The sequence below is a fragment of the Apteryx mantelli genome, chromosome 5 (assembly GCF_036417845.1).
Source record: "Apteryx mantelli isolate bAptMan1 chromosome 5, bAptMan1.hap1, whole genome shotgun sequence".
Taxonomy (NCBI): domain Eukaryota; kingdom Metazoa; phylum Chordata; class Aves; order Apterygiformes; family Apterygidae; genus Apteryx; species Apteryx mantelli.
The window spans coordinates 21595964-21884321 of NC_089982.1; the positions used below are offsets into that span (position 1 = coordinate 21595964).

Sequence of the window (288358 nt, forward strand, 5' to 3'; positions counted from 1 at the left end):
CTCTGTATGTCACCTCTCCATTTAATCAGGTGTAATTTTAGATGCCAGTTCAGTGGAAGTTTCTCCCCTTGCTTTTTCACTTTCAGTTAAGCACGTCAGTGGGTTGAGACTTACATATGCTGCAGCTGAGATGGTCTTCCCTGATGATAGTGCAGAAAGGAGTAACCACAAACACACTGTAAAAAATTCCTGCTCGTGGTTGCTTGCTTGGTTAGTTTTCCTTTTCAGGTTCTCACTCTTTTTGTTCAATTTGCTCATCTGGTTTAACACTCTTCATTGAAGACATAAGGCTAGCTTGCTCCTTTGGGAGGTGTGATGATGTAGGTCTCGCCATTCTGGGGTTACATTTGCCAAGGCTCTGTCCCTTCACTTTCAGGAAGTCAGGCAGTAAAACTGCCAAGCTTCTCTTCTAAGCCCTCTAAACGCTGTGCATGTGCCAGGTGCTTGCCAGGCTGCTCCATTCAAGCCTATAAGGTTTGTGGTCTCCTCCTGAAAAATGATCTCACATGTTCTCTCTGTGGTGCCTTTTACACCCATGGTCTAAGTGTGCATGCATGTGCAATCCCTGCAGTTGTAACTGTCAAAGAAGAGAGCTGTTGGATGTGGGTCCTTTGGAGAAGTTGGCACAAGGAGAAGGCAATAGGGAAGAGGCAGTAGCAGATGTCATGTCATGAAAAGACCAAAAGGTCGGCACTGCTAGCGTGGAGAGAGATCTAGGAGACAGAGAAGAGAGCCTTAGCAGAATAATAAGAGAGGAAATTGCTACCCTTTAAAAATTACAGACCCTTGGTGATAGGAGCACTGTTCCTGAGTGATTAGCTGATCAATTGAGTAACAGTACTGCAGCCCTCATACAGCTGGATGAAGTGCTCGCCCACAGGAATCCAGTTGCTGACAGAATCCATGCCCTTCCCTACAAGTCGGCAGATGTACCCTTGTCTCAGCAGGGAAGGGACCCTTGTCAGCATTTGCACGCAGGCCATGGCTGTCTGCAGCACATAGTTTCATTATCCGAGATCTCTTTTTGGTTTCAAAGCTGACCTTTATTCAGGTTTATTCTTATCTCTTTAGCTTTATTTCTCATTCTTCCACTGGCCTGCTGGTTGATATAGGGCAGTTTTCTTCACCTGCATACCTCAGTTTCCACACCTGTACAATAAGGATAACAGAACTTACCTAAGGGTGCTGTGTCAAACAATATGTGGGAGCAATGAACTTACAAGAGAGAAAAAAAAAGAGAGACTAATTCTATTAAATTTCCCTTTAAAAAATCAAAATCTTCTTTTAATGCACTTCTTTTCTGAAGTGTATCTTGACAAGTGTTGCACATAATTCATTATATGTGACTTGTCTCTTATCTACCTTTTTTTTTTTTTTTTACTTTATTTGAATGCAGAATGATTTGAGTAGAATCCAGAGCATGCCAGACATTTGTTTCATCTGTCTCTGATATTGAACAGCCACACCATGGGAGTTGTGCCTAGCCAACTAGGAGATGTCTGTAATAATGACAGGTCCTGAATCTTTCCGAAAAACAAGGTTCACTTATCCGACACTAAAATCTCTGGCTTCTGACACCCAAAACTGAGAAACACATTGAATGTCTGTGAAACATATGTTCCAAATGAGCTATCTTTAAGTGACCAAGCAAATGCATGGACTAACATAGACATTCTTCACACATTTCAAATGCGTAGACACTTTCTTTTGTTTTTAATTTTTTCCTTTACACTCATGTTCAAGTGGAAACATCTCCACAAGCCATGTAATGCTGTGGTACACAATGGGGAAATAGCACTGGCAGTGACTGATTACAAAAAATGGAAGATGTATTGTGTAATCATATGCTGGGAGAAGGAGCAGGCAACATGGCTTGGTTTCCATTTCAAATAAATAGACAGTGGAACAGTCAAGAAACTGCCAAAGTAAATGAGTTCAGCATAGTTGGAACACCAACACATCGCAGCTTCAGAGAAGGTTTCTGTCACAAGTTACAGCATCAATGGTGAAAGACACAGGTCTTCTGTTTTAGTTTTCACTTCCTGAACCACACTCTGCTCTCTGTTATTCTAACTGACATCTGGAGGAATGCCAGCGAGTTCACTGAAATTAGTCTGGTTTTATATTATTGTAACATGGATCAGATTCCTGCCCACTGTCCTTGAACCCCTGAGATATGCAAAATGTGCGATGGACTCTTTCTCATGGGGATTTATAAACTGATTTAACTGTTCCTGACAGCTTCCTTACCACATTAAGAGCTTTAGGGGAAAAGAGGGGGAAAAAAATCTTTACCTATGAAAAGTGACAGAAAAAAAGAAAAATAAGTTACTATCCATGGAAGTTTTAAGAGGTCCTAAGGCCGTATTGGAGCACATTATTTAAACTCTTTTAGCTATCATCAGCAGTGCAGAAATTCTCTTCCAGCATGTCCGAATCTGCATTAGATCTAGTGATTTGAGATATGTTAAATTAGAGGTTATCATACTCCTTTACTTTGAAATCTGTCACAGGGCTTCTTGTTAAAGGCTTTGATTTTTTATATGCTGAATATAAAGATTACTCCATGCACACCCTTGTCTTTCACCAAGTGCTGCATCTTGACAAAATTCAACAGCAATGCATGTGTGTGTAAGCAAGGATTTACCAACACACTAGGTCATGCACAGCTTTTGTCAGAAGCTCTCAAATTGCATCATGATCTAATATCTGACATGCTTTATATGAAAGCAGGGCGCTCCTTCACTAGCTGAAGGTCATAGATTATAATAATACTTGGTACTTACAGTCTTGAAGATGTTTTACTCCATCTAATTAACCTTTGCAGATATGTAGACTTTTATAGATAGGAAAAATAAGGTAGAGATTTCCCTAAAGGCACGGATAGGAGAGGAAAGAAGACATAGGCACAGAATCATAATTCTAGTTCAGTTCCTGGGCACAAGTCCTTTGCTGATATTGCTGACCACACTTCCTAATATTAAGGCAAGAAGGGAAGTTTCTTCCAAACAAGAAAAAAAATGAGCAGTGAGTAATAAGTCTATGGTTCATGGTAAAACATGGCGCAATTTTTTTGTACAGTAAAGCATTTTTTCAGATGTATTGGTAGAGAAGAAAAACGTAACACCCACTGGTGTTAGAATTTACAGGATTATTACAACCCCAAGGTTATCCCTTATTTCTCTTGCTAATTCATAACTTCTTTCCCAGAGGAAAATTGAGGAGTAAATAAATGCTAGCAAGAATATTCACTCTGTGGTATATGAGAATGTGTTACATTCATGTCATACAGACTTTGCACGTCAATGCATTTATTAAGCTAAAAGCTGTAACATCAGTGTTTAGCTTACATTAACCAGGGAAGTAGAAGCGAATCCAAATCTGACCACTTCCATTTTTCTATTGAAAGAATTTTTACTCTCTTTCTACTGAATTTTACTAGTAAATGTATACTCAATAATGAACTATTTAGTGCTTCTGAAATCACATGAAAATACCTTCATTGGCAGTTGTGTGAAGTTCATTTCAGCTTGGAGTACAGCTGTCTGTCATTCTTCGCACTAGACTATGTGATGCAGCTCTGAGAGGCACTCACAAAAACCAGCTTCCTTGGGTCTGCCCGTGCTCGATTGAGGTTGGCTGTTCCTCGTGTTTGAGGCAGCTATGGTCATGTCTCTGTATTGAGATTCCAACTGAAGAGATGCATCTCCTTTGCTCAGAAAATTCCCTGACATCTGCAAAATAAAAGAAAAATTGGATTTATTTTCAGGAGCGCTTTGGAAGGGTTCTGCAGGCACAGACAGACTCAACTGTGCATGGCTGTGTAGCTCCACTGATGCTCAGCAAGGCCCTCTTGCGGTAGTAGGAGCAAAGCCTCAGGATTAGTGCTCTCAGCATTTGGGATACAACCCTACAGTGTGTTTTCAAGCAAATCTCATGGAACTTGGCTTAAGAATGTAGGTTAAGGTCTATGTATCTTATTAATCAGTAAAGGGAGAGGCTGTAATTTGCACAGTACCTGCAGTTGCTTGGCTGTACTGTGCAGTTTATAAAGTCTCCTTTCTTGTTATTCTGTAAGGCAACGTGATTAACTAGAAATACATAAATAATCACATATTTTAGTGTGTCTACTCTGCTTTTAAAATTGAACATGTGCACAACTGTTTCAAAGAAAGAGTCTCTCCATTTCTTTGTATACTGGTTTAAAGGAGGTCTTAGCACTTGGTAAATATTATCAGCTTTTCAAACTATGCTTTAAACTCTTAAAGCACTATGCAAGCATTAACTAGTGACATCTGAAAAATACAGAGATCAATGTTCAGTAAAGCATCACATATGGCTTTTTTACCCTTATTCAGTGGCTGTAACTTCAGTTCTTGAGATAAGGAAGAGGCAGAGCAGTCTGCCACCATCTCTGTGGTATTTTGTGGCTGCCATCTTGACTTCTTATGTCAAACTGAAGAAGTCAGCAAGGTCATTCTTAATAAAAGCAACAACTATGGACAAGATGAATTGTATCAAAGAATTCATTTTTCAAGAAAGCAGACTGTTCTCTCACTGCCTCCTGTATTCCTCCTTGTGTTTTAAAACAGAGCAATACACTGGAATATCTTTTCTTAATAGGCTACATTTGCTCTTGATAAATTGAAAACAGTGAAAATGATAGTATGAAAGTGGAGCAGTTCTTTTCCCCAAAGCACTAGCTAGAGAAGATTTCATGTAACAGTGTGGAAGACATTTTCAGAAGTTGAATAAACAGGCTCAGTTATTTATACTGAAAAATTCCAAAGATTAGGTTTCTGCTTTTTAATGTCTATGCCCTAAAAGGTATGTGATATATGTGTTCAGTTTGTTCTTTTTACATTTAACCTTTAAGTGCAGAGTGATAGCCATTTAGAAGGCACCTAGGACTTGAGTGCCATGTGTTTTAGCAAAATTAACGAGAGAGAGATTTTAGATATAAGGACTAGTGTTTAAAACAAACTTGTGAAATTGCTGGTTTCTATACACTGTCAGGAATCATCCTGGGATAAGGGAGGAGTAGAGCTGCAATACCACAGGGTAACTTCAGGAGTCTGCTCTCTGAAGCACACACATCACGTTCACTTGCCTGATCTTTTTACCCAGGTGTGGCCTACTCCAGATGTGGAGAGAGGAACACACCTCTGGTTAGCCGCCACATTTCCACAAGTCCAGGGATTGCAAAGGTGGCCAGGTCTTAAGGTACATTTGTGGCAAGCCCAGCTAAGGGCAAAGTGCAGTCCAGCCCTGCCACCATGATGTCTGGCAGAAGTGAGCCTCACAGAAATAGGGTTCAGCCCCGTTCTACCTCAAAAGTACATTTTATGCATTTATACTTTTTATATTTATCCTTCATAGCTGTGGATATGGTTACACAGTGTTCTTATACCAGTGTCTTGAGTGTGATGACTTTGTTGGCCCACTTGCAGAATAAGAACCCAGCGCATACAAGCTTAGAGGAAGTCATACAGAAATGAGCCATAGCCAGTGCTGTCCTTGATTTCAGTGGGAGTTAGACCAGCAATTTAGTTAGGGTTAACCTAGTTTCTGGAACTTGAACACTCCTGCACAAATTGCTAATGCCAAGGAGCTCTGTAGTTTTCTGGCACTTCAGCCAGCCTTGCAGACATGGAGTAGCTAGAGCAAGTGGTCAGGTGCACACAGAGATGACAAATCTATCCTTCTCTGACACTGAATTCACATGTATTTTTTAGTTCAGTTCATGCCTACAGGATGTTATCCTTGCTGATAAACAAGGTAGCATACTGCAGATTATTCAGGTGGTTTGAGAGGCAGATAGGGAAGGCTGAATGCTGAAACTCTGAATGCTGAAGCCAGAGAGATGTTTAAAATAGAAGCCATCACTTTCAAAGGTGGGGACCGGGCCTTTTTCAGCACTCATCAGGTCTCTGGAACTTTTTTCTTACTTGCTCTGAAGCAGTTGGATTTTGCTGGCCTATCAGGCTCTTTGCAAGCGGCACCTTTTGGAAAGGATTGTGTATAATGTGAGAGTTTCTGGAGATGAGTGCACTGTGTCAGATTTGATCCACTGCTGAGGTTTGATTGCAGTATTCATGGTGGCTGAGGATGCCTGAAGAAGTGGTCCTCCTCTGAGTTATTCTGTGGATTGGACTGGCACAGTCATGAAATTGAGGGTGTGATGCAGTGAGGCTGGCCAGGGCCTCTGTGAGCTGCTGCGGACTCAGTGGGAACTGGCGGATCCTGATGCTTCTCAGGATCGGATTTGCATTCCTTTAGGAATAACTGTTGCCCACTGAGTGATACAGCCTGCTCAAAATTAGAATATATTTGCTCATAGTTTTTTTTTTAAGCTGAAGTAAAGCGAGAGCCTTGGCCTGGGGCGCTTCCTTGCCATCAGTAGGAAGTTGGCAAGAACTGGTGGTCTAGGGCACAAATTTGAACTATTAACCTCTGACTCTCATTAGTTCCCAAGAAATGCCTGGTGATCAGTGTTGCTTAATTAATCTGTGATGAACTGACAGGAAGATGTGGACCTCTTTTCTCCTAATTGCGTTTCTTTATAAATATGTCCTTTAAAAACCTCCTTCATGTTATTCTTTAGACTTTTGACCTCCCATTCGTCTTTCTCATGCCATACAACAGATGGACTTGACTCTCACATGAATGATGTCAAGTCTTCATCTAGCAGTAGCTCTTGTCAATATTCGTCCTAGCTGCTCTGGCTTGTAAATACTATGTTTCATATAGAAATGAGAAAAATGCCTTTATCCTCACTTCTGTGTGAAATACAATATATTTGGAAGATAAGCCTACACCTTCATGTTAATCATAAATCAATTATGTTTATCCTTAACCTAGAAAGCATGAAAATTCCTTCTTTCCTTATTGCAAAATCCAGTAGGATATTCACAGTAATTATGCCACTTTTTATATGAATCATAAGCTCATATTGTAATCATTAGAGCTACAACTGAGTCATTGTCTACCTTAGAATATTTGAGATGTCTGTTTCAATTGCACTGGAGATTTAGGAATTTATTTATTTTTAATAGCTGAAGTAAATCCTTTTACTAACCAGATTTCCCCTTTTTATCCCTCATGTAGCCTTTTGAGTTTACTCATATTTTACACCATAGAATTCTGCATGTAGAAAGTGAGAAGGGAACTAGGAGGTTAAGCATGTAAAATATTATCTATGCCCAGTACCTTTGGCCATTGATTTGACAGATAAGCATTCTGCAAGATTGCTCCTTACACCTTTAGCCTGTAAACAGATCATGTCAGTCAAGCTCTCCCCACTGTTTGTTATTGCTATTACTTGCATCATCCAATGTGCTTATCAAATGGAGACCTCCTCTGTGTTATGGGATGTACAAACACAGAGTAAAAGACCATCTCTGTCGCTGACAACCAACCATCCCAACAGACTATTCTGACAAAAAGTGGGAAGAAGGAAGTATTCTTAATCCTGCTATACACAGACAGTTGGGATACAGAGAAAATAAAGGTATTTCATTGTCTTCTTGCTCCCAGTTTTGGGGGATTTTTAGTTTTTTGTATTTACAGTGCTGCTCCCATATGAAACATAGAGGTTACAGGAAAATGGGGAAAATGAGTTAATCCACCACCTGTAGCTTGCACATATTATTCCATTACCAACCATTTCTAAAAACTGGCTAAGTTCATCACGGGCTCTCAACTCTCTTAAACCAAATTACCCCATGTGATACCGAGGTTCTGGTTTTGGCTTACATTGTAACTAGCAGTGCCAGAAAATAAATCCACTGCATCTTGCCTCACAATTTAGTTGGCAAGATATCAAATAAGCACACTTCTTTTTCTGAGGGATCACATTTAATTGTCAATGTCTAGAACTCAAGCACCTGAAATATCCCGTTATTCCATGTGGGTTATGAAATAGGTGTCAGGGACTCATTTCTCCTGTTCGTCTCAGACTCTGTGGAATGTAAGCATGATCTTATGGTCAGGCCCTGCTGCCCTTTCCACATTAAGTACTAACCTGTCAGAATGAGTGGAAACAGGTGTATGCGGAAAAAGAAAGATGGCTATATCTGAAAGAGTTTGATTCTGATTGCTGCAGCACTGGATGAGACTAAATGTGGCTGAGGAATGCAACCAACATTTTTCAGGCTCATTTGTGCACCATCATGGATAGTGACATATGCACAGATGAGCATGCGAATAAAAGTCACTTCACAAATTTTCCCCTCATGGCAGTACCCACTTATGAAGCAAATCATTTCAGTTGCACATTTATAACTTCTTGAGGAATTCTCTAGAATATTTTTGGCTTTGTTATCTCCAGCTTTACACCTTTCTGTCCTCAGTCTATAGTCTCTCATTTCTGCATTGCTCCCTTAATGCTCAGAAAGCATTTTTCTTAAGAGCAGGAAGCCCATTCTATGCTAGCAAAGGGATCAAGTGGGAACAGCACCTAATTTGTCATATTCAGTGTTAAAGTAAATGCTTAAACATGCCCTGTGATTAATTGGCATCGTAACAAATGATAATGGTGAATCAAAATAAATATTCCATGTAGTACTCCCATGAAGTATCAAAGATGCTAATTCTGCCGCTGAAAATTCATTTCTTATTTCTTGTTTAGCTTTTTAAAAGTATGTATATATGTATGAGCTCAGTCCACTTTTTGGCTGCTTTTCTGTCTGCCTTTCTGTGCAGAAATCCAAACTTCCAAATAAGTAATAAGCAGGCCCAAAAACTTATATGTACTCTTCCCTTTGCCTTTCACTCCCCTAAAAATATGTAACTAAAATCAGTTGCAGTCACTTTGCATTTGATTGTCAGTGCTGGAAATCAGGCATCTGAGGTGTCCCATCATTTCACCATGCACTGTGAGATAGGCAGGGAGACATCTGCTCTGCTCGGCTCAGACTCTCTGAATGTAAAGTGTGCTCAGATCACATACTCTTCCTTTGGGGCTCAGGCTCTTGCTACATCATGCATAAAAGCAGCTGTTTATGTCAAAGTGCAAGCATAGCAACTATTTTTACAGAATATATAGAGTTATGAAGCACTGAACTACTGCAGAGGGGTTTAAGTTGCCAGTTAAATAGCCTTTTGTCATCATTTTGGTGGGACAAGGAGGACATCTGGTGGGTCTTTGTAAAAATTCAACAAGGCAGTTTTCTACCTGAAGCAGTAAGATGCAAATCCCTGTGGAAGTCATATATTCTGATTATCCGTTAGATTTTGCTTAATTTCTAACCTAGGGTGTTGAATAAGTAAGGCATATCAAACTCACGCAGCAGAACATTTTGCTGTAGTGCATGCTCTAAAACCCTAACTCCCCTTTTATCAAGTTGGCAAAGAAGTGTAGCTAAGCCTGGATGAATGCCCAGTACCCTCTTGTAAAAAGAGTTTCACAAAAGGTCTCAAGGACAAGGAGTGAGAGGAAGACGGATCCAGAAGGAGCACTTAATACTTTTTGCTGGGGGATAGAAAATAAATATTAGAAATCCGCAAGCATTGTGTGAGTACATAAGCAAGCAAGAAGTTGTGACAGCCTTGAGTGGGCATCTTCTGAAGAATTGTAACCCACTTCATCAAGCTTTGGAAATGTAATGAGGCAGGAGGCAAAACGTACAGCAGTACTTAAACATGACTCTTCAAAATTAAACTGCAGCAGATCAAAAGAAGATGATGTAAGAATGTGGCATACCTAGGGTACAATGTCCTGTATGCTTTGGACTTTCATGTGAATAATAAGTAATTATTGCATTAATTGATGGGGAAGAGGAAAGCTACAAGTCTTTGTTGTTTTCATCTTTTCTGATCCTCTCCTAGCAACAATCATCTGCATTTCGTAGCCTCTTTCTCAGGCTGCAAACAAGCCACTTTGGAAAGCATCCTGGGAGGAGGCAGCCCTCAGGTGCCAGAAGTCACAGGGTGAGAGCTTCGGTCTCACTGCATAAGCAGAAATGCTGGGAGACCGTTGCCTCTGCAAGCACGATTGCGCCGGGCTGCGAGGAGAAGACAGCCAGCATGATGTGAGACCGTGCCACGGCTGCTCTCTCCACAATGCCTTCTTGCATTGCAGCTGTGCTTTCTTGTCCCCACAAACTGCCAGTGTGCTTCTGACTCTCTCTCTCCCACAGTGGGGAGCCGGGAGCCCGTTGATCCCCAGCCACTGCAGCGCTCCTGGCATCACTGCTGGGAAGGGCCGTGGAGGAGGTGGGCACTGCAGTGGCAATGCAGAGCCGCCAGCGGTGACAGGGTCCTTCACACCCCCCGGCTGCCTGGTGCCACCTCCGTCACAAACCCCCAGCAGCTCCAGGGAACTGCACAAAAGGGAAGCTCTCACCTTTCCCTCCTCTCTCCAGGGAAGCTGATACTAGTTAAGAGAAAAGTCCTGAGTGATATTTAAAAGAGGAGAAGAGGTTAATTACTTCACAAGGAGAAGAAAATTCAATAATTTCTTTCTATTTTTTCATCTCACAAATTCTTGGTGTCCCTTCCCCCCCCTCTTTTTGGGAGGGTCTCAAACCCAGGCCACAAGCATATATTTCCTGGGGGAAGAAATAAAAACTTGTGAGGAAAATTAGATTCACACCAGAACAAGTGATGATGCCACAGGAGTGTTCACAGCACAACCCAGCAGCAGTCCCGCTGTTGGGGTGCTTCTGAGAAAAGGGGCAAAGGGAGGAGCTGGGGGTTTACAGGGGCTCAGAGGAAGGTCCTTGGGAATGCAGGTGGTGCCAGCCATCTGAGAATAAATGAGTGGTGCAACCATTTGAAAAGAAGTTCAACATCAGAAGACAGCCATTAATGCCAGTCATAATGACAAGAATAATCTTATCATCATAATGTAATGAAAACTGGCTAGCATTGATTTACAATATGGTAAGCATCCTTTATGCGTCTGACAGCAGAGCCAGCTTCATCAAAACAACAGCTATCTAGGTTGACATTACCTGGATGTTTGAAAGGGAATTGCACAAAAGCATAGTCTATAAGGTTAAAGATATGAAAAGATTTGGTTTAATCAATTAAGTATAAAAAGGATATTTTCAGGCTAATGCATGGGTTGTTGCTGTTGCCTTTTTTAATCCCCATATTCAGAGTATGCCTTTCCATCAGAAGGATTTTCCCTTGTACACTGTGAAGACTGAATGGAATAGTGGTGAGAAATGTTATTCAAGTTAGGTTAAGGGTCCCTAAAGAGAGAAATATGTACATATGTAAGATGTACAAAGCCAAGGTGCATTTTGCCTGCTTAACCTGAAAAGTTTTCCAAAAGATCTGAAGAACGCCCAGATCTCCCACTGCCTTCACCTGCTTTATGGCTATTCACCAGCTCTGAAAATCAAACCTCGCTTTTCGTATGGCACATGTTGCACATAGATTTTGGTTCAGAAAGACTCTCAGGCCGGCCCAGTGCTTAACTTTAACAGTGTGATTGAGTCTTACTGATCTCTTCGTTGACACTTTTTGGATGCGCATTTGTACGTTCTCAAATAAGTGCCACAGTGGAGAAATCAAAACTGCCAAATACATTTGACAATATGTGCCTAAATCACTAAACCTCTCATTTCCATGGAATTCTGTTTCAAAGAGACACTTAAATATCTTTGCAGTTTTGATCCAAAGAATGCACAAGAGATCTGTTGCAAGCTGGGAGTTGAAGCGAGCATACTTAATTCTTTTTCCTCTGCTGTAACTCTGTGCCATATTTCACTTCTTTGTCTGAAACGTCTTACATTGTGTCCCAGGGCAGCATAATGCACTTTTAGCCCATCGCTGTTACAAACTTAAATATTTTTTCATATTTCTCAGTTCTCACTAAAACATTGTCTCTGACCACATTCCAGATTTATCTGCAGTCTTTAAAATGCAGTAAAGGACTATCAATGCAGATAATTTATGTTTGCATTTGCATTTAAGTTATCATTAGCATAAGGTCTTAAATCAGATTATGGTTAGCTTGCTTTTGCAAAAGTAAAGCAGAACTTTTTAAGATAAACTGTAGCTTGCTATTATCCAAAAAAATATTTCCCTGTAACGTATGTTTATTAAATGTGCTGAACTGTTATATTGTTCCTTAAATTTATGAAAAGACTAAGGAAGTGCTTGGCAAGAATACCTGAAATGACAATATTTATCATAAATGCCTTTCATACTAAATAAAGTACAGCATACAAAAAGAAAAACTAAAAAAGTTCAGCATGTTCATTTATGCTTTGAGTATAACATAAGCCAAGCTGACCTCATTTTATATGAGGCCATCCTATACTCAAGTATACCACTGAGCTTTATTTTATCTGTTGTATTTTCATTATTTTTGGCCAAAGCTGAAATGAGAGCATTCAGGCTTCTGAGCTGTCTGATAGAGAGGAATTTAAAAATGGAACAAGGTTCAGAACCAACTCCTCTGACGGATACAAAATTTATTTTCAAAGATACACTTCTAAGCTAGCTTAAATAAGTGAGGCTAATGTTGGTGTCCTTTCTGGAATGTACATTTTAATTGTCTGAACTTTTACTGCAAGCAGAGTATCAATTCACTCTTAAAAAGTGGAAGTTCTTGTAGTTTGTTAATTTTGGCAATTGCTGCCTGGTTAGTTTAGTTTTGTAATGTTTAACTAATGCAAGTTAAGCCATTAGGAAAATTATTAGAGCCAACTGCCCTTTTACTGTCAAACAATGAAGAATAAAATTTCTTGCACTGAATTTTCAGTTCCCTTTGGTTCCTATAAGGGGCTTATATCAGTGATGCAAAGCCATTTGTGAAGGTGGGCTCTCACAGTTGATGGTGGATACTGAAGCAGCTCTGTGAAGCACCATTAGTCAACAGTTATTGCACTGATGACTCTTCCAAAAGGTACAAGCTGTTTGATTAAGCTTTCTGTTTAGAGATGTGCCCAAGCCAAACCTCTGGATTTGAATGCCCATTAATCAAGGAAAGAATTTTTGGCATCTGAATCTGAATTTGTTTCTTGCAGTCGAGAGGAGGCAAAGGGAACCGCAGATCCCCCATCACTGAATAGCCAACTCCTGCATGGCAGGGAAGCAGGCAGGACTCCTGCCACAGCCTGCCCAGCCCACTCCTCCTAAAGAAACAGCAAACACATTGTCAAGGCCCAGTCTTCATAATATGTCAAACCAAAGACCTGATTCCAAACTCCTTTGTATCTGAAGTGTCCAAAATCCAGGCTGTGTTCTTGTGCTTATCTCTAATATTTTTGCTATGTGGTGGAACCGCAAAGCTCAGCGAGACTTCTTCATCTACTGTCTTTGCCATTTGTGAGAAGTCAGTGAGATTGTTCTCATGGGGAGTCTATTGGCTTAGCTGTGTAACTAGATTTAGAAAAGAAGTGACCAGTCCAATTGCCTGTAATCACAGAATTTAGCATACTGAGCAAGATAATCGTATCTCAGGCATTGACCCAGTATTTTCTTCTATTTCTACACCATATCAGTGTGATGTGATTTTATACTTTTCTCTGGGGCACTGAATGTTGACTGCTTGCTAGTGAAAAATACCAGCCTTGATGGAAAAATGATCTGATACATAGTGGCCAGTCCTGCCTTGCTGGGAGCCGTGTTTAACAGCTAAGGTGGGTGGCTGCACTACTAGAAAGCTGCAGGCTGGCCTGAGGGCAAGCTAATGCTTGGGCAGTGAGAGGCAAGGGGTGCAAACAGGGTCGTTTTGAGGGATTCCTGGGAGTTTCCTTGCAGAGTTCAAAATGAAAAGGTGTGTGTGGGCAAGAATATATGTTTTTAAAATACCTTCAGATAATTTCTGTGGACGTGTAGCCATCAATAAACCTGTCCCTTTTCTGAGCAAAGCGATTTTAATTGTCCCAGATTCATCCATGAAATAAACAGGTGACTGAGACAAAGTTGCACTAGGGAAAAAAATGGTCCCTTGTAGTAACAGTTTGCAGAGGTCTTCAGCACGAAAATAATTGGCAAGTATTTGCAATAGAAAGCTTGTGCAAATACATAAAAGACAATGTTAGTGGTTTGGGTTAAAATGATAACTGAGTTAATGCCTACCCATTCTCTTCTCAGAAACAGTGCAATAAAGAAGAAATATCTATTCTTAATTGTGATTTTCATTTGAATCTTGTATAAACAAATCCAAACTCCACTGAACTATACAAATAGAATCCATGCCAGATTAATTTTGCATGGTTTAGAGTTGCTGGTGAACATGATGCACAATTGGACTCTCTATCGCAGACCAGCTCCCCAGCATAAATCTGTTGAATACAATTTACATGACCTGAAGGTCTTGACCAACATGTATAGACAGCTGAAGATGTGTAATGCATGGATACTTCCATTTCGTTATGAACTCTGCATGGCAGTATTTTAGCTGTGTTCCATCTTTCTGGAAGATTAACACTTTTTCTTTGGCTCCAGAGAGGTAAAAGATGCTCTGTGGGAGAAGTTCAGAAAAGGAAGCGTTCATTTGAATTGAACACACAGACAGGAAAATACATGACATTTATAGCACAAGAGTTTATTTCTAAGGGATTAGCTGATGAGATTTTAGGAATAAATACAATGTACTTTAGGTTTAGAAAAGGCTTTTCCCTAGATTACCATAAGAACATTATGCCATTGATTTCTGACACTGGATTTGTAAACTTAAAATGTAGTGCTGAATCAGTAAGCATAGCTTTTTCAGAAGTTAAAAATCATCTCATGCAGTAATTGTTTCAGCTACAACTCTGACACTGGCAGGCACAGAACATGCAAAGAGGGGTGTGGGAATTATGGTTTCTGTTCACGCAGTCTGCTGAGTGGGCTAAATTTATTAATTTAAATGAAATTCTACTGAATTAATGAAGTTACAGTAGAAGAAAATGATTTTTTAGTCTATTGGGTGCTTCTTTTATTCTTGTGATTTGATTTAACCAAAGATATTATTTGCAATATAACTATAGTGATTGCATCTGTAAAAGCTCTTGCTAAGCAGACACCTACACCATATTTTTTACTCCTTGTTGAGATGATAGAAATATTATAAGCAGGAGAACTCAAAAACAGCTTTGAGATAGCCAATGATCATCATGTGCCAGAAGATAAAGCTGACACATAAGATTGTCTGTGAAAGTGCTCATACAACTGCTTGTGGAAAACATCGCTGAAGCTAGGTTCAGGATTAAAGCTGGAACAAATGATTGCAAATGAGTCTACTTAAAACATTTTAAGCTTCTTGGCAGAAACTGTCCATGCTTGTTCTTTTTTCAAAATTTCTGTCTTAATGAAAATCCAGTTAGTTGTGTTGGAGTTTCATGTGGATATAGCAGTAACAATTAAGTGTTTTTACTAATGCAAGCAGCTAGGGAGACAGAGTGATGTGCTGATACTGAAAACTCTCTGGCTTCTGCTTGGACGCGCCAGTGGAAAGATGATGCTGGAAGTAACACACACTTCTCTTCCCACATAAAAATTCTAACACTTTTCTTACTGGCCTGATTTGTCAGACATACCTAAGTGTTGGAAGAATATCTAGGAAAATAGGCTGTTTAAAATCTTTGAACTATAATAATTCATTCAAAAAAACAAAAGTCTGATGTTTCCTGCTACTGCAAAGCCTTTATTGTCATCAAGATAAAATTGACCTTCAGTAAACCGGAAACTGATCTTTCATCATTTTCTGACATATTTGTGTTTCTTCCTTTCTTTCCCCATCCTATTACTTCTCCTTTTCCTTTTGCCATTGGAGGAATATCTGTCTATTTATATGTACACATATATTTTTATGAATATATTTATGTGTTTCTCTATAAACATATCTATATATTTAACTAACCTTTCAAAAGAAAACAATCACCAGGAACCAAAATTCACTTTCATTCAGCTCTATCCTAGCAACCGTCAGGAAGAAGAGAAACCCAAAGCAGAGGGGAAGTAACAGACTCCTAGAAGGCAAGCTGAGCAAACCAGGCCATTTTCTCACCCAAGCCCAGCTCAAACAATAAAGACAGAGAAAATCCTGAAATACCTGCCCTGCCTCAGAACACCACCGGTGTTGTGAATCCTTACAACTTACCGTTATATCATTATGAAATATTTGTATCACAGTAGTGCACAGGCACTCAAGTCAAGACAGGGCGCTACTGTGCAAGGCTCTGAAGTGGGCGTATGTAATGGCATACTTGCTGCCTAGCAAAGCTCACGTCAGTTCAGAGAGCCCTCAGCACTGTCACTCCTGTAACAAAAATTATTCATCCTCCAAACAGCAAATGCCTGTTAAGCTCTGAGAAGCGCAGTAAGACACAGAATCACATTTTGCCCGAAGGTGTTTGGACTCAGGGCATTAATAATTCTTGTAAAGAAAATCCACCTCATTCAGTTCTCACAGGAACTCGTTTTCCACACAGCTTCCAAATCTGTCCTGTTTTCATCTAGAGATGTTGCTTCAAAGGGACAATTATTTCATGTTATATGCTGTAAGGTAATTCTACTTCACTAACTCATAAAGAGATAACAATGAACAGTAACGTTAGTGACGAGAACTACAACGGTGATGCACAGTACTGGGCCACGGCAGGCTGATAAGTACATGCAGGGTAGCAGAGGAACTCTGCTCAGCAGCTCAGCCTTGGAGCAGCAAACTGTTTTCCAGGTACACGACACTGGGTGCCATTTCTGGCTTTCTCATCTGTTCCCTGTAAGCCCTAGGGCCAGACGCATGGTGGGGACCTCTCACGTCTCCCACTCATCCTGCTGCAAGTGTGAAGTACTTTCAAATCCGTGGATCTGTAATGGTGTAAACCCACTTGAAGGGAAAGGGAAATCAGGTTTCTAGTGTCCCCCCTCTTTAAGATACTGTGAGAGAATATTTATTAATATTGTTCTGATGTTCAGATGTCTTAGTGACAGAGGCTTTTTACACAACTATTTGGAAGCTGCTCTTATGCAGGCTTTTAAAACTTACCTTCTTTGGAGTACTCCAGGGGTCTAGACAGATTTATTCCCTCCACATATGCTTTCCTTCTCTCTCTCTATCTGCTCCTCCCCCGGCCCATGTCCTGTAAAGCATATTTACTCCTTTGCCCTGAAAGGTATTTACTTTTAACTTATTCAAGCGATGGTCCAGAAACCCTGTAGCTACATGAATTAAACATTATCTAGTCTTTAGAGCTGCAAATGTTGCTATGTTGCCTTGACTTTAGTAATAAAAAGACCTTCCCTCTCCTTTTCAGTGCCTCATTAGACATTTTTATGTATGAAATATCTCCATCCACTGACTTACATATTTTATCAGTTGCTATAAATAAACTGAACAGGTACACCCCAATCAAATAAGTGAATGTAGCTGATTCCTGGGTCTTGAATGAGATCAACGACAACCATAATCAACCACTTTGGAGCAAGAGTTGGTCTGAAGCAACCAACCCCTAAATTTTTCTTCCAATATATTTTTAAAAGAGGAGGAAATGCTTTTATTTCCTACCTTATGCTGCCTCAAATTTGTAATTATTGCACCACTTCTTTGGATTTATTTTTTTCATGATTTTTATGTCTGCATGTATCTAGTTCATAAATTCCCAGACATTTTTTCCCACTTTGGATTACATTACCTCCTTTTGGAATGGCAGACCTCAGTACCATGGAAGTAAAAAATAGCCTGTTGCAGAAGAGACTGAAAGATTGATGAAGCACAGGAACTAATAAATTACACGGAGAAGGATATCCTGCACTTATTTCACATAATTCTTTAAAATTATTATGATGTAATGATTTTTTTTCCCCATAAAGAGGGCTTTTGGCAAGACCTTGCCCAGTGAACACAGCCTAGCATTAAGCATACACCCACACATTTTTTTTTCTGACAGGAATTGGATAAAAAAGAACCCTGTACCTGGGAGCAGGTCTGCTAGAGGGCAAACACCACTGTCTGATCTACATACTGCTTCTTTGGGTTCATCCTCTTTCAGATAAAATGTATGCTGTCTAAGAAATCAACCCCTGTCGAGTTGTGCTATTTAAGTTATTTGACTCTGGTGACTATTTCAGAGCATTCCTCTAAGTAATTTGGTATCTTTCAAGCACCAAACCTCTGGTTCTAACAAATCTGATAACTAAAGTAAATGAAGCTGTACTAGAACAAAACTCGTGAAAGCTCAGAAGTGGATATCAAAATTTGTTTGTTTTTAGACAAGGAGTCATCTTTAATAATGAGTTAAAGACAATTAAATGTCTTTAAGAGATACTGATAGGTGCTACAAATGGTAAGAAAACAACAGTAGAAAGTAAGGCTGGCGTTATTTTCAGTTGCACTTTGTGTAACTGTGGTTACATAAACAGTCCCTTTGATTTCAGAACTGTCTGAATTCTTCTGTTAAGACTGTGTACGGGGGCTTAGTATTGTTTCTGCTTAAAGAAGCTTCAGATACAGTGTCACAAATCTCACCTTTCAAGAAACCATGCATTTAAAGGCAGGCACAAAGACCAAAACTGCAGAGCTCCAGACAGGAGGTTTACATTGAATTAACGGTGGATGTGTTTTGGGCCCTTCCAGAAGCACCATCTGTTTCTACGGCTGGTCATTGTTTAGATTATTTATGACCATAATTTTAGATTTATCTGGTTAACCTTTGGATAGCCTCCTAAAATAACTATTGACTCTTTGAGTTTTCAAAGTAATATATTAAGATGCAAGGGTTTAATGTTATTGTTTTATGGAAAAAACACTGAGAGTTTTTATGTAATATATCAGTACCTGCAAAAGCAGGAAAATAGTAATATTACCACGTGGCAAAGGGAACTGCATCATTGCATATTTGTTGTCCACATTATGACCTATGCTAATTGACATTCTTCATGAGAAAACCAGAAGATCATACTACAGCATATTTTTTTGAAAAGTCCCTTCTCCGCCAGTACTTACTGCAATATCTCTCTTCATGTTACAGTTCAACAGAGAGAGAGGAATAGATGGTATGAAGTTCCTCCAAAAATAATAGAAAAGAAAAAGGAAATGGGTCTAGAGAATTCGTGACTTACGTCAGGCTTAAAATGGATGAAAGGAGATGGAGAAAAAGTCTTTTCCATATTAGGTCTGTATGATCTGATCCTGCACTATTAGAGGTGCTGGGAGTCTTTCCAGTTTCCTTGAGGGATCAGGTCCAGTTTGAAAAAATGGCACTAAAATAAAACTGGGCAGAACTCTGGTTGATTTTGCAAACATTCATCAAGGACAGTTCCAATTTAGGCTGAAAACAAGTTAGTAAAAATGAGCATCTGTGGGAAAGGTTTTGAGAGACTGAGGCAGTTTTAGTTGGAATATAATTATGCTTTTCATGCTTGCTTGGTTGTGCATGGTTGTGCAGGCTTCAGAATTGAAGAGCATGAACTTCCATGGATTTGTTTGTATTTAAAGAACAGAACTCGAGTCAAATCAGAATATTTATAGAATTTGTTCTTCAAAGAGGGTGACCCCACATTCTCATGTAGCATTTGGCTTCCCTCTCTTGTAACAGGCTGAACCAAACATCAAGATAAAAACACCTTGCTGTTTGGCTTTGGACTTTGTGGCTTATGTCCAGTCCCAGTTTAAAATTCATTGCACAGTACTCTGAATCCATAAGGCACTCTACAAAATGCACATTGATAAGGATGTTGGCAACCAGCAAAAAAAAAGCTATAGTAAAATGTATTGCAAATGAGAGTTGTAGTCTTTTCTTAGCAAAGTAAGTATAAATTGAGGAAAACTTTTTAGTTTTCCTAATAATGTATTCCCCTCTTCTTCCCACCAGAGAAGATATTTAAAAATGATGAAAATCTAAACAAGGCTTTCTTCATGGTGATCTCCCTGCATTCCCCCATCAGCAAAAAATACACGCAAAAGGAATACTGCAGTTTAGTGCTATAAGAAACAATAGCCACATGTATTTCAGAAGGAACTCTTTATGTGCCTGATAGAATAGAAACAACATTAGCTGAGGATCTCAGAAAAGCATGAATTCAGGTCATTTGGGTGGTGAATTTATTCCTTGTCCTTCAGGCTTTTGCAGCGCTTTTGTTAAGGTATATTTACACATACCTAGGCATAAACAGCCTCCTGCTATATACAATGGTCTATACAAGGAAGATTAAAGTGTATATTTATCTGTTGTCATTTTAATGTAGATTAGTTGGAAAGTTTTCCATTTTTCTGACATTAATACTTACAGTGCTTTCATAGGCTGTCAAGAGTAGTAACAGGGAATGGTTCAAATACAGAGAAGGATCTATAACTCCATAAAAAAAGAAAAATGGAGCAAAACAGCATCCTTGGGGCTTTGCCTGTCATATTCTTTTTCCATTAGCTAGATTTTTCACTGATTGTGGCCCATATTCAAGCTCTGCTGAGGATCGATCTGCTGGTAAAATAGCACGGAAATCACAGCTGCGTGTGTAACATCTTATTAGTAATTGCACATTTGAAATTGTTTTGGGCCAGGCAGGCACTGCTGCAAAAAGAGCTGATCTTTTCATTTGTGGGAAAAAGAGCCAAAAAGGCATACATGGCCTTTTCATTGTTTATCCAAATTCACCTTGGCACAACCTTTTTAGCAGTCCGTAGAGGCAATCAACCACATTATCACAAGAGTATGCGGAAGTCAAACACAGAAGAGGAAGTGAACCAGGCTGACTTACAGCACTACAGCTGGGAGCTTCGCAAAATTCACTCAATACCATATTCTGCTATTAAAACCTCCTGTGGTCTTATGTCTTCCTTCCTTTCATGCTTCTAACCCCATAAAATTAATTTGTCATAATAGACCCAAACTGAAAATCCCATATTCATCTGAAACACTATCAAGAATAGAAGTGAGAGACTCTGACATTTTATTTATGTTGCAGTTGGTGCTTTTTGCTCTCAAACAATCCACTATCATGCGAGTGTGTTTTGCAATGTTGAGGTCTTTTTTTTCATTTTAAGGAGCAAAGGTCAATTAGCTGCAAAGATCACATTATATTTTTCACTCAGGATGAGGCAGAAGGCTGATAGTGGCACATGTAGACTGTTATTACATTTAGCATAATTCCATGTGATTGAAAATTCCTATTAGCTGCTGCAAAATGAGCATAGTAATATCAGTCCTGGACCGGAGAAAAATGTCCAGAAGATAGAGACAATCCCCATTTTAAGAATTTATGATTAGCCTTATTACCAGTCTTGGAAAACATCAATGAAGGGAGGAACTTCAAAAAATGCATTTAACCCTTTGTGTAACCTTGTGAGAAGGATTTTTATTCCACATGTCTTGCTGATATGATAAATAAGCGTGAAAATGTTTTACAGAATTTCTTAGAGAGCCAGTATGTGTTTGAAGCTTGCTATAAAATGAATATAAAACTACCAATTATTTTTACATGACTTAATCTTATACTACCGCCTAGTGGCTAAAATCTAAACAGGTTGCTGTACTACTTTACTATACAGTACTTACATATGGATATAGACATTTAATAGTTATATATGTTATAATATTATTTTCATTCATTCATTTCTAGAAATAATATTATGTATATTATATGTCTACACGGTAACAGTGTTGCCAAAGATAATGAAGACCAGAGAAATTTCGATGTTGAAGGGCACTAAAATTCATGTTGAGCTCTGATAGTGATCTAATGCAGTCTTAATGTCAACAGGATCTTCTTTTTAACATGGTTATTGTTTGAGGTAGAATTATTTTAAAAATTAGTCATAGAGAAGGACTTCAGCCATCATGTTTGAGACATAAATCAGTTCTCATGGTTAGAAAGAAACATCCTTGGGGCAGAAGGCGTTATAAATGTTCACTGAGGAGTTTCTTGCAGCGTCCTCCAAATCTTTTGTGGTACAAACATTCATAGGGATGGTGGTGAACAGAGTTTATCTCATTCAGCACAGACAATCCAGATCCAGTAAAGCCTCAGATATCTGCTTCACTCTGATGTAGTTCCTGTATCTTGCTAAGATCACAAAATCAAGGCTATGTGTGTCCTGTGCTTGAACAAGTATAAATCACTCAGGTTCCCCTGAACTGGTGATTCCCCCATTTTCTCCAAATCCCATGACAGATTCTAGCAGCAATATACACTTTAGCAAAAAATCAGGCTCTTGCAGAAGCCTTAGAGGAAAATAGCAGAAGTATAAACTACTTCTGTAGCTGACAGTGAGAACAGCTCCTTGGAGGCAAGGCTTCCTCCTCAGAAAGATGAGTTCCCAGCTTGTCATGCTGCAAGACTTCTAACTCCTGGTGCTTTCACGCTTGCCACATAAGCTGCTCCTGCTGCAACCATCAGCGTTCTTTGTGACGGCAGGAGCAAGGCTAGCAAAGAGCAATAGGTGTGGGGCTGGACTACTTCTAAAAATAAAATTTAAAAATATCTATATAGAAAGGTAGATGTAGATGAACAGATTTAAAAATAATTGATTTAGGTGTCCTCCCTAGAGGCTTCTGTAGCTCAGATCTTGCTGGAGTGGAAAGTAAGAGACTTTGCCAGTGAAAGAAAAGCAAGCTAAAATTCTGTTCAACAAGCGCTGTTCCAAAAATGAAGAAATTTTAATATGTGAAGTTAGGTATGGAACAGAAAAAAACAGTACAGTTTTGTCCACCAGGTGGCACTTTGTCATTGAGCTTTTATGTTTAAAAGAACATGGAAGACAAAATACACTTATTTTAGATTATCATTATATCAGGCATAAACTATTATTGAGCAAGGATCTGTCTGGTTCTGGAAATGTAATCTCAACAGTTCTCTTCTGGGGGAATATTTTGATCTTTTGATCTTGGCCTCAATTACATGAATGCTTTAGGGAAACAAAATCTAATTGCAGTGGGTAGGACAGACTACTTCTCTTTCATTGATTTGTTAGAAAATCTATATGAGTGATGGTGTGTGATTTACATCTAATGCAACAGAAAAGGGGAATGAAGAAGTGGACAGTCACCAAGTGGTGCAAACTCAGAACTGTGGATGATGAATAAGCCCAACAGGCAATACATTTCATTCTCCAAGAGCTTCCTGCATTTATGGGAAGCTTCCTAGTATAAAACTCATAAACCTTTATTTTGATGCAGTTTTAGTACAGCATACACAGTCTCTGATGTTCCTCTTCCACCATACCAGGCAGAAGTTAGGCTACAGACATCAGTAGAGTGTAAAGCTGGGGTAAATGAGGAAAAAAAGGGATTTCTGGTAGGGGCAGCATAATTTTAGTTAGGAAACTGTGATTTTAAGAGTCACCTGTGAAAAAAATGTAGTTTAATCTTGTTCAAAAATGTTTTGTTCTGTGCATCTTGCATAATTAAGAGTGAGTATATTTAAGTGAATATAGGAATGTAAGGTGTAGTTGACACAATATATTGATGGAAGTTGAAACTCTTTTTCCCCATTAGGAGACATTTCACTCAGGCGGCAGCAGTGGGAGCACTCCAGTGTCCCCAGCCAGTACGTTCCCAGACAGACATCCTCAGGACTTACCCTGAGATCCTTTCAATCCTTCCCTCTCTTGGTAGCGGCTCTCTGACAGTAGTGCCTTTCCCAGCAGACACACTGAGGTCACACAGCAAATCTGCCAAGGCCTTGGTGCTAGGACAGGTCTCTCATGCTGTCTCAGCTGGTGACTGGGGACTACAAGAATGGTACTCTAAAATTGGGGCTGAAGCTACATTTTATCATTGTTGCCATGGAGACTGAAACTAGGACAGTAACTATTTTTTCATTTTTTTTAGCTCCCTTAGCTTCTACTTCTGATATGTCAAAGCACTTGGTCCCTGGACAGGGATATGATTAACTGCAGAACACCAAACAAATCTCTGAGTCATGGCAAAGAAAAGAAATCTTTCAGGGCTTTATGATTGCATCCCCAAGGAGGAAAGAGAAAAAAAAGGGCAGGGATAAGAAGGTGCTCTCACTGAGAAAGGGTGGGCAGGTGACATAAAAGAGTGTAAGGACAAGACTAAGACAGAGGCATGCAGAAACATTTTAAATTTATGCAGAAGCAGGCAGTCCTCCTAATATTTTGGGACACCTCGTAATGCTGCCTGGTGCCACACTCCCAACCCAGTACCTCAGAGGAATACCAGCACTAAGGAGTCATAGACCAATATCCCTATTATTCCCTTCCAGGCTCCAGCTCAGAGAAATGAGAGCAGTGAACACTTGGTTCGACCTTCACTCCCGGAGCTACAGAGGGTCAGTGACAGTGTCTATGTTCACATCCTACATCCCAGCGCAAGGCCTATAAGCTAAAAGCTTATGCCTACACACACTTTTACAAGACCATAGGTAAGTCAGCACATGTGAGTTGGGAACTCAATACACTAGTAAGTATCTTATCGCCTATACTTTTTGGCCATGATTCATGTTTCATTGCTTTAATCAGTAAAAGGTTTCTTACAATGATATGCACTGTTTGATTGCTATTTTCAAGGATTCAGTGATGTTTCATAAAATCACACATATACCACAGTCATAACGAAACAATTGCACCAAACAATGAAAACCAGAATAAAAGTTCAGGGCAGCTTTCTAGGACGCAGCCTCATAGTTTTAAACTGTGGTTTGCAGAAGTGCCTCTCTATTCCTAAAGTTAATCAAGTTACAAAATTTCTCAGCTGACATCGAGAGAAAAAGACAATCAGATCAGAAGGAGTGTAAAGTCTAATTGAAAAACTAAGGATCATATAACTTGATAGCAAATTCAAAAAGAAACAGTGAAGAAAAGAAGCAGTGAAGAAACTGATTTGAGCAAGTAATTTGAATTTAAATGGGGTTTAGTTTAATTTCACAGCACTTGCCTTTCAAAATGTAAAGATGAGAAGCTTTATTAGGTAACATTTAGGAACATTTCAGCATAACTATTTCTTAAAATTTCTGACATTTTCTCCCTTTAAGAATACTTGCAAAATAAAGGATTTTTCGCTTTAGACAGTGTCAGGCTTGGCTGCTTTCTGTCTAGCAGCAACACAAGTTCTTCTCATTCTGTTGCTTGGTCATAACCTCTACAGTTATGATAGTGGTGAAGCTGACTGGGAATTTCTGTAGTTAGTGAGGTCAGGGTGAGGTTCCATAGGTAGTATTGCAGGTAACGTAACATTTTTTGAATAATCAGTTGCAATATAAAAGGCACTGTAATTTCACATTAGACTTGAGTCATATCTGTAGCTTTTAGTGCCAGTTCTCCTATCTAACAATCCCACACCAAACATTTCCTTCAAGATTCAAAATATAGTGCTGTTGCCTAATACTCCTCCAATTGCTATTCCTTTGGCCATGGTGAACCTTAGCAAACCATTTCTTTCTGGCAGCAGGCTTACAGGTCCAATGGGAACCGTGGTCAGAAGGAAAGGCTACAGAGTGCCAAATGCATCCAAGGTCTTCATACAGTTTAAACAAAACCTTGGATTAATACCCAGGTCATGGGTTTGAGAGCTTGCCTCCTCCTTGGGTAGATATCTTGTTTTAATGAGCTTCCATCTTTTAAAATGACTGCCCGAGTTTGTCTAATTTGAATAGATTTTTCAGCACCTGTTGGACCAGCAAATCTGGTCTGAAGGGCTTGTCTTCAAAAGAGAAGTTGGCTGGAATAAGCTGTCGGACTATCAGTGTTCCTAGGATGCCCAGAGTGGGCACCCTATTAACAATAAATAGAGTAGCTTTACTCAAGTACTATTACATTTTGATATTTTTTAGAATTAAAGACCTACATAGTGATAGTAGTAATTAAAAAGGGAGAGATGAGGACATGAAAAAGAACATGAAGCTTAGCTTTTAGAAAAGGTTTTTATTAACTTCCGTTTTCCATTATTTCCCCTTAGAATTATTCATTTTCTTTCATCTTGTTCTTTTTTTTTTTTTTTTAGTAAGCAAAACAGACATGTAGTCCTGGAGCAGATATATAATTTTTGATTTCCATAAATTTGTTACATTCTAGTTGGATGTCTCTCCTGAATATGAAGTTCCAAAAAAACCTTATAAGGCAACTAATCCTGGGGTATCTGGGGTATTTTACAAGTTAAAAGGATTCTGTTAGTTTTTTATGAACTACATCAGCTCTCCGTAATTAGAAGATAAGTTATCTGGGCATGGTAAGTCTTTTCATTGTGTCCAAGTACAACATGTACTGAAGCCGAATCATGATCCCTGAGTGGCTCTTAAAGACTTAATAGCTGTTTCTCTAATGTAAGTCTATAATAATCTTTTATACTAGATCTCCAACACTGATGTGGAAGAAAAAAAGTAAAAAAACTAGTAGGCATTTCAAAACCGAATTCATGCAATAGTCTCAGCATCTTAATAGATGTTATCTAAGCCAATTTGCTCAGGAGATGAGGAGCAGAAAATTTGACAGCCATAAACAGCTCAGTTATTTGGGATTTGTTTGGGAGGGTTTTTTCCTTCATATTTCTGAATTTCTCCTTTCCCACTTACTATGTTTGTCTTTTGTTGCCCAAAGGAGAAACTGTAGTAGCAATAGTAACTTCTTTGCATTTCTTTAATTAAATTCTGGAAAGAGCCTATGCTATTTTGCAATTTGCATTTGCAGTCTCTCTTTCCCTCACCCTCGCTAAAGTGCAGAGCAGTTAATCATACAGTAGGCTTTAGTTTACTCTGAACCCAGGCTGGGGCAGTGTTAATTAAGTCTTGCCATTTAGTTAAAATATAGCCTGTCATCACAACAGGTCTCTGCTGCATTGCATTGTATTGGTTTTTCAATCCAGTAGAGAATTCTGTGATTTTTAGTTTTCTATGTAGTTGAAATTATTAAAGATTTGCTCTTTATTCATTTCTTCTTGTCCAAGAACCAAGCATTATAATTTGGCTGTTAGGAAGGGTCTGGTTCACTATATTGAAATTCAGATAGTTAGGGCTTGGAGAAACAGCAGGAAAACATCAAAGGATGATTGTTCATATTACTTTTAACCAGATTCAAAGGTTATTTAGGTGCCCAAAGATATAAATAGATGTTCGCTGGGATTTTCACAAACATCTCAGGACACTTTTAAAAATCCCAGCATGACATTAGCTGCATCCTTAGACGTCTAAACACTCTTTGACTATGTTCTTGACTCTTGCATTCTCTTTCCAAGGTTAATGCAGTGTTAAGCAAGGCAAATGTTAGGCAGCTATTTTGACATATACACTAGAAACAGCCATTGAATTCACAATCGTTACCTTTTATAATAGAAATCTTATTGCAATAGCCAATGGCAACATTTATGCTCTGGGACACAGGTCACTTTGCAGGCACACCCACCCCTCAGGCTGACAGGATGGCTTTTAAGTGCATATTGCTTTACCTTTTTCCTCCCCACACCTGATTGTTCTGGGGAGGAACTGCAGGTGCACAAGCCAGAAGGGACCCTACACCACTCCAGCTTCTGCCCCATCTGAGGATTCAGGCAGTCAGTAAACAGGAGACCCCAGTCAGGAAAACGTATGCTACTCTAACCTCCTGTCTCACAAGATGACTGTCAGATATTCAGGGGGATTTATTCATGGAAGAGCTGCAGACCCAGGACTTTGTTTAAATGAACAATTTAACAAATAATTTTTTAAAACTAACAGATATGAGGAAAACTTGCTCTGCTTGGGGACAACTAGCAAAGAGAGAGGTAACATTCGTCAAATAAATTATCCATTGTGAATTATTCACATAATTTTACTAGAAACTTTAAATTAGTGCAAGATAAGGATCCTAATTTATTACTCCTTTCCCTGAAGCATTAGAATATGTGAGAGCTTCAAATAGCTAGGCTTTTTTAAAAAGAGAACTTTTTTAATTTTAAAAATGCATCACTTAGGCCTTTCTGAGTCTTCTACAATTCACTTGGGCAAACCTTATCTGATTTGCAGTTATGTTAAATTAGTTACAGAAAATGAAACTGGGGCCATGTAAACTGGATCCATCACCAAGCACAGCCCTGACTCATCAAGCATAACTTGAGTCTTACACACATGCACACACACACAGAGCTTTCTCACAGGCTGCTACTGTCAGAAAATAAAATACTGTCTTTACTGCAGGCAAAGAAAGGCCCAGTCAGGTTAAAAACAAAACATGAATTGTGTGTTTTTCTAGTCAATCTTTCTCCTGATATCTGTTTTTCTGCCCACTCTGGGGTGCTAGGAAGCTGTCTCAATTAAGTACTTTGAGTCAGGCCATTCCTCTTCATTTTTATCCTGTCTACTGAGTTCTTCTATAAATTCATTGCCATACTTTTGAGAATATCTAATTTGCCTCGATCCCTTTTGCTTGCAAGGTTGCTAGGGATTTTCTTCAGGAGTTAACATAATCTTCCCCAGTTTTAGCAGAAGGTGCTTTCCTGCTGCCAACACCCTGCTGCATGCCAGCATCCCTTTTGCTCCTTTTGTAGTTAAATTTTATAAACTCAAATTCACTTAAAACCTTAATTCATTTGTCCACGTGAGATTTAATTTCCCCCCCCCCCAACCTCCCTGCCCTGTACAGCAGACTACAGTTCTGGCCTGTCCTTACTTGCGCTAGGACAACTCACACTAATGACAACTTAAGGTGCAACATTGAGGAATGTTTGGGTCTTTGGTTTAGTCTAACAAATTTTGCATTACAAGTCCATCTTTGTTAAAATGCTCCTAACCTAAGTGTTCTTGCCCTCAAGCTGAAATGAGAAAAATGTGTTTGTTTCAAGTAAACACACAGAGATTCTTGGTGGAGGGGAGGAAGCAAAATCAAAAGTTGTGGCTGAAGTCATAGCTCCCTGATGTGAAATGTTCAGCATTGATGCTGTGTGAAGAAGTTTCCCTCTGCCTTCTGTTTCTCATGCCTCAAGCCATTCGTTTCTGTTCCCATGACTCAAAGCACCATCCTAGTTTAGTTTCAACAAAACTGTTAATAGGGCCATGCTGAGAACAACCACGAGCCCTTTATAGTGCTTGGCCAATATTTTTCCGCACAGCCGAGTGTCTCCTTCACAGCACAGACCCCTGTGCAGTTTGTTGGAGCAACTGCGGGAGGGCGATGGGCCACTACAGCTGGACGGGGAAGGGAGAGGCAGGGAGGGGCTTGCAAAACTGGTAGGGCATACCAATAAGTCTGTGCTATAAAGATGAAGGATCATATTAGTGTCCTGTCAGACATATTTCAACTTACAGCTGAACTGGGAGAACAATTTTACTGCTATTGAACACAGCAAAAAGACTGCAAAAAGGAAAGACTGTGACTAGGGAGAACTGTGGAAAGCACGAGAGCTTTGTGAGTGACAGCAAGCAGCAAATTGGACCCCAGCTTCCAGTGTCCTATGGCAATAAATAAATAAATAAATAAATAAAAATGCTGCTGCAAATTTGGGCTGTCTGTACATTTTCAAAGTATTTTTTAGCTTGCTTTGAGCTTATTTTGCAGTAGAGTAAATGATTATACAAAGCTCATGGCAAGAAAAAGATCAAGCCCCTCTTTTCATGTGCTAGTCAAGCAGAAAGGTCATAAACTAAGAAAGATCAGAGTGATTTAAGTGAGCAAAATTAAGCTTCTGTTTTGCAAACCTACTAACCTTAATAGGGTTATTGGAGATAAATATTGTTCATGCAAGCAAGCTGGATAGAAGATCAGGCTTTCATCTAGGAGCATAAATGAAGCTAAATTTAATAATAGAATGAAACAGAAAAGGGAAACTTCTGATTTGATACTAAAGGGGGAGCTTTTTGATAGTCAGATTTTTTAGACTGTGAAATAATCTCCAAGAGAAATGGCAGAATTCACTTGAGACAGAAAAAAATTAGACTGGCAAATGCATTAGAAGAGGTACTGCAGAAAACCACCCTCCAATGCCAGGGAATGCTCCACGTGACCTTTTGTAATAGATCTTCTCCACCGCTTTTTTGATTCTGTCTTTCTGAGCCCATATATATATTTTGCTTTGGCCCTTAAATGAGATTGTATGATATATATCAACTGTTGGGGAATAGGGGTTGCTAATGGGGGCTGATTTTCAATGTCCTTTTGTCATTATACATGGAAGAAAAAGGAGCAAAATTAATTGTTTCATTTCAGTTTTATTCAGTATACTTTAATATATTTTCATGTTTTGAATTCCAGTTTCTCCCAGTTCACTTTGTAGCCAGTATTGGAAAAGTCATTTCTTGTATTTCTTAATATGCTTGAAGGATTTAAGGAAATTACAGAATTTAACAGCTTTACTTCAAAAATCCGTCTAAGAGCTACAATGATCACCATAAGCTGCATGGTCATACTGGACAAATTGTCTGAGAGTTTAGAGAATTTACTTATATTAACATCTGGAATATAAAGTGGATAAAATCCCTCAGAGAGTTTGAAATATTTCATTCATCAGTATATCCATTATACTGTACAAAACCACATTGACCTCTTCCCAGTTATGACAAAAGTTTCCATTACCAGAGGTTTAAAGACCCTCTGTTTTTTCCAAGCCTTTTAATATTCAGATGAACTCTGGAGTTCAGAAAGATTCAGGATCAAACCATGCAGCCAGTAATGTGGGTGCATCTCATATTGAAGTCAGCGAGATTTGTTAGATGCATATAAAGAGAAAAAGTAGTCTTTTATTTCTGAAGTCCTTAACCACATACTTATTAGAGGAAGTTAGCAGAGTAGCAGCTGGTAAGAGATGGCAGGTAGCAGTTAAGAACACAGCACATCCATTGGTTCTTATCCCGGTCCTTTCTGAGCATCCCCAGGGGCAAATTTTGTGTTAAAAATAACCCAAATGGCCCAGCTTGGTTTGGAGCAGATGCAGATACATAGTTGTGTGTCCTTCGAATCAGTTAGTGTACGAGGCCTAGTTTTAGGCTGGTTTTAGAAGTTCCTGCTAACTTTATGCTAGGTGAGAGAGAAGACAAACAGTACCTGCTCTGGTGTAAGACCCACCTATACACAAAACTAAACTACCAAAAATTTTTGACCTGTTTGAACCAGCAAGGTGTCTGGCTTCTCTTTGTTACATAGCTATGGCCTTGTCCATCCAGTACTGAGAGCTCTAAAAGTGGTTTTATTGTATCATTGAACCACAGCCTGTGTTGTGGCAGCCTTTGCCTGTGCCTTTGTGTCCCAGGCGGATATCTGGGATGGGAAGGTTGAGAGGGATGGAGCAGCTGACATCCATGGAGAGGCTGGCTCCCTGCCCCAGCCTTGGCGGCAGCCTGAAGAATGACTAGGGAATGCCAGGGAAGGTGGACACGAAAAAAAGTGCAGGAGGAGAGGGACACATTGCCCCAGGTCAGCCTTCCCCCAGGCAACAAGACCAGTATAAGCACTCGTTGTGACTTGGCTACATGTGATCCCTGTGGTAGCATGCCTTCCCCGGGCTGCCTTCGACCCCACTGTTGAAATCCTGCCCTCACTATCCAGCTCAGTGCCTGCAATCAGGAAGTCCTTGAACCACGGTCACTGGGAGCCGAGAGAACAGTCTGGAGAGGTATCACTGCAGCATCCCCTACTTGCAGGGGAAGCTGCTAAGTTGTGGGGGTCTCTTTCAGTCACACAGCTCTTCAGCTCATTCTTGTCACTGAGTCTCCATGAAGCCAGTTAGCCAGAGGAGGTCATCCACACTCTTGTGAGTATCTGGAAAGAATACAGCTAGCATCAATATTTCAGTAAAAACAGTTGAAACATCAGTCACTCTGAGCAGTTTTGCAGCAGTTCAGCTACATTCGCAGAACCAGACTCCAGTGCTTGCAGCACATGAGGCGTAGGAGAGTTTTTATAAGGGCTAGAGATCGTGAGGTGACTGTGGCACTGCCCTTGCTGTGAGCGCTTGCTTTGAAGAGGAGCAGGTTTCTTTGAGGTTACCAAAGCTGCATGGCCTGTAACAGTGTCTAAGATATCTCAGTGACAGCTTCCACATCCCCATTCTTCCCTGGACACTGGGGCTATTGCTATCCGAGGCGCGCTTCCCCATGGACACCCCCATTGCAGAGAAAGCCAAGGAGTCGGAGGCCCGGTGCTCCAAGCATGACATTTGCTCTATTGACAGATCTACATGGAAACAATAGGACTGCCAGACAGGTGGGCAGGAAGGGGAGGAAACAAAGAAGCACCAAGCCAACCAGGACATGCCACAGGATGCCTGGGACAACAGTCACTGGTCCCAGAGAGACAGCAGAGATCAGATGCTGTGCTGTAAATAAAAATGTAGCCTCTGCTCAGACTTCTAAAAATATTTTTTTCTAATACACATTTTTGTGATCTGCAAACCAGCAAAAGTTTATGGATTTGAGTTTAATGAAAAGTTTGCTGAAAGGGGCACTAACTGATCAATGCTTTAAGACCCTTTTTCCAGAAGAAAGTTACTAAATGTCAGTACTACCAGTGACAGTTCTTTTCTTCACAAATAACCTGAGGTGTAGAGAGTCAAAGATGTTTTACAGAGCTTCTGTGGAGCAGTCACGTTGTCTGCAGAGACATATCACCACAGCCCTCAGCAGTAAAGTCAATATAATTTTTGTCTTATCACGCTCAGTATTTCACTGTGCCAGCTGTAAAGCAATGGTTGATGGGCACTACTTAAATGGTACTCACTCAAACAGCTTGATATTTTTCCACACCTGTCCCCATTCCTGAGAAATACTACTTGTAAATGGGTCATGTACCAGGCACTCTAGACAAACAATTAGCTTAGTTGCAAGGGCAAACTGCTCTCGGCTGCCTGGCAAAGGAGCAAGCTGCCTCTGCCTGCAGAAGCAGCAAGGGCCAGCTGCTCCCGACAGGGGAGCCCGGAGCAGAACATCACCAGGCGGGCAGAGGCAGCAGCCTCTCTGACAGGGGCCCCGTCCCACCACCCGAGCGCGGCAAGCAGGGCAGCTCCGGTGACGGTCACTAGGTTCAGCCAGGAGTCCCGACTGCCATGCCAGACCACGGCGATGAGGCAGGTCCAGTGTCAGGCTCGGAAGTCACATCAGCAGGCCAGGAGTCAGGGCAATCCGAGACCAGGTGCAGACAGGGCCGCGATGCAGCTGCAAGGTAGCTCAGGCTGGGCTCCAGCAGGAGAGCTTCATCATTTGCATTTTCTTGCAAAAATACTTGCTTGCAGCCTGGGGGTTTTACTACACCATAATAGGCTGAGTATTTCTTTGTGATGGTTTTAGGTTTGCTATAGCTACTGCTGTTCATTGCCCAATGGGAATGAAAGGAAAAGCAAAGAGATTTTATTTAAGCACAAAAACTAACCCATCTATTCAATACACTGAGCTGTTATCCATATTGTGAAATTAATAGACTAAACTAGAAAGTAACACCTACACTGACAGATAATTTGGTATTACTTATCCTCTGTGATAAATAAAATGAATTAGAAGAAAATTCGCTGTGCAAATCATCTGCCTTGTCACCATTGCAAGTTAGGAAATAAAGCACTTGCTACAAGTCAGCAATTCACAAAATAACAGTTTGGATGCACAGGCAACTTCTGATTAAGGACCACCAGATGTGGCATACGTCTGCACATGTGTCAGCCATAAATTCCCAGTTTCCTTTACGTCGGTGCCTGTATTGCTTATTAGGATGCTAAGATGCAGCAGGCCTGGCTTCAGGAGCCATGGCAGGGCGGGCAGGGAGGATCCCCCCAGGAACAGCGGCACCCGCACCCAGCAGCCAGGCCAGAAGTAGGGCCTTTTCCTAGAAATGCCCAATTTCCACAGAATCCTGGTGTCGTGCAGCTGTCAGCACCCACTGTAATCGGCACGGAAGCAAAACCGTGCCCAGCCTTGCAGAATGAGACAGGAGTACCTGGCACAGCTGATAAACGAAGCAGCTCCTGGATGAGGTGGAAAGCTACACGGGGATGCCACCAGTGGCCCCAGCACACCTTGGCAACGCCACACACTGAAATGGAGCCACGCTTCAGGCCCGTTGCTTACGCCGCAGGGAACCATAACCATCCTGCGCGCAGGACTAGCACAAGCGAGGTGGCTCTGCACAGTCAGGTCAGGCCACATGTAAACTGGTGCTGGGTCACCAGGGCACTCATCTGCAACAGTAACATCGCAGATCTCCCCCCAGCGCCCTGCTGCAGCGGCTAAGTCCCGTCTGCTGGTCCTGCTGCTGCACTTTCTTTGTATTTGTATGTTTGGTTTAGTGTGTTTTAAAGAAAACGGCAGATTCCAACAGCTTCAGAAAAGATAAACACGCATTTTCTGTTTTCTCTGGAAAAGAACAGCTAATACCACGTTCAGTACCACCGAAGGGCTGCCGGTCAGGAAGTCCTCCCAAGAAACGCAGCTAAAGAGAACAGAAGCGAGGAGTGTTGTTACAGTTAACGCTTTGTTAGCACGTGGCGTTTCAAGCGCGCGTTTGTCGCTGATGAAGGGTTGGCATTTGAGGGTTTTTTGTTGTAATGAGCAGTGAGCGGTTCTGCGGCAGGCAGCCCCCCGCGATACTTGTCCGAGGCGGGAGCCGCAGCCAGCGCCCCCGGGCACGCTGCCGCCCGCCCCCCAACGGCCGCCCCAACGGCCGCTCCCCTCGGACCTCGTGACAGCCCCGCCCCGCCCCGCCAGGCGGCAGGGGGAGGAGTTGCCGCCGCCGCCGCCGTCGGGGAGCGAGCGGCTCCGCTGGGCGCTGCGGAGAGGAAGCGCCATCGCCCCCTCCCCGCCTCCGGGAGGCTCCCGGCAGCGGCCGCCCCCGCCCCGCGGAGCGCCTGCCGCCGCGCCGAAGACCATGGGCTCCGCGGCGGAGCTGCCGCCGCCGCCGCCGCCGCCCGGGGAGAGCGAGCGGGACGCGGGGGCGGCGGCCGCCCGGCACCGGCGGCGCCCGGAGGAGCAGGTCGGTGTCGGCGGGGGCGGGCGGGCGGAGCCCCCGCGGGGCTGGGCGCTGTGCTGGGCGGCGGCGGGGGCAGCTGCCCTGCGCCTCCCCGGGCGGCCGGGAGCGGGGCGGCGGGGGACGCTGAGCGGCCGCCGGCTCGGAGCGAGAGCCTTAAAAAGAAATGCCGCTTCTGCGGTGTATAAGCCATGGAAGGCGGTTCTCTGGAGTCCCCGCAGCCGGGCCCGCGCCTTCCTCGGGTGGCGCTGGCTCGCTCTGTTTGCTATGGCCCGAGCAGCGAGCCGGGCGGGGGGCGCCTCCTGCGACGACACGGGCTTGCGCTTGGGCTTGCGGCCGCGGCGCGGCTGCCACAGCGCGGCGGTGTTCGCGCGCTGCCGGCCGCCTGGGGCGGTTGGTTCGGGGGGTGAGTTATGTAACGGCCTGTCTCGCACCTCGGCTGGTGCAGCGCGAACCTGCGCTCACGGCCCCTGCCCCGTCCCAAATGACGCGGTAGTGGCACTGCCACGTCCTGCGGTGTGGCCGCTTGGCGGGCGCTGCTTTCTCTGAGAAACTTCATGGAGAGTGCCTCGTAACAAATGCGTAACGGTCGTCGCCGCGCCGCGCCGCCCCGGCACCACAGAGGCCACCTGGGCGAACGCCTCGCTGACGCTTCCCGGGTAATTCAGGTCTCTAAAGCAAAGCGATGTTCCTGTTCAATCAAAAACTTAAGCTTTTATTTTCTTCGTTACTTACAGCAATCTACTGTATTATGATTGCAACAATCAACTTTTTTTTTTTTTTAAGTTGCCCGGTTTGTTTAGGGTACGCATCTTTATTGCGTGGTGGAAGTGGGCTATTCTCTTAGGAAATGAGAGGAGCCCTGTAAATTTCCCTATTGTTAATTGTAAAACGGGTTTCCACACACTCTTTGCGTCAGTTTTTTTTTTTTTTTTTTAGACACCATTGTCTGTATGTTCAGACAAAGGCAGGGTTTTTAATGCACCTTTATTGATGTTTTGTTTAAAAAAAAAATCTTTTTCTTACTCGGTACTTAAATGTAACAGTCCATTATGAATGCCTGAGAACGCTTAAGTAAATGGGCAGAGAGAGCTGCTGAAGTACATCTCAAACTAACTTCCAGACAGTTTTACTTCTTAATTATTTCTGTTGAAAACTTATATAAGATTGTAGTGACTGGACTCAATCATAAATGAGCTGTTAGAAATTTTCACAGCTAGAAATAGCTTAATACTTGAAAATATCTCATACTACTCACCTGACTTCAAAGACAGTAGGAGGATGCCTCTTCTGAAGGAAACTGATCCTAGAGAATTCACTCATTGACCATTTACATAAGGCAGTGTGGCTTTCACGTCCCTTTATATGGAAAAATGGAACAGAGCAGGTGCGTGGCGTGTGCATGTGTACGTGCCCGAATGTGGAGCAAGGCAGGATGTATTCAGAGAGGCAAAGCAGTTCCGTTCTGTGTTTCCTTCTTTCCCTAATGTTTATGGAAACCCGTGTGCAAGATACCATGGGAGAAGAGTTGGAAATGCTCCCTAGTTCTGGCTGCTGTCTTCCTTCCCTGAAACAAGAGGTCAGATATTGCATCAGATAATCTGAGATGTTAATGCCCTCAAGCTGGTTGTAACTCCTTGCTGCAGGAGGAGCTCTCCAGAGGTTACCTCTGCTTCTGGCGGAGTGACCAAGTGTGTTAATGTGGTTTCAGGAGCAACACTGCTAGGGGATGGTCCAGGCTGAAGAACTGCCTAGGGATATTGCCTAAATATGTTTTAAAATGAACTTGGGAAAGGTACCACTTGAGTAGCCACAAGCACGCTTGGCTGAGTCTTCCAGCTCTTCTCAGGCAAAGGTAGTGATCATGGCCCTTTCCAACGAGTTGAGGCATAATATTGGGGTAGGTAGGCAGAGTTTTTCAATAGGTGAGAGGGGAAAAAAGGCTGCTATGTATTTACTAGAAATATTTTAATATTATTATGGAGTGTGCTGTTTCTTTTTCCTGTGTATTGAGGTGCTAACGTATGGACAAATAATAGACCAGATCTGGAAATTAGGAACATTGCTTGCCTTAAAAAGGGGGGTGGGGGGGAGGACCGAGGCTAGCTGCAGAGTTACTGCAGAGATATCTGATGCAAACTTTGGCAGAAAGTCCAAGATATAGGAATATAGTTTGGGGGGGGGGGGAGAGGGGAGGGGGCTGTTGGGTCATCAGGTCTAGTCATGTGCTGTCCCTGTTTTGCTTTCATAAATGTGCTCAGATTTCCCTTGAAATAATCAGTGCCCTGCCCTCACAGAAAGGCTGCTGCAGAGTCTTAGCGTTCCAAATTGCAGGAATCAAATTTCCAGAGTAGATACTTAACCAGAATTGGTTGTAGCGGCCTAATGTTGTTACTGTGTTTGCTGATGGTGTTTATACTGTTAACTCAACAGCTGGACCTCAGCCTATGTTTCCTATTTCATATTCTGTCCTGAAATATGATTGTGAGTGCCATTTTACAGTGCTATGTATGACGTAAAAGAGTCAAATTCTGCCCTGACAATGGTGTAAATCGTTATTACTCTAGGCTGATTGAAGTAAAGAAGTCTGTATAAAAGCAAATCCCTTTGACTTTTTGAGAGCTTTTTAGGTGAAGATCTGAAGCTGATAACCTGGGAGTGATATTTTTCCATTTTCTCCCAAATGAACTCAGTTTGTGTAAGATCATATCTAGTGGTATAATGCTAAAATAATACCCTTCTTGACTAGCAGGACCTAAATAATAATATGTACACCCCTTAATATTTCTTTAAATGAGGGTACTCTCTGGGAAATAAATCTGTTTAAGAAATGCTGATCCCTTTGGCTTTAATATTCTATTTAAGCTTATTAAAGCAAGGTCAGCAAGAACCTGCTTAATGAAGTTAGTGACAGCTACATTTTTAAAAGAATAAAAGGATATGTTACTAAATGTAATACATAGCCTATGGAACCCCTTGTTGTAATGGACTGTAGAATTACTTATTTCGATGATGAGAGCACTTGAGACGTTCGTAGGGACTTTGAAACCAAGTTCTGCTGCAGCAAGCAGAGCTTAGTTCCTAAACGTCCTGGCATTGTGGCTGTTTTCTACCCCTTATTAAATGCTTAGTAATGTCCATGGTGGGAGATCAAGTTTCCTCAGGGATGGATGCACTGTTCTGTCGGTGAACTCTCAAGTTAAAAAATTTTCTTAGTTTGTATCCATAAAAATGCAGCAGTAGCGCCCTGTGTGTTCCCATCTCTGAGACACTGCAGCCCACCTTTATGTTTGCAGCTCCAAGAGTTGAACTACAAACAGAAACCTCCTAGGCACTGAGAGGTACCAGCCGCCAGGGGCAGGTCACGTGCTGCTTCGCCCCACAAAGGAGTCCCGAGCTGTTGCACTGCTGCTGGAGTTTGCAGAACATTTGGTGAAATTTGAGGTGCCAGAAGAGAAACTGTTCAGCTGGACATTCACTGTGAGACTGCTAAGTTGTGGAAAACATAATACAGTGTACTTTCTCACTCTTAACCCCAAAATTACAGTGCCTAGGATAAGAGTATTACTTTGTTCTAGGTGCTTAAATGGTTGCAAGAGGGGTTTCAGAAAAGCTGTTGTGATTTATTGATAATACTGTAAGTCAGAGGTTAGAAGGCAATGTATGCATGCTCCTTGGTCACTGGTTCTACATGTTGGACAAAAAACTTTCAGTGCACGCAATGCACAAGAATTATATTCTCTATTTTTAAAACTGAGTGAACGAGGCTAGCTAATATTGCTACATTTTTGTTCTCTGTCAGTGTATAACAGTATAAGCAGTGTCTAAAAGTATCTGAGAAGATACTTGAGGGGAAGGAAGAGGAGAAGTGACCTGCCCTGCTCACACCAGGCTCTGTAAAATTGTGTTTATTCTTTTATCCTCAAACTACTTTGCAGGAGAAAATGTACTTCCATGAAAATATTTTTTCTTATAGATAATTCTGTACTGAAAGTTATTGTCTGTATAGACTTCAGTGGGTTTCACTCTTAACAGTCAGGGTTGCAACTCTGCCTAAACTTGAAGGCAATGGCAAAATTCCAGTTTGCTTCAGTGAAGCCAGGATTTTCACCTCAAGTTCATTTAGGATAAGTAGAAGCCAAAGTGCTGTCAGGCAGCTAAGCTAAAATCATGGTTTCCTCCCAGAAAACGTCTAAATGAAGATTTAATCTGTGACACGTGTATTTACAAGTAAATAAATAGCTCAGGCAATCACCTTTTTATTAACCTGAATTTGTAACTCTTTGGGATTCTTTTTTTGTTATTGTTTTGAACAGTATTTTATCTCTATAGATGGAGTATTTTATCTTCCCATAGATGGATTCAGAAGAGCTATCATAAATATTTTTTGTATTTTCCATTGATGTTTTTAAGAGGTACAAATGTCTTAAAGGGTTTGAAGTTCTAAACTTCTTGAATACGTTTCCAATATATTGTATTACTGGTATTTCTCCATCATGGAAAGACTGAACAGAGACAAAATCATCCTCTGGTTTCAACAAATTTGTGGTATCCCTCCTGTAAATGTTTCATTGTTCACAGGGCTGTAGGATTGATGTATACCGTGTTGCCTGGAACTATGTAGTTTCAGTCATAAGACAGTAGAGGCCAAGAATGCTTTAAAGTAAACTTTTATGCATGGAGACTTTTGTGCCTAAGGCTAAAAAGCTATTTTGAATTTATTCCACTCTGAGATAATCTGAAAATGGTAGGTTTCTCCTGATTGCAGTTGTTGAGATCTGTTTCTGGACTGAAAATAGTAATATCCAACAGGGATGGCTTAGTACTAAATTTGTTCTAGATCTACAAATGGGATCTACTGCGGAGATTGTTAGCTCTATAATAATACATGACCACAACTTTTTCTAAAAAGCATCACTGGGATTTCCGAGGTTTTAAGAGGAAAAAATCCCCTTCAGAAATGTCTGTAGCAACTACAATAGAATTGTATAGTGTGATAATAGAATTGTATAGCATGCTTTGCTTTCACAGAATCACAGAATGGTTGAGGTTGGAAGGGACCTCTGGAGGTCATCTAGTCCAACCCCCCTGCTCAAGCAGGGTCACCTAGAGCACGTTGCACAGGATCGCGTCCAGGAGGGTTTTGAATATCTCCAGAGAAGGAGACTCCACAACCTCTCTGGGCAACCTGTTCCAGTGCTCTGTCACCCTCACAGTGAAGAAGTTTTTCCTCATGTTCAGATGGACCTTCCTGTGTTTCATTTTGTGCCCATTGCCTCGCGTCCTGTCGCTGGGCACCACTGAAAAGAGTCTGGTCCCATCCTCTCGACACCCTCGCTTCAGATACTTGTACACGTTGATAAGATCTTCTCTCAGCCTTCTCTTCTCCAGGCTAAACAGGCCCAGCTCTCTCAGCCTTTCCTCATAAGAGAGATGCTCCAGTCCCCTAATCATCTTTGTAGCCCTTCGCTGCACTTGCTCCAGTAGTGCCACATCCCTCTTGTACTGGGGGGCCCAGAACTGGACGCAGTACTCCAGATTTAATAATATGGAGATCATTTTCTTAAAGGAAAAATTCTAGAGTCAGAAGTGAATAGAAATTTCTCCTTCTTGAAAGAAAAAATAACCATAGTTAGTTTTCAGCAAGGTAGTGGACTAGCACCACAGACTGTATGGTGCATTGTAATTTTTTTGCATGACTGAAAGTGCTGCTGGGTCAAGCTGATAACTTTTAGTAGGGGAACTTTGATAAAGCAAAATCCTGAGGAAATTAGGTGTTGCAGGTATACTTTGTCACATTTAAGGAAAAGATTGATCAGAAATGACTCTATCAAGTCTCTATAAACTTACAGCAGGGATGGTTTAACCTTGCAAGGGTTGTAGTGGAAGTGTTTTGTGTAGGTGAAGGAAGAGCGCAGAGAGCAGTGCGAGACAGAGGAGAGAGACTGCAGCTCTTCCAGCGGGGCAGCTGGCCGGGTTCCCCGACCTCTGCCTCTCGGAGCCTCCCAGGCAGCCTTTCTGTCTGTGGTGCTTTAATGTTGGATGCAATATTAGTGGAGGAATTTACTCATTTTCACTCCCTGTGTTTTGATATAGGCTAAGTTTAAGATTCCCATTTCTTTCTATACCAGGACTGAAATACAGGTTATCCACTAAAGACTGTACTGCTCTCGAAGTCTGATCCGCTCTGCGTGTACATAAGTTTAGTATCTGGAAAAGCCTCTTCATCTGCTTCCTGAGTTTTTTCACTAACACAAAACTGCTCCTGGCATTTCGCAGTTTGTTGCAGCAACTGTTGATCCTGAACTTTAGTTGTCATAAAAGCTGAATATAGCTAATACATAGCAGTTGCTTTTCTCTGTTGTTGCTAGTTTCTATAGAAACATCTTGTTTCTATTTTGTAAGAGGCAGCTAATTCTTGCTGTGAATATTAACTCAGTCTTTATTTTGCAAGTTTACATCAAAATTCCCCGTTTAACTTTAAGAATGTGACTTTTACTAGTATTTGAAAGTAGTCGTGATATTAACAATTTTCTGTTTTTTAATGTGCTTTTATTCCAGAGAAAGAAGTTAAACCTGATTTTTTTTCACTGTTTTGTTTTTTTTCCAGAAGTGATTACAATTTTCCCCATATTCTAGTCTATACATATTTTAATATTTAAATATCAGATTAAACTTAGTCTAGAGAAATGAACCCAGTTGGTTTTCTGCAGGCAGTTTACATGAAGCTTGTTGTCTTAACATTCTTTTGGCAGGATATCAAGATCTTTTTACCACTTACGGTTACAAGGTCAAATACTAACCATTAGTTTCATCCTAGCAAATGATGCAGATACCACTCTCTTCCTGATAGAAGAGGAAGAAAATGAGAAAAATTCCATTAAATGTATTTGCTCTTCTTGGGCAAGTTTTGGTGGTTTTGGGGGGGAGGGGTTGCCTTTTTTTTTTGCCTTTTTTTTTTTTTCCTTAATGTAAGAAATGCTCTTAAATATGATGAAATGGAATGTAATCCTGGTCGTGCTCCTTATGGCAATGTTTGGTTTTGGTGCCCTGTAACAAGGTGAGACTGTTGTTCATAGAGAGGGAGGCCACCACTAGTGAACTTGCAGTTAGTTGCAAATGTCCAGAGTCTGTCTGTGGCAATACAGTGGTTTGGTCATGGTCAGCCAGGTGCGTGAATGCAGGCAAGGCTGCCAAGCTGGGTTGTCCCAAATCTCCTCTCGCTGGCTGCGTAACTGTCAAACACGTATGGTTGTGTGTTTGCTGGTAGGTGTCCCTGCCTCCGTTGTTGAACTCAATAGAAATTGGCCCCTTATTTTGGAGGGAAGGGGACTTGTGGTTGTTTCTGTTACAGTCTCTGTCATCCGTTTTCTCTCTTCTCATATTTTTGAGTAAGTTTGAGCTTACATATTTTCGGTTTTACTTGGCATCCTCTAAAAAGAACCAACTTTGCCAGGCTGTCTTTTTTGAACATTAACGTTCTAGCTTTCAAAAATATTTGAGTACTTTTCAGTAAGTAAACATGATGCTGATGTCACATCTTGGGGGCTTTTTTTGACATTTAAGTCATGCCTTCAGCTATCAGATACACCACCTGTTCCCTGGTATAAAAGTGACCGTGAGTGGAGTAAAATAGATTGTGAGGACTAAATACTGTAGAGGAAACTTTTACTTAAAAAGAGAAATGTGTGTGTGGGGGGGTGTATATGCGATAACCTAGCATTTCTTGATAACCAATTTTTTAATGCCTCATTTAGATATCTTTAAACACATATTTGTTATTAAACTCAAAAGGAGCTTCTTTTCTGTCTAGTTTGGAAATAATTCTCCAAAATATACTTTTTTTATATATATAACTGGTAATGTGACCAAGTCTGATCTGAGGCATGTCAGAAACAATTCAGAGACACTGCTGCTTTCCTGTGTTTGAAATGAACTTTCTTCATGGATACTGCTTTCCTACCTCCTTCTTTCTTTTTCTTTTTCCCCTACTAGCCCATTAGCATTCTTTCCTAAATGTGTAATAACAAGCTTTTAAGTCAGCACCGCATCAGAGTAGTTTTGTGTTTTCCCAGTCTGTCAGACTTCTTTTGCTTCCGTTGTTGGAAGTCACATTTGTGTAATGCTCTTCCAGACAGCTGATGCAAGAAAAGAGAATCTGATAGGACTGTGCCCCATTTCACTGTTACTGTTGTCAAGTTAAGTGTGGAGTGGAAATTTTTTAAGGTGTCTGAGCAACAGAAAGGACTGTCAGATTTCTTCAATTCATTAATCATGAGAAAGGAGGAAGAGAGATGTATTTGATTTGTTCTGAATGATCTCATACCTTCAGAGTAGCTGAATAGTGTTTTTTTTTTTCTTTTTTAAAGAAACATTCTTAGTTTTTAGGCAGAACAGATTCCTTATGTTCATCCACTCTCCTCCTACAGAATGTAGGTTATTTAATTTCATCCAATTGCTTCATTCACATCAATTATGATTTTTTCCACACACTAAAAGGAAAACAAACAAACAAACAAAACAAACCATCTCAAGATCCTTATGGTAAGTGTGGAAAACTTTGGACCAAGCTGCTGCTTCAGCAGACTGAATGCTTGGAAACCAAGACTGTATCTGAAACTGTTGCTGTGATTACAGCTAGTGCTGTAGTGAACTTACAGGATTGAGAAATGTTACAGTCACTGTAGACCCATCCAATTTATGGTCCTTCTGGACAATTTGTCCAGCCCTCGGCCGTCTTTCTGGGTGGCCCCACAGCATTGTGCCTGGCATGGGAGACGTGCAGCAGAGGGCAGGTGATGAGCAAGCCTGCCCTTCCTCAGAGAGGCTGGCAGGAGGGAGGCAGCCGTTGCAGCTGCCAGAGCAACTCGTTGCTCCTTTCAAACCACTTTTCATACCCAGTGGGAGACCTGAATGATTCCAGCAAGAGCAGCAGCCCTAGGGGGTGCACGGAGATTTACCTGTGTGCAAATGCCGTGTGGTTTATGTCTGAGGTGGTCTGCGCATGGTCAGTTAATCCATCACTTCCAGCAAGTGTCAGACGTGTGCATGGGTGACATAAGCGTGCTGAACCCACGTGCAGGCTCTATCGCATGCCGAGGAGCCTGCTGCCACAGCACCTTTCTGTGCCTGTAGGTGATGCAGGGCCTCACCAGGCAGCGCTTCTTGGCGGTGCTGTAGAAGGATGTTCAGCCTTGACGTAAAGGCATCACTGCTAACGTCCTTTAGCAAGGTAGAGGTGCTGATAACAGAAAATAAGAGAAATGCTAAATCTGTGCTTCAACACTCGCTTTGGCTAGCAGCAGGAAAACTGAACTTTCCCAGCGTGTTGGGCAGGTACGTGTCCCGTGCTGACCCCGTTGTGTCCTGCATCCTCTGGGGGCTGTTCAGTGTGGCCTGCAAATTGTCAGGGAGAAACCAAGTGCCCTCAGCACTCAGAGGGAAAAAGGCCTTGGCGTGGATATGTTGTGCTTGGGCGATACGGACAGGCATGAGCCTTACACGATTGTGAAAAGTTCAGTGCTATCCATCTCTGCTAGTGAAAAGAGAATGTGAATCACTTTGAAGATGGTTTCTTGTGGGAGGGATTGTTTTCTCATGGGAACTCATGTTTCTCTGTATGCCTAAAATGCTGCTGATGTCAAAGGACAAGCCAGAAAAAGTTACTGCTCTCAGGCTGAGGTGGAATGGCATCTGCTCGTCGCGTGGAAGCCACAAGGTTATCATGTGCTTTCCTGAAAATAGATAGTAGTGAATTTGAATGCAAGTGATGGAAGTTTGCCATAAGCAAAGGTAGTGGTCAGAATATATATAATTTTCTGTGTTATGTTGATGACAAACATAACTGTTAACGGCACAGCCAGATGTTCACTGAATTCAGTAGGTTGAGTTGACTTTATCTTTTCTATTGTTTTACCAGAAAAACATTTAATTACAAGGGAGACTTTTTTTCAAAAGTACTTTAGGGATGTAGGCGCATAAACTGGATTCAAAGTTACTGAGCACAAGTTTTAGCATCTCCTCTGTGTGTTCTTCAGAGACTTCCCCAGTTTTAGGAAAAAAAAAATACATGTTCCTTTTGTGTTATTCTGTCTTCATGAGGGGCATGACAGTAATTCTCTCTAAAGCATGTAAGCCCCTAAGCCACTTGGGGAAATTTTGGACTGGGGAAACTCTGGTTACAAAGTTTCTGTAGGAAAGTTTTCTAAGGTTTGGATCTTCAGGTTCTGGCTCTGTCAATACATAGTGAGAGACAGTAGATGACAGCTTTACTGATGAAAAACATGTCATTTTATAACAGCAAACATTTAAAAGACAACAGAACACACAGTGCTTCACAGCAACCTCCAGGTGTTACAATAGGCTTGTGAAGAGCATCATTTGTGCATGCACACTGAATTACATAAAAGATCACAGATATTTTCCCCTTTTTTCCTATATGGTAACTCTGTTTTTAACTTTAAATAATTGTATGTAAGTCAAAAATAGAAACCAAATATGAACTATTAAAAGGGGGGAGAGAATTATTACACTATCAATTTGGAAGCATTTAAGGAATATAAAATGAAAGGGGAATTGAGGCAATGGAGTCATATATAGTGGTTGTGCATTTGAAATAATACTGAGTAAAAAAAACATGCTAGTGTAATTTGATTTAACAGGGTAGAGGATCCCAGTACGTCTAAAATAACTAAAATCACTTAAGTCTAAAATTAATTTAAACTACAGCAAAGAGTAATTCAATTGGATAACATTAACGTACAAAACAAATGCAATCAACGTTTCTAATACATTGTTCATTTTCATTCAAACAGGAAAGCCCCATTCTTTTTTCTCTTTCAGGAATAATCCTGTATGTGTGTATTCAATGAGGGCCTTTCTGCCAGCAGGAGGAAGGAGGGCAGAGAAGCTGGGAAGTCAGTGCTGCTGTTCTCTTTCCAGGAGATCTGTTGGACATGCATCCAAGTGTATCTCCAACTGCACTTCTGTTCCTCCCTGCCCCTCTGAATTTCTTCATCACTTCTGCCTTTCAAACAGTGAGGAAAGGCAAACAAGTTGCTGAGGATAAAATAAACCTCTGCTACAGCCCCTCCTGCCTTTGGGCAAATGGAAGCTGGCCGTGCCCACCGCACAGCGTTTGGCAGCTGTGGGGAGGCGGGCAAGCCTCAGGGAAGGCCTTGAAAGCAGGCGTACGCAGTGGCTATTGCAGATAAAGAAATTCCTTCCACTCCTTTCTTATACAGAAAGTGTTATGTAAAATAAGTTATGAAACCGAGTCTGGGTTGTTGATTTTTAAAACAAGTAACAACTTTGAAACAGAAACTTCTTTTGCTTCTAAGTGGGGAATCTTTGTTTTGTTTCATTGAAGATAGGTGTCTGGTCAGAATGGACCTGATCAGTATTTTTTTTTTTTATGTTTTTCTGTTATGGCTGTGTCTTTATAGCTTCAGTATGATTTAGCAAGATTTAGCATGAAAATAGTTGTACAGAAATTAAGAGTCAACTGGGAACTGTGTGTTCACTGAAGACAGCCAATTTCTAAAAATATTTAGAAAAGCTCTTTTGGAAAAAAGGAAATCTGTCATTCTAAGGATATGGCTCGATAGACACTGGCATATCTGTGTAACTTTATGCTATTTTACTATCTCCTTGAAAATTAACGAGAAAACTTTTAGCTTCAATGTTAACATTTATTTAATATTTTTTAGCAATTTGGAGTATTGTAATGTTATTGGTGTTTGCCCTAATGGTTCTATTTTAGTTCCACCTCTGAAGAAAAGTATTTGTCCAGCATGTGAAATGATTACGCAGTAGTAAAGAAAAATATGCCTTCCATGTGTTACAGTTGATCATCTGTTTTCAGTTTCACTTGTTTTTTGCTGAGTTGCCTGAAGCAAGACATACTCAGCCTGAATTAATTGAAGTAGCCTTTGAAATCTTGAGAATTTCCATGGCCATTCTCAGTTTTTGTAAGCTCTGTAAAATATTTGGAAAAATAACTGATGTGTTTTGCCATTAAACACACACTTTTCAGTCTCCTTGTCTAGAAGGCATGCTTTGTGTAATTGTTTTAGGGATTCATGAATCCGACCATGTTTGAGAAGGGGAGGGTGAGGTAAAGTCTTACTTCAAAAAAGAAAAAAAAAAAAAGGCTAAAGCTGGAATTTACACAGTATCCTGCTTAACAGAATATAGGCAGTTTCTTGCTGTGAGCTTGTCAAAGTAAAATGAGAAGGCTAGGGAAATGCTGAGCCCTGCAGCTGATCCGAAGTGAGCAATATTCTGAATGTGGGCACGAACACGAGTCTTGGTGCTTAATTGGCCTGGTGAAGTGGAGCCTGTGTTCATATGCCTCTTGCTATACCTTTTTCCCAGTGCCCCATGGTTCCTCCTCTGTGAGGAGGCTTTCAGCAGGTTGCTGAGTACTATTAATAATCCAGAGGCAAAGAAGTGCTTTTTTCTGTGTTGTTGTTGGGTTTTTTTCCTGCCCCCCTCTCCCCACTCACAGTGGCCCTGGCCACTAGCTCAAGGCTGACACTACTTCTCTAGAAAGTGCAGCAATTGCGCCTGCATCCCTTGACTGTTTCTCTCGGAAGTGCTCTGTCTGCAGCCACTTGGTGAACACTGCGCTGTGACCTCTTCCACGGTCTCATCGGCGTGTGCTCCCTGTGGTCTCTGAGGGTAGGAAGCAAATAATTTCATTCTTCTTCCCAGCATACCCTTTCTCCTAATTGTTGTGATCGATAGGCCACTTAGGCTAATAATACGGCACTTCTCCTGTTTGTCTCCCTGCTCTTAGAGAACAGAGGAATGAGAGTTCCTGTAATAACATTTTATTCCCAGTGGCAAACACCCTGCCATTTGGACCCTGCAGTGGCTCACAAAAGAGGCTCTGCCTTTCTTGAAGAGGCTAATCCTGAAACACTGAAATTAAAGAGAAATTAATAGCGATTTGAATTATGAGCAGAATTAAGGCTAAAATGCTGAATACTGGGGTTTTCATATCCATAAAGGGGGAGAAAAAGACCTGTGCATGAGAAGCAAACTAAAGAGAGAAAAGGAGGGTTGCTGTTAATACACTAAATTAAATATTGATGTTTTCAAAGTTTAGACTCTCTTCTGTAGAACTGCATAATAATTAGATACAATTATGTAGGCGTCCTGCACTCCTCCCTTTCTGGGATTCACTACTGAATTTTAAAACAAAATCTGCATGAATAAACAAGTAAGAGAAATACTTTACCCAAGCGCACACAACTGAAGGACAGTAGCTTTTTTTACTAGTAGCAGCTGTGGCACTTTAGCTAACCTTCGTTCAGTTCAGAAGGTTCCGTGTCATGGCCTGCAAGTTTGGCTTAGGAAATGTTCCCTTCCTTCAGTAGTCCTTGCTGGATGCTTTTCAATTGGAATGAGAATTCACTTTTACTACCGGGTCTCTAATGGAGAGTCCATACTGCTGCTGGATGGAATTTGTATTTCTTACAGAGATTGTGCTGCATAACCACAGGAAGTAGAATGACTTTCTCCCTTGAAGATATAATTGAAGATATGCTCTTGCTTTGAATCCAGACCTAGACTAATTGCAAGTAGGGTTTACAGGCAATTTGGTGGACCTATCGATCAGTTGACTGAAATATCGATGAGTAGCTGCTGCTTGTGTTTTCATTGCTACCTGATGGAAGGACTAGCAAACTTAAAACTGTCACCTTGAAAGTGCGCTCACCCTGTCATACCCAAGCACAAGGCAATAAGGTTTTGTACAAAGAAGCTCGGGATGCTGAGGAAAGAGAGCTGTAATTTCAAGGTCTAATCTGGTTACAATTTACATGTCGAAATAGTAACTCCAACCTGTCTTATTTGCAGTGATGTCTGAACTTGGGATCTGCACCTTAAGATCCACTTCTGCCTTGCTCCACACTTGCCTCCAGTCCTTTTTTCTTTTTGGGAGTGCTGGGGACCTCGCTTCCCCTCTGCCTCGTTTCTTCATGGCACCGCTCGGCGGCTGGGTGGTCCTTGTGCTGTTTCCCTTGCGTGACTTCCATTGCTTTCTACCCCAAGCCAGGATGGATGTTCACCCTCTACCCTAGTCTAATTCAGTGCCCTTCTTTCAGTGGTGATAGTATCCCTTTCGGTTTCCTGTGTTTTGGTGGAAAATACCTAATAGTTTATGCTTAATTGTTCTGTACAGTTCTTGTGGTTCTGAAGATACTCAGGAAACGATTTATAACAAATTTCTTCAGTCAAATCCTCTCCCTGAAGACACGGACATCCGATTTCATTGTAGTTGCCCTAGGGTATCACTGGCATCCATGCTGGGCTGGCAGGTATGAAATAGGACCTCTGGGAGAGCTTTACCCCTCTACCAGGACATTGGGAGGGGAGACAAAATATTGTCTCTATTTAGTATAATTCCAGATATCCCAAGTTTAGACAAGTGAGCCTCACCCTTAGTGTCATGTGTAAGTCACCAGGTGCATAATGTTTTCAATTGCTAGAGTTAATGAATAGCTTCATTGCATGTATATTTTATTTTATGCATTAAAGTAGAAACAGCTGAGACTTCTTCACATGAATTATAATAATAATAACTGATTGTCCAACATATTTCCTAATTTTGTCTTCTGTTTGCAGGTCCAGCACGAACAAAGAAACCACACCGCAGAACCCGTAATAGATGATTATAAAAAGATGGGGACTCTCTTTGGCGAATTAAACAAAAGCCTCATCAGAATAGGCTTCACAAGGATGTATTTTGGAGAACGGATAGTAGAACCTGTAATAATTATGTTCTTCTGGATTATGCTCTGGTTTCTTGGCTTACAAGCTCTTGGACTAGTTGCAGTTCTGTGCCTTGTCATTATTTATGTGCAACAGTAACATTTTATAGATACCTATTGGAGTAGGTATTACAATGCTGTTACCATTCAGTGGATTCATATGTTTTACTTAAATGGGTGCTTTGAATGCTTCAAATTTTATCTTGCTGAACTTCCAAGATTTGGGGTGAGGGGGACTAAAATTATGCATTTTAGGCAAAGTCAGCAGGCCTACTACATCTTTGAAGGGCAAAGAAAAAAAAAAAAGATTGCAATACAGCATTGTCCAAAGTAATGTGCTGTTTCCTCCACCCTTGGGGGCTTAGTCCAAGGATTGTCTTTTTATTTTTTCCCCCCTCTGAATGCTCTCATTTTGTACAGTAAAAATACGCTGTCTGGTTTAAAGTGGACACTTGGTGGGAGTATCCTTGCTTATTGCTGGGGCTTTTTGTGTGCTGTTTGTTACTGAATCTGCATAAATTGCTAGTTCATTGCTGAAAAGCTACATCTACACTAGGGAGGTTTGCTAACAGAACTACAATGACAAATGTCTCATAAGGTGGATGCAGCTTCCCAACTTGAAAGCATCTTTGGTTAGTGTAGTTTATAGCAAGCTTTCCTCCAGGGAACAAGCTATGCCAGAAAAATGCTTTTATACTGGTATTAATGACTTCACACAAGGCTTCTGTTGTTGTTTAGGGCTAGGGAAGAATCACAGCCCCAGCCTGTGTTGGCCAAATGGTCAAATGTAGATCTGCCTTGTTTGTGAACGTGTACTTGACTCCTGCTGCTATTTATTTTTTTCTTGCCATTCCTCCCCCCTCCTTCTGAAGATAAATATTTGGATAGTTCATGGACTTTGTAGATGGATACAGCTGCAGTATTTGGCATTTGCCATTGCAGACAGTATGCTAGAATATTGTCTACTTCCTCTGCAGTCTTCTGTGCAAGTGTGAAGTGTTTCAACAACTAGGTAGATAACAGTCCAGATCAGTTAATGCTCTCCTGATTTACTGCAGTGTGCACCTAAGACTAGGGAGAAGCTTTGCTTATATAAGCAAATCAGGCCTGTATCCTGTTGTAAGACAAGAATGTAGTTGGAATCAAGTGGTTATTTTATTTAGTAGTATTACTTGATTTATTTCCAAACTAGGCATCAAAAGTGCATATCTGTAGACCCATCTTATGGGCAAACTAGGTCAGAGAACAGGATATTCAAGAGGAGGTACAAAATACACTCTGGCTGCATAGGAGCCACTCCAGAGAAGTGCTATATATTTCAGAATGAGTTGAAAGCCTTCAATTAAAGGAGAACAGTATAATGAGACAGAATCTTTACTAAATAGGCCAATTTAATATTTGCTGTACATTACTTTTAATAATACTTCATTACAAATTTGACTTTATCTACTCTAGAATTAAATTATACATTTGTTTAAAGAGATGTAATATGTGAAAGTTACAGAAAATTACTTAAGCTTTTGCAGTGATTTTTTTTCTAAAACTTTTTTATACCAGCAGTGCTTAACAACTCAAGAGTTTTTAGTTGAAAATGCTGGGTCTTTTCCAAAGACCTTTGAAGTCAAGGGAAGCTTTTGTATTGTCCCAGTCCTGCAACTGGATTCTCAAGGCAGATTTTATGCCAGCATGGATCTTGTTGGTTGCTGGGCTCTATTTTGAGGACCTTTGGCCCCAGTCCTTACAACCTTTCCTATCACTGAAATAATTGCTATTCAGGGCAATGAATGTGAAGGCCCAGCTCCTTTTAAAGTCCTTATGTGCCTAAATTTGATCTATAGAAAGTTCTTTCAGTTTTTGTAATGAATGGTGGGTTGATGCACAGTTACCTTCTGAGGAGTCGAGACTTTGTCCAAATCTTCAGATGCTTTCTGTGACGCTGGCCGTGCATCGGAGACACGCTGCTGCATCAGCAGGATGGCATGGATTGGAACTGAGGCCCAGGTGTGCCTTTAGGATGCAACCTGTGTTGACTAGCACCTAGTTAAATAGTTGTGCAGAAAACGTGGAAACGCGTGACAACAGGAAGTATTCCTGGATACAAGTGTTGTTACTCACAGCTGGAAGTGCAAAAGCAAAGACCATGTGCACACTGAACCTGGGGGTAGGAGATCTGTATTCACAAGTGCCTAAGGGTAAACTGTTCTTCTTTCAAATCCCTCAAAAAATAGAATCTCTGTTATACCTTTGCATATTCGTATAGATTTAATGGTGGTTTTACGTGTATTCTTCTCCTGTATAAGGACTGTACTGCAAAAGCATTTTGTCATTTAGCCAAAAAAAAAAAAAAATTCCTTTCTTCCCACAACCAGGTTACTCTTCAGAGGATCTCATCCAGTTCCTTTTGTCTTGTAGGAAAAAGTGTCTATGTGATATCGTGCTGCAGTAACACCGTTGTGTAAAGACACTGTATTGTGACAAGGCACGTAGTATTGAAGCGGTGATTTTGCTCTGTACACAGGGAATTGGGGAACAATGAACCAAGGGTGTGGCTGACTAATTAGGCAAGGAAACTATTTATGTGCATGTAGTCTTTTATTATGTGCATAACTACGATTATTTCACTCATGAGCAGTCATTTCAGTTATTCTTTTCACGCTCATGTCTGTAAACACATGAGCTATGGGTCTAGTTTTTGGACTAGAATTGTGTATAATGAAGTTTTAATGGTTTCTCTTAAAGGTAACTATAACATTTTTAAAAACCTGAAAAAATAGCCCTCATAATGGAGTTAGCTTGACTGAAAAAGAAAAAAAAATCTTATCACATGGAAGATAAAGTTCAGGTATACACCTGTTTTGTTTCATACATTCCATTGTATATAAGAATTTGCATAGAATCATCTGTCCTAATTTTTGTGCTATTGCTATATTTATATTTCCCTCTCCTTTGCAGGAGAGGAAAAAGGAGTTAAGGGAAAAATGTGACTGGGACAGAATCAGACCCAAGGAGTTGAAAATGAAATGCAATAAAATGGGGCATATATGTATCAAAAGAAATCTAATTGTAAATGTGCATCACAAATGAGGAAAAATGAGTGAACAGTCCTTGCATTGTTTTCTTTCTTCCTTCCATCCAAACTTAGTTCCAAGGCAGAGGAAGCACCAAGCATTCAAAGAATGTTCCTAGCTCAAAATCAGAAGGTTAATTAAAAAAAAAAAAAAAAAGATGAAAAAAAGACAATTTCCCTTGTGTCTATATAGTGAAAACTGATAATGTTGTTTATATTGGTATATATGATTATTATTCTTGTTAAAACTGAAAGCACCTTTATGCGTTTGTGTGTAGAACTGTATGAGAGAATTATGTCCCCTAAACCTGTATTAAACAATAAATGATGTAATTCCTGTCAATCAATGCAACATGTTAAAAGCTTTTTACATAACCTCTGTTTTTTAAAGGATGGACTTTTCAGTACTGTTTCACACCTGTCAAAAGCACAGATGTTTGAACTACTGTGTACAGAGAAGAAGCTCTACACATAGGAGAATCTTAGAGAGCCCTGTTTGCACTGAAAAATCATCACATTGAAATTGTCCATTTAAAAAAAAAAAAAAGCTTCCTAAAAACTCTGTATTAATTGTATCCTATAGAAAGCACTTTGTTATTCTTTCTAATAAAAACTATTGTCATCAATGAGAATTGTGAATTCTTTGTGGTGCTTTCTTCAGGGTTATTTGACTCCTTTTAAACTTTCATGGCAGACCCAGATGAAATATGGCAACTTTCAAATATCCACTGAAATCAGCTGAACTTACTGCTATTGGAGAAATAACAGGAGCCAATACCAATACTTGTGTTTGTCCGTACAGTGGCTGAATTAACTATATCAGTTCTCTATAGTTGCGTTTGCAGCAAGTTACACTGAATTTAAAAAGTAGAACTAGAGGATGTTAACAAATAATGGCCACATTATGGTATAAAGTAGCTTTTTATCATGTAGCATATCTATTTTGCATCCAGAAACAGCCTTTGGAGGAACCAAATGTGGTCAGGGGTGTGCAAAATACTTTAAAGTGACAATTGTTATGCCCCAGAAAGCTTTTGGAGCTTTTGGTTGTTTTTTAAATACTCACAGAGCAACGTGTGGTCCAAAACACCTCAAAACAAACCCACTTCAAACTGTTCAGTTTTTTGGTTTGTTTTTTTTTTCCTCCCGCAATTCAGATGGGGTTTTGTTCTGAGAGCTCCAACAGATACTTAAATGTGTTTCTGCTGCTCAATATACACAAGTAGTTAAATAGCACAGGTTTTCTAAAAGCAGGCAATAATTCCTCTGTAGCAAAACTGAATTTTGGTCCTTCAATCTCATACTAGTAGTCTTGCACAAAATAAGTAAGACTTGTGTTGTATGTATGCAAGTTCAAGAACTTCAGGCTTTGAATCTAGCTACAGAATTTGCTGTCTGCCTAAATTCTGTAGTAGTGTCAGAAAATCTTACTTGATTCTTTTCATCCCAGGCTTTAGTCTAGATTTTGGCCTCTAGCCTCTCCACTCTGCCAGAACTGATGGCTTCATCCCCTTTTCCTTTCCTTTCTTTGCTCTGTCCTGCTGCTGTCTCTAGGGCTGTTCACTAGAACAGCCTCTTGCTGTGTTCCAGGTGCTGCTGCTTTTTTATCATTCAGTCTCCCAAAAACATTGTTACATGGCACAAATTTTGTTTTCAGTTGGATTTTTTTTCTTTTATTTTGTGCCTGCTTAACAGCAGAGGAAAAGAAATTGGAGAGAGGATTTTAAAAACATGTTGGGGTAATCATTTTTCACTGTGCTTGTGTGTCATTTTAGATGTTGGTTAACAAACTGTGGTTTGCAATCCACAAAGGGTCCAGAGAGTGGCAAAGGGCTGTTGGTAGATTGATGCCCGAATTTTGAGAATAGAGGGGTCAGTCAGCCTGCAGGTATGGTTATTGCATGTTTACACAGGCCAGCTGGACTGCTAACTTCCTTTAACTCCCAGCCACAGTTAGTTTCTTCAGAGTAATGCCTGCACTTGTATATGTAATTATCAGTATTCCTTCCTTACTTGCTCTGAAGAAACTGAGCTTTCATCAACTCTGTTTTATACAAATGAACTAAAAGGGGATAGGAAAGGAGAACTGGACTTACAGTAGTGTTTTTAACTTTGGTGTAACTTGCACTCTTTCTGAACTTTGGTCTTGAACTATCCAGATTGCATTCTTGGTATCTCATGTGCAGTTTGATGCTGTTTCTTGTCAAAAGTCTTTGTATCAGCTCCATACAATTTTTTTTTCCTCAATAAATGCAGTAGTGAAGCATCTGAGATAATATATCCTTTTTCCCACAGAATTTACTGAAACAACCCCCCAAAAATGGTACAGAGGGGTGCAATGGGACCATCTCCGGATGGCAGAGCTGCTCTCGGGGCAGCCCCAGATGAACTGTCTCCTTCCCAGAGTGCAGCCGGCTGTTGAAGTGCAGGGAAAAGTCTCCCCAGGCCGCAGGCAGCAATGAAATAGCAAGAGGTCAGCTGGCATGGGAGGGGAAGGGTTGTTACACCACAGTGTAACAAGGGATTTGGTCGGATGATATTTGGGACAGAACTGTTACAGAGCTAAGTGTAGTGTCTATGATTTATGTTCATTAATTGTAAATTAATTAAGCCCAGCTGTTTCATGGCTTGCCATGATGCATCAGCTTGTGTTCAGAGTGAACACTGCTTATAACATGTTTCTGGAACCTGTCTGGGTCTCTCTAGACAACATTTACATGTACCATTTACTGTAGATTGCATTCTAAAGCCTTACAGGGGAAAAGGGGTTCATTTCTCAGTCCTTATTTGAATGAGGGTTTAATATATATGAGAAAGGAGCCAAATTAGTCACTGAGAAACTGCTGATGGCTTCCCGGTAGAGGAAAGAGCTGCCTTTGCTGTGCGGGTGATGAAGGTACAAGAGACGTGGGTTTACATGCTGCCTAGAACAGGTGGAGGAAAGCAAACATTTTTCCATCTTAATTAACAAATAAATCTCTTACAAATAAATTATCTATTTTCTAATATAGTGTTCTTTCCCTAGGTGCCTGGAACATACTTCCCAGATACAGTAAGTCCATAGCAAAGAGATGAATTATTAGGCCAAAAAAAATCCTTTGGGAACCAAAATTCTGTACTATAAAGTGACAGGCATTGAGGAACCTCTTCTGCACTTGAATGAGATTTGAGCTCTTAAGTGCCCAACATGCTTTTGAAAAATGAGCTTTGGCTTGTAAATTACTTGTTTCAAAAATTTTACCTGGTTATCCACTTAAATCATTCTTTCATTCGTGTTTTTAAAAGTTTGTACTATCAGTCCAAAAATTCGGAAAGATACTCCTCTCCTAATAGCTGTTGCTGGTGTGAGTGAATGTAGCCTGTACACACTGAATGCCAGGTCACAGCAAGAGAGCGGCATACTTTTAATTCTATATAGCCTGTGTCACAAAGTCTAAAAGCAGTTCTCCAGCATTCCCTTTACTGTCATGTTCTCTATTCATGCATCTTGGAAGATGCTTAGCTAGAGCTGACATCAGCCACGTACCTAATTTCCTCAGGCATTTCAGTCCTCTAAGCTCAGGACTTTCTGCTGCTGAACAGACTCTGCCTGTCTCCACACAGCTGAGCACCACATAACTGTCCTTTCCTTCTTGTTAAAGAGTGGAAATACACTCCAGCATACTGCATTCTTGTCCTGATCCTAATAAGATTAGAAAAAGCATTAAATACAATTTTCCTAAGAGCAAACTTTTATACCTTTCAGCTTACCTCAGTACACGTCTTCTGTGAATCCTCCTGTTGCAGAGGAAAAATGATGCAACAGACTTGAGTCTGTTGCCCATTTTTGATGTTCCGTCAGATAAGAGAACCAAATGCATGCAAATGTTCGAAAAACTTTTTAAATTTTGGTTTCTACTTTATTGATTCCATCTGCGATTAGAGAGAAAAAGATGAAAGTATTTGACTACGCTGTATTAGCAATGAAGCTTTCCTTGTCTCTTCTCACTTCACAAATTATTACCGCAAAGTATTCAACAGATAAATACAAAATTCTGTTAACAAATTCAGTTTTAACTTTGCCTTCAAAGTCCCCATGTTTTCTTGTTCAAATTCATTAGACATTGTCTTTGGGTATAGCTTTCTCTTGTAACATTTGTTTTAGGGAGAGCCTGTTTTTTGCCATGTATATAGTTCAGTGGAGACCAGACTGTTAGACAATTTAGGGTTTTGAACCTGCACTCCAGCATGAGATTTTGTCATTCTTGAGACCTGCCTACCATGTCAGCTGGGCTATGACATTTTCCATCCTGAAATTTTTGGGCTTTACAGGCTGGGGGGGGCTTCTGCGCTTATAAGTGAGTAGATTTTAGAGTATAGTTAAGACCTGAGATTAATAGTATTTATTTGTGCAGCAGTGGCTCTCTGCAGTTTCCTGGGAGACTGAGCAACGTTTTGCAAAAAACGCTAGCAAATAACCTAAAAACATTGTCAAAGGAATTCAGGCCTTCACAGGTAACCGTGTTCTGCCATGCATGCTCTGTCCTTCTTTTGTTACTAAAAAAATGAATTCAATGCATTTTTAAATCCTCCCCTTAGATTTCCATATTGATAACACAAGTCCCCTTTGATGCCATAGTTCTCTCATCTTTTTCTGAAAGCTTCCTGATTGCTGCCTTTTTGCCCCTCCTTGAAATCCCTGTGAAATGCTGACCATGGAGGGGAAAAAAAAGTGTAGCTATTCTTAAACCAAAGATGGTTGCTTCCACCACAGTGGTAGTACAAGCTGTTTTCTCCTTTCTAAGTGCTTCAGATCTCTCCTGGGAAAATTCAGAAAGCATTTAACTCAGAATCAACTCTGCTTCTGTATCATTATATATTGTTTCTTTTTACTTTTTTTTTTATTATTATTACTACTATTTAAAAGCAGGTTTCTGACAGAGCTTATTTGGTCCTACTGCTGCTTCCTAAATAACGCCACTGAGGCCTGTGGAATTCCCTAAGGGAAGAATCTGTCCCTGCCACCACATCATGCTGCTTTTAGACAAAGTCCCCAGGGCCAAACTCAAATCTTGTTGGAAGGAGCATTTCCACCTGCTGGCACAGCTGTTGGTCTGTCTCTGACCATTTTTGTCCTCTTTATTGTCCATTAAGAATCTACTGAGGACTCCCCCCGCCCCTCCCGTAAAATTACAGCTAAGAGTTCAAAGCAGTTTTTCAACCTGTCACAACCTTCCCTGTAACAAGTAGTCAAGAAGTTTGCCAGAATTAAGATGTTTAACTGTCATAGGATCTGCTAAGAAACAAAGGACCCACTGAAGAAACAGTTTTTCAGAGTTTCCCATATAACATTGATTTTAGTAGTGAAATCTTTCATTCTCTCCACTTTCAGCACTGTTACTGATTTATTTGCTATATGGTGTTTTTTCAAATTTGTATCCAATAAACATAAGAGTTAATTTTTATCTCTGGATAATGTAGAGCTATGACATTTTCCACCTTGAAAATTTTTTTATTCAAATCAGGACTTAGTCCAGCCCTATTGTAACTCCTGCTGAAAGTTCTTTAGATCCTGTTGTAGGTGCGGGATAGAGGGCAGTAGCATCGTCCTGCCCCAAAAAATGTCCTCGGGTGGCCTCAGTGTCAGCCAGGGCTCCAAGGCTGCATTTCAAGGCAGCACTTACACAGGGGTGAGTTTGAAGCAAAGCTGCATCCTAGCTTTTCTGCACTCTGGGAAAAAGCCCATCTGGACTGTTTCCTGCAGGGAGCTGTTTGGACGGTTGACATGTTTTGTGACAGAAGTCACCTGAGTCTCCAGTGACCTTAAACAGGGGAGTCACATGCTGCCTCTCTTCTGTCCCTGTGCTGGTGCCTGGGCAAGGATAATTTTGGCTCTTTACAGGACTGTAAAGCCTTCGCCTAGATTTCTGACTAATGGTTTAGGAGGAATCCTTTGCCAAGAGCATAGTTGCATGGATTAAAATAGAACAGACTCTGAACTTTAACTAAAAACAAAAGCGTAGGCTTCTGTCTTTCTCCTTTCAGACTTTTTAAAGGAGTGGGTAGAATAGTTTCTCTTTCAGATAAAGAAGTAGCATTTGAACTGTCCTGCTGTAAAATGAGAACACCATGAAGCCTTAAATAATGCTTCTCATTCCACCTCTCATGAAATCCTGGGGTTTCCATACGTTTTACATTTGCCTGAAGAGCTGTGAAAGTTGAGTAGTTAGGGGCTAGTTCCTGTTTCATAGTGGTGGCTGTGTTTCAGAAGCTAGCACACGATGCCAGTTGAATGTGTGTGGGTGTCTTTTCTGAGTTTCTGAATCAAAGTTGTTTCCTTGCTGAGTTCTGAAAAGCATTTTATCTCGAGGAGGTGTATGCAGGCACAAGAGTCCATGCCATTATTACTGTAAAAAGCACTGGAGCACTCCACTGAAAAATTAAATAGTTAATAGTGCCATACATTGTGATTATTATCTTTGTTCATGTCTTCCTGCTTCAATGATTTTATTATAGCAAAAACTTGCAAAACCATTCTAGCATTGCAGTTCACAGATGTATAATATCTCTTACTTTCCTGTCTGGACAGTGAGCTGTCACACACACAAAAACTTTTTTAAACCTTGGCTCTACTGCTTTTAGGAGTCTCTTCTTCCTGTTCTGCTAACAGTAATAGACAGTAATAGGCACTGGTTGGTACTGTAGTTTGAAATGTCTTCACAGAGGGTTTAAAAAAGGATACGGCGTGCAGTATCTTAGAAAGTTTATGCAGGCTCTGAGTTGCAACATACATCCTTCGTCACATGCACCTGGGAAGGCGACTTCTCCTTCCTTGAACTGTGCGTGGCGCTTTCCTGGCTCTCTTTCTAGATCCCTGTCCAGCCCTGAGTATGGGGTTGCACACTTCTTACTTCTCATAAGTGACTTGTAAATGCAAAAAAAAACTCTCATGAAGATGTGAATGAATTATTGAATGACTTTCAGGATCACAGCAAGGGCTGTTCAGCGATGAAAGGCAGTGACATCAGAAAGCCAACAGCTACAACTCAGACAAACGTGGTGTCAGTTTAGAACAAAACCAGGTGTAGATAACTTAAAAGAGGACTGCAAATATCTATGGAGTTCTGCATGGCCTGAAGAGCTATTCATTGCATGACTAAATTCAATTTTTATTTAGTCTGTGTATGTAAGATGTGTTATGTACAGTCCCTTAAAAGATCACCAGCTCTTCTCATCAATGCACCAATGCATGCAGATTTGACATGTATAAGCCAAACTGCAAATTTTTTCTAGTACCTAGAGAACTCTTTTAGTGCCTCTCTACCTCAGGTTAATCACTGTTTTCTCCAAAATTGAACAACTTCAGAGCATTTTTGAATACTCTGGGACTTTAACACACTGAAGTACACTCCTGCGGTCTCAGAAAAGCCATCTCTATTCCTCAGAGGGGCTCCCTATTTGTTTGTTGAGAGTGCAGAGTGGAAACCAAGCTCTGCAATAGCATTAGCTTGTGCTAAGTACGGAGAGTGTCATAAAATGAATTTAAATTATTTATGTGCCTCATGGCTCACTTTTCAGCATATCTTCAGCAAGCACAGCTTATCTGAGCCTGATACTAATCAAAATGGGGCTTTGATAACCATATATGTGAGTCTCCTTTAAGAAATGAAACAAAAATAGCTTAAAACCTTTTCCTGTATTTGGCTTTTCCAGGAAGCCTAGCACATTTGTATCTATTGCTTGCGTTTCCTATCTTGCCTTTTGAACTCTGAAATTGTTGAACTGATCACTTGAAGCCTAGACTCCTAGAGTTTGCAAGAAGCTGCTGTGCTTTTCTAAAATTGCTTACTTGAGACTTCCCACATGTGCTTTATGTATTATTTCCATAATAGAAAACTTATTCATAAAACTTGATAAAATATAATGTGAATTTATTTATTAGAACCAATGTATTTCCAATAACTGATTTTTTAGGCAGAAGAAATGTGGCAGATCTAGTCTACCTGTAAATCAGCAAGGTATTTATACAATATAGGAAGAAGATGGTGATAAGTCAAATGGAGATGAGGGAAACAAAGGAAAACTATCAGACTGGAAGAAGTTTTATAGAACTCTTCAAATTTGGTCTGTATACCTATCTCGTTTATAGTTTCAGTAGTGATAGTGATACAAGAGTTAGGAAAGTCATAAAGTTACAGAATCAGTAGGAGGGAGTATCAGAAGGTTATGCAAGGATACCATGGAGTCAAGGCCTGGAGTTAAAAAAAAAAAAAAAAAAAAAAAACACTGGCGGGGGGATTAAATGTCATTGTATGATGTGCAAGATCATATACTTCCGAGTTCATAAGAAGGCACTCTGAGAACTCATCTGTTGAAAAATGACATAGGAGGAAGGATAACTGGAGTTTTAGCTGAATACAAGATAAATAGGAGCCAAGACTAAGATAGGGCTTTCAGAAAATATCCTAGGATGTATTGGAAGATTTATTTTTACAATAGATGATGTCATTGCACTGAATTTTGTTCATTTTGCTTATTTTTTAAGAAAAATAACGGCTTAAAGTGGGTCTGGTACAGAGGAAAGTTAATGGAAATGAAAATGTTATGGAAGCTGGCTTGTTTATCACAGTAAAATAAAGTCAGAGGACAAAGCGCATGGGGAAAGAAACACTAAGCGAAAGAGTGATGTTGGCTAAAGATTAATTAGGTAAAAACTGGCTATTAGTAATTTTAGTCTGGGTGTTAGGAAAAGATTTCAAACCTTCATTTGAGTAAGATCCTGAAGCAGCAGGATCATTGACAAGAAGAAATGTAAATAGCTTTAGAATAAAGCTTGATTGTTTCCAAAAGATGATGAGATGGTTGAGATGAGATGAGAGATGAGATGGTTGCCTGCAGCAGGGGAAGCCTGACTTTGAAGCAGATTTCTTCCAGTTCACTGCTACAACTAAAAACCAGTCTGAGTTTATCTTGCACTCTTCCAGAAGGGGCAGTGCAGGGTGACAGCATCTAGAGAGGTAGTCTAGAGAGTTTGCCTTTTGGCTCGTTTCCCCTGTTCTGGTTGTCAACACATTGCAGTACTGTATATCACGCAAAGAGATTATCTAACCTCATTCTTTGCTCTGACTTTGGTTGGTTTAACTGAAAGATTCATTCTTAAGATAACACAGTTTATAATTTGCTTAATACTGTTGTGTTTCCAAATATCTGATTTCTCCAGTTTGGAGTCAAGGAAAGAAAGAACAGTATTACTTCCTATTGAACAACCAAACTGATATGATCTGTATTAGCATCATTAAAGTGGAAGGAAAAAAGGCATTGAAAGCATGAGGCTCTTCAAGTCCAGTTATTGCTAAATTGTGCTTGCTTGCTTTTTGTTTGCTCAATAAACTGCACACTGTAGCAATGTGCCCCCAGCATCCTGGGTTGGGCATTCAATTACTTGTGACCATAAAAGCTGATAATCTCTTGGCCAATGATGCGAGCAACACTTCCCTTTTCAGTTTAACAGAAATTGCTTAACAGTTACAGAACTTTCCTCCCCTTTCATGTACAGTTCAGTAACCGATAGATGCCTAGGTAGAAGAAGCCTTTATGAGAGTAACGGTATAATGAAGACTTTTTCAGCTCTTGTTTACCAGTTCAAATCTAACCTGAGTCACCAGGAAAACCACAGCCTATTGTAGGCTTCTGCAATTGGACTAAATGACTTAAACACAGTTACTAGTCAGTAACTGTGTAATTCACAAAGTAGCTGTCACAGGTGGCATTATTTGATGTACTTCATCATCTAATGAGCCAAAAAATAAAGAATTAGGAAAACATGGCTCCTGAATTCTGGTTTAAAAGGAGAGATAGTCAAAAGACTAGTGCCAAAGGCTTTTTACTTTTAGAAATGTGTATCAGATACCTCTGATACTAACTCCTCTTTACCTTTGCTGAGGGAGGAAAGCTTGGCTCTACTTCCCCTTTAGTAAAGGGGGAAGGAAGACAGGCATGTATAAAATAGATCAAGTAAGGGAATGTCAGAGCTAAGTGGGATCACATTCTAAGACCAGCAAGTTTATACTGCTTCAACCTGCAAATAGAAGTTTTCCATCTCAGTGGTGTACTTTTCTGAGCACACAGCTCTCTGGAAAACATAAAAAAGCAAGGCAGAACTGTACACCAAGCATGTTGGCAGATGTGGCTAAAAACATGTATGTATGCTGACTTTAAAGATATGTATGTACCTTTTTCATGGATAAAGAGAATACACTGAAAAGATGTAATTTAAGAAATTCTGTTCCAAATAATGTACTAGAAATGTGATACTATGTCAACATAGGCAGCGTTATGCAGGACAATCAGTGATCTCCCATGTGGCACTGAGTCCGCTACCCCAGAGACCTGATACTTTCAATTAGTACCTACAAATCTCTATGCATTTGATGCTGTAAAACCACATTGTGAAAAGTAGTATCTATTTCTAAAGGCTTATCTCTAAAGAAATGAAAAAAGACAAAGGGTAGAAAAAAGTATTTTTCTTGAGGAGGTTTGGCCTGTGAGCACAGAAAAGGAGCCTGCGGGAGAGCTGAGAACTGAGCATCGATCTCCAGAGATCCAGTTTAGTACCTCAGCTCAATGATCCATGATCCTTTGTAGTATTAGTTTCCCACTCTTGGGATTCTTCTAGAGGCTCAAACTTCAGGAGCTAATTTCAGAATCCGTGAAGAGTCTGCAACGAGTCTGAACTCAGCTCAGTAACAAACTATTGGGCTCACTTCCAGTAAGAGGAATGTTCCTCCTGGCACAGCATGAATGTTCGTGGACTATCCCGTTAGAAGACACCCGCTCAGCTGCTGAATCTGCTGGGCGTATACAGCCTGGACTTTGCCTGCTTGGGCAGTTGTGGAAGGATGCTGGGCGCACTGCAGAAAGGAGCACACTAGCATCCAACAGAAGTCTTAGTCCCGTACAGTTGGCTGTTTGAGATCTTTCAGTGGGAATACCTAGAAATGAGTTTTAATGCACTAATGGAAAAATCATTATCTTGTGCATGGGAGTCTTATTCAAAGATGCAGTTCTTGCTCAGTAAACAGGCTTGAATCCCAAGATCTGATATTAGGTAAAGCTGTAACCCCTCAAAATATCAGCCAGTGGGATTTGACCCAAATAAATGAAGAAATGGTGCCAGAGGCTGTGATATGGTGTGAAGTAAAAGAAATCTGACATAATTAACTGAAGAAACAGGTACTCTTTTCTAACTGATGAAATACAACAGGGGCTTGTTTTCCACAGCTTAGTGCTTCATTGAAAAGTCATCACAACTGTGGCTGTGGTATTGTGAGTTGTTCGTATTATCTTTTTCAGGGGAGTCCAGACAGTGTGATGGCATAGATATGGCATAGATAATGGCATAGATAACTTCCCAAGAGTTTGAGGTCCCCATCTAATCTGATTGTACGATCATATAAATATTTAATAAATTTATACCATCTTTGTGAATCTAACCATAACTGCAGTCATCGCTGTCTCTAAATGAGTAATACAGAACATACTGAATATATGGCTGGAAGGATTTTTTTGTCTTCAAAATGAATCAGATATGGGAGAATCAAACACACTCTCTAATTTGCATTACTATGGTTTTTTGACATGAGATACTGAAAGCTTGGTGTTTCTGTGTAGGTTGCTAAATATGTACTGATAACACTTTTTTCACTCTGAAAAATGCCACGTTGCCAAGCCATTTCTAACAGAATACTTATTTTCTTTAGTGTTTCTCATTTACTAACTGGAAAAGGTGTTACTAAAAAGTAATTCTTGTGCCATTGGAAAATCTTTAACTCTTTAAAAGTTATTCATAAAAATCCTAGACATAAAGAACAAGGTATTTGTTCGAAGATGATTTTTATAAGAGATTTTTTTCCTTGAAATACACTAGACATGGATCCTTTTCCAGGGGGACTTTGTTGCTAGGTGATCTGTCCCCTGATCAGTTCTGGGAAGGAGATGATCTGTTGTTTAAAGCTACAGCATTTCAGTGATAGAGCACTTAACTCAGTGACCTGCTAGTGTTTGGGCTTAACCACCAATCTTTATAATTCTGATCCAACATGCAAGTGAAGGAGCAAAAGAAAATGCAGAGCCCCACGACCACTCTGTCTGACACAGATATACATAAGGACTCCCCCCACACTGAACATCAAAAAGGATCCCTAGTGGCGCATGAGAATCCCAGAATTACCACACTCAGTCAGTTGTCCAGCTAATCTCCTCGTCTGACAGTGGCTCCTATCAACAGTTTAATAACCCCCTTGGATATTCTTGGGCTGTCAGTAAAACACCATGTCCTGTCTTTTTTCCCCTCGTGACTATGTAAGATATGCATAATACATTATCAGATGCACAGAAATTAAAGATTTGTGCATGTGCTCTCTATAGCCTATCTGTGGCACTGAAAATAACAATAAATTAATTTCTTTGGCAAAATAAACCAGAATAAAACATGCAAAAAAGCAAGAGGAGGTGCTCTTTGATGATTAGTCATTCCTCTCTGTTTGCCTCACTGATTCATATCAGTGCGTGCCAGTAGTCTCAGATACAAGTTTACTGGACAGTTAGGCTGTTCAGTAAAAAAAAAAGCCATTTTCAGTGTCACTGGACAGTGACAATTCTCAGCTCTTTTGTTGCTATGATATAAATGATGCCAGTCTGGAGTATAATTATATTTAAATATTTGGAGAACATTACTTTCTCCGTTCTGGATCTTGTGTGTTGTTCACTTTCCGTAGAAGGGCCATAAAGGTGCCAGGTGCGCAGTGCAAACACATCAGTAGAAGCTGAATATTGCCTCCTTTCATAGGACCTACTTTAAGCAACATATTCCAGAGTAAGAAGGGAACCAGTTCATGCCAGTGACTGCTAGAGAAGTGCTGGGCTGTCACCAAGCCCACCAGAAGCCCTTAAGTAACTACTGTAAGACAAAGGAGAAAAACACAAAAAATGCTTTATCACCTTTTAAGTGTGTTGTGCCTGTCCCCAGCCACCTAGCTGTGGCTCAGATAGCAAATCTGCAATTTAAAATAATAAATATATATGTAAGTATACAATTTAAAATATGTACTATATGCACATGCATATATATTTTATTATCTCCAAAATGGTGTTTTAAAACAAAAATACCAAAAAGTACGCAAACTATTTGATCTGTCATACTGATCTCTCTTTCATTATTTGTCTAGGAGCCCCTCTACTGGACTGGGATCCTATTGCACTGTCCAGACATAACAAAAAGATAGGACTGACCTCAGATGTAGTTTTGGTTTTGCTTCGTTTGCCCCCTAGCACTGCTTTAAAATGTCATGTAGAAGACTACAAAAGTGCTGGTGGTGATAAACAACTGGGTGTTCCAGTCCAATATAGGTTTCTTTGATCTACCCTCTGTTGCCTTCGAAGAAGAGCCTATCTTATTATCTAATAAGTGGCATCTCCTGAAAGAATAGAGATCTTCACAGTGGTTCCTTGTTTTATGGAAGTTGTGACATTGTTAATGTGGACTTAATTTTGAAAGCTTGGCTGCTCTAAGACTCCCACTGCCAACACAGGGGGATGAGGAGTAGTTGCCAGTGTGTTGTGTGACCTGATGACCTGCAAAAGAGTTGTCATCAATAGCATTAGTAAAAAAACTATCCTGGGATCATTGTCTCGCACTGAAAAGGAAATTGCAGCCTCCATTTTTACACGTTCCAGCTCTAATGGCAGGTTCAGAAAGGCACCATTGCTGCTTTAGGTATGCTCAAAGGATGTTGTCATGCTCTAAATTAGGGAGGTGATGAATTATAAGTGACACTATGCTTCCCATTTTTACCTTTGGGAATTTAACTGCATGAGTAAATATCCTAGGGTCTAATGCATGAAGCCTGAAAACGATTGTCAAAAATGTAATATGTAGCATTCTTTCACATTCATTTTACATTAACTGCTTCTTCCCAGACCATCTGTTATAGGAGCGCCATTCCAGCATCAAACCAGTCACTACGCAGCGATCTGGTTTTACATTCCACAGTAAATTTAAATTGCTGGGCTCCCCACTATCTATGTATCCTGAACCGATAGTTGTGTCTTTTGTACATTCTTGCTCTGCTCTTTGTCTTCCAGATCCCAAATATAATAAACTCCCTACATTTGCTGTTGTCAGCACAGTTTAAATACTGGGGAATTCCATTCCATCAAGGCTGCTCTCCACCCTTAAAATTAATTTTCTTAAAAATATTTAATGCCAGTTTCTAACTGCCTGTAAGTAAAAGGTGGAAAAATGTTCCTATTTTAATCAAGAACACTGTGTCCAGGGTCTTATAAGTTTATACTGTTAGCAAAAGGGCTTCAGTGTAACTTCCTACAGATAAAACCAAAGTGAATAACAGTGCCTTGAGAAAAATTAGAGTTCACAGTTAGGGCACAGTAAAACAAAGTGTTTTGACCAAAGCAGACTCCAGGTAAGTTGGGACAGCTGCTTGTTCCTGCCTCTCCCCTGCTCTCTTGATTACTGTCCCTTCAGTTTTGCTTGTTAAACTGTTCATGTGACTGGGTTTTGTGCTGATTCTGTGAAAGGATCCAGATTAACGAACAGCTGGAGATGATAACAATTTAACCCAGACCTATGGCAGCTAGAATAGTTTAACTGGCCATGCCCTCGTGATATCCCTGATTGGCTTCCAAAATGATAGGGTTATTTTTGAATGTCTTGAGGAAATTCCAGAGATCTCAAATCTGGTGGGCTCACCTTTTATATCCTTAAAAAAAAAGGTAAAAAAATACTTGTGAGAAGGTTTATGATCTGCAAGAATAAACGTAGCCTGTATTGGGGATGCAAATGCGCAAGAGGAATTTGAAATGGGTATTTTTAAAAACAGGACCAAATTCTGCTAATGCTATTGCCTAAAAATTAACAGACCTACTTCAGTTTTGTACCCAAAATGCCCCTTGAATGTGACCTCCCCCTTTTTCTGTCTTTCTTCCTGGTCCCTAAAACTTCCTCCGTTCTCCATTTGCTTTCTAGACAGTTGCCAAGGTATCAGGAAGACAGGAATAGCCACAACAGAAATTGTGAGCTGATGGCATAAGAAATGCCTGCCTCCTTTCTAACAAAGCCCGCATATGAGAATGCCCAAGATGTGTTGGAATTGTACTTTGGCTGTAATGAGTAAAAAGGCCTTATAAGACATTCTCTCTCGAGATTCTTTAAAATTGTGCTTTCTTAAAGCCATTAAGACGTAGAAAGAACAAATGACTACGGAATCTTATCTTGGCAAGAAAATATGCGGTGGGCAGAGTGCCAAGATAAAAAAAATCCGTATGAATTCATTTAATGAATGTTCTGTATCTGAGCAGCTGTGTGCTGTTGCAAGGCAGCTTGTGTTGCTAAGACTGTGGCAATGATAAAGGTGGAATAATTTGCTTTAAAATGGATGTATGTATTAGTGCCCATGCTGTGCATTGTATTTTAAAAGCATAGCAATTTCTGCACATATTGCACGCAAGTTAGTCTTAGGCATGTATGTAACCCATTTACTTCAATAAGGGCTACTTATGGCAAAGTTTAAGCACGTGCATGTGTTTACAGAATGAGGCCTGCATCCAATGTAAAAGCAGTGAAGGAGATGGCGACTGATACAGCAACCCATGAAGGTGAGCAACTGAGTTCTTCTGCTTTACGCACATTTTGTCTTGCTGTGGATGTGAGTGACACTGCAGGGTTCATGTGAGAGAAAGCAATCTAATAAAACTCAAAAATTGTAACTACAGGAAGAAAGAAATTCTGTGTGGCTATTCAAATCAGGGTATTCCAGAAACAAAGGTATTCTGTTTAAAATGAGTTGTGGGAAAAAGAGATAAAAGCAACATGAAGGAAAGTGTAGTTACAGACTAGCAATGTGTGTTCAAAGGACTGTGAAGCCGTGCAACTCCTACCCCCTTAGTGAGTGGGGAAATGTCATACCCCACTGTCATCATGCAAGGGCTTAGCCACCCTCCTTTTCTGTTTTTCCAAGCAATTCCTAGGCATCTCTTTCCTCAATCTGGAGAGCCTCAGCAAACATTTCGAGGTAAGGTAATGGAGCTGTTCTGTGTTACTACTCTGATGGGAAGGAAAGGACCACTGGCATTGCTCCTGACTAGCAAATTTCTGCAGGACTGCCATCATTTTGCAAAAAAGTTGTTCTAAGGATGTGTGGTGAAAATCCTTGCTTTCCATTCCTATTATAGATCTGTGTGTTACCTCAAAAGTCATTGGAATAACTGACAGACCTAGAATTCTACAAATTCTGCAAAGCTTTGACATTTTAATTTCAGGATCCATGTTTGGACAGGGTGATTTTTCACTTGCTCTGTCCTTATATGAGTAATATTTTGTTAAAATCTACAATCATCCTTTCTCAGAATTAAGGTTAAGACAAGATATTACAGTGTGCATTACAAAGTTGATATGTTGCTTTTGAACCTTTCTTTAAGTTACCATCTCTTTCTTGAAGATAACTGATTTTTTTTTTCCCAGTTGTTTGAATCTTTCCTCGGCCTCATCTTGTTAGAACTTATCTCCACTGTGGCTTTTATACCACAGAAGATTGACTTTATTTTGATGAACTGGCTGTTCTTTTTGTTGCTGCTCTGTCAGGTAGATGGACAGACAAGTAACTGTCATGGGCTTTCTACAGCTCTTTCGGTTCAAATTAGTTAGTAACTGAGATTTGGTTATTATTACTGTGTTCCTTAATATTTTTCTTTTTAGTAGGAGGTTCTAAAACCTAGTCAGGAATTGTGTTTGTTTAGTTATAATCCTGATGTCTCTGTCAAATTCTACATAGTCCAGTATTAGTATAATACCTATGCAGTTGGCAGAGTATAAATGATATGGTACAAAACATATGGTTGAGTTGTACTGTAAACTGTGGCCTATATTTCACAGTCTAGGGTAGTGTAGAAGAAAAGGTCTCCAATTGCTCTGAAGAAATTTATGAATGCTTGTCAGACTTGACTACTGCAACATTTCTCTTTGGAGAGGAGCTGTATATACCTCACCAAAATGTTAATTTCATGGAAAATAGCATTATGAAGCATCATACATTACAATAATCCTTTCTGAAACCTATATCATATTTCTCTTGAGTCATGTTGATGTGCATCATCTTCTGTAATTCACTTCTGATTGTTTTTATTTCTCCTTCACACTCATTCTCACTTCCTATATGCTGTCACTGTAATGCACCTTTCAAGGCTGACCTCATATTTCCAGGAAAAAAAATCAGAGATCACTTGGCATTATTTTATTATATTCCTCCTACCTTCTACTGCTCATCATTATCATAGCAATTGTCTTCTCTGGGTCCTGGCATCTGTTCAGCATTGCTAACAGATACTTAACTTGGCACCCAATTAACTTTTTCATTGCTGAGATACCGCTTTTGGCTTCATTAAATGAAAGGTGCTAACCACAACCTCAGACACAGAGTAGACCTCAAAAAGTCATTTTGTCAATGCAGATAGTTTTTCAGTGTTTTTTCTCTTTTTAAATCCCAGCAAATAATTCTGCTTCCTCTGCTTGACCTACCTGCCCAAAAGCTTAATCTGTAGCTGTAAATCCACCTAGAGATCTTCCATACAGTTGTTGCCTATTCTAAAAGGATACTCCTTTGTCGGTAGCATCTGTACGGTACCTTCTGACAAGATATGTCTTTCCTCATGAAGAGTCACAGCCATTCCATAGTCACATAGGCCACGTTTGTTTGTTGTGACTGTACATTAAATATCTTTTGCTTGTTACAGAGAAGATAGGTGCAATCACCAGGCAATGTTGCAGGAAGAACATCCCTCTCTTTCCTTTGTGCCTTCAGCTGTAATAATAAGACGAAAGCACCTTATAAAAGAGATAACACAATGGCACTTGAGTGGCCTACCTAGAGACCAAGGGAGAAGTAGGAGAGGGGTCATTGGCTTTGTTCCCTGTTCTCTGGGATTTCAGCTGAGAACGAGTGACTACAGGATCTTCAAGAATGCAGTGCTCTGGCACCAATTTGTTAAATTTATGGAAGATTAATGAGATGACATACGGTATAGCACTACTTCTCTGTCTCCCCAGTATATAGATATGCCTGTCTTGTCCAGCTGACTTATCAAGATCCTTTCCTATCCAAGCTGAGGCTGATGCTTGTGGACTGGTCTCGTAGACCAGATTGGTGGTGACTTAGCCTTTCTCACTTGTGGGCAGTGTCCAGTGCCAGTGGTATCTTCATTTAGCCATGATTCCAGCCTCCTCGCTGCCGTTTGAGCATTCACAGCAGTAATACAATGTGTTGGGGTTTTTTTACCATCAGCACCTAACTAAGAAATGGCAACAATTTCTTTTGATTATAGTGGGGGTTTTTTCAGTGATCTTTATGTGTGTGTGTGTGCGTGTGCGCATGCACGTGTATCCTCACTGTAAATTTATGATGATGTGTTTCTGTGTGGTGCTAAAGTACAGAGACTGAAGGTGGTGAAGAATGAGTGAGATATCTTGCTAAATCACATAGTACCAGTGCTCCATATATATTTGACAGCTTGTTGGTATCTGAATGACATTTACTGTGTTCAGTCTTGCTACTTCGAGATAAACCTTTTTCTCTTTTATAATGTGATACTTGTGGCCAATAGGAGCCTTGAGTTGGATTCCTCTCCTCCAAAGAGTGATTATTGGCAACTGATTTTCATATTGGCCTTTGGAACCCTGGCATCTTTTTCTTCTTTTAAATGCAGATTACTGTGAACTCTCTTGATCTTCCATGATGAAAGTAACGGACAGCCATCAGGTTAATGAGAAAGGGGTAGAGGAGTTTTAAAGTCACTAGCCAGAAGAGCTTTTTCTGAGAATGAAATCAGTAGTCTTACGGTGACAAAAAACATGTATCTAAATCAATAAATATTAACTGGATAGGTTTCATTTTCTGAATATCTACAGTGTAAGTTAGACATTTTCAGTACTTTGAGCACAGTTAGACTGATGTGATTTCTGTCAATGTGGATTTTGGATCCTTTGGATTTGGGGCAATTGCATTTCTTTTATATATCACTTACCCTGTTATACTAAATAAAGCGTGCGTGTGTTGTGCGCCCTCCACATCTTGTTTGTCTTAGTGTAGTTCTCAGAACTGTTCATCTAGAGAACGTCAACACAGTGACAGTTCTGATCCTGCTTTTCTACTTTGTTTGCCAAAAATTTTCAGACTTCGTAGTATCTGACAGAATCATCCATCATAATTTTTACAATTAATCCTCAGCAAGGCAAGGATAGCCCCTGTCCTTTAGATCTTGCTTTTTAGATTAGTCACACTAGTCATTTAATATCTTTGGCAACGAAGTATCCAATGACTTAGAGGAGTTAGGGATGAAATAGTTTGATGTCCTGAATGATCTTTCCAAACTTGGAGTTACAAAGCTTTTTTTTTTTTATATAAGGAATTTTTGTTAACATACAGTATACAAGCTGTAGTGAACATATGCCGAGATCCACGATTTTACAATATATCATACTTCATCACAAAAAACAGAGGAGAAAAAAATCACACCTGTGGTGGTGGTGATAGTTGATCATGAGATGTTACTGCCTTCTGTCCAAGGCAGGGGCGTATTATTTTGCAGTGAGCTGACTTTTTTCATTCTGTTTTTACAGATGACAGAACCTAATCAACATTTGCTTCTCCTCTTCAAAAGATTTCACTTCTGTTTTATGCAGGGCTTTTCTACTGTTAGTTTACATTTGCACAAGACAATGCAATCATGTCTCCCTCACCTTGTCCAAAGCTATGTTTTTCAATTTATCCAAAACCTGGAAGGAAATAAATACCTTCGTGACATGCTTACAAAGTGTTTAACGAGAAGATCCTTCAAAATTTGTAAGTTTGCCACGATTTTTTCTTTTTTTGCACCCTCCTGGCAATTTTAACAACATTTGAAAGAGTCTGTTTTCAGGAAGTTCTTCCAAGTTTCCTGAAAAACAACATCTGGCAGAAAAAGCCAGACTTACGTTAACTGCACTTCCGATGGATGAATTATAGAGTTAACTCAGTTCTTTATTGGCTTGCTTTGGTCAGCCAAGAGAGAAGTCAGCCAGTAAGTCTGCAACCGCCCACGTGCTAACAAGCTGCCAAGAGCAGTGCGGCCCAGTAAGTAGCTAGTGGCTTAAACAGGAGCAAGAGTGAGACCTGTGCTAAGGCATGATAATTTTATAATTTGTGTATGACCCATCAGTGCATACGGGAGGGATCTGGAGTTACCGCAGAACATAGGTAGCATTACAAACCCAAAGGGGACCGGGCTCCATTAGACTAAGCACTCCTAACGGCTTTATTTGTTCCCAGGTCTCTAGTGTTTTACGGGAGCTTTCGTGACCGGCTCTGCGGCCGAGCAAACAGTACCTGCGCGAGCAACGGGAAGCCGGTCGGAGAGCCGGCGCCGGGTGAGGGAAGCCTTCTCCCTCCGTCGTGCCGCTGCGGCCGGGGGCGGAAGGGCCAAACGCGACAAAAAATTGCTCCTTCTTCCGCAGGGGGAGCAGCCAAGCCCGGGCCGAGGGGGGGGAGGCGAGGGGGGAGGCGGACGGACCGCCTCCTCAGCGCCTGGGAAGGGGCGGGCCGGGGCGGCGCCAGCGCCGGGCATGCGGCATTGCGCCTGGCGGGGGCCTCGGCGTCTCCCAGGCAGCGGCCGCACCTCCACTTCTCTTCTCCCCCCCTTCCCCTCCCGCCACTTCCAACGGCTCTTCGCGGCCGTTGATGCTGCGGCCGTTGGGCGGCTCGCGCGGCGCCGGGGCCGTTCGAATCCGAGCTGCGGGCGCGCGCGCGGCGCCAACGGCCGCCAGCGGCCGCCGCGCGGGGCGGGCGGGAAGGAGGGAGGAGCTGCGCCCCCCCCGCCGCCGCCGCCGCCCAGGATGCGATGGGGAACTGCTGGGCGCAGGGGTGCTGCGGGCTCTTCTTGCGGAGGGAAGCGGGACGGCTGCAGCGAGGCGGCGGGTGAGCAGAGTGCGCGGCTCCCCCCTCCCCTCCCCTCTCCCCTCCCCGGGGCGGGGAGGCGCTGGGCACGCCCGGCTCCGCCCTCCGCCGCGGGAGGCCGCCGGCGGCGGCAGTGGAGGGGCCGCGCGGGGCGCCGCCGCCGCCGCAGCGGGGGGAACGGGCCCGGGCCCGGCCCCGGGCACGGAGGGGGGGGGTCCGGCGGGCGGGCGAGGCGCGGGGCCGCGCCGGGGCTGGGCGGGCGGAGCGGGCTGCTCCCCGGCTGCGCCCCGCGGCGGCGCGGCGCGGCTGCGGGTAGGGGAGAGGGAGGAGATGTGTGTGCGCGTCTCCGCCGGCTGCCCGAGCTGATGAAACACCATTAAATGGTTGCTTTGCTCCGCTCTGTGCGCTTTGCACTTCGGATCGTAATACGCGTCCAAGGGCGGCTTGGGCTCTTTCCCTGGGTAAATTTTGACTCCTTAGCCCCTTCCCAGGTTTTTTTCAAAAGAAAAAGCTTATGAAGGTTTTCAGAGCAGTTACGGAAATCTGTGCAGGGTGCTGTGTTTATGAAAAGATGGAAAAACACCACGTTTTCAGGAGTATGGTCTTGTATATTAGTCAGAGGCTGAGACGCTGTTGCGGTAAAGGGTAATTGCATTACGAAAGAGCAGGAATAGTTGGGATAACCTTTCTGTTGTATTTCTTGTAAATGCACATAACCTACTTTTTTCAGTTTGCAACAACCAGCGGGTTATGGACATGAAAAAGCAGCATATGAGCAGAGAAAGGGATGCATTCCCTGTTCTAGAACTTGGTTTCTTCCATATGCTTACCACTATTTGATACATAGGCATAGGCAATGGGCATGAAAACGTCTGAAATGGCTGAATAGCTGTCATTTAAGTATCTGTTTCTTGTACTATGATATGAGGAAAAACAGATAATATTTGAAAGATACTTGCTTTACCATGTGTTTTTTGCTGAGTCTTATCTTAACATTCTACAGGCTAATACCCTTTTTTAAACATTCAAGGATAGTGATAGTAAGACTTCTGCAAAGTGTACTTCTTACCCTTTCAACTACTGCTTTAGGTTTGGGGGAGCTATTTAGGGGAGGGGTTTTTTTTTGTTTCTAATTTTTATTGAGCCATTAGTAGGAGGCAGAGAGCAAAAAGGTACAAGGTTGTCTTGGTTATAACAGCAGTTTCTAGATACGCTGTCATCTTTTATCTTTCCCTCAGCTTTAAAGTGATTATTACCTATATATATTTTTTTGTTTATCTCTCATTTTCTTTTTCCTTCTGTTTGCTGTACTCTGTTGTTACCTTTTTGTTTGCTTATCAGTGTTTGCAGTGTCATCTGTTCTAGTATTTGGTTTTGGTTCATGTTTGATTCCTGAAGTATCATTCGGCAGCTCTCTGCCATGCTTTACCTTCTCATATTTTCAGCAAGCTGTTACAGAAGTCTGAGGGCTTACTTGCCAGAGTTTATTATGTGTTTCAGTGCCTTCTGTGTAACTATTGATTTACTGCTTGCTTAGTTCACAGAGTGGCAAATATGAATGCCAATACACAGAATTATGAAAAATGCCATTCTCTTAAATGGTGGGGAATTCTATAAGTCTGTTCCAGATTCAGGAAGAAATTTTTAGGAGCATAACCTCAAAGAAGAAGTTTGTGTTTGCCATTATAGCTTAGCTACTTACATGTGCATATAGTCCTCCTGTTAGTCCAACATCAAACTGTCTTTATCAGTGAAATAAATCTTATTGTCTACTGTTGTGATCTTAAAAAAAAATATTATATAAATTTGTCCAGGCGTTTGTTTGCATAGCCTGTAGTGGAAGGCTTTAAGAAATCTTGAAATGATAGTACAGGAAATAGGCATAGTCCTTTCAATTAGGAAAGTCTATTTGGATTCCCTTTTGAACCTTGAACATGATATGCAGGGATCAAATTATGAGAAAAAGATTATCAGTGCTACCTCTTATAGCTAGCTGGTATATGTCTCAATGGATCTTCATTTTCCGGGTAAGCTGGTAATTTACAGTATTGGAGTGTTGCACAATGTAGGTATTTTCCATAACTCTGTGATGGGAGAGGATAGGGAATTAAGTTAAAAACAGAACTGTAAGATGTGTCTTACAAATTCCATAAGTTTGAAAGTTAGATTGTTACAAAATTCTGCAAATCTGACTACTTCTGGAACAGCATAATGTAGCTCATCAAGTTAATTGTGGTTGTTTTAGTCAAACTCAGATATTTTTTTCCTCCCCAAGCCTCCTACTTCATCATTTTTAGAAGCGCCAAGATTTAATTGTAAGAAATAAACTCTAGATTAAATAACTAAGTATACAATTTATAAAAAGTGTTTCAAAAGCCTCTAAGATTCTAAACTCCATTTGCTTGTAATTGTTTTTTAAAATTTGGAGATTTATGTATGAATTGTTATAATTGTTATAAGGTTCATGCTGTGCATGAGTAAGGAGAAATGAATTGCCAAAACCTTTAGTATAGTAAAAGTTCACCTTTCTGTAAAAATACAAACCTTTTCTTTAACTATTTTTTTTTTAAGGAGTGTCCTTATTCTTCAGCTGAAATAAATCAAGAGTTTTTCTTGGAGTACTACAAGCTACAGCCATAATTAGAAAGTAGGTCACATCTGGTTTGTCACTGCCTTCAATCGTAAGAATTGCTCTTTACTCCTAAAGGAGTAAAAAAATATATAATTTGTCTCCAGCTTTTTTTTCCTATTGTGTAGAAACCAAAATCCGAAACCTGTTTTGTCATTAATGTGGAAAATGTAGTTAGTTTTTGCTCATACTTTTGTTTTAATAGATTAAATCTGCTAAAGATTTTTAGGGACGTTTTTAGTGACATGCATGTTCTGAATAAGTTTTTTTTTAAAGATTAGTAACATGACTATGCATAAAAAGCAAATAACGTGCATACATATATATGTATGTTTGTATATATGGATTCAGAGTGGTGAAGAGTCAGTCTCCTTAGTAATTTTAGAACTTTGAAAATTGATTTGACAGTCTCTATAATTTCTGTTTATGAGCTGAACTGTTTTCTCTAGTATATATCAAACCTGTGTGCTTCTCAAGTCTGTTTTAGAAAGTAATGAAGCAGTACAGTTTAAATGAGAATAATAAAAGCAGTAAACATTTTAAATGTGTTATTATTTTATTTCAATTGAAGTTGGTACATATGACAAGATGGGGATGGAGTTGATGTGTCTTCCATTTCTGTCCTTCATGACCTCAATCTTCCATAGCTGCTATGGGATTTCAGGGCTCCAACTACTGAACAGAATTAGGTCTTGTATTATCAAGTCCGTGTTCAGGAGGTAGCAGAAAATGTAGGAGGTCTTCCTTTACATGGCACCACTGATATGATATTTGTAATTACACTTAGTAAGCTTACACTGTACTAACTTTTCCATAGGTTTACTGTTCAGTTCTTACACGTAATCTGACTGCAGCTTACCTAGCTGTTTAAAGTTGAGCATATTTTGATTAGCCCCCAATGCTGTAAACTAGAACTGTACTTTCAGTAAAAGCATGCCTAAAGTTTTTCCTTCTTTGAAACAAAATTGTTTGAGGACTAATAAATTAGATTCTTAATGGTGTTGGCTCCTGCACACCGAAATGTTATAGTGAATGTATTTTAAGTAGCTGTGCCACATCTCTCAATTATACGTAAGATGTAGTGCATGAATTGAACTGGCCTTTCATCTCTGGTTTCGTAGCTGAGGATCAATTAGAAGCAGTTCTTCTGTGCCACCAACTATGCATTACAAGGTAAAGTGGTGTATACAAGGAGAGGTTGATCAGCAACCTGCAGTGAAGTGGGCTGCACAACAGGTTGCCGGGGGAGACATACCCCAACTGACTTCCAGGGAAAAATATGGAGATGAAATATGATGTGTTTAAAATGATTCAGGCTTTGTCTGGCATGTTGCTTTTAGTACAGTGGAAGTAGGTGCTGATTGCAGATACAGAACAATCTACTTGTACACACATAGAAATGCTTGAGGCCCTGGATTTCTTCCTGGTATGAGTGAGCACTTGCAACTGGAAACTCTCTGGTTTTAAAAAGCTATATGAAATGGACATTTTTCTAAACCAGCAGTGTACGTTTGATTGTACTTTGGAATGATAGCCAAACTTCTTTCACTAGGTTAAATACTTTCAGATAACTTAATACGGTACTGGCATTGATTTTTATAGAGAACAACCTTAAGATAATTACAGAATCAAGGAGAAGACTGATTCCCAATATAAAATTACAGTCTATGAATAACTGATCAGAAAGTGTTGTCTTGCCCCCTTTGTAGGTATCTTCCTTTGAGGTGCTTAGTTGTTTTTTAATAATCAGTAATGCTTCTAGACGTATGAGGGAAATGGAAGGTCAACCTTCTAGCTATGTCAAGCTGTCAAAATAGACTGTATCGTAATTTGACATTGATGTTGTACAAGATGCTATGCTAGTAAAGAGTTGAGTGTCATGATGAGCAATAGGATTTTCAGAAGTTGTCTGGCATAGTCTCTTTCAAGAAAATTGTGTTTAAGCTGCCACAGAACTGATTCCAAATGCCAAATGGCCACGGAGGTGAAGAATCCAGCATCCTGATAAGTGATCTCCCTCATCTGAAGTGCTTGTCTTTTCTCCAGTTGTGTATCACATGTTTATAAGCTATTACCTGTTTGTGCTCTGGCAGCAATGCAGAGCACAGGTTAACAAGTACTGTGTTTAAAACTGAAAATTACATGTTTCTTTTATTAATTTTAAATAGTTTTTGAAGTATGTTAAGTATCAGGCTTGTTTTTCTTCTGCTGTGAACTTGAAATGAAGAATATCATTCTGTAGTGTAACTGTAGACTTATTTTCCCAGATCAAAGTATTTTAGAACATGTTCAACAGGAGAACATTTCACTATAGAGGTGAGTACTCACATTTATAGTAGTCCTAAATGGGGGAAAAAAGGCTGATTTCTAGCAATACCTTTAATACTTTTTGCAGTTCATGTATAATGAAATATTTCAAGTTATTCCAGACTGAATTGACACTTCACTGGATGCCAAGATATTGGTTCCTATCTTATCTTCAGAATATTAATACATCATCTCCCTTTAATCTGTAATTTGTGAAGACATAAAGCATGCATTGTCATCTGATCATCAGCACCAAAGCATTCTAAAGTCTGTCTGTTGCATCTTACATCACTGCTGTGATAGGAATGGGGGGGGGGCACGGTGTCTCCTTTTTTTTCTGACAGTTTAAGTGTAGGATATTTAGTTCTTGATTGCATGAATCTGATCTACAAAAAGCTAGTCAGCTGAGGTTTCTTTATAGTTATCTACTTTGCTTGGTACAGGTGTCCCTTCTTGGCCACTGAACATCACCCCTTTTTGCCAAGGTTGCTGTAAGGTTAATTTGTATAATCTGAAGTACTCAGAATAACCTGGTTTACGTTCTCTGATTGTTTCCTATGGTCAAAAGTCCTAGACCTTTCGGGTTCACCCCGTTACTGAGGATAGCAGTAATAATAGTAATCACTGCTTTGGCCTTCAAGAAAAGGGACAGAGGTATATGGTTGGTGAAATCTGTTTTCTTAGCACACATCTTTCAGTGTGAGCAAATGTTGTTACAGCAGCAATATGATAGAGAAAAGAAGGTTCTGCCTTCCCCCAAAATTCTTATTCATACTCTGTGCACAGCAATTAGTTGGTATAGGGGTCCATAAGGAGTCTTGCAATAGGTACTGCCCTCCACGCTTGATGTATTTCCTCCATGTACAATACTATACTGGAAATAGTATGGAGGATTTCCATTTGCTTTGTTTCATTTTTATATGATAGTTCAATCTCTGCTGTAAGAGTTTGTGCAGCTTAGAATGCTTTTCAGGTATTTTTGACTGGTTTGGGCTCTGCATACTTGACTTCCTTTCATAAAGCATTACATTGCCTTTATTGACCTTCAGTTTCTTATGTGAAAAGCTCTGGTTTTTTAGAATTCTGGATAGAGAGTAACCTTATATTTTCTGTAAATTAATAATACATCTTCAAATACTTTTTGATAAGCATCACAGTTGCCATGTGAGGTAAAGGTTATTTGCATTGTGCCCTTCAAATTCTGTACGCTTTTAAATTAAAATAGTGCTTTGGATTATGTAAGAGTCATAGCCCTCCGGCCACTACTTATATTAGAATACATCAGATAAAGGCTATAAGCTAATGAGACTTCATTGTTTATCAGGGCCCTCACAGGAGTTGTAGTGAAATATGTGAAGACTTTCAGTTTTGATTCTTGCCCTTTTCAGAGAATGTAATCTTTAAGACAAGAAATCCTGGTGAGAGTAGGTCCTATTCTAAAAGTAATACTTGCTCAGAAAGTAGAGGCTTTCATAAATAGTATTGCAGTCCCAGTATTATCACTGGAGTAGTGTTTTTACAAAACAGGTTTAACATGTAATTATATTTATACTAGGTGTTTCGTGATGTGTTGTACTGGATTGTAAAGATTGTTTACTTCTTTTTCTCTGCAGTTTGAGAACCTAGTGGAAAGTGATGAGGTAGGTACTAGGATCGTAATGTGAAACCTGCTAGTACAATACATTCACTTAAAAATTATTCCAAGGTCTTCCTCCCACTTCATGGCATGTTGACCTGCTTAGACTTAAATTGCTAGGGGGGCTTACTTTTGAGTTATGCTTGCCCTAAAAATAAATAATTTAACACTTTGGGAGAAATGAAGACCTGATAGAAGAGAAATCCAGTGTAGGGCAGCCTCAGGATATAGTCCTTTGGGGAAGAGAGCACTATGGTCATTAAGAAAACAAAAATCAAAGATAAACAGAAAAAGAGGGACCTGAAGGAGAATTTGCTCCTGGTATAACTCTTGTATAAGATTCATCAAATGCTCTGTATCTGAGCCAAAAGGAACATGAGTTGTTTTGCTAAGGAAAGTGTTGGGAGCACTCTGTCCTGAAGATTATGGGTAAACTATCTGAAGCAGTGTTTCAAAAAAAAAGAAAATTAGGCCTTCACTGTTAATTTAATACACTGTTATTTTTTTCCCATTAGCTTGATAACGAGAAAAAGTGTTTTCAGTATCCGCCCTGTATTTAAAAACATGAAGATTAATAGTTTGGTTCCTCAAGTACAGCAACAGAATACTTATTTTCATTTGGAAGCCCCTTTTATTTGTTTTACTTATAGAGTCAACCAATTCAGTTGGTTACATAACAAGATCCTTTGAAATTCCAAATAAAAAAGATATATAAGGGGAGATTTTCCCTCCAATTGTAAAAACAGTATATGGGGGAAACTATAATTTCTTTTTTTTTCCCCTGTCTTAAAATTGATTGATTAATGGGATTCTCAAAAACTTTATTTATTTATTTATTTTTTAACAGGGGGAAAGCCCAGGAAGCAGTCACAGGTAAGACTTTGAGATTCAGGATCTCTCCTTCTCTCCCATTGTGATTGTTAAATTCCTGAGGTTTCCCATCAAAACCCTTTCTGTCTTTTTAGTTATTGGATATGTGGAAAGAATGTGTCTTACTAACCTTAATGTTTACCTTTGAAAAACATTTTAGATGTTAATGCATTTTGCAAAAACCATACATGACAGTCAAAATAGTATGTTGTAAAGAGAATCTTTCTTGTTCCCAGGGTCAGCATTTAAAGTTACACAGGTGTTAGGACTGCAGATTCAGTGGATTTTTTTGTAAGCATATTAATATTTCTGTAAGCAGTAGTTACTTAGATGTCTGCTTGATAGGTAATGTATGTTAACACCGAAGTGTGAGCTTTGGTTGCCTAATTCTAGACATCTTGTATTACTTCAGCTTGATAGTTCCCAAAATGTTGATCTCCAGCCAACACTCCTGGAAGAGCTGTTAGATATAGCAGACCTTGTAATTACTATAACACTTTTGCAGTCTTGTTTGTTAAGTATACCTAAAGTAGAGAACAGATGAAAGAGGAACAATTACACTTGGGTGACCAGAACAAATAAGAAAATAGTGAGACTTGCATAACAACGACAGTAGTCCTTTTAACAAAAGATGTTTGGGTAACATGTTTTCCTTAAAGATACAGAAAATGCTCTACAGAGGGAAGGAGAGAGAGTGATTTGTCTTGAGTAAACTGGAACTTTGGAACTCTGGACTTAGGAGGGGTAAGACAAAAGCATGGCTTGTTGAATTTAGATTAAAGGACCAGTCAAGAAAGGCTATATGAATATACTTAGGTTACTTTTGCAAGTTAGAGTTGTCATGAATAAATAATAGTTGCAGTCTTTTTGCGTTCCTCCCACACTTTTAGGCCTCTGACTGAGGAAGAAATTGCTGACTTGAAAGACAGACACTATGACTCCATTGCTGAAAAGCAGAGAGCTGTTGATATGAAACTTCAGTCAGAGGTAAACAGTTATGATGACTAGTGCGGTGTGGGGTGTTTTTTTTCTTTTAAAGTATTTAATCTTAACCATGAATGCAGTGAGATCTTACTCACATGAACAAAACAATTTGTTTCTGTTCATCTCTTGGGGTTTTTTAGTCTACAAGATACCCAAAGAGACTGACTGCTGTGAAATTAAGTTTGCATCAGAGATTGTTTCTTTTCATCAATCTCTCAGATGACAAATTGAATAAATAGGCTAGTTATTTGTTCATAATGATTAAACCATAATTCTTTTCATATAAACGGCAAAACAGGCAGGATACTTGATTTAGCTTTTCCAATGCTTAGTTTGTTTAGAGCTTTTCTTAAGCAGAGAACCTAATTTGTCATTTTGCTTCAGTGTCGCAGCAATTAGTGGATTGTGATATGGAATACAATGTAGAAATTAAGAATGATTTTGAATGAAGTACTAGTGAAATATGTGTTTAAAAAGTTTTAAGCCTTTCACTGTGCAGTTCATAATGCAACCGTGCATTTACAGCAATTCACTATTGCCCTAGTAATGATGTTTGTTTAATAGTGTAATGTTTAGCTATCTACATTTCATGGGATTTTTGGTGGGGGGAGCTATCAAATTCTGTTAATGAGGAAAAATGTTTTAACTATAGTCAATTTTATTTTATTTTTATTTTCTAGTAGCTCTTCTTTTAATTTATTGGAGTTATGGTTTTATTCATAGGAAGATTAGATAGGTTCTACTTTTGTTAACCCTTTTGTTAACTATTTTGTTCATATACAGTTAGCCTTACAAGAGGAGAAGTTAAGAATAGAAGAGGAGGCTTTATATGCTGCACAACGTGAAGCAGCCAGGGCAGCAAAGCAGAAAAAGCTCTTGGAGGTGAGGGGAAAAAGACCCCAATATATATCAGAGCTTCTGTTCTGTTCTCGTGTATACAGACTTTCCTAATGTCCTTTACATCTGAGGAAATGTAATGAGGAAATTGCTTTGCTTTGGCTTGTAAATTCCAGTGGGGAAAGAAAGAGAAAGAAATACCTGATTTGAAAGTACAGCTGACTGGGACAACTGAAAATGAACAAAATTGTTTGAAACAACTTATGATACTGAGTACAGACCTTGAATGAGAGATGTTTTTTTTAAATATAGAATTAGCTTAACAGACTTATGTTATACAGAAGTTAACTGCTCTTCATATAAAGTGATCTGTGATTGTCTTCTAATGAAAAAAATTGAAATTAAGTACACATTATGATGTCCTTACATTTATAAAATACACTTCATATATTTGTATGCACTTAATTTTTCCCATTCTGTATGACTTGTGTTAACATGAAGAGAAAGTGTTTCTGAATCATCTATATTCATTGTTGACCCTGCTTTGAGCCAGAGGTTGGACTAGATGACCTCCTAAGGTCCCTTTTGACCTGAATTGTTCTATGATTCTGTGATTTTATTCATAGTAGACAAAGTCCAGTAATAAGTACTAAATAGTAGTGGTGTGTTGTTTGGGAGGTTTGGGGGGGTTTTGTTTGTTAGTTTGTTTGTTTTGAATACATCTGTGCCTACTTTTAGATGTCTAGTGTCTATGCCTGTGGAGCTTGGTCAAGCAAAACAAAAGCCAAGTTATGTTTTCCTGCTTATTCAAAAACATACGCTGTTCCGTCTCCTGGGAGTATTTATGACTGAATTTTTTTCATGTTGAAGCTTAAAGAATTACCTATTTTAACCCCTGGTTATCAGTGCATTCAATATATTCACTATACTAATAAGACAGAAAAATATGTAGTCTTGCATAGATTTCAGGTTGCCAGAAACGTGCAAATTAAAAAGAACATTTACAGAATTGTCCCTGTCTGTTAATATATAATGTGTATGGCTGCATTTGTAGCATGTTCAAGGAGGCAGTCCACGGGACACATGGTATGCGTACGATTACAAGTAATTTTTTCTTTTAAGTTCAGATTTACACTCACTGAAAGAAAAAGTTTCTGGAATCTGCAATAGCTATAGGGGATACCTTTAACCCTAGTGTATTGTCTGTATTGAACAGTGAATGAATTGAAAACCGTTATTTGCAGACCAATGGTCATGACTCAGTTTTCATCTAATAATTATATTGCTAAATATAGCTCATGTCATATTTCACATTCTATCTTCTTGCCATTTGGGGTGGAGGGGTTAATTCTTTCTTTTCTTTTTTTGCTTGCTCCTGTTTTTTCAACATATTTTTCACCTATTTAAAATCAGCAAAAATAATTAATTTTATGCTCAAGACTTCAAGTGTTCTTTGTGGAAGTCCTGTGGAAGAAGTGCTGTTTTCCCTGTCTTCCCTATTTTTAATATGCCTGCTTTTTAGTCAGGACCTAATACAGACTATATTACAGAGATTTGAATTTCCTCCCCTTGTAGGACTAGTACCATTTATCTCCTTTACAGATAATCTCCCCCAAACATCTATAAGGATTATAAGGATTTCTAAGGAAGCATTTTTGTATGGATACGCTAGATAAACTAGAAGCCATTTTTAAATACGTAATTCATATCTTTGCTGTTTGTGGGCAGAAGTCTATTAAATGAAAACAGCTTTTTCACTGGGAAGATGGCATCTTCTTAAAACAAATTTGGCTTGCTTATGTTGCCCAGATAATTGTCAGGGATTGTAACAGCAGAGAATATTAATATAGGTGTATCCTGGAACTTGTGGTGCTGGATATTTGTATGTGACCTAACAAAATGAGTAGATAACTTAAATCCGGTATTATTTAGGTATGTGAATTTAAAAAGGAAATTGCTGCATATCTCAAACTGATTTTCCTGGCTTGCTTAATTATATGTTGGTGTCAAATTCCTGGCTCTTTCTCCCTACTTACTTAACTCTTCTCACCTATAACTACTACTAGGTGATCTTTCTACTTTTTCTACAACTTCTCATCTCCTCACCAGATTCAGTTTGCTTATTCTGATGCTTGTTTAAATACTTAAGATGGAAATTGTGTCAAGAAATGAAGCAATCATCATCTTGGGATTGAAAATAGTAGTTGATCAAATGCATTTTTTTCCACAAGACTATTTACCCAACTAAGAGCAGTTCTTAGATAAGGATTGAAATTGAAAATTCTGGTTTGCTTACCCCTTTTTTCTCTTTCAGGGACAGATCCATTAATACTGAGAGTAGATTTTCAGAAAACATGGTAGCTAGATATGTCAGATTTGCCTATAAAACTAGCTTTTTCATTTTTTGTGTTAATCTTTGCCATAATCAGAGTGAACAATTACTGTATCATAACTAATTTACTTTTCATCACACAACACTACAATATGCCCAGTTTTTATATTCTTATCTTTTTTTCAAGGCAAGGAAAAGAAACTTGATCAACTTCAAACCCTAAAACTTCAAGAAGTAGAGCCACCCTACTTATGTGACATCTGTTGTTCCTCTTATGACTGCTTGTGTCTTGCGTTTTTCACTCTGTTTCTGCCTAGTTTTGTCCCAGCAAGGCAATAAAGCTTTTATTAATATAAATGAAGCACTTTGTGCTGATGCAGGCAACCAGAAGAGATGGCAATATTCCTTTGTGCAGTGGTAGAGGGACCTGTAAGAAAACATTCTTTCTAAATGGTAGACTCAGTAACTGACTGTTGTTCTTGTGCATAGAACAGAACAAATCTAACAAAACCCAGGTATTAACTGCGATGGAAATATTTGCAAGTTAAGAGAATACGGTGCAGAAGAGGACGGATGCAGTCATGAATAAAGTGGTGTTCACATGTTTCTAGACAAATTGATGATTCTTGATCATTATACACAAAATACATTAAAATATTGCGCACTCTATTCACAATACCTTCTTTTAAATTAAGATTATGATGCAGTTTCTAAGATTGAGAACAATGCTACTTGTATATAATGGTCAATTCGGTCTGATTAAATTTGATATTTATTTGACTGAAAGTCAGTCTTTCCATAAGCTATACTTTGACTGCTCCAAGTTGAGAAAGAATAATGCTCCTTCTGATATCACAGTTAGGAGAATGCTCAGGGCATTGAGTATATCTCTGAGTGATTTTCTTCAGCAGTTTTCAACAGTTTATTTCTTTTGGTAGCAACATAGACTGCAAAGGATAACACAGAGAGCGCATGCTGTTAATAATGGAGAATATCAAAGGTAAGATACAAAATGTTAATAATGATAATCGAGAACCAAAACTATCTTTACTTCTGTTCCTCACCCCCCCACACCAAAAAAAAAAACATATGCTTTTTCTTTTTTTGACACTTACAAATGCAGCATTCCTAAGTCAAATTTCTTTTTGTTCTGCTTAGTTTTCTCCTTCGCACCAAGTAGTTACTTCTGCATACTTGTTGCTATTAATCTGCAGACATTGAGGGTAGATTGTATTCATTCTGGTGTTCACTGGAGTTATTAGAATGATGCATGCAAATTGATGCTACAGCCAGGGGAAGAGTTGCTTTGTGACAGAAGTTAAGATAATTCATTTCTAATTGAAGTTGCTGCTAAAAATCGAACAGAGATTCAGATTGGGAGAGGACTGATGAATAGGAATGGAAAGGAATTTTGTGGATCATTTTGTAAAGATTGTAGTTAAAGCTGTATGTACTTTGTAGCATAGAAGGGACTGTGAACAGTTTCTTTAAAACTGTGTGAACAGTAGGACACCTGGATAGGATTTTTAATAGCATCCTTAGAGATTTATAAAGCTAAAAGCAATAAATTTAAGTGTGTTGTTTTTACAGTTCTGTTGCAGAGGAAGATTTTGATTCCTTCTTGAGAAATACAAAATTCCAGTATGAAGCTTTTCGAAGTAGTAGTAAGTCTTTCTTTTTGATGTATGTTTTTAAATGTAAAAGGACTCTGAGGAGCACAGTGTGATTTTTTTTTTTTTTTCTTTGAGGAGGGGGAGTTCCCCCAAAGATAAACATCATTCTTATGTCCCTATCTCTCTGTTTAAAAATAAATAAATAAAATAAAATAATAAAATCAGACAGGAACTCATTTTCCTCTTGAATTCCTGATGCCTCATGGGCTCAAAAAGCACAGCATATACAACTTGTCACAGCTATTCCAGTTCTCAAAGGCAAATTCTGTAAGCAAACATGTCCTTTGCATGGATTTCATCTTACTAAGACTTTTCAGCCATCTGCGTAGAGACAATAACCTGCAGTGAATTTTTCTTGTAAAACCTAGGTATTTTTAAAGATGCAAATGTGTATGTATATAGTTATTTTTTAACCATTTCTTAGCAAAATATACTAATGGTTAATTCTTTTTTTCTAATGAAGAGTAAAAGAGGATTTAGCTGCCTGTATTTAAAAATTCCATAGTACTATGGTTCCTATAACAATTTATAGGAAAACAATTTTGTAAATTACCTGTAAGCTTGATGAGAGTACCTGATAGTCAGCCAGAAGTTGAGGACTGATGGTAGTTCTTGGGAAACACTGCCTGTAGTTTGTTTCTTGTTGTAAGTCTCTGTACAAGTCCAGCTTACTAAATTCCTCTATAGTTCTAATTAGACTCAGTATTGCTAAGTGTCCTCCTGTAATCTCTTAATGATGTTGTATGCCATTAAAAAACTACTGTGTACTCTTTGAAGTGACAAAGTTTTTTCAGATATTCTTGAGGTTTATTGTGCTTTGTGACTTTAAACCTTTTTTGAAAGTTTAGTTTTGCATGTTGAATCTCAAATCAAGTATGCTTGCGATTTAAAAATATATTTTTGATATAGGACTTTCATCTGATGCTACAGTACTGACACCAAACACAGAGAGCAGTTGTGACTTAATGACCAAAACAAAATCAACTAGTGGAAATGATGACAGCACTTCATTAGACTTAGAGTGGGAAGATGAAGAAGGTATTTATTCTCTCATTCAATTTCATTCTGAACTTACAGATCAAAAATGCTGACAGTTTTAACTGTGATGGTTGTAAACTTGTCATTTCTATAAGGGAAGGTGGCTTAAAGCTTTCTTCTGATGGCATTTCTTTCAAGTGTGTACTGATTAAATAGATGTAAATGATTTTTAGTTAGAAAATTGCTTATTTTGATAAATGTGTTCATCTGTCTAATAAATCAATTCATTTATTTGGATCCTTCAGTAAATCTGAAACTAAAACCCACAATAAAATTAACTGTAAAGAAATGCTGCCCTCTTATGAGCTACTAGCAACAGGAACAGCTTCTTCTCTGTTTTACTATGTAGAGTCAAGAGTCTCTGACTAAAAAGTTTCAGGAAGCATTGATTCTTTTAAACCTTAATTACTTTTATTGTAACTTTCACTGGAAACTTTTTCTAAAGTCTGAATTCCAGGTGAGTACCCTAACTATCCCTGCTGCTGCTGTTTGTTATAGATGTTTTCTGTGCTCTTTGCGGATTTACTAAAAGCTCTTGTCTGTGTTTCAAAGTGCATCCAAAATTTTGAGACCCTGATGCCTTCAAGGCTGCTGAAAATAAACTAAGATTTTTTTTAACTCATACTTAAATTATTTCTGCTTAATAGAATGTGTTTTTTCACAGCCTGTGTATATTTCAAAAATCTAGCACTGTCAAGAAAATTGAAATGTCTAGTTTGTATTTCAAAACTGGATTTTCCAGACTTTTGCCAGATTTTCCTAGAAATACCTGTCATACTTTCTAGGTAGTGTGTGCAAGAGCTATTAGCATTCTTGAGGAATTGAAGCTCGAGTAATACCATATATATTGAAGTGTACTGGATTTTACTTTGGGAGGAATTAGCACAGTGCAGAAACAGCCTTCTGGGAGCTCTTTGTCTTACCCCATACTCAAGAAATGGGCAAGCTGCATTCTTTGCTTTTTACAGATTGAGTTGTCCTCCCACTCCGAAGTGTTAGCTTACTGCAGTATCTTTCTACGTAACTACAGAAAAGTAGATGAGAATGAGATTCAGGCTTTACCAGCCATACCTGCATGCAAGATTAGCATGTTTGTCTGATGGGTGGAGGATTTTGTTGAGCATGGGCCTGTATTACCCTCCCCAATGGGGGGCTTAATTCTGTGTATAGAATAATAATCAGTGAAGTTTGCTATTCATTGTTCTCTGCTTGATTGCATCACTTTCATGTTGATTGGGTAGTAGCCTACTCATAAGCTTACATCAGGTTTTGAATAGTAAGTGATGAGAAGTGCCCAAAACAGCCTAAACACAGAAAACAAAACTGCTGCAGAGTTCTATTTCTGATTCCTACTACCCCATGCTGTACAAGGGGGAAACGAATATTTAAGAGTTCATGTCGTGACAGCAACACATCTCTTCTCCCTAGTAACTTCAAAGCTTGACCAGAAAATATGGTAATAGGACCCCTGCGAGATTGCTTATGTTTGAGAATATAGTCTCGTAGTTGTTTTGATGACTGCAAAGGAGTCAGTATGGCCATTTGAAGAAGTACTAGTCCTTATTGTAAGAACTTTGAGTAGACTTTAACACATCCTTGGTAGATCTGGCCCAACCATCTCCCTGAAGGGGCTGACTACTTCTTAGGGTTAAGAGGTTTAGTTATTGCATTGATTGCTGTCAAAAAGCTACTGTAGAGACTGGACAACTCTAAAAAAGTAAGTGTGTGTATGGTTGGGCTTAGTGATCTGGGGTATTGATTATAGTCTAGTTTTACATTTTACTGTTAGTAAATTGTCGGGGGATTGAACACAAAGTAGAGGAAACCCAGGGTTTGGGGTTTTTTTTAAGGGTATTAGCCTTTTAACCACTAAAACTAGGATAAGGATAGCTACAAAATATAATGTTGCTTGAACTGAGAAGTTGCCAGATTAGGTTATTAACAAGAAATGCCTAGATCTGCCCTAGGCGTGATTATGTACTATTGATGGTAGTGTACAATGATTATATACTACTAATGGTGGTACTGAAAGGGTCCTGTGGATTGGAGCCGCTTGAGCACAGCAGATGCACAGTTCTTGACCTGCAATGTTCATATAGCATATTTTATAGAAAGATAAAAGGGGTGTGGATAAAATAGAAACAGTAACTGTTCTGACTTAAATACAGAGTTTTTGGTACACTAATTCTGTTTTCATTCTTTGGCATCACATAGAGATAGCATACAAGGAATTTGTAGTGCTAATCCTGTACTGACATATTTGGCGGTGTTGCTTATATGGCGTCAGCAAGAGATGGACAACAGCTTCAGTGAGCTATTGGTACCAAAGGAATAATCAAGTTGAAAAGTAGCTGTGTTTTAAAATACCAATGAAACATTAACATAAAATCCATCACTTTAGAGTCTGGGGAAGGGAAAAACTTACCTCTTGGGTATTTTTTTCCCAGGGTTCCCACCAAAAGTTACTTATGTAAGTATTTCACTTGCGATATGTAAGTTCAATTATAATTAATTAGTTAGCTAGTCAGTCCAAACTTAAAAGGGGAATTTACTTAGGAAGGTACGAGGAGAATTAAGAAAAATAATTAAGAAAAAAAGCATGCTCAGTCCTCCCCTTTTTCTGCTCCAGTGGTAGAGATGGTGTTTGGTACACCACAAGAAAGTCTGACAACATACATAGTATCTCTAATGTCTTTGCACAGTTTTCTGATCAGTGTTTTGCATGAATTTAAACATGCCTTTTATAGAAATAGAAGACCTTTCCTATACGAATGCACCCTAAATTTTAGCTGCTGGTTAAAATGTTTCACTTGATGCTTAAACTACTCGTCTGTAAGTTAGATGAGTATTACAGGATTCCCCATATACTAGCTTTTCTAGAAATGGCACAATGCTGAAAATCTAGTATTTGTATGCCCCTAATGGAGGCCAGCAGGTTGAATACATAGGCGAAATAAATACTGAAACTGAATTGTTTCACAGTGTTCTGTGTCTTCCTCAGAGGTCTGTAAAATAACATCGCTAGCTATTACATTTCTTTGGGCCAAATATGACTGCAAACTACTGACTTAATTTGAATAATACTAGAAAAAATGAGGTGATACTCAAGAGTGAAATTACCAGAATCTGGATCTCTAAAGGATTGTTGTTGTTTCTTCTAATATTCTAACACAAATGCAAAGATGCTTCCCTCAAAATTTTTTTCTCACAAGCATGTCTTAAATTGTAGGCATGAACAGAATGATTCCAATGAGAGAACGCTCTAAAACAGAAGAAGATATACTCCGGGCAGCACTAAAATTTAGCAGCAAGAAGACTGGAAGTAATCCAGCTTCAGCCTCTGATGATTCTAATGGTTTGGAGTGGGAGAATGACTTTGTTAGTGCTGAAATGGATGATAATGGCAATTCAGAGTATGCTGGATTTGTAAATCCTGTCTTAGATTTGTCTGCATCAGATGTAAGGATATCTGACTCTGATCAACAAGACAGATAGTAAAACTTTGTGGCTCTTGTTTATGACCAAATGCTTAAAAGTGAAAGAACATACAAAAACGTATTGATCTTTTATAAGAAAAAGAAGGGAACAATGTTATAAATTAATCGGCAAGGAATGCGAATGACTTGCTATCTGAATTAATTCAGAATTAAGTGCAATTTTATCATCTGCCTTCTAAGTTTTTGTGAAAACTAGGATGAATCTATTGTGTATATTTCTGGATATCTGGTTTAATATTATCCACTCTAATTTAAGCTTTGCAGCTTGACATGTCTATATTTTAACTAGGCTTTTTTTTTTTTCTGGATTGTATTTCTACTGATTTGTTTTTAAAATTCATCATTGGCCTAATATTTATCTCAGAAATAGTCTTATTTAATTTATCTAATACTTGAATATGGAAAAAAAATTTAGTGTCTTTTTTTGCAATATGTGCTATATGATTTGTTCTTTAGCTATTTAGGGGGCAAAACTGACAATTTACCATGTGTGAAATTTGTTTTGCAATTGGCTATTTTCCCTCTCTAACTTATATTCTTCCTAATCTTGTGTTTTCCTCTTTACACTTTTTTTTTTTTTATACTAAGCACAATTAACCTGTATAAACATAGTATGAATCATCAGGTTAGGTAAGATACTGTCTTATATAATATGCCAAACATAGTGAGAGTGTGCTAGATAGAAAACAACTATACAAATTCTTTATGCTTAAAGCTGGAAAATTTCAGCATTATTTAATGGAGAACTAGGAAGACCAAAGTTTTGATTCCCCCCACCTCCCCCAAACCCTGAAACAGATCTAAAGATGTTATTACACAGCAGTTAAAATTCTTAAGTTGTGGAAGACTTGTAATTCAGGTTGATAGGAACAGTTACTGAAAAGCAACGTTCTCTGAGAAAACTGGAGAGAAGGACAGTTGCAACTAGCCTGGAAAGAACAAGGACCTAAAAACTGGATTCCTGTACCTGCATAAAACAAAGAAGGAAGGATGTCTTTTTTTTTTCAGGTTACAAAACAGTGTATTTAAGTGCTCTAGCTTTCCTGTGCCTCCTAGTTGGATGCTTAATTTTCCTGATATGGGCTGAAATTTAACAGGTGTTTAGTTACTGCAAATCTTGTGTAATTTATTGTGTGATCTTCCCCTTATTTTTAATATAAGTTTAAAAAAAAATTTTTAAATGCTAACTGAAGAGAAATGCAAAACAATCATAAATCTCAAGCTTTCCCCAAAGTTTCAGTAAAGCCATTCTATTCTACTGCTATTTTGTGTTGTTCTCTTGCTTCTCCCCAAATAAAGGGTTTGGGGTGTAACTTCTCCATTGTGGAATAAAAGCAACACAGTTAAGTAGTAAAAGCTGCGTTGTCAGAAGAATTGAACATGCTGGTAACAGTTGTGTAACTGTTTTAGATTATCTGATTCCATATAATGTCAGGGTCACTATAATATGGTCCTCTTCATGTTATTTTAGCTTAAATAAAAATACTGGATATTTGGATTAAATATGTACATATATTGACATTAACAAACAGAGAAGTCTTTTGTTGATAACATTCCATCTCTTAATTTAAAGTGTAGCTATGTCACTGGAAATATTAAATGTAACTATCTACATTTGCAATGCCTGTAATATGCTCTAAAAAATTTGTACACATCAAATGTATATTTTTGGTTTGGCATTAGCTATTCCTGTGTAACTTTTCCTAACGTATTCATATGATAACCTATTGAAAGTAAGGCAACTTTCTCAACATGTAAATAAACACTTTTTTACTTGCTTAAACTGTAATTTAATCTGCAGTGGTCACTACTTTTTCTTACCAGTGAACGTGAGGTTAACTTGTCCTGACCATGCTTGAGGGAAGTAAACTGTAGCGGACATTCTTGCTTTGAGAAATGAGCAAGCATTTGGCAAAAAGGAATCTTTAACTTCAACTGAAGGTTTCTACTGTAATGTGCGTGTTCTGTAGCCATGGTTAATAGCATTCCACTTCTCAGAGTTCAGTGAATCACATTAATGAGTGATTTAAGAAATTATGGTCAATATTTGCTAAAATAATGGTTTAAGAAATTGAAGGATGATATAAACTGCTTATGTGAAATAATGCAACAGTACTGTAAATTATATATATCTGTACAGACTTAAAATGCTATAATTAAAGTAATTTTGAAAAAAATACATCTTTAATTCAGGATCTGTATTATACTCATCTTCCATTCCCCCATCATTTTTTTCTTTTAATCTAAAGACAATTGATAATCAGTAGAAACACTTCAGCTGTTTTAGAAAAATTTCCCCTTTCATTTGAGTAGGTTTTACTTTTATAGCTTTTAATTTACCTTTTGAAAAAGTAAATTCCACTTAGCTTGGAAAAGCTAGATACAGTCTTTCCACTTTGTCAGCAGGGACAGTATTTTTGGGGGGTTCTGGCTAGCGCAGTATTATAGCTTGCAATTACTATTAGGAGGATGACTAAGTGTCAGTAGTGTTCTTAGATTTGGCAATGTTTTATCTGCTGCTGTTTTGGGACTCTCATTTCATATACAGTGAAAGCTGCATATGAAGATGAATTATTAAAATGTAATCCAGAATTACCTGTGCATGAGAATTACTAAGGAAATTTTTATTAAATGATTAGCTATATTTTTACTGAACCCCACAGCATCTCTTCTTGAGAGGTGTTGCTTTGGAAAGGAAGCTCTAACAAGCTGCAGTAATAAAGGACTTGAGGAACTTGGAGCACGGAGCCCTGCTATTACCAAAAACAAGAAGCTGTACCCTCATAATGCAAAGGAAAGATAAACCTGCTCATGTAATGAAGCAGCTTCCCTGTCCTCATGACTGCATTAGCCAGTGTACCATTTTAATTGACGTAGCTGATTGCGCCTGTGTAGGAGAGAGCGTCTTTTATAGGAAATTATTATTTTACTTTCATGGAAAGAGTTTTATTGAGTTGTTCATGTACTGCTTATACATACAGATAGCTTTTATGCTAAAATTTTTTCTGTGCTAAGAAGCTTTGAGCAAAAGTTCACTATCATTGAAGTTGTGCCATTGTCAAATAGAAAATCGTTTGACACAACTATTTGGGCAGTCTGTTCAGAGTTATGTGACCTAAGTGTAAAATTGGTGCTTCAGTGTTTTGTTTTAGTATTCCATAATTGTAAATACTAGGAGGGCTGAGCCAAGTGAAAAATCATAGAAAGTGTTACCTGTCCTATTGCATGTAATATTTCTTACAATTAAGTTTGCAGTATATGACTAATAGCAGTCTCCAGGAAAAAAGATCAAGGAGGCAGAGTAGAGAATTCACATTGATCATCTGGAAGATACAAAATGAGTACCTTCAGGATCTAAGATCTAAATTCTGGAAAGCAAAAGGTTTCAGTTATATTGCATTTCCGAGTTACTTCAATTGGCAACCTTACATAGCTTCCTATTAACTTTGCTGGCTTTGGCATCCTATTCCCAGGTGCCTAATTCTCCTGTATTTCCTGTGTGCCTGAATTTGGAACAATACTAAAAATAATAACCACCTAAAAATAATACAGTTCAACATCAGACTGTCTTCCTTGGATTAAAATCTTCGTAAACTTGATTTCCCCCTGCTTCCCTTTTTGTGGGGCTAAGACCTGTTTCTATGAACAGCTGAGTAAATTTCAAAACTTACACTTCATATTATGGCAATTAAGTTTCCTCCTTGAAATCACCTTAAGCTAAACCGTAGGTAAATTTTATTTGTAATCCAGAGATGGTTGAGATGTTTCATCCAAAGGTGGTCTTTCAATGAATTGATACGTGTCAACAGTAAATTTGATTCAAGTCAATAGGATGAAATGAGTATGTGGTCAATGTAAAGGAAAAACAGGGTTTTCTGTTCAGAGTGGAAGGGCTGTGTAATGGGCATTAAAATCATTTTTAAAAAATGCTGAAAGAATCATTGTAAGTTAAGGGATCAGGCCTATGAGAGTATTTGCTGAAGAATGACATCAAATTATCCATCTACTTTTCTTAAAAATATACATTTTCACTCTCTTTTCCTTTGTACCATCTTCTACAATGAAATAGCCCCTAGATACATAGTAATGAAAGTGTCATAGATGATCAGAATGTACTTGACTCATGACAACAAATTTTACTGACTTCTAGAAATCATGATAGTTTGCGTTGTGAAAGTGAATCTTACGTAAATACTTTTCTTCATCCATTATTGCAAAAATGCATGGTCAGATATTTTCTTAGTATGTCTCTGCTGGATATGTATCATGTTCAAAACTTCATTTTCAAAATGTTTCTTTTTAATACACAGCTTTGTGTTCTGCTAATGATTTACTATTTGTTTATGATACTTCATGTATTAATACTAGGATCTCTATAGAAATTATTCTTAATTTATCAAAGTGCAGGTAGCTGTTTTCTTGCTTGTATTTTTCACCTGGTATGTTACCATGGCTTGTTCTTGCAGTATGGTTCATGCAAAATGCTCTGATGTGATTTGCAATGACATTAATAAACTTAAAGTTACTGAGTTAGGCACATTATTAAAGCATGTGCAATAAACCTAGACTTGAAAGTGAAGATTGCATCTGCTCTCAGGTTATACACAATCATTCAAAGTAACCCAAACTTTTCTTAAATTGAACAGCTGATTCTCCTTCACTGAAAGTTTATTTTATCTGAAATGGCTTGTCTACATTTAATGACAGAAAGGTTTCTATGAAAGTTCATAGAAGCAGCGTGCAAATATTCTGCTCTATAACGCAGACAATGGAAATTGTGATAGAAAAGTACTGCGTGATGAAAAAAATATTTTCATTTTGTTCTGTCAAAATCCATTCCCATCATGTCTGCCTGGTTTTGGTTTGGGGTTTTATTTTGACATAAATTATTTTAGTTCTAGATATGAGATTACATTGAAGAACAGCTCTATGCAACAATGTCTTTAAGGTCTTGAAATTACTTGAAAAGTGCCCAGATTTACTAAGAACATGTAACTGATATTTTTTTATGTTAGCAGACAATCATTAACAACTAATAACTGTTAGAGGTATTCATCAGGTGTGTGTGTCCCTTCCAGTATTTTCTTGACTGACATCTGTTATAGAACTGGTGACTACAATTTCTCAATTGTGGTGATTTTTTTATATTTGTTTACAGAAAATTAGAGCATTCTTAAGGCTTTGGGAGGAATCATAATAAAGTAAGCCTTTTTATTATTTTTCTGTGATCATCAGTGCTGTGAGAGACTGTGCTGGTTTTTTGAGCATAGCTCAAGGCACCTGTGTGAATAGGCTAAATCAAGCAAGAAAAGTATAACCTTTATGGTTACTTTTTTTTTTTTTTTTAAGCATGAGTGTCTCTTCATCTTTTGCAGTTATGTAAGTATTAGACTTAAGGCTGTTTTCAGTGATGATACAAATTCAGAATAACTCTGGTGAGGGCACCTTAAGACATATGCAAGAGGACCTTAAAGCCAACTGTTTAAGTTTTCACAATTTCCATTAAATGCCTAGTCCAAAACCTTTGAAATCTGTGGGAATGTTTCCAGTGAGCTTTTAGTCAGGCTCAGAGGGCTTTCAGCAGTGGCAAAGCGAGGAAGGCAGTGTAGCTTATCATGAGACAACCAAGCTATAGGAAGGTAAAAGTGCTACAAAATTGGTATATGAGTAGTGCATCTGATGCTGTCCTTTAGTTAGATGATCCCTGACTTCCAGAACAGAGCAAGTACTCACAATTTTAAAAGCTGCAAACAGACAGTTTTAAGGAACCCTTAAGAGCCGTTCAGCTTTGTCCCATGTGTCAAAATGACTCCTGGATGAACTGCCTCAAAATTTCAACACCATCAGTGCCAGCTTCTCATTTATCTAGAATTTTATGCAGTGCAACTTTCTCCAGGCATGTATCTCAACCTGTGTGTGGCTGGCTGCACGCTCATGGCCATCAGCTGCTCTCAGTGAAATAGTAGCCAAATGGGGACACAGCATGGGGACAAAGATGGCTGTAAGCTGATGGTTACACATCTGTGTAATGTTGTGCCCTCACCTGCACTTGTAATGTATTTATTGCTTGCATTTTTGCATGCAAAAGTAACTGGACTTTTTTCTTACGCTGCACTATTTCTTAACGTATTGTCATGCTCTTCAGTGATTTCTTCAGCCAGGACATCTTCCAGAAAATGAGCTTCAACATGAAATACTTTTTCAAGTCACTTGATACTGATACTGTTTTCCTCTTTGAGTCAAACTAATACACCTGCTGTTTGAATCAACATAGTGATAGGATTCTCCTAGGAGAGGAATCATTTTTTGTATGTATTTTACAGTTGGTTCTTACCCAGCTAAATATAGTTTTGGAAATGATTAGGGTTTGGAAAGCATTGGGTTGGGTTTTTTTGTTGCTGTTTTTTTTTTTTATTCCCAAGATGAATATTTTCTCCAGGTTCCTGGAGATGTGTCTATTCAACATTCCACCCCAGTTCTATGGATGTCCAGAGTCCCTCTAGTCAGCGTGAATGCAGAATGTACAACGAGATGCAGCACTGTGAACTCTGCAGAACAGACAGAAGATTTTCTCAGGTGAGTAGGTACTGTGTGTAGACACTTCTGCTTACATAATGCACTTGAAAACTTGAGACTGATGTTGTCATTTTTTCTGCAGATAATAGCACAGAATATGGAAGCAATTAATATGACTACTGGCATAGATTAATGTCCTATGTGACAGGGCCGGTGAATAGAAATTGCATAATACTACTACTGCTTAGTGGTAGTTTTAGCAATCTGTTTTTGAAATCCAAAGCAGTACAAAACAAGAACTTGCATGTCATTGCTAATAACTTAAGAGCACTAATAGGAACAGCGCCATTTATTGGGTATGCAAAACAAACACTCCCTCCTCTCTCAGACACTATGCATTTTATGAGAGGTTGATTGCAGATAGAAGCCTATATATGTACGAGCTTGTGTGAGATTGTGCTTTCATCTTGCTTTCTTTTTCTAGACAGCTTGTATTTGCAGTTACTTGCATCTCTGTCTAATTAAAGAGCAGGAAGACTCAGGTCAAAAGCATTTAAAAGCCAAGCAGCCAACAACTACTGAAAATCTGCAACCCAAAGCACACATAACTGGTGACATGGCAATTCTTGCTAAGGTTTGTTAAGCTAAGCTGAGGGGTTGGGTGTGTGGTAGAGGTGGTGCTGAGATCACAAATGAATTGAATTGCACATTTAAGATGAAGACTATAAAAGCTAAGTAAGCAACATCAGTATCAGAGGCTGGCTCAAAGAGTAGAAAATATGGGAAACAAGGCATTTTTGGCAAGGGTGAGACCAACAGACTAATGAAATCCTCCATAAGCCTATGTCTGGGTCTCATTGTCCTCTCCAGTGACCTGCTCTCTCTTGTAGTTGTTTGCCTTAATCTCAGGTTATGCTGTGTAATTCTCCCTTCAGTTTACTTCTGGCTTTCTTGTACTCGTAACGATTATTGTTGAAATGCATTCCTAATGTTTAGGAGGATAAAAGGAATAGTCTAGGGCACCTAAAATGTAAACCCTATCCCAGGACTCCCCTGACAGGTAGGTTTTGGATCATTAGAGATACGTGGTTGAGGTAAACTTTTGTCACCTCTTCAGTGCTGTACAATTGTGTACATGGAAGTAGTTAGTGTACAGGGCAGGAGAGTGATCTACTGCATGTTTAGGATAATTAAGTTATTGAGCAGATATAATGCTTGATGATAACATGGGTAACTCTTATGTATGTTCTTATTCTTTCCTATGTGTCTTTGAAACAACCTAAAATAACTTGACAAAATGGAGGGAAGCGCCAATGAAATGTTAAGCCCTTAACAAAGACATACTTAACTGAAACAATTTTTGAGTAGTGCTGGGTATTTAACCAAAAATGTTAACTGAAAACAAAATCGTAAGCGAGGTGGGGAAGAAGACTTGCTGAAAATGTTTCAGTCAGCTCTTATCTTGGAGCAGTGTCACTTTCAGAAAGCCCAGAATATTGCCAGTAAAAATAATTTCTTATCTGAATTGTCCTAGGAGTTATTTTGCTCACATAAGTGCTTTCAGATTATATTTGTAGAGGAAGACAAATCCTTACTGAGTAACCAAATGCTTTTACTACAAAGTTCAGCTGGATATTCACATAACATGATCACTGACATTGTATATGGTTATTTACATTAACAAGAAAAGCAGTTAAAGTGCAAAAATATTTATTTTTTAATCCATTGTAAAAATAGAAGAAAAATTTCTGCAAAGTTAATAAAAATGATAAGTAAAAAGGATGATGCTGACAAAGTGTCTCTAAGCTGTAAAACCTGGGAAATTATGATCTAGACTTGAAAATACTGATCAGAACTTAATGTCAAAAACATAGCACAAAATATAACAAATGCAACAAGAGACTACATCCCTACTCAGCTACCCAGTGTTGGGGCTAGAACACTGTTCTGCATGCTCTGTATGAGCACTGTTGAATATACTTTTGGAGCATGTGGCCCTGGTTCTAGAATTGAATCTGTTTCTGGGGACTTTAGTGGCCGTATAAACTGGGGTCTCCCCCATGTTGATGTGACAAACAGTGGTGATCAGACAGCACACATGCCCAAGAAAGGACAGGGGCAGGAGCCTGTTTCTGTTGAAGCAACTAAGTTCCTGTGCACCCATCCTGAAAACAAAGGCTAAGAGGACTGATGTAACAGCAATAAGGACTACATGATTTCAAATCCTGAAGTCATGCAAGTTTCAAATGTTCAAAATCTGATCCAGCCTCGTTTTCCCGCCTAGTATGACTCATTTTCATCAATCTCTGTTGGGCTTTTGTCTTGGGAAAGAAACAAAGAAGGGAAAATGCCACTCTCAGGTACGGGTTGCAGTGATGGCAGGCATCTTTCTTGTAAGAGTGGCATTTGAGCCAAGTGTAAGTGAGTCTCAAAATAATCCATAGACTCTCCTTCTTGCATTTCTGTTAAGATCTGGTAGTCCCCAAAACAAATGATGCACTTCCATGGCAGGTCAATTTTGTTTAAGTAACCCAGTTCAGTGTGGTCCACAGTCAGCTTTGTTTTCTTGCTCATGTTCTTTATCTCAAAACAAAATTCTGAGTTGTTAAGTTTTCTGTAAAACTGCAAAGAAAACTGAATCCGAGAAACACGAGAGTCCATTAAGTTATAACGGCAGATGTTAGAATCGCGGCCGAACATAGCCATTTCACCTGCCCTGACCTGTTCTCGCTTATGGAAATTCAGGCAACGAAACATCATCTTGTCTTCTTGGCAAGGATGGTAAAAAGTCATGTGGAGACATGTTACTGTTTCTTCAGTTTCAGCTTCTTCACAAGAGGTCATGATGAAAATGAGTCCTCAGAACTATAAGAAAGAAGTAAAATCAGAGCATGGAATCAATGTAGTACCAAAAAAAAAAAAAAGGTACTACTTCAGACTGGCATTAAAGTACTTTATATGCTATTGTTTAGTGCCTGTGTATTTATGAAGAAATGACAGCAAACAATGAAACTACTGGAACAAAGACATGGAAGTAGAACATACCCTGTCCATGACTATCATCATTTCCCATCACTTTGCCAAAGACTCCACAGTGGTGACAACTGCTAAATGACAGATCGCTCTGTGCTGAACTCTTGCCAGCTATATAAAGTGAGGTTGATAGCCATCTCATATCTACTGCGATCATTAGGTAGCACTTGAGAACTCTGAAAAAATACATGACTGTAAATTGCCACCAACTAGTTCTTCATAAGGATCTCACATGTAGATTTATCTTTGGAAGAAATATGTCACTTAGAGGGAATGAAATACAGTAAGACTTGTTCTATGGACCTATAATAGAGCATTAAGTAGCAGTATTTATGATGGTGTGCACACTGTTTTACAGTGTATTCCTTTGACTAGAAGATATCAGACAAGTACCTTCTACAAGTGCAGTCTGACTGTAGGCAGTAATATTTCAAAATTGTAAAAAGCAACATGTTGTATCTTTAGTCACATTTTACCTCTTGTATAATACAAAATACAGTGTTTAGAATGACTGATGTGACAGTGTGTAAAATGAACTCAAAAGTTGGAATTTCAGAGGGACCTAAAACAGGAATTGTCACCAATTCTAGTTACTTCACTTTTGGCTCACTGCCTATCTGAAAATCCCCGTCCCAGCAATCTAGTGGAGAAGTGCCATAGAACTAACAAATAAGTTTTGTTGTTGTTTTTTTTTTTTAAAAGCTTCTCAAATGCAGCATGGAGGTACTTGCTTATGAACTAAATCCTTTTCCAAAGTCTGAGTTACTGCACTGCATCCCAATAAAATATATGAGATACATTAGAAAACATTGCAGTCTGGTGCTCTATACATGAATGCCAAATATTTAAAAGGGGTAGTTCCTGGACTGAAACTTAGTCTAAAAAAAGAAAAGACCAGGTAATTATAGTAGGAACCCAAGAATGAGTTGTCAGTTACTCACCAGAGAAACATCTTATTAAACTGCATTATTAACAAGTAGCCATTTAAATGGAGTCATATAGGGCAGACGTTAGCAATGTTTTTCCTTTTAGATCTCAGTGAGTTCCCAACATGTCACACTGATTCTGAACTTTCTCACCAGCTCTGTTCAGTGAATCATTATGAGAAGCAATTTACAATTCAATTTGTTCTGTTTTATGGCTAGGTGAATCATCACTGCTTGCTTTTTGTAAGCTGTAGACACAGTGAATGGTGTATCAGTGCAGCTCTGTCTAGGTGAAACCTAGAATTCTCTTCCTTCTAGACTTGTAACACAATAACAGCAACATTTCTGACACAAGTTTGGCTAAAGTTTAGTTTACTTTCTTAAGTAGCCTACAATAGGGCTTCTACGAAGCTTAGATGATTAGAGAAACATCAAATTTCAGGTAGATCTCCCTTTAAACCAAATCAGAAAATATCATTATGCTTTTGACAAAAGTATGAACAGACACCCTGCTGGCAGGTTATTAAGGAATAACCATCATCTACAAGACAAGCTGCAGTGGCACAAGTCTTCGTTACTCATTCTACTAGTATTCCTCGACTCCAATTAGTTGGAAGCACCTTTGTAAGCTAGAGATTGACCCTTTAGCCTGACCCTTTCTGTGTTTAGTTCCCCACTTTCCTGTTTTGCTCCAGCGATAGGAAGTGAGATGTGTTATATGAGGTCAACTTTGTTCAAAGGGGAAAACCAACTCATTTCACTTAGTTCACAAAACAGTCTGCAGAGTTTTCAGTCTCAAGACTTGGGCTGAATTTGATACAGATTTAAAAACATGTTCTATTCCCATTAGTTCCTTTATCTATTTCTAAAGCGCATCATGGCTGGGCAAAAAACAGACAGGAATATAAAGAAATATATTCTGAGGAATTTGTAGAGTACATAACTGTATATAACATCAATGCAAAATACTGTCTTCCTTCAGTTTTTTCTAAATTTTACAAATGGTGATGTGTATTAATTAGAGAAGGGGTAGGAACATTTCCAAAAGTGGTACGTCAGGATATGTTCAGTGGCAAATGCTGCCTTTGAGAGGCAAAGTGTCACAGATTGCTTCAGAAATACAGCAGCCCTCATTGAACTTGGATGTCAGCAGCTCCTAGACCACTGTGTTCTGTTCAAGATCTACTCGTATGCCATCTCAGGCACCCTGAGCCCAGTTGCCGAGTCTTGTATTAGAAGTTTATTGAAGTAGGACGGAACAGACTTTCATCTAAATCCTGAAGGAGTTTCTATTTGCCAGATTGTACTAGAGAACAAAAGGATTGTACTGGACAGGAGAAAGACTTCAAGAATTCCACCTGAAGAAGGAAGCTTTCCTCTCATTAAAATCAACATTTCTCCTGCAGCTGTAATGCAGCCCATTGTCCTCATGTTGCCTGTATCTTCATTTGAGTCAAATGATCATGACCTCACCTCTTCTCTCAACATCCTCTCTTTCAGTGTGCAAAAGAGAAATTTGTTTTAGTAAGCGAACTTCAACATTAGTCTATCAGCTGGATTTGTTGTATAACTCCTGTAGGCTTTATTAACTGAATGTTCTTGGAATACTCTCTAGAGATGGAGTTATATTAATTTTCCTCATGCTCTTTATGGTGCTTTTCACTATGAGGACTTAATTTCTTCAAAGCATTAATGTTCAGAATGGGATTACCATTGTCCCCATTTTTTAGATACAGAAGAATGACACAGAGAAATAAGAACGAGGATACCTAACTTGAGGCCCTTGGGGCTCCAACTTGTTTGAGTGTTTAACAAACAATTTATTCAAGAGTTTTAACTTTCTACATGCGAGTTATAGTTCAGACTGCTCTGCCAGTTTGTTTCCACAAATTAGAACATAGGGTTTCAACCTGAATACCAAGAAAAAGAATAACATCTGTTTTGTGGCCGCTTTTCATTTTAAATGACCATGAATGCTGGGGGAGGGGAGGTGCAGAACATGATTTTCAAGGACATTACATCATTGCTTTAAAGCACACAGCTATGCTTTTTGTCCTCCTGAAATCCTACACTGCGATCACTACAGTATCTTCCACTACCTGTAAGAGATTACACAGGAGGCCAGCAGACAACAGCCTCTTTTACAGCCTTGATTCATCCCCAGGCAGGTTTGTCCTGCGCACTGACTCAGGTGTCTAATTTAGACAGTAAGGCATGCACACCTAAATAAACACTGTACCTAAATAAACACTGTACATTACACAGCTGCACATGGAAAACAAGCATTTCCTAGGCAAACTACTTCTGATTTCGTAGTGCTTGCTTTCTGCAAACTTAATTTTGTTTAAAGAATAATCTTTGTTGTAGTTACACCATTTTTGCAAGAGTATATGCTTAAACTATCATTCATTCCTCATCCCCTGTGTGCACAAACCAGACTCCTCGAACATGAATCTATGCCGCTCTGAGGTATTTCAGCTGCAAAACTCAGGCAGCTTCTCATGGTGCCAATTACAAGTATTTTGACGATGGAAACTCCCAGAATAATTCAGATGCCAAGGCCATTACCTAAATCAGTAATTCCTGCAAAGCCCCAGCTGACCTCAAAGCCTCATCCAGTGCCTCGACTGGAAAGCATCCACAAAGCCAGACTGCACAGCTGAGGATGTTACAAGTGCGCAGCGCAAACACTTGTGAATCCCTTCAAGGCTCCCAGAAGCCAGCGGCGACCGCCGGGACATCCTTCCCCAGCGCCGGACAGCATTGCTGAGGGCCGGACGCGCAGTCGCGACAAGCCACAGCCGACAAGGGGACGCGCAGCGGCGACCAGCCCAGGCGCGGCTGAGGGAGGGCGCCTCCTTCCCGGCCGCCGCGCCGCGGACCCGCGCCCGCCGCCTCGGCCTGCGCCCACCGTGGCCGCCCCCACCCGGGGCGGCGGCGGCAGCGGCGGGCTGCAACCTGCCCGGTCCTGCCCGGTCCTGCCCCGCCCCGCCGGGCGGCGGCCCCGGCCTCTCACCTGCCCGCCGCCGGTGCGGGGTCCGGCGCGGCGCCTCCGGCCGCCTCCCGTCGTGCGCGGAGAGCGGGCGCCCGGCGTCCTGCGTGCTCCCTGCCCTCTCCGCCGGGACGGGACGGGCTGGGCTGGGCTGTCGGCGCCGGGCGCCGCCGCTGCTGGGAAATGGGTCGTCAAAGCCCGGCGGGCGCGGCGCGGCTCGCGGCAGGGGGCGGGCGGACGGGAGGGGAGGGGAGGGAAGGGGGGGAGCGGCGCAGTGCGGCCAACGGCCGCTAACGGCCCCAACGGCCGCGCGCGGCGGCGGTTGGGACGGGCGGCCGCGCGCCGGGGGCCGAGCGCGAGCGCGGGGCGAAGCCGCAGCTCGGTACGCGCTCGGCGCCCAGGCTTGACATAGCGGTGGGCAGCGCTGGGCGCCTGCCGCCGTTCAGGGCGAGCGGAGGGGGCAAGGCGAGGAGGCGGTTGGGGTTTTTTTTAATGCGCAGGAGAGACGCCTGAGCGTGGCGGATTATCACACACGTTAAAAGCGGTGAATGCAGGCGGCAGAATACGCGGAGGAAGCTCTCTGTAGTAGGAGCAGGGTCAAAGGGCTTAAAGCACCACGGCTAGGCGGTGAGGAAGCAGCGTGTGTGAGCGGCGCGGGTCAGGCTGCGTAAAAACACCGCTGCGTGCGGTGCCTGTTGCTGGAGACGCGGGAGGTGAACTTAGCTAAAGACCCTGGGGATCTTGCCTTGAGATGGAGGGATGAACCAGGTGATTGATTCCTCAAGGTCATCTTCAAAGCCTCTTGTTTATCTGTTTTTACCACTGTTATTTCTGTTATTTCAAGCTGAAGGAAACAGGTTGTGGGATGTTTGTAAATATGGAGCAGTGTACCCATATTGGTATCCCTTGGTACATAAGGTGTCCTGGGAAGCAGGTGTGTGTCCTTGGCGTGGTTTTTCAATGCCTATTCAGTTCCCAGCCCGTGTACTCCTTAGACTGTGTTTTTCACATGTGCTTCTTAAAACCGCATGGGATATTCAGCCCAGTTTTGCATTTGGGGGGAAGAAAAATCAATCTGTGTTCTCCAGGTACTAGGGAATTCTTACATGACTTCTCTGAAAATATACAGTTGTTTTTCTATTACAGTGTATAAGTGGAAAAAATAGTCTCAGCTCTATCTGGGATTTTATACAGATGTGTAAAAATCTTGTGTTTGTGAGCATTTTACTACATGAGTAGTCACACTGATGCCACAAAGTGTGTGAGCCTGAGTTTGCAGGTCCAGATCTCAGAAAAATTAAAATCTTTTCAATTGCAGACTCCCAAAACATTAACCCTTTGAAAGGTAACAAACACTAGTTAGTAGAATGTTTTAAATATAACAGTTATTTGATAATGTTTTATAATCAAGAATAAACTATTCAGTTATTCTGTTCTGCTTGAAGCAAAAGTTGTTGAGTTTTATTGACCTGCCTTTGGTAAAAATCTAGTCTTCTCTTGGCTGTTTATCTAAGCTGAGCTGAAAACTGGCAGTCCTAGGGCACCCTTACCTAATAGGAAATATGTCTAATAGGAAAAATGTGCAATCCTCTCTCAGCTGCTTAATTTTTCTTAATAAGTAAGATTATTCCCATACACATGCCAGAGGCAGAGTGTAGAATACAAGTTTTGATCTCAACCTTAATCCTAGACTATTCTGTGCCCCCCATGTATATTTGTGTAGCATTGGCACTAAAAAAGGTGTTGTGTCTTAAGTACAGGAAGTTTGATTGCTTTGGCTTAGGTTATAAAAGGTTTGTGTCAGTCCATATAAACTTCATTTACAGGTTCTTTTTATTTAGTCAATAAACGGGGAAATTGGTGCTAGTTTGCTAATTTCTTTGGCAATTGTTTTCATACAATATAGTCTGGGTGCAGATAAAAGCTCTCTGTTGCACATGTCTTTCTCCCTTTACATCTGAAAAACAAGGTTATATTTTGTTTTGAAAGAAATCATTTTGAAAAGCGGATAATGAAAACAGATTCTGTAAAGTTCCTCACTTACTAGAATGCTTTTTTTGCAGCAATCTGGGCTGGGCACGTATGTTCACACAAAAATGCTTTGCTTTCTTCTGGAAAACCCACAGTTGTGCAATCATTCCATTTATTGCATATGCTGATTGCTGTAATTCCTCCTCGCCTTTCATTCCCGGAAGTAGAGCCTATTTTCAAGACTTCTGTGCTGTGAGAGAGCCAGATCTTTTTTGATCAAATTATTTTGATACCGGTAGCTATTGAGCTATGTGAGTACTCTCTTCTTTTTTTCTAGGGTTATGTAACCTCATACTAACTGCGTATTTCTTGCTAGCTTTTGAATTAAATACAGCTCTACATGACTTCATACAGGAGATGACAGGAATTGGATTTAATGCTCCTTTCTTCTGCAAGTTTTACATTGGTTGGAATGCCACCAGCTTCAGGAAAACGACTCCAGGTTTCCTCTTGTATGAGAAAAGACTCAGGCTCTTTGCATTCATATTTGTGGGTGTAGTCTTAAGCGTTTACTGCAGTAATAGTTACTTGGTTTACTAGAGTTCATTCCTGTGGGGGGGGTTTTTTTTGGGGGGGGAGGGGAGGATTTCTTTAGACAAAAAGGGAAACTGCAAATAGATGCCCAAAGCTTGTAGGGCTGGGCAGCATTGTGTTGTGCACAAGACACTGGGGCTTGAGCCAGGTGAGCTGATGTCAACATTTCCCTTGTGCTTTTTTTACAAGGCCTATTTGGTTTTACCCACTTTACTTACTGGGAAGAAAAGGCACTTTGCTTCCTGGAATTGATAATCGAGGTAAATTTGAAATCTCAGTCACTTTGGGAATAGAAACCTGCACAAGCCAGATTGCACAGCCAGTGACACATAGCTTCTCCTTGGATTACAAAGGGAGTGCTGGGTGGGTAAATAAAGACGGAGCAGAGCCATGTTTTCCATTCATGTCTTCTGACTGGCTCTGTTTTTAAGACACCTGTATTCATTGCCTTACCAATTGTAAGAGAGGAGGAAGTACTAAAAAGAGTAATGCCCATTACTTTAAATGAGTGTTTCCTCTGATACCAATGTGCTGTGGTGCTTATTTATCATGTCCAGTGTGGCTTCTCTGTGTGGATATCAGTTACATATTAGAGATGCTAGCTGTTTGGGCTGGTTAAATATTTGTAATGGGTGGTTATGGTAAGTTAAGAGATGGGGGCGGTTGTTGTGGTGTTGTGTTTTAACAACTTTGGTCCGATTCTTAAGGCCAAAAACTTTGGTCTGATTTCCTAAGGCTTTGGATAACTCCAGATCCCAAATATATAAATCTGTAAAGTGGAAAATTCTGGGACCTCTTAAACTGCTTTCAGTCATGATCAGCTTTGAAGACCTGAGAGTCACTGAAGGCAGATATATTTCTTTCTCTTTTCAGAAAGTTCATCTTAGGTAATAAGAGTATTAAAAAGAAAGCAATAAGAAATAAAGTGTATTCTGAGTTAGTGAGTGAAAGGACAGGGCTTTTTTTATATATTTATTTATTTATTTATTTATAAATTTTTTGGTGGGGGGGGTGTAACCCAGCTAATTGTTTTTTGGCTAGCTGAGCACAAAACTTCTCTCCCCCTCACCCCCTGGCTTGCCCTGTAGCCATTCTTTATCTGTTGTGGAAGAACATAAAGTTCGAGTGACTTTTGATTCCTTTCAGAGATTCAGTTTGTCATCCCTGTTGCTTTGCCTGGACTGTGCAGAAGGTTTGCTTCTGAGGCACGTGGGCTTTTTAAAAGAGTTTCTCTTGTTATCAAGTTGAACTGTTACCTTTTGATTTCAGTGATGTTCATAGGACAAAGCCCTGTCAGTGAGTACCACAGAAAAATCTACAGGCTTTAAATATTAAAGGTGACTGATGATACACGCAGTAGAATGTTATTATTTGACAAATTTGATTTTGATAGAAAGCGTGCCCATTTTATGGTGATTGAGAGGTACATTTGTTTTGACACGTCTGTAAAACATATTTGGTAGTTACTTGACTGGCAGTTTGTGCTGTAGCATTGAAGGTCAGCAGCTATTCCCACCTACTTCTTCTGCGATACAGCTTCCCATGTAAAGATGGACAACTAAAGGAGCAGCAGGTGTAGCTGAGTTTCCTGTATTTGCTAAGGATAGTTAGTGGATTGCTAAGTTGTCTTTTCCAGGAGTGGCCAGTGACTTCACTGAACTGAAGTCAACAAAAAAATAGATGAAACTTTAACAAAACATTCCTGTAATGGTTTTCTGCATGTTCTGGCACACTGAGCTGTTGGCAAGGCTTTTAATGATCCACCTTTATTATAAGTCAGGAATTCTGTGATAGACAGATAATGTTTTTCAGGTATTTAGGAAACATGTTCTTTTGTAGTTCTGTTTCTCTTGCTGTGTAAAGCCATTCTGCAGACCTATGGTTGGAGACAAGATATGAGGCTAGTTAATAGGTAGCCTGGACAAGTTTGACACTTTCTACTTTTCTCTGCTATTTAAATGAGTATTATGAAAGAATCTGCATCCTGTTAGCTCAACAGCGTCTGGCCTGCTTTCAGTGATGCTGAGATCTCGCTGTGGTTCTTTCCTTCCTTCCCAAGGCCAAACTTTTACAGGTGGCTATCAAAACGGCAGATGTAGTCCACAGGCTTGCCAGTCGTGTGACAGAACGGTTTTAGGTGTAAAGGGGAACCGTGCTTGTAAAAGCTGTAAGCAGAATTAGTGGGGTTTTGGTAACCTTTTTCTGGTTGGTGGGCTTCTCGCTCCCTAGTGCAGTGGCTTTGTTAATGGTGTCATCATGTGAACACTGAAGTAGAAGCTGTGATTTAGTCGTGACCTTCTATGTCAAACTTTGCATTAGAAAATACCTGTGGTACACTTGAATGCATTGTTGGTTTTTGTTTTAAAAGCGAGTATGAGGAGATGCTGTTACTCTGCAAGGTTGAACTCTCACCACAAGGGGACATAAGCAATGCATTCATGTGCTGAATATCATATGTGTTAAACATCTGAAGTGCAGCTTATGTAGTGGGTTTAGTGGAAAGCCTATGAAAAATGTAATAGCTGAGTGAGTTACCACCCCAGCCCTTTCCTTGTTTCCCTCATTTGTTCAGCCCCTCTGGCACATGGCCAAATAGACTTGCAGTCTGTTCACTCACTCTCCCCAGCATTACAGGCCTTGCGTCTACTGTGTTGCGGTGAGCGCGTGTCGCGCAGGCCCAGGCGTGCTCCGTGGCAGGATGTGCGCTGAACTTGTATCTGGGGTGTCCCAGGGCCCCCGCCAGCTCTTTGGGCAGCCCGGAGTTGGCTCGAAATGGTCCTTCACGCTTCAGGGATGCACAGAGCTGAGGAGGAGGAGCAGTAGTGGTTACTGAGAGCTGATTAGTGCTTTAGAGCCCTAAAGCCCAGGGCCGGTGGATGTGTTTACTTGTGCGTAGACCATGCTAGGGATTAATACTCACTGCCTAAACCTGTGAATATCATGCGTGTTGGATTCAACTACCAAGGCTATGCCCTTCTGCTGCTCTTCCTCTCAGGCTATCTCACTTCCCGTTTCTTGACCCAGTTCAAGTTAGCCCAGCTAACTGGGAAATGGTCGGAGCAGAAATATGTACAGTATAGCTTTCCCGTTGCCGCTCCGCAGTTCCTGGCTGCCCTGTGCAGGCCCCGGAAGGTGCAGTAGCCGGTAGGTGGCAATGTTTGATCAGACACGGGGGGCCGCGGGCCCTGCGCCGCTCGGGGCTGCTCGAGGGCTCCTGGAGCAACCCGCAGCCCCGGAGCCGGGCAGAGCGGGGGCCCGAGCCCCGGTGCCCCCCGGCGCCCCCGAGGCCAGTGTGCCCGTTTGCAGCACGGCCGCCAGCCCTGGCGGCAGGGCTGGGGTTCCCGGCCACGAGGGAGGGTCCGTTCTGCAGCCAGTTCGCCCCCGTGTCCTCCCCGGGGTCCCCCAGGCACTGCAGCGCTCTGAACAGGTCCTCTGCCTGAGAGGGCAAAGATTCTGATTTATTCATTTTTAAGTGGGAATTTACCATTTTAATATTGCAAGAGCTTGTTGTGGTACTTTAAATAAACTGTAATAACAACAGCGGTAGCTTCCAAGAGTTCATTTGGGAAAGGCATAAAAGAGTAAGCAGCAACCTGTAGCTAGGTTCTGCAGTTAATTGTTATTACCTTGCAGCAGCCAAGTGCCTCACGTTTAAATAGAGAAGAAATATGCCTGGCTAGTCAAATAAACATGGTATTTAGCAACCTGTAGTGTATCTGTACAGAACCACCATAGGCACATATATTCCAAATATAAAGCAAGATAGTCAGCTGGATCTCAGCGTGAGAGGGAAGAGATATGCACAAGAAGGAGTTGCACTCACTGAAATTTTGGATCCCGCTTCCAAAAATAGCTCCACACCATGAAGCAGTTAGGAGGTATTCCAAAGGAAAAAGGGAGTGCAGTTCCGTCCATGTTTTATTTACTTCTTCAGTCCTCCTTTACTCAGGAAAAAGAATGCTTCTGTTTTCAATCTCGTCTGACCTGAATCAACTCCTGATGATGCCGCTTCTCTTGACTAGTGGGGAGAACTGTATCTTACAAGATGGACTCTGTCTAGGCCACTCCTAGTACTTTCTTGTTTTCTTTCTGTTTCACCTTCATGATCTGCCTCTGGTTTTCCACCCGAACCTGTCTTGTTTTTTCCCCCTCTGTCTTCTCCCCTATTTTTCTGTACTATCTCAATTTCTCTTCTGTCTTCCTGCCCCTCTTGTTGTTTGGTGTTCTTGCCTCTTGCCATCTTCTTGATTGTTTTTCCTACCCTCCTCGGTCATTCTCTCCAACCTGTGTTTGTTTTGTCACTGGGGCCTGTAGAATGACTTGCAGGACAGTGAAACCACACTGTCATGGGATGTCAAGGGATAAGGTAAACACGAGCAAGAGGCTGTGAGGTGGAACGGACTGATCCCTTTCAGCTTGTTGGCATCGCACAGCAAGAACCTTGAGCTGACCCAACAGTGAATCTTCAGCATCTCCTTCCTTATTTTGTCTAAGGGATGGCAACGTTCCCTGTAAATAACTGGTAGAGAGCCAGGGCAAGAAAGAAAAAAGGACAGCAGGGACAGTATGGAAAGAGGTGGAGACATTTCTTGTTACTTGGAGCCCCCTCTTACTGACGGTTGTGACTTTGGAGGAAGGCTCATGCAGTGCAGCACTCTGTGGGAGACAAGCTATGTGTGATCCCAGCTTTCATGAGCAGTGGGGACAAGAAGTGGAAAGAGAAGAGTAAGGGAGGTCCAGTGCCACAGAACAGGTACTCAGTAATTGCTCCTTGCTTAAAATTATACACAAATCATCTTTAAACCCTGATCCATAAGAAGAATTGTCAGCTCTTCCCCGTTGTCTTTTTTTTTTTTTGAAGTTGGAATGAAGACTGAAGTCTAAGCATTTTGGAGCAGAGTGTTTCTCAGAGAAGAGTGTCTTAATGAATTTCAATGGAGCTGAAAATGAGAAATCATTCGTGCAACTTAGAAAAACACACTGGGGATGAGTATTCTGTACACAGTTGCTAACTGCAACTGTGCTCATTCCTCACAGCTGTAGAATAAAGGAACTCTCTCTGTTTTTTAAAAGTGGTTAGAAAGCAGGGATTTATTTGGTAGTTAGCCCTACTGGAGCTGTCTTTGTTTACCAAAGCTGGGAGTCCAGCTTTCAGTTATTTGATGGTCTTCTGTCTTCAGCTGTATATGGAAGTGATTTATCAGTGGAAGGTTCGATCCTCTAGTTTTAGGGAGAAGTATACGCCAGCTAGAAATGTAGAGACTTACATTTGTTATTTTGTGAGACTTCTCGCAAATTAGAAAGAGAAAAGATTTGGCATACACATCAAGTTTTTCCTTCTGCTTAAGTTCCAGTGACTTTAAAAGCTAGTGCTTTGGGACTATCTGAGGCATTCCATTTATGACTTGGTAAATTAAATTCTTTTGTTTTCCAGTTAGTCTAGTTCATGTAAAGCAGGCTGTAAATTGGTTACACAAAATAAGGAAGACCTCTCTCTAGCTCCCCATTCATGAACAAATAAATTTTGTGACCATACAGTCAAATGGAAATACAGCAGGTCCATTCATATCATGTTTCAAGTCTTTTAAGTTTACCTAGAGATGGTTAGGGATTGTTTCCCAGCGGTGTAGAATTCGTATGTGATTTAGGCATTTTTTTCCCCCCCCTATAGATACACTGTAAACCTCTCACATATGTCCTAGAGACTCTTTATAATATCTGAGTTTTTGACCTTGTCAGATTTCACAAGCTAAACAAGACCGGATGTTATCGACGCTTGTTGAAGAGAAGTCTGTGTTGCTCTTGGTAGTCCAGTGTGACACCTTGCCTGAGTCTGTGCAGTAGATGGCATGCCGGGAAATGGAAGTTCCATCTTTCATGTCAGGTCTAAAGTTGAAGATGTAAACAAGGAAAACTTGAATTGGTGTATTATAACCAATCAAGCAGTGGATTTTCAACTTTTATAATCCGACTGATCAGCTATGACCATCAGGAGACCTGATAGTGTTCTTTGCAAGAGCTGGAATACTAGTGCAGGTTTCCTACTAAGATTACGCTTCAGGAAAGTAGGTTCTCCCCAGCTGACAAGCCTTGTGTTACCAGTTTGGTACGGGGCTCTTTGCTCTTTCCCCTTCTAAAGAACTGAGCTGTGGAAGCTGTCCAAAGCTGCACTTTCTCAAGGTGGCCTGATATCAGCCACCAAATAAGCAAAGGCTCAATAATCAAAGGCATCACAATACCTAGAGTGGCTAGTGGCAAATATTTTTAATACTGTATTGGGAATTGGTAAGAGTTTATGATAAAATGTATTTGCTGCATTTAAAATCTGTTTTTTCTTGCTCTGAAGTAAATCCATTGGAGTGTAAAAATTGTGACAACTGACCTAAAATTTACAGAAATGATTTGGCTGAAAGAAGAAACTTCATGACTTCAGCGCACTTTGAAACAGCCTCCTAAATACCATTTAGATACTCCTTTACATGTTCCACCTGAGGAGTGATATGGTTTTGTCTTCCAGATATATAGTGGCAGTTCTAAATTTTGTAGGATATTCGACATTTAGGATGAAGTGCTTTTTTTAAAAACAAGCAACTTAAACATTGCCTTCACAGGGATGAGATTTTACCATAGGGACTGAGTCTTATCACTCTCTCTGGTTCTACGCTGTTTAAATGGAGATAATTTCCTGTGTAAAAGATTGCTGAAATAAATGTGAGTCTTTCCACAAACAGGGCTTTAAGGTGGAGTAGGTACAAAAAAAGAAGGGAGGGAACCCTGTTTTGACAAATATTCTTACTTTGGCATCTCCCGTTTCTTTCCCATTCAGGGTTATATTGTCTGTCATCCTTTAAGACTTGAGCCATTGTAACCTGCTGTGTTTCAGAAGCCTTGAAAAAGTTGAACTGTGAGACAGAGCTTTTACCAAAGGAAGCTGATGCCTGGTTCATCTTTACCTTGTGTTGTTCCAGTAACCCTCCCTTTGAGCAGTTGCTCTCTGAAATTTAGCAGCGAGGTGTTTGTACCACATTAGGTGTGTATGCTTTAGCTGTAAATCCTCACTGAGAGGTAGTGAGGGCAGCCTTGTATTTCTTCCTCCTTGTGTAGCCCCCTTATTTGGGGGCAGGGAGGTTCTAGCCCTTAAGATTCTTGGTGATGAAAACAGTAGGATTTCACAACACAGGGAGCATTAGTTCATGGGTTTGTGTGTAGCCTCACAAGGGAACTCTGTTCAATAGGCTTCAAAGTGATTCAGCCATGGCATAACCATGGCTGTGGCCACATGTGATATAGCCTGTAGCTCTTTAAAGAGGATTAGCCTTAAATCAGGGACAGCATTCATTGCTGGATTTCATGTAAAGTAGAATATGCTAACGAAATGGAAATGTCTACAGCAAACGTTGCATAATATTGCAAACCCTCAAAATTGAGCTTTGTGTCTTGATATCTCTGCTGGAAGTCAAACTTTTATATTCTGTTTGTTACTTGGAGAAAAAGTGAAGTTTGTAATATCACCACGATTTCTCTTTAGCAAAGCTAAGAAGATAACAACAAAAATTTGAAGGTAACTTTTCAAACACTATCAAATGTTTTAATGATGTCACAGCTTTCCAGCAGAGAGAAAATCCACCATATCTTAAAATGTATTCGTTTGACTCTTCTGAAACAGGCATAGGCTTGGTTCGATTCTTTGTTCTTTCCCTTTCTGTCCTTCCGTTGATTTAAAGGACAGGTTTGGGCTTACGGAAGTTTCAGGATCGGTCCTGCAGAGAGACAATATTTCTGACATGCGTTTCTGAGCCATTTCATCCTTTTAAAGCATCTTCTGTCTGTACATCAGCCTCAGTTGACAGGATTTAGCTTGAGAATTTTTGAGAATTAATATTGTGTATGTGTATGCATATATATATATGCATATATATATATATATCTCCCTAAAACATCAAGGGGATCAGTGATTCAGACTGTCTAATTTGAGAAGCTGTGAAGGATTTTATTTGCAGAAGGTCATAAATGCCTCCAAAAATCATTTTAACATGAGCATTGGGAAATCACTGGCCCCTTCTTGAAAGCCTTGGGTGTGTTGTTACGTGTAAAGGAACCCATTCTTATCGCATTAGCGTGTGGTATGTAACTAATAAAGATGATTCCAGGTATAATGTTTAATGCCACTTAATTGTAAACTTCACAGGAAATTTGTTATCCTGATATGAAACCAGTTCAGTGCCTGGACTTGAAACCTTTGCACGTGGAAACATTTAGACCTGCCGCGAGTGATCTCCTCCCACAAGTAAGCAGGCATTCATGTGGGGCTCTGCCATATCAGCCCAAGGGCGTGTATGTGTGGCCAGGGTTTTGATGCCTGTGCAGCACATTCAGACAAATACTTGATATACAGTGATGGACATAATACACCCCAATGGGTCGTTTTGCTTTTTCATACTTACAAGTGAAGACTTGAAGTGCCTCATCCCAGTGTGCTGGGAAATAAAAGCCCCAAGAAAGACTTTGGGAAGAAGATCCTTCTGGCTCCATTTCCCAAACGTGAGCTTTCATTACTTGGTAGTTTTTCACTCTGCACAGCCCCACAGCTTAGGATTTTGTTGTTTTGGGATTTTTTTGTTGGTGGGTTGTTTTTTATTTTGCAGTTTTGAAGGGTTTTTCTCTGTAGACGTGGAGGGGTGGTGATACATATTCATGAAAGAGAAGTCTTTCCAGCCCCTATTAGCATTGACAAAGACTTAGCTGTTTCACACAGCAAGCTGACTGGAATTGTGTGGGGCCTGCCTGACCAGATTAGAGCAAACAGCAAGCTTATTCCTCCAGTCTTTCGGCCTCGCCTTCCTAACAATTTCCCCAATTGTCATTTTGACAAGGCTGTCATTAGGTGATGGCTTCTTTTGGCCATTTTCAGATAAAGATAATTTCCTTAACTTCCATTTTATTTGACAACAAGTAGTTTGGGAGAGAAAGGAAGTGCTTCAGTAGTTTATGGATTAAGGGTTTGTCACTTCAAAGGCATCTTTGATCTAAAAATATGTGCTGTACCAAATTCATTATGTCTTCCTTTTTTTTTAACTTTTTAATTTATCGATCTGCCCCTCAGTTATTCTCTTTTCTGCATCCCCTAGTGGTGCATGAGATAGCAATGATGAGGGGAAAGAGCCCAAATTGCCACTCTGAAAAGTCATTACTAGGGCAAAACAACAGGTGCTTTTGTTCAGCACTAAGCACTGGCTCCATCACAGATCTGGTTTTAGCCAGAGATCCTGCCTGCTCTTATCATGGGAGGGATATTTAATTTGGGTGTAAAGATTGGTTAAAAATTTGGGGAAGACGGAGAAATATCTAGGAACATATGTGCCGTGAGGACTGACTTTCTAATGTATTTTATATTTGTCTGGTCACTCCTCTTAAGATTGAATGGCCTAAAAATGTGGATCTCATACAGGGAACATTTAGCAAAATGGAGCTTGTATAGTTCAGTGATCAGGTTGACTCCCAAATGTTTCATTTAATGAGCTCCATGAGGTGGCCAGTAGCCCTGTGTTTTTGTTATAAAGTTTTCCGTGGATGATCAGCCCCTCACCTCCCGCTGCCATCCTTAAAACCTGGCTGGTATTACAAAAGTTCATGCAAGCAACATTCTGTGATTAAGGTTAGCTTTGAAATAAAGGTCTGGAGTTCCTTTTTTTTTTTTAATAAAAATAACTTTAAGGAATGTTTTGTTTCTGTGCTGCACTAAAAAATCCCAACCATCATTCTAACAGACAAAAACATAAAAGCACTTTTCTTGTTCTGCTTACAACTTAGACACTCTTCCACAAAGCACTAATCTCAGCTTTGGACAAGGTAGGTAAGGGCACTGTTGAATGTAGTATTTGCCTGGACTTTATCCACCAGAGGAGGAGTGTTCTTAAGCACAGATCTGTACTGGCAGAATTAACATTTGGATACTTAGCTCACTCTTCTACAAAGAAAGCAGGACATGGTGTTAGTCTGAATACAGATCTAGAGCTAGGCTTCTGCAATGTTTGGGCTAGCCAGGTTAGGTGCTGCGTTTCACTTTGGACCCTTCTCTGCTTTCTTAGCACTCGGCAAAACTTTGTTCTCCATTACATCAGAGTGAATCTATCATGGTAGTGATGTTACTCTAGCCTTACACAGGCTTAACTGTGACTGGAATTTGTTCTGTATTAATATTAATATCAGTTCCATCTAATTACTTTAGCTTCTTCTGTAATGCTACCTCTGTAGTCTGCCCAGCCAGATAACCATCTCCTTGCTGCTGGAGGCTGTTTCTGATCCCATTTCTAAACAGAAGCACTTCTGCTTCAGCTCTGGCTGGGGTAGCTGTGCAGAGGCTGACTTGTTTTTTCCTTTTGCCTGCTAATTGGCTGAGACCACCAGAATTTGGAGGACACAGATGTCACTGATAGTTTGCCTAGGGAGCACATTCATGCCCATCTGTTGCAGTCTAGAAGGCTGTTCATATATCCACAAGGCCTTCATTTAATTCTTGTCAGAAAGTAATGTAAATCCAGTTTACCTCAGAGGTCACAGCCAAGATTTATGCCAATGAGCCCCCTGCAATTTACACACACTGTAGTTGTATAGGATGAAAAGAAAGCCTTTCATGTTGGTGCATATTAACAAGAAAGCTTGCCTTAGGAGAGGCTTTTTGATTGAGGTTCTTCCTTATTTTAATACAGCCAATGCCAGTTGGTATATCCAGCTTTACCAAGAGAAAACATCTAATCTTTAAGCCAGAGAAGTAAAATAAATAAATAAATAAAGCCCCTAGCAAATCACTTCTTTTTCTTAACCATCTTGTCTCTTTCGTGTGGCAAAGCCTCCATGTACTAGAAAGAAAGATAAATGCTGCAGTAAAACACAAGCATGTGTGTGTTGAAATAGTCAGGAAACTGAATGTACTTTCTGTGAAGAATGCTGTTAACTCATCAGCTAAAATGTGGTACTTGCTTGTGGTACTAAATAATTTTAGCTTGTGTTCTGTTTTTTGCTTCCCTCCCCCCCCCCCCCATGGTCGACAAATCTGCCAGTAAAGTTGTGCCTGTTTGTTTAACACAGATAATGGGAAAGTTTCCAAAGGGCTCATGCTCACATCCGTGGGAGAGGGAGCAACTGAGGGTGCCATATGACTTGGTACCTGCTGAAGGAAAAATACCGGCCTGAATGTCCAATCGCTCTTTTAGTGACAACTTTTACATTTTCTTCAGTCTCCCTACAGAAAGCAAGGTGAACCAAAATATCATCATGCACACTTCTGGAGTGAAAGTGAGACCATAATTCAGTCAGCTCCAGGAGGGTCTGCAGCAAAAATAGGTCAGCACTGCCTCTCTGTTACAATTTCACCATTGTCCCTCTAATTTCATCAAGAGACTATACCAGCTTAAAAATCCTGCTCAAAAGTTTGTATAGCTTCATTGACCCGAGGGAAGCTATATGCAGATGTGCCACATTACACCAGGAGCTGCTATATGCAATCTTCTTGCTGAGCAGTTCATTTCTTGGTTAGAATAAGGAACTGGTTTTTACAGACAAGCATGGGCAAGTGTTCCTATCTCAGCGCCCGTTGAAAATGCCATGTGACGTTGGCATGACTAAAGTGTATGGGAAGGGAAGAATCATTCAGCCTGTTGAATTAAACCCGTGGGAAAAGGTAGAAGTTCAAGTGGTACAGACACTTAAATTGAAAAACAACTGTTAAAAATAAGTACTTTGTTATTAAAATTGCTTGTAAAAACAGGCAAAGATGGATCAGGGTGTGTAAAGAGAACACAAAGGGATTTCTGAGATGGGCGCCTCTGCTTCCTTAGGCCCAGCATAGTTTGAGGGTGCTCCTTGCATTTAGTTCCACTTTGGGGGATCCTCTTCCTAAAGAGAGTTACCCCTTCCTCACACAAGCATAAAGAAACTCTGGCCCAGACCTCGTTGCTGCGGATAAGCAGCAAGTCTCTTCCTTCTCCCCATACTGTCTGGCCAGTGGATTTTGCTTAGGCAAGTGCTTTCAAATGTGATGGGCATGAAGATCAGTATCATTTAAACTGGATCATAATGACCAGAGTGGTTTGGGGTTAGGAGGGAGGAGAGCAAGGCATAGCTGGCATCAAAATTAAAACAGGGCTCAAATTCTAACTTCCGTTGTAGCACTTAAAATAATTAAAATGTTTATTTGAAAGTCAAAACAGCCTCAGTCATAAATAACTATCCATTCCTCAATTGATTGTGCCGAGTCCCAGCTGAGAGCTCTGGGAATAAGCTTTATTTGCTCCCTGTTGGGATTAATTCATAAATGTAGTCTCCACGTGGAACTCATCAGGTCTTTGCTTCCTCTTCATTAGTCTCCCTGGAATTGAAGGGTAGCCTGAATAAGATGAAAATTAGGATAATATATTTTCAGAGAGAAAAGGTCTGGCAATCTCTAATTTGTGTTTCAGGACCATAATGCTGTGCAACATTTCTCAAATGATGTTGTCTGAGAAGCAAATGCTTGTTATGCTTGCTGTATTTGAAGTTTGAATGTGTCAATTACATCTATTTTTTTTTTAAAGCTTCCAAAGCTAATTGTAGTCTTAAGCTAACTAGATTGACTTTCAGGCTTCCTTCTATCCACAGTATAACTTAGAATTCCTTTCTCTTGACAGATCTTTTGGTCTTCTAGCCCAAGGGCTCTGAAATGTCACAATATGGTCTATTTCTTATTAAAGAGATCATCTCACTGTAGCCCACCCAATTCCTTTCTCCCTCCCTCTGTTCTCAATCCCACCTCTGATTAGACAGTAACTGTAGAAATACACTTTCCTTCCCCCTGAGGCCTTTTTAAATTTTTTTCATAATATTTGACGCAAGAATGTTTTTTTTTTTTTAATCCAGGTTCCAACCAGAAATGGCACAGGTTTTTTTTTCACCATTTGTGTTTCGAAGTGTCTAACATTTCTGTCAGTCTTTTAAGAACACTCTGTGCCCACAGTTGTAGTCAAGAGGCTCTCCTGTCCCCGGAAAATGCTTAAATCCTCAATCTGATGTAAAATTGTTTTCTTAAGTCAGAGTCTTGATCTGTGTTTTGACAGTAGTAGCTGAATTACTTGCTGGTGTGTCCTTAGAAAGCATTTTTGTCTATACAGTCTTGCAGCATATCAAGTCAAGCAATTTTTGGACCTCTTTTAGTTTTTTTTCACTTCAAAACTCAAGTCACCTTTAAAAACCTTTTGTTAAGATTTAATAGTACTTTAAGAAAGCTAATTAATAACTACTGGAAGAGTCCCAAATGCTTCTGGAAGTTTGTGCAAGTACTGCCATTTGGCTTTAGTCTTAGGTACTGCATTTGCCTCAAGTTGTAAGCTGTGTGCTTGGTTATTTTCATGTCCTGGCTGTCATTCAATACTACAGCTGTTACAAAACACACAGTTAAAGTGGCATCTGTAAAAAGGATGCTGCTGTAGTTTAAAGCTCTTTGTTGCATTTTAAATTGATTTTATGATGCAAATCATTGCCCTTAGTGATGGGTCGCAAAAGGGTATCTTCACTTTAAGTACTAATGTACCATTTATTGCACTGGTCTATGTGGTTCCATCACTTTGCTGTCACTGCTGTTGTAAATCACTATTTATTACTCTAAGTGTTCTCACTGTTTATTTAGATCTTTGGAAATATATACCTTAAGAAAAATTTCTCACTTGCTGAAATTCATACATCCTCGTCATTGGTCTTACAGTTTCCCGGCGAGGTAAATCCTTGCAATCTTGGGAAGCCAAGTGCTGTATTTTTACACTAATTTAAGCTTCCCCACTAAGCCCCATCGGTTCTTTGTGAGGCTCGCGCTCTGTGCAGCTCACAAAGCCACATGGCTCTCTTACGATAGAGACCAACGTGATGTGCCAGGCTGCAGCGCTGCAGCCCTCCATCCTGTCCACGAGCTATGTTTTAGACTAGTTCTGGCTCTGGCAGCAGCATACACAGAGAAGTTGGGGCATGTGTGTAAGCTCCCTTTTGGCTCACTTGATACTATGCTATCTTTTGTAAAGGCAGGTGTCCCAGCACTTGTTTGCTTTAGTGCATCTTTATAGAAATTTTTGTTTAGGAACATATGTCTACTGGGGTGGGAGGGTGACACCTGAACATGGGTTTTCTTCAACAGACTTCTGTGTGCTTGTGTAACAGTCTCCTCCTCTCTGTCTCACATTTTGTTATGGGGCTGATATACATGTCCATGTACATGTCTGTTACTAGAGAGGACTTCCTAGAAAACAAGATTTTTGAGAAATCAGTTACACAAAGGAATGGAATCAGGGCCAGATGGCAGGGATGCTTCATCCCAACCTGAGAGGTACTCATTGGAAAGCCACGCACCCATCCACACAGGGCTGTTTAATCAGATAAATCAATTAGCAGATGTCAGTGCAGTTAACAGAGCAAGCAACAGTAGCATAGGTGTGTTACTGTGATTATAGTGGAGAAGACTGCTTTTCTTGGTGGAAAACCAGCAACTGGATCAGCTTTTCTAGAGCTGGCAGATTAGAGAGGAGGTGACTCTGTCCCAAGGATGTGCTTCTTTTGGTGTTGTCACCAGACTCAGATGCCTGTCTTTGTTGTCCCGGAGCTGTTTAGGAAGAGGAGAGCTTTGTGAACTAGGGTGTAGACTAGGACATCATGCTGTGATCAAATCCCATGAGTTTGGCTGCTTTTTTTTTAAATGATCTTTGGTGGTGACAGAGAGTTCAGCCCTAGGAGTATTTGCTTATTTTTTGCGAGCTGTCCCTGGAAAAGGTAGTCTCTAACTCACACAGTGCAAAATGCTGCTTATTCTGTGGTCAACATCAGCATCCTGCCTGAGGACCTCTTCTCTGTCATATCTCTGTCTGCGTTGTACTGACCCAAATGAGGCACTGTCGCTCAGGCTCCGTTCCCCCGTGTTCCCCTCCCCTTGTGGAAGAGGGTAGGATCAGGGCCCTGGGGGCCTTAGCTGCCCTGACCAGCCTCTCTGGGACCCACACCCACACCCCTTGCCCAGGGGCCCCATTTCAGCTCAGCCTGGGGCCTTCAGTCCTGGCTTGAGCTACATCACAGGACTACCTGTCTCCAGCCCTGCCTCTGGATGGACTTTGGACCCATGCTGCAGCTGTGTCTTCAGCCTTGTCTCCAGACCCATCTTCTGATGGGAGCCCCTTGATGGACTCTGGTCCTGGTCCATGACCTCACCGTGCGGGGGCTGTCGCAGCACCCCGTTACCAGCACCTGGCTCTGCCTGCCCTGCTCAGACCCTGTGGGGCTGTGCTCTGTATGGGGGTCACCCTCAGCTCCTGGCTCAACCCCCCCTGCCTTGTGGGGGAGCCTGAATTGTATATTTTATTCGATTGTTTTTCCTGATGGGTTCATTGTTTTAACAGCTTTCAGAGCACAAGCTTCACTGGATCACAGTCACAAATACAGTGATAAGACCTATGATGTTCCTCAGAGTGTGTTTGTTTGTTCATACAGTAGGCATCTCACAGACATGAGCAAGTTTGACTTCACAGCACCTGAGGTCTCTAGCTGTCTATTCAGAGGCTCAGCAAATGGGCCTGATCTCAAGTGGGATCTCTGTTCCTCTTTGTTTATGTGGTACTGAAAGGGAGAAATGAAACACACAGTATGTGACTTGACAACACCAGGATGTCAACAGTAGACCTAAGAACTGAACCTAGCTCTTCTGTATCTCTGTCTGATGCTGTACTCTTGAGACTCCTGAATTCTTCCTAGTGGATGCTTTGTACTCTCCGAAACATTAAAACTACAGTCTGCTTTCACAGTTCGTTGAATAGCATGTCAGGACCTTTTTGTGTTGTGCTCCAGAGTGGAGCTGCCGTAGAATGAAACCCTGCAGCTGTATGTGTGGCACAGCAAGCATTGACACCAACAAAGCACTATGTGATTGCAAAGCCAAACTGCAGAGCCTAGGAAATGTTGAAATTAAACATATCAGCAGTCTTAGCTTTGTCTGAGTTTTTACTATGGCTCTGCATCTAGCTGGTGTCTTGCTTGTCCATCCTGCTCTCTGATTGCTCTTATTTGCCTGTACGCCTGCACTCAGTCTCCCTTTTATGACTTCTCTCTCAGTTTCTTCTTTCTCTGGCGTTCATCTGAAGAGTCAGGAGGTTTTTTTCTCCCTTGTGTGGGTTTCTAGTTCTTTCTGCCGAGGCAGTTACAGTACACAGTACCGCTGACTGACTCCTGCCTCCAGGCTCTTTGCTGATCAATCCCATCTTTTGCCCTGCTCCACCTGCCCTTCCCTGGCAGGCTCTCTGTTCCTCTCTCCTTTTGCATGAGTGCATCTCTTTTGCCCTCTGCTTTTCAATCTGGCAGCTTGCTCTTGCTTGGTGCCATTGAGAACACAGGCTATCTGCCACCAAATCCATGATCCAGAGATCCCAGAGCTGCAGCAAGAGAGAAGAAAATGTCCAGAAATATAGCTGCTAAAAAAGCTTTTTCTAGTCAGCAAAGCAAACAGTGTTTGTATGTGTATTTTCCTGCTCTTCCCTTCCTCCTTCAGAGGCTTATAATTGGGTCAATTTTAGACATGTTTTCATAGGTTACATTGCTTCAAAATATGGGAATAGTGCTTTTCTAAGGGAAAAGGTCACCAGATTTGTATTGCTATGGAAAAAAAACCCAAATATTTCCTCCATGCTTCACTTTTGGAAGCTGCTGAATTGTTTTAGCAGATACTGAGAGAGATGCCTGAGACAGAAATTGTTTTTTTCTGAACTGCCATTGACAATGTCATAAGCACCTGAAGGTCTTACAATGGAAGAGTTATGGCAAGCCTAGTAAAGGTGTGTGTGTGTGGAGAGCTTGGCCTCTGCTACAGGCAGTCCTAAGCAGATGGTGGTGGACCTCTGCTTCTAGGGACATTCCCCAAAAGGTACTGTAGTAACTGGGAGGGGTTTGGAGCTGGTTCCCTGCACATCATGTACAAGCTGCCCCACGGCAACTGCAGCATATCTGGACCCTGCACATGGGCGCTGCCAGCTGATTTCCTCTTCCCATATTCGCTCATCCTTGAAGGTGCTTCTGGCCCCTGCTCTGAAACCTGCTCAGCAGCACACAACACAGTGCCAGCACCAGGAGTGCTTCCTGCAGATGAAGGTGCAAGGTGGGAAGGCATGGGAGGCAGAGGTATGGGATCGGCATGGATGGTGGAAAGGAGGCATTAGCAAGTGTTGAGGCCTTGGTTTGGGGAGACAACATGTGACAGAAAGGGCAAGGAGGCAGCAGGGTTGAAGATCAGATTTGGAAAGGCTACTGCGAGAGAAGCAGCAGCTAGACTCATTAGAGGAGGCCTAGCTTTGTCAAAGGCAAGCCTTGTGCATTTGATAGACAGACAAAAGCCCCAGTCGGCTCTGTCTGTCACAAAGTTGGTGAAGCTGTAATAAACTCCAGTGTTCATCCTGTGGGCCTGTGACTTTGTACTAGGTTAGCTCCTGACTCTTGCAGCATCAGCAGCAAAAAGACTCTTAATTCAGGCAGACTTGAAAAATAGACTGAAGGCTATTTCTGCTTGGCTGCATCAAACAAACATTGGTAGTACTTTGTGTTGTGTGGAAAGACTGGGGATAGCATGAGCAGAGGTAAGAGGAGAGAGCGACATGCTCCCGTGCCCCTGGGTAAGAGGCAGTGTCCTTGTTTCCTCCAGAGCCTGGTGAGCTTACACAACATCCTCAGCAAGTGCGGAGCATGTAAAGGTCTGCGACTCGGTCCACGCTAAAAGTACTTGACAGCACAAGCCTCCAAAATGCAAAGGAGTCCAGAACACCCCAGCAAGTCACTTCACTGCTTATGGTTTCACAGCTCTATTGAAAAGCAAGTCCTTTCTCTCTGGCACCTCAGAGATGTGTGCCTTGCACAGTTTGTCACAGAGACCCCGCGGTAATTTCACACACTCCTCTAATACAGTTCTTCGAGGCTGTCATGTATTTTCATGTATTTCCTCTATTATTTCTCCCTGCTTGAGTCTTTCAGATAATTGATGATACTTTAGTTAATCATTTTCCCCCTCTTTTGTTTAGCAGGTACCTCAGCCTTGAAGGGATCCTTTTCATTTCGAATCCGTGTCTTCTCCTAAGTAATTGATCACTCTGCACCCGGGGACACCCAATTCACAGTGGAGCACGATCAGCCTTCATGAATAATCAAAATGTTGTGGCCACATTGCTGCAGGAGTGCAAGCAAGCTCTGGACACGCTCCTGTCGGCAAAGTCTGACACATGCGAGGAGGATGAGCGAGAATACCAGCGGCGCGAAGGTGAGGTCCTGAGGAGAGGCACCAGGAGCAAGCCAGCAGGTTGCTCTGTGCCTCTGCGCTGCAGTGACCAGTCCTCAGCCCTGCCCTATTTTTCTTCTCCTGGCAGATGAGTGTCAAGAGATGACTGGATTTGCACGCCATGAATGGGATGTGGGCTACAGGCAGGCGGGGAAAGAAGCCCACTTTGTTGCAGTGAATTGCTGTCAGTTCTAATTTTAGGCTTCAGTAAACATGAGGTTGTAAGGAACAGTTTAGTTTGGGAAGAACAATGCCCGAAAGTTTGCTGATGCACATAAATTTCAGTTATTAAAAAAAAAAAGGATGCAACTTTTGAATAAGAGCACATATTTCCTTTCCTTTCATAGGAACTGGGGGGAGGGTGTTTTCTGTTTGTCAGCTTCTCCTGATATATTAAAGAGCTCATTGCCTGAATCTTTATCTTGTAAAATGTGCGTGACCTCTGTAAGTGGTGTCCAGAGAAAAAACTTGCAAAATCCCTCTTGAAAGGAAAATCCATGCCAGCTAATGGCTGGAATAAATATCCAGGAAAGGATGCAGTATTTATTAAGGGCTATAATAAAAGAATTCTTCATTTGTTTTAATGCTAGCATTAAATGCAAAAAACTAGTATTTATTTGGTATTTATTTTGTTGAGAGTGGTTTTTAAAATTTTTTATTACTTCTTAATTCCAGTGGAATTCCAGTTCACATTAATTGTAAAAGGGTGTAAAACACTCAGTTCAGTTTTCTCTAGAATCAGATTTTCAGAGGGCTACACAGCTGAATTGTCAGGTTTTTTTACTCACAAAATAAAAGGCATGCTTGAATTGCTGAACTTTTTTGAATTACACTTTTTCTATACAAGCTGGGGAAGCTTGAACTCTGTTCTGCAACACAGAAAGATAAAAAATCTTCAGTAGGTACAGGAGATATAGTAAGAGATGATGATGAAATTTCTGAGAGGAAAAAAAAAAGGCATTAGAAAAGATCTGCAAATAGTCAGTTCTGCATGCTGGTTTTGCTTAGTACTATACATTTGCAATACTGTCTGTTTTCCAGTTTGGTGTTAGTAATGTTTGGGTTTGCTTTGCTTGAATGACTTGGCCATAATGTTAATTTGATTTTTGAAATCCTTTGTCTTGGAGAGGAGAGCTGTTTAGAATATGGTTTTGCGAACATCCTTGTTCTTGCTGGGAGGTCAGCTGTCGCTTTCTGAAGCACCCAAGTCTGTTTTTGAGTGTGTTTGTGATAGAGGGTGGCATATAGGTTTCTGTTATGGATACTGGAAAATTTTTCTCTTCTTTTTTGTTTTCAACAAAAGGTACTTTGTTTTCTCATCACAAATTCCTTCAAGCTTTATTATCACTCTTTAGAATAGGCTCTTGAACTCCTAATCAGGTAGCGCTTTTTTCCTTCATCCTCTGTTTTCCTTTTCTCCTATTAAATACCACAAAGTATGAGAAATAATCAGTTTAGTTCCAGATAAGGTAAATCAGTGCCCTTATAATCACTGAATTAGACATGGTCCTTCAGGTAAACTGATTCAGGAAATGGGTGATCAGAGTGTGAAGCGGGGTGCGGGCTTTTCTGAGGAACTGTTCCCATGAGCTGGCTGAAAGCAGAAAGAAAAATACTTTGCAGTAGGGCAGCAACAGCAATATTAATACCTGCGCACAGTTCCTGCGTGCGAACACGCACACGGAGGACAGAGACTTGCAGGTTGGCTGCCGTGGGCTTTGTCAGCCCCTTGCCGCTGGCAGGTGGTTTTTAAGCAGCAGTAACAAGCAGCTTGTGCTCTAACGGCTTCATCGGGCCCACATGTGCCTCCCACAGAATGGCATTATTACAGGGTCACTTCTGGCAGCAGTTTGAGCCAAGGGGATTCTCTGAACACAAACGCGGAGGGGGTTTCTCCTCCTCCCCTCCCCCAGACATTGTCTTTGTTAGCTTGGCTTTCTTCAGACCAAGCACAGGAAGAACTGAAAGCCAAATACATATAAATAGGGGTGAGAGGGGAGAGGAGGAGCGAATCTTCATCTTGCTTTATTTTAGGAGACAGAATGGGTATTAGATTGGTTTGGAATTTTTTTTTTTTTTTTAAACAAATCTTTCAAGCTAACCCCTGTGTGGGTTCATCTCCTTTTCAACCCCTATTAATTAGTGAATTTACATTGCTTACACAGATAGCAGCTATCAGATATAATCTCTTGTTCTGGCAGTTGGAGTTTAGCTGAAAACCATAGTAGCTATCTCACTGACTGTTTTGTGGGGGTCTAGTGCATGTCCTTACATTTCATCATATTATTGTAATTAACACACTAATTGCATTTATTTCCATGTGGTGACAACTAGACACCACAGCAAGGTGTGAAGCTGCAGCTTGCTGGGTTTGTACAAAGGTCCCATCCCAAAGACAACTGAAGGCTTCCAGCTCACTAAATCCTTCCAAAAATGTTACTGTAGATTGCTTTTCTAAGCAGCTCAGCAATGATGACTGCTAAGGATGACTCTAAAAATAGAAGTTCAGTATTAAAGAATTCGGCCATAGTCTTTGTTCTTTAGTGCATCGAGTAAGATTACGATTTAATTAAGGATAACGTAGGAAACAGGAACAGGAGGATAGCAGTAATACATTTATGCTCTAGAGAGGATATCATCATTCGCCTCATCCCATGGATCTTTGTTTTATTGATACTTTTTCCTATTTTCATTTTATTGAGGTAAACATGAGTTTGTGTTGGGAAAGACAGAAGAAGAAGGCAGAAAAGGAGACAGAAAGGCTTTCTGTGTAAACATCCCATTTCTGTTTCTCTGGATTCCCCCATACACATCAGTCCTATGGGATCACACGGGAAAATGTTATGGAGGTGCTTGCTGTGGTTGCCTTCAGGCATCCCTCATCTTCCATTGCAGAAGATTTAGGGAAACTCGGTCTTCAGGTATTAACATCCCTCTGACCACCCTACATAGGGTAAAAAAAAGACCTCTGTCATTTCATGTTCCTTGTGATCAGGTGAGCATCCCTGCTCCTGCGCTGATTTTTGCAGGGCTGCCATACTGCAGGAATTGCTGGGATTGCGAGACTGGGAGCTCACGTTGCAGCATCCTGTCCCCCCCACCAGCTCCTCCACTTGGCCACCTTCCCACACACTTGCTCTCTGCACAGCAGGGAGGACTGAGCCTCTCCGGACACAACTTCAGAAAGCAGGGAAACGTGGTTGTGGGTGAAACTGCAGTGATGTATAAAGGGAAGCGTATCCAGAACCGCAGCAACAAGTGAGAAAACTTAAGTTGGAAAATGTGATATAATTTTTTAAGGCAACTTTTTGAAAATCTGGCCCTAGGTGTCAGACTTTCAACTTTTTCCTAGGAAAAAACAGTGAACACACTATAGTACGAGCACAAAGTAGAATTTGTATGTAGTGTATTTTCTACAGTTGTCCATAAAAGATTCATTTAAAAATACATAGTAATACATTTATTGCATTACCTCATTAAAGCAATGATGGTCTCTGAGCAGGGGTTTTCTAGGGATTAATGGCCAGAAGGGGCTAGATCTGCAGCTGATGATCACCATTAACCCCATCTGGTCAATAATCCATGTTAATCCACTTTTATTGGCCAGAGAGTCTGCCTGGCCTAGCGGTTAGCACAGCACACTGAGGCTGCAGCTTCACTGCTATTTTAAGGAAAATTAAATGTGAGCTGCTGCTGAAAGGAGGGGACAAATCCAGGCCCAGATCTCCAGCTGTGTGTTCCTACTAGCAATTGCATCCTTAGTTGGATCTGCTTGGAGATCCAACTGAAGCTGATCATTTTGTTTTGTAATGTTCATTTCCAGCTGGACTCAGTTGCTGCTGGAGCTGGATGATGGTTAGTGCTGGCAGAAGCAAAGAGCCAGCCCCGGGGAGGGAGCAGGACTGGGGGTTTGGCAGTGGCCGCTGAGCAGCCTAAGCTAAATGCAAAGTTGAGCTTTTGCTTTGTGAGCCCCAGCACCTCTCTGGAGGATTGAACACCAGGTGTCCCACGTGAAGTGCATAGGAGCTGGGAGGACTTCTCACTGAGCAAAATCTACCGTTTGACTTCTTTTGCTTTGCTCTCCCAAGGTTGGGAGATAAGCCATGCTTTATGTAGCGTTTTGAAACCCTCAGGTGAAGGCACGAGGACTGGGATTGTCAGAAGCACAGCTCTGTGCTGGCTGTTGGTCACACAGCCTGGTAGTAGGAGCGTGCTGGGACCAAGGCTGCCCTGCGCCTGTGGCTTCTTTTTTACTTCTGTTATAAACTGCGAGCAAAATGCAGAAACTCAGGCTACATCCTCAGCTAATGCAAATTACTGAGATCCCTTGGCTTCAAAGAAGACGTATCACACAGTGACAGAGCTGGTGGGTGAATCTCGTATATGGGCAATGTAAGCTTCAACTGGTGCCTGTGGTGCATTTGTAGAAAATGCAGTATCCATATCAGTTCCCAGACACGTGGCCTAAGCAATTTCTTCCTGCTGTAGAAGTGAGCTTTCTTGTGCTTCAAAGGTGGGTGCTGTAATCTACAGTTACTTCTTTGAGAGCACATTGAATAAATCGGACCAACAACTTTTTTTTTGACTAAATTATCAATCAAATAATTATTCCCAAGAACATACTGTCATTATTCATTATATCCCTTTAGGTCTTTGTCTGATCGCTGTATACAGTCCAGGTTTATCTCCCAATTTGGATGTGACTTTTAAAGCTTGTAACAGGCCTTCATTATTGTGATGAGCAAAATCTTAAATACAGCCCTTGGCAAAGGGGATAGGTCTTCTGCACTGTTGCCTTCATTTGCTCTGCCAGGAAACCTCTCCTCATGCAGGGGAAAATGTTTCCTCGCATCTGCCTGCGAGTAGCTCTTCACGTGTAGCCGGCCACAGGGCTGTGTTACTTCTTGCTAAAAACCTTTTTAGTGGCTGATGGCTCCAATTTACCTGGAGGGCAGAGCAGGCTAGAGTAGCTGATGACAGGCAAACTTTCCTTGCCTCACGGTAATTCCTGTGGCAAGAGCCAACAGCTCGTGGCAGTTGTGCAAAGGCATGGGGCGGGGGGAGGTGTGCTTTTGCAGGGGGGGTGCTGTATCGTAGCACTTGTGGCTGCATCCACTGCAAGGCCTTTACCTGCGCTTTGACCTTTCCAGCTTTGCTTCCCGACGAGCTGAGGACCCTCCTGGAGGAGGCAAAGGAAATGAAGTGGCCCTTTGTGCCGGAGAAGTGGCAATACAAACAAGACGTAGGCCCGGAAGACAAAACAAACCTGCAAGATGTGATCAGCGCGAGGCTCCCTGATTTACTGGTATGGAGTTCAACACACCTGTTCTGTAAAACTTACCGCCGAGGTGCTTGAGCGGGCACAAAGCCCTTGTAGGTAGTACTGGGCTTTCAGAGACTTTTGTTTTCTGCACTGTAGCTGTGGCAGTGACACATTGGTCAGCAGGCTGAGGTGAGTGTGTCTCTATTGGGAAGGGGCCGCTCATGGGGGCCAAAGGGCCAAAGCAGGAGATGGGGCTTTCACCTGTTGCAGTGCTCAGGCAAAAGAGGGACCCAGAAGCTACAAATCACTTCAGACTTTTTTGTTGAAGTTGTTACGAAGCAATCTGTGTGAATTGCTCTTTGCGAGACAGCTAATCTCTGCCTCACTTGGCGTGTTCAGAGGGAATAGAGGAGGCAAAGTCCTGCTCCCAACCACTGCCTGATGCCAACTGTGTAAAATCAATGGGAGCTCTGCCTCGGGCTTGGATTTGTGGTCCCCTGGCCATGTAGCTCTTGGAGAGTGTGCGCGCAACATCACATGAGACGGGACAGCTAGTGCTCGGGTTTGGGGTCTGACTGGTAGCTGCAGTTTTATGTGCTCTCCCAGGCCAGGGAAGATAAAATGGATTGAGGGGGTAAAGTTTTCTCTGTATCCAGGCATTTGACTGTCACTGTGCTGAGAAAAAAGTGCCGGGGTATTAATGAAAAGTGCATGTATACATTGTTAGCAATGCCAATGCTTAGGCTGTTGCACACAAAGCAATCCCCAAATCAAAAAAACTATAGCACCAGACTGCTGCCCTGAGAAGAGGAAGCCGTGAAAAATTACTTGGGGTGGGGGAAGGCGACAGAGCCATAGAAGAGCTCATGGACAGGCTCTGCCTTGTCCAGAAATGATCAGAGGGATGTGCAGGGATCTTCCATGCACTGAGTACCTTACAGGACCAGAGCTTTGCTCACTGAAACGTGCAGTGATGACTTTTTTTGTGCTGTTCCTACTCTCTTTGTGCTCTCCCAACAGTAGGTTGGGCACTCGCTCTGGCAGTTCATCTGGGTCCACAGTGCAGCTCTGTTTCCAGGAACAGAGATGAATGTTCACCTCTTCCATGAAAATCTGGTGTTGAAATAAAACTAAAATGAGGAATGTTTACATAAAGTTTTAGAAAACAAGATTTTTGAACAGAATTATGTGCATTTTTTAATTCAAGACTGCTATGAGGAAGTAAGGATTATTTATCTTAGTAGGGTTTGCATAATTAGACGCCTGCTTTTTCAAGAAAAAGACTTGACAGGATCCCTTTGGGGACCTAGCCTGGCCAAAGGCAGGAAAGCCAAGAAGTCACTTACGCAACTTCTCATGTGGGTGAAGGATGCTTGTCTGAGTAAGGAGTTGCAGGACCCAAACTGTGCTTGGGGATCCCATCGTGAAAGTTGAGGAGTTTAAGATTAGAAAGCAGGAAGAAATGTTGGATTGCTTTTTGTTTTTCTAATTTTCTCAGACGTCAGACATGACTTGTAGCAGATAGAGGACTCCCTTTTCAGTGGTAAATGTGATATCTAGCCTAATGAGTGTCTCTTTAGCAGGACAGACATAAACTAAAGATGATGTGTTTGATCTTCTTGTACTTACTGTGGTGCACATCCCAAGCCAAAACAGTCACGTTCTTCATGGGAAGGGGCAATCTGGCCTGAAAAGCTGGGGGCCTGGGCGGGAGCTGGCCCCACAGAAATCAGGCTGCAAAACTGCTGTTAACTACAAGGGGGGCAGGAGATTTTGCCTGTTTCAGTGAGAACCTTGTCCAGATAAGGCCAGCAAGTTTTTTTGTTTGTTTGTTTGAGGACACTGATTATTTCTAACAACAGCAATGAGAAGTCCAAAGAAAAGCCAGCAACAAGGTTGTGATTGCTGCGAAGCAGATATTTCAGCCCGAGCATCCCCTCGCCAGCATCATACGTTGCTGGAATTCTGAATTCGGTGGTTGGGGGCGGGGGAGCGACTCTTCTTGGGTATTTATTTTCTTCTTCTCTTTGGTGTGTGTGGCCTTAGACAGAAATTTATGGCAGTGGTTGACCTCCTTTACAATCCCCGCACAGCGCTCTAACTTTGGAGCGTTTGTCTGCTCTCTCCCAGGATAAACACCTGCAGTAAACTCCCTGAGAGACCTGGATAGATGGGAGATTAATGTGGCTGTAATAGTGGAGCAGTGTTTTCAGCATTATGCCCTCTCCCCAGGTAGATGGATCTTTTCTGAGATGATACCAATTATTTATTGCTGAAACATCTGTTGATAACTGCAGCTGCCCTTGTTAAACAAAGCATATCATGGGGTCATAGACTATAGGGACCTAAAATCCTACCGCATGCTAGTTTTAGACTATTCACCAACACCCCCTGAAGTCCATTGGTTACCGTTGTCTTCAATGTTTCATCATGCGGGTGAAAATACTTTGTAAACATTGTGCTGCCTTTCCCCATGTGCTTTGAAGTATTATTTCATTTTCATTGGTAATTTATATTCCAGTGCTATTGTACCATGGGAAAAAAGGGAAAACCTTTTTTTGTTTTCCATTTAAGTGTAGATAGACTGACATTTTGACCTGTATTATTAGTATTAGTCAGGAAAAGGGATTTTTTTCCCCTTCATCCATTCCCCCCCCCCTTTTTTTTAATAAAATTTCAAGGCAGAGCAAAGGCTGCTTCAGTGCTTTGAATAAAAAGCTGGGGGGGAAATGAGGCTGAAGAGAAGTGATTACAGTGTGATGAGGAAAGATAAAAGTCTGAACAACTTTTTTCTCCTTCTTTTTTGTTTTGGCATGAGGGACAGAGGGATAATTTAATTCCGTAAAGGAAAAATAAGTCTTTGTCAACTTATTGTTCAGAAAAACCTTTAAAATTTTTCATCTGTTTATTTTAATTTGCCATGCTTAGAATAAGCTCATAAACCGTAATTCATTACATTTTGAAAGTGCTTTGAGATCCATGAATGAAAGGCACTTCATTACCATAACACACTGGCACTGTTATGAGGGGCCAGATCTGGCTACCAGTGCTCGTGATGAGGATGTTTTACTCAGTGAGTAGGCTGAAAAGCTCCATGAGACCAGCACAGGGAGTAAGCGGATTAGGCTTTGGCTTCAAGGGTTTGTCTTAGTGTCGCGCTTTAGAAAGTGGGATACCCGTTGCTGGCGGCTGCGTGCTGGTTTGACACATCAGGAAGGCAAAGCCACCTGCACCTGCATCCTTTTAAAGTGCTCTTCTTTGCCTTTGCTGTGGGATCATTACTTCTGCATGCTGGCTAAAGCAGTAGGAAGGCATGGCAAAACCAGTTCGGGGAGGGAGGGAAGAAGTGAAGGGAGGGGACAGGCGAGCCAGAGTTGGGGCTCTCGCTGCAGCCTAAGTTCAGAGGGAGTCACGCTGCCTCGTAGAGTAGAGCTCAGTGTAGAGTTTGGCAATATAAGCAAATTTTTTTCTTCCTTGTCTCTCCAATATATGAAATAACTGAACCTCCCTAGGGATTTGAAGGCAGCAGATTTGTAGTAATACTTAGTGCAAACCAGCACTTCTGGTTCTACAAGATCTTTGCATCTTCTAGAAGATTCCCCCACCCCCACCCCCGCTGGGGATTCACCAGCCAAAAAAAAAGTCAGCCCAGTTCAACAAGCTCAACATAATGTTTTCCCCATTTTTATAGTAGATTTTAAGAGAACCTTGCTGTTAGCTGCTATCAGCTGGCAAAGCGGGCCCCTTTGGGCAGCCTCCTTCTCAGCCACATCTCCCATTTGGTGGGAATTTGCACAGAAGTCCGAAGGATGATAACCAGTATTTGTTATGTAAGCAAAAACTTGGAAACGCTAGGATTTTTTTGTTTTATTAACAAGTCAAAGCAAAATCAGAATTGTCACAGGACCTTGCTGACAAATGTAAATATAGAGGGATTACTCTTCCTCTCTTAAAACCCACCTGTTCTGCAGGGTTAGGACTGGAGCTGCACTCCAAAACGGAGGCTTCTAGCAGTTCCCCTTCTTGCAGATCTCCGGTATTGGAAGTGATAGAAATATCCTTCTGCTCTGTAACCAACCAACAGAGGGCAACATGCCCATGTACACATAGGCTTTGATGTGGCAAACCCTATCGTGGGGTTTCATCAAAAGACTACTGTGTGCACACAAGTAGTTTTCTTGTGTGGTTATTCATGCAATGTTTTGTTTTGTTTTGGGGTTTTTTTTTGCAAGATCAGAGCCCGTTCTCAAACCCACCCTAATGATGTAGGACTTCACTTTGTTATTATCTTAGGTATCAATAGCTACTGTGGCTGGTGGAGGTATTCATCCATAGACCAGGCTGTGCTGGGATAGGAGCAGTGCAAACACAAAAGCAAAGTCAGACCTTCAACGTTTTCATCATCTAAGGCCTTGCCCATGCAAAGACACTGAGGAAAACAATTTGCAGTTCATGTTTAAGTGGACTAGTTAAATGACCTTAAATCTGTGGGCGACACTGGCTTCTGGATTGAAGGTGTCTCAGGGCAGTCTTGTGGGCAGGGGGATGCAGGGAGCCCTCAGCTTCGCGGTGGCAGAGGGGCTGCTGGGTGGGCACTCGCCTGCGCCTCAGAGGCTCTCCAAAAGCGGATCTCATTGAGGTGCCTCTGCAGCCACCACAGGAGCCCTGCAGGCTCGTCCCCTGCTCCCTGTCATAGGCGGCAGGGGGCATGTGGATTTTCTGGCCCTGTTTGTGCAGAATCTCACTGAAGTTAATGGGAATGTTGAAGAGAAGAAAAAATAGGCCCAAGCAAGGGCTGCAGGGACTTTGGCTAATTACGTACTGATGGATTATCATTAGGGAAACCATTCTGAGGGAAGTACCCTAACTAGCGTTAGGGGGGTGTGTGTGGCACTTGAGAGCTGGGAGCCTTTGAAAAAGAAATAAAGACGGGGCTGAGGATTTAGTTTTCTCTGCCTTGTACCTGTTGGTGTGGTAACAGGAGAATTAAAGCCCTAAATCTTAGCCCTGGGATCTTAGTTGTTCAGGCTGACCTTTTGCTACCTGCCTCATAAGGGCTCTTCTTGGGTGATCCCGGTGAAATGGAGAGTGACGTAACTGAGAACTGTGGCTGTGGGCCAAATTCAGCACAAGAGGGAGTTCCCGGCCTCACAGCCTCCCCTATGCTGGGCTGAACCCTGACACTTCAGGGCTTTTAAAATGAGAAATATCAGAGATCAGGTTCTGTATGTGCAGGAGAACAGCAGTTTCCTCCTTTGTGAGTCACAATGGACAGTGCTTTGGACACTGCGCCCAGGTGAAGCTGGAAGTTATTTGTCCTACTTGATCCGAGGGCAGCTTTACCGCTTGGGCGCAGGGTGACTCCCCTGATGTTGCCAGCATGCAATACTGAAAAGCATTCAGTCTTCCATGGTGGCTCACCTATGTGGAAAAAGTACAGCAGAATTTGTATATGGAGCAGCAAGTGAAAAGTGTGAAGTCTGATATTGGGTACCTAGAGGGGTGTTGGTTCACCTTGTTCGTAGCTAGGATTTCCTTTTCTCAGATGTTGCTTATTGGAGTATTTCCTCCCTAGAAGATACTTCAAATTGTATTACTGAGATTGCTATGCTGTATTTTTTCTTGCAAATTAAACTACTTCTCTAATGGATTTATATTTTGAGGGCACACAGATTTAGGAAAGAAAGACTCTTAGATCTTTAACTCTAATGGGCTTGATCCTACCCCATCAGGGAGAGTTATCACTGACATTTAGCTATTTTTAAGTATTAAAATATCCCCTTTAACATAGTATTTTAACATACCACAGAGAATTACCACAATAGTTTAGACATAACCTAAATCTGGAGCACAGCAGGGCAAGTCTTAAGGCCAAAAATTGCTTGTTGAACCTATCCCAAAGTGAGGGACTCTTTGGGATGACAGTCCCCCAAATCCCTGCTGCCTTGGCAGATATACAAGGCCCACAGGAACTCCCACTCGAGGAGTTTCCTCAGCGCTTTAAACAATTCTGCTTCTGTCCTTCCTCAAAATGCTGCTGTTGAGCAGCCTGAGCTGCCTGCTGCTCTCCTCCCTCCTGACACTGCTCAAGTTCATCACACAGATGGTTTTCACTTGTGCCTACAGGTAGATGTGCTCCCATCACTACCTCTACCTGCAAGCAGCATTGAAATCTACATGAAAATAGCAGCATGGTCAGGGATGATACCTTCCTTCTCTTGCAGGGTGTGGGAGGCTCTCTCCATGCTGCCAAGCTCGGACCACATCATGGGAGCTGGTCCTGCCAGCTGCACTCTGCAGACAATTAGTCTGCTGCAGTGATGCTGCTTGCAAATAGGAGAGGGAGAATCATTGAATTAGAGAGAGCAAGCTTAGAACAGCAAATTAAACCTATCGATAGTAATAAAACTAAATCACAGATAAGTTAAATTGGAAAAAAGGAAGGGTTATCAATAAAAGCTGGGATTAATACTGCTGCAGTGCTTTCTCACTTGGTGAAGGAAAACTTGGTTGGTTGTAAAAACTGACCTATTCTATGGTATTTTGAGCTGCTAATAATGGACCTAATGTTGCTTTCATTGAATAAACACCCAACCCTCCATTGCTTTGAGAATGGATAATTGGAGCTAATTAACAGCTTCAGAAGCTCAAGCCATTAAATTGTGTCCTCTCCTGATCTGAACAGAGAGGTGAGTGTCCAGAATCCACTTATTCCTGAGTCCACAACTGTTTACTATGGGACTTGACTGCCTTGTATTTCAAGCTTATCCATCTGCACATTGCGGACGTGCTTTCTTCTGCCCATCACGGAGATGGTAGGAGGCTTAATTCATTGTTATTTGTAGAGTGTGCACTGATTGCCAGCTGAAAGGCAGAGATTGATAGAGAAGTCCCGTGCAGTGACAGCAGATTTAGTCCTTGGAAATGCAGTCTTTGCTAACAGTGTGTGGGGTAAAAGGGTGAGACTTCAGCTAAATCCATTGGTGTTTTGACTGTGCATTTAATCTGACAGGGGACGAATGTAGGAAAAAAAGTGAGCAATTTGTTAGGGTTCACGTATTTCAGTGATGTGCTAACTAGGGAGAGATCCTGAGAGAGAGAACTAAGGCACCTGGAAATACGTGCCATTGAAACCCCTGCCCTGTGCACAGAATTTGAATTTCTTTGTTGACCACTCTTGATTTTTTTTTTTTTAAGATTTTTAAACTTCAGCCACAGTTACAAATGAAATAAGGACTAAAATGGTCTAAGATGAATGAATATAAGCCAACACAGGAATTCAGACTATTTGCAAAGCTGTGGGCATACTCTGAAAACTAAATGATTCCTGCCCCTGCTTTCTAACCTTACAGCTTGCAGAGGCGTTTTTCCAAAGGAGACCCTCCCCAGTCTGCACACTGTGTATGAGGTTTGCCTATGGGATCCTCGCTTTATAAAGAGGGCAGAGAGAGTGGATTAAATCAATATTTCATTTATTTGTGCTTGTAATTCCTCTTACATCAGCTGCCACATAAAGATTTCCCCTATTTTCTTCCCCTCCTCCTCGGCCTCATTTACTATGCACCAATAATTTCCCTTTGACGCTTTCCTGCCAGTTCTAGTGCCAGATGGCTCTAGTTCGAGCTTCTCCCCTCTCTTGGGAACAGCCCCCATTGTCAATGCAAAGGAGGCATCATGGCTTTGAACCCAAAGCTGGGACCCAAACTTCAGGCGCAATGTGAGGAGGAGCTAAAACACTAATGCAGGAAACCATGCAAACAGCACACCCTCCCACTCATCGCCATTAAGGAAAAACCCTTCACTAAAGGCTGTTTTGCATTTTCCCCAATGGTCCATGTATAGAAATCTCGTGCAAATTTAATTCTGTCACCACCTGATTCCACTTCCCAGCCGTGAGGTTCCCTTTGTGTCATAAACTCAATTAGATATATGCATTTCACATCATGGACACAGATGTTAAAACAAAGTGTGCACGTACCTCTCTCTCTCTCTCTCTCTTTCTCTCTCTCTCTGCGTAGATGCGTATACATAAGCTTTAAAGTGATAAAGAAAGTGAGTAAATCTGTTTACTGTGCTAGCCCGCCATGAAGAACAAAGTGCCCATATGTGGCGAGCGGAGCTGAATTTCTGATTGTGTTCAGCTAGGCTGTTACATCTTTGAAGTCAATAGAGTTTCCCTGGGTCTGCACTGGGTGACAGAGAGCCGTATTAGGGCCTCTCTCGCATTTCATTTAAAAGTGGCGAGGGGAGTGTCTTTGTGCATGTTTTGTGTATGTGCCCAGCACAACAGTGCATTATCTGTAGGTGCTAAGGAATTTTACAGTCACACAATTTGGCAGTGAATGAAAGAAGTGGGTATTAATTTCTCGGTGTACTGCTTGGAACACGGGAACATAATTGCAAAGACTGACATCGAACCGTGTTTCTGTGTGCCACACAGCATGCAGCCCTGCCTTTTAAAAAAAAATAGCGGAGTTTCTCTCCCTGGCTTGACTTTTCTACATTTTGTGTCCATTTGGTTTTGGAGAGGGACACAAGAGGTTTCAGCATTGAGCAGAGAGTTAAATTATGCAGCTGCAAGACTGCCAAGCCCTTCAGAATAGGATGCTTCGTTTAGATTTTCCACAATGCTATTGAAGTGCTTATTTTCCTCCTGAAGAGACACAAACAGATGCAAACTTCTGTAAACACTTTAGAAATGAATTCAGTGAGTTTGGCCTCTCAGCAGTGCTCAATAGCTGACAGAAAAATGTCTAATTAGTGCAAGTGGAAATAATAGGGCCACTTGGATTCCTTCCATCCTCCTCCAAGTCTACTTTTCCTAGGAACTCAAAGGCCCTTTTGTTTGGTAGGTCACCCTCTCTCAGGCTTTTGTGCTCCAATCTATTAAAGGAAGAAGGGGAGGAAAAAAAATAGATTAGGCAATGCTCTGTGCTTAAATATATGGCCTGTTCATGAGCATTTCGAATGGATAGTTTGCAGTGTCAGTTTACAGGTGCTTGGAGAGGGGGATTCCTCCATTGTTGACAGGCACAAGCAGAGTTGGGTGCACAGAGCTCCAGGAATCCTTTTCAAGTGCCATCCTCTTAGAAAACTCAACTTGGGCTCAGGAAGAAAGGAAATTTGTACAAATCGGCCTCGCTGAAGTGCAAACAAGCTAGCAAATACTTGCTGCAGATCAGTGCTGCAATCCGGCATTCATGCCATATATTGTAGGCTCTTCTCCAAACCATCTGAAATAGGCTTTCTCCTGCACCTCAAAGGGCTCTGTGCTTTTGAAGCAAGTAAGTGTTGTTTGATCAGGCTGCTAAGATTCCTCCTCTAGATTGGATGGTGGTTATGCTGCTAAAAATCAAGATGAATCTTCTTGTCAGTGAGGGGGCTCTGGTCTAAAAGCAAAAAGAATAGAAATTAGACTGGGGAGGAGTCCAAGGAATGTGCCCAAGTAACTTTAATGGTGTCCAAAGTAGTTAGGAGAAGTTAGGTGTCTGTCTGGCTCAGTGCTCTCAGGCCTCTGATGCTTCACAAGAAAGGCAAGTGAAAGAAACATGCTGCAGACAAAAATGGGAGATAGCTGCCAAACTCAGTGTTCTAGTATGGACTTGTGCAAAGCTCTCTTGCCAGTCTCTTGTTCTTTGGTGGTGCAACGGGGCCTGATTCTCCCTCCCCTGTGTTTCTTCAAGTCTGTCATTACTGGAGTTACTCACTGACATCAATGAGAGAGAAAACATATTTTTCATGAAGAGACTCGATATGGTTCAAGGTGGTTTTTTGGTTTTTCTCTTGTGATTTACATACCCCAAAGCACTACTTTAATATTGCCATCTCCAAGGTGTTAGAGTGAAGCTGGGCAGCAGAAGGCCAGGCTGTCTGTAGACCACGTGAGGCTGTTGAAAGGCAGGTGACCAACAAGACCTGTCAGATTAGGGCTGTGCCTGGCACCCGTGAGACTCCCTAGCTAGAGATTTGTCTGTCGTTACAGCTGATTGCTATATTTCCAAAGCTGTGTACTTCTCCCCTCCACACCCTGGTTTTCTTCATACTTTGCAGCGATTGTGTAAGAAAGAATCTATTTGAGGCAAGAGTTTTAGAGACATCATTTCATATTCTTTGTTCATCCTGTCTTCTGTGCTATAGAGAGATTTTGACACAGGATACAAAGGGGAGGACTCTGGTCACTGTTGTTAGTCATTCATCATGCCCAGCTGAAGATGGCTGCATCAGGGAGATGTTTCAGTGAAATGATGGTTCGATTCTGCCCCCCTCCCCGCACAAACCTTTGAAAAGCGAATCTCCTAGATGTTAGCGTGTGGAGCCATGAGCAGGAGGACTGCCCCAGCTTGCAGTGGGGCAGTGTTTTGGTGCCCCATCCTAGCAGATGTTCGCAGGGATTCCTGGGTACCCGCAGAGGCCGTGTGCCTCCATGCAGCTTCCCTGCCAGCTTTGCCTTCCCTTTGACAGCACGCTGCCTCGGCGGCTCTGGCTGATGCCTCGTGTCACTCTACAGGCTCAGCCACAGTGGGAGTACCAAGAGAGTTAATGCAGATTTAGAAATCATTAAAGATGACCTGCAAAGGAAAAACATTGGACTCCTGCCCTGTTTGTTCCTTTGTGGCGTACAAAGGAGCGTTTGATCCTCTAGTCTTAATGCTGCATTAATGCTGGTTGTTTATATTTAGGGCCTGGTCCCACAGGGAGCGGCAGGTCCCCTGGGAGTCCCTTGTTTCCTATGGGACTTCTAAGGAAAAAGAGGAAAGGAAAGCTGGAACTAAAATGTAGTACTCCCACTGAAGTTAGTGGCAACACCAGCTAATCATCAACAGTGATAAATCAGACCAGGTAGACATTTACGTGTTCATGCATATTCAAAGAAGTCTCATTTTCAGAAATGGCTTGAAAACAAGATTTCTGGGCTTTCTGTGCCTCAGCATGCTTTATATGCCAAATAAAACAAGCAGTCATTCCCCATCTCTACATGGATAGCTTGAGCTTCATCTAGGACAATTGCTATAGTGACCATTTCCAGTCTTTCCAGATTCTTATCCCCCCTGAACTAATTGTTGTTACTGCTATTTATCTGTTGTGTATAATTTAAATTTGTTAACAGAGCAGCAAATTATATGGTTCCAGATACTACACAACAAATAGACAAAAAAAAAAAAAAAAAGGAATGAAGTTTACAGTACTAACAAAATACACAGCTGGAACCTTCCTATCTTAAAAATAAAAATATGACTGAAATTAGTCGTAATTACAAATAATAATAAATCCTATCTGATCACTGTCCCCAAGGCTTTCTCCTATACATACATGCCTAGGAATATAAAAATTATAAGCTGAGTGAGGAAAGTTGAGACAGCCTTTTAACTGCTGGTGAATATTTGCATCTTATAATGATCAGTACTTCACTTGCTATAAAACCGTAGGTTTGCCTTACAGCAAACATTTTTAAATGGTATGTAGGCCGCACTGTTAGGCAGAGAATTCTTAAACCTGAATATTTTCTGTAAACAGCTAACTGAGCCTTTACTACTTGAGTTTCTTCAAGGCTGATTCATGATTTGGTGTTCTTTTCAGGTTTATTTGAAAGCCTCCATCATGGTCAAGGACTGTGTAACAGCAGCTGCTATTGTGTTTCTGATTGACCGCTTCCTATATTGGATTGACGCCTCAAGCAAACTTCTTCGGATTGCCAAAGGTCTGCACAAGTTGCAGCCGGCGACGCCGATAGGCCCTCAGGTGGTCATTCGCCAGGCTCGCCTCTCTGTGAACGCAGGTAACAAAACGCCGGTGCACTCACCCCTCCATTTTCTCAGCTCAGTCCCAATTAGGAACTACTTGACTTTCAAGAAGATACTTTGTCCCTTTCTGGGGATGACATGCTTACGGTCCTGGTGCCATCTTTTCAAACACACACCCACTCCCAGCCCCCTCGAGCCCTCCCAGCTCCTCTCACTAGCACAAAGGGGCTGGTATAAAGGGTTTCAGAGCCAAAAGCGGTAGAGAAAATTGTGAAAGGGTGTGGAAAATACTAATTGGAGCTTTTGTTCCTTAACAAATCTTCCCTGCTGGTTTCAAACAGGGGTATCTGAATTGCTATACTTCTGACCAAGGGCCTTTAAAAAGTAAATTAGAATCCTGGCATTTTCTCTGTACTGTCCCAGCTGCTTTTTTTTTTTTTCTTCAGTAGACCCACTTGACTATGCAAACAATGCAGCTTACAAATTGATAAAATTTGATTAAAAAAAAAATGTGCATCGTTCCTACAACATGGACTGCACCTGAAGGAATTTTAGTGCATCTTCTTCCTGTGCCTTTGGGGAGCAGAAAACAAAGTTAAATAGGCTTGGTTTGAAAAACACAGTTTGGGAATATTTTATTTGAATAAATTAGTGAGAACTGTAAGTTCCCTTCATAGCCATTTTTATTTGTGACTGTGGACTTATAATGTGCCCATTACCATGGTATTAAGGTACTGGCACATCCGATTTATGGGCTAGTTCAGCCAACACTTACAATTCTTCACTGACTGGAACAGCCTTGTTGAATTCAGTTGGACAGTCATGACAAAAAGCAGGATTCAACACGAATAAAACTGATCAAATTAGTCCTTAGGCATCTCCTGCAGTCCGTCAAGCCTGCCATGGATGACTCAGGCCACTGAAACATGCAACAAAAACACATGACACACTTGTGCCATATGACAAGCAGCTGAAATGCAGAATGCCCATCTTTTGTTGCATCCTATTTATGCTGGCTTTTTTGTTAAATTCTGTGCTTAGGGTGTTTCTTAAAAACTGGTTAGAGTGACAGGGAGGCAGCATAGCCCCTAGCTACGCTTTCTGTGGTGGGACCTCAAATTAGCTGGCTTTGAGGTAGATCTGCAGAGCTTCCCTGAATAGCGAGCTCCCCAAAGAGACCAGAATGGTTTTACATTTAGAAAAGCCAGGTTTTTTTGGGACAGAAACAGGCAGCTCTGCTGCCGAAGGAAGCAAGCTGGACTGCTTTCTTCTGCAAGAGAGAAAAGCGAGGGATTCCCAACCTAAGGGGAGAGCTGCAGCTCAGTGCCTGCCCCAAGCTCGTTGCCACCTCCCATGCTCTGAATCCAGCAGCAACCCAATGAATGTGAATGAGCAGAGTGAGAAGCGAGTGCCTCAAGTCATGTGCCGACAGCATCAAGCTTGTAGTAGCAGCTGGATTTACTCCAAAACCATCGCACAGCCTTTACCTCTCCCATAGAGGAAAAGTGTCTGTTGGTTTCTCTTTATATTCATTTTACTGAAGCCTTGCTGTAGAGTATGAACAACATGCACAGAAATTCAGCAGAGATACCAGAGCCTGACTTGAGGAAGCCTTTCTCCCTTTTTAAGGTTAAGCACTCTTCCAGGAATATATAGGGTGTTAAGTTAAAAAAAAAAAAAAAAAAAAAGTACGTAGTTTTATCTTACTGTGCAACCACGTATTACAGAATGTAGTGTATGAACAGATACAACTATCGAGAGTAACAAATCTGTGTGCAAGTGATTTCAGGATGTAGTAGGTTAAAAAAACGCAGCTTCTTTGTGGGATTTTCTAAAGCAAGTGTCTAGCTAGAAACAGCTACCTCCTCAGCTGTTTTTAATGCAATATTTTTGTATATTCAAAATAGCTGATATCAAATAGATTTCTGACCATGAGATAAAATATAGTAGAGCATATTTGAGTGGAAAGTTTAGACTAAACATGAACACAATGCCAATGATGGGAAGATGAATAAAATTTGCGGAAGGCTTTCACAGATGAGTGTTTTCGTTTAATTCATGCTGCATAGTACATTTTTACATTCATTTTCTATCTTTGCTTTTTTATGAGGTAAACTTTTAAAAGCTGAATATATCTTAAGCAGCCTTATTAATGACAATGGAGCAACAGGTATGTATTTCTTCTTTTCCAATTTCATAACTGTTATTTTGGTGGGATTTTTTTATGCTAATTGTAACAGTCACACAAATTTTAAAAAGGGCCAGTCAGACCTCAGTAATGACCCATTACATCATGCTTCTCTTTATCATCACCTTTCTTTGCTAAATTGTGGAAACTGAAACTTTCTGTTTTAAGACTTCCATAATTCATGCTTGTATATCTTCACTTGGGTGGAAACATATTTTGCATTGTTGGTCTCCCTATAAATTTCTCTGCCTTAAGAATTTTAAAATGTAAACTAATTTCAAGAAGTTGACTGATCTTGAAAACAAAGATCAAAAAAGAAACCCAGAACCCAAACATTGTTAGTGTAATTTGTATCCTCCAAAATCACACTGATCTTATGAACTAAATGGATACTTTATTCTAAGCCTGTACACAGACTGCAATGTAATTATTTAGTATCTTTTAGAGTTAAGAAAAAAAGAGAGCGAGTCCTGGATCTTACAGCACTTTCTTCTAGTGCTGGATGGACATGCAAAACTGTACAAGGGGGAACTTTCCTGACTGCTTGACGATATTTTTAGAAATTATATATTTTGCTTCACTAATCCACCTTCATTTTTCTTCGCCAATTCGCTAATCTTGTCAGAAATCCAAAATCATTATTGAATTATGATTCTTGAGACAATATATATTTTAGGTTTTTATATCTGTTATGCGTCTTGTTAGCCTTCAGGAATTATCTAGCCAATACATTCAGGTTTCTCTGCAGGCATGACAATTAGGAAATTCAGGAAAACTGTTCTGGTTTATGTTGGTTTGTTTTTTATTTGAAAGTGAGATTCTCTTACGTTTATGTAAGGCAGCTTTAAACAAAATACCAGAAATCAATGTTAAAGTAATATACTGGCTGTGAGAAACACTGCATTTCAATTCTTGTGGGATTATGCTGTTCTTTTAAGGTTATTTGCATAATATTCATTGATAACACTTGTTTATTTAACATTGAACATGCATTGTTGAACAGATACTTCATGCTGAGAACTGCAGTGAAATGTTCATATTATTTAGGAAAGCTTAATGGCTTGGTTTCATACTGCATTGAGATGTTCAAGTACAGGTTTGACACCATATGACTTGATTTGTATAACTAATCATACTCTGTTAAAATGAAAACTGTTGATTTAATATATATAATATACTGATATCTGAAAAGAAAGCACACTTTTCCAATGGTTAAAAATTATTGTATTGTGCTCTCCTGTATATACTGATGATAACAAAGATATTCCCATATTAATTCTTTTGATTGATTTTTTAATATATCTCTGTATAATGTTTATATAAAATGACTTTTTGTTATCTTACAGAAGAGAGGCACCTTTTATTTTTGTGTTGTTCTTATGTTCTGTATAGCTGTGATTCAAGCTACTTGCTTCTATAACTGTCTTGTTGTCTTCCTTAATGTACTGTCACTTTTGTCATCTGTCTGCCTCTAAGGCCTGCCTCAAACCAGTTGAATCCAATGAAAAAACTCCTGGAGATTTACTGGGGTTTAGGTAACCTTCGGAGATCTAAGATGACAACAACACTTTTTGTACTCTACTAAATTTTTCAATGCTTTTCAGGTACATGGCGATATGCTAAGGAAAGTGATAGGACTCTTGTTCAGTCAGTCTGCTTACAAATCAGAGGACAGATTCTTCAAAAGCTGGGTAGGGCTCTTTTCTACAAACATCTGTTCAAGGTTTTTGCTGTTTTTCTTTCTTTGCAGTCAACGCTGAAAATGATATGCATGTCATATGTCAAAGTTTTAGCTTGTGTAAAACTTCTGCCTGATGTCCATAACACAGCTACGGAAGATGAGCTGTATGCATCTGTTTGAGGAAAAAGGACCTAGAGCCGTTTACCAAGAAACCACATTTTAGAAATCATCTTTTTTTTAACCAATCAGACCAGAGTCAAGGAACATTTTCAAAAGTTATTCCATATTTTCCTGTGCTATTCCATATTTGCTAATATTTTTCCCAAATTTGCTATTTCCAAAGGCAAGCAGTAGCTTATCATAAGTACACTGCAATGGTTCCTCTGTCAATGCAAGAAATTCCCTAGCTTAGAGCATGATGGACTTCTGTTTTCAGGGCTTGGTACTTGAGATCTACAGCCTTAATTTTATGCTGTTCTTTTGGTGTGATCTTTCATTTTCAGTGACTGTTGAGCTGAGGTCCTTTATGAATATAGAATGTGCGTTTATGGACAGCCAAAAGCTAAACTAATAAATGTTCACTCTCACTAAAGCAAAAAGTGCCATGGTATGGTTTTATACTGTTCTGAGGGCTCCTGACTCAAGGAGATATAAAGTAAACTCAGCCTACTGAAAGCCATCTGTAGCAGTTATCTGCTTAGTGACTATTTTTCTGCTTTATTTCAGGGATGTGGTATGAGGCAGCAGAGTTGATCTGGGCTTCAGTTGTGGGATATTTCAAACTTCCTCAACCAGATAAAAAGGTAGGATGTCCTTTTCATTTTGGGTATCTTTGCCAATCTAAAAATCATTCCAGATTACCTTTTGTTTGTTTCAGTCATATCTTTTAGAAATAATGTTCCAACTGTTATGCCCCTCAGTCAGGGTTAACATTCAGGACAAATATTCCAGCTGACGTCTGTATCATACACTGTTTCCACATGCATACAGAGACTTATGGGCATCTTTCTTCCAGCAGAGGAACAAAAGTGATAGTTTTTATTAAGCAGAATGTTCCAAAGTGAACAGTCACCTGGGATGTCGTATGTCTCTCTGATAAGAACAAACTAATCGCAGAATGCAGCTATGGTTATTTTTCAGGACTAAGGCTAATTTTTTCCTGGTAGCCGCACATGTCTGACTGTTGGAGCATCCATGAGCTGCACTGTGCTATCCTGGGTGGGTGACAGATACTCCCTAGCACGGTAGTATATGAACACCTCACAACATCTAATGTGTCTATCTTAAGCACCTTTGTGAGGCAGGTTCACACTAATTTTCTCATTGCAGATGAAGCAACAGTCACGCAGCATGTCTCTAAGTAAATGGAAATGTGAACCTATGTCTGCCAAGCTCCAAGGTGATGCTTTAAGAAGTTTTGTAACTGTACCCTAGTATAGGATATACCACAAAAACAGATCTTGTCACCTCTCCTCCTACGTTAAAGCTTGACCTTAATCTCAGAATATTTCTATGGGAGCAAAGATGTGAAGTGAATTTCATAGAAAGCATACAGATACTTCCTAGCTTTCTTAACTATTCAGCAGGGCAAGCCCTTAGCTATCATGTATAAATCAAATGCTGTGGAAAGAGAGAATTTGCAAGTTCATGGGTCTACATGTTGCATATTCACATCTTATTTTTTAATTGGTTCTGTAAAATCAATTGCAATTACAGATTACCAAAAACAAAAATATTATAAACCAGAGATTTAAACTGTTAACACTGGGATCTCTTGACTTTTGTTAAACTCTGTTTATTTGTTTTGAAATAGAGTAATAAGCTAGGAAAGTGTTCTGTCAACAAAAGTGGCTTGTTTTCCTAGGCTACACATGATCAGCATTATTACTTCTATCCTCTATCTAGACATCTTCACCTTGGACTTTTTAGAAAGATTGTGATGTACTAGTGAGTTTTTAAACACTATTTTTGGCTTTCTATAGTCTTTTCTGCAAAACAATAGAAACAGATTTGAGTCTTTTTTCAGATGTGATTAGCCAGTGCTTAATGCAATTTTCAGTAATCCTGCAAGACTGTACTTTATCACAAACAGCACCTTAGAAAAACTGCTAAGGAAAATGCAATGCTATTCAAGTTTCTGTTCAAACCTAGAGGTATTGTTAATCCAGATAGCTGCCATTCATGAAGCCTCACATGCTTCAGCAGGCTGTGTTTTCTGCAAGCTAAATTAATAAAAGCCAATCAAGATGACCTCTCTGAATTTCTTAGCAGTGCTTCTCTTGGAAGCACTTGAAATTGGATCATTTTTTAATTTCTGATGTGCCCTACATAGCATCTAACATATTATGAGCACCAAAAATCAAAATACAGGGGAAAGCTCTACCTTATTCTTCCATTTCTTTTTCAGGGAATTGCTACTTCCTTGGGTATTTTGGCAGACATCTTTGCTTCCATGAATGAGAAAGATTATGTCCGTTTTAAAACCAATGCTGAGATTGACCTGGTAAGATTTGGTATTTGTCTGCAAATTCTTCAGCTGAATTATCTGTAGTTGTCCCAAATTTATGCATGCTTAGTTTGTTCTCCAGCTCTTCTCCTGTGCTGAGAGGCTGAAGAAAGTTTCATCGTTCCAGTGGGAAAAGTTCATTAGCAACTACATGGGAAAACCACTTTGCTTCAGAATAAAAAGACATTAAAAATATTTATAGAGAGTGTGTGTGTCTGTGTGTGTGTGTGTGTGTGTGTGTACTTGCATTCATATAAAATGTAATATAAATGTATGTATTATTTAATAGAAAAATTATAGCATGTTTATAGAGCCAAAATGTGACACAGGTATAGTGCAGCTGAGTAAAAAGATTCCTGCAGAACAGAAAATCACAACAGACCTGCCTGTTTTTGTGTAAGATTTGATGTCTCAAAAGATTCGAAGGCATCAGAGAGCTTATGGAACCTGCAGATCCCATTGGACTCAGGTGACCAAATCCCAGGCTGTCTCCCTCCAGTCTAACAGGGTTGCTTACCAGGTAGAGTCTCCTCTTTGAAAAGAGCCTTTAAGCTGAGGTTTCCCCTCTTGCTTTTTTCATTTTACCAGCGCCTTCTTGGAGAGTTCAGTCATCGCTTATTGTCAGCTGCGGAGGCCTGCAAGCTAGCAGCAGCCTACAGCCAATATACCCCGCTCTTTGTGCTCACAGCAGTGGTAAGTATGATTCCTCCTCCTTCTGAAAGTGTCATTTGTATAAGAGTAGAGTCCAGGTTAATAAATTTGGATCTAGATCCAGCTTTCAAACATTGCATTGTTCAGGGTGTTCATATCTGTGTTGTGGATATGATGCTACACATTATACTGAACTCCAACCTGAAGCTAAACAGAGAAGGATGGGTGGAAAGCGGTGTATGTCTACAGAGTGAGGACCAGCTTTCAAGCCCACCAGGAAGTGCTGCTTCTACTATAACTCCAAATACATTTAAAAGCAAAACAAGTAAGATTATTTCCTGCTGGAAATACAGCAGCAGGCAGCCCAAGCCACCATTTGCCTCAAACTGTATAAAGGAAAGAAATAGATTTTTTCCTCTTTATTTATTTGCAACAGAGGTTCAGGTTTATCATTCCTTGAACTTAAATCTTTCCTCCCCCCCCCCCCCCCCAGAACATCCGTGGAACATGTTTGCTGTCCTACAGTCACTCCAAGGACTGTCCCCCAGAAAGGAGAAAGTTCTACTTGTCTGAAGCAAAGGAATCCTTCGAGATTGGCCTCCTCACCAAGAATGAAAGCAGTCCTGTCACCAGCAAGCAGGAGCTCCATAGTTTTATTAAAGCTGCTTTCTGCCTCACAACAGTGCATCGATGGCTCTATGGGGAGAGCAAGAAGCTCTGTGAGGTGAGTCAGCTATGTAAAGAAGCCATGGGAAAACTGCATGCTTACAGCACTTCATTTGCAGAAGACGAAGACAAAGGAATGCTTGCCAAAGAGATCATGTCTCTGATCACATCCATTAAGAAGGGCTTGCAAGTGGAAAGCTTCCCTAATTCTGATGCCAGGTCTTACGTTCCAGACAGTTATAAAGGTGCAGTGGAAAAAACTGTTCTTCAAGGGGAAGCAAACTTTGAGAAAATCCTTGCAATGCATTCACAGCATCATCTGTCAGTGTGTGAAGTATTTGAAAATGCTTGCAGGAGTCATAAAACCACACCAGCAGAAACCAGAATGGGAGCTTGTATCACAACCTTAAAAACAGAAACAAAAAACATAGACACTGTGGGTACCACTGAAGAAGCAGTGCGTAAGGCGAAAGACACCACCAAAAGAAATACTGCATCAGAAGCCAGAAGTAGGTCAGAGAGACTCAGTGGCCAAACAAGAAATAAACACGTTGGTTCTGATGTGACAAAAAGCTCCTTTGAGGAGATTGAACCATTAGAAAGAGTGATGAATGATGAAAACAGTGTTTTCAGCAGATGGAAAAACAGGAGTCAGACTACTACTTTGGAGAACTCTTGGTGCAAGCTGTCAAAATCAAGTTACTCTTCCAGCTGGGATGAACTGAACTGCAATAGCAGCAAAGAGCCACCCAGAGAGGGGCAGCAGCAGGAAAAGGGCTCAGCAGGGGAGCAATGTTGCACAACAGAATCTGAGGAAGATGCTCCAGCCGGTAGCTTGTGCTCGTCGTCTCCCGGAGCTCAGCATCCTTCTACTCGAGAGCCTCTGCAGAGCTGTCCGGGGTCTCCTCAGCCTTCCATGGAGGCAGATGGTGGGAAGCTTGTGGAGAAGTCTTCTGTTTGCGGGGAACAGCTGTTGGAGGGGCGACACCCTGGGAAGAGCGCTTCAGAAAAGACCGCGAGGGAGGCGAGCAATGGGGGCTTGGCGAACAAGGCAGTTCCTTCCCTCCCCAGGCATTGCCGTGGCCCTGCAGGGCCGGGGAGGGAGGTGGCCTCTTCTTCCTCCTCCTCCTCCTCCTCCTCCTCCTGGGAGAAGCTGGAGCCGTGGGGTGGGCCGGAGCGGGCCGGGCCCGGCTGCAGCACCGCGGACAGCGGCTGCGGCGGGGACGCTGAGAGGCCGGGGGACGCCGGGGGGCCGGGGCCCGCCGAGGGGGGCACCTGGGCCGGCCCCGAGGCAGAGACCGCAGGCAGCACCGAGGAGCCGCCAGCCGAAGCGTGGCGCCACGAAAGTGGTGTTGCTTCTGTAACAGCTGCCAGTGTCAAGCCAGACGCCCGTGACTCCTCTGTACGAGACTGGCTGAGGAAATCTGCAGCAGTGGTGGGAAGCAGGTCTCTCAAAATGCCCGAAGTTGACCCCCAAGCAGAAACAGTAAATGACACTGACTTTGATTTCATAAGTATTGGTAACTTAACATACCCTTATCCTATGGAAACTGTTCCAGAGCATCAGCTCATTCCCAGCACGCAAACGACTTTGCCCTCAGCGGGAAGGATGTCCATAACTGACTACTTTGACTGTGCTACTACTGAGGAAGATGAAGAAAAGTCTCAGAATATGGTGAACCAGACGCAAGAGTCCGTCTCACCTCTGAGTCCATGGCACAAACCAGCCCAGATGTCCAAGAGTTCCCCTGAGAGTGTACGTCCATTTCTGAACCCAAGGGGAAGTGGTTTTGTCTTCGTGCCTGGGAGAATCAAGGAAGAAGTCCTTGATGCTCGATTTCTGAAGGATGATGATTACTCAAGGCTCCTGTCAGGGGTAGAGCATAGTTGGCTTGTCCAGAGACTGTTGCCTACGGGAATTTTTAAGGCTAAACAGCTTCAGAAAGCATACTGTAAGTTTTCGCGCAGCAACGGGCATTTCCACATAGCAGAACAGTCTTGACTCAGGCTTTTTAATGTTTTAATCATCGTTTGTTAGGACTCCTTATTTTTTGTTGTTTTACTGTTTTTACATAAATATTTTAGCAATAATAGAAGAATATTCCCTCAAACCATTTTCTCCTACTCCTTACCCACTTACATATAAGTCACAGCTTCCCTTGAGCCATCTCCCTGCCCACTCGGGCCCTCCTGCATCATCCCTCCCCACAATGGGTAACTCCGGCTGCTTGCTTCCCTGGGCCAATCCATCAGGCCCTTCTCTGCCTTTTTATCTGAGTCTCTCATACAGAGTCCATGTCTCACCACTGTAAGTTACACATCTGAGATAATGGTTATTAAGCTAATCATTAATAACAGCTTATTTGCCATATACAGGCATATGATCAATAATATACAGATGTATGATCAATATGCTGAGAAATGCACAAGTCAGGAGCACTATAGGATGCCTCAGTGGGTTCATTAAGTATAACTCCTCCTTCAGCCTTCATCCCATCTTGCATGTTTCAGCCCTTTTAGGTTGGGGGGTTGGTTTGTTTGTTTGTTTGTTTGTTTGTTTGTTTTGTCCTTAATTGTATAATATCCAATTCTGCACCTCAATATCTCTTAGGATATATTTTATAGCCCAGTACTTTGCTTTCAGAGGGGCCTGGATGTCTTAGCTCCTAGGTACTCTTGTTTCATCCCTCAGCACAGCGCAGAACAGTCCTGTGAAAGACCTTGTGCATTCTACCTGTGGGATTTTTCTTGTTGTAGCTGCGCTTCTTTTGAAATACTCAAAGAAATCAGACCTCTGGACAGGCCAGGAAACAGCTGTATTTATCGGGGACTACCTGAACGTGGCAAAGGAAGGCAAACAGAGAAGTGCATTTTGGATACACTTCCTGCATCAAGAGGAAAGCCTGGGAAGGTATTGTTCAAACCAATTTCTGAAACAAAATGTTTATCCATGCCAGTTCTGTATAAATATGAATTAAAACTGTCTGGTAAAACTTGACTGTTACCTGCGATTCAGTTAGTCCAGTGCCTTGTTGCACAGTAGCCTTTATCAAGTGCTTTCAGAAGATGGTACAAGTTTGTACTAAGAGAACTACAGAAGTCACAGTCAACTTGGGAGAAGATTTTTCCTTTGCTTTAGCTTGCACTCAGTTAGATTTTGACTGATATTCTGAAGCAAGAATGTTTTATGGCTTTTCCAAACCTCTTGGATGTTTTGTCAATCTTTACTATGCTAGTTCTTCCCATCACCCCATTTACCTCTCTACTTTTGTTTTTTTGGGGGAAGAACAAGCTAATTCATTATTTTCTTCTGACAGCCATGCTAGTGTCTGTTTTCTCATTACATCTGTTAGGCCTGACTTCACCTTCGTCCATGCTGCGATAATTGCATGGGAGCTTAAGTGACACCTCTGTTTATTTGACCTCTGGCTTTGTATTAGAGAATTCCTGTTTCTGATATTGCCACACATTCAAACAAGGCATCCTTAATTTAAAATAAACTTGTTCTTTAAGAGAGTATTGCCCAAATTAACAGTAATTAACCTGTGACAGAGATTTCAAAGTAGGCTTTTTCATAAAACAAGCCCTTCTAATCCTACTCATGGGTGGGAGATTTAGCAATTAGTATTATTCAAGAGGGCACAAGCACAGGGTATCTCACGGTCGGAACAAACTTTTTGCGTGCCTTCATCTTCCTGTGTAGACACCAACATTTGTTCTGGTCATAGTCCCACAATGGCAGCTCCACGGCAGCTCTGGTCTGAAAGCAGGCAATCTAGGTTAACCTGGTGCTGGGCCTGAGTTAGGAAGGAAATCATGAGAAGCATACTACCCTAGCTAACAGAGCGCACTACAGTACCGAGCGTCTGGCTTCCCCACTAGGATTGTTCGGCTGGCAACAAGCTTGTTCATAACACAGGATGAAGGAGCAACACTACCTATATGAAGAACAGGCACTTCAAGTGCGTTTCTTTAATTTTTAGCAGCGGGTTTATGAAATGGATGCATTTGCTCTCAAGCAGGTTTAAGACCATCTATTTGCTTCATATAGGCCCCTGCACCAGTAAAGCCCTGCTTGTTGCTAATCACAGATTTTGGATTGTTATTGGAAGTAGCTTATGAATTAGTATGGATTAAGAACAGTATTTTAAGTACTTCTGAATCAGGTCTCCCTTCAGAGTCAGGCAGAGTTGTCTTCTATAAACATTCCCAGTGTTATGAAACCCCATCCTAGCATTTGGTTAATCTTTACAGCATTTTATGCCTATAAGAGATATAAAAGAAAAAAGCATAATTTTAATCACTGACACTTTAAATGGCACTGCCAACAGCTGGCTTTGCCTATGAACAACCAAGCTCTGCCTTGTAGTGATGTTTCTGCACTGCTAGCAGCACTTCGCGTTTGCAGTTTGCTGCAAATCTGGCTAAATCCAAACATTTCTCTGTGTGTTTAGGTATGTTGGGAAAGAATATAAGGAAGAAAAAGGGCTGCTTCATCATTTCAGTGACGTGGAACGACAAATGACTGCCCAGTACTATGTGACAGAATTCAACAAAAGGCTGTATGAGCAAAAGGTCCCCACGCAAATCTTCTATATCCCTTCTGCAGTACTCCTGGTAAGAACTTTCTTCTGAACGATACAAAGGAATTGATTTAAAGAGGGTTGTAAATCGATTTTGATTTAAAATACCAATGCTCAGGCCACCTCTAGCTGACACATTATAGTTCATGTGACCTTACTGAGTAAGTGCATTAGCTCATTTCAAGATGTAAGACATCTACATGCAGAGCTGTGCCTTCTCCAGGAAAAACAGATGTGGGTAGATGGGGTGCACTTCCCAGCACGGAAAAGTTGGATCCGATACTCATACACACCTTACTTAAATATTCATTATGTACCTTTTAGAGTTATATTCTACACTTAATTTTTTATTTGCTTTTCAAATACTAAGTAGTTTCTCCCTACATGGTGCAGAGCAGAATTAATTGTTTGAATATTAGTATGTACACTGTAGCATGATGTGCATGTTACTATATCTGCTGGGCAGTCCGACACTTGATCTGACTTACACCACTGGCTAATAAGGCCTAATGAGAGCCTGACACTCAAGTCTTTCTACATAGAAATTAATAAAAAAACACTGATTATTTGCACACTTAAGATGGAACAGGTGCAAGTTTACCCAAGGCAATCTTTCCAGCTTTCTAGCTTGGTCTTTAGACATAGTCCCTTGAAACATGTTTCTCAACTGCTGAACAAACTGGACATTTGTAGAATTTGTTGCTAACAGAGTCTGGCCTACCAGGCTGTTTTCACACTGGCTCTCATACTGCCATTGCTCTAGTTAAATGTGAGGTCCTCTTCTAAACAGCATGTGTTTTTGAGTTGGCAGTAGAATATGTACACTTTTTCCCATCCATTTTTGATGGAAAGTTCTAGGAGGAAAAAACAAAAGTTCAGTTTGTCAAGATTTAGCATCATTGTTTTCCCATCTCTGCTTGGATGACTAACATTAAAACTCTTTTCAGATACTGGAAGACAGAACTATAAAAGGATGTGTGAGTGTGGAGCCCTACATCCTTGGAGAGTTTGTGAAGCTGTCTAATAACACAAAGGTAGTAAAGAATGAGTACGAAGCCACACAGTACGGGATGGCCTATGGCCATTTCTGCTATGAGTTCTCCAATGGGACAGATGTTGTTGTTGATCTACAAGGTTTGTATTACAGAGGGTTTCATATATTGCATAGCCTCTCACGTTCCAGAATATGCTGTATAAAGGACATATCCTCTCTAAAAGACACAAAGTGAAGGAGATGCATGCAGATATGCTCTTGGCTTGTGCAGTGCTGTTGCTCTCCATTGTATTACAGCAGTAGCACATAAGCCATGCTCCTGCTAGCATGTCACAGTTTCATGCCATGGAGTAATCTGCACCCATTTAGAACAAAGCCACTCTACAAAGATGCTTCCTGTGTAACCATCTAAAGGAGACCCATTAAAAGACTGCAGTTTTTGTCACCCTCACACCTTCCTAAAATTGGCAGGCCAGAACGAAGTCCCCTATTCAGCTAGTGGAGAACTGAGCTCTCTTTGGTTAAGAACCAAGGATACAACCATTCAAACTCAGCCTTTATCACACGGTTTAGTTGTGATACTCATACACACCTTACTTAACTATTCATTATGTACCTTTTAGGGATTATTCTGCTGTTGCAGACATAGCTGTAAACTGGGAGTCACTGAACTGGCATTAGCAGAGCATGGGGTGTGCCAAACGGACAGAACTGAGTACAATAATACAAAGACTATGCTGTTTGATACCAAGATGTATCCTTTCTTCTGCAGGTTGGGTGACAGGTAATGGGAAAGGCCTCATTTACCTCACAGACCCCCAGATTCATTCTCTTAATCGCAAAGATGTTTCACACACCAACTTCGGGAAGAGAGGAATTTATTACTTCTTCAATAATCAACATGCGGAGTGCAATGAAATCTGTCATCGCCTTTCTTTAACAAGGCCCTCAATAGAGCCACCAATGTAGACTCACGCAAGACAGTCTAACAGAAAATGATCCATAAGACGTCAGTGTTTTATACTGCACACATTTAGGAATGTATTGACTTTGTGAGAACAGAGCCACTGAGGCAATACCCATGTGAGTCCAGTCAGTCGTTACCTGAACAAGTTTGGAAAAGTTCTGGTCTTTGCGTCCAGGCTCATAATACCATGTTACCATCTTGTGTACCATCTGATCTGTGTGATGTTATAGCCATCTATAAGAATTAATGGAAGAGTGTAAGAGGAGTAAGACCGCAGCCTCCAAAATCTGGAGCTTAGCAAGGGGTGTACTGCAGGACTGTATATGCTGCTAATCCATCTGCAGATTCACTAAGGGCAGTAGGCACCATCTGCTCTTTGGAAATGGAATATGGAATAGAATGAGACAGAAGCAGAGTTGTATTTCAAACACTTTGGTTTAACTGTACTTGTAAGATTCTCAGCAACTTGTGTAAGTGCTTCAGGGAACAAAAGGTAGTGTACTGGGTTACTAAAAAAATAATAAATCGTAGTTTCTTTCAGAGGTGTGTGTGTTTATAGGTACATATGCAAACACACAATGTCTAAACAGAAGGAACTATGGTATTAACTGTAACAGCCAAGAAAACTGCTGCCCTTAGAGGAAAAAATACTGTTCTTGAAGCAAGAGATGCTTTACAAGGATGATCAAGGACCACTGGGTTTAACAAATTCTCAGAAGACTTTCCTGTGAGTAGACTAGTTCTCACTTAAGGGCAGAAGAGATTTGCTGTCCATAATGAAACTTTGAGCACCATAGATTTGGTCACTAGTTCTACAACTGTGATTCCCACAAATAATCTGATGATTGGAAATTAAGATAGCCACTTGCACAAAGAAGCGGTTTGTGAAAGAGGCCAGCATCGGGTGAACACAAGTGCTGTTACAGAGTAGAGCCTCAGTGCCAGTTTTAGTTCCAACCGGATGGGCAAAGCATCTGCCTCTGGTCTGACCCAGAGGAATTTAGTTTGAGCCTTCGTAATACAGCTTTACGGAGCTAACAGGTGGAAGGCGCTCAAGAACAAGAGGAGACTTTGCTCAGCCAAGTCACTGACAAGGTTGGGAAGGGGCAGACAGATGGAGACTTGCAATTTGCTGCCGATCGTAAGGGAGATGCACTGAGCTGTGCCTCAGCACTGGTTGAGGTACAGCCTACAGAGCTTTCAACCCAGTGCTTTCCTGGCCATCCTAGCCCACGACGCTTGTGTCCTTGCTGTCCCCATCAGTCTTGTCACTGACAAGAGCCACACTGTCACTTTTGTCAACCTCAGCACTTGGCAGTTCATGCACTTACTGCTGATGTCTTCCCAGAGCCAACCAAGAAACCTGCAATGGTCATTCTCCACAAATGACAGCATCAGCCCTACCCCCAGGTGCTGCCTGACACGTTCAGGTTATGCCTCTTTTTTTCTGATATTCTGTTAAAAAGTTAAGCTTGTACATCCTCTAGCAGCAGCAAGAACGATCCAGGGCTGAGAAGGCCCCATGTGCGGTGGCTGGAGCAACCTGAAGGAACACAGGAGCTGCAGCTAGTCCTATACACGTGTTCAGTGGGGCCTTAGCTACAGAACAGAGCCACCACTGAAAGAAGCTTCATTCCCCAGATACCGTATAGCAGTTTGCAAGCTGATGTGCTAATGGGAATTTAGAGACACCAGTCTAACTATCCTGCATGCATATAATAGTCTGTATTCTTCCTCAGTCAGCACTGCACTTTACACACTGCAGGAAAGCTCACAGTAACCTTAAAAGCCTGCAGCTCAAAGTCAAGTTATCACCACCAGCAGATCTGCCATAGTTTATTGCTTACAGATCAAGTTTGGTACAACTGGCCTCCAGTGCACTCCAGTGCACAGGGTGTTTGATATATGAGCTGAGCATTTGTAAGTGCAGTTTGGACTATGAACTATTCAGAACAGGTACTAGAGTTTTAAGGGTTTGCTTGTGAATAAAATAAAATAAAAAAGATGCCCTATAACATTTAGGTGATATGTTTACACACTGTCCCTATCAACAAGAGCCCTTATCCTCTCACCCCACCCCACTCATACAACTAAAGACTAATTTTACTCACACAATGAGGGTTTTTCTTGTCACTGTGCCTGTGCTGGGAACATACTTTACTATTGCACACGCAAACAGCTGCAGCTTAGAATATCTCCTTTAACTCAAACATTTGAGCTGTATTTTGGTTATTGTTCATGGTTATAAAGTGTACTCAGAGAGCCCCTGATTTTTAACACCAGCGCTCTTTGAACGGCCTGTGGTATGCGTGCTGGCCACATGCTTCAATAGTGCTTGCCCGGGTTAGAGGCAGCTGCAGCTTTTTACTTTTTATGAAACAATCTTTTGTGGTTTTTCTGTTGTTTTCTTTTTTTTAAACCAAAGCTTGTAATTCATTCGTGTGACCTCCTTGGACTCTCGTGAGCCACCACCTGGAGAACTGGAAAGTGTGAACTGCAGAGCTATGCCGGTCGCTTCCCAGAGACCCACTGAGGACATATTCAAATGCCATCGAACATCAGCACTGCCTGCGCCGGATGCCCCTTCCCGCCCCCCCGTTTTTCCTGAGCACAGTCTGACTGACGAGTGCTATGCTGAAGACAGAACTAAAACCACATGGATGTTACTGCAGCCATAGAACAGGTCTACCAGATACGGCAAAGCTAAATAACGGTAACCCTTTGTCTGTCTCTGAGACCCAAATAGTGGAGTTACACCATCCCAGTGAATTTCAGAAGCATGTACAGGAAAGCAATTCCCATCCATTTCTGCCAATTCTAGCCAAACAGCTGAAATCTTAACTTTTTCCTGCACAGGTTGCTTAGCTGAAAAGAGTCAAAGCTGAGCGCATGGTCAGATGATGCTATACACATACTGTTATGGTGCCTTCTCACTCCTTGTCCACCTTTCTTCAGCTGAGAAGACATCCAGAAGAAATGGTGGGTGTGGGGTGGGAGTCCCTCCCACACAATGCTGTGCCCCGTCAAGGCAGAGCTGAGCAGGCTGCGGCTTCTGGTTGAGCGATGAAGAAACTAAAAGCTATCGGAAATATTGCCTGAACTCAGCCTATGATAAAAGAACCGTTTTCAAACCAAACATGTTGGCTAATGCATTTTAGTCCTATAAAATTCAACTGTCCTGTTTAAGTCTACTGTGGGCAGAATTTTATTGAGCCAACTGCTCAGGACTAATGATCTTCCCCCTTAACTTCCAATGGGTGCGTAACATCATGCGCTGACAGGAAGGTATTTGTTTCAGCTTTTGTCATGAACACGTTGCAGATATGACACCCACAATCCACACCCACACACCCACACGCACACACACACACACACACAGCATTTGAAGCAGACAAGAAGGAAGGAAGGGGGATTCACCCATGCTACTGATTTCAAAAGAAAGAAGGGCGAAGAGGGGGACTGCCAGGGCTTTGCCTTTCTTTATGCAGAATAAGGTGCAACATAGTTTTCAAAATCATTCATAACTTGGAGATAAAGGAGGAGGTATGTAAAAATTTTGATTAAAACCAGAGGGCCTATCTTTGCATGTACAGGTTGCATCTAAGTTCATATTCCACAGCAGACAGCAAGTGATCTTATAGTCTTTCAGCCCATCTTCCCTGGTGCTATTCTCCTAACCAGGAGGTGGAAAAGCTACTTCTGTGAAACTTGAAGAAATGGTTTTACATACTCACTTTGAGTGCCACATACAACTGGATTAACTTTCAGGAGTGGAGCTAACATTTGCTACTGCACAGGAATCTGCTTCTCAAGCCAAAATAAAATCTGATGTTTTATTCTTCAAAAACCTTGCCAGCACATCCAGAATTTGTGTTTGCACATGCACATGTACTATGAGGTTCTTCATCTGAAAAGGGGTATGTAGCTTTCCTGCTAAAGCTGAAGTTAAAAGCTTCCTTCATTTAGAATTCCCCTTTTCTTCTCAAAAGCCGAAATGTGCCCTGACGTTGCACTGCCCCACACCACAAAGTCTGGGATCGGTCCTTTGGCGAGATTTTCGTGGTGAAAAAGGGAACATCGCACTAAACTGAACTGCCACAAAAAGATGGGTTCCCCAACACAGCGTTAGCCTTAACAAAACCATCAGCTTTTGTTTCTGCAACCAGCAGAGATTTTTAGGCTTTTGTTACCACTTTTTAGCACTGCTATTGTTTTCTAGCTGATGTTTGTGCAAGTTGTTTGGATAGATGCCCTATCACGACACCGAACAATTAGCACTAGGTGTAAAGAGTGAGCAGCACAAGAAAAAAAATTAAATCTCTTTATTATGGTGCATAAACCTTCAGTGCTGGGGAGCTGGGCAGCTGCGCAGGAAGAAAAATGCATTCAAAAATATAATGCTAGTGTGAATAATCCTTTCCAGAATGCAGCTCACAGGCTGCTTCAGCTTTGTCAGGTGAACTTGAACTGGGCCATCAGCTTTGCTGCCGTTCCCATTGCACACTGTCTATCACCCCGGGGCATTCACCATCTTGACTGTTGTTAAAAGGGAGCAAACAATCCATCATTGAGCCGCCAAGTCACTCGCTCATAGAAAAGTGAAATCGGCATGTGACGGTACACTCGGCCCCACTGTTTCGCAGATTAAAGTGATACATGAAAACTCACGTGTTACTGGGAAGATTAAGCCAGTTATCTTGTTCTGCAGCCAATAAAGGCCTGCCTTGTCTGCTGCAGGAAAACGCCAGATTTAACCAAGTGACAAAAATTGTGCCATACATGGGCTAGCATGCCTGGAAAATACAGCTATAGACGCTAAAGAGGAAACAAAGATAGTGAGCAAGATTTTAGGAATTACTAGGCAACAGAGATGTTGTGTTAAAGCCTCTCTGCAGAGCTCTAGAGAGACAATTAAAAGCAAAACAAAACCTCCCTAACAATGTTTAAAGCACAAAGTGTTCTAATTAATACACCGTCAGCCCCACCAGCCCTGCAGGATTGGTTTCATACCACATTGCATTTTAGGTACCCCCTAAAACATAAGCTTTGCATTTTCCCATTTATGTTTCTCATAAATAAATTTAAAAAAAAAAACTATATTTAGCTATGCTTTTGAACAAATCTACATACAGGAAATTTTAATATTTTGAATTCTTCCTAATATTGCAGTATTAACATTTAACAACAGATTTCCTTTGTTGTTTTATATAATAAGTTGTACCATCACAGCTAAGTTTTTGGCTATCATACTTTTTTGAATAAGCAATTTAAAAAAGTTAATGTTAAGGATGAGCTTGTCCAGTTCCCAGTTAAAATAGAAATCATAATATTTAACCTTGTAGCTTCTACTAATATTAATCTTTACAGGCTGCAACTCAAATGCAGCAGTATCGATACTTCACGAATACTGGCTCTCACTCAGCCCTCTGTCTTCATCCCATCCTTTAATACTGGTTTGAAATCCTGAATTAATTGGTCTGTAACTTTGTCGCCTAAAGAACTGCTACACCAACATTAGAGCAGCCGCTCCTTTCCCTTCTGAGATACCCGAGGTTTCCATATGTGAGGTGGAGTTAGTGTTAGCAATGCTGTCTTAGCAAGTTTTCACTCTTTTTTGCCTGGAAGCACCCAGCATTTTTGCGTCCATCACGCTCAGGCTGAGTGCCGAAGGCGTTAGACGCGCATCTCCCTGCCCTTACCCGAAGGGCCGCAGCTGCCTTGCCAGCCGCGGTGCCGCTTCCCGCCGCCACAGCTGCTGTTGCCCCTCCGGGGGAGCCGGGAAGGCCTCGCGCCCCTGCGCCGCCCCACGGGCGCTTCCTTGCACCAGGATTTCTGCCCATGTTGCCGTGGGGAGATCAGGTTCACTCGGACTGATGGTGGCGCATTTAATTTGGGGGCTGGAAGCTCCAACCTGGAGCCGCTGACCAAAAAAAAAAAAAAAATCTGCTCTCTGCTCTTGTGATGCGGCTTCTGAGGAAAGTCGCTTGAGCCAGCAAGACTTGGTGGATTCTTATTTTTGAGAAATGTGGTCTTTTATGCTAAGTTACTTGCTACGAAGGGAGGTTGGGGTCGGGGGGGGGGTGTTGATTAGCTACAGCACACTCCAAAGCTCAACGTAAGAAGAGCTCAATATGACTGGTAAGAAACGGTCGCCCCATGGGCTCTACAAAACGAGAGAAACTGTTGCGCTAGGCGAGTGAAATATTAATTGTGGGGACATGAAGTCTGAAGAAGTATTATTTCCCCCGTAGCCAGAGCATCCACTTCCAGGGCTGCAGTTCACACCCAGTGCGAGCACCAGAGCAAGTCAAGCACAAAACCCTCATGCTCTTGACAACCTGACGACACAGCCTTTCCTGTCCTTTCGGGAAGCCGTTCAGTTAAAGAAGTCTCTTCTCCTTATCTTTCTGTAAGTATCCAGGTGAAAGATGGAGGGCTTGCTTGACACGTTTCGTGTGCTTATTTACAGAAATTCATTCCTCTGATCTCGAAAGGGAAAAGTTCATATGAGCAAAGCATGTTAATCACCCTGAGGAGTGTTGACAGAGTTATTTTCTCACTGCTTGGCTAATTTCCGACACTGCTACAAAATCCTTCAGAAACTTCTCTCGCAAGAGGTGCGGTGCAAAAGGAAGCTGTTTGTGGCTGCAGCGTGGCTGTGCCTCGCCAGGCGCTGGGCGAAGGGCCGGCAGCCCTAGCCCGCTCCCACCGGTGAGGGAAACAGCTGTGACACCAAAATCCAGCAATCTTGGCCTGGCAGCACACACACAAAATGATACCTATGTGCCTGCACACATGAAACCCCTGTGTGCAGTGCCTCAAAACCCAAGGCTGCGGGTTTTGGAAAGGCCCTGAGAGGAGACACGGGAGCAGGGAGCCGGCAGGGCTGTTTGGACTCATTTCCTCGCCGCAGCGAGCTGGTCACCCCTCCCCGGCTCTCCCACTCCCCCAGAGGCTACACGGGAGCCCCCACAGCACAGCTGCGGCCAGCGGCCGGCCCCGGGGCCATGCTCCCTGCTCCACTGCGCGGAGGAGCTGGTCACTGTCTCTCCTCTGCTGGCGGATGGGTAACAGCAAAGTTCAGCCCGAGCAGCCGCGCCGGATGCGGGATGCCGTTCCCTCGGAGCAGGCCGTCATGTTAATAGAGGTTGATTTGCAAACGGCGTCGCCTCCCACCCCGCCGTTGCCTGACTCCCGCTTCCCCGCTCAATGGCACAGATGCTGCTTTGTGCTGCCCCTGGCCAGGCAGCTATTAGCAGCAAATCCAGCGAGGGAAATTAATGAAGGCGACTCCTAATAAAAGACAGCTCAGGACAGCCATACCAACTTGCTCCGAGCAGTAATTAACTTTTTTTAAAACTCATGAAGGTAAATATGCCATCAGCTTTGGTCCAGTCTCTCTTCTTTTTAATAAAAGCCGAGGGAGAGGGGAGGAGGGAGAAAGCGCCCGACTGCCCGAGCTGCGGCGGCACGATGGATACTCCCTGCCGGCACGGCAGCCTCCCAGCACCTGCGGCCCCACATGCCCGCTGCACGCGTGGGGAACAAGTTTTATGAAGTCCAAGCCCTACAGGGTTTGGCTTGCACGATTCGCCTCCCCAGCAATAAATTGCAACGCCCGGGTGCCTACGCCTCTGCCAAGTACTGCCCAAGTCTCTGCAGACACTTCACTGCACATGCAAACCAGTGGTTTTGAAGAGTATAAATGAACATTTTTTTTCCATCTGCTTGGCTACATGCATTGCCACGAATACCTGGTCACAGGAACAACCCTCATGCTTGCGGCTCCCACTACTACTGGTCTGGCAGATAGCGCTCCTGTTTCTGTGCAAAGTTGTTTTCCCTGTGTATAGAATAAGATTAGGTGAAGCAGTCACTTTCTACCATTTAACAGCCTGCATGGGCTGCTGAGTGCAGCCGCCCAAGCTGCTTGCCACGGAGTCAGCCTCTCCCAAACAAGTTTCTATACCAGCCTGAAAAACACGGGCTTAGCTGCATCTAACCGTTAGCCTTGCTTCTGGCTCCGGTTTATTCCTTCACGCTGAGTTTATCTGATTACTTCAGCCGGGAGCAGACGGCCTGCTGACACCCCCACGAGCGCTTGGCTCCCAAGCGGTCGGATGGCGTTTCCCGAAGAGGCAGAAAGCCGGGCGCTGGCGCTGCTGGGCTGGCAGCCACCCCGGGTCCGGGTGAGGAGCTCCGTGTGCACCCCCCTGCTTTGCCCCTCAGCAACCAAAGGCAAAGCCTGCCTTGTCCTTAGTGGCAAGCACAGACTTGGAGGAATTAGGAAAGCAGAGGGCAGACCCCGGCTGGCTGCAGGCTGCCAGCAACGTGCCTGTCCCAAGAAACACGTGGTCCCGTCGACCTAAACGTGTTCATGGGAGTTGTTGTCATGTCAGCTTTTTCCCTGGACTTGTATTTCAAAGTCATAGATTGACATAGAGTCAGTGAGCGGGTAATACAGCACACTGAATGATACCACACAGACATGCATATACACAAATATAAACATAGATTATACTCACTGTAACCAAGATATAAACCCCAATTCAGTGTCACCATGATAAAACCATCTCTGTCCCACTACATATGCTGACATGTGGCATCACCTGCACTGTCCAGAGCCCGTTACGGCAAGTGAAACGCTATGCACAGCTGACCCAACCTGCCCACAGATGCCCCCCCCCCCCCGCCTTTGCCCTTGCAGGGTCTGGTCCAAAGGTGGGACTCACCTGACGCTTGACTCTGCCACGTGCTGTTCATGGGCCTATTACACACTGTGGAGAGAAATGGGAGGCCCTTCATATATAAAAATAGGCTTTACAAATATTTGGGGGTAGGCTTTCATTGAGGAGGTGTTACATTTCTTCAAATTTGATACATAGTTCCTTATGGAAATATAAGGAAAGATTTAACTGTTTAAAATCCCAGGTGACTGGGACAGCTAATGCATCCAGTGTTAAAAAATAGCCCATGTGTGCGTAACTGCTTAATGCGGTATACATTTCAATGGCAAAGCATCGGAGGGCACCGCCGGCTACCCCACGTCGGGCGAGCCCTGCTGTGGCTGCTCCCCTCTCCACCCCACGGCATCCCAGGGTCGCAGTGCTGGTGACCCCGTTAGGGAAACCGCCGCGCGAAAAGGAAACGCAGGGCCCGACCCGGCTTGCGGGCGCGCGAGCCCTCCGCCGGGGCAAGGGCGCAGCAGGCGCCGCGCCTTCGCCCCCGGCGCTCCCCCGCGCTGGCCCAAGCGGCAGGGGGAAACCTCCGCTCGAAAGGGCGCAGCCGCGGCCGGGCCCGCGGCCTGCTCGCCCCGAGCGCCAGCAGGAAGGGAAGCCTTCCCGCCGCGGCCGCGGGAAGGGGCCGGCGGGCGAGCGGCGCAGGCCGCGAGCTGCTGAGACCCCGCGCGCGGCGGCGAGGGCGAGGGCGAGGGCGGCGGAGGGGGGCTCCCGGCCCGTGGCGGCTCGGGGGGGGGGGGGGGGGACGACGACGACGCGGCTTCGTGCGGCTGGCCACATCAAAGCGGCGATTATGCAAATGTGCCCACTTTTTCTTCCCAGGAATTATTTATCACACAATAACCCCCCTGCCGGGGGGGGGGGGGAACAATAGCTCAGGCCAGATAGCCCTGCTCGCCCGAGGCGGCGGGAGGGGGGAACCCCCGCGCGGTTTATTGGCCTAACCTAATTTCACTAATTCTCTTTTCACACATTTTTCTTTTTTCTTTTTCTCCCCCCCCCCCCCTTTGGGGATGTCGCTCTCAGGGCCGGGTTTCACGCTCCCAGGATCTGGGGGCACCGGGCAGATTAATGTGCTGCACATTTTATTTAATTAATACATTCAGGCGCCTCCGCTGGTTTTTAATGATTTCCAGGTGTTTGTCCCCGGCAGGGACCGAGGGCTCCGGGCCGTGGGGAGGGCCTCGATGTGCCGGAGGGCCCCGATGCACCAGCCGCTCCCCAGGCAGCCGCTCCCCTCCCTGGCAGCGCCTCGGGTGCGAAGGAATAAAATGAAGGGATAGGACCCCGCCGCACCTTTCCTGGAGGTTGTTGCTTGGGCTATTTTTTTTTTTTTTTTTTTTTTTGGCCAGAAAGGCAGCCAGCGGGGAACACCAGGTCGGTGCCGTGGTGGGTTTGCAGCGAGGGATGCTCTGAGCGAGAGCCACATACTTTTTTGAGTTTGCACCCTCAAATCCATGAGACTCGGGCATCATCACGGCTGACAAGTATTTGAAGCAGTTTCTCTACCTGTCATTAAAGTGCGTTTGCTGCACTGCACCTTCTGTATCAAGAGGCAAAAGTAAGTAATCAGTAAATTTCCACTGAATTTAAATAAACTACAGTGCTTCATGCAAGAACTGCGATGGGTCTCCTTGGCTGCCTTACGGGAGAAACCAAGCAACAAAAAGGAGCCACCCCCAGAAGAGCCGGGGGCTGATTTTGGTGTGCACGTGACACCCCTCCCAATTTGGGGAAAAATCTTCCCAAAGTTTTGAGGATTTACTTTGGTGGAAGAAGAGAGCATTTCTGGATCCATTTCTCTCCCAGCACCTTTTCACCTAAAGACGGTGCCCCCCCCCTTCTGCCTGCGGCTAACCTGGCATCTCAAAAAGGAGCTCAGTTTTGTTCTGCTGCTGTGGAAAAAGTTTTATTTTTATTTTCTTTTAAAAAGAAGCAAAACAAAGTTTTGGAAATGAAAATGTACATCAGGCTCCCGGAAAACAGACGAGCCTCGAGGTCTCCGGGCACCACGAGAGTGCAAGCCTGGCTGGTTTCCACTTTGCCACAATTTTGTCCGACGGCATGTTTATCTGCATGACCAGGAAGGCACGCGACCGACCCGCTACGGCGAGCACTGCGAGGTGGCCGGCTCCGGCTCCGGCTCCGGCTCCGGCTCGGCCCTGCGCCTCGGTGGGGACGGGGACACTTGTCGGCCCCCGGCACCTCGCTGGTGGGAGCTGAACGAGTCCCGACAGAGGGCACGCAGACCATCCGAAGCAGCAAACAAACAAGGCTAGGAAAATTAGATCTTTTATTTATATTTTATGACGAGAACAATCCGTTTGCTCTTCAGCTGTAAATACATACTAGAATAAACTCTGTAAATTATACAAAAAAATACATATTTTTCCATGAAATCTTTCTTTATAATAAATAAACGCGAACACGTGTGTGGCTGATCGCTGTAATGTCCCGTGTCTGTGTAGGTTTTCAGTCTGTTGATTTATTTTTAATCTCCTGAAAGAAGGGGGGAGTTCCTCGTCCCCTTAAAGGTCGAAATAAATAATGCATGAAGAGGTCCACCCTCCCGCCCCAAACCCCCGCTTCCCCCTAACGGTTTTTTTTTTCCTCCTCCTTTTGATAGAGAGTTCAGCCTAAATTTCCACGCTTGCATTCAGCCCTCACAAAGCCTACAAATTATACAATGACTTCTAACCTGGACCCCTAACAAAACGACTTTAAAATAAAATAAAATAAAATAAAAACTTTTCTTCCTTCCTCCCCCCCGGTTCCCCCCCCCCGGTTTCCCACCCCCGCCCGCTACAAGCCGCAGCGGGCAGCCGGCCGGGCGCGGGCGCGGGGCAAAGTGCACGTCGGGGCGCGGCGCGCCTAGAGGCGGCGGCGCGGCGGCGGGGCGCAGCGGCCGCCCCAGGCCTCGGGCTCCGAGGCGGAGCCGGCGGGGCTGCCGGGCGATAAAGTGCAGGCGTAGGGCGAGGCGGAGGGCGCGGGGCTGGCGGCGCCGCCGCTCCAGGAGGAGGCGGGCGAGGGGCTGCCGTCGGGGCCCGGCGGGCCGAGGCGGGCGGCGCCGGCCAGGCGCAGCGTCTCGGTGAGGGCCCAGATGTAGTTGTGGGCGAAGCGGAGCGTCTCGATCTTGGTGAGCCGCGCGTCCTCGGGGAAGGTGGGCAGCACGTCGCGCAGCGCGTCCAGCGCCGCGTTGAGGTGGTGCATGCGGTTGCGCTCCCGGTTGTTGGCCTTCAGCCGCCGGCTGCGCCGCAGCCGCTGCGCCGCCTCCGCCGTGCGCGCCGCCCGCGGGCCGCCGCCGCCGCGGCCCCGGCCGCGGCCCCGCCGCAGCGACAGCGACAGCGCCGCCTCGCCGGGGGGCGCCGGCGCCTCCTCGTCGTCCTCCTCCTCCTCCTCCTCCTCGCCGGCGCTGGACGGCAGCGAGGGCGAGCGGGCGGGCGAGGCGCGGCGCCGCCGCAGCAGCAGCAGCTCGTCGTCGCCCGCCGGCGCCGGGCTCTCGGCCGCCCCCCGCATGCTGCGGCGCGGCGCGGCGAGGCCGTCGGGGCGGCGCGGCGCGGCGGGGCGGGGGCTGGCACGCGCCCCGGCGGCGGCGGCGGAGCGGCCCGGGCCCCGGCGGCGGCGTGTCTGGCACACGACCCGCCTTAACGCCCCTTATATACCCGCCGGGGGCCGCCGCCGCCCCCCCGGTCCCGGCCGCCGCCCGCCCCGCCGCACCGCGCCGCCGCCGCCCCCCCCCCGTCGGGCCGCGCCGCGCCGCCATTGGCGCCCCGCGCCCCGCCGGAGCGTGCCGCTCATTTAGCGCTGAATGGGGGGTCGGCGGCCAATCAGGGCGCCCCGCGCGCCACGCGCGCCGCCGCCGGCTCCCATTCAGCGCCCCCATTGAGGAGCAGCGCCCCATTGAGGAGCGCCGCCCCCTCCCCTCCTCCCCCGCGCGGAGCCCGGGGGAGCGCAACCTCGCGGGGGGGCGGGGGAGGCAAAGGAAAAAAGGGAATTAAGTTTTTTTTTTGTAGGTCGCCGCTGTTGCAGCACCTGCTGCCGGGGGACGCAGCAACGGCGCCGCAGGGAAACCCGCCGCTCGCGCCCCGAGGAAGGGCTGGAGGGGGGCCGGGGGGCGAAAGCAAGTGTGCGGGGAGCAGACGTGCGCGGGGGGACCGGGGTTCACGGCCCCGACAAAGGCACATAATTAATAGCGACTCAAGCGCGTCCGTCCCTGTGGCAGAGCCGCAAGAAGTGAGCTGGGATATTGGGCTGATCTGGGCACAGCGTGCCCCGCAGATACATTTTCTATATAAGCCCAGGCGCTAAAACGCAATGGGTTCGCTGACACTTTATGTACCCTTGCATTTTTCGCTCCTTTTTCATCGTTTCGGCAAGGAGCAGAACAAGCCTGACGAATGAGAAGTACCTGCCTGACATCTGTGTTTTCTCATTCATGAAAGGTCTCAGTCTGGTGCCTGGGCAGCAGTTCTCACTCAACCTTGTAAAACGTAACTCCAGGACACAACATACACTCAAGAAGACTTTAAAAAAAAAAAGGGGGAGAAAGAAAAGAAAAAAAAAGAAACTTGTCAATCCACTGAAAAAGCCTCCACCCCCACCTCTTTTCCAGACCACCCTCTCAGGCAAAAAGCCCGAGAGAATAGATAGGCCTTGCAGCATGCCCCCAGGGTCAACAAACTTGCTCTTTCTGACAGACCATCAGGGGAAAAGAATGACATTAAGGACATATAAAATGAAAACCACAGTGTGGTACCCTCCACATACAAAAAGTCATCGTTAGGGCAATTGCGGGGAGTTGGGCTTTAATACAGGATTTCTGTTGATACAGTTTTATGCACAACTTGTAGAAAAAGCCCAGAAAAGACAAACCAGGACTAAAATCTCAGCAATCGTCTCATCAGACACACCACATATACACCCGGTTAAATCCCCTTCCTTTTGCTGCCTCGTGAGTACGTGGCCCCGTCTTGCTCCCTGCGAGGGCAAGTGTGACTGGGTTGCTTAGTAAAGAACTGCCTCAAGTGTTTCATGTACTCGAGTATTAATTTCTAAAGTCAATCTCTGTAACCTCCCGTAACTGTGTTATGCACAGTTTCGCACCCCAGCTAAGAGCTGCATCCTCTGGTAACATCAGTGACCACCAGTTCATTACGATTTAGCCGATCTATTAGAAAATGTCTGAGACTCCAAGGGGTTTTGACACTTTTTTCCCCCTTTCAAGAAAAGGGAAACCTGTACATTGTCTCGGCAGTACGGGGAGAGTGACACAAAGAGGAACTCCCCGTGACAGCTTCTGGTTTTCCATCATCTGCCTTAAACCGCAGGGCAGAGTCCCCTGCGGTGGGGCCAGCCTGTGCCCCTCCATCCCACCCTGTTTACCATGGGCCTTTTCCTTCCAGCCGTGGCGTAAGAGCACTGGCGTGGGTGGGAAGTGCGGGGTGCTCGTGTTGAAGCTCCTGCCGACCAAAATGCCCCTTAAACCTCCTGGCGAGCAGTAGCCAGCCATGGTGCTGCGGCGCAAGGAGGAGACGTGTGGCGGCAAGGGGGGCTGGGAAGGCGTGTGTGGTGCTCGGGGGCTGCGGGACGAGCCTGCGACCCCCTCCATGGGGGGCTTCGCGTGGCCCGGCCAGACGCGAGAGGCGCCTGTGTGGTCTCGGGCCGCCCCGCGGGCGAGGGCTGGGCCGCTTGGCCAGGGGAGAGCAGGAGTGCCACCGCTGTCCACGGCGGCGTGAACTGTCCTCCAAGGGTCAAACTGTTCAACTCCAGCCCCTTTGCCAGGCGTGATCCTACTTTACAGGGACAAAAGCCCAAAGTAGGCAACGATCAAGAAATGGGAGCACAATGATTTAAGCTTATCACACAGCCCCGAAATAAAGGCGACTGAGCTGGCGTGCGGGAGAGGGGGAGCCCCTCCGCGCGGCTTTGTCTGCCCTAAGCAGCTTGAACTCCGAGGCGACCCGATAGCCCTAAAAGTTTAGGGTCTGTGTTGCCGCGAGACCTTTGGATCCACACACCGACCTCACAAGTTGCGAGCGCCAGCAGCGCCCTGCCAGGCCCGCGGCCCTGGCTGGACAGGGCGAAACTGCAGGGGGAAGGGGGGGGTGTGAGCCGCCCGGCATCGAGGTGCGCCTGCACCCCATGTCCCCGGGTGCCGGCCCAACAGCGGGGCCCGCCAACCGTGCGAGGGGCGCATGTCCAAGCAGGACGGCTCTGCCCTTAAACTGGGGGTCACACTGCGTCCCTCCTGGCAGGGCACTGGGGTGCAACCAGGGGCTGCTGCAGCCCCCCCCATCCAGGCCCTTCCCAAAGCTGCCGTGCAGCGCTGCAGGGGCAGGATGAGGCCAGGTCCCGCTCCCGGGCCCCCTGCATGCCTAGGGCTCCTTTCGGGGTTAGGCAGGGAAGGGTTCCCCTGGGTGCCGCTGCCCTGCATGGGTCCCTGGCCCCTGACGGCGGACAAGCCCCCGCGCGGGGCCAGTTGTTGCCGGCAGATTTGCATGGCAGGTGCAGGCCCGCAGAGCAATTTTGCGACCCAGAGACCTGCCTGTGCATTCCCCCCCCCAGCCCCAAAGGGGGGTTGCCTCCCCCACCTCCCCCCCCCCTTGTGAAAAAAGGCCGCCGGTCCCTTCCTTTCCCATGAAGAAGAGAAGCTTGAGGATCGCGTGAACACGCTTCAGTTTTCTTATTCTTTTCTATAGATATGGGGAAAAGAACAGCCGATTGTGTGAAAAACCCGGTGCCTGCAAAAAGGGACATTGGCCATCCAGGCGAAGGTGCGCAAGGGAGAGCACTAATCGCTGAACCAGGAGACAAATACGATTACCAGCTCCGAGCCTTGAGTCAGAAAGTCTCATAGACTTTAAGATGTTAATCCCCAACATAATCCTTCCTTTGGCGTGTAGGAATAGTGCAGCCACAAGAGTTGTTTTGTTATTTATATTGGCGTTTAATAAAACTCAGCCAGTGGTGAATGGGCTGCCCACTCTCCAATGGTAATTAATTCCCTATTTCAGTGACCCAATTGTGCTGGGATAGAGCAGTGGGACAGTCCCACTGCCCCAACCCGCCTTTGTGCAGCTACACAGCTCTCGTGCTTCAACAGCTATGGAAACTCATTCTTTTGATGTCATTCAATGAGTTTTCCTTGGGCATCTTCTAAACTTCAAGGACCCTTTTCTTTCTCAAACGCATGAAAAGCAGGACTAGCTTGACCACCTCTGTAGAATTTAATGATTTGGTGAAAGGGCCTTTTGGGGGGGGTTTGTGTAAGGAAAGAGAGAAAGAAAGTTTGGCAGGCTGCTATCAAACAGGGGGCTATCCAAACTTGAGCGCACCGAACTCATTCAGCTCCTAAATTATACACATCTTAAAAGCCACTCTTCCTTACTACAGAATACTTCTGTGCTTCTCTTGTCCAAGGCGTTATTTTTATAACAGATTTGCTAGAAAGCATATACCCTATTTTACACACTCGCCACAAATCCAAACCAGATTGTGGATGAGTGCAGGCACTGCTGAAAAACAAAACAAATCATGTTAAAGAAGGCATTTTCATCCTCCAGAGGGAAAAAAAACCCTAAGGTCTCTGGAATCATTTGCGTTATTGTTAAAAGTGTGCCCAGGGTTTTATATTTTGGCTCTTACACGGAGTAGTAGCAGTGAAGTGGCTGCAGAAGGAGTGTGTGAAAGGAACATGTGAAGAACATGTAGCAACCCTGCAAAGCCACCCCAGCACAGGCAGCCTCTTCTATGTCTTTATACACACATCCAAAAAAAAAAAAAAAAGAGAAAAAAAAAACCCCTTCGCAAGTCACAAACAATTCAGAATTCAACTAAGAAAACACAGAGTGAACCATATGGCCAGGGTGGCTCGAGTTGGCTGCATTTTCCCCCAGACAAAGAAGGGATTGAGAGTTGAAGGAAAGGAGAAAAAAACCAACTTTCCGGCTGATGAAGCTGTTGTCTGGAGGCAATGATCCCAAATCTCAAGGCTTTATTCCAGGCTCCGACTGAGACGTGATATGTCATATGATTAGCATCTTTCATATTTACAAGAGTAGTATAGGCTGCCAGTCTTTAGAGAAAGGCGAGAGAAAGAAGGGGCATATGCTGAAATGGATTTAGCATTTGAAAGAGAGAAAAGAGATCGGATAAATACACTTAAACGAGGATTTAGTTTTACTCCCGTCGAGTTCTAATGGATTGTTGATTGAGATTTTAGGGAGCTGCAACAGAGGTGTCAGCAGTAATTTAAAGGAGCTATTCAGTCGTCTACTGTTTCTTCTTTCTCTCCACTTCACTTCTACACGCCCGTGACGGCCAGCTGAGCCCGGGCGCGCACCGCGGCCAGCGGCGCCGCCTCTCCGGGGCCTTGCGCGCGCCGGCGGCGCCGGGCGCTGCGCTCCGCGCCCCTGCGCGCCCCTGCGCCCGCGGGCGGCGGCGCCACCTGCCGGGCGCGCCCCGGCCAGCACCGCGGCTCCCCGCCCGCCGGGGGCCGCCAGCAGCAACCCGCGCGGCGGCCTCGACACTGAGCTTCGGCAGGGAGCTGCCAGAGCTAAAAAAACCCCGGGAGACGCAGAGAGAAGGGCGGGTGTTTTACAGTGTGACAGAACCGCCTAAACCCCCCCAAAAAGGAGGAAACTTAGGGGCCGCAGCTACCCACGCAGCTGGAGCAGCAGGGCTCAATGGTTGTATGAGCGCTTTTGTACCGCGCAAGTTACAAAATTGTTCTGAAGAATAGACAGTTCTCGATTCGTTCTTAAACCTGTCAGCCAAATGACTAAAAGCAAGGTGGCTGTACAGAGATCCGCTAACCCAGGACAGAAATAAAGGAGGAAGCTTCTGAAGGAAACACAGTCCCAAAGGATACTTCAGCATTCACTTATACTCTGTGGCTGATCCAATAAAATAGGAGTAGAAAGCAAACGGTTCTGTTGCTCTAGGGCATTACCCGCTAGATATGATGCTCCTTAAAACACACACACCACCTAATAAGGCTGAGCAACAGCCTGAGAAAGCCATCTAAAATTGACTGCTAAAAATACAGTTTCAGAGATGCTTCACAATACGGTTTGCTTCTTGTTGCTGTTTTTGGAAAGGTTACCAAGATGTTTTAGTTTTATTACATATCTTTTAGCCATTGTGGATTATGAAATTAATACAAAGCTGACGCACTTAGTTGTCTTCTTCCTATGGGTAAAGATTTTTGTGGCAGTTGGTTGCGCTTGCTGTCCAGCATGAGTTGCTACTTCCCAGGAACAAGGACATTGGGTTACACCTCACTGCAAAGGGTAAATGCCACACTGGGAAAGGGAAATGCTGCAAGCACTGGGGCCCTTCTGGTAAACAGCAGCAAAGTGCAAGTTCATGACTGGAAGAATACATCTGCAGGGCACAGGCATAAACTACATTTTTTTTCCAAGGTAGGTACCAGTGAACCTATAGGAAACAACCATCGGCTTGGATCAAGACTGTAACCCACCTAAAATCCAGTATCTTCCCTCTCGGACAGAACCATCAAAACAGTTAGCAGAAACAATTAAGAAACTATACAAGAGGATATACAATCTGTCCCTTAGGAAGGCAGTCCCCTGCCCACTAATAGCTAGGTAGTGCTAGTTGTCCAGAGCCTGTCCAAAACCCATGCTAGCACTGACTGCTGGAGCTCGAGCGCTGACACTCACCCCCAGAGGGTGAATCAGGGCAGCCAAGAGTCCCGTTCTGACTGACTGCTCCACTCCCACCCCGCACACATCTGCTTAGGTAGCAAGAATTTAATTCACTTCTTTGAGGTAAAATAAACTTTCTCTCTTTCCTTACGTCGTCCTGGGCTAACCAGGTCCATAGTCAGCTTACTGAACTACAGTATGTTTATAGCATGTGCTTCCCACCATTACGATTTATGTCCAGAGACAACTCAACAACACAACAAACTAGTCACCAGAGGCAGTTCGTTTCAAAGCTGCAGAAAGAAAGAAATCAGATTACTAGTAATAATTTCAGAATAGTTTCAGCGCTATTAAGATGCCTGTTCTACAGCAGGCTCTCCAGCCTTCCTTGGAGCCTTCTCAGGAAGAAATTTAACAACACTGCAGCATCTAGAAATTTTATGAGGTCCATGCTCAGCACACTTTCCCCCAGAGTTTGTGCGTTAATCACTGAAGCTCCCTGTACAGGCTTTGAGACAGCCTATTGATTAAATTTTTACCATGGTGAAGATACTGAACTTTGTTTCTTGTCAGAGAAAGTTTCTGACACAACAGTATTCTCTTTCCAAAACAAAATACTTGATCTTTTTAGTAGTCTCCAACCACCTCTGAGGGACCTTGTCCAAAACCTTAAGAAGTCTAGGTGCAGGTCAATCTCTTCTCATTTGCCTCTGTTGACATTCAAAGATTTAATAGACCAAGAACATGTAATTTTTTTTCAAAAAGAAAAAAAACCTCTGTTTTATTAGTCCCTTTTTAATTGTTTTAATCATGCTTCTAGATGTAAGGTTCCCTGATGTGTAAATACAAAATATCACAAAATTGTTTTAAGTTACGCTGTTAGGTCTATATCTAACCTGAAGTATAATGAAACATGAATAATACAATCAGGTATTTCTTAAGCATAAAAGGATTCAGTTATCAAGCATATACAATTACTTTATTCTTTGTTTTTAGCCATATAAACAGACGGTTAGCACAGGAGTATCAGCACACTGAGGTGTAAACAAAATTAATTATCCCACATGAAACAAATATTACATTTGATTAAAGAGTCCTAGTGATCTTTATAAACACACAATTTGTATTTTGTAATATATAAAAATATGCACACATCTTATTTTTCCTTTTTCTTATCCTTTTCCTCTTCATTCTTTTTCTCCAAATAACACTTAAGAATGTTGTTTAGCTGCTGCTCACACTGGCTTACATGTTGTAATCCATTTTCCCAACCTAAAAGCAGCAATAAACAGGATAATTACATTTCATTTACAGTATTCACCTTGTACTTAGTCTGTGGTGATGAGAACATCTATTTCCCAAAACCCAACAAATGGTTATAATGTTTCTACTTTGAAAATTGTTCTTCCTCACAGAGTTCAACCATTAATGAGATGCTTCCTTTGATGTCAACCAAGTAAGGAAGTAAAATAATTACTGTTTCAGCACCTAACTCTTTGGCACCTTCTCCAGGGAATCTCTTGCCGAGATTCGCTATCTCTTGTCTTACAGGCCAGGAATTCCCTTTGCAGCATCTGTTAATGGAAAGCTCTACTCCTCCAAAGTGGGATGTGTCCCTCTGCAAGGGTGCCTCAGTGGGCACTGAGAAGTCAGATTCAGTCAGATTTTATTAAACTTATTTAGATGATCTGGATATCATTGCTTCGCTCATTCAAAGAAACCTTCTAAGGAAAAAATCTAAGATGAGAGGTAAATAATGCTTCGAGATCTGAACTGTCTCATTTCAAGGGGGATAATTCAAGCGCCAATGAAGGGAGGAAATACAACCTGTTTTTCCAAAGTGTGCATGCTGTGGGAAGCAAAGATATATAGGACAAAGGGGCCGTTCAGGCATTTTAAACACCTTCTAGCAGAGTTGTAAGTGGTAACCATGAGGCATTTTGTTTTGTTTTTAAACAGGATTAGCTTTCAAGTTTATGAAATATAGAATTACAGTAAACTTCAGGAAATATGTGGAAATTATGTAAGAAACTGATTTTCAAAAAACCTGTACTTCCTTCTGTGGTCTGATAAAACAAGTATGTTCACAAGACAGTCACTTGTAAACAAAGCAATTGGGAACTACTTAATAGAGTTTACTGATCTCCAATAGCCTTTTTTTTTTTTTTTTTAAAAGCAGATCAACATTTATCTTCCAAAGATAATATGAGCACTTATTCACAGAAAGACCTCATGACTTTTTTCCCCTTTATTTAAATACTATTTATTCAGAAATTCTGCTATATGGAAGAATTTGTTTATAACTTGTTTCTGCTTGGGTCTACTAGTAAAAACGAACTGGGAAAGGGCTAGAAATGCAGTGATAATACAGGTTTCAAACCTCCTTCCCACAGTGCTTTTTGTCTAGCTATCTGATGGCATCAAAGAGAAGTCCCATTACCAGATAATAAATAAATGTCAAGTATGAAAACAGTGTGCAGACAAAATTGCAACCATTGCATGCTTGCAATGTACCATATGGCAAGAAAAAAAAAAAGCTACATGATTTTGAAAATAAAGAAAAAGAATATATTACCTTTGCAGTGATGAATTACTCTTCCCCACAGTTTGTTCTTACTTAAACAGGCCAGATTTCCAACAATCAACAAATGCCTCTTTGCTCTCGTCAGTGCAACGTTCATTCTCTTTTCTGAATCTATGAAACCAACTTGTCTTGTTCTTACACACGACAAAACAATGATCTCCTTCTCAGCTCCTTGGAACGCATCTACAGTGGACACCTGGACAGCTTTAGTTTCAAGAGCCTCAGAGTGTACACCACTAAGCAAATTCTGAACCTACAGACAAATGAATACGGATCTTGATGAGTTATATATTCGTAGAGTCAATCACTTGTCTTGAGCAAAAGCAATCAACAAGTCTGAGTTTATATGAGATGCAGATTAAGAAAATACAGAATGTAATGACAGGAAGACCTCAACTAACTACTCTAAAATATTCTGCAGCGAACCCATGTTTGACAAAACACTGGTGGCATTCAGTTGGCAACCACTGCTTTTGCTTAGTAATCACAGCAGCCCATGTCAGCCTTGGATGACCAGGTTGGATAACCTGCAACCCTGCTAAATAGATAACATCAGTGTTATTGAATATAATAATTCTGTTCCTGTTATAAATACCAATTTGCAACAGCTCCTAATTCATTTGTGAATATTATGTACTAGTTAACTTACCAGTTTTCTTAGCATGCGTGGCGGGGGAAATCAAAAATTCTGAGGCAAGTTTGAATTAAAACATTTTCTCTAATTTTTTAGATAAATAACTATAGATTTTTTTTTAATGAGACAACAAATGCAACTTCTGCCTTACCTATTCAGCACTTTTTTTTTCACTTCTAGCTCAGTTTTTCTAGTTCAAATGGAGCCTATGTTTATTCTAAAAGAATAAATTTAAGAAAAATATTTTACTGCTAATGTATTATACAAACCTTACACATCTGTGATTTATAAAGAGTAATCACACCAATTGCAGATCCTTCTATTCCACTTGCAGTCAGAGACTGGATAAGCTTGACTGTAAAATGAGCTTCCGCCACATTATAAAAGCTGTTGTCTCTTTCAATCTGGAAATGGGGAAGCAGTTCTAATTTAGCTCTGATAACCAGCAGTTAAAATACATTTTGCTGCACAGTGACAATGCAAATCGAAACAGAATGGCAAAAAATGACAATATATTGACTTTTTATATAAGAAATGTTTAAAAGCTTACTTGCTCCATCCCATTAACACTATAAAAACATAGTGTTGGAAGCCAGTCCAATAAAGGACTTCTATCCTCCTCTGAAACACCATTTATCAGACTTCCTTCATAAAACAGCTCGTTGGCTATGGCACTGATAGCTGGGTGACATCTGTACTGTGTCCGAAGCAGTATTGCTTTATGTCCCTAAAGAATTATGATTCAGAAAATGTGAATGGGCAAGAGAATTATTAAGTTTTTTGCAATGCAAATTGGACCAAACAAGTAATAAGTGGAAGTAATTCCTGCAGAAAGCTGATTTTACTTTCATTCATACAGCTCAACAAAAGTTAAAACAAATATTTTAGTTTCTGTTCTTCTGCCTGGATTGGAAACTGTACAAAAATATCAGAAGGTGGAATCTGTAATTGTACTTTAATTCATTCTTATTTTACTTTACATTTGTTATGTTTTCAAGTTTGTGTGCTGTTAAAACAACATTTCCACAGAATTGCACCAAAATGGAATCTGCTTCCCTTAAAAAAAAAAAAAAAAAAAAAAAAAAGGCTGAAACACTGACCCTTCTGACATCTAAATCAGGACTTTTACTGATTCCAGTGGGCCTAGAATATCACCCTCCATCCTGTTAAAGATGTGGTTAGTAGTACATACCATTAAGGAAAGTCGATCAAACAGAGTCTGCTCCAGTCCCTTTTCATGAACACTATCAGACCCTTGAATAGCTGGCGGTAATTGCTTAGGGTCTCCAACAAGGACCAGCTTCTCACATTGAAACCTAAACAAGAACATTAAAAAAAATTTTCAAAAAGGATGATACACTGTTTATAACATTTACAAAAGTGTGTGCTTTCTTTATATATCATAGATCACTCTATGGATCAGGCTTCCTTCGCTATCACTCTCTTTCCATAGTTAAAATAACATGATAACTCAAGGATGGCGTCTAAGAGCAGGCTTCGATTTGTCATTATTCATCTTGCTTTCTAAGGTAAGAGCTTGGAGCTCATGTTCTTTACCAGATGTCCAAGTCTGGCAATTATTTAAAAGTTGTGTCACTACTAGTTAGAAGTTATTTCCCTGCTGAAATGCAAAAGGATAGCTGTACCTTGCAATAGGAAGGAGAGAAGTAGGTTCAGTCATCTGACTGCACTCATCCAGCACCACCACAGGAAATTTAAGGGTATTCATACAAGAGAAAGGGCAGGCAGCACAGGTCACTCCAACCACTTTTACCTTTGTTATTGGTGAGGGGGAAAAGGGTAGAGAAAATGTTAAGATTATGTAATAGTTTATCTGTGTGCAGTATATAACTATAGCTTCTGCAGTAGAATACACTTACTTTTTTATTTTTTTAAAAGCAGTTCTACTGCATGCTATGACATGCTCACAGAGCCTCAAAAATTAAATTCTAACTTTCAGTAAGAAGTACTGTGTATGCACAGAGATGGATCAAAGGCTGACATTTGCTATGCTTGGCATGCTTCTGTATTAGAAGAATTCACAGATTCATGGATTTAAGACCAGAGCAAGTCTGATACAGCAAGAGTTATGACTACCCAACCCTGCAAAACCTTTTGGGCCCCAGTGGCAAAGGTGGCAGCAATGACCACTAAGAATAAGCACAAAGAAGAAGAGAAGTCATACACACATAAGACACTAAGCCATACCCATGGAATCAAACCTGCTCCAGTCCTAGCATTCATTTTATTTTTCAAAACTGTAGGAGTTGGCAGCCTCGGGTGTGAGAGGGGATTCCCAGTTTCCCATTGCTAGGCCTTGTGAATACAGCACACTGAATTCTCACTTTCCCATCCAATCACTTTGACAGTACCTGTTGCAATATAGCTTTGTTGGTCCCCAGTTTATGTTGCTCAATACTCTTCCTCACATAGATTCTTTCAACTGGAGTTAAATCTTCTTTCATGAGAGCAAGCAGTTCTTTTAATTGTTCATTTTCATTTCCTGAGCCAGCATGTAAACTTCAAAAACAATTTTATAACAGGCATTACAACTACAGAAAATTACAGTGCTTTCAGAGTTCAGTGAACACCCAATAAAGAAAAATAATCATACGTAGTACATAACAGTACTTCACAACAATGTACTCACCCATACCAAATCCAGCTGAGATAGACTAGTACAATACCTATTTTAAAACAGACCTTTATTGCACCAGCTGACTCACCGCCCCAACCAAACACATAAGCATGGTAAATGACTTCTCCAAGCTATACAGTTGATTTCAGAGCTAGAACTGATGGGAAATTTTTCATTCACCGTTTTATACCTTTTATATGCTATTGTCACCAAGTAATGGAAATCTAATCTTTATTGAGCTTGACCTATATCTCATCCTCTTAAATTGTGCAGAAAGTACAATCTAGATCACAAACCCCATAACACTTTAGATTTATATAGCAAAGTTAACTTGGGTAAGAAGTACAGAATTCATGACTTGTTACCATTAATTCACTGAACATTAAATTTATGATTACTTCCTCCTAGTTCTCATCACTACAAATGATCACTATCTATTTTAAGCCTGTCTTTTCTGCTTTTCCTCCTTGCATACATTCCCAAATCTCTAACTGCCATTATTTTGTTCTCTTCTACTGCTTTCCTTTTAAAAGCGTTAGCTCCATTCAGCAACAGATCAAATTCCCCAAACAAGGTAAAAACTCTCCACTGTTCAAAAAAAATACTGAGATAGGCTTCTCACATTTTGAATGACTTCAGAATAGTTGTCTTACAACACTACATAATTATGACCTATCTTATAATCTCTTCAGATCCTTCAAAGATTAAGATTCTTACCTATAGGGAAGAATTGGTTTGGCAATTTTCCTAATACTTCCCACTCTGATAAAACCCTCAAATCCAAGATCAAGTAGACTTGAAAGAAAGAGAGATGATACATATTACAAAAATATAAAAAGCAATTTTGAAAAATTTAAAAATGGTTCTAAAGACAGTAAAAAACACATCAAAACACTGAAGAACACAAGCTTCTACAATTCATAATGTGAAGTAACTTAGAACACAATTCAAGTAAATCAAAGTCAAAGCAAATTATCTCATCATGATTTGTCTCAAAAGTGTTTTATATCTTTATAATTCTTTTCTCATAAATGATCTTCCATTTGTACTTTCCCTTCCTCCCTTTACCCTTTCAAATCATGAGCTTTATTCCACATTAACCTCTAACGACTTCTTTTTCTTCTCCTGTATTTGCTGAAGCTCCCCAAACCTTTCTCCTACTGCTACTTCCCAAAGCTTCTTGAGCACCTTCTGTGACCGGTAGCTTCTAACGGTAAATGTGATGAAAATCGGGTTCAGTATTAGCCTCATATAAATTAGTGTAGCTAGCCTTACACAATCTTTTAGTGTGGTGTGCTGTACAAAGGATCAAGGGTAAAATTAAAGTCCTTGTGTGATACTTCATAGGGGGAGAATGCCATCTTTCTAAAGCTTTATGCTGGAAATATGAACACAATTACCCTTACCATAAAAGTGCATTCTTGCCATTGCAACAATAGCCTGTAAAATTTTAGTTCACTGTAACCTACCCAAGCAGTATCCTGTCAACGGCAACATTAGTGGAGGAAGCAATCAGAAGTTTCCATGGAATTGGCCTTTGGCCCTCCTTAGCTTCACTGCTTTCAAAGAGCTGTACTAGGAACAAGATCACAACAGACAGCAAATAGCTCTTTCCAGCTCCAAAAACACCTGAGATTTCAGAAGAAAGCAAAAGTTAGCACTGAAAAATGTCTATGAGATACAGTTCTGATTAACTGTTATAACACTAATTTATCTTCTGAAATATCATGCTGTGATTCCTTGCATACTGTATATTTTAAACATGTGCTTGCTGCAGCAGTTCTAAGTTTCCAGGGGCAACCAGCTGGCTTACACTTTGTATTTATTTACTGCCTGCAATGTCTAAAGAAACTAGAGAATAGAGTAAGATAAGACATTCTTTCTAAATTTTCTGCTGGAACATGTGTAGTATTTGTTAAGAAGTCTCATCAAGACATTAACATAATACAAACACAAAAGTCTGCATGCACATCCTCATACTATGTCCTCAGGAACAAAATAAGGCATTTTAGAGATGATTGTTTTGGAATGTCTAATAATTATGAATAGATTAATATGCCTGACAGCCTAACAAAAGTTCAGGCAATTTAAATCCAGTGCTATTTGTACTAAAAGTGTCATTATTGTCAATGTATTTATTTTGACAGGATCTAAAATTCAAGTTTATGGTAACTGCTTCTCAATATAGATTTAAAAATCTCTTTGATCTAAGATGTTTATTAACCTTTTTGGACACATTGAAGAGTCTGGTAAAACCGAGATAGAATAGAAGGAAATATAAAACAACATGGACAAATACATAATAAGATATGATAATTTAGCAAAAACAGTACATCTCAAGAAAAATTAATATGAAAAAATAAGCAGAAGATGCTAAATAACTCTGCTTTGTGTACAGGTCTGCTAGAAAAGAATTCTGCACTCAGGTAAAATTCCTACAAAAGTTAGCATGCAATTCAAAAACCAAAAGGTCTGTGCTGATAGAATGGATGCAATGATTATAGTATCAAGGTTATTACCAGAGGGGCCTCATGCAAGAAACGAATTTTCAGGAAATATGTGAACTGTGAGGACAGCAGTGTTATAAAACAATTGAAAAGGATATTACAAACAGAGGCAATTTATTCAAGAGCATCTTTTTGCCTGAGTTTAAAATAAATCAACATTTATCTAGATGTAAGAATATCTCAGTCTGCCTGGAACTGTAACTATTAATTAGCACAAAGGAAACAAGTCTACTGGACCATCACGGACAGAATTTTGGGATATGTCACTAACACTGGCATTACATATCAATTAGCATTTTTTCATAGAAAAAATAGCTGTAAATCTAACAATTATTTGCCATATACCACGTATGATTGTGATAGGTAAGATCTGCTGTTCTTCCGCTGGTTTGACATTTTCATGTGAAGTCATCATCCCAGCTATCTGAATCAGTGACATAGCTTGATCTGGGTTCAATGAGAATGTTTGGATCATCTTTCTGGCTAGTCCCATTGTTATTTCAGGGCTGACAAGCCCATGCATCATTGTGTATTTCAGGTTCGAGGCTGGGGGAATAAATCTTCTCTTGTTGACTTTCTTAGTAGCTTTTTCAGAATCAAAATTCCTAAGAAAAACACAACAATCAAAAAAAGAATGAATCCAGACCACTTGGTATGAAATGTATAATACTGCAAATGTACAACTTATATCTCATGATTCTGACATTCTTACTCACCTGACACAGAAATGCTGAGGTTTTACAGTTAAGAGCTGGCGGAATTAGAAATTGCTGCCCCCCTAAACGCCAAAATATACCAGGACTTTATACTTTGCCCCCTTATAACTTCCCTCGGTGGAAGCTGTGTCATCCAAAATGGACTTTGGAGTTTTATCATTCTTGCTGTGAAGTTATGTTTTCAATCTGACTTATTGCAAGACTGTGAGTTTCATAGAGTTAAGAATGGTATAATCTCACAGCCAGAGGTAGCAGGAGTTTATATAAATACTTGTTTTATCCAGTGAACCACAAGCAGTCTTGGAAATATCCCTATATCGCTCCAACTCTCCAAACAAGTAGTTCCTTTTCCACCTCCCCCCCCCCCATTTTTATTTTGTTTTCAACAGATTCTAAAATTTGTGAAGGTTGACAGGAAAAACAGTTTTAGTGAATCCCCATGAAGTATACACATTAACTTAGTACAGTCACTGAACTGTATTATCAATCTAATGGCCATAAAGTTGCCCAGTATTAATTTCTAGGTTATAGAAATATAGAATTTCTAGGTTATAAAATGTGGGCTGCAGGTTAATTTTAGGAAAGATAATCCTTTAGAGTTAAGCAGGGGATATATTTGCAATTCTATGTAAGTGAAATTGTCACCGTTAGCTCCTTACACTGTCTTTCTGATTTTCATTTTTCTCATCCACTTTTTAATAAGGCAAACTCAATGGGATTTTTGTTGTTCTTTCTCTACCTATTCACATATGGCATGTTCACAGTATCACTGAAACAGTAACTTACATTTTTAGTAGATATGGTATTAGTGGTAGAGTAGATGGATTGAAGTACTCCTCCATATTTCTTAAAGACGTAAGCTCACCACTAGCATTACAAACTAGCAAGGCATGAACAAGCACTGAAGAGGTCACAGAAAAATAAAATTAGGAAAATAGAAAATTAGCCAAAATTTCGTATCAACTCAAGATATGAGCTACAAAATACTGAAAGAATAATTAGCCCCCCTAACAGAAACCAAATTAAACAAGTTACCATGTCTGACTGATTATTATAGAGCAAAGCGATCTCTAAGTGCTTCTTTTCAAGGTGTGTTATTTTGAGGTACTTGTAATTCCAGCATTAGGATCCTTCTGGGATGCAAGTTTAGATAAAAATCTTTAATTATTTAAAAATACTTGTAGAGAAGTACTTAAAAGGCTTTGGCATTTAGTAGTTGAATTTATAAGTAACCCACCTGTACCACAGTAGCTCAAATTGTATTGTCTATCAATATTTACATTGCAATACAGAATGATTTCTGATCTGCTAAACAGCTGTGTTCTTACAACAGCCCACCCCCAAAACCCACAAACACACCTACATTCAGCCAGACTAAAAGTTCATCTAGTCTAGTGTCCTCTTTCCAAAGTGTCCTAAAGTGGATGCCTACGGAAGAGTATAAGAACAGAGCATATATTTAACCATATTTTTCTGAATTCTCTGCCAGTATGCTACGGTTTTGGGGCTCAGGGATTTCCTAAGCAAGAAGAAAGAGGAAGAAGAAAGAGGAGGGTTTCTAATATGTTTAGTAACCCTCATACATCGATTTTAATGTTGTTTATAACTGGCAGCCATTATATATTATTTAAAGTTTTATTTTCACACTACTTTTAGTCTTTTAGTTTTGTAAAGCTCATAGAAGTATGAAATAAAATCTGTATTTATGATCAGGAAGAAGGTTAAGACCAAAAACTTCCTAAGAAAAAATAAACTTGAAAGCCTGCAATCCAGCAACATTAAGACCAAAAAGCTAAACTCTCCCAGACCTTACTGCTCCGAGACCCCAGTCTTGCAATTTATACTCAGGGAAAAAACAAAACCAAACCTCCAATTGAATTTGAAGCCCTTAATTTTAATAGGAAGTATGGCTACACAGAACTCATGTATCATAGTATTATTTTCTGTATTCTTTAATCTCCTGAATGCAATTCAAAACAGGAGTTTAATGTAGGTGCTGTGATTTCTGCTTTGCAGAAACTCTCTCCCTAATGAGTACACAGAAAGCTTAAAAAGACTAATTTGTTAACTTCAAATACCCAATTTACCTCCTTAGGTTTAAGTGGTATGAATACAGCTTCTTGTGATTTAAGCGCACAATTTTCACATTGCATTTAAAAAAAATAAAAAAAGGTTAGCAGGGGTGTATTTTTACTAGCTCCAGAATTTCCTACTCCTTACTTTATAGCCTTAATTGCATAAGTACTGTATTTAAATTACATACTTGAACATACTTACAAGGAAAAAATACTGTGAATAAAATGATGTTGATTTTAGAAATTCCCATCTCACCCTTCATTGCGGGCCACATTTTTCCCCACAATGATGGTTTTACTTAATACTAAATTATTTGGTGTACAACTTACTATTTGTTTGCCAGTTTGAGGGACAATAGCCTTTCAGTGGTAGTAATTCTACTTCATTGTTAGATGATGGTCCAAAAAAGGCACTACTTGCAATGAAAGTATCAAGGGGATCAAAGTTTAGAGTCTTCGAAACAACCCAAATATCATCTGTCAAAATAATACATAATTCTCATTATATTTTTCTACTGCAGGCTTTTAAGGAAAAAAAATCAAGCCAAACAAAATAGCCCAACATTTACTACACTACAGATTAAACCACCACTAAAATGAAAGTACATGGGATCAAAGTCATAAATATGTTTAGTTTGGTTGTAAAACAACAAATATGTAAGTCAGATCTTCTAGTACTGTCTATTAAGTCTTTTCTGTAATTCATGCTAACTGTAAGTTCTTTCCCAGTGCACTTAGCATCATGTGACTTCTGGCTAATCTAAAGTTTTAGCAAATCAGAGATTATTTGGAGCAAATCACTGAAGTATACTATAAATCTAGTTAAACACTTTCACTAAAGAATAGCAAATACCAAGATAAAGATACATCTTCCCTTCAGTTTTGAGAAAAACACAGATTGGAGCCTACAGATGTTCTATTTGACATGCCTGGTGAGGCATGTTCATTACACTCTCCCTCTACCATATATTACAGAGCACAGCAAGGGAGATTTTTAAGTTGAGAGCTATAAAAGTGCATGTATATTTGCCTGTACACACAATGGCAAAAAAATATATATCAATACACAAGTAGAAGTTTTGCCTGTGCAGAGTTTCAGAATCTAAATGTACAAAAACATGATTTATCAGAACACTTCAGAATCTGGGCGTAAAGTGAGCATAGCCACGTTTGTTTCTGCCTCATCTCCTTCCACTATTTTCCACAGCTAAGTGAACAAACTACAAGGATATAAGTATCAATTCATCAGTAACTGAAGCAAAGCCAACTACTGCGACAATCTAGAGCAAATGAATGTCCTCCAACACTGCAACATTTCATTAAGTTAGAAGAGAGATGCAGCAACTATTCAAACACCAATTTTCACATAAAGTTTTCCCTACTAGTCATCTATCTGAATACTGACCCTTCTTGAAACTTCACTGTTCAGACTTAATCTAGTCTGAGCCTAAGGACACAACATTTATATTTTTCTTAAGATGTATTTAAATATTTACCGGAAAAGATGAATTAGAGTTACTTTATTGCTCTTCTAGAATCAGAATTAAATTGCCAGAGCTGTCAAGAGATCAAAAAGGAGGTTGGGGGAGAGTGTAATGAACTTTTCTCTTTCCATTACAACTTAAAACTGTAAAAGGCACAACATGAATCTGGACATGAATAATTCTTGTGATATTCAGATTTGCTTACCTTTACTATAGATAGAAGAATGCTCCTTTCTGCTCAGTTTGAGGTATAATTTGCGTTTGGAATCACCATCGAATTTGGCATGCGTATTCATAAATTTCTTTAACTTATTAAACCGTTTTGTTTGAATTTCAAAGGCTTTCCTGTTAAATTATAATTTTAAGAAAAAATGTTTAATCAATAGCACATTTTGGAATCATCACAAAAAATAAGAAAGCTCCAAAGACGAGACCAAATTATACAGCACAGGTTTTAGTGTTTATGCATCTTCTTAAATTAGCAGGGCTTAAAAACATTTATCTCTACTAGGAAGTACTTCTCGGATAGTCATCCAAATTTAAATTGTTTCTCCTCTACTTAAGCAGTGTAGAAGGAGAGCCTTAGACAGAATCTCTAATATTAACATCAGAATATGTATGTTGTATCCAGCCAGGTTTTCCTGTTTCCATAAATATTAATGACCAAAGATCTTTACTACACATCTACTTTGAGAAGTATCACTACGAGAATATATCGGACTCTGTCCTAAACTCTCCTACAAAAGATTAAATGAATAGTAATTCAAATAGGACAGTCATAAGGGACTCTACTGAGCAACTGATCAAGTTGCTAGTAAGCAGTTTTGATTCTTGATGAAAAGAATACTGACCTGAAATGCCACTGCTGTTAATACTTGTCCTTCAATAATTTGGCTTTTACATTTCTACACAGAACTGTAACCCTTTTAAATATAGTTACTGAATGTGTCTGTTAAATTCTACTGAAATACAGAGTTACTGGTATATCTATAAATCCTGCACTTCACATAGCACTAGTGAGAGGCGTAAACCTTTCAGAATACCTCACCAAAAGCTGGCATCCCTCATAGAGGGAAATCTTTTGACTTCTGAGGTACGCCCCAATACTTTTTACATCATGAAGCACTACACTGGGTCTGGATTTTATCTGTCCTGGGTTGTTAACCTCTTCTATCCACTTGAAAAATGAACACTGCTCAGCTTTTGGGGCATCACAGGTATAGAACAAACGACCCTAACAGGAAAAGAAAATAACAAAACAAGATAGACCATTAGCACTTTAAAACAATCAAAAAAAACCACATAAAGCAATTGACCAGTACTAGCTGCTATGTAATAAAATCAGATAAAACCCCTGTGTTTTCAACACATTCAACTGAAAAACCAAGTGTGCTCCCAGAATTCTCAGGTTCTGGAGCCACTCTGTAATCACCATTTACAGAAATCCCATATAACCCAGAAAATTATAAATTCAAGTCTTTCTCTCTACATATATAAAACTGTTTCCATATGGAGAGAACTATTAGCTCATCAATTCTGGACACTAGCAGACATTAAAACTGATCTTAAAAGTGATCTCCATAACATATCACCATAACTTGTAATTGTAAATCACATTTAGAATCCTTCTTTAATTGTTCACAGAATATAATCTATATGCCAAACAGCCAAACATCCCAAAATGTAAACAAACAAGGAATAAACAGCACCTTGTTCTGACCTTCTTTTTTAACCACAACAAGCTTAGCAGGAAGCATGTGATCGCACAGTGGAACATGGCTTTCTTTGCTCTCACTTTGCCCATCTTTCAATGAAGTGTAAAATGATATATCCACTTTTGAAAGGGCCTTGTGTAATCTTTGTGACAGCTCAAATAGAATTATGTTTAAATGCTCTTGACATAAAAAGGAGAATAAAAGAGCAATTAGTACAGCCTCAAAATGGTTACAGGAGTATACAACAATAAAACAAGTACATTTTCATTTGAAACTTTCAATCCCACATCTGAATCAAAATATTTAATCTGAGTCCTAAAAGAGACCATTTATTTTCTGAGCCTGCAAAACTCACATTTTACACATGCAATTGATTTGTTATAACTGCTTTACTTTCATACAAATCACATTTAAGTATGTGGCTCCAAAAAATCCAAACACTAAATAACCGCACTTACAAAAAAGCATAGATAGGAAGGCTGGTAACATAAAGACTGGTAAACAAGCTCGTGGTTACATAGCTGAACAGAAGTGAACTAGTCCTTTGGTTTGTTTTTGCAACTTTGGGTATAGACCAAACATATTTGAGTATATACATATCTAAAACCAAATGCACATAGTTGTTCCAATAGATGATGCTGATATTATCTCTCTTCCCAGCCAGCTTTGGGATGCTTCAGAAATGTGTATTTTTAATCACATCCTATTCACAAATGACAGCGTTTTCCAGAGCATCATGTTAGACATACCTGTTAAAGCAGCTGTAAAAATCTGTTTGTAATGAACATGAGACTGAAAAACAGTTGGTATGGCAACCTTCCTTTTAGGCAGATTAGCATATTTTACCATATCCACATTAGGAAAGGACAACTCAGAAACTGTTATGTCCTAAAAAGCAGAAAAATAAACCATTAAAAACGTGCAAAATTCTGACTGTACAATTCCATAGTGAAATGACTAAACATGAATGAAATTAATTTTGATAACTGACAACTGGACAGAAATGCCAAAACTCATCCCCCCCACCCCCCCCCCCAAAAAAAACATTGTGCTCAGATTTGTAGATACAGCTAGCAGATGCAGTGTTTCTACACTTCAGGACCTCATTCTGCAACCAGAAGTTTCAAAATTAAGACTGTCAAAGAAGAATCAGTTTTCCAAAAGCGAAATATAAATCCCCTTCAACACAAACGTTTACAAACCTGGTTAACTGTAGGTACAGTTAACCAACTGCCAACTGCCAACAGGAGTAAAATTAAGTACACCTACAGCTACAGTACAGAGAGCTTGGATTATGATTTATGATGGTTAACAAAGTTAAATTTGCCCCTGGACATACAGCCTGCATTTTGAAGACCATAGGTAATACTTTCAAAGGCTTTAGAGTAAATTATGTAATTCAGAGACATGTTTTAGCCCCTCACACAAGGAAGAAGCACATAAACCCCATTTTTAGCACTGTTTCTGCACTGAAATACAACTCTTCAGACAAAACTGAAGCAAAGGTAGTACAGAGTAGAGAAGGAAGAACCAGACTAGCACCTTGGGGAAACTGACCCTATTGCCAGCCTCCCCTTCAGCTAGTCCCAAAAAAGCTTCCCTCACTCGTCTACGCTGCAGTCGATCCTGGGCATAATAGTGATCACCTTCTTAAAAAGCTTTTTAGGATCCAATATATTTGGATATAGTATATATGTGTATGCATACATAAGTCTATATATACACATACACACACACACACATATATATATATACACACACACACAAAGTATATACCAGTATATATGAAATGCAGTAGTTATTTCCACACCTCTAGTTCACATGTGAGTATATTACTGGACAATCACACTTTTAAAGAACCAGAAAACAGTCCACACCACATTTGTATCAAAAAAAGAAAAAAAATTACATATTTTCATCAACTCTCAAGCATAGCCATTTGACAACTGGTTTCTTTCCAACACACTCCATTTGTTTCAGATCATCTACTATTTGCAAACAGCTGTGTTAATTTAGGGTCCTTATTCAATGCCATAGCTTACTTTTCCATGATTAAAAGTGATGACATTTTAAATATTTAAAAATGATCTACTATGCTTTGAAGCAAGATGTGGGTGTTTGTGAAAACACCACTGATTTCACAATTAAGAAAACCACTTCTTAAAAATGTGTTCTTACCAATTATGATAAATCAGCCCAACTGATTTTACTGTGTCTTCCTGTCATCAACACTCAGATTACAAATCTAAATCTGTCACTGCGTGTGCCAAGGAATTACCTTTATAAAGGATTAGTTACAGCCCTGAAAAGTATATTAGTAGCTGCTGTGCTGTAGCTGAGACTCTTTTGTGTTACTAAATATACAGAAACACTTCATCCAAACTATCTCGCAGGAAATCAGATAAATGCAGTTACTTTGTCCAGAAAAAATGTGCTTTTGTCATAACTATATCTGCTTGAACAGTTACACACCTGGACTTCTCCTGTTACAGTGTGAGAGCTCAGATGACTTAACACCTTTTGTGTTGCTTCAGCTATAGGAGCCTCACTTAAGTGCAGAGAAAGTAACTTCCTCTCTGAAATTAAATCTCTGTTCTTGCTATTAGCACAGCGTTTACCAACCATGCTCTTTGCCGTCTGCAGAGGCACAGAGCCGGGAGGGCTTTTATTCATAGCACTGCTCTGGCTCTCTCCTGTGTCACCCAGTGGCATTCCAAGGATGTTCTCAGCCCAGATGTCATCAGTCACTTCCACATCATCGCTGTTTTGAGTTATCAAGTCACACTGAGCACTGTTTTGGTATTTTAGCCACTTGCTTTGTCTATATTGTGAAGTCACGTTAGGAAACATTGGTTGTATAGACTCCCTTTGTCCATCTTCCGTATACTCTTCAAACACAGAGGTTTCATAATTCCTGTCCTCGGGGCCAAAAGCACTGATAGGAAACACTACTGACTTGTTGCATAAATTGACTACTGAAGAGCCAACAGATTGCTGAACCGCCTCACAGTCAGTTAGATAAACTTCCCTGTCAGGAATCTTCCCAGTGGCAGGAACAGTGACAAGCGGAGTTCGTGCTTTAACTGTAGGTTTGAATCTTGAGAGGTTGCATTCTTCTGGATAGCTGGATTCCTCCTGTGCTGTAGGACAAATACATCTCATAAGCAACATGTAGCACTTACAGATGGTACATTAACCTCAGATGCACAAAAATAAAGCTAAAGAAAGAATTCAAAGTTCTTCCTTTTACATTCTGTCTTCTAATTGGCAAGCTCTTTGTATCATGCCATACAAAATGAGTAATTTCAACTATGATGCTTTTATTATTTAAATTCCTATATTCAGGGCACATTTTTATAGGCACTCTACTTTTATAAATTCAGTGTTTGGCTGAAAATATTTAAACGTTACTCCATTCTGGAGGTTATTAAAAATTTCACGATATTTTTGGCTGTCACTACAGCTGCCAACTGAAAAACAAACCAATAACTTAACATTTGCTTTCTTCCCCCCAAAATCACACACAAAACTGTGTAGAATTAATATTAACCAATATGGATAACAGGCTTCTAGCATTACAAGCATCCTTTTGGTTAAATTCATTATCAATAAGAAATAACAGACAATGTTAGATGCCAATTTAATCACTGGAAGTGGGTCAGAGGGCAGCAGAATATGGAAGAAAATTAAAAGCAAGTAAATAAATGGAAAACACTAGCATGAATTATAAGCTCAGCTTACAGCCTGTTTTTTTCCAAACTAGAAGCTAATTCTTTATAAATGGAATCAGTCTACAAAAGTTTCTCTCAGAAGAAAATAGTATTTATTCTAGGTGGAGGAGAAACTGACCCCAGGCTAATTTAACTGATTTGGCTAAAGACTATTAAAAATTTTACTTAAAAAAGTGACAAACATATATACGAACAAGGTGAAAGAAATAGAAGTCTCTAGTTACCCAGACACATACAGAATCAGTCTATTTCAGGGCCCAGGGTAACTGGCTTTTTATAGTGGGACTCGTGCTCCAAAGAACCTCAGAGATTTTCTAGCAAAAAATATTGTGAAGTGCAATTATAAACTACAATTTCTTACTGAAGAAGCATTCTGAAAGTTCTGTGCCAGTTGGTAAGATCCTGTCCATCAGGGGCTCCTGGATGCCTTCAATAGTTTCCTCATTTCTTGAAGTTGGAGAAATCAGAGACTCTGGATTAAGTGAGGAAGCCAGTGGTACTGATGAAATCATCTAGAGATGAATAATTAATATATCAAGTGAAGGACTGGGGGAAAAAAAAAAAATCAAAAAAACAGAACTGATTACAGCTCTTTTGTCACTGTTCTTTCTCTCATCATTCTAATTGAAATGTCTCCCAGCTAAGATTAGAAGGCACCAAATATGACATAAAATTGCTACCATGAACACACACACGGGGGGGGGGGGGGGGGGAATCTACAACAGAGTCAATTCACACCTTGCAAGGTTCCCATGAAGTCCACTGCATTTGCACCAAATCAGAATGTGAAGATGAGCCTGACATTATCCGTTTTGGATCTTCAGAATATACACTCAGTGCCAATGCTAGGAAAAATATGGGAAGGACAGCAGTCATGCTGAAAAATTGTTCTGAGGCCAATCACTGCCATTCTACTGTTACTCTCACTTACGGGTTTCATCCATTATTGACTCTTTAATAGTGTTAGGCTTCTTTTGAAAATTCCCTTCTCCAGTAAAATTGGTATCATCTTCATGAAAATTTCTTGAATGTGGAGACTTTACAAAAACAGCATGAACAAAAACTTGTTAGAAATTGAACTTTTTTTTTAGTCCTCTCTATAAATAATATTTTGGATGAAGATCTTATTTCTAAGTATAAATCTTCAGCATCTCTAGCACATTCTGGAAATAAAAAGCATACATAATACCGATTTTCTTCCAGTTTTTCCAATACTGAAACAGATACCGCACTAGAAAAATAGAGTTTGTGTTACATTGCATCTCATGTTTCATTTTCACTCAAGATGAATATTATACTATTAACCCCAGGAAACAATCATTGTAAAAGCCCTTTGCTACTTTTTTCTATAAGGAACTTCTTTGTTTAATACCACATATTGAACATTTTTCAAAGTGAACGTGATCAGAGAGAGAAAAAAAAACAAAAACAAAAAACAAGTTGTCTTGCAAACGTATACTCCTGTGACAAAGATGAGCAAAAATAATTATGCCTAATTGCAAAGTTTTAACCATAAAGTACTAGCTTTAGTTCCTAATGATTTAGATATGATTATAATGTTTTAATTGTGAATTCTCTTTTATCTTACATTTACAGGATACTGTCTTGCATTAAGGTTAGTAAGAATAACTTCAAAAAAAATTGTTTTACCTGTCTGCAGTCAGTAAGGATATAATTGCTTGAAAACAGGGGTGACAAAAATCTCTCAGCTGCAGACTCCATAATATCTGGGTACTGGTGCCATCCTAGCTGCGAGCAGGGAGCTCTCAACATTATCTCACTAGTTGCTGACCCTTTTACTCTGTGCCCTTGAAACTCAACAGGCTACACAATATATCAGAATTATCATTAACTGAAAACAAGAACTGTTCAGGAACTTTATAGAGTCAATAAAAGTACTATGCATGCATATAACAAAGATCACCTGTTTAAAGCTGTAGTAGAGGGGGAAAAAAAATCTATGCTTTTGAAGCCATCTTTCTCTTGCACCTCTGCAACTTAGCAGCAATAAAGTTTTGGAAAATCTCTGTACCAATAGAAAACTGATTGTCTGATGTAGTATGTCTTAGCCTTATTTTCACATTGTAAAATCTGAGTTTGAAACTCTCAATGGAAAACAACCTACAAACAAATGAACTAAAAAGTGATCCATCTAAGAAGTCTATTATGAGACTGGTTAAGTATTTATTAGGACTTTTTGCAAAATATTGAAAACAGTGAACTACTGAACTGAATTCTAAGAGACAGTATTTATTCACATTGATTCCACAGAAATTGTACCTTTGGTTGGCAGTCAAAAGTCCTAGAGTCTCCTTGGCCCAGTGCTGTTGGTAGACTAGATGCTTCAAGTTTCTGTAATAAGTTGTCCACACAGAGGGGCTGCATATGAAAGTACCAAAAACTAATTAGCCTAACAGTTTAATAACCATTTAAGACAAGAACTTAAGCTAATAAAGCTTAGCACTTTTCCAAAAACCTAACATATTGATACAGCAGAAGGCATTTTAAATTACATCCTTTTTATTTGGAAGCCAAAAAAAAAAAATCAACGATAGGTTAACAAATTATGTTTGCTGCTCAAATGGGTTGGGAAAAAACAGAAGAACTCATTCTAAAATCTTTTTTTCACTTTGGAAGGCGGAGTCGAAAGAGAAAGACTAGTAATACCATCGGATAAAAATCAATGTGAAGCATCAAGCACAAAGCAAAATTTTTCAAATAGATTGCTAGCATATCTCAACCCAAATGCTAAAGTTCTTAGGAAAGCCATGCATCCAAAAAGATGGTGAAAGAAAGAAAAAAATAAATAGTAAAAGAAGATAAGATAGGAAAGGAAGTGCCAGACCTTATAATTTTGTGATATAAAATATAACTAGATATTACAACCGACATTAAGTTTCTTATCATACTTTCAGTCTCATCAACATTTACTGGCAATAGGGTCTGCAAGATGACATCCTTTGCTTACTATCAGCTTATTAGTTGATATCTTTAAACAATTTCCATCTCAACCACTATTGTTTCATAAATCAGGAATTGTGTAAGCCCTGTGGAAAACAAATTTTGTAGAGATAGATATGTGTAGTCAAAAACTGGTTACCGTAAGGCCAGAAGAATCCAAGTATGAACAAGAAGATATCTCTCTACTTCCTGAGTAAGGCATTTCTGTTAATTGTTTTACGGCTACAAGAAATGGAAAAGTGTTATAAGTTGTAGTTACAGCATCAATTTTATAAGAAAAAATCTGAATATTTATTTAGCTTGCAAACCTTGTGAATAATTGCACAAGTGAAATTAACTGAACTAAAGCAAACAGAGAAGCAGATTTTGAGCCCCCACTGGTGCTTTAAACACTAAAAATTGCATGAGGTAACTTTTATAACATATCACTCCAAAAGTATGATATCTGGATACAAATTATCCAGCAGGAGAGATAAGAGTACAGAAGTCAAGTACGTGAAAAGCCATATACACAATTCAATTTAAAATAGAAGCTGACCTAACCTTCATCTTTTACAAGGGGTTCAAATATCTCTTTAGAAGTCTCTGCTTCATATAGTAAGCTACTATTTTCCTGCATTTTTTGTAAGCTTTCTAATGCTGTGCTATGTTCAGTCAAAGCTCTTAAAAGAGCGATATTGTTTACCAAATCAGGAAGTTCTGATGAATTTTCAACAAATGCTGTGCATTTCAGGCAATCCATTCCTATTCTTTCACCTTCGCAGGCTTCATGAAGGGAATTTATGCCCTCTATATTTTCAAACTCAGTTTCACCTATTTCTGTTTCCTCTGAAGATGAATGGCCTTTTCCTAAAAGATATATAGCACTTCTGGAATTTACAGTATCTTCCTTACATGAAATGCCAAATACATTTTGCTGATCCTCTGCAATATATTTGAATGAGCCACAAGAAGTATCAGATTTTTGCAACAAAGCCAGGAAAGGACTACCTGGTTTAATGTCATCATTACTAGTACCCTGGAATTGTTCTAAATCTATATACTGGGATTTTGTGCATCCAAGTGGTAAAACATCTTCTTCAGTTCTTCTGTCCATTGCAGAAACCATTCTGCTGGAAGAAATGCATGAATTACTTTCAGTTTTCTCCAACGTATTGGTTTTAGCATGACCTTCATTAATATTTGCACCACTAGGCAAAAGATCAGAGTCCTTGTTTTTTATCAACCTGTCATTAATGGTACTTGCTGCACAGACATCAAGATCCTTCTTATAGGTCATAGCTTCAACATTCAATTGACTTTCATTAATCTCTTTTATTTTGTTTCTATCATCCAAAAGTTCCGTTTCAATTCTGGTGGGGCTTACAGAGTGTTCTGCAATTCTCCCAATGTCGCCACCATTGTTGTCACAAAGCAGCAATGGTATACCTCCTGTATAGCAATTTCCATCATTCTCTCTGTCAAATGTTAAACCTTTGACTTCTTCCTTTTTGCTGTGTGACATTACTCCACAGGAAGAATGAAGTCTCAACTCAACAGTTTGTGCTGCATCTTTTCCCTTTAAGCAAACTGGACCCTGTGAAAGCATGGCTCCTTCACCAAGCTCTCTCACATCTCTTTCACACAGGTCTTTATCGTCTGTGTCACTAAAATCAAAAGCCTCCAATAAATTGAAGTTAATCTCCATCACCTGTTCATCTGGACCGCTGTCTCTGCCATGTGTATTTAATTCCTCTTTTACAACTTCAAGTCCAGTCAATGCTACGTCTGCAGAGAGCTCCAAGTCACTAGACACTATTTCTGAATTTTGTCTTGGCTGGAGCTCATTTTGTGACTTTACAGATGAATCCTCTATAAGACCATTGGTCACTGAATGCTCCCTGCATGTGGAGGGATTTGTTTCAAGGGTGATGGACTCAGGTGGACTTGCTGAATAAGAAATATCACTTAAGGATGAGGCAAATTGACTGTTGCTCATTTTGCTTATGCTGGATTCAGATAGGAAGCAACTATTTGGTTGATCGTTGGCAGCACATCTGTTAATTGATAACGTTTTAGGCACACCTTCATGTTCTCGATATCTTTCACAATCCTGAGTGCACTGCCCTTTGCTGTCTGTTAAATTCATACAGGCACATGTTTTTTCAGGGTGCAAAGTCTTTGTATTGAAGGAATCTTGTAAATCTTGACTTAAGTTATTTGCCTTTCTGTCATGTCTTTGTCCCGCAACTTCTTTATCACAAGGTTGTTCAGCTGAATTTAGCAGCATTTCAGCATTCCATTCCCTTTTATCACTTCCAGCTTCCTTTATAAAATGTTGGTGCTGAATATTTTGAATAAGTCCTGTGTCAGGGTTACCTGAAAAGCTAGGTAGGGTTGTGTTCTTTCGGTTATATAAACTATCTATGTTTTCTGACGTCTGAAACCTAGAATGACTTTCTGTGACATCAGAAGTTGCTTGCTCTCTGCATAGTTGTGCTGGTTTAGACTTCAACAGAGCTATTATCTGTGCCGTGCTCCTGATGTTCTGTGACACTGCCACATGACTGGTTGTCTTGGTGTGCTCTGTAATTAGAGGATATTCTGGCTTCACAATGGACTGATCAGCATTCCCCTTCTCTGTCTCTTTACATGTATCAAGAAACGGAGTGGAAACCAGTGAGGTGAAAGACATATGTTCTTTATCACTGTTTGTATACACATCTTCATGAAAGTTGGTAGATAAATTTGTGTCTGCATCCTTCTTGCAAATCATAGAAAATAAGGGAGAGGTGATATAAAACTTAGATGGAAAGGAACCCTGACACTGCTTAGATAAAGGCAATATTGTTGTTTTTTCTTCATCTTCCTTTGCTGGTATTTTCTTTTCAACTTGGCGTGGCCCTTGGAAACCCTACGAGAAAAGTTTGAAATTAATTCTATTCAGAAATCAACTTTACATTTTGTAATCTAAAAGATGAAAACAGGACATGCTTCACAAACTATATCCTGGCCAAATATCACAGTGATTCCACACATGTACAGAAATAATCTCAAACCCTTGTGACTTTCACTGTACCCTTAGCAACAGCAATTTTGCTAAACCCAACAAAGATTTAGTAAACTATGAAAAAATAGCCCCCAGTAACATATTCTGATTTCCAGTTCCAAAAAGAGCAGAGAGACATTATGTATATATTCACCATTCATTAAAAAAAATGTGCCCTTGGTGTTTTAAAATGCATGTTAATGACAGACAACTTTTGAAACAAAGACATACTGTAAACTTCCTTTTCAGCCCAACAGGCAGGTGTCTTAGAGGCGGACCCCTAGGCTTTACAACATTTCTATTCACTGCTAGAGTTTCTGCTTTCCTTGGCTGATCTTCAGAAGATTTTTCATTCAGTTTTACTGTTTCAACAGTGATCAAATAGCGTTCACTTTCTAAATTATCTCCAGCATTCACCTAGGAAAGAGAGAGCAGTAGTGTGTACATAATAGTGCTATGTAAGAAACAAAAACAGTTCCTTCTAAATGTTGTGATACCTGCACATAAAAGAGTCAAAAACTTAACATTTTTCACCCAATATAACACTACTCCCCATACAAATTGCCAGACCAAATACAATAGAAAACATTAGCATTTAGTTTCAACTTATGTGCACTTAATATATTACTGTAATACACTGCTTTTACCCAAAATCAATACATTTCCATAAATTTTCTACATTGGTTCTGGAAAACAGTTTTATCAATAAATGAAAGTGGTTTTAGCATTTCATTATTTGTATTATAGCAGATTTTCACGATAAAAAAAAAAAAAAACTGTCAGCCATATCACCAGAGAGAAAAAGTGGTACTACCTTAATTACCAAAAGAATAAGTTTGAAATGCTTCCTGAAACAAAAACCAACAGCCATAATCATACAAATAAAAAACTCCATAACAAAATATACCTGAGATTTTATAAAAATGCTCTCCAAACATTGTCCTTTATCATCAAACAAGATTGCCTGCAATGAAAAAAAAAATTTTTTAATTTTAAATACCAAGTTTTATATCACAGATCTACTATAATACTGATAGTCAAACAGCAGCAGATGATATCAAATTGTGTTAAATTTAAGTTGTTCACCTTATTTCCTCCGGTTCTAATCCTCAGAATTCCATCTTGCCACGTTTTTGATTTTTTCATTTTTTGGTGAGTGTATAATACCTGATTCAAAAGAGTAAATATTGAAATAATGATAAGTAAGAAAATGTTCAAATAATACAGCAGCTTCATTGATACTTAATTGATTTTGTTTACTTAAGTGCATACAGTGTTAAAAAAGACTTACAGTAAATTCTTGAGAAGTCATTGCTTTGGCAAAACAGTCATTCAACAGCTTATTCTGCAAATATTCATATCTTCATACAGCCTGAGAGACAGGAAAATTTTCAGAATTCAGCATAGTCGTAAGGGAAATGCGTCGAAGAAAAAAGATGTCAGTTCTCTTTTTTTTTTTCTCAAAAGAAAGGTAGATGGAAAAAAAGTAAAAAAACCTCCACATACACCTTGGCTCCCCACCTCAAGGCATTCCCCCTGATGTGGGAATATTAGTTCCCCCCCCACCCTCAGGGCATACCTAATCTGGGAATTTTAAACGCACACCTTGAAAATAATTTAACACAAAGCCTGCTGCTAAAAGAAAAAAGGGGGGGGGGCATTTTTATAGATGCCAACATCTATTTTAAATTCATGTGAATGAATGCCTGGCAACTCTGAAAACTCTGTTGATCATACTGCACTTTCAAATTACAAATTATCATAACTGTGTTCATTTGCAGCAAGAAAATACCGTATAAATTATTAACAGGCTAATTTTGTCAAGAGTTTATTGACTTGACTTGGTCATGCATGCTTAACTCACATTAAAGATAACTGATTTTCAAAATCAGTTGTCCATGAAGTCAAGCCTCTTTAAATATGTAAAGTCAGTTCAAAATAATTTTTAAAGTAGTTTCGGATGATGAAAACAGGAACAAAACATTATAAAAGCAACTCTTCTTCAGAAGCTGTGACTTATTGTACGTTTTGGCTGCTAATATTTGATCAGTACTGTGATTTGCATCAGTGTTTAAAGAGCAGTACTTAAGACCTTATTTAGTTTAATCAGTTAACACCATTGCAATGAAACTCGATCACAGGACACAACATAACATGTCCATTTGTTCTCACACAGCAACTTAGTGAGAAATACTTAATATAAAGTAGCTACACACACACACACACGCTTCTTCTCATGACACTGCTTTTTACAGCTGTCACATTCTTGGCAGTCCCTGGATCAGCACGTACAGCACTGTGGATGGTGACACACTTAGAAGCAAACACGAGAAAAGATGTTTAGCAAGGTACAAAACCTAGGGAAAAAGTAGACAGTCTTCAGGGATATAGAATAGCTCCTCTAGCTATTCACAGCAGTTGGAGCAATGTGAATAGTTACTATAATTTAATACAGAAAGCAGCAAAACCAGGAATGAATATGGACGCTGTCAGGATTAAGTTTATACAGACTTGCTGAAGGCTCTTTCTCAATACGTAGTAAAGGTATGTCAGTTAAGCCCTTTGTAGCTTACTAGCAGTCACTCAGCGGTACGCATTTGCTGCCCGTACGAGGGTACTCGATTAAAGCCTGCCTCCTTACAGACTTCCCTGCTCCGCCGCAAGGGCATCGCTTGCAGCCGGCGGTGCCTGCCCGGCGGACGCGGCCGGCCGTTAGCGACCCCGCGGTCGTTAACGACCACCGCCGCAACGGCCGAGCGGCTCCCTCAGGCGCGCGGCCGCGGCACCACGTCACACCACGTCACGTCACCCTCGGGGGCATCGCGCGGACCTCGGCAGCCCTCCCCCCCCCCCGCCTGCCCACCTGTCCCGGGCGCGCGCGCGGGGCCGCCGGATCGCTTCCTCCGCGCGTTCGAAAGTTTCCCGCCACTGCCGGCGTGACGTCACTAGACGCCGACAGCCAGAGAGAAAGGCCCCCTCCCCCGCCCGCGAGGAGCGAATCACGCGCCCCGAGCGAGGCGCGGCGGACCCCGCCCCCCCGCTGCCGCACTGCGCATGCGGGCGCGGCGCCCTGGGGCTTTCCTCAGCGACGGGGCCGCGCGTCGCGCGGGACTGACGGCCCGCGAGGCCCGAGGGAGGGGGCAGGGCCGCGGCGAGAGGCGGGCGTGGACGGTGCGGCCCCGGTGTCCCCGTGCGACGTCGCCTCCCGAGCCCCTACCGGCGGGCGCGGCGGCAGGTCAGTGGCGCGGGGCAGCGGCGGCCGTCCTCGGGGGCCGCTCTCGCCGCGGCAGCGCAGGCAGGCAGGGGGCGCTGCCGCCTCTCGCTGCCCCGCCGGCGTCGTGCGCATGCGCCGGGCCCTCCTCGCGCGGCGGCCGTTAGGGGGCGGCTTGTGCCAGGCGGGCCGTTGGGCCCCTCCGGCGGCGGGCGCACGGGCGGCCGTGCGGGGGCGCCATCTTGTCATGTCAGAGCCGGCTCGGCCCGTGTGCGCCTCCGGTCCCGCCGCTCCCGGGCTAAACACTGCCTTCTCGCTTTTTCTTCACACACACGCACCAGGTCTGCGAGCAGTCCGGGTAACAGTGCCGAAAACTGTGGGGGTCAATATCTAAATAGTTGGCAAATGTATGGCGCTTGGCCTCCTCGGGAAGTGTCATTTTGCCAGTTGCTCCAGTGGCAAAGATTGTATCCGGGCTAGGAAAACTTGTTTTACATCGTGTCTCTCCCCTTTGAAGGAGAGAGAAGAGGAAGTTCGCATGTAGCTGTGCAGTGCCTCTGAGCTGGTCTGTTTGCAGCTGCTAAAAGGGCAGCAGAACGCCTTGGTTTTGTAACCCCTCTGTCCTCTTCCTGAGTGCTCATTCCTGCAGCTTCCCTTGATCATCTGTGCTGCTTATTAAGCTCCTTAATGAGTTAACCTAACCCACTTATCCAGCAGAGAAGTAAGACTACAAAATAGTGACTTACTTCTTGGGTCAGAGACTTGAACTGTCTCCTCAGAGGATGATGCAGACTCTGAGGGAGGACTATGTAGTGAATAAGACGGGAGCCAGGCTGCCCTTTTAGTGTCAGTGAATCGTTGGTTCATACAGCTAAATCAGTCTAATTGCACTCCTTACTTTTGCATCTGAAGTTAGGCTTATTCCACTTATAACCCAGAATGGCCTTTCCTAGTCATTGGAATGAAGAATGGGAAAATGAAACTCTTGAAAAGGAGTTATGACAGTAGATTAATTCTGTGGTTCTCCATTTGCTTCAACTGTGAAAAGGGGTGATGAAACTGACTTTGTTTACAGAGTTATTTGAGATCCACTGACAAAATGTCTTACTAGAGGTGCCTGTTTTCTTGTTATTGCAGTTGTCTTGTGCTATGGGCCTGCATTTTTTTCAAAACCTCCCTTTCAGACTCTGGTGATGACAGAAAACGGTGACCACAGCAGGACTGGCACAATATGGTCTGCCCATGTCTGGAGATAGCCGTAACAGCCATCACTGTCCTGTGGAAGCTGAGCCTTTTCTGTTTATGAGCACACTGGTCCTAGAATCTATACCCAGCGTTTTATGACATTTTTTGAATGCCTGAAATGTCAGTTTAAAATTACCTTAGTTTCATGGTTCGAACTGGAAAAAAAGCAGAAGGTTCTCTGTTGTTAGGTCATGCGGCAAATTTTGCTGGTCTTCATGTAATAATTTTTGTCCTTTCTTAGGACATTTTCTGCATAATGAAGTTATAAGGCAGGGTAAGCATTTAAACTGCTGCAGCTCTTCCTGTGTATATATTAGAATAAGAATACCCAACATGGATTACAAAATATATTTTTTTAAAGTACTTTATGCTGAATACCTGCTTTTATTTTGGAGTATGTGTCAAAAAGAGGAAACACTGACTATATGGAAACATTTTCATAGTGTAAAAAGTATTTTGAATGATTCTTTCTCCTCTCATTTCTTGATATTTAAAATCCCAAAAGCAAACAAGCATGGGTATTGTTGCTTAAAATAAGGGAACTGGATATTTTACAATTGGAACTATATTTTTTGCAGACTCTGGATAACAGTTACGTTTAATTATGCTTTTCTAGGTGTCCTTGTAACAGTAGAAGTTAGGTTTGGAATTTGTTTCTATACAGATTAGCACCAATTGCTAGTTGCTATTTGTCTTGTATAAAGTGTTTAGGCAAACCACTATAGATTTGTGTGGACTTGCATTATTTTTATATACATCACCTTTGTTTTTCTGGATTTCCCCCTTTCCTCACCTACCCTGCACGCCTGCTTAATTGTCCCTCCTTTTCCTGCTTTCAGTCTTGCACGTAGAGAATATGTGATTTTTATTTTATTTGAGGAGAACTAAGAGAGGGTAGTTCTGTTTTAATAGGCTGAAATCTTGACTCTGCTTGTGCTTTCTTCTGATTTTTATTGTTTGACAAAACAGTGCTTGCAGTTGCAAGGTTGGCAAGTTAGCAAAAATGCAGACGTGTCTTATGCTTTCACGTTGCAGCTCTTATTGCTGAATTGAGATTTGCAACAGTAATTGCGAAGAAGAGGAATACCAACAAAAAAGTCAAAAACTCATAGCATTTGCTTATTTGTAAACAATATTTTCTTATATTATGAATTAAACTCAATGATCTCTCAGGTATGAGTATTTCACTACTAAATGTAGAATTGTGCACAAATTGTAAGATAGATTCATAGCTGATATTTGCTCTGATGCTTTGTTTCTAAGCTCCTCCAAAATCAGGTTCTCAAAGATTCATTTCTGAAACAGTAGCAGAAAGGGAGTACCATAAAAAGAGCAGAATATAGCTCACAGCTGTTTGGGTTTCCTTTAAGCTTGAATGAGAACTTGTCTTCTGGGAAATAAGTCCCAAGGCTGAGTGATTCAAAATGCATGAAACACTTCAGATGCATCCTTAAATTATAGCTTTATTATGCATAATCTGCAGTCAATGTGGTTATTTAATACACTGTTCAACCAATAAAAGTATCCCATAATATGCTCTACCTTAATGCATGCAACTACCTGTAGCCTGCAGCTAAGTAGTGTATTGTTCTACTGATTATTAATATAAATTAATATCTCGCTGAAGGACTTGAATGTAGCTTGAACTTCTGCTTCAGTGGGGAGTTTTACTTGGCTTATCTTTTCAAGGTAATCATTGACCTTTCACCGTCTTGAATGGTCAGCTCACAGCAGGGAGAGAAACTGATAACCGTCTAAAGAAGCCTGATTTACACAATAATTTGAAGACAATTTCCATTTTTATGTCATCCTGTTATAGAGATGGCCTTCCTCTCTGATGGCTGTACTTGCCATTTCCTTGTATGTTACATTATAGTACTATCTGTTGGCAGTGAGCTGAGAAGTCTTTCATATGGTGATTGTTACATTAATTACTTCAATTTTTGTGTTAATTTAATTTCCAAAAAGCTGTCTGCCTTTGCCAGGCTATATTTCTGGTTTGCTCGGTAAAATAAAGTACTTTGGCAGCTTTCAAGGAGGGCTGACTTGCTACAGTAAATTGAAATGTCAACAAAAAAAAAAATGAATTGATGCATTAAAAAGTTCTAGTATTTTTCAAGGTAAGCCTGTAAATTCAAGTCACTTCTCTCTAGTTTAGTGCCTGCTTTCTAGGGACCTGATTCTGAAGTTCTTAACAGGACTTGGTTTCCCATTAAAATCAGTGACCTTTGATGGAACAGACCTAACTAAAGAAAGGAAAAATGCCTATTTAAATATAGCACATACTGATTGCCACATAGACTTGCAAGAAGGATGGTAAGTAATGGCCTCCAGAATGCAATACTCTGCATTCAACTTTTTAACAGACCAATAAATGTAGTAAGAATGTGTTGGACCATATTCAAAGGCAAGATTAGAAGTTTTTAAATTCCTGCTCTTTGGCAGGAACTTGGCAGTTGACAGTGATAGGGGTTTTCATTTTTGACATAAAGGTAATTTTTTGGAACAAACCTCACTAAACCTCCTGTGAATACCAAATGCCTGCTTAAATATATCTTGACATTGTATTTATTTATAAAGACTAATAAATGTTTCTCATTTGGCGGTTGTATCATAAATTTTTTCAGCTGCTGTATGTACATCAGTGTAACCTCTTTGCAACCACTGAACTTGCAATATATGCCTGCTGAGGCATTATCCTTTGGCCAGCCTGTTCAGAAGTCTCCTGTATAGCCTGACTTCTTTTTTTCCTCTTGCTTTCTCTTCTGCATAAAAGGGTAATTTCTGAAGTGTAGTTTTACACTCTTTCTACACTCTCTACTAGAAGATTTTAGGAACAGAGAAGCTCAACTTATGTCTTTTTTCAAATCTAAGGAAATGTATTTATTGGGAGGAACATTGTCTGCTTTTGGATAGATTTTTTTAGACTCTCTCTAACAAGTATTTTGCTCTTCTGGTGGCAGGGAATTTATGTATTGTGCAGGACAGAAAATGTCTTTTACTAAGTGCTTTAAACAATTCACTTAAATATATATTTTTGATAGCGCTGCTTGTCTGATGACTCATGAAAGCAATTGGAACTTTGAATCCTGTGATTGGTGCTGAAATTCAAAAGCTGCGGTTAGAAATCTAATGGCGAGAGCAGGCTTTGTTCATGAGGAATTCTGAATTAACACAATAGTATCAATTTTAAAGTAAAGCCTGCAGTTTGGTACTCACTTGCCTGCAGTGAATCTCTGTGGCTAAATGGCTCTACTGGGAGCCATGAGACTGAGTTCCGGCTTAGTCTTCACCACCTAGTTGCCGTGTGACCTAATGTTCCTTATCTTCTCTGTGCTTTGTATTTTCCTACAGTACAGATAAATGGCTAATACTGCGAGTCTCACAGGGGACATGTGAAGTTAGATTCATTAATGTATGATAAAACTTTTCAAAATTACTGTGTGGAAGGGGTAGAAATGCAAACCAATATTTACTCCTTGCAGTAAAAATATTTTGATCTTCACAAAGGTTATGTTTAATTTTGAGTTGACAGAATGACAGGAATGGAGACTGAAGCTACAAGAGACAAAGCCATGGAAGAGGAAAGCACTGAACAGAAGAAAGAAAGAGAGAAAAAGAAGAGGTCAAGGGTTAAACAGGTGCTGGCAGATATAGCAAAACAAGTGGATTTCTGGTTTGGAGATGTTAATCTCCACAAAGATAGATTTCTCCGAGAACAAATAGAAAAGTCTAGAGATGGATGTAAGTTGGTTTTCAGTATATTTCTGTAAACAGATATGTGTTTTTAACTTTCTTCTTTGGAATATTGCTCATGACATTATTTTTAGGCACATATGTACTTCTGGGGAAGAGAATAGGTTTGTGCTGGAAACCAGTGTTGGGATTAGCAGGTCAGGAGTCAGAATTTGGTACTAAGTTTTTGAGAAATTGTATTCATCCTTCCTATGTTCCTTTCCTTTCCTTTCCTACTGTCACCAAAATCGGGCTTTGGTAACACTACCAGCTACAGAAGTGAGTTAGTCATCTTTAGGTATCTGTTTTGGGGGGGTTGTTATTGTTTTTAACTTTGTATAGTTTCCATAACAAGCAAGCAAACGAGGATCATATTTTCTCCTCATATGTACAGTACTTGATTTGTAGGATAGATGTATGCAGAAATTAAAATGTCATTTGGACTTGCAGTCTGACACTTCTTTCTTTTTTTTGTGCAAGTTTCATATGAGAGTGGTAGTGCATTTGCATGTAGGGCTATTACTGGTCTCTTTCCTAAAGACTTTTTTTGCGTGGTTGATTTGACCTTAGAGTAGGAAAATGAGCTTTGTTCTGAAACTATTTGCCAGTTTTGAAGAAGAAATTAGTTTGCACTTTAGCTTCAGTGACTAGTGTTCTTTTGCTTAAAAAATAGTAAATGTGTGGTAAATACAGTGTCTATCAGTATAATTGTTGAACTGTGTTATACCAGATGGACTTAGACCTGCAGTATGTCTGTAAAATGGGGTGGTTATTTTCCATCAAATCCAACAAAACTGCACGAGTTCCACGAGTGTTTACTTTTGTTTTTCTTAAGTCTGTATTTATTTGAAATGTAAATCATTAATCCAGTTGTGTTGTGTGAAAAGTCTGGTCTTCTAAGTACTTGGTATATCTTGAAGTGTATTAAACTTGAAGCCAGTTTAAAAAGGGCCTTCAGAGGTCCAAACTTTATTCTACATTTTCTGGAGCTCTTTAAGTTTGGATGTCTTAAACCTGATTTAAAAAAAAAAAATCCTTAAGACTAATATTGCATATTTTTCTGTGGAGGTTTTAGCAGCGTGACTCATCTCATCTGAAGTGTAAGAAGAAGCTCTTTTGTGTTCAGAACATTGGGTTAAACACTTAATTGAGTGCTTGAAGGAGAGGCATGTTTTCAATGCTAATTGTTTTTGTATTGTAAAACTACATAAGAAAGAAGTTTTTCTTCCCTTTCAAAGACAGTAGTTATCAGTGGGGAGGTAAAAGAATAGAACAAAATTCCTTTGATAAAGGCTAGCACAAAAGGAAATTAAATATAAGATTACTCAAAACTTTAATTATGTTGGCAAAAATTCACTTTTCTATAAAACCTTGGCAGCATGCAGTATGGTTACAGACTATAGTTGACTTGCACATTATTTTACAAAAATACTAGATGAGTCTTAACTGTCAGTTTAGAACACATAACTAATGCTTTCTAGATTGTGTTGGTTTCATCATTTGCACCTTTTTTATCCCTAGATGTTGACATTTCACTTCTTGTTTCTTTCAACAAAATGAAAAAATTGACTACTGATGGAAAATTGATAGCTCGAGCAGTTAAAAGTTCATCTGTTGTAGAAGTGAGTATTTAATGTTTCACACTTTTGAATTTGCTGAAACTGGAGTAACAATAACTGTATTGAAGTAGACAATAATCTTAGAGAAAATGCATGTTCAATGTTTTTGTTACTTTTAGTTGGATTTAGAAGGAACTAGAATCAGAAGGCGTCAGCCACTGGGTGAGCAACCGAAGGATGTCGACAGTCGTACAGTCTATGTGGTAAGGTTGCATCTGTTATATTTGTCATTAGTCTGACGGGTGCTTTCTTTCTTATTACTAAGATCTATAGAAACTCTTTTAAACTTACTTTCTTACTATAAATGCTTTTAGATTGCAAACCCTGCTGGGCATTGTCTCTTAGGCTATAAAGATCTAATCACATAATGTTATTTATTATTACTAACAATATAACAGCAACATAAAGCAGACACATAGTTTTACCAAAATTAGAAGGTGGATTTTTTTTAAGAACATTGCAGGTTTAGTACAAGAAATGCTTGCATAAGCTGCAAATGCTAATAGAACTTGGTTTTTTTATTGCAAAAGAAAATCACCATGTGAGAGAGAAGTGCGTTGTAAATGCATTAAACTTGTAATGCTTAGAACCTTAATTGAAGGTTAATGTACACATTTAATGCAGAAAATATTTTTATATTGGAAAAGTGTCTGTACATCAGTAGCAGGAAAGGACTGGGTGGAGGGCTGGCTACTGGTGCTTGTGCAGCGTGAAGGGAAGGCAGGGTGAGCCCTGGGGGAATGGCCATGGAAGGGAAGGGATTTGTTTGGTACACTGATTTGTGCCAGCTTCAATAATTTTAAATGCTGAGCAAAGAATGATTTTGCACACTAGTGAGAAAAACAATGCATTTATTTATGTATTTAGTGTGCTCACTGGGCTTTTCTGGTTAATGGCATTAGAGAAGTAGCACTGGTACTGAGAAATATTTACAAATTACCATAATGTAGTCAAAGCTTTAGTGTAATAACATTATTAGTTTTATCAGACAACAGAAACCTGCTGAGTTTGCAAGATAGTCTTTAAAGTGTTCCTGACTATCTGTTTACAAAGGTTGATGTTACAAGTGCCACTGGTTTTCTAACACTAACATTCTTTTAAGGGGAGAATGTACCAAAATGAGCTAGTCCTATGTTCAGGGGCTTTTTGTTTTTTAGAATCCTCCTACTGGGTCACAGTATTCTGTGGATTTTTTGATACTGAACTTCAGTGAAAATAGCTTGTGCTGTCAGAAAAACACTGTGCATCTCAACATGATATTACAGATGTGTCAAAATGGAACAACTGTTACTGCATCATTGAGCCACTTAGGCAGTAGTACAGAAAAAGATCTGATGGTCAAACTGCCATTTATTTAAAGTCCTTTATGTTTTTAATAGAATTGAAGCCAGAGTGGAATTCCATTTGTCTGTAAAGAAAGCTTTTCATGACTAGTGTTAACTCAGGTATATACCTGAAGTTGTCAGCAGCTGAATTTTCCTGAAACTAGTAATTTCTGGTATGCACCAAACTTCCTGTGATGGAAGGTATGTTATAATCATGTCCAAAGTGCCAGCCCATCCAGATAAGGAGAAACTGGATTACTCTGATCGTTATCTGTTCTTTAACATCGTATTTCCCTAACATGATTATATGGACTGCTCAGAACTCTTCAAGTATTTTGTCTATATCACTTTCAGAAAAGATATTCCAAATGTAATGAACTATATAACCTGTACATAGCTTAACTACATAGCTACCTGTTTTTATTATTTTTTAAGTTGTTGTGCAAATCCAAAAGAGGTAACTGTTGTGTTATAGAAGTTACTGAATGCATAGAGATGATATTTGGAGACTATGTAGCAATCAAATACCTTTTGTTACTACCAAAAGTGTGTGTTTTTTTCAAGTCCAATGTGCATAATATCTGTCCTTTATACTGCAGTTATAGAAGTGTTAAGCCATGTTAAATGTTTCCCTTTGGTATTTCCCCCCGGGGGAGGATGGGGGGGGGGGCAGAGAGCGGAGCAGTTGTAGTCAAAGTTTTCTTGGTAAGTCTTGCTTCATTCTGGAGTAGGGGAAAGAAAGATTTCCATGTTGGATCAATACAGAGATTACAGTTAAAACCTCCAATGGGGAGGAATGTCTCCAACATAAACACAGTAGTATGTTTTCTGAATTCATGTGGGAAGTGAAAGCTTCATTTCTGAAATAAGAATTGAGCCTTAAAGATGTGTTTCTTTAAGGAGTAGTAACATTGTTACTTTACATGTGTGTATAGAAACTTGCCCTGATCTAAGTGAAATTGTTGAAATTTTTGAGAGGAAATAGGTCTGGCAGGATTTCTCTTTGGTTGGAGAAGGGAAGTGGCTAGGAACTGAAGCCTGATGTCTACAAGCTGCTAAAATGTGTTGGGTAAAGTTTTGAGTTCAAATATTTTTATCGTCTAAGCAACTGGCTAAAAATTCTCACTTGTGCCCCAACTGTTCAGCTGGCCCATAAGTGCTAATCTCTAAGCTTTAAAATGTGTTGGCTACTGGAATTAATTCATCAGTTCATTTGAGTAATGCTTCTTTACTGACCTACAAGAACTCTTCTTTCTGTGATACCTAGGTTATAAACAATCACAAAAATCCTTGTGCTCTGCTGTGGGTAGTTTGAGACAATGCAGAGTTATGTTTGCTTGAAGGTCTTAAATTTACAAAGATATTTCATCTTGCAAAGATACAGCTACAGGTGAAGTTTTGGTATCTGTCACAGGAAGAAGATAGAAATATCTATATTAAATATATATTGTGTTTGCGCTATACTTATGCATCTGGTTAGAGATCCATTTTCAGATCATCATGTACAAATTGCTGCTACCAAAATACTATAACCTCTCACCAGCAATGATTACTGAAATAAAAACAAAAATGTTTCTCAAATTTGTCACCACAAATGTGAAAATCTCTTTTTTTTTCTTTCTTTTTTTTTTTTTTTGGAGGACTTTTTAATTAGAAGATATGGTAAACAGCCTGATATAATCATAATAGTCTTTGTAAGAATGTGTATATAATATTTATAAAACGAATTGTTTTATTTTTTAGGAGCTGCTTCCCAAAAATGTTAATCACAGTTGGATTGAGCGGGTGTTTGGAAAGTGTGGTAATGTAGTTTACGTCAGTATACCCCGGTATAAATCTAGTGGAGATCCAAAAGGATTTGCTTTCGTTGAATTTGAAACTAAAGAGCAAGCAGATAAAGCTATTGAGGTGAGTAATGGTACCTCTGTTAACATTCCTCGTGTTTGTCACTCTAATATGGATAGTATAATCTTGACAAGTGCAGTGGAAGAGTAGCTTAGTGAATTTTAGACACAGAAATTCCTAAAATATCATAATTTAAAAACTAAAGTATTACGTAGTTGTTAGTAAGAGTTATGTCTCTGTCTCCTACCCTCAGACCTTCAATTAATTCCACTGTTCATAAAAAAAAGGGTAATTCTGTTGGACAAGCTGGAGTTTTAATAGAAACATAGTGAGCATTTTGGGGACTAATTTGGTTGGATACTCAGCATCTTTTGATTACAGAAATAGAGATTTCCATCTAAAAGGAAAATAGCCTATTAAATTTAATTGGAAGAATATAGTCGTAACAAGTTCTCTGCCTTCTAGTACGTTGTTTAAAAAGTTTTAAAACGTGTGCATTTCAATATAATGGTAATAGAGGCAAAATGTTGAATAAACACAAAGACATAACTTTAATTATGTGAAATCAAATAAGTCTGGTAGGACTGAAAAAATAATTTATACCTTTGGATTCATAGGGGACTGCATCTTTCCTGAATGGCTGCAACACTATTGTTTTTAACTTGGGTGGGGATTTAAAAAAAACAATAATTTTAAGTAGGGATTTGTTGATTTTAATTTTTTTTTTATCTTAAGTTTTTGAATAATCCACCAGAAGAAGCACCACGGAAACCTGGGATTTTCCCCAAAACAGTAAAGAATAAGCCTGTTCCTGCACTGAATACAAGTAACAGCAGTGTAGTAGGTAAGTGTTAATAAATTATTAGGGTCAGGAAACCCTGTTTTGTGCTTCAGCTTCTGAAGATAAAATTTTAAACTGCTATGTTACTGCAGCATAATCTTATGTTTCTTGAAAAACCTATAAAAATAAGAATGCCTGCTACTGTTCTTTTTGTTGGTCAATGTGGGTGTAAAAAATGGAATTGTAAAAGCAAATGAATTGTAAAAGTGAAATATGGTAAATTTCTGCCTTTTTGTTCTCCTACTTGATAAGGAAGTTAAATTCTTTTTCTTCCCTTGCTAGCTACTACCATTAGTCATTGTTATGCTAGCAGAACAGATTTCAGATTGTACAATTAATCATTATTTAAGCACTTAACACTAGCAAAAGACAAATGTGACAGATTGTTTTAAAATATTTAGTATTGAAAAGAAAGATACAAACATAGAAGCAAAATTACGCCTAAATGTTAGTGCTGTTCAGATGAGGTTACGATCATCTGATGTGTTTCAGACCAAGCCTTCCAATTTTACTCTCTGATTAACGTTTCAGCATGATCCCCGTGAAGAGAGTAGTTTTGGCATTTTTCTCTTTGGAACTTTCACTGTTTGAGCAGTCTGTGGGGGAATTAACTATTCACAGTGTATTTATGGTTCCAGCTTTCATGATTTATATTAATTACTGACAAAAACCTGGAGCATATTGCAGAGAAAAGAATCTTGAATTCGGCTGAGCACTTTTCCAGTGAATAGTATCTACTATTCTAATTAAAATATCTATTGAAGTGTCGTCATAGGATCATGTTGTAACTTCAATCACTAAAGCATTTTTCCTCTTGTTTCTGATGAGATAGTACTCTGTTTCCTAGCCTTCAGACATCTTCCCTTTTTTTGAAGCATGATGTTGACTCATTTGTTATATTCCTCATTATCGCTAGTTCTTTGTTAGTATATCCTTGATTCATACCAGTAACTACTAGGGCTTATTAAAAATCAAAGAAAAGCATGCTTTTCCCACTCAGGATCCTCAAGATCCTCTCTACTGCTCCATACTGCATCCTGCCTATGACAATTTTGAAGCAGGTGAACAATTTCAGGAATTAAATGTTTGGGGAGGGGGTCTTCCATTTTTTTTTTTTTTTTCAGATTGATAAAAGTTAAGGCAACATCATTTAATTCAGTAGAAATACAGTTATTCATTATGTAAGTAGTGTGATAGATCCATTGGGCTTATGAAAGCATCTACTGAATGTATTCAGCTAAATGTTGAGTATCCCCTTGTATTGTTCTCAGAATACGAGTTAGCAGTCTTTATTTATTTGCTCGTTTTTGTGTTGGCTGGCCTGGAAGGAAGAAGGTATCTCTCCTCAAAGGATGGCATAATAAAATATGAAGAAGTCTAGATCCTTTCTTTTTAATTTGAGAGTAAGCATTCCAGGAAACTTGTAGTCAAGCTTCACATGTGACCTGGGGGTCTTTTTGACTTTGTGAGACAGTCTTACCTATGTTTTCTCTCATTTGCCTAAAATGCTTAGGAAGAATTTCAGGATAATGTTTCAGATCTTTTAGATGTGATAGAGACAGGCATTTTATTTAACATCCCAAATTATAATGATGTGTGATAATACTATTGTTTAGTTAGATTGGTTAATCTAATCTAGTCTTTAATCATTGGCAGAGTTTTAAGTATTATATTTCTAATGCAGAGGAGAAGAAAAAGAAGAAAAAGAAGAAATCCAAAATGAAGAAAGAGGGCAATGTACAGGCAGCTGTAGAAACAAAGGAATCAAACATAAACACTACAGCAGAACAAGTACCGAAGTCAAAAAGACATAGGACTTCATCTGAGTGTTCAGAAATGGAGGCACCTGAGGCCCACAAGCAGCCCTCTAAGAGAGAGAAAAGAAAATGGGACAGAACAGAAAGCTCTGAGGCGCCTGTGGAAAACAGGCCAGGGAAGAGAAAAAGAAGCAGCTCTGGAGACGGTGAGGCATCAAATGCAAAAGTCAAGAAAACTGTTCAGAAGGATGAAGTTCATTCTGTTAAAGAGGAAACAACGGAAGCTCAGAAAGATCCCAATGGTAAAACATGTTGCATATCTTTATAGTATTGTGTCTTTATTTGGAGGAATACAATCGAAGGACGGATCTCTCTGCTACAAATGATGAATGGTAGGCTCAGGAATGGGGGAAGAGCATGGATAAGGAGAAAAGCTTGAGTCAAAGAAATGCTGTTCTCTTTGCAAATTGCAAAGTCAATAGGATTTTTGAAATGCAAGTAGGTAACAAGCAAATGAGGAAAGGAGAGTTGCTAAGCATATGGCTGCAAAGCAGCGAGAAATTTAACAAGACTGTAATCTATGTAATATAAGTGCATTGGTGAACTGACTTCAGGAAGCTAAGAGGTTTATTGCTTGGATTAAAGATTATTGAATAAGCCTTTCAACTGCTGGTGATCAAATCAGACACTGAATGTCTCTCTTTGAAAGAGAAGCTTTGAAAGACTAACTGCTAAAAAGTTGTTCTGCTTGTGTCATAGGTGAAAAATGGATGATAATAGTGGAAGGATAACAGAGTCCATTTAGGAATATACAGAGTTCTGCAGTTAAGTTTAAACCTAGTAATGAGTCATTCCAAGGAGATAAGCTAGATGGAGAATAGGAAAGAACTTTCAACACTCAAGTGGATGAATCTCATCAGAAATAAAAATTGTTTACAAAGAAGTTAATATCAATGGAACTTCAGTGAAGTAAAGTATGGATTAAACAGCCTATGCAAATGGTGACAGTATAAGGATCTAGATAAGTAAGATTAAAATACAAAAGAAAAAGCTGGTGATCCTGGTTTCTTACATGAGATAAGACAAAAAGCAATAGGTGGGATTAAAAGCCGTATTGCAATCACGTGGAGTTGACAAGGATCCGTGATTAGAGGCTAGATTGAGGTAGCTGAGAAAGTGGATTAGAAATAAGTAGTAGGCTCTGATTCTGTGAAGGGGTTTTTCATTCAGATGAGTTGAAGAATCGATGCTTTTATCAATAAAAAATTGCTAGAGGAAAAATGGGGGAGGTGTAGTCAGGATTGCAGTTGGTCACTGTTGTAGTTTTCAAATGGTTTTAATATAAAAACAAAAGAACTAAGAGTTAAATAAGTAGAAATATGCTATTTTATGAACTGTCTACTAAAGCTGTATTTTTATCTCTTTAAGTATCTCTTAAGTTAGAACTCAAATTTTCTTTTGGACTTTTTCGTTTAGAAGTTCCTGCAGAGGATGACAAAGAGGCTGATAAGAAAGACACTTCCCTTTCAAAATCTAAACGGAAGCATAAGAAAAAACACAAAGAAAGGCACAAAATGGGTGAAGAAGTCATTCCACTCAGAGTACTCTCAAAGTATGTTATAAAACTAACTAGCTTAGCTTGGTAACTAGTTTACACAGTATTTTTAGTAGTACAGTAGTATTTTCTACAATTCTTTGCAGTTTATTCACTATCTGATGTATGGGGAGGTGTTTGTTTACTGATTGTTTAGTTGCTACAAAGCCCTTTAAGACTATAGAATATTTAACTCATCATCTCTGTTCTAATATTTGCATTTTGAAGTTTCTGGTTAGCAGATACTTATGTGGAACTAATCAAAATTTTCTTCAGTAATAGTACTGCCTTTAAGTGCTGATTTGGAGGAATTCTTTTGCCTGTGTGATGGGTGGCTGTTACAACATGTACATGTGTCAGCAGAAAAACATCTTAAAGGACTGCCAAAGTTAAAGAACACATATAAGGGTTTCTTAATTTCTGTAATGAAAGCCTCAGAAAATTTATTGGAACCATTTTCCTGCTTTCACTAATACTTCCTCACCTCCATGCTGCTGCCATGTTTATTCTGTACCCTTCTTCACTACAGTTTTTGAAACAGCCCCTTGGCTTTTTGCAACTACTGCGGCTGGCTGAGACAAAGTCTAACAAGCCCAGCTGTTTCCATGTAACTTTTCATAGTGGCTTTATTCTGTACCACTTCCAGTCCTGGATTAGGCACAGGCTGGACTCCTTGCAGTTCATTACTAGGCGGTTGATGATCAAGAGATTGTCATACAAACATTGGTATGTATTATTAGGGAATTGCCATCCCAACTGTACCTAAGAATTTCAAATTTGTTTTCAAATTTATTTTTTAGTGTTTAACAGAGTAATAATTTCAATATGTATTGATAGTCAAAGTCATCTTTATATAGGCAATTTCATAGGTGTACTTTATTATTAAATTGGCTTCATGAAAAACTTAAAGCAATGCTGAGACTAATTTTTCCTGGAGTATGTATTTCTAAATTTTAGTGTATAGTTAGTTACAGGAAGCATTTTCAATAGTCACAAGTTTTGCATACTTTATTGAATTTGACTGCTTAACAAGCTTACATTATGAACAATGATTTCCCATTGTTTCCAACCATTGGAATTTTATTTCAGTAATTCAGAATACCTTTTCAATGTCTCATAATTTTTAATATTTGTCTTTGTTATGTCTTACAGTCCATCACCATTGCTAAAGTGCAATTCCAATTTTTATACAACAGAGTTGCATATTAGCAACAGTATTAGCCTGTAGTTAAAGAAGTACAAATAACAGTCCTAAGGAACTTTGCAAAAGATCGTTAGATTGAGGCATGTTTTTAAAGCTTATAAATATTTGTCAGACCTTCTGGATTTGTTTTACATACTTTGAATGTGTTTTTCTTATGTTTTAGATTATTGCACCCTGTATGACTGTACCCTGTAATGAATGCAATATTCAGTTCTACCTGTATAATGCAGTTACTCCACAAATCACCCTGTAATTGTTCCTCGTGGGGGAGGAAAAAGTAGACATTTAAGCTGTGCCATTCCAGAAATTCTCAGTGAACTTCTGTAACTGTTGATCTTTTAGGATTCACCACAACTAAAACATGGAAGCACTTACTTTTTCAAGCATCCAGCAAGTACCTCCATGTTAAAGTAGAGGGGGTCCTTTGCTGTAATGAGACCATCTTTCTGTAATGAGACCATCTTGTACTGTGATGAGATTTTATTTTATCTTGTGCTTCATATTTAACAGGGATACTATGTACAATTACTTATATAGGGTAGAAAAGAAAGTCTTACTATCCCCTTGCACACAGAAATTCATATGACTTTACCCAGGAAGAGTTTCACTGTTGTACAGTAAGGGGATTTTTATTGGTAGTGTTCCTAATTCTGTCAGTCCTTTTTGTTCTCTTTAGTTCCTACATCCAGTTAAGTTTCCTAGGAAGAGAAAAGTGTTTTCAATGTTGAGAATATAGGATTCACCATCACTAAAACATGGAAGCACTTACTTTTCAGGAACAAAACAAGTACATCCACATTTAAGTTGTGGGGATCCTTGTAAGCAGAGACTACACACTTTTCCCCACCTGCTCTGAAATTGTAACTATAAAAAATACTGGGTTTTAAAGGAAGATACAGAGTTTTTTGATAATACAGTAAAAAAACATGCAAACACTGAGGCTTTGAGCTGTAGTTAATTTCTAGAAACACAATCGAGACTAGGATCCACCACCACTGAAACATGGAAGCACTTACTTTTTTAGGCAGCAGGTACCTCCATGTTAAAGCAAAGGGGGTCCTTTAAAATTGTTCCGCGTTAACAGTTGAAAATACTGCTTAGAATTGCTTAAAATATTTTGAACATTCAACACTTTATGCTTGTAATTCTGTTTAGCCAAAGCATGCTTTTATTTGCTTACTGAAAATTTCCTAAAGGAGGCCTCTTAGTTCTAGTCAACAAATCTTCTGGCAGTAGTGTAGAGGAAAAGTTGTTTTTCAGCGTGGATGGTATTTCAGGATTGAGAACAGGATTCACCTCTACTAAAACATGGAAGCACTTACTTTTTTTAAGTCACAGAAAGCACCTCCATGTTAAAGTAAAAGGGGTCCACAGAAACCAGTAGTTAGTAACGACTTGTGTCCTCTTCCACCAGGATACTGAGACTACTGCATCAAATACAGGAGGAAAAAAAAAAGTTCAAATTTTAGTTAACCTTAGCATATAACACAGGGGGGAAAAAAAAAAAGGTTCAAAAGAGCATTGTAAATACTTGCCTGGCTCATTCCTCATGGTCTTCTCTTCCTTCTCTTCCTTTCAGTCAAGTTAACAAGGAGTACCTCCTTGAGCTTGTATTTATACCATACCTTCCTATGGAATGGTGTTGCCTCTTTATCTCAAAGAATCATTACGTGGGTCTTTTGTTATTTTAATGTCTTTGCTCTGTTGAGAATGTATGATCCTGGGTGAGTCTGGATGCTTTTTTGAAGTATAAGTTGTCAATGTTAACAGCTAAAACCATTACCACAAGATATCCTCCTCTTTAAAAATCCTCTATCAGCTTGTTTGATAGCGCAGATTAGGGTAACAATGAGTCGTTCTCACAGTGGCACTGTAGGCATTGTGTTTCTGTGGAGCAAAGCTCTAGCTGTTTGCAGAAACATCTCCATGTTAAATGTATGTAAATATATAAATTGCTTCCATGTGGTGTTATTTTTTAACCTAAGTGCATTTGAATAGTAAGGAATGTTCTTATCTCAGTAGGTTTTTGGTGAGTTTAACCAGTTGTTGATTTTCAATCAATGATTTTTCCAGAAAAGAAATGACTGATTCTTAATATAGTAACACACAGGAGAGGCTTCACTGAACTAAGTCAGCAAATTCAGAGTTCACTGTGAATCAACTCTGAATGTTGTGCGCGTGCTTTGTGTAGTTCCAGTGGAAAACACTGAATCCTTCTAGTTTACCAAACCATTCTAAGTGTTTTTTGAAGATGTGTAACAAATTTGGGAGTTACTCTATTTGAATGATAGGTTGATCTTGTTAGAACTTACTTGGAATATTAAAAGATAAAGTAAAATAATACCAAAGGGAGATAGACTTAAGGTTCAAGATAAGCTGAAAGCAAGGAGATTCCTAATAGTAAGAAGGGTCTCCAAAGTACTCCCCAAGTTCAGCTTAAGCTATTTGTAAGGTGTTTTGTCTTAGGTTTCTGAGCTTCTGAACTTTGTTTTTGTTTGCTGCTGACATTCTCTTCCTTTGTTGTTATCTGTAGGAGTGAGTGGATGGATTTGAAGCAAGAATATTTGGCCCTTCAGAAAGCCAGTATGGCCTCCTTAAAGAAAACAATGTCTCAAATCAAACCTGAGCCTACGGGAGAAATGGAAACAGACACTTGTGCACAGAAAAAGCCTCAGACTAAAAATGGCAAATGTAATGCTGGTTGTGGTGTTTCCTGTTTTGTTTTTATGGTGATTCTAGTACACAAACATAGTTACGGTGCTTTAAGACCTTGGTTGTCCAGAAGAATTGGAGTACAGTTTTAGGTTCTGTAACACTGGTGCTTTCTCTGAATGCCAAATATTATGAAAAACAAGCACCCCTCATTCAGGTCTGGGATTAAAGAATTTGGAGTAAAGAATAAACCAGTGATTTAAGAATACTCCAGTAGCACTTTTTAAACCTAAAGATCATTTTAGGTAATTTTGATCATAAACACCCTCGGAAATAAATCAAGAATCTGCTTCTTGATGATGTAACCTGGGCCTGATTTACTTTGACTTAACTGTTCTTCCACAGAAGTTTACAAAGCTGTTGCTGTAAGGAGTTTATAAAATGGCTTGTAATCAATTTTTTTAGGTTTCTGGTTAGAAGTAGCTTTATGATTGTGTTGTCTTGGTTAAATTGATGCGTTTTTTAAGCAATAGGACTGCTTGCTCTTTACTTTGGATCCTCTGTACTTTTCTCTGTAACTTCAATACGCCCAGCTCAATGCCTGTCTGCTTATTTTATAACTATAATTCAGGGTTCAACTATTACTGTAGTCAATTGAATGTAAAATATTTTTGTTGGGAGGCCCTCTAAGTTGTAAAAGAACTTCTGTAAGACTCTCTTCGTGGGAAGTATTTTGTTTTTTTTGGTTTGTTTTCTTAGTCATGGTGACTTGACTGTAGTAAGTATTTGTTTCTGCTGCCAGTAGATGTGTGTGAACAGATTGGATCCAAGATTAAAGGGAAAAAAAAGAAAAAGCATCTACGTTACCAATATTTGATGCTCTTTGTTTTGTTCTGTGTGTACATCGCACTGCTTGTGTGTTTTTGTAGTATCTTTTGCTTTGCCAAACCGTTACAGGTACAATTTCATTATGTTTTTTTCCCTGCTCTTCAAATTAACCAGCCACCAGTGAAGACTGTGCCCCTCCTGCCAAGGCTAACACAATGGGGCCCCAGTTTGTGAGTGGAGTAATTGTGAAGATCATTAGCACTGAGCCCCTGCCGGGCAGGAAGCAGATCAAGGTAATGTCTTTGTAACCTCAGGGTAGCTGTTAGCCTTTCCACTTACAGTGCCCCCAAAACGTTTGAATATGGAATACCATGTAAACAATTACCAAATTTTTGTCTGGCCAGTAGCTGTGTACAGATGCTTCCATAGTACCTGTTAATAGAAGATTTTACAAAGGCAGAATCAGGTAATGTTTCAAAGGAAAAAGTAGCTGTTAGAAAGTACTTCAAGCAATGCCAAGTTTACAATGAAAATAATGACAAAAATAATGCCCTAAAGGGTGAGCAGTTCTCACCTTCAGCTCCAGCCCTTGTTGCTCTGTCCTTGCATTTTCAGTGTGAAAAACGTGGCTAATTTTATATTGTTAAAAGTAAATCACTGTTGATAGCGTTCTTACATTTTGAAGAGTTTAAGTCAAAGTGGGTGCAGCATTCCTTATTCATTAATGTGCCATAGTTCTTTACTATCAAGGAATTTTTAATAGTAAACTGGGATTTCAACCATTAACAGGAATGTGGGGGCAAGAAAATGCTCTTTGCATGGGAAAGTAACCATCTTTTTCAGCAAGAAATTCGCCATCACAAAAACTTCATTGAGAATGATGACATTAGAACTTGTGCAGTGATTCATTCATTGATATTCTTTTTCCTATGGCAAATGTTCCATTTTCTCAATAAAAACTAAGGACAAAAGTGTTTAGGAGAATCTGAATTTTCTTTCATGTCATATATGAAAGTTCTATACATTAAATAGAATATTTTCCTGTAAAGACAGTAACTTTTTTAAACTGTGTCCTTTCAAAATGGAAATATTGAAACAGTTTTCCAAAGGAAATAACAGAATTTTTTTTCTGGTCCATGAATGTGACAAGGGTCAATTTTTCCTGAAATTGTTTTTGGAAGCATAACGATTGGAAATAATTTGAACAGCTTTAACTCAGATTGCAATAAATACTTAGTAGACTGTTTAAGACATTGAGAGAATAATTTAAACTCAAGTTCTCAGATGACTTATCAAACTACTTATGTTTACAACTCTGAGTAGTCCATTTGAAGTCACTGTGGCTGCTCTCAAGTGTGTGAAGTTTACCATGTGCGTAAATCTAAGCAAGATGAGAGGCACATATCTCTCACTGAAAACAAACTGTTGATATGGTTTCAACTTAATCAGCCTTATCTATTTAGGTATTTGCAGGCAGTTGTCTGAGCACTAGAGACACTGGGAGAATGTGTGGCCCTCATATTAGTTGTCACTGTAATATCTGAGGGCCAACTCAGTGTGGCTACACTATACATTTTATTGTGTTAGGTTTGTGTTACAAAACAATATATTGTATTCAGGGGGAAAGTTTACTCTTCCCACAATAGCTGAAAACAAACTTAGTCTGATGTTTTCACAGACATAAATTGTTATTCTTTAGGTTTAGTTGTAGGGAAGCGTTTCAGGGAAAGTTAATACTTTGTGAAAGTAAAGGGAGGCAGCATAAGACTAGTGTGGCCTTTGCTATTACATCTTTGGTTGCAGGGATAAGCAGGACAGGCAAAATATTTCACAGAAATGTTAACCAAAAAAAAAGACAAGCTTTCAAGAGCAAATATAATTGCAGAATACAACTGTAGCTGGAGGAAGTGACAAACTTTAGGATGCACTGGCTCTTTTTCAGGTCTGAAAGCTGCAAACTGTGCTCAATGCCTATTGGATTTATTTTATTTATTTATTTATTTATTTTCCAACCACACTAGATGGTCCCATGAAAGGTATGACTCTTCCCCTAAACATTGCTTTGCCTGTGTTCCTGGACTGTCATAGCTACAGCAACGCTACCACAAAGCAATGCATGTAGTGGCTCCTTAATAAAATTACAGAAGTGATCTCTCTTTCTGGTTATGTGCGGCAAACCCAAATTACTTAGCACACACTGGAATGATATTTGCAAAATAGTTTTAATATTTTGACGTTTAAAATTTGTACTTCAATATTTCCATATTCTGCTATTAAATATGGTGTTTCTCAGAGATAATCATATTTGTCAATACCAAGAAATGGTTTGGGTCCTTTCTTTGCAAGTCATACATGGGATACTAGAATTGAGAGTTGAAAGTAGGTTTTTGTGTTTTGGGTTGTTTTTTTTTTTTGAGGGGGGGAGGCTCTCAAATGATCTTGGCAGTCTTGGCACTTACTCCTCCTCCCCACCCTGTGTTTTTAAGGTTGTGCTTGGGTAGTGGAGGGTTAAAAGCAGTGTGTAATTCTTGAATAGAAGCATCTTGAGCTGCCTGCTGTGAACAAAATTGACTAGGAATGTGTGATCTTAGTTAATTTCCCTAACAGCAGGAATTACAAGTGAAGTGCTTCATCTGAAAGAGCATGTGTGACGACTCTTCAGCTGTTGGTGAAAATTTTTAGGCAGAGGTCATTTCATAAAGAAATGAAGGGCTGGTTTACTGTACTGATTTCTCAATTCATCTGTAGTGGTTGAGCTTCTGTTTATATTTCGTGCTCCTATGTTTATATATGTTCTTCTAAGAATTAAATGAAATATATTTTTATTGGACTGACATATCAGTGTTCTATATAAAAAAAAAAAGGGGGGGGAGGGGAGTCTGTGCAGATACAACATTGAATTCAAGGGAAAATTACTTATGGCCTGTTAGTAAAATTATTCTTCTGCAAAGAATATCTGCAAGAATTAGCTGCTCTAAATTCCTCTTGGAGGACAAGATGAGAGATTAATGAGATGTACTGAAGGTTAGGGCTCATAACTCAGAATTCAGTAATATTTTTATGAAAAACAATACATGAATGCAAAACTACTTGACAAGAGATTTGTTCATTAAATGAAAAAGTTCACTGTTGCTTCCTTCCACTTAATGACCTTTTTGAAAATACCAGTGATCCTCTGCAAACTTGTATTCATTTTTTTCAAGTCTGGTTTATGGGCTGTGTTCTTTCACATGCTTTGGTAGGATGCTTTGACAATGATGGCTGCTGTTGCTTATGTTGACATGCTGGAGGGAGATACAGAATGTCATGTCCGTTTTAATACTCCTGAAGATGCGCAGACTGTTATGAAATCATACAAAGAAATACAGATTAAAAACAACTGGAAATTTGAAGTCCTCGCTGGTAAGTTGTTGCTGTTTCTTTTTTTTTAATGATAGGTCAAGAGAAGACTTCTAAGTACTATGAGAAGGATGGTTATTGCATGTTAGCTTTATGGAACGTATTCAGATATTTTTGTAGTTTATGTATATGACTGCTTTTATAACTTTATTCCTATCAGTTTTCTCTATTTTCAACTGTAATGAAATTGTTAAAACGCTAAATATTTTTAAACCACTGTTCAAACCAAAATAATGACTTTATTTGCCTTTGTGAACTTAATTCTGTTCTTTTAAGATTGTTTTTCATTTATTGTAATAGTTACATTACTTTTACTGCCAACGGATTGCAGTACTTAATTCACATTTCAACTTTCAGTATAATGTTCTGATGATTCTAAAGAATTGGAAATGAAGTTTTTTCTTGTGAATACTAATTTGTGATATGTGACATAACAGGACAAGAATCTCACAGCATGGATATGCCTATAGTGGTATTAGCGCTTATGTTCCAGTTTATCTTCTTTCAGGGTGCTGAATAGCTTATTCCTGTGTAATGTCGTCCCCCCCCCTTTTTTTTTTTCCCCCATCTACACTGATATACCTGGAGCTTTAGCCTCATGTGTGGGGCTTTGGTTTTTCTTCCTGGAATTGCTCTGCTGTTCTAAATTCATATCTTGCCTTAGATTGGAATAGTTTTCCATGTATAAAGAAGCCCTTTATGGAGGGGAGGGGTAGAAGAAGAGGAGTCTCTCAACAAACTTAGTTACTGTATCTGTAAAATTTTTAAATGTAGACTGGACACACAAAAAAACTAAAAGAGCAGAAAACAGATTATAAAACAGTGCAAATGATTCTCTCATATATGCATTTAAATATTTTACCACAAACCCGCAGTAGATCCTCACACAGGGCCCAGATAGAATATTTTGTTCCATGCATATGTTGATGTCAACCCACATAAATCACAATTAAGGACTGCAGAAAGAAGAGCTGTAATGGAAGCATTCACCTTCATGATAAAACCAAGCAAAGTTAATTAAAGTTTGGGACTCACTGATTGTAGCTAATTTTGAGATAAAAAAATTGTCTCCAGAGTGTTCTGTGTTCCAGAGATCCAGAAACAACTTGAAGAAATATGGCTCTTTACAGCTGTACACTCTGTGTATTTGTCTGTATTTTTGCATCCTTATGTAAAAGAGTATAGTAGTAGATTGGGAGTAGATAAGTACTAGATTGTAGTATTCTTCCATTCATGGTTGTAAGATTCCCCCCCTCCCCCCAATCACCTCATTGAAATGAGAATAGAAAGGCTTCTGAGGAATGTAGAAGTCACAATAAGGATTTCAGCTTGTCTTGGTAGGATAAGGTGAACACAGAGAGTAACAATAGGGAAAGTCTTTAATGCTCCCCACTGAAGAGAGAGAAGCTTTCCCAGCAATATTTTACTTTATAGAACTTGACTTTGACTAAACTTCTTTGGCTTTTCATCTGACAAAATAGTAGCCATACTCAGTAATGTTTAGACATTAGTGTGATTGAACTTATAAATCATGTAGTTAAAATGTATTTAAAATTGTTCTCAAAATTATTAATTCTATAACTCTTCCAGGCACAAAGATCACTTGGAAACTTGCTCACAACTAAAGACTTCCCATGAGATCATACCCCATTACATTACAAAATTCACTATTGTGATAGTTATGGTACAAGCCAGAGAAAACAATGAGAAACTACTTCTTATTGCAAAACAGCCATTGAAGAAAACTGCAAAATTAATTCTACACATATCCCCCTCACGATCAATTATTGCTATGCTGCCCACAAAGTCCCCAGAGTTTACTTCTAACAGTGGTTTTGATGAAACAAAAACACAATATTTTTTTAGAGTCTGCTCAATTGTTTAAAATTAGTTAAAGGTTGAGTATATTAGTGAAGCAAATGGCCTCTGAGTGCTGTGATGAAATTTGTCTTAACTAAAACTGAGCTCCTTCTACTGCTTCTGTATATACAGTGCTGTTTCGTACTTCCTCATATCTTTTTGTTAAACTTGTAAAACTAGTTGCTTAGGGATACTTAGTTAGTCCTGCTGACAATATGGTCCTAAGGTTGTTAGTGACATGATTCAGGTCCTACCCATGACTTGACTCAGGTCCTGCCCAGTTTGCATAGAATGAAAATCTTACTGTCAGCTTTAAGTTTCTTCAGACAGAGGATTTCATTTTTGTTCACCCCTGTGTGTGTTGGCCAGATGTTGCAGTGCTGTATGACTATAAAGTTTAAGACTAATAGGAAAGACTTGACTGTAATGTACATTTGTGCTCAGTGATCTGATTTGAAACTAACTTTATTGAGATGAGCAGAGAAGATTGTTGGAAGAATGGAGTTGTTTTGCTGTCCTAATAAAAAGAAGTTCATGTATTTTGACAAAGAAATCCTTTTCTTACTAGAACTGAAATTTCAGGCTTCCCTAACAAATATTTTTGTGTATGTTCCTGAGTTAAAATAGATTCCTAATCATCAGAGATGAAATACTGCATCTGCTTATATTGGATTGTTTTATTCATGTACTGTCCTGTTAACTTGTGTATCAAGGTGATCATGAACAACGGTACTGGCAGAAGATTCTGGTGGACAGACAAGCTAAACTTAATCAGCCTCGAGAAAAGAAGCGGGGTACTGAGAAGGTAAGTTGCAAGTCAGTTTTTTTTCCTGTACATCCATGATTGAAAATATGACTGTGTTTCTGTGTACATCTGCATTTTCTGAAACGTTGACATTTGGCTCCATGTTTAATCCAGATAGATTACATTCTAGTGACTTTGCAGAAGGCATGATGAATCCTGGTGTCTTTTAGGTTCTTAATTAAGTTAGTCTGACACTTTACCTGGTGGAGAGGGGCTGAAGAGTATTTCACAAACATTTTGTTGTTAGGTTTACTTTACACACATCAAATTCTGAGGTTTCTGAGTTGGCTTTAACCTAAATCTTTGTAATGTCACTTGCAAAATCTGGAAATCACCTGGCCTTAATAAATTTATAATGACTTTGGAGACTTGTAACACTGTTAAGATTCCTAGATGCTCCAATAATGTACACAAATAACAACAAAAAGTTTCCTAGTTTTTCTGTACATAATTGAAATACTACATTTATCTAAAGAAACAGTTATGCAGGTCTAAACCTTGTCTTATACAAGGCATACTTTTGTATGTATTATCCTGTTTATCTAAATTTTCTTTCGAAGATCCCATAGACAAATGAATCTAGTCCTTCTAAACAAATGTGTACCTAAAGAATTTCCCAAAATGACTGATTTACTTTTCTATAAGCATAAAAATTTGTATTGGCTTTTAGCCATTATTCTTTAGTAAAAGCAGGAGACTCTAAAGCTCTATGAATGTGAAATCCATATAGCCTCTTACTGATTGTTACCATTTTTGTAATTTTAAAAAATTCTCTTTAGTTATTTCAAACAAAAGGTATTTTGCCAGTGGCACCTTTGTCTTCATTTAGGACTGTAGATGCCCTGCTCTCAAGTTTCTAGGTCTTCATCTTTTGAAGACAGATTGGTATTTGTTGACCAAATTGGTGTAAAGTGGTCAGTAATGTACCTCATCTAGGTTTGCAAATATAAACTGTCTCAGTTCTGCCTAACAAAAGCAGCAGCAAGGATGCAGACTCCTACTCCTCCCCCTTACCCATCACCTTGCAACACTGGGAGGTGTTAACTTCAAAGCTTTGTGAATACTATTTAAATGCTAACACTGTTAAGCAAAACATCAGGAGAAGAATGCTTAGTTGTAGTCAAGAATTCTTAACCCTTTTGCTACTTTTGGACAGTCTGGATTCCAAATCAAAAGAATTATTTAGAATTTAGCTATTAAGAAAAAGCTATTAAGAAGAGCACAGTATTTCTTTACTCTGCTCATTAATATTAATGTTAATCCTTTATGTTGAAAATATTTCCAAACTACTGACAAGTTGACTTCTTTGAAGGTCACAATAAAAGCAAGGAAAAGTTGTAATATAATTCATAATTAAATGTGCACAATTGAAATGCTGTTAGTATATCTTTCACTATAAATATCTTTGGTTAAGGGTTTTTAAATCAATTCATTATGTGAGGTACAAGACCTCTCTTTGAAGAAAAGCACTTATCTATTAACTTTTTTCTGGTATATTAAAGACAGAATCTTATAAAGATACTTCATTTCAATGAGTGTGGAAATCTAGGTTTTAAGTTACGTTCATATAAACCATGTTGCTGCAGTGATGTCCATGTAAATATAGTAATAACGAGTAATAACGAGTTTTCATATATATATATATATAGTCTTTCCCCCAGGCCTGGTTGTTCCTCACCACCTCTGTGCTCTCTACATCTTTCCAAATCCATGTCCTCTATATCCCTTTGTGCAACTGCATGATCAAACAAGTTGAGAAAGTGATATAGATTAAAAGTCTTTTTGCCAGGATGGCTTCCTTTAGGGCAGTGCTAGTTTATGCAGGCCTAAAGCATTAATCAAACTGCAGCCTTAAGCTCTTTTAAAACCTGTAGATTGCTTAAAGTTGTCTATTCACAAAGCAGGCTTGAGGGCTTGAAAGTTTTCAGCTCAGGTGCTTGTCTTCTAGAGGATGTGCTGCTGTAGGTTGTTTGCACCCTGTACACCCCTTTACACGGAGAGAAAGGCAGAGTTCTGAGAGAGTGGGAGTGATGATAGTGAACGGCATTTGGGGAGGAAGTGAGAATCGGGTGTTTGAAGGGAGGAATAACTGGCAGAAAAAATGGGAAAGAGGGACAGTGGGAATGCCCGGGAGCAGCTCACATTGTTCTTTCCTGATTATATTAGGGGGAAAGGAGGAAGAGAGGTACCACTCCAGAGCACATGTAAGACCCTTTCCCTGTCATTCCCCTGGAGTTGTTATCCAGGGAGGGGTTATGTAGCTGCTTGGTGACAATAAGTGGTGTGCTAAGAAATAGGTGCTGATGCTGGATTGATGAGCTGAAAATGGGAATGCTTGAGGCATATTGCATATTCTCTAGCAGAGGTGCTGAAGTAGAAACACCCACTTAGATGAATTGGGTAGTTCACATTATAGGGCTTTTGTTTCAGCATTTGTGCTTCTCTATGTGATACATTAAATGAATGAGCCACTATACTCCTCTTTTCCTTTTAAAACTTGACTCTCTTAATCCATTCTTCAGACACCAGAGAGTGAAAGTAACTTTTGGTTACGTTTTTAGATCAGTTTTACTTACTGGAGAATGGTTGAGGGGAAAAAGCTATTTACCAGAACTTGAGTTCTAGTGCTGTTGAGGATTACATGAAGGATTGCCATCTACTTGAGTCCTAGCCATCACAGGAAAAAAAAATGTGCCAGTGTAACTGTAGTGCTGTAGTAATTTTGCAGCAAACAATGGAATCACGTAACATTAGTGCAGAGTGTAATTCCTGATGACGGTAATCAGTGCAGCAGCGCACCATGCACTTTCATGCTGTGTACAAGATGCAGTGTCTATAGAACATAATTACAAGCACAGTCATACGGATAAGTGGTAAATAATTAGATTTATGTGATTTTTTTTTTTCAAATTTTACAAAATCTTTGAACTGCCTACTGAGCAAATCCCCCTTTCTCTCAGCACTAGCTAATATGTTTTAGCAGTCTACATCAGATAAGTTAATGTGCATTTATGATGGTGCGTTATAGATGTGTCTAGGTTCACAAGAGTCTCATCTTTCTCACTGTTTATCCATGCTAGAAAGTCTTTTAGCTGCTTGTTCTTTACATTTTGTTTCAATTTATTTTTCATCTCTTTGCCATGTAGTAGTTAATCATGATCTGTTATTGTTAAGGAATTTTAATGGGGCATCAGAGTAACAAAGCTTCCACCTTTGCTTCTTGATATTTATAGGATTTGCCTGCACTAGTAAGGTTAAATCAGTGGATGCTCTAGTATGGATGCTTTAAAAACAAGCATGTTTTTAAAGTCAGGTTCAGTGTTTTTTATTTTCAGCCTGAAGACACAGAGACCAGAAGCTGAAAACTAGCAGGTTAGTCATATTTGAGAAGAGCTTTTCTCATCCCTTTGAACTGGGAGCAGCTGACATTTGCCAAGAAATGGCATGTATTTTCTTTAGCAGCACTGGTGATTCACGTGTGTCCTCTGAATTGAATAAATGAAACAAATTAAAGACAGGCTGGTGGGATGCACTATCCAAGTTACGATGGTGTTTTGAAAACAAAGGTTTTTCTTTCCAGTCCCATTGTATTTTCAGTCTTTGCAAGGAAGCAAGACAGCTATTTGACCTGCAGATGAGGGGGATGTGAGGGAGTTGCTACAGAGATCATTTCTTTAAGGTAAAAATATATTAGAAGATCCCAGATGGTCCGGTATCTCTAGAGCAGTAAAGTCTGGATTTAGTTATTTAGATTTGGATTCCCGGCCTACAGTAGGAAGCTGTGGTGGTGGGGAAGAGTCTCCCATCCTAGGGAAAAAGTATGTTAGGACAGTCCTCTGAACTGATGTGGATCACCACTTGTCAGGGTAGCGCTGTATGAAAGATGTCTTAGCCGGTCATCTTCTACAAAGCAAGTGAGAAAAGCTGTTTTAGCAGAAAGGAGAAGGAGGAATATACTGCCACAAGTGAAAGGCTTTCCAGTTGAAGAAGCACATTGCAAGCACCTGTAATATTACCACACTGAGGAACTGAGACAAGCGGTTTCAGTAACACCACAGTTCGGCACCTACGGCTTCAAATTTTTCTAAAAATATGTGGTCTCAGGCCCCTAGTAATTTAGGCAATATCCCTAAAATGCCACTGAAAACAAGTAAGTCTTTTATATGACAGAGATGTGAGTTATAAATTCCTAGCACCCATATTCCTCTGACTCGTACTGTTATTTCTTGAGATCAGTTCTCAGCAGGATTGTGATACTTGCTGCTTTGTTTTCCCAGCTTGAAGGATGGCCCCTGTCTGGATTTCAGTGTTTATTTTCTCCTCTGATTTTAGAAAATGACACAACCTTCCTGAAGAGCTTTTTTTTTTTGTGGGCTGACCTTGTTTTTATTACGTTGGTAAGAGCCTGAATCCAATAAAAGGATGGGTTTTTTTGAAATTGGTGTATGAGACTGTGCTTGGGGATTTTTGAACTTCTAATTTTGTTCTGTTCAACCATTTTGGGAGGCAAAAGGGATGGAATAAAAGAAGTTGCACTGTACAGAAATTGGAGAGATGTGGTACTATTTTTAATGTTTCTGAGGTACTACTGAAATAAATTTAAAAAAATTTTTTTAGTTAGATATACAGATTTGTTCAGCTGTTCAAAGATTAGCTTTCTCTTATGAGTTTTGGTAAATCAGTGACATAAAGTCATGGTTGTGAGATGAATAATAATAATAATAAACAACTTCTAATATTTTCTTTAATATTTTTTTTCTGTTCACAGCTGATTGCCAAAGCAGAAAGAATGAGACTTGCAAAGACTCAACAGGCAAGTAAACATATTCGCTTCTCTGAAGATAACTAACCAAGACTGTCTGCAATCTTGAAAGTGATTTGGGGAAAAAAAAACAACACTGGCTACAGCAACTAAACTGTTTTCAAGATATCAAAAACTGGTCCATTTGCTTCATAATTCTGCAGACTGCAAGTATGAGTCCCATTTTTTAATAGGCTGAATGTTTACTGCTTCTGAGCTTTTAGGTAAAGCTTTCTGAGGAAAAAAAATGTATTAAAAGAGATTTTGCTTTAGTTTCATTTCTGAATTTTTGTATGTTGACATTTTATACACTAGGTTATAAAATAAAATGCTTGAGAAATTTTCAGTTGTGCATCTCTAATTCTTCAGTCTAACAGTTCTATGACACTATAATGGTTAATGCTAAATAAACCTTTCTAGGCCACTGTTTAGTCCATCAGACTGTAGAAAAATACAGTAGAATGAGTGTATAATCTTCTGTGTTTTTAAAGTGGCTAGGATTATCTGAAAATCTCTGCGTCATTGAGAAGTCTGGAAGAAAACTTACTTACATAAAGTGCACACAAAACTGAATTTAGTTACTTTTTTGTAAGTGTTTTTGTGACAAGTCTTATAATTGTATTTTTGAGGAGGGCAAGTAAGAAAACTTTTGGTACATCTGATAATTCTAGCTCTAGAGATTTCTCATTTATAGATAAGTTTTAAAGTTATGCAGTTCACAAGTTAAGATAGTAATCTAATGTACTTTAAATTACTTAATTGTAGACTGATAATATAAAAATATATAAAATTATGAGCTGAACTGAAGGTTTTGGAATGATATAAAAGGATAAACTTCCAAATGGCTAAGTCTTTGCCTTTGCAGTTCTCTTTCCATTAATGTAAAGAGAAATTCACATGTTTATTTGTGAATTTTTTTTTTAGTGAGTTGGATTGCAGAGCAAATAGAACGCTAACACATTGGTTTATAGAAGTGTGAAGTTTCCTTATAAATAGAAGGGTGAGCCAGTTATCCTGAAGCTAGAAGTACATTCCTAAAATACGACGACAGTCTCTTGAAAGAAACTGTGTCAGTGACATGAGTTTTTGTGCCTATAGATTCTGCTGGTAAGATAGGTTAACATTATTTTAAATTCTATGCTGTGAAACTACTGGAGCAGTGTAGATATTTTTTAACAATACAAATTAACAAAACAAAGTTTGGTATATTTCTGCTATCTAAGAAAAAAAATCTGCATTTCTGCTGAATTCTGGAAAGCATTGTGGCTGCAATATCTAGGCTAGTTTTGCAGAGAGAATAAGAGGCAAATGAGAGAAAAATACGAAAAATATTTTTAAAGAGATTATGCCAAAGCACAGTAACTATAACCAAACTACCCAAGACAAGAATAATGCAGTGTAAAGAAACAGAACAGTGAGAGCAGAGTAATATTTATGGAGCACTGTTTATGTGCTAGTTCTTATGATGTCTCCTAATGCAGAAGAAATAGGAACTATTTATATGTACAGGTCTGTAGGTTCAGGCACCACTGGCATAAATCTCCATCCTTTACTCCCACAAGATGCAGATTAGCATCTGAGCCACCAGCCAACCAGCAGTATATCCCTCTCCTCAGGCAGTATGTAAGTGAATGGAGAGAATTGCCACAGATCAATGGAGAAGGTATAACAGTGATCAGACTAGAGATAGCAGAAGTACAGGGGGGGGTGTGTGTGTGTGTAAGATAAGAGACAAACTTTCAGGGGAAAAAGGGGAAAAAAGGGAGCTTGCTAATTGTTCCTGGCAATTGCATAAGGACAATTCCTCCCAGGGAGTTCTGGGGAAAAGCAGAGGAGAAGGCTAGGAACCAACGTATGTGACAGGATCTCATGTGTGGCCTTCACCAGTTGTCAGGCATTTTGCCCAGTTGCAGTTTTTTGAATCTTCCAGTGCTCTCTTATACTAGGTGGGTAAAATATTTGATGACATAATAGACAGAGCTGAAATATCTAGCTATGAAAAGAACCAAAGTGATCAATAAAATGTTTTGTACCCATCCTGCCTGAAAGATAGGGGTTTTTTTCATGCCTGTGATTGGAGGAGGAAAAAAGTTACAGTACTACTCTGGATGAAATGTATGCATTTGTTGTAAGTGAAATATCTTTTGGACTTTTCTGCTGAAATTTATTTAAGCCTAAAATTCATCTGTGTTATAAATGATTCAGATCATAAATGATTCTGAATGTTTATGTTTTGTGGGGAGTGAAGCAGAATAGCTTAAACATTAAGTTTTGCAGTTCTGTTAATAATTCCTGACTTGAACACATAGCAAGATAAATCATCCTTCTGTTCCTTTCCATATTTATATAGGTTAAGTACTTACCATTAAAAAGGAGCTTTCTCTTTTTCTCCTCTCTCAAACTAGTGGAGAAACCAGCTTCAATTTACCCATAAAGCAAAATCCATCCATATTGAAGTTGATGGGATAAATGTACTTGATATCTCTTTGGGAAGAGAGAGGGAAGCGTGTCTAGTCAAACTCTTTCTGAAGACATTAATAGAATTTTTGCCACTCATTTCAGAGGCCATGTACATGAATTATGGACTTACACTTTTGCAAATGAAGCTTGGATTCTTAAGTATGTCAGAATGGTTTATGTATTTTTTTTCTTTAAATATACTTGACAGTTAAAGTTTACTGCTATCATTCTTTATCAACATATATTATGAAGTCCATCTGTTGAGCTTTAGCATTGCAGAAGAGTTGCAGCCCTAAGGTATTTTGTTTTTGACCTTGGACCAGTGGAGTGCACCTTTAGCTCATTCTGGAATATCTGTCTGCAGTGGTTTGATTTTTTTTCTTATAATTAAGTGTTCTGTTCTAATGCTTTTTCCCAGGTTCATCCACTTCTAGAAACTTCCAAGATTGTATCATATTGTGTTTTTAGGGAAAAATACAGACTTTTCTTTCCCAAGAAACACCACATTTTGATCTTTTTAAAAAATAAAAAAAAATCAGTATAATACCTTACAATTACAGGAATTCGTAACCTTTGACTGCAGGATTGCACCTTTGATGTAACTGAGGCCTTCGAAGCCAGCAGGACATTAATAATTTGGGTCTTCACTTAAGAGTGCTCTGGGTTTTTAAAAATATATATATAATAATTTAAAAAAAAAGTAAGTCATCTTTGAAGATATTTAGATCCTGTGGTGATGACTTGGAAGATTTCTCTCTCTAGAGATCATTTACTGTGCTCTGATCCACCAATCTGATCATGGGTGCTCTATACAGAAACTTTTTTTTTTCCTCCCCTCTCCCTATATGTTTCTTTGATTTCTCAACTGATGTAACATTTCCAAGTTTAGAAACTGGCCCTGTGAGTAGTGTCATCTTTTAGCAAGGACTGTGTATCACGGCTAATTTAGTGGTGCCAACTGGCTGACTGAGACTTGGGCTTTGTGGAGAGAAAGAGCTCGGAAGTAACAGAGATGAGAGGAAGGGGAGGAGGAGGATGGGAATGCGCATGCGCAGCCATCAGTGGGATGGCAACAAGCAGCATGGGCAGAGTTGAAGAGGATCAGCTACCCAGCAGAGTTAGAGTAGAAGGGTGAGGGGACCAGAGCAGGTGGGAAGGTGCAGGAATGCGCAAGTGACAGGTGGCTGAAAATCCCTGTTGAAGACATTGGAGGAGGGAGCTCTGTGGCAAATAATTATTTGTTACCTGCAGGAGAGGGTCTCAAAAATTCAGAAGTATTATCAATGTCTGTCGGCCTGGATTTAATCTGTTTTTGCAGATTTTGCAATTGCTGTTTTGACTTCACAGTAGAACTAGCAGCCAAAGTCAGAAAGCCCTGTTAACTATGTATGTTTCCCACCAAAATAATTATTGATAGATAGTAAGAAAATCCAATATTTGGATCCACAGGTCCTGATGGGAGGTTTTTAGATTGCTATTGTAACCTTAAAATGTAATCCATTCTCATCTTGAACTCATCATAAAGCCATTGTTTTCCAGAAGGGATGCCATGTTCGTTCCACTTCAGCCTTTTTGAGAGAGGCCCTCGTGCACCAAATGTGACTTTCAGAAATGCCCTTGACCCATCATCCTTGCAGGTGCAGGGGATTTGCTGCTGTGTGCACTAATCGACCCTGCAGGCAAGCAGAGAGTGCAGTGCACGCCTTCACAGCACGTAGCTCCTGCTCATCCTTTTGAGCATAACAAGGGCATTTCCCAATATCCATTTGAGTCATTTCTAATGAGGAGGTGGAGAATCGTGCAGAAAAAAAGCAGCACAAGAGGGACCTCCTTGTTCTCTGAGCCACAGAGCTGCTATGCAGCTCTAAGGGCCGTTTGTGCTACTTATATCTTCATATATGTGTCCACCCATTGTGTGATTGCCTACCTTGCACAAGCACAGCTTGTACAGTACACGTGCTGGAAGGAGTAACATAGCTTTAGTAAACCACCCCCACACAAAAGAAGCAGCCTGATGTCCCACAGTTACTCGACCTGCTGTTTTCAGTAGCCAGTGGTTCACCATCAGAGCAGGTATCCCAGTGTCTGCATTAGGCTTGTACCCTGTGTCCTTTCTGTTTGTCCTTGTAGAGTAGAAAAGGTTCTTTACCTTCGATTTTTCACCTAATGTTAATTTTGAAACTTCTATTACTGTCATCTGGAGCAAGCAATAAGTCTGAAAATTCTGCCTATTCTATAGTGAATTTGCACTGAAGAATTATGATTCCTATACGAGACGCCCTCTTGAGGAATTGTGACTCCAAAGTGTACTTGTCCAGGGCACGAGTATTTGCAGTAAGAGAACTTTCTAAATCTGCATCCCCTGTTTGCATGCTGTATTCCCAGAGACTATGTCCTTCTCTCTATCTCTACCTAATTCTTTCATTTTTTTTACCGTCCAAATGAGTCTGTTTTAACATTGCCTATTCTACCTATTTTATCTTACACAGCTAACGTTGGTGTTCTGTGCGTTCTTTTTATTTTCTTTTTTCTGAGATGTGCTGTGTGTCCTAGTTTAAATCAGACTTTAAGCTAGTCCTTGAAAGCTGGTAGGTAAGTCAATTATCTTTTTCTAGAGAGGCTCTAAATCAAATAAAAAAAAAAAATTACCCTCTGATGGATGTCAAAGGCACTTGCCTGCCTAAGCCCTCCTAGAACTTGGGTCAATGTTGTAATTGTTTACTTATGGTACAACAGCGTCTAATGGTCTCAGACAGAATTAAATCATGGGAATAATACTGCATAATGTTGTAAAAAATAATTAGATAAGGTATGCTTGGGTGACTTTGAAATGTGACCGAGTACGGAAGTAGTATGATTATCTTACCTACAAATTGTTAAGTTCCTGCGTATGATATTAAAAAAGTTGTTCTGTACCAAAACTGGAATATTCTACCTAACACTAAATATGCTTTATTCATGCCAATTGTGACTCTAAAATGGAGGAATGCAGCTTTTTTTACCTGTAGTGTTCTGGGTGTGAACTAGCTATACACTTACTAATAGTACTAAATCATTATATTCCTAAAGCATTTTTTTCTCCTGTAACACTTCAGAAGTTTGATCTTGCAAGTACTGAAGAATGTTTATCTTAAATGCAAGTGCATGGCTGCCATATTTTGTTTTTTACTTCTTAAATATGCTAGAAGGTGCTTTGTCAGGGTGTTAGAGAAAAGGCTGGGGGAACATACTTGATTAATTTTACAAAGGAAAATACTGTATTGATAACTGCTTTTTATCGTGTTCTGATTATCAGTCTGGTTTTTGGCAGTGAAACTGGCTTAGAAGTTTGTCCCATCTCCCGCCTGGGGCCACTCACGCCTGTTCCTGTCACACAGTTCATGACCCTGTGGGTTGTGCTGACACAAGTGTCCGTGGGCATCCACTGTAAAGTGAGTCACTTCAGTGGTCTGAATTAAGAGAAAAATCCCTTCCATAAGGAGAAGCTAGAATGTGCACCTGGGCAAGTAATGGTGGGAAACTTTAAGCTGACTTCATTGCTGAAGAAAATCTAAAGTGTAAACACACACGAAGTGTCTGACTGATGCACCCAGAGTTGGTATACATTGCCAGTTGTTAACTAGAAGTGCTGGAAATAAGCATGTGCTGCATATATAGTTCTTTGGTTTTGCAAAAAATAGCAGTAAGTACCCATGTCCCACTGCACAACACAAATTATTGATGCTGCTCAGATACTGGCTGAATGTGCAATCAAACTAATAATACAATTCTTCTAATTGAAATCTAATCCTCAAAGGGTCACCGTCTAATGGAGCTGTAAGTGCAACAGAACTGCGAAGTTGCGGATTTGCGAACTTCCCGTCAAAGCGCGTGTTCGCTGTTGCAAGGGTACGTGGCTCCTTTGAACCAGAGGGTGAGCTGTTGCCAAGGTGCCGGGCACTTCTTTGGGGTCCTTGGCAACCCGCAGGCTTCTGCCAGTTTACAAGCTGAGCTGAGCCAACTCTTCTATTCATGCTATGTCTGTTTGCTGGAATCAGTGTTGATGGCATACTTAGTATGCATATCTATTATCCAAGTCATGCAAACCACTACAAAAACAAGAGCAAATGAAGACAGAAGAATGTTGGAGAGCATTGCTTGCTGTTGCCGAGGTAACCAGTTTTAAGCTAGATAAACACACGTTCATCACAGCTACACTTTTACTGCCTTACGGCATTCCGAGAGTGGAACAAAACAAACATATGTCGGTGAAAAGGAGTGGGAGAAAGGTAAAGGGAAGGGACAAAACAACCCCAGCACTTGAAAGCAAATGACAGCCATGTAGGCAAAGTGCTGCGTTTATGAAGTGCATGATCTGTGTCCCAGCACCTTGCCTCTACCTACTCAGTGGTAGATGGCTGCCAGTAATGCAATGTGATTTTGAAATGTGTAATTACAGTGTTCAATGATAATGGTTTGTGCAAAAGAAAAGACCTGGAATAAAGTGAGGACTGTGATGAATCTGGTAAAAGCATTCCAGTGGGATGTGATTTTACTTATGATTGTTTGATTTGGTCCATTTCTCTCTAACATTTTACAGGGCCGGGGCAGAAATCAGTATTGCAGGGGGAGGGGATTGTGGCTGCATGAAATTTAGAATTGTTATTCTATTCTTTTGGTAGCTTTTTAGTACAGCTGCTTCTGGTGATGGACACTTTCCACTAACTCTTGAATCTGAGATCAAACGGACTCAAGAAGTGTCTTGGTAAGTTTCAGATGCCTCAGTGTAAGTGGGTAAATGCTCAGGGTTTTCTGCAGTTTGGGATCTGTCAGTGATGTCGCAGCTGAACACTCACAAGGAGGTACTCGAATTCAGTCATCTCTTTTGCAAGTGCTGGTCGTGCTAAGTGTAAACAGATCTTGTATGAGTTGCCCACAGCCTCAGGTTGTCAACCTTCACTCCCCAGCCCCATGGTTAAACAGTCCCATGGCCCATGAAATGCAGGTGGTGCCAGGAGCTTTCAGGGCCCCCTTGCTCTGACGGCCTGAGGAGCGGCCCGGGGGTTTCAGAGATGCTCGGGGCAGCAGCAGCAACCCTGCGATGGTGCTGGCACAGCCCCCCCCTTCCCTGGCGCTGGTCTCTGGGGGACCCCACGAGTGGCTCTGGCCAGTAGAGGGCAAAACTGCTACACGCTGCCCTCACTCCAGACACAAAATGTAAAGCTTAGGTCAGCTTTGCGTTAAGTGCATTCTGCTATGTATTACATCCCAGCTGATGATCACATAGGGGGAGCTACTTGATAACTTTACTGGGGGGGAAAAATTCCCCTCTGTGAAAGTCTGTCACCTCACCAGGTAGCTTGGAGATCCTGTGGCATGCCCGGGTGCCCTAGAAGTCAGCTACAAGTGCTGACTCTCATCTGCTTTTCCAGTAAATCCAAGAGAGATTTTCATCAAGTGGGGAAAGGGAAAATACTTCTTGGTAGGTTAGCCAAAACTTGCATCTGGGTTTAATACCCGCCTGCCCCAGACAGCAGAGCTATCAGCAGAGAAATGTGGGTAATTCAGCAGACTACCAAAAACAAACTGGGAATGATCATGTTTAGAAAGAAGCAGGTCCACCATTCCATGGGGGGGAAAAAAAAAATCTCCATTAATTCATGCAGGTGGAAACATATATTGTGGTATGTAGTATACAAGTTATATGCGTGCTTTCTTGTTGCCGAAACTGAAGAGGCATAATTAGTATAAAAGTATGTAGTTCTCTTGACTCCTTGCCTCTGTGGAGGGAATAACTTCTAATTCCCCCATCCCTTGAATAATACATAGGACTTGACATGGTTGAATACCTTTTTGCCTTTGTGCTTTATACAGTTTTCTCTTTTATTTTGTTTTTCCGCCACAGCTGATATTTGTTTGCTTCCCTTTTCTTTTCCTGCTACACACTGAAATACAGTTAAGAAAAATGGCTTTCTCACACATTGCTTTCTTGCCTTGTTTTTTGTTTTGTGTAGTTTTGGCTTGGTCAGTACTTTGGGGCTACATCCACTACTTCAGGTCTTGCTTATCATATCAATGTTAAATAACCACAATTGGGCATCTTGCAAGGTTCATCTTTTAAGCAAGATTTTGCTGCTGTTGGGACAAGAGGACTGAATAGTGCACACAGGAGAAGGTGTGCTCCATGTTGGCATATGGGCTGCGCTGTGCTGACTATAGCATTGATATTGCCACAGCTTGTTACTAAAACTTTCTTGGAAGGTGCTAATTGTTATTTTGGGGATGGGGTTGATGGTTTTTTTTCATATGCCTCATGAAACATCCACTTTGGAGGTTATGCCAAAGTGAACATTTTATGAAATACTGCATATAGTAGGTGTTCATTCTCAGAATCGCTTAGCAAGTACCTCAGTAGGTAACTTCTTGCAAGGTTTAGCCTGGAAGACATCTCCCACATGCACAAATTAAATGTATACTTGACCTGTTGGCTCGGTTTAATCAGCCTAATACAATTTAAAAACTTGATTGAGACACTGGCTATGTTTATCTAGTCTAAACTTCACCCTAACCAAAAAAGACCTTATTCTTGGTAATAAAAACTAAAAGCCCTGAATTTCCTCCTTTATGGCAAGTAATATATATTAGTTATTCTTATATAAAAATATATTCAATTTTATTGCAGGTGGGGATTTTCTCTCACAGTTAATAAGCTAAAGTTTGTCTTCACTGTGGTTTTTACCCAGCATAGCCTCAAGAAAACATGGCATTTTTTTCAGTGTCTTTACACACAGATGTGGGCAGACATGAGTTCAGCCATGCTAGTCTGTCTCTTCATTCATGGGCCTTTCACTGCTGTAAAAATAACTTGATTCAATTCGGATGAATGACTGGTCCATCTTTTCTCTTATTTTCTCTGTCAATGCAAAGTGTTGATGGGAGACCCATGTTTGAGTGGTGCTCCAAAAGCGAAGTTGGGTCACTATTAATGAAAAGACAGAAGCCAGTTTTGTCTGGCTCCTTTTGTACTACATTTTTCTTTGTTAATCTTCATGTTGGTAGCTGTAGTATGTTATTGCTTCTAGTTTCTTGCATTGTGGCAGATACAGAAGCATCCATCCATTAATTTTTTGGCTAAACTTTCAGGATTAATTAATCTCTTACATATGATGCTGCTTTGATATTATAAATCACCCCCTTTTTTTATTCTGACTTTTAACACTGGAAAAAATCAAAGTTGAATTTTGCATTCACTGAAATTCATTGACTTGCACTTTCCACTGCAAAGCTTATTATTTACCCTCCCCTACGATTTATCTGCAAATAATTTTTCCCTATCTTCTCTCAGCAATAATTTTGACATGTTTTCTGTTCTGTGTTGGATTCTCATGTCAGATGTAAAAACATAGATTAACTCCAGATCTAGAACAACGGGGAAAATATAAAGTAGCCACATCTCCTGCATTTTGCACTTGATTGCAGTTTATTTTGATTTTGAAGAGCCAGATGATTGTGAAGAAGTGGAAAGTAGGTTTACTTGATGTTTTGTGCTTCTCCCAAGGGCTGGTCTTGGAGAACATGTGATTCCTTTCCTTCTAACATTTCTCATGGCACCTCCTTACTACAAAAGGGTCTGAAATCCTGCTGTTCTGTAGCAGACCCATCGCAGTTGTTTTACATTGATGGAAAAAATGAGAGTAATAGAATTTGGATCAGACACAAGATGTTTAAAGTTATTTAGAGGTCAAAAGATGCAGCTATGTAGTCTAATTTGGCTTAGATGTGACTATATTTAGATCTAACTACAGTGGCAGAATGGATCGTCTGCAGCTTTCCTTCCAGAAATACATACAGTCACTTTAGCAGTCTTCAAGCATAAGTTTGTCGCAATCCCCTGTTTTGAATGCCCTGAATTCATTGAATTCATTGCAGCCATTGAATGACTGGGAATTATTTTTTATGTTAGATAATGCTGAATGCAGTTGCCTAATACATTCAGATGATAACTCGGCCTTCAGAAGTGAGGCAACAGTCCACCTGGAGAAATGGAGGAATTCATGCAGAAGCTGGCGGTAGGCTATGGGAACGGTAACACTTTCTGCAATGTCAGACCAGTCTGCTTTTCTTCAGGATAGAAATAACTGTGCAGTGAACTTGTGCCAGGCAACAGGGACATGAGGCAGACATCCTGCTACACTTTGAAAAAGACAGCTCGCCTGGAAAAATTTTATTCCTCCCCACTAGCAACACAAAGGCTACCTGGCAACAGAGAACATGTCCCACTACATGCATGTACTTTAATCAAATGATCTCATGTCAGTTGTTCTGCTGTTGGGAACCATCCCCTTTTCCAAAATAGTGATTGCCATTTCATCAACTATTCTGCATGTTTGTAAAAGGCACTAACAGACTCAGATGCACAGATATGCTAGCTGCTGCCAGAGAACAGAGTTGGAAGAGTTGGATAGGCAGTGAAGCAAGTCACATCAAAAACAAAGCTGAGAAGCAGAGAGTTTGCAATGGAAAGCCAGAGTACGTGTTATTAAGCATTTTGTAAAGATAATGGCTTTTCCTATCTCAATCCTACTGCAAGAGGTAAAAAAAAAAAAAAAAAAAAAAAAAAAAGCAAACACTTGTGCTTACATTGTGTACAGGTATAGACCTAAGTACTGCACTGCCTCTCTTTTTTTTGTTGTGAAATTTTCTGAAGGGTGTCTGTGGATCTGATCAATGGAAAATAAAATCACTGTGTTGCTAGCTGCAGACAAAAAAAAGCAATGAACTAACTGTTCAGTGTTCATTGAATTGGATGGTAATAATCATGTTATCTGAAGACATGTATATTATTCCTATGTGTAAAAAAAAAAAAAAAAAAGAAAAAGAAAAAAGAAAAAGCACAGGTTTCTTTGTCATGTGTAAAGATTGCCTTGTAGGTTTGATTAAAAATTAGGAAGGGTTTAGAAAGAGACAGAAGGACAGACGCACATCCATGCTGCCGCACTCAAAAATGGATGAAAATTCCCCAGTTGCATCAACTTATGTGCACTATACTCATCATCACGGTACCTTCTCTTCAGGCCCTGGAGAGAGAAAAAGGCAAGTTAGCAGGCAGCCATGGAAAGGACAAAGTCGATGCCAGAACTGCCTCTGGTGAAGCCCCCAGTTCTCAGGAACAAATGCCTGTAGACAAGAGGTTTCACATGTCTCCTCAGAGTAAACGGATATTGGATACCTGTTGGAGCCTCAGTGAGAGTTAGAAGAAGAAACTCCCAGAATTTTATTCTTTCTTCTCATTGACATGTAGCAGTTTTCGTTCTCCTGGAGGGCTAACATAAGACCAGACACTGTTGGAAAGAAATGCACAGTACTAAAATTTGTGTGTGTGTGTGTGTGTGTGTGTGTGTATCTATCTATATGTATATGTTTGCTATGCAAAGAGTCCTAAAAGTGGGAATGAATTGTATTTATACAAGGTATAGAAAGGACATAAGGATATAAATTACAATCAGACTGTCAGTCTTTGTGGAACTGGCTCAGTAAAGTAACGAAACACCTGGCTGCTCTTCCTAAATATGTGGGGAGCCCAATTCAAGTGAAGATTTTAAAGTAAAGCATGTGCTTGTGTGTCCAGTACTTGGAGGCTCTGTGCACACACCACAGCTAACGCAGTCTAGTGCCACGGGGTGCCTGGAGCTCTCTTCTCATCCCAAGGTGGGAACTGTCAGTCACTTCTGATGGTTTCTGGCCTTTGAATATACAGGGAAGGATAGTCATTCTCCTAAATACAATGTTGACCTGCCTGATGCAGTCTTTTGGTTCCTCAAGGTGATAATTATTCTTTTGTTAAATCGGACCAAAAAGAAAACCTTGTCAAAACTTATTAGTCATCTGTTTCTAATGCTTTGTTTCTTATACATGCTAGTGAGAAACTTGCTTTTTAAATCTGTGGCTCTGATGGATCAACCTAAAGCCCTGGCTTCACTGCATAAACTGGCAGTTGGAGAGGCCAGCTAAATATGGGATTATTTTATGCTTGTTTTATAATGTACAACACTGTATTTCTTAAATTGCTGACTTGCTTTGGGATTTTAATTCCCAATTTCATGCTATCTGGAGCCCATGAGCACTGTGTGGGTGCGTACCCACCTTGCCTTCCTTGGGAAAGTAGCACTTAGGAGCCAAACCTGGCAGTGCTGCAAGAGGCAGGGCAAGAGAAGTAAACTTGCACACTTGGTGCAGATTGCAATATCAAAGCAATTCCCAGGCCACTACCAGAATGTCTGAACCCAGGTTCAAACAGTTAATTTTAAAAGTTTTTTTTTTCACATGTCTCAGCACTGTCTGGTTTCAGCCATGATGGGAATCAGAAGTGACAAGATGCTTCAGGGAAGCTGTTCTCATGGTGTTTGGATCATGCCTGAAAGCTGGATGGACCAGAAACATCTTGAGAGAGGCTGGTTTATCAGATCCTTGGACTATTCAGCTGACACCAGAAAGGTTTGGCAGACCATATAAGCCTCCAAAGGGAGGAAAAAAAAACTTGAATGCTTTCTGGAGTTCACCTATCTCTACTTACCAGAACCTCTGCTGAGCCAGACATCATAGGGAGGGGAGAGCTGGTCAGACAGGCTCTGCCATCCCCTCAGCAAAGGCCTCATAATCCCTTCCTCTGTCACCAAGATCCCTTAGGAGAACAGGAGAGAAAAAACAGAACCAAGGAGGAGGCTGGGCCATGTTTCCCAGCCTTGGTGGCGTCCCCATGCCACAGAGACTCTCCATGCGAACAGCCAATGCGTGCTGCACAGGAGTGCCTTGCAGACCAGGGCAGTGACCAGCCGCGCTACCATGCAGCCGGGAAGGGTGAACAGCAGGGATGCAAGAAGGAAAAATCACATGTGGAGAGTTGTAACACCAATAAAAAAGCCCAGGAGCTAACATCTAGCGATCATGTTCCTAATGCCCCTGTGCCTCCTGGTTGTTTCCTGTCTCTTTAGATATCCATAAGGAAGCACTGGAGGTGCCATGTGGCATGGAGGGGCAGGACAGACCTGTCATGGGTGGCTGCACATGCTGTGACTGGTCATGCAGGAAGCTGGCTTATTTGTGTAACTGCAGTATCTCTTGGAAACATCCTATGTCTGCTGTGGAATAAGCAAAGAGAGCTTTTGCCAGAAAGTAAATAAATTGTTTTTCAATGGCATTCCTTTGCTGTGGACACTTAGAGGATAGCTTGCAGGGATCTCTTAGACTGAAGGGAGATGTCAAATGTGCTAATATGGCCAAATATAAACAGATACTTCCAAAGTAATAAGACTATTAAAAAATTGTATGCAAGATAATAGCAAACTAAAAAGCACACGTAACAAAAATCTAGTGTGACAATACTCATGCTGTCAAAGTTTTAGCATTTTGGACTGATTTTAATTGTAGTGATTCAAAAGGCCTTTTCCTGGCTATTACACTGGCTATTTTGAAGCTGATCACAAGAAGCTGACAGAGACACAATACATACGCGCAGCTTTTTAAGTGCATCTTCGGCATAATGTCAAAATCAGAATAAGGATGCTGACAGTTGGAGAGGACAAGATGAAAGACTGCTGGAACTCTAAAGATGTGTATCTTCCAACAGCAAAATATAAAGTCCAGCGTTATATGACACTAATCTATTCGATATCACAGGCAGCTTGATGCCTGTAGGGTCCATGTAATGAGGTTCTGCCACTGTCCCATCTGTTTTGTATTCATCTGTCACTGAGACTCAGAGCCACTGAAGAGGAAAAAGAACTGGCAATTTCATACTGTGGGTTTATGATATCAAGACAAGCAGTATTAGAATTGCTAGTAGTGGATTCCTCATACTTATCAGGTATGCGGTAAATATTGAATTATGGTAAATATTGAATTATCAAAATGTCATGTGGGGAAAAACCCACAAGTTCTATAAATACCACATAATCACCCACTTACAAATAAATGCAGCTGACCTTCTTCAATAATTCTGTACCTAGGGCAGCTAAAGCTACAGCATTAACAGTGACACCACATTGCACTGGTTCCTAACAAAAGGCGACACGGCATATCACATTTCGCATGTTGGCTGCCAGCTGGTACAGCCTGAATCCTCCTGCAGCCTGCACTACAACCACAGGACAAAAAAGATACAGGTACAGGCCATTAGGTGGAATAAGTTGATATAGCTCCATGCAGTTGTCTTAAAACCGATTAGATCAAGATTTGGCTAACATTGGATATGAAAAGAAAGAGCCAGTAAGAACAGCCATACCCGGTCGGACTGAAGTTTCTTTTAGACAAGTACCTCATCTCCAGCAGCACCAATAATCAATACACAGGTAAGAGCATAAAAAATTCAAACATACACTGTTACTTCCCTGAAATACCCCTAAGCCTCCAGAGAGCAAATTATTTCTCTTAACTCCTATTTTATCACCCTTCTAATAAGCTATTTTTTAGTCCTATGTGACACCTACTAAAGAATAAGTGTTCTCATCTTTGTCTATGTTTCCATGTTTCCCTGTTATTACATCGTCAACTCTGGGATAGAAAACACAATCCTGCACAAAATCAGTATCTGCTTGTTCTGATTCCTGATTTGTTTTCTTTATCAGAGGCAAGGAGCAAAATCCTGACCCCACGGAAATCCTCGGGCGTTTCGCCGTTCACTGCAGCATGGCAGGGGTTGCAGCTCTGGGGAGCTCGGCAAGGCAAAGGTAAGGACTTGGGGTGCACTTCGCAGGCTGTCGCACAACTTCCGTTTTAGGCTGTGACTGGGGCACTTTTGTTCTTGCGCGGTTTCCATGGAGCCATCGCTTTGTCTGCAAACCTGTCTGCAGGCAGCACCCGTCCGTCATGTGCCATCCAGTATAGCTTTCCAGTGCAGTGCATCATGCTGCGCCGCAGTGCTGCAGTGCAGCCCGCCAGGCATCGGCTGCTCCCAGGACCCTGTGGGCTATCCCACAGGCACGACGTTTGTAGAAAGGACAAATTGGTGTTGCTTTGCTGAAGAAAAGGGAGAAATATAGATTATGCTACCTGAGGATCTAGTTCAGCCTTTAGTTTCTCATGTTTGGCAAATGAAGGGAAGAAGAGGAGGGCTCTTATGCAAAGATATTGTCACTTGCAAGGTAGCGTTGTAAGGGAAGAAATAGAAGACATAACAAAAAAGTGGCCACACTGCGAGACACGGTGCAAATTCAATCTTCACCCAACAGTGGTGTGAAAGTAGAATATCTTTATCTCTAACACAGTATCACTTTCCTCACATAAAGACTGGCAAGGATGACATCAAGCTCATTTATCCCTTACATGGTTGTTAATGCTCTGCTAGCTGTTTTGCTGTCAGAGCAGTGATGCTGTGAACTGCCTTCGGCTGGCGCTGGGGAAGGCTGGGTTGGCTCCTCATGGCAGGTGTGAAGCCAGTAACCCGTGCTCTGCCTGTTGTACCAGGGGTTCAACACCAGCCCTTGTGAAACCCTTGGTTTGGAGGGACAGCAATGGGTCAGAGGGGATATGCAGAGTGAGGAAAAGGAAGAGCAGCAGCATGTTATCATGTTATCTGCGATTATAGAAATGCAAGGGTATTGTAATGGTAAAGGGTGATAACTGTCTGATACTAGAAATATTTCAGGAAGTAAACTGCTTAGGTGAATCTTGCAGGCTGCTCATCTAAAATGAATTGGAGTGTAAAATCATTGCTCAAGTAAAAAAAGCAGGCAAAATGGCAAGGCTGTATTATTTGGGAGATTTTAACTCCCAGGCACAGTGGAAAGTACAGTAAATGGTGGAAATAAGACTGGAGGTCTTTTAGACTGTGTACGGGAGTGTAGTTTAATCCGAGACATGCAGATACTAATCGGATATGGGACAATCTTCGCATGAAAGTATAGAGAGAATATAACTGAGGACATAAGGGCAGGTTAGAAATAGAGATGTCTTAGTCACAAAACTCATTATTTTGACCGGAAAAGAGGTTTTCTCCATTAGCGTGGTGCTTGTACTGTGCATTGAGGTAGAATAGGCTGCTCCCCAAGGTTGCCCATGCAAATTAATGCTTTGTAAATCTTGGCAGAGATTTTCAAAGATGCTTGGAAGAATTATAATGCCCAATTAAGTAGGCATTGGTCATTCAAACCCCTCAGGCAGTCCTGAAAAAATCACAGCCACTCTCCACATTGCATCTACTTCTGAGTTAGAATTTTTCCTCTCTGCTCCGATCCACTCTCCACTTCCAGCACCATCCAGAGCTCCCGCTGCCACAGATGTCGCGGCAGAGTGTACATCCAATAATAGGGCTTTCAAACACAGTATTCAGGCAGCCACAAGTGGAGGCAGGAGAAAAGATTGTCCATCCCTGCTGAGGCAATTTAGCACAGAATCTGTGGGAGTTGTTACACATCAGCCAACTACTATTCTTCTGCCAGGAAACTCCCGGTCACTTTTGGCCCATTTATGTACCTCTGATACAGAAATACAAAGCCAGATCAACAGCTAAAAAGTGGGCTATGCTCTAGTGAAGTTAGTGAATGTGTCATCTATTTTTAATAGCTTTTTATTGGCTGATAATAAAAAACTTACTTGGCATACAGTCCAACCTGGCATGCACCTGATCTGTTTGGGTTACAGTTTTGGACTACATGTCAGGTCTCTGTGATTTGTATGGCTGATGGAGGTGATCAGGTGCATTTCCTTTAAGCAGGAGGATTCTTTGCAAAATATAATAAGGAAACATAACAGCATTTCCTGCACTAGCCTCAGTGTTATGTGAAGAAAAGTGCATGCCAAGTGTGTCCTGTGGAGCAGGACGTGCGGAGGATAAGGAGGAAATGCAGAGAGGCAGGTCTCCAGCACACACGATTTTCTGCTGAAGGAAGATCCCCATGGAACTCTGACATAAATTAATGTTATCCTTTTATGTTCTTCTAAATTCTTCCAAAGCTGAGCAGCTCTGAATCACTACCCGCATCAGGATCAGCCCTCCTCTTCAAGCAGAGCCCAGGCTGACTGGGAAATCAGGCCGAAAGCGTTGTTTCAGCTGAGGCTGTTGCAGTAAGAAAGACTGCAGAGGCTGAGAAAACTGGATCATTATTTGTACTGTATTTGTAATGTTTCACCCTGTAGGCCAGGGCTTTCCGCTGGTCACCAGAAGGACGTGGCTGGTTTCCTCCTCCCCTTTTCACTGCTAAAGCTACTAACTGCTGTCCAGGACTCTTTCTTTTTTTGCCTTTGGCAGAGGCACTGAAGTTTGTCACAACCGTAGCAATGAAATTAGGACAGGGCACACTGGGGCTCTACTGGGCTGTCCCTGCGCTCACGGTTGAACCCCTCTGGTTTATGCACAGATATAGGATCAAGGGAGATTTTTCCCCAATGCAGTGGTCCGTACTGGTAAAGACAGATGGGAGTTTCTCTGCATCAGGTTCGCCTCCTAGGGCCACTTCTAGGAGGGAGTTTTACTGAACGAGCAGAGCCCTTCACCCCTCCGGCTCTGGGGTGGGGCTGTCACTCTTTACTTCTGGGGGATCCTTCTGGTTATGACCTTTGGCAGAGGGGACTCTGGACAAATATGTTCACCTGTGTTCCCAGGATTGCTTTCTTCAGTTGCACCCATTCATGCTGTTTTGGACAGCATCCATCTGCCTCTGTTTCTTTCTTTCTTTCAGGGGTGGCTCCAGCAGCAACCTGGAGGGGCCGGAGGTGCTGCCCTCAACGTGACGTCTCCCACATCTCACGACAGGCCCAATGTTCTTGACTCTCCCCAGTGCCCCAGCAAACCCGATCCGGGGACGGCCTGTCCCATGCAAGGAGGTGAGGGAAGCCCCCCATCTGGAAAAGACTTGGGAGAAGGAAAAGGGGGGAAAGAGTTATTTTAGAAGTAAATGGTAAAATAGACTAGCAACAAAGGAGGAGGGTACTGAAAACTAGCCATAAATGTGGCGTTATCTATCACAGGGATGATATCAAAATCTTCCTTAAAACCTCTGCTCTGATGAAAGCTGCAAATTTTGGTCAGCATTTGGGAACAGCACCTCTTCCTCTTTCCCTTGAATTGTATTTGTCCTGAATTTTATGCTCCTCTAAGACAGAACTTCCTTTTGTACTTGTTTGTAAAATGTAACATACACTTGCAGGGTTCCCTAAATAAGAAATAAGTTTTCCCAGTCCGACAACCGGTGTCTTAGGTGCTTTTCTCCTGTTTGGTAAAAGACATGCCACGTGTCGTGGAAAGCTGCAGTCTTCCTTTCACATCTGTGTCAGCAGTTTCCAGTCTATGTTCATCTTGCAGTTCTGAAATACAAAGACTATTTCGGTCTTTCGTTATTAGGTACAAAGCACTGTTTAAGTAAAGATTACTACACAAAGTCACAGCCTATATGATAGGTAAAAACTAAGCATGAGTGAAATAAATGTAATAAATTTACTGATTATGGGAGAAATATTTCCAAACATGTCACAACCCACATTTAATAAGTGTTGGCTCTCCAAGCTAGCTGAAAGACATAAAATAATTTATACGTAGTTCAGAACAGATTTTGCTCTGCATAGTTGTCTATGTGGTACTTCAGCAGCTAGGAAGATGCTGTAATAACTTGAAAGACATTTCGATGTGATTTCAGGCAGAAATAGGCAAATAATATTGAGTAAAATAAAAGTTAGGGCAAAAGAACCCCCAGGAGTTTGAGGTCTGATGATTTTTCAGCTTTGGAGACCTGTGAAGACCTTAACAAGCCACCCAGCTGGTCCCATCTGGCCCTGTGCTGGAGTGGGGACTAAATAACTGGGCTAAATCCTGGCACAAACAAGACTAAGTAGCTTTAAAATTAATTAACTGGTAGAAGTGATTTTAGCAGGTTACCTAACACAATAAAAATCATAGCGATTTTGGAGGCTGTGCCACCAAAGACCATTTTTTGGCTGGTAGCAATAAAAAGTAGGAGAAGTGGTAAGACTTCACAAACTGGAGAACGTTCTCCAGGTGAGGGCAGGGCTGGAGCCCAAGCAAGGGCAGAGCAACGCTTCTGATTTGTGGTTTGCCTGCACTTTACATTAAAGAATAAGGCTGTTCTGGGAAAAAGACTTGGTGCAGCAGTGAATTTCTTGTCAACTGAATACGGGGATAACTTCTTTATATGCGAGGTGGATGACTAGACTCATATAATGGTGTTTTGGTGAGGAGTTATGTGGCACCACAGTTAAATACAAGGGAGCTAGGGTTTCTCTGGCTGAGCACCAGAGGCATAACAAGCTCTAGTGGCTAAAAGCTGAGGTCTAGAGATAAGTGAGTATAATTAACCATTGGAACAACTTGCCCAGGGATAAAATGGATTTGCTTTAACGCAGTGATTTTAAATCGTCTTTCTGACATGTATATTGTAGCTCCCACCAGCTGTTTGGGGTTTGCTATAGGAGTCACTGAGGGAAATTGTATTCCCAGAAATTCCTGTCTTCTGATTACAGGGTCCCCTGTGGCCTGAAAATGTCTGAATGCGGGCAGCTGGGAATAAGTCTCTCCCCTTTATGTTCCACAAAGATAAGGGCCAAAAGGCCTCCAGCAATTTAACAACCCCCATGCACTTCCGTGCAGTCAGACGGTGGCTGACGATGATAATCACACCTGAAAATATCAGCATCTTTCAAGACCCTAAAACACAATTTTATTCACATATTTTAAAACTTGGAGCCAAACTGGAAGATATAACAAGGTCTCCTTTAACATAATTAAAAACCTTTGGAAACAAAGGTGTGGGAGGAGAGATGGGGGGGGTGAGGGGGTGTATGGAGGGATGTGCATGAAGTGTGTGTGTGTGCGTATGAGAGGTGCGCATGAAGCGTGTGGTGTGTGGGGGGGTGAGGGGTGTGTGTGTGAGGGGATGTGCAGTGTGTGAGGGGTGAGGGGGTGTGATGGGTGTGGGCTGTGTGTGAGGGGGTGTGAACAAGGTGTAGTGTGAGGGGAAGTGCAGTGCGAGTGAGGGGCGTGTGTAGGGGGCTGTGCGGGGTATGTGGAGGGTGTATGTGTGAGAGGGGTGTGCGGAGGGGGTAGGTGCGTGAGGGGTGTGCGGGGGCGTGAGGACGAGGCGGGCCCTCCCCGGCGGCGCCGCCCGCCCGGCAGCGCGGTGCCGGCGGCGAGTGCCGGCGCTGCCCGTGAGCTCAGCGGGAGCCGCGGCGCCGCCCCGCGCTCACTCGCGCTCGCTCTGCGGCAGCCGGGCGCGGCACCGCACCGCCGTCCCGGGAGAGGTGACCCGGCGGGGCCGGGGCCGCGGCATGGTGGTGGCGGCGGCGGCGGCGGGGCGCGGCCGGCGGCGGGGCTGAGCCGCGGCGGCACGGGGCGGCGGCGGCGGCAAGGGCAAGGAGCGGCGGCGGCGGCGGGGCGAGAAGATGGCCGCGCCCGCGCCCCCCGCGCCGCCCGCGCCGGGAGGCGGCCCCTCGCCCCCCGCCGGCCCGCCGCGCCTTCGCCAGGTGGGTGCCCGCCGCGGCGGCGCGCGGCAGGTGCGCGCGGGGCGGGGGGCGCGGCGGCGGCGGCGGGGGCAGCGCGGCGGGACCCCCCCCCCCCCCCCCCCATTCCGCGGCGGGTGCGGGGCGGCCGCGGGGCGCCCGGCCTTAAGCAGCGGCAGCAGTGCTGCGGCGGTGCGGTCCGGCAGCGGTAGCGGGTCGGTCGTGTGGTGGTCCTTCCCCGTGCTGTGCTAATTTATTAAATGCATATAAACGTCTCAGCTAGGAGGTGTGCTTACACACTCATACACACGATGGAAAGCATACACACGCATCTACCTTAAAATGGTCGTGAGGAATGGTGGTGCGCTGTAAAACGTTCGATGGTGCATCGCTGCTCTAGCGGAGCGTGCTGAAACCCACGAATAAAATCTTAATTAGTGTAATGCAGCGATTTTCAAGCTGCTGTTCCCGCTCTTGCTTTATGCAACGCTTCTCCGCTTGTCTCTCTCCAGGAGCTCTAAGTTGCAGTGACTGGTGCATTAATTTACATTTTGAATCGTGAACTTGGTTGCTACAGTTATTTGTCATTCCCCACCTGGCTTGGTCTCCATCCGCGCTGATAGAAAAGAGATTGCCAGGTCCTAAGCTGCTGGCAGTCATAGTGCTTTTATTCCGTAAGTGCTTTGTATGTCCTTGAAAATAGGATAGGCAGAAATGGAGGTATAGTGCTGATACGTTCAATTTGCTTTTTCGTGTTGAGGCTTTAATGTTATCATGGTAAGATTAATAAATAAAAAGCTGTTGCAAAAGAGGATTCCTGATGAGTAATCAGATTAGTATACTATAGATGTGTATTCAAATATAAATCCAAATATAAATTCCATCCTGCTCTTCCCCCCCCCCCCATCTTTCACTGACAAACTGGCTGCTGTGTAGTTAACAAGGAAATCTCAAGGGCTTGAAGTTCAGAGAGCCATTTGAAAGTTTGGATGATTATCTAAACTTGTCAACTCAGTTATATGTCGAAAGGTTTGGCTGGAAAACTTAAGCAAAAAGGCCTTTATGTGAGTTTTCAAGATGCATTTGCTTCTGGCCCTGGCTGGAAATACCACAAGAAGCGCCTCAGCCCCTCTTGCCCCAAGTATTTTGGCACTTCTTGCTCCAGTCCCAGCTGGAAACTGGAAGAAGAAAGCGTCCAGATTTTAGTAGCCAAGTTTGATTTTAGGAAGGAGAAAAATGAACAGGAGTCTCTCGAGTTTATTGGCAATCTTAGTACTAAGTGCAATCAACAGTACAAACAGAAACGATGTATAGCATTGGGCAGGGGAAAATGAAGTTCCAGGTGAAGAGTTAGGGAAAGGCCTGGCCATGAAGACTCCAGACATCAGGGATCTTCATGAAATCTGGCTTTTGTTTGCATAATTTAGTCGGCATGTTTACTGGACCCAGATATGCGATCCCGTTCCACGTAGTGATGGCGACCCTCTGTGACAGCTCACTGTCTGCGATAATCCTGCTCGTTTCAAAGCCTCAGCTCACTTCTTAGCTTGGCAGTCAGCACCTGCATCATTAGCAGCACTGGAAACGCTGGGTTTCCCGTTTTCCCGCCGAGTGGTCAGTGGCGCGCCTGGTGCGGCTCCTTGCTGAATGAAGGCTGTACCTGTTCCTGAGCAGACCGTAGGTAGTTTCCTGTACTGCAGCTCCTTTCTGGATGATGTCCATGGGACATGCGGGTTGGGGCAAGCAAGGTGGGATTGGCACAGCCCTACTCACTGGTGGCTCCCGAGGAGCAGAGCCATTCCTCGGGGCTTTCAGCGACCAAGGGTAACAACAACAAACTTCAAACGACTTCTATGCAATTATTTCTGCTTTCCAGCTGGGGCTTTCTGGCATGCTGAATTGACTTCTCATGACATTCCTCATTCTACCTGAGAATGAAATAACAATGTAATATCCTGGATATGTAGAAATCACTAATGGGGGGGGTGGGTGGGAAGACTACTACAACTGTTTTACTGTCTTACTAGGCATTTTGTCCACTCTATATTTAGAATTGTTTTTAATTGCATTTAGAAAGAAACCACTCAGGAGACATGTTTCTGAACTTTGGCTATGGCAGAGTCTAGTATTTTTATTTGATATTTTTGCTACTCTTCATTAAAATAGCATACATACAGTTTATTGGATGACCTTCACAAGAATTTAAAAATATGTGAATTAATAAACAGAGCCATTCAAGATCAAGTTAAAAACCCCACCAATGTCTAAAGTCGATCAATTTTTCTATAGATCACTTCCAGCTTCCCACACTACAAAGTATCTCTTGCATCCTTAGGAGAGAAGGAGAATGGGAGACTACAAAACAACAGGGAAGTGAATACATATGCTTCAAACCATTGTTCTGACTCTATTGTTATCACAGTGCACTTACCACAATAGCCCTGAATGAAACCTGAAATCAATAACATGCTGAATTCCCACTACATTGGGGCCTATCAAAAGTCCTTGATGCTAGTCCTGTCTTTCAACTTGATATAAAAGGACCACTGAAGAAGCTGTTTGAATTGAAGTTTTATTTGTGGAGTTTTTACTATGTCTTTCAGTTGATTTAAGAGATCTTTGAATGTGTCCTTTATGTTCAAGGTATATTTTGGGATGCTTGCAGAGCTGAGGCCATTATTTGCATCTGTTAGCTATGAACCTGATTTAGCAAGAACTGTGTTTAACCTTAAACTCCTAAGCTGTACCATTTAACTTATGCTTAAAGTACACCTTGCTGAGCCAAGTATTGCAGCCAAGTACTGCAGTCAGCTACCGGTGAAATTTATTGCCTAAAGCCTAAGAACCTACCCAACAAAAAGTAAAGCTTCTGTGGACTGCACCATTAGAGACCATAGTGTTTGGAAAGGGATGGATGTTGTTTCTCTCATTAGTAGTCACATGAGTTATTTCTAGTAGTTTCCTTCTAGTTGTCAAGGCTTTATTTCTCTTGTTATGAGAAAATTTAAGCACTTATTCTCACATAAAAACTACAAACATATTAATAAACATAACATTTGCAAACCAAGTGTTACTGTCTTGTGTCAGAGCACCTGATCTGTAGAAGAAACAAAACAGCAAAAAGAGTACCAAAGGGAAACACCAAGATACTGGGTTGATGTCCTGACAGGGACCCATGATTAAATTAACCCTTTTATGGCTTTCCCATTGCGCATTTGGCAGACCGGTCCCTTCTTCCAGATGCCGTGGAAGCTATTCCCATGTGTGGACTCCGTTTGTGCAGCAGGGTTAACAACACTGGATTGTCCTCCACAGCCACCACAAGCATATAAACAATGTGCATTGCCATTTTGAATTAACCTCCACACTGTAAAATCAACTTGGTTTCAAAGAAACAGCTTCTGGTTATTGTATTAGTATCTGACTGCTGGAATAAAAGTTGTCCAGACAAAGAAAGAAAGGACTAAAGGTACAAAAGGATGGAGATCACACTAGGATTCAGTTATGGTTCTCTGAAGAACCCAAAGATTTAGGAGGAATCATCCCTAATTTGGAGTTAGGATTTTGTGTGAACATGTGTCCGTGAGTAAAATAACCCTCTTTTACTAACTTTTCTAGAAAGTATAATCCTTTGAAATTGCAAACTGCCTAGCTCATTAGCAGAAAATATGTACAATAATAATTGTAATATTTACAGGAAAACTTAAGGTAGTTAAGTGCTTTGGATTTGAGCTGAGTATATGTATGGTTAAAGAGAAACAGGCCAGCAATACTAAAGGGTGTGAATACTGTTTTTATGATTTAGTGAAGAATATAAAGAACAGCTTTATTACAAGAGGTGGAATACCCTCTTACTAATGCTGTAGGTTCTTTGAAGAACCAAATTATATCTAGTGACCTGGCTGCTTTCTAAAGCGGAAAGAGAAAATTAAACTGAGGCAGAGGCATCCAAATATATTATACTGTGCAAATAGTTCAGCGTATAGATAGCACAGAAATGACATCACATCAGCAGTAGAAAGAAAGTCAATGGTAAGGCTAGGCAGGACATAGTTTTTCAGTTTTTTTAAGGTATTACATGCTCCAGAGGTCTGCTGCTTCACATCCAGGTGAACCTTTCCACATTTTTTATGAGGTAAAGATGCATAAACTCATGTTGCCCATCTTGCCTGGACTGAGAAACACTGAGCTGTAAATGCCTTTTCAGCCTTATTTGGAACAAGAGACTGAAATGAGGATTCCCACATTACTAACCCTTGGACTGCTCCAGGGTCCTTATTGAAAAAACAGTTCTCCTGCTTTAAGTGTTTCACTTTATGGATCTGCCATGGCACATATATACTGCCATACTGCTCTGCCTCTGAGGGTGAATGAATAAATGAGTGATTGTAATCCATTGCCTGATATTAAAGAAAGGGTACAGAAGTGTCTTTTATCATGATTTAACTGATCTTGGTCAAAGTTGCTTGTCATCGAGCAAAATACAGCTGTCATGTGGTAATCTTCCTGATGCCCTGCCATTATTGATCCCCTGAAAACTCTCTATTCCTTATTATTCTGTTGTGGTAAAAGAACTCTCTGTAAAATGATGCCAAGAACCAAAAGTCCTTTTTCTTTCTGTACAAGCTGTCTTGTTTTCAAAGATGGTTGGATGTATTTGTCCAAAGGACATTAGCATTCTGGGATGCCAGACTCAATGGATTGGAGGTGAGACTCAAAACTGGAGAGAGAGACCCCACTGCTGTGCTTAGCAGAAGAATGCTGACATGGATGCGGGAGGATGCAGAACAGAGCTGTTGTCCTTCTGTTTCCTTAGGGATCTTTCCATAGTGGAATTGTGTTGTACTTGCAAATCAGTGAGGGCAAGACTAGTGTGAATATTTAAGAGAGTGGAATATGAGGTCCTCAAATTTTATCCAGTACCTCCTTGTTGGAACTAGCTGGGCCAAAGTCATCAAAAGCAGTTGAGATCATTGGAAATGAAAACTGTATCTGGCCTTGCACGTTGGGCCAAACATAACTCTTGGATGCAACAGCAAATCATCTCTATGCTCAAATTATACTGCTTTGCAGTCTGTCACATTACATAAACTCTAAGAATTGGGGTCTAATCAGTATGACATCTCCACCTAAGGGCTTACAAAAAACTAGTATCAGGAACACTTTGATATGGTGTGTGGGACTGCAGCAACTAGTTTTTTTCTTTTTGTTTTCTTTTCTCAAGGAGTTTCTCCTTGCAACTCTATTCGATTCTATCTCCTATTTTTTTAATATGTTTGTCATGTACAGGAGGAGAAAATTCACCCCTCTAAAAACTTGCATGTCACTGCAATGTTAGAGGTGACCTTCTGGTGACTATTCATAATACTGGTTATTCATAAATGCACTACCTGGAGTGCTCTGGCGCTGCCTGTTCCAGCCCAGTGATCTCTATCGTGCTCCCCAGGCTTTGCTACTCCAGGCTGTTCTTTGTCCTCTACTAACAGTTGGCGGGATTTGAGGATATTTGAAACCTCTCTTCCGTGGGTGGTTTGGGCAGATGCCCCTCTCAGCTCCCCCTTGCCATAGCTTTGCTTAGGACACTACATTGTTTGCCTTTACCTTTTTGTTAGCAGGGATTCTAGTTTCATAATTTCAAAAACTGGCTTGGTTTGAATTCCCCATTTCAAGGATTCTTTGAATTATAATTTGATTCAAGCTTATTTTTAATTTTGCCCTCTACTACTATTGAAAATTAGAAGTAATTTGTTCAAAACTTGACTGACTTGAAAACCAGCATAGTGAAATACACGCTTAGGCATCCCAGCACTGAGTAAAAAGAACATCTACCAAAATGAACATTTTGATTGCAGTGAACCATATATGTCATATTGAAGGAAAAAGTATGCTAGAAAATGTCTTCTCACCAATTTGAAATGATGAAACATAATGCATAATGAACCTGTTGCATAATAGATATAGACTAATGTAGGGAAAGTAATTACAGTTAGTGCCTAAATGACTACATGTATCTAGATTACATACAAAATTACTGTGCTGCAATGTTATTTAGGTCACAAAGTCAAGTACTGAGAAGTTACAAGCTAATAGAATTAAGCACTACACAATGTTAATTCTGTCCCCTTTTGTGTCTGTCCTTTACCCTGAATTGGGCTCTGGAAAAAAAGTCTTAGGTGATCATATAATTAGAAACTGAATCACAATATAGAATGACATGCTTTAGGATAACAATCATACTTTTGCCATGCTTCCAATTTTGCTTGGGCCCAGAGTCAAGACGAGAAATGGTAGTTTTTGAAAGTTTGCTCCCAGCCAAATGTGAAGGGAATATGCTAGCACAGATTAAAGGTACAGCTTCAGCTCCAGGTTTTTACCCCTGCAAAGCTGTCCCATCACCTGAAGGCTGGGGCTTGGCATGTGGTTGGACTGCATGAAGAATAATGCCTGGAGGAGAAGTGTGTGTGTACAAGAGAGGAGAAAACACTTGCAATGCTTTCATTATGTAGCACTGAGTTTGGGAATCACAAATAATCATGCTCAGAAAGGGCCATGTTGCAATGGACTGCACATGGAGCACATACAGGGAGGGTGGATGGGAGGTATGACCGAACTAATTCCTGGTGCTGTCTGAAGCTAACATTTGGTGTAAATAAAGCCTGAGAGGGCTAATATCTAAAAGTAAATGGAAGCTCAGCTAGAAGATTAGTCTGTTGCTTACAATTCAGGTCAATATTTGTGTTTCAGTCACCTGCATATCCATGTCCTAAACAATTCAGAGTCTTGAGGCAGGCAACAGAGTTACTAGAGCTGCTAAAAAAGTAGCAGAAATTCTTCATAATAAATATCTGGTATATGCAAAAATCACAGTGAATATTAAATATTAAATTACATTTTCATGATGTAAAATAACTGGAAAGTAGAGCTTATTAAATAAAATGACTTTGGGCTGATTAAATTTAGTCAAAGAAGTGCTTTGAAATCCTGAAAATTAATAGATCCTTTAGAGCACATAGAAGATTCTAAATTGAGGGAACTATATTGAATTGTCCTGATTTATGCAGAAAGTGCGTGCACAGATTTATCACTGTCATGAAAACCAGTTTAGGCTGAGCTAGAATTTTTAGCCTGCTGTAGAGGGGAAGCATTAGAGTTTGGAAACCCATTTATTTTCGAATCCAGCCTTCCCTTGGTTTATAGAAAAGACCATAGAAAGATAAAAATAAATAAATAGTGTCCCAGGGCACTGTCTGTCACTGAAATGGAGGCTGAGAGAGGGTTTTGGGGCATCCCCGGGGGAGCGGTGCGGGGCACAGGGGCTTTGCAGAGTCCCCCAGGGTGCAGGGCAGCCATTTGGGACAGTTGGGCCCAACCAGGCCCTGGCACCTGGCAGGAGCTTGCACTGGAGGCTTTTGCGTTCAACACAAATTAAAGGGAAAATAGATATATTAAAAGTAAATGTTATGCTCTCCTGCATGTACGTGCAAGCACACACATCCACCCATATGGCTGTGTCTGCAGCACACTTGGATCTGCATGTCTTGGAGAGATGCTGGCTAGTGAGTGAGCTGGCAGATAAAAAAAATATATATATATATATATATATATTTTCCCCCCACTCTTATTCTTATCAGTCTTTAATTACCTCTTGTTTGGCTTGGCCTGGTGTCTCACCCCTCACAGCTGCCACAAAACTGTAGGGATTGCTGCTAAGGTAAAGCTGTATTTACAACCCCCCCCCCCCCCCCCCAGCCTATTTAAATGCCAGGGTAATTATGTCCTGCTGCTACTAATTGCAAACCAGGTGCACCAGGGTGAAACTGTACAGCTGGTCATCTTGGGCTGCAAGCAGAAGGTGCCAGGAGCAGCCCACGCGCGAAAGCTTTGAGGAAAAAGCAGGGCAGAATGTTGCCTTAGTGGAGCTGTTGCCTTTTGGTACTCACGGGGGAGGCTGTTTTGGGCTGGCTGCTGGTGACTGGTCGTGGAGGTAGGGGTTTATTCCTTGCTTTTGCTGCGAATGCGTAGAGAAGCAGGAGTTGGGCTAAGGATTTGAATTTGATAGTGGCTTCTGTGCCAGCACCGTTACATCTCTCCCATCTGTTCCTGATGCGCTGTGGTTGCTATGAAGCTTCTCTGTGGAGGCTTGCACCTTTTTCTGGAGGGTTCCCTCGCCCACGAGGCTTGTGCATGAAGGTGTTACCTGGGTTTTGGCTGTTTGGATTAGGGTTTTCTTGAGGGGTGTGTGTATGTGGGGGGGCTGTGTGTGCAGGCAGCTCCCTCTCTGCTTCCCCCCCCCCCCCGTGGTTCTAGAACCTTTGGCCCACCATTTTGTGTGGCTGGCCAGCTGCCATTTTGTGCAGCCTGTGTTGAGGCCTCAGCCACTCCCTCTGATGGAAGTAGAAGCCAATAGTTTAGCAAAAGCAACTCCTGCCAGCCTCCTGTGTGTCCAGTAGGATTTTCTTCCTAACTTGGAGTTAGCCATTAGGTATTAAAAGAATAGTCCTTTGTGGTGTTTGTAAGGTAAAAGCCTTGTGAACCTCTCTGTGGTAAATACTGGTTGCTGCGTGTTTCTCTTGGAAATGCAACTTGTTGCTCTTAATGTCTGTGACTTTGTTGCCTCCCATGGCTAGATCTTTGTAAGGTAATAGTGGTGCTTGCTGTGGAAGACCAAAAGCATCGTGGTGGGGTGGTTGTGCTGCACCTGTATGTAAATTCTTGCTGTAACGTTTACTATGAGGTGTACCTTTATACAAGACTTCAAACTTTATATTAAGGCATCTTCTTGTGCAACGTTGCAACCGGAAACTGTTTTGGGTAGTCTCAAAACTTTGTGTGTTTCTGGTTATCCCTAAGATGGTGTATTTTGGATTAATTTGGGTTGTGGAGGGGCTGTCTGGCTTGGAGCTGCTAGAGAGCCACTCTTGGTAGTGACTGGAGGTGAGCTGTGTTACTCCCTAGCCTGAGAGTCAGGCTGCTTGTGCCTCTCTGGAAAGTTTTGCTGCCAGAAATAGCTCCCCTTGAATGAGTGAAGGTACTGTATCATTATCATACTATGCTGTGATATATCACTGCATGCAATATTGCTATATAGTGTCATAAATGAAGGGGCTGGTAGTATAACAGAGAAATAATTCTGGCATCTGAGCTTACCCTAAGGCATTAGTCTCAAGGTATATTCACTGAGAATATGCCCCATGACTGATTAAAAATAAATAAATAATGGAATCCATTGCTGACACAAAGATTTTTAGAGCAGTATGAGCAGGTGTCTGAAAAAATCTGAGGCGCTTCTGTCAGAAAACGTTAGTACTGAAAGCTGAATTTTACTCACTGAAAGTGTCAGGAATAATGTTGTATAGAAAACGCGTAAAAGGTGCATTGCTGCAGAATTTCGGAATGGAGAATGCAGTATGAGGTGAAACTTCTATTTCAATTCAACAAAAACTAATTATGCTTTCTTTTCTGATTATCATTTTAAATGTTCTACTACCAAAGCAAATAGTATATTATGAACAAGTAATGTGGAGTGTTTAAAGTTCTGATGTTCTGATAATTCATTTAAAATGCAATCTAGGCTAGTGGTTAGTAAATCTTTAATGGACAGACAGCAGCAGTAGTATGACAGCTTTGCCAATGAGATTACAGCAGCAATGTCCACATCACACTTTATTCTTCCCTTGCCTCAAAACGCAGTATTACAACTCTGAGATCCAAAGTGTTCACTTTGGGGAGTACTGTTTAAAAATGTGCTTTCTGTAAGTCATCTAATAATATCACAGGATAATATTTGTATCTATTTTTCCCCTCAATCTGTGACAAACTGCTGGTAGCAATTATGTGCAACTGCTCAGCATTTTGCATGTAATCAAATTAAGGTTCTGGTCAAATTGTACATCACAGCTGAGATTCCTAACATGAATAAAAAGGGACTGTGTCAAGCTGTGGGATTGCACAGTATCTGAAGCACCATTTTCATTGTCCATACTTGTAGAGCTTATCCCCCCTGCCCCTTCCCCCCAACTGTCTGGCTTTAAAGTATTTTGGTTTATCTGCAGAACTTGATTGCTCTTATAGAGTACTCTGAGTACAGTATATAATGGGGTAGTTACTTGTGACTTCCTATATTAAAGGCATCTTTGTTGCACAAACAAAGATTCATTCACTGAAAATCCCTGCAAAACATTTTGGAAAAATGTTAGCCATATTAACTCTTTATATTCGGTTTTACTGGTGCATGTAGAATGACAGCTATGGCAAATTAAGCTCTTGACCTCCCACATTCAGGGATTCTCTTCCAGTGGTATTTTGATAATTGATAACCTGTGGAAATTTGCCTTGGCTATGTGCTGGTTTTGGCTTGAAGCTTGTGTTTGCTGAAAACTAGTAATGGGCTTTATAAAATGTATTCCTTTCTTAATAACTAATGCAATTGCTCAGATTAAGATAGTTTGGGAGTTTTAAGACCGTGCGTCTGAGTTAAGAGTATGCCAGGAGCATCACTGTCTTCTTGTGGAGCTGACACATTTCCTGCCGTGGAAGTGACCGCTGTGCCATGAATTGCTAGTGTGAAGGTCCAAGCTGGTAAAGACATAACTGTGATGCTCTACTTCATTGTCTCTGATACATTTGCTTCTCTAGGCATCCATTTAGTTCTGCTGAAATCCTTGCATCAGGTGTTACATTCGCTATAGCTAATTCTAAATGCCTTGAAGCTCATGAATGACATGAGAAATGGTATTTTCACAACAGGCTAAGCTGTGGAGAGGCATTTGGTCTCTCTGGTGATTGTTTTTTTGCAAGACCAGTTAAACGTGAACGTGTGCAAGAGTATTTTCATGTGACTGCCTTAAGTGATAGGACTTCCTGGAGTGTGCGTGAGGCACAGATTCACAAAGGAATGGTGTGTGACTTGAAGTCCTTGCAGTGTAGCAAAAGGTATAAGAGGGCTTGATGTAAGCTGTGTGTGCAATTATAGAACTCTTGGGAAGTTACCAGCCATCCCATGGATGGGAATGCACTTCAGGCATTGGAACTGACTGGACTTGGGCTGATGAAACAGTACTGTGTCTTTTTTTCCCTGGGTCTTTTTTTCATTGGGTCAGATGGTGAAGCGCTGTTTTGTGAATTTACCTCTGAAAAGGTCTTAATTCATCTTCTCCTGCAATCTTGCTAAATATTGCAGGCTTCCCCCCCACACACTTAAAAAATGGAAATTCTAGAATGCTTACCTAAATACCTCCTTATCTTAAGAAAATATCAGGCTGATGGTAACTTTCATTTTACAAGTCCTATGCACCATTACAAATAGTGTGCACCCAAAACCTTCAGTTAAAAAAAAAAAGCCAACAACAAAAAAAAACCCTCCCAGTCCCCTCATGTTAAAGAGAATAAAATCAGCTTTGAAATTAACTTAGTTCAAAGTTTTTCTTGTAGATTTTGTTTTCTTTCTTTTTTTCGTATGTGATGGAAGCTAGTCTGCAAAAATAACTGACTGATCACATGACCAGAACTCTTCTGAAGTATCCTTTGTATACTATCTAGTGTGTTACAGCTACATGAATACTCTTGAGACTTTTTTTTTTACTTACTTTCTAAAGCCTAGCTTTCTCTCTTCCTCCTGATGTAGAATGCTTGCCAACACTTGGTCATCTGTGACCCTCAGCTGCTGCGCTCAGGAATGCATGTTTCGTTCCAGTAGCGGTGGATGACTGAGACTGTGATTTCCTATTTGTGTACCACGCATGTATATGTGGGTAGTGCAAAAGTTAGCCAAAAAAGGGGGGGCAGGACTCTGTCATGAGTAGAAATCTCTTGCGACTGTGCAAGAGCTTTCTGGGAACTTGAACTTGCCCTGGCCGGATGCTAATATCCTGGCCTCAATTCAAGATGATATTCTAGTTCTTGCCAAGCACAGCAGCTGGTCACTGCACAGAAGCAGAAGCCTGTTGGTTTGCCTGGGATAGCATTCGGAGGTGTCACGTGCCACATGTGTGTCTCTTGGAACTCAAACTTCTGGATTTTTTAGATCCAGATCATGTCTCTCATAACTTGATCTTGGATTTCATACAAATAACTTCTTGTATCTGAACCTGTGCTTTAGTGAGACCATTTATGAGAACTATTTCTGTAGCATTTCCAGTGTAAATCTGACTGCTCTACCTTGAGTTATTGCTGGGCTCATTGTTGTGTTCTGGTATGCATTCTCTAGTCTGCCTTCTGGCAGCCTAGTGTTTCACCAGGGGGGTGTTTCCAGCGATTTTGGGACTCTAATATGGACTATGTCAGAGTATACTTGAAAAACAAACTAGAGCTGATATCCTTCCTCCTCCTGGTCTATTTTTGTAACTGTCCCTCATCACAGGACCTGGAGCATGCAAGATTTTCCAGGTGATAGTAATAGATGGAAAGATGCCACTGCAGCCCCATTTTTATCCCCTAAGTGAATATGTGCCAGCAGAATCTTCTGCAGACTTCAAGGAGAGCAAGAATGGGCTGTTCCTGGGGACTGTAATGTATTGGAAATAACAGGTAATAGACTCTTCCTGCTCTCCCTGCAGGGTCAAAACCTTGCATCAGCGAAGTGTAGTTTCAAGCCCAAAAAATTTCAAAATAGTCTGCGACTGAGCTGCCAAAACAAATGGTCTTATGTATTTTTTTGTAAAAAGCTGTAGGAAGCCAGGAAGATCTTTAGAACAAGAGCCCAAATTCCTGCTATTTGAGCTCACGTTTCTTCGCTCACTTGACAGTAATAGTAAGCTGATATGTTTGGGAGCTTAACGTTAAAGGGGAAACTTATGCTTGGTGAACTTTTGCTAAATATTCATCATCACACTGGAGCACTTGCTGAATCATTAGGCTTGTTTTGTATTTCCTTGAGCAAGGATGTATTTTGCTTTGTGTTTTTGATTACAGGAAATAGTAATAAAGTGGTTAAAATTTAATTTTCCAACTTGGAAATTCAGACTCTTGAAATTTAGAGACATAAGATTAAAAATTCCTGAGCAACTGATAAATTATTCATGAGTGTGGAAGGCTTTTGCATTACTGCCCAGAAGTAGGGATGGTTTAAAAAAAAATAAAAATCTAGCAATGTTTATCTCTAGTAATTCTTTTATACTAATTACAAAGTTCTAAAGATGCAATTGGAGAAAATTATTTATTCATAGAAAAGGGCAAGAACAATAGAGGTTCCTAAGTTTCTGTGACACTAAAATGCAAAAGTCATATCGTTTTAATAATGACAGTTGAATAAGTCCGAGCAAACAATGAGCAGGAAGAGTTGAGTATAAACGTTTAAAAGTATCTCTGCAAAACTGCTTTTGGTTCCAGTAGCTGCTGGTTCCCCTTCAGTTTGTTCACCTCTAAGAGGAGATTCTATATTTAGTAAAGTAAATGTGCATGAAATCTATATGCAAGTATTTTGTCTGACAAGTTTTTGTGTTTTTAAGACTTGGTAAGTCAATGTGCAGGCACCAGAGAAAATCAATTGTTACTCTTTTTATAATATGAAGTTCCTTATTCAGCATGTGCTAATGGGTGATAACCTCTTATCAGCCACACTAATACTGTTCCTAGCAACTAATTTATTTGCTCCTGGTCTCAGCACCTATGTCTGAGCCATGCTATTGCAACACCCTTGAGGTTCTCGATCTCTGTGACCTTAGTCTTGGTGTGCTCCTGAGGACTTTGTAAGAACACCCAATTTGGAAGGCTGGGGAGTCCTTGGGGAGGTCTGGCTCTTCCTGTGTGCTTCTTTGAACATCTTTGGATGCTGTGGGTGGATCTGTGTATGGCAGCACATCCATCCAGTAAGGCCTGAGTTAACACATCTTGCCACACAGCCCCGGGTGTTGTGTAGTGCTGTATTATGCCTGTGCATTGCCCGGGTGGTTAAAGCCCCTTTGACTGGCGCTTGGCTTTGCAGCATTTGAGTTGTCTTTTTGGGTGACAGCCAAATGGACTGATTGATATAAGAGCATGTGAAGTCACTGTTAAGATCTTGCATTTTTGGCTGCATTTGATGAAACTGAGGTCTGTTTTGTCTCTAATGGTATTTTAAGAAATGCAAAATTGTCTTTCATATAATATAGAAGTGAGGCACAAACCTTTCCATCTACATGGAGGATAAAAAAGCACTGGTTATATGTAATGTGACCTGCCACAGCCTTCACTGCAACTAAACATAGTTTATTCTTTGCACCTGTCAGTCTAAGTGCTTGTTACTGTGCCCATTTTTAAGTGGGGTGCATATAAACCTTGACCTTTACCTGGAGTCAACCTCCATGTATGTGAAAGGCAGTTGGCTTGCCTTTTTAAATTTTAAGGTTTGCTAAGGTGAAATTATTGTAGCCTCTCTGAGGAACTGTCCTTTGAGTTGAGGCAGCTGGAAATTGAGGAGATAATTGACCTCTCTTCCTTCTGATGTTCCACTGAGCTTTGATTAGTGCCTGTTGGAGCTTTTGACCCTGAACTTTACTGATGCATCACCAATATGCAGCAATAACACAGCATGGACACCTCTTCCCTGTAACTTTTTCCTGAAAGCTTGAGTGTTTTGCATTTGCAGTTTTTCAAGCTTTTGTAGACTTGGTGAATAGCTCCATCTCAGCCATAAAACTCTGCTGAGCAACAACATTATTATTATGGAGATTAGTAATAGAATGACCTGGTGACTTTTACACTAATTGTGAGCTATCAGTTCTAAATGTTAGGATTGGCATGTACTGTGAAAAAGAAGCTCCAAGGCAACTCCTTAAGGTTGCTACAATGCTATTGCTGTGGCAAATAAACCAAAATCATGTAGCAATTGGTTATTCAGTACCACTGTTGTTTAGCAAGGAGCTGAGAGTTTGTCCCCTTAGTTTCAGCTGCAGCTTAAAATCCCTTATTAGTTTGTGCTACTTATGCAAAAGTCACAAAATGAGTATTTCTAAGGGCACTGATAAGATGTTGGTCCATAACTACATCAGATGAGCAACTACTTGTGCATCTCTGCAGGTGGAATCTGGCTTTGTGTATGACTGGCAAAAATAGCATTGGCTTTGGTAGACTGGGTGGTAATACCTTGTCCTGACATCTTTTCTTTCTGCACTTGCCACTTCTATAGCTGTGTGGTCAGTGTAAACTGAAAGAACAATTTAATTCAAAGGCAGCAGATTTCGTGTCTGGCTAAAGAACATGTTTGTATCCTGTCCTGTCCCCTCCGCCCATCTCCCCTCCCCCCCCCCCTTGTGGAATACACTGTCAAGGATTGGTTGGAGTAAGTGGTGTGAGCTTACATTGTAAAACAGATCTTGATGTAAATGGAATAAATGTAAGACGTTATAGAGGTAATAGAATTCATTTTTATTTAGAATTTTAGTACAGCTGAATTTCAAATGGAATTTCTAAGGTTTTTTATTGATAATTATTAAATATAACGTGAGGAATTTGTGAGTAGAAGTGTAGAGTGTCTCACTGTTGCAGAATACCTAGCATCTTTGCAAACAGTTCCCAAGATAAACTATTTTATATACACAAATAAGTGTTCTGAAGCTGGCTATCTAAAACAATGACTCAGCTATAGATCATACAATTGCATTATAAAAAAGGATGCATCAGTCTTGTTCAGATAATCATAATTCTTCTTGCTGAAAGATAAATGAAGGCTTTCCTGAGATGTCTATTCTTCTGCTTTGTTAGTTCTTATTTTTAAAGATCTAATATGAAGCATATGTACCAAAGACTTCATATTTAATGATGAAATTGCAATGAACCCTCTAAACTTACTTAATTTCTAGTGAGGAAGCTATAGTGGGACAGCAATGACACTTATTTGGAAGAACAACACTGGAAAACGTTGGCTCAGAGTACATTCTGAAAAAAAAAGACAGGGTTGTATTGCAGAAGGTTGAAAGAATTGGAACAGGAAAAGTAAATTATTGTGAAATCAAAGATGACAAATTTCTTACAGTAAATGTGTTCTTTGAATCTTTGCTCCAAACTCTTAAACTTTTCTTTAATATTAAATGTAATTGTGATAAGATAATCCTAGCCTAAATACAGTTATAAAGATGGATGTGTTTTCAAAAGCATGCTTTCAGACATAAATGGGAAAATAAATTTTCTTTTTCCTTTAGAGATGACATAAAAATGTGTATTTTTGGTTGTTGTTTGTAGAAAGATGGAATTATGTATGGCAGAACACTTACCATGGTAAGATGTAGTCAGATTATGATGGCTGAGCCACTGGCTGCTTTTTTTTTTTTTCCTCTTAACTTCAGATCCAGCAGCAACCAAGGAATAACTATAGAAGATGTTTCTATAGCATTTTTAATTATGTTAATTACTATGCATTTCACTCAAAGGTGCCAATTTTATGTATAATTAAAATCACTTTTATGCAATTTAAATGTCAAACCTAGAGTATAAATATACATATAGAAATCTGTATGTGTTTAGAGAAATCCTTCTCTTCTAACATGCAAGTACTGAAAAACAATTTGCGTAGTTTTTTTGTCACTTCTATATATCTAATGTACATGAAATCCTGTACAAATTTAACTGGGGATAAAATGCAGACCTTGATTGTAATTAAATGTCTGCTTTGAGGATTATGTTCTTCCAGAGGCAAAAGTATTCTTGCATCTTATATTATTTGTATTAAAACACTCATTAGTCTAAAGACTGTTTCCCTTTAACTGTGAGGCTGTATAAAACTGCAGTGAAAATTTTACACTGGTGACTTAAACAGCTGGAAAGAAGGGATAAGGAAAGAATGGAATCTTCTCTTTTCTGAGCCTAAATGAAATGCCCTGGAGCACCATCTGGCCAGATCTCGGGGACTATGGGCAGATAGGAGAGGCACAGTTAGGGCAGCTATGGTATTATTTCTGGCAAATGTATGGGAATGTTCCTGAGGCAGGAGCGAAGGTTAGCGACAAAAGACATGGTTTTAATGTGCTTATGCCAATCAAGATAGTGCTTTCTGTTAAAGAAGTCTGTGGAAAAAGTCCACAGATTTGGCTTGTTCCTACTGTACACAAATAAATGGGAGTTCAGTCCATGAGGTCAGAAGGGTTAGATCTAAGCAGATGGGAGTACTGTGATAATCTACTGTACACAGATCTAAAGTGTGACCCCTTTGGGTGCCTAAAACACTTCTGGAGCTAACTGGGACTTAAGTCACCTAGGCATTTCTGACCATTTTACCAAACATCCTGAAAGTTGGTAGTTGTGCCCCATTTTAGGATTTTTCAAAAGTTAATGGAAAAACCTCTTATGGACAAACCAGCTGGCTGGATTCTTGGCTGTCTGAGGTGAAGAAACTGAAATGCACATATTTTGAGGACGTAGATATGTTGTCTGTCATGGGGTGCCACTATGTATTGTTTGTTCCTCCTAGAGACTTATTAGTGAACCTTATCTGCCTTATTAATGTTCACTCTAACCTTTCATATAGTGCCAAATCCCAAGCTGGCAGTTGAGAGGAGTGTGGCTAGAGTCTGGCTTGTCCACCCCCTGTTTTTCATACTGGATATATCAGCTCCCTAAAGAAGCTTCTCTTTCCCTGTCTTCTGTCACTGTTTTTCTGGGGGAGGGGATCATATAAGACTTTCTGAAATAGTGAACTGTACAAAGAGTATTTACTTCAGTGACCATTGTATGAAACGCCTGTCTTTGAAATTCATGTTTCATTTGCTGGAAAACACTGTTTTTCTGTAGCTTTTCTGTATTCTTTGGAAACTTTGTTTCTAGGAGGAACTTATCAGTTACATATGAAGAATAATGTGCATATGCCACAAGCTGGAACAATGTTCATGCAATACCTATCTTACAATAAAACATTACTCATGTTTTCAAAGATTAAAAGCTTAAGTACTCACAGAATTGCTTAGTTTAGAAGGGACACCTTAGAAAGTCTCCTCTAGTCCAACCTCCTGCTGAAGCAGGATCAAGCTATGAGCTCAGACTGGCAGGCTGCTATGGGATCCTCTTGGAGCTGTATCTCCTCTAGACTGAGCAAACCAAGCTCTCTCAGCCTCCCCTCATAGGACGAGTACTCCAGGCCCAGACCATATCTTGGTGGCCCTTTGAGCTCGCTCCACTTTATCAATGTCTGTCCTGTATTTGGGACAAAGGCCTCAAAATTGGATGCAATATTCTAGATGCAGTCTAAAGTATTACAGACTTGATCTTTTTTAAATAGCTTTAGGAAACTTTCCATTTACCACTTTAATGGTGTTGAGAAAATAGGTGAGAAATACATCCAAAAAACAACTGTTTTTAAGAACTTATACAATGACTCAGAAATTTTCAGAACAACAATTTGCACAATAGCTAAGAATATGTATTTTCATACAATGAAGGAATGCTTGCTTTCTTCATGGAATTTTTGTCTGTAGCTGGACAAAACACTGAATGGGAAATATTTTGGAGAATTGTCAGAGGAAAAGCAGGGAACACTATTGATGTTTTATTTCAGTAGTTATAATATTTCAAAATGTGTCATCCACATGTCACCATGGTTCTTTTTCAAAATTGAGAACTTCCAGCAAAACAAATGATCTTGGGTGACTTTCTTTTATAGCCCAGAAAAAGCTTTAGTTTGGGGAAGGAGAAAATTAATGGAAGGCATTGATATATAAGGCTAGTTGTATTCAATATGTTTTGTTGTTGCCTCCCTTGCTCCCCCTCCCCCCCCCCCCCCGAAATTGACCCTTACTTTATTGAAGGCAAGGTTGTGGTTGCTTTCATTATTGTGGGTGGTATTCACTTCTCCAGGTAGTTCCACTGAACCCAAGTTATTAACAATACCAGATGCTGAGATGCCTGTCTTACCAGGTGTGATTGTAAATTCTTTCTGAAAAATAAGTAAACTTCTGCCTGGAATTTGAATTTCTTTGCAATGAGTATCTAATACATCAGCATATAGAAAGTTAACTAAGGTTCATTTCCTAACTTCAAATTGGATCAGAAGTACAGATACCAAACAGCTCAGAAACAACTTAAAAAAAATATATAATTTATATATATTTTTTTTAGTGTTGGAATTAGATAAGACATTCTAGAAGTTTTGAGAAAACTAAGTCAGCTCTAGGGAATTCAGACTGTGTGCTAATAACTATATGAAGTATTACCTGTATCACTGAACCAAAGCTTCTGGGAAATACCTAGTACCGAAGAAAAAAACTTGGACTGAATAGAAATATTACTGTTGTAATCCTAAACACCATTTTAATTAATATTCTCAATGTACTGTTTCACTGGAATTAAAGCTTTTTGTGTTATTTCTAATATTCTCTAGATTCCTTCCTTATGCTGTGTGTGTGTGTATATATATATTAAAAAATTTTTTTTACTTGGTTATCCCTCCCTTACACCCCCCCCCCACACACACTTTTCCTCTTTTGGTGCAGTAGTGGATTAGCTTGTCTCTAATGGGAAAGATATGCACACCACTACTGAGGAAGGATGCTGCTGAAGAGGACAGGAGAAGACAGAACTGTGTACATATTCATAAACCTTTTCTGCCTTCTCCTGTCTTGCAAACAACTCCAGATCAGAAGGTCAGTTTGGAATTGCAGTGGCAGCTTTTTTGCTATGAGGAGGAACTAAACTATTTCTACAAGAAGTTCCTTTAGGCTGTTGTCTACTGCAGCTGATCCTTTTCTCTTAATTTTGCATGTATTTAAAAATAAAATCAGCAGTTAAAATTAAACTGTTTCTGAATGAATACTTACAACAGAATGAAAAAATAATACTCCTTTTAAATGTGGTGTTCTCTTTACAACAATTATATGTGGTGGTGGGGGAGAAGATGACAAACTTCAGTTTGTATGGAAGTGGCAACTGATATACTAAAAAGTGATAAGTAACACTGCAAACATTGTTTGAAATCCAAAAATCAGAACTTCACCGGCTTCCAGACTAACTTATGAACTTCCCCTCCCAATAATAAATGAATATGTAACAGACAGTGAAGTGCAGCCTCACATATAAAAATGTGGATTTTCATTTCCCTTTGGTTGAGGTATAAAGATATAAATCTATTACGGATATGCATCTGTAAGGAGTTGCTCTCTAGCTGAATTAAAGCAATACAGATTAGACTTTTGCTACCAAATATTCTCATGGGTGAGGGGGGACCCTCGCTTAAAACCTTTAGAATAGTAAGCTAGCCACCCTTTTAATCAAGTCTCATTGGTTTGTTGCTTGTGAGTTACTTCCTTTGCTTTAGCAGAGCAGGAGGGAAGAATTCTGTGAGAAGGGAAATGAGTTGTAAGCGCTGTTTTGGTTTCTAAGCGTAGACTGACAGTGAGTCAATCTGAACAAAATCTGACATATTATGATGGACTGCAGGAGAGGGAAATGCTCTCTGAATTTGAAACAAGTGCTGGTTTGTTAGTTTGATGCAGTGGGAGCAAGAGGTCTGTTACCGAGTTAAATCTTGAGAGCTGTGTTCAGCTAAGGCTAATGTGACTGAATTTTAGGGTGGGCATGGGCTGTTCATTTGTTTTTTGAAATGTACCTAAAGAGAGGCACTGGAAGTTCTTAGTACTTGAATTCTTAAGCAATGAAAGAATGTGGGAAATTCCTTTTTGAGTGCTTTAAGAATAGAGAATTTGATTTATAGCCATTATACTGCAAGGCAAAGAGATTTTTAGGAGCATAGACACTTAGAAAAAGACTGCCTCTTGCAGGTCACAGGTGAGGTTAATTTTGTCTTGGTCTAGGCAAGACAAATGTCAGGCTTTTCTCTGTTGTGGACAATATGCACAGAAAATAAAAAATATAATCTTTCTTTAAAAGGCAGAGCAGCATCTATTTAAATAAAAAAAAAAAAAGCTTAATTGCAGTCTGTTGCCATTTTTGAGATGAAGTGTCATCAATCATGATTCCTTGCCTGATGGAAACTCATAACTTACCTGCTATTAAAAAAAAAAAAAAAAAAAAAAAGCATTCAGTAATGCTCTGTTTTACCTGACAACCAGTTTGCTCAACTGGCATCAAACTGCTGCTCCAAAGAGAACAGCAAGCTAGGTGTCAAAGCCCACTCTGAAAAGTGGAGAAGAGCAGCAGGTAAGTCATCTGCTACTCAAAATGCAAGCTCTGCATAGAGTTTTGTTATGGTTGATTTCATTTAAAAAAATACAGTGATGAAAGACCAATTAATGCTAACTTAGTGCTCTGAATATAGGAAAAGCTGATTAAAAAAGTGTTTGGTGTTACCAAAATCTGCTGTTTAACTGTGTTGCCAAACAAAAAAATATATAAAAACTGGTTACTGGTGTACATGATTTGACAAGACAAATACTTCAGTTCTAATTCCAAATTTACATTACTCAGAATTCTCGTAAGGACTGTGAACATTGTAATAGCTATGGGAAACAGTTGTGTGTTTACCCAGATGCATGAACTTTAGAAGAACAGTCATACAACTCAACTAGCCAAGTATTTGAACAGTGTACACATCTAAGATGGCACTCCTCTAAATTTCAGATATCTTGTATATAAATGTATTTGTGTCATAGTGTTCTGTGCTTTCCTCGGATCTTTTACTGCCCTTGCAAAAGAAGGTCTATTGTTAGATAAGCAGCTCTGTTGCATGAAGAACCCTCTAGGCATATGTGCAAGATTAGTTTGTTCACGTAGGTGGGCAGTCTCTGAAGAGCTGAATCAATAGGGAAAAAACATGTTCAGCTACTGATCTGCAGAATTATTACATTTGGCCCTAAGTGCTTTTTAATTTGATTTGCTTTGTATTTCTGAAGCCTTTTCATATATAGGATATTCCTATGGGAAGAGGAGGCTTCATTTACTCTAGTTTTGCTAGACCCAGCAAAGTTTTAACCTATTAAACCTGTATGAGAAGACCACTCGGAAAATGAGATCTTGAAGTTAGTGGCCTATTCTTTATTGTTGGTGGGGTGGCTTTTTTGGTTTATTTGTTGAGTGTTTTTAATCTTAAGAGATTGAATTTACATCTATTGGAGATCAGGTTTGGTTTTCATGTTTTTCTCTGCAGAACCTTGTCAGGTAGACTTCTGTTTCCTCACACTGAGGAGAAAAAACAGCACAGCTAAGATATTGTAACTTTCTTTTTAAAACTCTTGCACCTTGGCTGTACTCTTTTCTGAGCATGCCCGTTTGCATCTTTCTCAACTCTAGAAGGTGCCCTGGTGTGTTATTAACTGTTTGCATGTATGCTTATACTGGAAGCATGGTTAACTTTCATATGCCACTTCTGAGATAAAAGTGAGATTTTAAAAAACAGATTTTTTTTTTTAATCCTGCCATTGTATTAATACCTAGATCACTGAGATGCAGGAGAAGTTTTAAACTAGTAATCTAACTATAATTAAACTGAGGGAAAAACTGTAAATATGCAGCTTCCAAAAGTCAGTGACACCATTTTCAGATGGATCACATTGCTGAAATGCTGCTTATTTTAAAGCTTTTGTAGACTTGCTACATATAACCATGCTATTTGCTCTGTTACTTGATGATTACAAAACTTTAATATTCAACCACTCATACAAATAAAATCAGATAGTGATTGAGAACTTTGGGTGATAAGTCTTGAGCAATATTATTTTGCATGACTTACCTCCCCCTTATAGGAAGAAACAAGGCTCATTCAGCCAAGCATTTTGTTTAAAAACATCTGATTGTGTCAGCATATTCTGATTTGTAATTTGATAGACTGGTTTTCTCTACTTGTTCTATTTATAGCACACTTTAGGATAATATTAGTGGTTGTTCATGTAAATGTGTCCAGAGGAAAAACTTTAACTGAAGATACTTCCACTAATAGTTTTGTTTTCTTGGAAATGCTTGTGTGGCTGTTCCTTATAGACTGGCTTTGAATTGCTTATCGAGTAAATCAAAATAACTCCTGAAAAATGCACTGTAACTGTGTGGGTTAGGCACACGCGCATGATCTTTTAATCAGAAAATAAACAGAGAATATCATCAAAGCACTTTCACCTTGAAATATTAAATATTGTGAAAGATTGAACATCACATTTCTGGAGGAGAATTATGATCAAGTGGTAAGGATTGCTGAGAGTTCATCAACAAGAGATGGGAGAGAATGAAGCGTATCTGTAACTTTTGACCTTAGTCTAATGGGAATGGATATGGAAACAAGAGCCTTGAGGCCCACCTACTCTGGAAGATGGTTCAGTTGGAATTTTCTCTTTATTAGACACCTGAGAATTCACTTCCATCAGTGTTTTCCCCTCTCCCTCCCCCATATGTATTCTCTTAAGTCTTAAGAGATGAACTTGCACTGCAACTTGACTATATTTCAAATAATTCAGGCAGCTTTTAGCCAATTCTGGTGGTTGCAGGACTACTTGTTTTTCCTCATGTTCCTTTTAATGCTGTAGCAGTTCAGATTGTGAAGTACTTCTTGTTGGAGCATAGCCTATGAGAGGTACCAGGTCAAGATACCATCATGATTCAAACAGCCATCTCTGTCAAAATGTGTTCGTTCCAACTGATATTAAAACAAACCTGAATCCCAGGAGAATCAATACAGGAAGCCAAAATTGGAATATCTGGGATTTAGTAGATGTCAGCATGCTTATATTTTGCAGAAAGTCTACTCTTACTTGCCAAGCAGCACCTCTTAGAATGCTGGAATCATGGTGAGATATTACTTTTGTGGATGCTTTTACCAGGCAAACTATTCTATATCCAAACTTTCCCACTATCCTCTCTTATTTTCTTGTACTGCCGTGAAGAGGACTGAGACTTCAATGTAGAAAGCATCTGATTACCATTGAACTGCAAAATATTAGATCTCTGATGGGACAGCCTGTCAGTTTGATCATAGGCATCAAATAGAAATCAAAGACTTGAAGTGTTTTGTGAACAGTATTGTTGGTATTTGTCACAAGTCTTATAAGTCCAAAACTTACAGAATAATAATAAAAAAGCAACTGGTGAATGTCTAAAATTTAGAAAATGTTTTCCAGTTTTTCTGTGCAGCCGTGTGTGCTGAAAGGTTACTTACAAGCATTAATGGAAGCAATACTTATAGAGAAGCCAGACATAAAAAAATGCGTTTAATATAACTTAACAGTACCAAAAGGCAAAAGATCATCAATTCTGTACTGGGAAGTTGGGGAAGTCCCTTTTAATTCCCATAAAAATGAGAAGCAGCATGGGGGGAGGGAGAGAGAATAGTAAAACTCTAAAAGCGATAGGTGAAGGGAAGGAAGCAGAGACAAGACAGTGAAAGACACTGAAGAAATTGGAAATGAAAGCAGAACATTGTCAACTTTGTCCAAAAATTTTACAAATTTCAAACACAAACATCTTGTACATGAAGGTATAGGCATTTAAAATACACAGTTCTCTTCTTTAAAGTAACTATGCAGAAATGATACTTTCTTAATTAACAAGTAGTATTTGGTAAGGATATGAGTCAGAGTAGCTGACTTCATTCACAAAAATATATTTTTATTGGTGGAGATCCAATGAAATTATGTTCTTGGGGATTTTGCCAGGTGTTAAGATCTGTGAATAAGTTGCAGAATGAAAATATTTTTTGAGAAAACAATCTTTGTATCTTGTGTACACTGACTATAACTTTCCTGCCCTTTTTTGTCTTACTGGTGGTAGTAATATGTTGGTATATGAGAAGAAATGGAGCATGGGCTATTTTGGTTGAGACTGCAGGGTTAGCATCTTTGCAACATGTCTGATTCCCAGTGTGATTCTGGTATCAAATAGCACAGTAAATAAGAATTCTGCAATGTTGTTTTTCCTCGGTTACTGTTTTGGAGTATAACTATTTAGGATTTAACTTTCTCCTTCAACCTTTAAAATTTGTATTCTCAAAATACTGGAGCATGAACCTTGCAAATTCTGGGGGGGGGGGGAACCCTGTAGGTATGGATTTAGGAGGAAATTTGGATCTTAAGGTCATCCTAATATACCTCCAAACTACAAATGGAGGTCATTTAGGAGGAGAAAGTCAGAAATAGAATTGTGAGGAAGCTATGAATTTCTAGCCCTCATTTGTTTCCTTAATATGAATAGCACATGCTTTCAATCTTTGCTGTTGCTTAATATAGCTTTTCTGACTGGGAATACAAAATACATTAAGTAAAATAAATCAGATGTGTGAAATGTTTGATACAGAAAGCATTTCCCTGGGGACATGCAAAGTTAGCTCTGTTTGACTACTTGCCCTTCATCTCAGGCTCCTGCACTGCCCTGCAGTAAGCTTTGAACATAGCCGTGACTTCAGCCACAGTGGTTTGCCTTTGAGTGTTGGTGAGAATCAATGGCAACCTTCACTCTTGCTAGTGTACTTGGTGTGCCTTTAAGAGTCACTTGAGTGAGTTTGCTCCTACAGTGCACTCTGCATTCTTGCTCCTTTATTTCAGTCCCCTCAACAATTGCAACCCAGCAGTATGTTCAGTGGAAAGGGGAAGGTTTGAGATTTATTGTGTAGTCTGAGTTTGTTTTCACAGAACAGGAGCTTTCTTTTAATGGTATTCAGCAAGTTCCCTTTCTCACAGGAACTGTGCCAGAAGATGGCATTGCTGTACACAGAGCACTCATCTCCATTGCAACAAGTCATTAAGAGGAATGGAAAAACTGCAGTTTGAGAGTCCATTAGACTGAGTCAAGCTGACAGGAAATGAATTTACCTTCATATCACACATCAAGGACAGTTCCTTTAAAGAGTTTATATAATATGCTGAGGAGTGTTGCATTTTTTTCTTCTTGTTTAACAAGAAGCTTATATTTAAAAATACAGTTTAGTATGTAGGCTAAGTGGATGTCTCAACACTGAGAACTCTTTTCAGGTGGAAATAGAAGACATTATCAAATCTTCCCCTGCTCACAACACCTTGTGCCAGAACCTTATTCTTTGGCTTCAGAATTGCTCATTTTCCTCAAACGCTTTATCCCGACTGTTCCTTAGGTGTAACGAAAAAGATATTGAGTAAATTACGACTGTTTTGTTTTGGTAAGGTGCATCTACAAGCAAATAGTACTTGTTGCACTTCAAAGTCTTCTACAGTGAGGTTTATTCCAAAGGGATATTAAGCAGCCCTCGAGATAAGTGAAATGCTGGGGAAAAACTGCTCTAAACTCAACTCGCAGAAGTGCATTTTTCCAAATTTATACTTTATAGCAAGTTCTTTTATCCCACTGTACTTCTGATTTCTGAAGTGTGTAGGATGACTTGATGTGATAACAGTTAGACTGCAGCTGTTGGAAAAGCTGGGATCCAAGTTTTGCTGGGTATCCTAAAATAGCAGATCAAGTCTAGTCTCCCTGAATCTGTGTATTTGTAAGATTACAATGTAGTCATCTTTGGTGTGTTGACAAAGGCTATCTGCTGTGGTTCTAGCACCTCTGGGAATTGCTGGGTTTGTTTGAAAGCAGCTCGTTGCCGCCATGAGCTTTGGAAAATCTTTAGGTTGGCTCCTGCTGGTGGCTGAGCCGTATGAACCAACTCCTTCAGTTATGCCTCAAACACTAAACAGAGTTGCACAGAAACTTAATTAAAAGGACATAATGCTGGAAATTAACAAATACCAGAGATCTTCCTTTTGACTACACTGTAAATGAAGTTAAATACTTTTATCAGTAAGTCTTTGAGGAGGAGGAAAGGCAAGGCAAATAATAGTGAACCACAACAATACAGAGAGTATATAACAATTCTTTCATGTTACCCTTTCAATGAGAAAAGTGAGTGCCTATCATCTCTCATTCATTAAAGTGGCCATGTAATATTTCCTGATTCTCCTCCCTCCAAAACTACCAGGTATTAGAAGAGGAAGTGAAGGACGTAGGCAGCATTATTTCCTCCCCTTCCTCCCCATCACCTGTTGAAGGGTGCTCTGTGGGATTTGGTTTGAGTCAGCAGTGGATAGGTAAGGTATAGACAGGCTTGGCACTGGGAAGTAACAATTTTCTGAGGTGAGCCAGGTCCAAAAGGGCAGGTAGATCTCATCTTGCTCTTTCTGCAGGTGGAGATCCCCCTGGGAAGACTATGGATCTACTATTCACAAAAATCTTCTGATTGATCCCTTTAGCAGCATTTCCTTTTGAGAAAGATCTCCAGGCTGATTGGTGTTATCTTCATGAAATACAGTCATAAAAATGGAACTTAAAAAAAAAAAACTTTAAAATACCCAAGCTCTGATCTACAATGATTCAAAGCTGCTATGTAGACATAGGCTAATGTACATTTGGCAAGTTCATCTTAGTCTCTGTGGCTTGTTCTGCCAGGAAATGAAAATTGTCATTCATCTGGTGGTTTCGGAGATATTACGTGAAGGGCTCTCTTCAGAGTTGGCCTTTGTTAGCTTACTTCTGCAGGTGGTACTTCTGGAGAAAAATATTTTACTTTAATGAGAGTTTTCTTATGCATAATAATAAACAATTATTTGGTGAAATCCTCAAAGTATTCTCCAGCAGGAGAAAATTACTCTGCATTCTGCTTGCTGTTGATAGGTTTTTGGCCACTTCTTCTTATATTGCAATATAACGAAGACTTTAAGTCTGTGATGAAAAGACATTCCAAGGTCAGTGAATATGAATATCTTTCTTGAAACTCATCTTTGGATAGTAAGCAGATTTACACCACCCCCATTTGCTAATGAGCAGGTTATTGGCCTCAAAACCAGTTTCTGAGCTCTATGGCCTGGTCAGATCTGCTCATGACAATGGAACTGTGGAGGGAGACTAGACTGTTCAAATGTCATGAAACAGTGTGGAAGAACAGTTCTAATAATCAGAAAGTGTAATGCCTTGCTTCCTTCTTGCAGGAGAGGAAAGTCTCCTACTCATGCTATTTTGATACCTTAATATGGTCCATTGGGAAGTGTTAAAACACTGCTGTTTTTCCCCATCCTTTCCAGAGCCACAACATTTATATATTTAAAAAATAAAAAATTATATAGCTGTGCTGGGCCTGCTCCAGCATTCCTTTTATACTTGGGATTTGTTCCTGTTGAACTCGAGGAGTTGGATATGAAAGGGACTCAGCACTATGCTGAACTCTTTATATACTTAGAGCTAAAAGCGTTATTGATTTCATTTGCTATGAATGAAATGATTTAACTGTATGTGGAAAATGAAGGAAGAAGGGATAGGGAAAACAAATTAATGTCTCATGCAGCACACTCCAATGCAATACTTTGCTTGCTTTCTTCATTCCTGACTCCCTTCATACTATACTTGAAACATGTTTTGAATCTGCAGGATTCAAAATGCTCAGGCCTCATCAGGCTGCACCAAGAGCACTGCCACTTGCTTTGCTCTCAGAACAAAGTTGTGAGTCACTTTGTCAATGATTATTAAAAATAGTGATTTATGAATTTCAGCATAAATATCCCCATTTACTGTTTCAATGGGGGTAACATTTAGTGCTGTTAAAGCTTTCTCAGAATCACAGTTCCAAGTACTATTGACTAGATGCTGAAAAACAGAGCTAATCTATAAAGCATTACAGAATAGTTTCCTTCTATTTTTGCATTTCTTCATATTTTCTGTTCTCCTTAACTCCTGCTCCAGTCCTTTCAATCTTTTTTTAATAACACAAAAGCCTGTTTTCTGTTACTTTAAGTATTAACCCACATGTCAAATTATCAAGTCTTATGTGACTAAACAATTCAGGCTTTGCAATGCATGTGTCTGGACTACAAGATTTTATATACTTAACATGGAGCTTTTTTGCATTGTTATGAAACTATATAGCTAGGGAAAATACCTAGTACCCTTCACTGTTAGATTATATTCTTATAGTGAGGTGACACTGTAATCGTATAGCACTTGACTTTGTGCTATGCTGAAATGATTAGGTATTAGAAGAAGGAGAGGTGCTATTCATGATCTTTGAACCACATCATAAATAATATTTTTTGAAAATAAATCCTAGCATTGCTGACCTAGAGTATTTTTTCTATTTAGGAGTGACCATTACTTCACTGATCTGCTTTCTTCTTCTTTGTAGCAATATTCTGTTGTCTTCTATTATGGTCAAAAAGGAAACTTGCATCTGAACTTGTAATATAAAGGATCAGTGTGGCAAGTTTACCTGAAAATCTTGTTGATTACTGTATATGCAATGATAAGAAGGTGGCCCTCTGTTAACCTGGCAGAAAAAACAACCATTTACTTGCATTAGATGTGGTTGGGTCTCAAATGAGAGTTGATGCAAATCCTTGTGACCAAATTAGTTTCTGCCTTCTGGTATTAAACTTGTTCATTAAACTTCACCTTAAAGTTAATTTTTGGGGAAAAATGTAATCTGTAGCAAGACATGCAGGGGGGAAATCCACAGTTTAAAGAGCCATTAATATCAAAAAGGAACTTTATCAATACTTTATAAGACTAGCCTCCTTTTTAATCTTGTGATGCAATTTCCTCTACAAAAAAAAAAGGTTTAGTTTACCATTGTGTTCTGTACTCTTCACAATAAATCAGCCTACCCTGTAGGACCATTTGAATTATAGACTTAACCATGAATCTGTGTGTGTGGGGAAACGCTAAATGCTTACAGGACAACACATTCTGCCTTCGCTTCCTAATACCATCAAGGAGTAAGGCCCTAGGAGTCTGATGTGGAGCTGTTGTAGCTGGGGGTATGTCATGGTTCACTGCCGCTAACGGTGGTGTGACGCATTCATTTTCTTCTAGCCCTGTCATAATGGACTTTCCGTTCTGTCCCATGTACTATTCCATGTCACCAACCCAACAGTTCCTTTTCCAGGATTTTGCCATTGAATTCTACCTGAAGTATAGGCAAGGGATTAGACTTATTTTCTTATTCTAGACTTGCACCTCAAATGTTGTTCTAGTAGGACTGTAGTTACAGAAGTGTATTTTAATGCAGCAGTGAAGCAAAGTAGGCATCCTTTTTAACAAAATTAACATTGCTTGTTAGCTGGCCTCCTGGCTTGCTCAGCAAAACAATTCTGAAACAGCTGCTTCTCCCCTGGTTTCCTGCTTCCCCCTTCTCTCCACCCCTTTCTCTGGCACTGCTACTCCCTCTCATAACTTGCCACCCCTGCTCTCAAATTATTTCTGAAATCATGGTCACACCTGCTTCACAGTTTAATCGGAAAAAAGCAGCTATGTCTGTGTCTATACTGTGTATAGTGTGGTGGATACTGGTTTTCGCCAGCGGCGGGGGCAGACCGTGCTCTCCTCCCCCCGGAAGAGCGAGCCGCGCTCGGCCAAGGCCGGTAGGGACCCGGCAGGTGCGGGGGGCGCTGGCGTGTGCGTCGCGCCCAGCTCCCTCGCCTTCCTGGGGCAGCCGGGAGCTCCTTGGGGAGCTGAGGGGCGCTACTTAAAGGGGGGGGGGCGTTGGTAGGGGCCCGGTGGCAGCGCAGCGCAGCCCCCCGGTGAGCTGCGGCGCCTGGGCGCGCAAGCGTGCGGCTGGAGTGGGCAGGCTCGGCTGGGAGGGGGCGCGGGGCGCCCGGGAGCCTCCGCTGCTGTCAGCGATCATGTGGTGCGGTGCGGTGCGGCGCGGCGCGGGCGGCGGCGAGCAGCGGCATCACAGCCAGCGGGCTGCGGGAGGCAGCGCCCTGCGGGGGAGCGCGGCAGCTCGCGCTGACTCGGCGGCCGCGGCGGCTCTTCGCAGTGAGTGGCCGGGGCTGCGGCGCCTCGCGGGGCAGCGGCGGGGGCGCCCGGCTTCTCCGCCCCGCGGTGCTGCGCCCCTGCGCCGCGCGGCTTGCTTGGCTCCGGGGTGGCAGCTGGGCTGCGGGGCTGGGCTCCGTGCCCTTTACCTGCTAGTATTTCGGATCTGGGACCTAGCGAGAGGTGGCTTTGACGTGCTGGGGGGAGGGAAGGCTTTCCTGCTCTGCGCTGTCACTTCCAAGAACCAGTGGGAGGCAAGCTATCTGGACCCGCGTTTTGCAGCAGCCTGGGATGAACAGTTTTATGAAGGGAAGCTTTCTAAAACGTGTCACTAAAAAAGCAAATACACGAGTGTGCAAGTTATTTGTGCCCGCTTTCCTTCCGGAGCAGTTGTAAGGGCTTTTTTGTTGACTGTATTTTGATGTGTTCCTTTACTTGTCAACGTCAACCACAGAACTTGTACTGGGTAAGACTCTATTGAAATAAATAGCAGGGAAGAATAATCGGAATGCTTTTCAACAGAAGCAGGAAGTCTGCATTCTGGCAAAGCAATCCGTCAGGCAATGGGGGCATCAGATAGTAAGCCCCCAATTCGAATTACTAGATGCTTAGAGATTTTTTTTGTGATGACCTGGAGGAGTCCAGGGAAAGTAAACATAGATGCACTTGCTGCAACTTTGAAAGAACTGAATGGAAGGGGGACTTGCCTCAGCTGTGCCAGGTTTTGCATTTCGGGAATCTTTCTATAAGGATGAGAATCATGATTATTGGCAAGATGCTCAGTGAGATTTGTCAATAATTCCCGTATAACTTCTGTAAAGAGTTGTCCAAAAGACTTCTGTTTTTTTGTGATGGGAGTGGGTTGCTAGAGGAAATCAACTGGAATTTTGTCTCTTCTTTAAATGAACAGGAGCTTGAGGGAAGCAAAATGCCCACGGTTCCCGAGATGCTCTTTCTTTCTTCTTCCTCAAGGAGTCAGAACAGTAGACAAACATGTTAAATCCCTTGCTTCCTATTTAATTTCCCTCATAACTAGTGCTGCTTTATTATATTAACATTTCTGATATTTAATGACTGAGTTAAGAGACTGTTCATGTGAAATACTTTATCAAATGATTTACAGGCTTGGGGCTTCAATGGAAGTAATATGAGGATTCTGACTGCGCAAAAATGAGGCTAGAATATTGAATAAAGCCCTTGGGCGTGTCAGCTGTTGAAATACAGATTGTTTTAACCTTTGCTTTTGTATCTGGTTTCATATTTTTCATAGGAAAAAAAGAAATCACTAGTGATAATTCATCTTTCCTAGTTTAGTCTCAGTTGTGCCTAGCTAGCTGATGTGTTTTAGTTTATTTTTCTTTTTGATAGAATGTTAAAGAAGGAAAACTCTCAGGATATGCTTAAACTGCTATAAATGATTTTATATGGGATTGTGCCTATGAAATACTCTTACTGCTGTTTACTTCTAGCATTTTTGTAGGACTGTGTAATGTGCTTGATCTCTGTAGTTGGTGCATTGGGGGTGTTAGTGTGAGCAAAGCAGTGTGTAGCAGCTGATAAGGGTGTGTTCATAGGTTGCACTTTTTGTTTAGGATCCTTCACTTTTATTGGTAGCACAAGTTGGAAAAGCTGGTTAATATGGCAAGGGGCAGAAGCAATAAAACACATTTTAACAAGCTCTTTTGCTAAACTATGTTCCCTGTATTTTTTGCTGCTTTGTTTTTGCTTTGTATGTCATTCCTATTTACATATTATTTGTTTTAGAAGGCTAAAGCCAAAGAAGGCTCTGATGGAAATTGTCATATGAGTTTAAGAGAGAACACAGTATTAGTCAGGTCAACCCTGCCTTCCTGGGGCTTGATCTGAAACCCGCTAAGATCAATAAAAAGCATTGCATTGATCTGGATAGATTTTTTGGATCAGGTCCCTAAGTACCCATATGTGTGATTAGTCGCTGTGGATTCCAGCAGGGTTTCTCAATTTAAAAAGCATGTTTCTGAGTATTTACAAGGAAATTAAAATATATATAATCCTACTTTTCTGTTATTTTATTCTCTTATGGTAAAAACAAGGTGTGGTTTTATTATAAATTTTGCTTATGGTTTTGCCAGATTATTTCATTAGTTTGCAGCACACTGTGGGTAGTTTTGTGCTCTGTATATGATCCTTGGCTTGTCTTTTCAGCCTGTGCATTAAGCTACACTGATACGGTCAATAAATTATCACTTGCAATGCTTCTTGGGTGTTCTGAGTATAATTAGACCTCTTCTAGGCCTGCTACATTTGTAGCTCTAAAAGAAATAAGAAGAGCCTCTTATTGAACTGTACACTCTCTCTCTGAGTGATTTAGTCTAGCATCTATATTGCCCCATTGAATCTGTAATGGATTTAAACAGTAGAAAGAACAGAATTCTCAGCAATTGCACTGCTGCTCTCCCTGGCAGTTTGTCAAGGATGGCTTCACTGTTATCAATAGTCATATGGATGTGAAACTGGAGTCATGCCCGTCCACTTCAGAAGCAGCAGGAGTGGACTGAGTTTCTAAAGTTTTACGAGTCTCTCTTTGTGACGGTTTTGAGTGTAAATCATGACAACTGCATGACTGGAAAAGAAAAAGGTAACTTTGACTGGAATGCTTTAGAAGAATAAATACAAACCAATGCTTGTTGTGTTTTGTCTTGGAAGCTTTTGTCTCATGTTGTAAACTGTTCTGTATTTGGGTCTCTTTAATTGTTATCATTTAGCCATAAAGCATAAGCAGATATCTCATATAGTAAACAAAGCAGCAGATTTAAGTTAATGCTAATGTGTTTGCAGTTTGAGCCAAAAGCTTTTCAGGGTTATTATAACATGCTGGGCATGCAGCCCATCTATCTTAGTGTCTGAAGGAGACAAAAGTTATGGATTGACTCATTGTACAAATCAGCTCATCTGAAAGTCAGATTTTGCTGTTTGTTGCCATCAGTAATTTAGTTGTATTAAGTATGGCTGAGGATGGATGGCAGTGTGGTTAGAATATTGAGATGGGATTTCTGAGATCCCATGAGCCGTTCCCCACATCGCCACAGATTCCCTGTGTGACCTGGGGCAAATCATTAAATGTTTCTGTAAAATGGGGTTAATGATGCTTCCTTTCTTTTCCGCAGGACACTGAAGATTAATGTGTTATAACCATTTATGAGGGGACAATATAAATACAATAGAGTGCAAGTATGTTTGGAGAGTGGATTCCCAGTATGTAACTATATAATACCTGCATTACAAACCAAATATGCTTCATGTTGTGATGTACTTGCATGTAAGCGTTCTGGACTTAAGGTGCAAGTTTTAATTTTGTTAATAAATCTTGAATATTGATTTGGGGCAATTATTAGAAGAACCTCTTTGCTCATCTTGTATTTAAATTATTCAACTGGAATACTGTATAAACACTAGATAATGTGACATTGAATTTTGTTGTGTCTTAACAATGGCAAGATAATGTGGACTTTGACAAGGTCTTAAATGTGTAATTCCTATGCATTAAGGATAATGACATGCAAACTTCTACTCCTGTGACTGTTCTTATGTATCTACATAATTTTAGAATATAATAAGTTTCAGAAGATTTGACTCTGAAAGTAGCTCAGTCCCATTCACTGGGACTGCTCAGCCAAGTGGAGAGAGTCTGCTTATCTTGAACTATACGAAAACCTGATGTTCAGACTGATACATATATAAATGATCTCAGCCCTTATTAGGTGGATAAATTGGCAGTGTAGTGTAGATCTGCGTGACATCTGTCTTGAAGTGAAATATTTGTGTTCTCATAGAACAACTTTAACAAGATTAATTAAACGGAACAGAAAGTTCTTTAAACTACATGCAACAACTTTAATTAAAAACTAGGCCTAGATGATGATGCATGGCAATCAGTCATAGATTTCTTAAGATTTTTTCTTTCATTATAGATAATGTCACAGTTTTGTCATACAAAATACATATCAGTCATTAAATGTTATTCTGTTACTGTTTTTATCTGTTGTTTTTTCTGTGTGTATTCTCACTTTTGTTATAAAGCTCAGAGGTTGACTGTGTGGCTGTAAATTGAAGCCAGTTTGAGTTAATGTTAACGTGTGCTGGGCATTTTGAGTAGGAGGTGAAATGAATACCAGTACTGTCTGTTTGCATGACTGTCATGTTATTGAAGTATGATTCCACCCTAGTGACCGCAGCAGTGTGTGGGGTGTTGAACCTTCCCAGCATCCCATGGCGGGTGCTGGCTCTTCAGTGTCTTCCACTCCCCATAGACATAAAAACTGGAAGAATTCTACCTCCTTAGAGCTGAGTCTATCATCATACAGAATTAATTTATTCTTTTTATAGTTCGGTTTGAAAGAATATTGGCAATTTGTGTAAGATTCTTGGAGCTCTGCATTTTTACGTGGGTAGCTCTGCCATGTTTTCATCTAGCTGTCAAACTCCTTTTTGGCTTTTCAGCAGAGCACCTGTTCCACTTAGAATGGTGCTTTTTGCATCCCCTCTTCTACAGCCCATCATCAACCTTTACAGTGAAACCAGAAACTGGGACTTCTCCTTGACTTCCTTCTTATGTGTTGACCTTCATCTGGATCCACAGGTTAAATTTCAGAGACCTTTATATCACTTGTTCTAGATTTCAGAAGTCTTTTCTAATTTAACTAGTGTCCTAGAAACAACACAAAAGCATTTTC

General features: G+C 40.6%; 6 protein-coding genes across 8 annotated transcripts; 3 read left to right on the forward strand and 3 right to left on the reverse strand.

Moving 5' to 3' along the window:
• The first annotated feature begins 73484 nt into the window (after positions 1-73484).
• Positions 73485-92719, forward strand: AP1AR (adaptor related protein complex 1 associated regulatory protein). The gene is made up of 10 exons (XM_067297623.1): positions 73485-73596; positions 78472-78520; positions 80125-80151; positions 80995-81020; positions 81908-82004; positions 82785-82883; positions 86109-86170; positions 86761-86834; positions 87753-87881; positions 91111-92719. Exons 1-10 carry the CDS (start codon positions 73520-73522, stop codon positions 91374-91376), a joined length of 906 nt encoding a protein of 301 aa, XP_067153724.1. The 5' UTR covers positions 73485-73519; the 3' UTR covers positions 91377-92719.
• Positions 92720-99484: 6765 nt separating this feature from the next.
• TIFA (TRAF interacting protein with forkhead associated domain) lies at positions 99485-105005 on the reverse strand. Its single transcript, XM_067297093.1, has 2 exons — positions 104870-105005; positions 99485-100759 (listed from the first exon to the last, which is right to left on the reverse strand). Exon 2 carries the CDS (start codon positions 100736-100738, stop codon positions 100175-100177), a length of 564 nt encoding a protein of 187 aa, XP_067153194.1. The 5' UTR covers positions 100739-100759; positions 104870-105005; the 3' UTR covers positions 99485-100174.
• Positions 105006-105374: 369 nt separating this feature from the next.
• Positions 105375-157509, forward strand: ALPK1 (alpha kinase 1). Its single transcript, XM_067297624.1, has 14 exons — positions 105375-105613; positions 125476-125711; positions 130880-131034; positions 142570-142768; positions 144844-144903; positions 146526-146612; positions 147329-147405; positions 149010-149105; positions 149697-149801; positions 150253-152377; positions 153183-153336; positions 154880-155042; positions 155956-156142; positions 156775-157509. Exons 2-14 carry the CDS (start codon positions 125591-125593, stop codon positions 156969-156971), a joined length of 3726 nt encoding a protein of 1241 aa, XP_067153725.1. The 5' UTR covers positions 105375-105613; positions 125476-125590; the 3' UTR covers positions 156972-157509.
• An 11069-nt stretch (positions 157510-168578) lies between these two features.
• Positions 168579-169223, reverse strand: NEUROG2 (neurogenin 2). The gene has a single exon (XM_067297022.1). The coding sequence runs from the start codon at positions 169221-169223 to the stop codon at positions 168579-168581; it is 645 nt and encodes a 214-aa protein (XP_067153123.1).
• A 6931-nt stretch (positions 169224-176154) lies between these two features.
• On the reverse strand, positions 176155-200777 carry ZGRF1 (zinc finger GRF-type containing 1). The gene is made up of 29 exons (XM_067297625.1): positions 200740-200777; positions 200535-200615; positions 200356-200412; positions 199680-199865; positions 198584-199313; positions 196964-198436; positions 196560-196642; positions 195740-195838; positions 195110-195283; positions 194391-194496; positions 194198-194304; positions 193821-193971; positions 192201-192868; positions 190478-190616; positions 189723-189907; positions 189057-189247; positions 188219-188358; positions 186860-187006; positions 185241-185355; positions 184084-184343; positions 182701-182860; positions 181949-182026; positions 180966-181113; positions 180240-180367; positions 179786-179909; positions 179144-179320; positions 178863-178997; positions 177951-178212; positions 176155-176647 (listed from the first exon to the last, which is right to left on the reverse strand). Exons 1-29 carry the CDS (start codon positions 200758-200760, stop codon positions 176532-176534), a joined length of 6441 nt encoding a protein of 2146 aa, XP_067153726.1. The 5' UTR covers positions 200761-200777; the 3' UTR covers positions 176155-176531.
• A 1725-nt stretch (positions 200778-202502) lies between these two features.
• On the forward strand, positions 202503-232512 carry LARP7 (La ribonucleoprotein 7, transcriptional regulator). 3 transcript variants are annotated; one of them, XM_067297627.1, is made up of 14 exons: positions 202503-202683; positions 207433-207648; positions 209161-209261; positions 209378-209461; positions 212327-212491; positions 213164-213272; positions 214954-215328; positions 216503-216638; positions 220358-220515; positions 221479-221597; positions 224547-224706; positions 227277-227368; positions 230704-230740; positions 232137-232218. In XM_067297627.1, exons 1-13 carry the CDS (start codon positions 202503-202505, stop codon positions 230728-230730), a joined length of 1923 nt encoding a protein of 640 aa, XP_067153728.1. In that variant the 3' UTR covers positions 230731-230740; positions 232137-232218. The 3 variants fall into 3 exon arrangements, with proteins under 3 accessions (XP_067153728.1, XP_067153727.1, XP_067153729.1); XM_067297626.1 differs by lacking the exon at positions 230704-230740 and having other exon boundaries at positions 232137-232512; XM_067297628.1 differs by lacking the exon at positions 230704-230740 and having other exon boundaries at positions 202614-202683; positions 207440-207648; positions 232137-232512.
• The last annotated feature ends 55846 nt before the right edge of the window (positions 232513-288358 follow it).

Coding starts and splice junctions, on each gene's coding strand:
- AP1AR (XM_067297623.1), top strand. CDS start 73,520: ATGGGGAACTGCTGGGCGCAGGGGTGCTGCGGGCTCTTCTTGCGGAGG. Junction 81,021..81,907: donor AGCCCAGGAAGCAGTCACAG/GTAAGACTTTGA, acceptor CCACACTTTTAG/GCCTCTGACTGAGGAAGAAA. Junction 86,171..86,760: donor AATAATGGAGAATATCAAAG/GTAAGATACAAA, acceptor TTGTTTTTACAG/TTCTGTTGCAGAGGAAGATT.
- TIFA (XM_067297093.1), bottom strand. CDS start 100,738: ATGACCTCTTGTGAAGAAGCTGAAACTGAAGAAACAGTAACATGTCTC.
- ALPK1 (XM_067297624.1), top strand. CDS start 125,591: ATGAATAATCAAAATGTTGTGGCCACATTGCTGCAGGAGTGCAAGCAA. Junction 142,769..144,843: donor TCGCCTCTCTGTGAACGCAG/GTAACAAAACGC, acceptor CTTTTTTATGAG/GTAAACTTTTAAAAGCTGAA. Junction 144,904..146,525: donor TAATGACAATGGAGCAACAG/GTATGTATTTCT, acceptor AATGCTTTTCAG/GTACATGGCGATATGCTAAG.
- NEUROG2 (XM_067297022.1), bottom strand. CDS start 169,223: ATGCGGGGGGCGGCCGAGAGCCCGGCGCCGGCGGGCGACGACGAGCTG.
- ZGRF1 (XM_067297625.1), bottom strand. CDS start 200,760: ATGACTTCTCAAGAATTTACT. Junction 180,368..180,965: donor ACAAAGCTATATTGCAACAG/GTACTGTCAAAG, acceptor CCAATAACAAAG/GTAAAAGTGGTTGGAGTGAC. Junction 178,213..178,862: donor ATAAATCACAGATGTGTAAG/GTTTGTATAATA, acceptor ATTTGTCTGTAG/GTTCAGAATTTGCTTAGTGG.
- LARP7 (XM_067297626.1), top strand. CDS start 202,503: ATGCGGGCGCGGCGCCCTGGGGCTTTCCTCAGCGACGGGGCCGCGCGT. Junction 209,462..212,326: donor ACAGTCGTACAGTCTATGTG/GTAAGGTTGCAT, acceptor TTTATTTTTTAG/GAGCTGCTTCCCAAAAATGT. Junction 212,492..213,163: donor AAGCAGATAAAGCTATTGAG/GTGAGTAATGGT, acceptor TTTTATCTTAAG/TTTTTGAATAATCCACCAGA.